This window comes from Cheilinus undulatus, linkage group 2 (assembly GCF_018320785.1).
Source record: "Cheilinus undulatus linkage group 2, ASM1832078v1, whole genome shotgun sequence".
In the NCBI taxonomy this organism is placed as follows: domain Eukaryota; kingdom Metazoa; phylum Chordata; class Actinopteri; order Labriformes; family Labridae; genus Cheilinus; species Cheilinus undulatus.
Window position 1 is genome coordinate 25,043,095 of NC_054866.1, and position 288,358 is coordinate 25,331,452.

At 38.6% G+C, this 288,358-nt stretch overlaps 1 protein-coding gene and 1 long non-coding RNA gene across 3 annotated transcripts; one reads left to right on the top strand and one right to left on the bottom strand.

Annotated features, from left to right (window-relative positions):
- The first annotated feature begins 402 nt into the window (after nt 1-402).
- LOC121515660 lies at nt 403-7,443 on the top strand. The gene is made up of 4 exons (XR_005992385.1): nt 403-510; nt 5,992-6,152; nt 7,108-7,206; nt 7,361-7,443. It is a non-coding gene; the product is annotated as an uncharacterized LOC121515660 (long non-coding RNA).
- An 11,193-nt stretch (nt 7,444-18,636) lies between these two features.
- pdgfd (platelet derived growth factor d) lies at nt 18,637-129,713 on the bottom strand. Of its 2 annotated transcripts, none has more exons than XM_041804730.1 (7): nt 129,102-129,713; nt 71,420-71,609; nt 68,207-68,384; nt 50,946-51,005; nt 41,150-41,363; nt 31,999-32,216; nt 18,637-24,121 (listed from the first exon to the last, which is right to left on the bottom strand). In XM_041804730.1, the coding sequence occupies exons 1-7, from the start codon at nt 129,214-129,216 to the stop codon at nt 23,987-23,989; spliced, it is 1,110 nt and encodes a 369-aa protein (XP_041660664.1). In that variant the 5' UTR covers nt 129,217-129,713; the 3' UTR covers nt 18,637-23,986. The 2 variants fall into 2 exon arrangements, with proteins under 2 accessions (XP_041660664.1, XP_041660656.1); XM_041804722.1 differs by having other exon boundaries at nt 71,420-71,630.
- Between the last annotated feature and the right edge of the window lie 158,645 nt (nt 129,714-288,358).

Genomic DNA, 288,358 nt, shown 5'->3' on the forward strand with positions numbered 1-288,358 from the left:
ACATCTTAAAACTGATTTTGGAAATATTTAAATGCCCTTTAATTCACCGTTTGTTATTTACCCTCTGGCAATTCAAATTCCTGACCGTTTTGAACGCATTCCGTTAAGACACACCCTACCCCGCCTCGTACTTCACATTGTGCAGGTAGGAAATAAACAAACCGTGCTCGCCAGAGCTCAACCTCAAACTACAAGGTACAGGCCAAACTGTTTTGGACCTGTACGATACATGGGCGGCTTTTATCGAAAAGCTGGAAATAGTTTCAAGCAACGTTTAAACTAACACTTCCCACAACTTCAAACGCCTAAAGCAGCTGTCCACACAGTGCAGCATCAGCACCGCTGAAATACGCAACCACATCGGCAGGTTCGAGTCGGAAACAAGATTCCAGGAATTCCCCCGTAGCCGTTTGACAACCGACCACTCAGAAGCATGTGTGCAAGTTAAAGTATGACCCCCAGATATCGGAGCTCAACAAAGGAAAGCAGTGCCAGGGATCGCATTGACTGGTAGGTTTCTGTTGAAATGTGCAGCGTAAAACATTTTGAAAAAGGTGCCTTTCGGGTTAATATTTGCAAATATCAGATGCTAATGTTTTCAAAAAGGTGACAGGATTTCGTTTTCTGCTCACAGATTTGTTTGTTACACTTTATTCACCCCTTTTGACATATGCTGCCATAACAACAAGTTGTAAATGAGGGATGTAAAGCAGTGTGATATCTTACTTGCATAATTTGCAAACTCATGAGGAAAGGGGTAAAGTTTTAAGTCTGTTGCTGTTTAACAGGGTTCAAAATCCAACTCAGATAATAATAAGGCTTGTTGCATTTATGTATGGTGCTGATCTCAATTTCAAATCCCAGTGATTACCAGCAAGGATTATTTATTGCTGGCAAAAAAAAGGTTCATACTCAACTCAGCTAAATAGTTTTCTGAAGAATAAGACAATTATTCTAGTGCTCATATTTCTGTCTGACACTTTATTCACCCTTTGTGATAGTTTGACATGAAGAGTGAATTGTGGATTTTCAAGAAGGGTGTAATGCCGATCAAGTTGTTGATATTGATGTGGATATTTTCCCAAAAAAGACCTGTAGTACTCTGTTTGGAACACTTATGGTTTTAATGCCCTGCTGAGGGAGAAAAAAAAGGTATGCTTAAAACGTGCTGTGCATGTTGCCTCTATACAGTCAATAAATACCAGCCATTGGAGATTTACTGTGGTGTTGTAATTAAACTTGACACTTACTCCCATGTTGATGTGGCACACTGAGCAGGAATTTTTTTTTGGGGGGGGGGCCACTTCATATCAAAAAGGTTGCCGACCCCTGCTCTAGAGGTTCCTCTCATTTAGACAATACTAAATGATTAGAGAGTGCAGCAAACAGGATTTAATGCTGTGACTGATCGCATTGGTGATGTTGCTCCAGTTCAACGATGTTCATTTGGGTAAGCCTTTAGCCCAGTCTGATATAAACAAACAGACATTGGAGGGACTGACAATAAATTTGACGCAGATATTCATGGTGCCCTGTAGGTGAGTACTAATGACTGCTGTGCAAGTCAAGGTTTAACTAAAATATCTCACTCTATTTTTTTTTAAAGAAATGAATGCTCATAACTAGAATTAGCTATAATGAGAGGAACTATTCTGAGCAAAGATTATTTGATGCTTATTCTAATTTTATAGTATGACCCATGTCCCATCTATAAACAGTGAGGAGACAGGTATTCTGATTTAGCAGGTAGTCAGATATTTGGCTTCTTTTTTAGGGAGTGACTGTGTCATCTATCTCTTTATATAATCAACATGTTTGCAGGCTAGCATTAAGCAGATATTAATATTTAACTTGCAGCACTGCTGTGGACTGAAATAGACTCTGGTTTGGTTTTAATTTGTCATCTAGACAGCAGTTTACACAACAACATAATGACTGTCTGACTTCATGAATTCCCTGGAATAACTCCTGAACATCTGACTTTGTTGTCTCAAATATATTTACCATGAATGTCATAAGATATACAATCTGTCAAGTCTTCTCAATCTAAATTAAAAAGATTTTTTTCCCCCCAGATAGATACACTATATCAGGGGTGTCAAACTCAAGGCTCGGGGGCCAGATCCGGCCCGTGGAATGGTTATACCCGGCCAAGATCATATCATATTTCTATTATAACTGGGCCACCAGTATGAAGTCTACAGATTTACTCCAGTATGAAAATGTAAACAACCTGGATTATTTAAAATATCCTTAAGCAATAAAAATCAGAAACAGTAAAGAATAAGAAAAATTAGATAAGTCAGAATTTTGCATCTCAAGATTATGACTCAAACTTATGATTTTTGGTTTTTATTTCGAAGTTTGACCTTTTCAACTTATAATTTAGACTTGATATGTCATATTTTTATCTTTTAGATTCACAATTTTAAATCTTAAGTCATATTTTTCCCCTTTCAACACATTATCTTGGCTTTTTAATCCCGTATTTTGTCCTTTTAAACTCATTATTTCAATTTTTTCTCATATTTTGACATTTTATATCCAGAATTTTGACTTTTCATATCATATATTGTCCTTTAAGATTCATAATTTTAAGTTTAAGTCATATTTTTAACTTTTAAAGTCAATATTTTGAATTTTTGCACTTATTTTGACATTTTCAACCTCTAACTTTGGCTTTTCAGATAATCACATATTTTGACCTATCAGACTCAGACTCACAATTTAAAATTGTAAGTCATATTTGACTTTTAATCTTATGATTTAAAATTTTGTCTCATATTTTGACCTTCCAAACTTATGATTTAAACTACTCATATATTTGATCTTTAAAAGCATTGTTTATCTGTTTTTAATATCGTTTTCAGACCTTTAGAACTAAAACGCTGGACTTTTTATCTCAGATTTTGAGCTTTTAAGCTAATTATTTTTACTTTTTCAATTACTAAATGATTTATCATCTGGTTGTTTTTTTCTATATTTCATGACTGGTGAAAATGAAGTTGACAGTTTATGGTTAGTATTGACCCTAGTAGGCTCACAGGTTAGACCTAAATCGAGAATCTGGCCCCTGCTGTGATTGAGTTTGACACCCCTGCACTATATGGACAAAAGTATTAGTGGGTATTAGTGTCACACCCATTACTTGTTGAATTCAGGTGTTTCAATCAGACCTGTTGCCACAGGTCTATAAAATCAAGCACCTAACCATGCAGTCTCCATCTGCATACATTTGTGATACCAAATGTGTCGTCTGAAGAGCTCACTGACTTCAAGCGTGGTACTGTGATGGATGTCATCTTTCCAATAAGACATTTTGTGAAATATCATCCCTGCTGGATATTCCACTGTCAGCTGTAAGTGATATTATTAGAAAGTGGAAGTGTTTAGGAACAACAGCAATTCCTAGCTAACCTAGTTTACAACAAGTAAAATCACAGGGAAGGGGAAAAGACTGATCAGATGCATGGTGCATCAAAGTGGCCCACCCTCTGCTGATTCCATCCCATTCCATTCCCAGCCTCACATCACTAAGTCCAGTGCCAAGTGTTGAATAGAGTCGTGTAACGCAGTGGTTCTCAACTGGTTGGTCGGGACCCAAAAGTGGTCGTGGAGCAGTTTTCAGTGGGTCACCACTAGGTGTCTGAAAAAAATAAATGTTGGCAAAAGACCTTAAGTCCTTATTGGACATGCATCGAGACCTTTTCTTTTACCCTGTTTTACTGTCAAATTGGGTAAATTTAAATGTTTTGATCAATATTTCAACTGATATATCTCATCTTCTTGAAATATATGGCTACTTTTCCAATGATGATGAAGTTTTTTCACAAGCTCTCTGGAAAATTGGCAAAAAATGGACACATAATGATGAGGAAAGGGGGTAGAAAATTTGTCAGTTTTGTCCCTTTTCTTTTTTATATCAGGTGTTCTGGTCCAATCATGCTCCAAATTGCAACATATTCAATTAACTAAACGTGTTGTTGAAAATTTACTGGAAACTTTGGTCGCGATCTTTTGTAAGACAGACTGGTGGGTCCTGAGGCCGGACCAGCTGAGAACCACTGGTGTAAACCATATTATCAGAGGGCTGGAAACATGTTCTGTTGAGTGACAAATAACGCTTCTCTGACGGATGCCGGGAGAACATTACAACTGTGAAGTCTGATGGAAGAGGGATAATGGTGTGGCTATTTTTCAGGGTTTGAGCTTGGCTCCTTATCTTCAGTGAAGGACAGTCTTAATGCTTCAGCGTAACCAGACATTTAGGACAATGCTATGCTTCCAACTTTGTGGCAACAGTTTGGGGAAGGACCTTTCTAATCCAACATGACTGTGCCTCAGTGCACAGAGCAATGACAATAAAGATATTGATGAGTTTGGTGTGAAAGAACTTGACTGGCCCATACAGAGCGCTGACCCCAACCCCACTGAGCACCTTTGGGATGAACTGAAACTGAGACTGTGGGCCAGGCCTTCTGGTCCAACATCAGTGCCTCACCACCTGAATGCTCTACAGAGTGAATGGGCACAAATTCCCACAGAAACACTCAAAAATCTTTTGGGAAGCCTTCCAAGAAGAGTAGAGACTGTTATATAGCTGTAAAAAAAAAAAAGGGGGGGGGGGGGCAACTCCATATCCAAGTGCATGTATTCTAATACAAGGTGTCCAAATATGTTTGTCCATATTGTGTATTAGTATGGCTGCTTCCAGTATTGGAATTTGTTTATAAATTTGGTTAGCATTTTGTATTTTTAGCTGTTTTATTCTCTGATCTGAGAGGACATAGATTAGCTGCAGTCATGGTTTTTCTCACATAGATTAATGTACCTGTTAAATATTGAATTTGATCCAGGGTCACATTTTTAAAGTGTCTTTTCCAATAATGCACAGAACAACAGCCCCACACCAACAGAAACATCCCTAGTAACCATCTTTTACAATGGCTTTGTGTGTCTGTGCCTGTGCATGTCAGATGCTCTTTGTAGCCTTCACTACCATATGTTTCCTGTTTTTTTGCACCTTTTTAGGTCTAACTAACCCCACATCCCCCAGACAGCTTGCTTTCATATGCACACACAGGATACAAAATAATTTATGATTCACAGACAAACCACAGTCTACACACCTTCCTGCTCTGAGCAGTGACTAGGTTAAATGTGTCACTGTGAAATGCTGTTATTTCCTCCTTTCATGTTGTTGTTTTGATTCACTGAGTTATCTCAAATTTATTTCAAGATATGGAGCGTGTATTTTTGAGGTGACAAATGAGAGGGATTGGGTGTTTTTTTAAAACCCTGGATTGTGGGCTGTTTGTACAGGACAAACCAAAGAAAGAGTTGACACAGGGAGGGGGCTGGCTGTGGGCATGAGGGGTTTTAACATACGAAAAGGTAGGAAGCTGTCTTGGGGCCACATGCTCCATGGGACCTGGAGATACACTTATTCATTATAGATGTGCATCAAATAAGATATGTATATTTATATATTTATATACCTATATTTTCAATGTAAAGAAGGGGTAAAAGTTATTACAGTAACATCTAAAGAGACTTTAATTATCCAGAACCATCCCTGGGGAGGACTCCTGGTGACAACAGCAAGACTCAAGCCCTATAAGCTGAAAAATATTATCATTCAAAGCTAATTATAGTTAGATAATTCCTTATATAAACTCCAAAACAATGAAAAGGTGGATTATTATGTTGTAAAATGGCATTTCAAATAAAAAATATGTGATTTATGGCATAAGAACTGGTTTATTTTATTTATATTTTTAAATTGTGCAAAGGGACACATTCAAACCAAAGTCCCAAGATCAATGTTTACATAATGCTAAAACTGGGCAAGAAAATAATTACTCACCAGCAATTTATAGCAGTATGTCAATACACAAAGACAAAATTAGAGACACTATTTCCAGCCCCTCACTTGTGCAAAGATGCACACTGAGAAGTTTCACCTTTTGATTTTCATGCTTCCTCCTGCAGATTGTCCCGCTGAACAGGCATCCTGTTCAAACTGCAGCTGACTCATGCAGAGACCATGAGATGACTGGCAGCAGTGCCACCTGTGAGTGCTGCCAACTCTCTTTGTTACAAACGCAGAGCCAAACATGCTGCTGCAAGGAACTGAACCAGTATGGAGGCAGGTGATTATACCACCATCATTTCCTCACAGTATGAAGAACTACAGTCCTTTTGTGATCTTTTTACACCTCTCCTAGTTTACATTGCATTGCATCTTTATACACAAGTCTTTTGGGTTGCTTTTTGTATTATCAAACGCTTAGTCGTTAGTCAGTATTGATAAGCCACAATTGTTGCTGGCTTTCACCCATAGACATAACAGTGCAGAAGTGGCATAAAAACCTATTATTTTCAGCTATATAGTAAACATAGGTCACCCAGTCCTCTCGCTAATCAAATGGAGCAATTCTGAAGAAGCTCTTTTGGATTTGTTAACCGCAGTAAGCTACACCCACTAATCAGTCTCAGTCTTTGGGCAACATGAGGGTAAACTAGCTTTTTATCAGTCTAGTAAGTCAACCATAGGTGTTGAAACTTTGGCTTTGATTTCTTCTGTTTGCCACCTCTCCTGTCTCTATGGCACCAGCCTCATCTGCAAATACAGCCAGCTGACAAACTTGCGGAGTCATATATAGCCTACACTTTTAAGCTAAGATATGGTCATGGTAGTTACATTGAATAAATATACAGTACATAAACTAAGGTTTTTGGCCACACCTCTTAATTACTGAATTCAGGTGTTTCGATCAGACCCATGTATAGGTGTATATTGTTTGGGCTGGGCCCCTTATCTCCAGTGAAGGGCAATCATAATGCTCCAGCTTACCAAGACATTTCTGACAATGCTATGCTTCCAGTTGTGGAAGACATGACATGACTATGTCTCATTGCATGAAGCAAGGACTATAAAGACATGGTTTGATGTTTTTTTTGTTGTTGTTTTTTTTTTTTTTGTGGAAATGTTTGAGTGGCCTTAAGATAAACCCCATCAAGCTCCTTTGGGATAAACTGGAATGATAATTGTGAGCCAAGCCTTCTCATCCACCGTCAGTGCCTGACCTCATACATGCTTTACAGAATGAATGGGCACAAACTGCCACAGACACATTCCAAAAGGGTTTCCAAGAAGATTGGAGGCTGTTATGGCTGCAAATGGGGGACCAACTCCACATTAAGGTACACGTATTTGAACACAATGTCATTACAGTCCCTGTTGGTGTAATAGTCAGACGGCTGAAAATTTTTGTCCATATAGTGTATATAAAAACTGATTTCTGTGCAGTATTTATTCTTTTAAAGATCATTTTTGGGGCTATTTTGTCTATTACAGCTTGAGTACGTCTCTCTGAATAGCACCAAGGCTGCTAACTGAACCTGTGCAAGGACTGTATCCTCTGTTCTTGGGACGCCTGCTCCACTGACTGAGCCAATCCAGCCCCCTGTGCGCAGCACATTCAATAAGTTAGAAGTAATGAAATGTTTTGATATATCGATGTAGGAGGATGTGAATATGCCTTGGGGGAAGACAAGTATGGTTAGTGGAGTGAAGAAACTGAATTTCCTGTTGAAATAATTGGAATCAAACCACATGGAAAAAACAGGAATCATGCTTTCTGCCTGCTTATAGTTATGAGTCAATATCCACTAAATTGGCTTCCAATTATATTATGTGTGAAAGTGTGCTTGTTGAAGAAGATCCAGTAGTTTCACAAAGCAAACCCCCAACAGAAGAAGTCACTTGGGTGGTAAAGCTCTTAATCTCATTCAAATGTTGCTCAGATCTGTGTTTTTATGTCTTGTTGTTTGCCAGTTGCTTTTTGCAGGGCTTTGCTGTGTTGTTAGTGTGTAAGTCTATATGGGCCTATGTGACTACTATGTGTTTGTTTATGCTGTTCGCTCTGAGACAGAGAGAGAGAGAAAGTGTGTGTATGTGTGAGTGTGTAGGTAAGCTCTTTAAGCTTGTGCACCAGGTAATTCAGGTAATTGAATAGTCTGTAAGAATAAAGTGCACCATGAGGTTCCTCTGCTGCCAGAACAAACTCTTTTACAGCTAATACCTTCCTACAAACACACACATGCTAGCAGACACTGCAGTGAATCAGCTCCATCAAATTAAAGTGACTCCGGTGCCTCGGGGCTCGTGTTATTTGTTTCTTCCTGCATCGCTCTCTCTTCTTCTCCCTCTCTGATCCCTCTGCAATGCTCTCTTTCTCTCTCTCTTTCTCAATATGATACTCCTGTTTACCAAACCCTAACTTTTCAGGAATGGGAATAAACATTTAAAAGTCACATAAAACAGTAAAGAATCTTATAAGGTGTTTTATGCATCCAAGGTCCTTAAAAAATAAAGGTGCAATAACCATAATAAACTGGAATAAACAGGAGTCATTCACCACAGTACTTCTCAAAGAATTTCCACCTCTGCTTTGCACTTAAAGTTAATCATTTATTGAACGGACTAGTTTGGACGTGGGAATGTCATTTTTATTGGACTGTTTTGAATGTGCAAGTGAAGGCCCCGCAAGTACCACTGTCCCTTTCCTCCTTATGTCTGCAGATTACTTGCATACGGTCTTTTTCCATTATTCAAAAGAAATATCTAATATTCATACCTAAATGAAAGCTGTTCTATAATGTAGTGTGAAAGAGGGAGGAAGATGGGAGCAAGGGACAAGGAGGGAGGAGGGGGCTGAAGGTCGGGAATGACCGTCAAATGATGGTGTGTTTGTGCGAGTTTCAAATACAAGAGAAGGAAAAATACACGCCTCACATCCTTGGAGAAGAGACAAAGTAAGGCATAAGTGAGAAATTGCAAATTCACTATGAAAATGGAAAAGTTTGCTGCAAAAATAATCCATCTTAGTGTGTGTAACACAGAGCAGCACTGTTGCTACATTGTGCCAGATATGGATCATATTCTCACCTCTCTACCTACAACGCCCCAATGACTTCACCAGCTCCCCTCCACCTCCTCATCCTCTGTCCATTTGTCGATTTTCTACTTCCGTCTGTGTTTCTACATCCCTCTTTCTCTCTTAAGACTTTCTCTTCTGTCTCTATGCTCACTTCTCATAAATTCACTCCATTTGTCTCCCCAAACTCCTCCTGTCCAGCACCATCTTTCTCTGTCAAGTTTAACATCCTTCCCAATGTGCCTGTTTGTCTTTTCAGTCTATTCATCAACCCTGTTCATCCCAAACACTGTCCAGGCTCATTATCTGTGATGAGCCTCCACCCTCAGTTAGATCATGCTTTATGCTTTTTCTCTTCCTGTGTTTCACTGCACAAATATTCTTGCTTTTCTTTTTGATGGACAACATGTCTGAGGCTGCCAATGCTCAAACAGGCACTCATTTTGAAAATTATATCATCTTTAAACAGATGAGAAGCTCTGGATGGCCTTATAAAGGGCGCTTTTTTATTTGTTTAATCTGACAGGCAATAAAATATAGCATCTTTCTGTTCAACTTACTGGTTTGTGCTTGTTTCTACTCATCATGATCACTACTTATCTATAAAAAGCATTAGACTTCAATCCCAGCTCCTGCAGTCTACATGATGAATTGTCCTTGGGCAAGACACCAAAGCCCACACAGCCCCCAGAGGCGTAGCCAGCGGCATATGACTGCCTATGGAATCTGACTGTGACCGGGTGAATGTGACACATCTTTCAGTGGTCAGAAGACTAGTTAAGTACTATATAAGTACAGTCCAGTTAAAGTTTGATGGCTATGACTGCAGGTTGTTTAGATTTTCAGTCCTTCAATCATGTAGCCCATGTATTGAGTTTGACTTGTGGCTCCTTGCCCTTCCTTAATCTCTGTACCAGCTTTAAAAATATCTTCAGTCCTCTTAAATAAAGCCACATCACAAGCCAAAAGGAAAAAAAAAGTCTTGCAAAGTTCATGACTAGAGCTGTCTGTCCCTTGTCTGACATTTTAATGCACTTTTGACTTCAGACTTGTCATTGTACACAAAAGCTTGACAGACTGCCAACTTTGCAAATTGAGTCTTAAAGTGGGCGAATCCCACACAAAATTATTGTGATATAAGAATGACAAAGGTTTTAGAATAAGAGAGAGAAGCGGTGGTCCATACTACCTGTTTCTGTTTGCTGCTCTTGTGCTCTCTGCTCTTGTTATGGCTGTTAGTGAAATTGGCCTCATAGCACCACTTCAAGCATTTTAAGCACACATCAAATGTTTTAATCATGGTCATGGCCTGGGACTTCAAAAAGATGCAGTTAAAGTGTTGTATTCTTGAAACAACAGGGTCTAATAAAGATCAGAATCCTTCCTTTATTATACAATATGTCCAAGCTTTTCTGATTTCATCCACCAGCATAAAGACCTTTTTAGTTGCTTTGGACTTGCATTGCCACACGGGGGCAGCTAAAGCAGTGATGGAGACAGACTTCTTTTGACTTGTGTGGCCAAAACGTGGCAGAGATGGTCTGAAAAATGAGAACAGGGATGGATCACATTTATTTAACCTTTCTGATTCCTATCAACATCTAATTATACTGCTACCATTAAAGTGTCCTACAGATGTCTTACTCTTTAAACATTCAAAAGTAACTCAACTGTAAGTGCTCTTATAGCTTCATTTTTAAAAGAGATGCCAGAATTCAAAATTTCATGTACCAAGCGAATGAGCCATGCGAAGAGATGTTTAAAAAGCCTACAACACAGCTCAAAGAACTGATTCAAGTGTAAGTTTTGCCTCTGGCAAAGCACATAACCAATCATCACTTTGAATTTTGGGGATGCTACTGGGGTCTGCAACAACACTTCTGGTGGCTACCAACTGGATACATCCATGAGCTAAGAAGCTGTTAACATAAGCTTTACACATTGACAAAATAGTGTGTGAATGATAGTAGCCTGTTTATAAATGGAGCAGATATGGCACATCAATTTGCATTCACTTGGCATCTTTTTTAAGTAATCAAGTTTGAATTATCGTCACTCTTCTTGAAGCTTTCTTCTCTAATTCCTTACTCCATACACTGCCAACCCTGATAAATGAATAGAGCTCAATCTTTAAGAGGAAGCTCATAACCTAAAATTGTTGAAGTAATACCCACTGAAAAACAGTATTTATTGAGTAGCTGGTACTCGACCATTTTAAGTTTTATCAACTTGGTTTTACTTGTACATTTATGTCAGCTTAATTTAACTTTTTTTAAATATATTTTATTTTGTTTTACAAAACTATAATTCAACCAGACACAGACATGACAACACTCACAAACATCAGATAATACAGTAAGAAGCAAATGGAGATTACAATGGCCTGGCTTCATGCAGAAGCTGCTGAGGACCTGTGGACCACTCTGTCAGGTACCCAGCCCCTCCTCACAAGGACAAGGCAAGGCACCTATTTTCAAATGAAAGATAACAAAAGAGTTAAAGAATAGAAATCTATCTTTATGTATTACACTGGGCTGAAAAATAATATGGAAGAGATCCATGCGAACACATAATAAATTTCATAATTATACCTTATTTACCTCAGTCAGATATCCATATTCTTGCCTTCAAGGCCCTTCTTTTCACAGCTGACTAAATAAGGCTGAGATCAACTCCTTGACCCCTGCCCAAATCTTCAAGAACGGATGTTGCTTACTTCATAGATACCAACTCCAGATAATCTTTGAAACAGTTTGGTTTCTTCCAATTCATAACTATTGTTTGTTTCATAGACAGAAAAGTGTATTCGGTCACGTGTTGCAATTCTTAAGAAGTTACTCCATCAGTCTTCCTTCCCAGTGACCTACTTTTGGACAAAGTGAGAAATGACCTTAAATTTTACACAAACCTTCTTTCAAATTAATTCAAGCTTTAAAAAAAAAAAAAAAAAAAAAAACTAAGCCATGGAAACCATCCCAAACTAAAAGGTTCTGTTTAAATCCATCTTATTCCAACATGCTGTAGCAACTTTGGTGTTTACCCCTATTTCTTCTATATGATTTAACTTTGAACATTCATGCCACTCAGGGTACGCTACAATCAATGACTCAATGGCGAACAGTGAGAGCACTTCCATCATGTTTAGCACACCATTAATGTTACTGATTTGTCCCTCAGGTGACATCTCTCTAACTTAGTGGTGCATAGTGGTCAATCAACTCAGAAAAATAAGCTGATATAAATGTTTTGGATTTAACACAACTCAATTTTTAACAACTTTGACTGTTCAGTCTTACAGCGTAACAGTGTAAATGTGTAGTTGATTTCTTTTTCCATGTATAGACTGAGGTATAATGAATTTCCCTTGGCATTTTGAAAAATAATTGTGAAGAACAGGATGTTTTTGAAGGCATAAAGCATATTTGAAGCCCCCGCTGTCAACATTGCTTTTTGATAGGCACTGTCTAAGACAGGGAGATGTGAGAAATGACAAATGGGACATAAAATATATAAGAAAATAGAAGCAGACAGCAGGGAGATTTGGAGATGGGGGTTTGAATGCAGGTCCTCTGATGTTTCCCTCCATCTTTTATGGTTTCATTTCCTGCTTTCCTGGGTAACAGCAGGGTGGTGATTGGTCCTGATAAAAAGACAAAGAAAGCATCATGGGACAGAGAAGATGAGAGAAAGAAGGAAAAGTCAATGAGAAGAAAACGGACATTGGAAATCCATGTGGACTACTAGTAGAATAGTGGGACTCTGGTAAAATAAAGCTTAATGAGTTTAAAACTGCAGCTGGAAAATCAAAATCAGTACAAGGCTAAAATGATTGCACAGATAAGTGTTGGTGAGTGTTTTTATTTGAATGTATGCACAGGCACACGTGTGTGCGTTTGAAAAGAAAAGATGAGAAGCTGCTGACATACATTAAAACACTATTATAGGACTATGCTTTCAAACTCTCGCTGATCATCTTTGTCTTTGTTTTTCTGACTCATCTGCCTTTCTCTATTATTTTTCTCCCTCTCTGTGTTTGCTTCTAAGTTTCAGATGAATGTGTAAAATTCTCCACTTTTTATTTCAGTCTTGTTCACAATTTGTCATTTAATTTTCACAGCTGACTATAAACTGTGGACTGTTTCTCTTTGCTCTTTCTTTCTCTTTTTTTTGCAACTTAATTCCTGTTCCAATTCATGATCCCAAAAAAGTTCCTTGAATTAAACCCATTTCAGTTTGTAAATGCACAGGCCTCTAAAATTTGTTGCTGGCTTTAAATTTGATTTTCAAAAAGTGCATAAAAATTTCTCAAAAGATTAATCCTATTTGCACAAGCTTTAGTGTTTGCCAAAGTTCCTGCAGCTAACACCTTCATCAGCCTTAGTCTAACCCTAATCCTGTCTGATAAGTAAGGAATAAACTGAGATAAGTGAAATTCGTCTTTATAAAATCCTTAAAGTGTTTCTTTTGTCCACTAGAGACTCGCTGACCTTGTTCCAGGCATTTAAATGACATGGCCTGTCCATTAATGTTGGTGCTGCATTATAGAGGATGTGGAACATGTTGGCTTCCTACAGAATGCTGATGTTGGTGTGGTTGTTCCCCCATCTGACCTGGAGGATCTTTTATGGGCATCTCTAGGGCAATAGTTCTAGGGTTCTCAGATGCTTACAGGCCTATCAAAAGTATATATCCCCTTGGACGTTTTACCCTTTTATTGATTTTTTAAAAATTAATCATGGCCAATATAATTCAGCTTTTTGGCAAAAAACCCTTCTTTAACCTTTAGCACTTAGAGTATTTTTTCACCATCATGTCTCATCTCGACTTTTTGTCTTAAAAAGCTTATAAAACATCAACCCTGTGGTGCACAGTCAAGCTCTAAACATCTTTTTTTCAGGACAACCTGGGCTTTTAGAGTATATCTGCTGCAGTGATGTCACTTTAATTTTTAAAAAGTTATAGGACTCTAAAGCCAAAAAAAAAAAAAAAAAACCTAATTGGAATATGAAATTAAAATATTTTCATTGAGAACACACAGTAACAATAGTGACCAAGCCTTTTCTTTGCACAGACTTGTTCTCCCATCTCTTGGTGATGAAACAGTGAAAAATAAACATTCTGTGACTAACAATTTTCAAAATATCTACAAATAAACAAAAAAGTTGATGCACTGTTTTGCAGTTAGATTCATTTGTGCCATTTTTAAGCAGCAGAGATGCAACAGCTTGCCATTGGTCAACAGCCCCTCCCACAGTGCATTGCGAGTAAACAATATGAATGAAAATTGACTAAAAATGGATTTAAAAAAAAAAACGCTTATAAAGACCTCCAAAAGTCGCCAAGTTCCAGGCCGCGTGTCCTCCTGGGCTACAGAGACATTGAGCATAGCAAACGAACCACAAAAAGGTAAGCTTTCAGAGGAAATAAAGAGTGTCTATGACTTATGGTTCAAAAGTTATTAACGTTTTTACAAACTTCATCACTTCTTCTTGTATACGACAATGCCGTCCTCATAGACCCCAGAAAAGTCCCGGGCTCACTAAAAAATATTCTGTCAGAGTTACAAAGGCATGGAGAACATAACTAGAAAGGCACAACAGAGAGCTTTCATAGAAAAAAACAAGTTAGTGCCTACGACTTATGGTTCAAAAGTTACCAAGCAATTTACAAAAGGGTGTGCCTGTGGCACGGAGCCGTGCCACGTGAGCTCTAAGGGTTAATGTCATAGTGAAACAGACTTCTGTAAACCTGACCTAATTCAACAGAGGCCCAGACAATTGATGCGTGTAGTCTCACAATGTGAGTGAAAGAGCAATGAATGTGTCTCTAGTGATTGTAGTATAAAGATACATGTGTCTAGAAGGTCCAGTAACTGGTGAATCAGTATTCCTGGCTACCATTACACCATTTAAAAAAAGAACATTCCAAGCTGCTAAGAGAAAAGATTACTAAAACAGGAAAGTCAGGAGACGGATGCAAAAACATTTCCAAGGCACTGAACATCCCCTGAGTTCACTTAGATCCATTATCAAGAAACTGATGGCATTTGGCCCATGTGTAAATCTGCCTAGATCAGGTTATCTTCACAAACTGAGTGACGGTGCAAGAGGGAGACTAGTGCGAGAGGCCACCACGACACTTATGACTACTCTGAAGGGGGTTACGAGCTTCGGCAGCTGAGATGGGAGAGACTCTGCATACAACTGTTACCCAGGTTCCTTGCAGTCAAAGCTTTATGGTAGAGTGTTGGTGGACACTAAACCCTGCACATCACCACAAACACACTATCCTCATTAGGAGCATGGTGGTGGGAGCATCATGCTGTGGGACGCTTCCTGGGAACAGGACCTGGAAGGCTTGTAGGTAAAAGGTAAAGGTAAAAGCCCAGACTTCAATGTAATAGAGAGACTGGAATTGAAAAGGGCTTTTCGTGCCTGGTCCCCATGCAGCCTGATACAGAGCTTAAGCATTTTAACAAAGAAGGCTGGAGTAAAATTGAAGAGTCCAGATGTGCAAGCCTGATTGAGACCTATCTACACAGACTCAGTGCTGTGATTGCAGCCAAAGGTTCATTGACTAAATACTGACATTAAGGTGGTTAATATATATGCTGTCACTTATTTTATATTACATATTTGTATCTAATTTACAATACTCTGTAGAAATCTGTTTTTACTTTGACATTAAAAGAAGTTTTTTGTATAAAGCCAAATTATATTAAACACGATTAGTTTATAAAATCATCTAAAGGGTAAATATCCAAGGGGATGAAAACTTTTTATAGGCACTGTAGGTTATCCAAATCTCTGCTCAACACAGAGGGGTGGGGAGGACAATGGGCCTTACACCAAGAGTTTGTTAGGGGTCCTCAGATCTCTGTCCTCAAACACTCTACTTCTATTATATTTTTAAGTTGATGCTGCAACTGATCTTCACAACCCCTGGCACTACAATCACTGAAAATATATATATAAACTGGACAAAAAAATTAAATGGTGTCTGAGAAAAACAAGATGAAGTTGCCCTCTTTAACCTTTCCCCATGGGGTGCTTCCTCACAGGATCACAGCGTTGTCAGGGAGCAGCTGAGAACTATATGGTTAGGAAACAGAAGAAGTGGAAAGCTATAATTTGTAGACATTTGGATGTCACAATAAATAACCTCTCCAGAATTTAGTGCAGAGATAATTGTCCAAAAAGCACAAGTGGGTTTCACAGTGACCTGTGTGCCCAGTGTTGTGTGTTTGAATGTGTCTTACTTCCTCTCTGTGTTTATACTTTAAGACACATCTACTGAAACCAAATCCCCCATTTTACTCTTTAGATCATCAAACAAACAGTAATTCCTCATTTAATCCACAGTGTAAAGTCTAATACATCAGTTTGACTGTCTTAAACTCAACATGGCCATACCTAAAGCACAAAGTGTCCTGTTTTCAAACATATTAAAGCATGCCTCACTCATTCATATTCCTCAAACAAAGAGACAGTTTCCACACCCAGAGTCTCAACCCATCTGGTTTCCTCACCTCATACAAACATCAGCAGATATCAGTCACACCCCTGTTCCCTCACAGGGTAGGTCCCGGGCCAGTTCTTCATCTAGCACCAGTTCTTCATTTTTCATAACCAAAGAATTTGCTCAGGGCCAGAAACACTGGTTTTAGTGTTGCATCAACTCCTTCCTGGTCCAGGGGAAAGAACGTGTATGAGGCAGATACAGTGCTTAACAAATTTATTAGACCACCTGTCATATTTGTCTCAGAGCCCATCCAGCATCATGAAGTGCTTTAATGCAGACTCACTGGGCTTCTCTGAGAAGTCAGAAATTAATCAAACATAACATTCAACCACTAAAACTAAATTTTCTGTTCAGGAATGCAAGTAAATAACTAGAATTTGACATATTAATCAAGAAATATTAATGTGCTTTACTATTTTTTCTGTTTTTTTGTAAATCAGTAAATTTGAAAACTCATGGATAACAATAATAATTATATTTTAGCATTAAAAATATCATTTTGGTTAAAGAGCTTCTACATATTGGTGTATTAACCGTTGCAGAAACATAAAAAATGATTTTGGTAGTTACCAATGCTGTTAATTTAGGGCAGCTGTGGCATAAACCTTACTTTGGGTGGTGGTCTAATAAATTTGTTAAGCACTGTATATCTGGCACAACTTCACAAACATCCAAACTGCATGGAGTATGAAAAAAGTCTTAAAAGTAACATATTTTACCCTTTTAAGACAAGTTTATATTGGTCTCAGACCCTGTACTGGATTTTTGCATATCTTAAAACCCCTCTGTTTCAGCCCTGTTTCTGTGTCTGCTGCTTTAAATGTTAATGAGCTGACTCCACCCCTGACTACATCCTTCTCAGGAAATGGATGAGGGTAAATGGATGTGGCTCTCTTGGTTCTCCTCTCAGGTGCCAACTGAAATTTCAACTCCTGAAATTCCATAAATGATACTTAATGATACCATAAATTCCATTCCAACATAAATTATTACTATCTTGTAAAGCAAAAATGTAATGTCCTCATATGTACATGCAGGGTCTTGGGAGGTTTAAGGTTACTCAGGCGATTGGTTCATCAAAATATCTGGCAATTCATTTTCTATGAGCTGATCAATTATTCCAAGATACCAAAAAAGGCATTGAATGAAAAACTTGGCCTTGCACTGGGCTTTTGGACTAAAGTCAAAGGAAACTGTGTTTGCATGTGTTCTGATGCTGCCCGTTATGTAGTATTCAAGATTCTGTTGCATTATGTTCCTGGTATTAGTGTCGCTTGTGGTTAAAAACTTTTGCAACATGGGTGAAGCTACCCACACAGTTACTGACCATCTGCTTGTGCTGGTGTGTATGGCTTTCCCAAGACATGTCTGCTAAACTAAATTGAGGAGCCCTTCCTAATTCACAGTCCACATGTCCGTTGCTTCCTTACACTGGGCTGCAGTCTTGTCATTATACCTTGTCTGTGCTTCATTTGAGAGGAAAATGTATATAAAAATATTATGTAAAAATGGCATCAGTTGAAACTTCCCCCAGGTTACAATAAAGGGTTAATAATATTTATATTTTTGTATCCATCAAGTTGTAAAATCCTTTAAAATTGATGTAGATATTTATCCTATCCATTTGAGTATACTGTAATTGACACAATCTGAATGCAAATCGTATCAGTTAATCATTGCTAAACCTGTTTTTGTTTATATAGAGCCGATTCATAACCAGAGTTATCGCAAGACGGTTTACACAGAGGGCAAGTCTAGCCTGTAATAATACAACTAATAATACTACCATTAATATTACTTCTAATACAACTACTATTAATAATAATAATGTAATAACAACAACAGTAACAGCAATAATAATAATAATAACAATAATAATTATAATAGTAATAATTATAAAACTAATAATAGTAATACTACTACTACTACTAATAATAATAATAAAAATAAGATTCTATAGGTTGTTGTTTTTCATGGTGTATCTTCATCCCTTGACCCTTACCCTTATCCCTTCATCCCTCAATCCCACAACCCTTGAACTCATCATCTCATCTTCATTCAAACTTCTCTCATTATAAAAAACAAACTATTTTACATCCATTTCTTTATTTGGTTGTCTTTGTTACAAAAAAAAAAAAAAATGGTGAAAAGACACAGGAGACAAAAATGCAAGAAACACTTTATTCATCAGAAACAATGAGGTGATACTTATGATAAAACAACAAGAAAAAAAAACAATAAATTATTTAAGTAAAGCATGGTTTTGAAATGAATATTTATTTTCTGATACAGCAAGCAGGCTTCTGCTAATAACACCAACCATTTTTGTCTGGGTTGAAAGTTCACTCGTTTTTTACCCCCACTGAAACCCTTGGAGGAGAAGCTGACAATCTGGACCAAATTTAACTGAAAGCTTGACATTTTCTCAAAAGATTAGTGTGTGGGTTTGATGTTGATTTAATGTGAATAATTAACAGAGTTTTAAAAATCAAGAGCAGTTTTCAACATGTGACACTGAGGAACATGTGGTTCTACTGGAAAGAACTGGAGGGGAAAACAAACCAGTTATGAGGAAAAAGAGGAATGTCACTTTGGAGCACGCAACAATGGAATGTGCTGATAACACCAACGAAACTGGCAGACACAGGATGCACACAGACACTGTTTACACGTACAACACATGCACCAGCACTATATCTCCTTTTAGCAGCAGCATTCATTAAAGCTCTGACACTGTTGTTGGTTTAGTATATACATGTTCTGTGGTAAAGCATCTTGAAACAATATGCTACCTTACAACCATCTGGCTCATTAGCGACTGAAACTATACTGAAGTAATGTTTCTCTCTCTTTAGTGAATTGTGCATTTCTTTGTGATTCAAATGCAGAACAAGTAATGATAACAAGCTTTAGAAAACAGAAGACAAAAGCTGGACTTCTTCCATCTCTTAACATCAATGTGTTCGTGTTTGAATGAGGCTTAACGGCATTAATGACTTGGAACGTCATTGCTGTACGACCTGACAGACGTTAAAAGTGTTTTATACCTCGCACCTGTCAAATAACAGCCTTGACTATACAGTACACACACATGACAGCGTTGGCAGCTCAAAGCTGATCGGGTTTCACCGTGACGATGAAATCGTCTCAGTGTCCACTCATTCTTTGTTTTGCCTGTCTTTAGAACAAAAGTAGTGTGTAAAATCCCATTTTCTCTGTGTAAATCCACAGCCTGCAAGAGAGAGAGAGAGAGTCTGAGCATGTGACAGAGGGACTCATGGGAGGTGATGATGATGGGGAGATGACAGATGACAGTGTCTTTTATTTCTAGCAGCTGGGTCATGTGTGCGGAGATGATAAGTTTGAAATCTCCCTCTGTTGCTTTGATACTCTAGCTACCCACACACACAAATAAACACACTTTCATGCACAGTCACATGCGTCTATGTGCTGCCAGCTCTAACAGACTGTCGGTAACCCTCCACCCCTTAAACAAAAGACTTCTTCCTGAGCAGCCACACACACAGACACACAAACTGGAGCTGCAAAAACTTTAATCTAAGTTAGTGCACTTGTCCAATTACTAGTTGAAATTTGAAAGAAACAAAAGATAATTGTGCCCTGAAGCTAACCCTAAGCAATCAGTGAAGAGACCCCTACTTTGTAACCATGCCCCTATGTGCTACTGATAACCTACAACATGGCCCTTAGTCGCCACAGTATCACTACCTTTAACAGACCTAAGCTGTGTACATGCACGCTCCAAGCAGTCGCAATGCAGAAGCTACCTACCCTACCACATGGCCCTTATTGGGCTCCCAAGCCTTACCATGTACAAACCCGAATTCCAAAAAGGCGAGGACATTGTGTAAAATGTCTATAAAAGAAGTATACAATGTTTTGCAAACCCCTTTCAACTTACATTAATTGAAATGTATTTTACTGTATGTACCTCTCAGATGTGCAAGTTACTCTAGCCAGAGGCACTAACCCCAAACCATCACGGATGCTGGCTTTTAAACTTTGCATTGATAATAATCTGAATGGTCCTTTTCCTCTTCAGCCCAGAGAATTTGACTTCCATTACTTTCAAAAACACTTTGAAATGTGGATCACAGCACAATTTTCCACTTCCGGTCAGCCCATCTTAAACAAGATTGCCAAGAGAATCAGGTGCACTCTTGAATTTTGTAAATAAATGACTTACGCTTTGAATTTTGACTCTCACTGATGCAGTGATGTGCGTTAACCAGCGATGGTCTTTAAAAGTCATAGAACTATTCTCCAACTCTTTTGACATCATGAGCTGGAGATAGTTAAATCTCTAAATTCCCTTGTATTGTTTTTCACAAAATGTTAAGACTTTTGCCCATGCAGAAGAGAGAAACTAACACCATTGCTGACTGTGAATGGCTGAGACTTTCAGATGTGCTACTTCATACCCAATCATGGTACTATCACCTGTTATTGATTTATCTTTGGAATATTCCAGGTGTTTTTTTAAACACTCACAATCTTTTCCAACTTTTTTGGAAATTTGTTGCAGGTAATAAATTCAGAAAGTGTGTCTATTAAAAGAAAAATCATGTTAATCAGTTAGAACATTAAATAACCTGACTTTGTCCTCTATTAAATATAGGTTGACAACTATTAGCAAGTCACTGTACTGCTTTTCATATACATTTTACACAATGACCCAACTTTTTTAAGAGGTCTGGCTGCAGACCGTAATCTCTGACAGCCACTCTCACAGAACATAATCTGAAATGCTGTATATCTCAGAAAGGAAGTGCTGTAATTTGTTGTTGTTTGCCAATGTTTCTCCAGTTTTTATTTATTTATTTATTTTTGTTTGATTCAACTTTATTTATAAAGTCTGGCAGTTGAATTGATTAATAACCACACAGCAAACATTTAAGACTAAGAAACATTTCATAAATGAAACTGAGAAAAAAGTCAGATATTTATTTTTTGTACAACCATATTGGAAGTAGATACATTAATGGTGGCTATCTTTATCCTCATTAGCTTTAGATAAAGTTTATATGGCAACACTGGCTTTGTATTTAACATTACTACATAAGCCAATGTAGCTAAGTTAGATTTAGCATCATGAGTTTTAGCAAATGTAGCAAAAGCTAACTTAGCTTCATAGACAATGTACCTAGGTAACTTACATAGCTACTTTGTGAGCTTAGGTTTAGCTACATTTGCTATGTAGCTATGCTAGCTACATAACTCTCGTCTTTAACTAAGTTAACTTTAGCAATGTGAGTTTAAGAAAATGTAGCTAAAGCTAACTTAGCTATACAGATGACGTAGATGTGTATCTTACGTAGCTTCTCTGTGAGCTTGGCTTTTTAGCCTCTGTTAGCTACATAACACCATTAGCTACGTAGATATGTAGCTTATGCAGCTAATGAAGCTATTTAATCTATGCTTGCTGCATTGGAATGTTTTCATGGAGAACAAGCTTTTTCCTGTAAGCAGACTGTTTATTTGGCTCTATTAAACGTTTTGTTACTCAGTTTTGCAGGTCAGGTTTTTGACTTTTAACTTTTGGTATCCTAACCCTTACCCTAACCTAAGCAGAAGTTAAATCAAATTTTATTTGGAAAGTTTAAAGCATGTATTTCCTTTCTGAGAGAAACTGATATAAATGGAGAGTGGCCATCAGAAATAAACGGTCTGCAGCCAGACTGTCTTGACTTTTTTGGAATTTGAGTTTGTAGACTGATGAGGATCAAGAGCCAAGACATTACTGGGATTAAGTGGGGACCTCTCTTCTTAAGGGTTTTGTCTGATCCTGTGCCACCTCAGAAGTTAGTTTTGAAATAAGTAACGTACTAACTACATGCCACAACCACTGGAAATGTCCAGAGAGACATTTTATTTGAGGCTAAGGAAAAAATAAGGCCTAAATGGCTTGTAATAAATAAAGAAAATATGTCAATGGGGCAAGCAAAGTTTATGTGTCCTGAGATAATGTACTTCCCTTATTTAGACAGTAAACTACACATTCCATGATGCCTGCCCCATTTGAAGTATTTTTTGTTATTCTTACTTATAATTCATGTCTCATTTTCTGATTTTCATATGGACCTGTCAGATGAACGTGGCGTAAAATTAGTTTTCTCACATTTTTTACGGACATCTAGCAAATAAATGTCCTCTAATTGGAGCTTTTACACTGCAAGTATCAGTTTCTCTTCATCAGAGCAAAAACATCACTCATTCCCCCATCTCACTTTTTGGATGTAGTTCTGCAGCACACTTGCAGAACAGTTGTTCAGATAGCACTACATATAGGCATCTTCATGGGGGAAAAACAGCAGTGTGACTAAAAATCAGGCTTGCTGAATTCATGAACGTGCTGATTGAAAGCACTGAAGTAGCGGCAATCTTTCATGTGCTGGATCATGAGAGTGGCTCCTCTCTTCAGCTCTCATGTAGGAGCGCTAGTAATCTACAAACAGGCGGCTTGATTGTCCCTTTTCTGTCAGCCGCCTGTGCCTCCCTTAAAAACACTCATCCTCCCTCTCCCGCTCTGTGTTCCTGAGTGGCCCTCCTGCTTTCCTCTTATGTATTTAGGGTGTAAGGATCACAGTTTAATCCATGGTCACAGAATCCCGGTTTCGTTGGAATGCCAGGAACGCTAAGAGAACCGGGCAGAACGAGGATTGGCCTGGTCTGAAGGCTTCTTTGATGTGTTTGAGAGCGAGTGATGAAGGGCATGAGAAGAGAGAAAGACATAAGAGTAGGATGTGTATGGATGGAAGAAAGCACAAGGGGAAGTGTGCAGACGGGATGCAAAAATAAGACGGAAAGCTGCAGAGAAAAAGAGCAGAACTGCTTTTATCTTAAGGTGGAAATTGAGGCCTGGAGTGAGTATGTGTGTGTTAGAGTACAATTCAGACCTAGAGGGTTGTGGTTAGCCTAATTTCACATCAAGATAAAGTGTTATTTTGGTTTAGGCTTCCTCTAACCCCCTCTTCCCTCCTTCCTTCTGTCTCACGCTCACTCATCTCAGCATGCTCCTGGCAGGAGACGTGCCTAAACTTTCTAGAAACAGTCTTATCAGAACACGAAGAGACTCAAACACAAACACATGAAACAGGAATAAAAACAATTTAAAGCGTGGTTTGAGTCATTCACTTTCTTTTCCATTAAGTTGGCATACATAAAAATGTTGCATGTTTGGAGAGAAGGAGCACTTTGTGATGCATGAGTGATGTTCAAATGTTCCAGGAAGATTTAGACTCCGAGTTGCATTAAAGATAAATAAAATATGTCTGAGTGGAAACATTTGAACATTTCAGCGCTGGCCTGTATTCATAGGAAGGTAGCTGCTTTACTTTAAAGTGTTATCATGTTGCAGGGTTGTGGTCAGTCAGCTGGATTGTTCTTGAGCTTCTTTGCTGCATGTGTTGCTGCGTTGCTGTTTTAATAAAAAGTCTGTTTGCAAAATAGATAAAGGAATAACTTGTCCAACAGTTCCAGATGCCTGTGTCGGTGTGAGTGTCTCAGCGAGGCGGTTGAGAGGGACACGCACACTCACAGTTTTCATGGTGTGTGAGGAAGATCTCACTGATGACCCAGCGCAGCTGCGGCCTCCGATGGCGCTGATACAGGGTGACCTCTGGGGCGTATTTAAGCACCTAGAGGAGACAGCAAATGAGACAGAAACGATGAAGTGAGTGAATTTACTGTTGCTTTCACTGTTGATATGAGTTAAGAGTGCTTTGTCAGCTGATTGTCATTGATAGCCTTATGAAAAAGGCAGAGATGTGAGATGAAGAGAAATGTAGACAAAAACTTACAAGGAGAGGACAAAAATGCTCTTTAAAAAAAATGGTGGCCTTTTTCGATTAACACTAGTGTCTTTTTCATGTGTTATACAAAACAACACACTTGATGTCAAGTTAACTTTCAAATTACCCAAAATGTAGAAATACAAAGTGTTTTGTATGACAAACATTTAAAGAAAATCTTTAACAACAAATCACTTCAGGAGTCCTCAGACAACTGAATGCAAAGGAAACTTTATACTTGCCAAACAGCAGGTCCTTTAAAGGTACAGTGTGTAAAATTGGGAATATTATCAACATCTAAGAGTCAGAATGTAGACGGCAACACTCACTTACTCTGCCCTCCTGTTGGTAAATCACAGAGGCCTTCGGGGACAAAAGAATACGTCATCTGTGACTAGGGCTGGGTGTCACTGTGATTTTTACGATACTGCTGCTAAATCGTTACTTTTAACACAGTACTGGTGCCTAAACAATACCTGAATCAGTACTTTCAGGAAGAGAACAAAGATCATGGTCGACATAAAAAATACTTTTATAATTGCAAAGGCAACGTTTAACTATAAATTTGGCAATATATTAGATCTTAAAATAAAGAAATGCACTAAACAAATTCAACCAATTTTTTTCTAAACTCTGACAAAGTGTATTTCCTACTAACAACTCTACCCTCTACTCATAATAAATTTTTTAATGACTTTTTTTTTAATCTATAAATGTGTTAGTGTAACAGAGTTTAAAATGCACCCATTACATTAGTCCCATTATAACTTTCATTTAATATGTTTAACTACTAATTCTTTACTACTTTTTTATCTAGTTGTCTATTTTTATGGTAAATTTAAATCATAGAGTAAAATATCATGACAGTACATAATAATCCATTGTCTGTGTGCGCACACATATTTAATTTCCCCCCCAGCACAAGTAAGAGCCTGGGCCCCCCAACCAAAAAGTCTAGTGGGTGTGACTCTGGTACTGGATTTCAGTACTCATCCCTATCCAGAATCAAAATTCATACAAACTTCTCCATAAAATAATACAACAAGCCTCCCTTCTTTTTTTTTTCTTCAATCTGAGTATCTCCAGATAGTGACAACCAGTGAACTAAAGAAAAAAAATATTAACGATTTTTTATCCCATTTATAGAACTGTAGAAACATTGTGGTGCAAGATGGCTGAGTCTGAGGAAGGGGACCCTTCGGCTAAATTGATAAAGGAAAACATTTTTTTGTAATTCAGGTGATTAAACACTAAAATTAACATCCTTATAAATATTATGTTTCATTTTACCAAGTTAATTGTAAATTTGACGTATGCTCTGTAAAACATCTGTGGTATTTAGTAGTGATGTCCCACGCAAATAATTTCACATAGGATTAAACCCAAATTACAATGGCATTTAATCATCACGTCTAAATTCAAGAAAACACCGACAAGCAGCAAAAACTGAGCCCTGTCTACCTGAGATGGGATCCCAGCAGCTGTAGGTAAATGATGTGAAGTTGGTTTGCAGAACACAGCCAATGTTGGCAACGCTAGCACCACCAGCCTTTGATCCTCTCTGCAGGTAAATGTTCACGTACCTGTAATGTCTATCATCTCTCAATGCTTTGGTTATATGTGATTATGAACTGACACAATCTATATGAGAAACTACCCCCTTTTCTCGCTTAAAATAGTGCTAAATTTGACCCTACCTATGAGATGCTATCACTGCTATCAGGTCAGAGTTGTTTACATTTGCTTTAAAGGGTATTATGGAAACATGGCAGTACCCATTAACTGGAGTTACTACGGCTAACAGCCTGCGTTTACAGGGACTTGAGTATTCCGGTTTCTGTTGGGTTTTTTGAGTATCCCGGTTTCTCTTTGTGCATGTATACATCTTCAGAAAACGGGATATTACAGTATCCTGGTTTTGAGAAACCTGGTTTTGCTACCTGGAGAACTCCAAAAGAAAATGGGATACTGTGCCATGTATACGCAGTATCCCGTTTTCTCACAGTTGTAGACTACCTGCGCAGGCGCAACTTTGATTTAACTTAATTTAACTTCAGATAGGATACTGTAAATACTGCGTGGCGGAGGAACAGCTGATCTCTTCCCAGAGAAAGTGACAGCTGAGCGGCTGTCTGCAGCGGATCAGTCTGTGAACTGACGGCAGTTTTGTGTCAAAACGCGCTCATATTTAGATAAAATGTGAACTAAACAGTTTAATATTTCAGCCATGAATGAAACGTGAGCGTAGTTTACTGTGGAGACAAGAGGTTGACCGCAAATGCCATGAGTTAGCAAAAAATTACAGCTCTGTGAGCTGAAGATGGAAAGACGGCACTCTGTAAGAATCCTGCACAGTCTGTCACTCCTCCCAGTCCTAACATTTAGAAACGATGACTCAAAATAAAAACATAACCTTTTCAAGACCCACTTTGAGCTGCCCCCGTTTTAACAGGCTTTTATTTTGAAGTCGTTTCCGGGCCAGTATTTAGTGAAGTTAGTCAAGTGCAAGTTGCTTCGCGCTTTCTTGGCATCTCTGCCAAACTTTCGTAGTGTTTAATAATAATAATTCAAACAGCCTAATAGTGAGAATAATTAGAAATATCAAGTAATATTAAGCTTATTTATTTGAGATTTCTCTTTCACTGCTTGCCATCCTCTCAGTCTCTCTTTATCTGCAGATGCTTTACCTGTAAGGAAGCGTTCTTAAAAAAACAAGATTAGTTTTGTTTACTCCCGTTGTTGAACGAGGTGGATACCATTTCTGCAACGTGATACTTGCATTTAACTGTGTTAAGCCCAAAATAACCAACAGTGATCTAATTTCCTCAAATTACAAACTTACCTCATCTGGTGTTGTAAAATAACATCACAGGCGCCTGCACAGATATGATTCAATGATCAGAAACCGGAATACTAGTTTTTCTCATATATACGGGAATATGAATAACCAGGTTTCTCTGTGCGCATGTAAACACAGTATCCCGAATATGATAAAAACCGGGATATGATTCATAACTGGGATACTCATGTCCATGTAAACGCAGTCATTGGTAGGAGACCACATAACAGTTTTGAAAGAGTGTTTGACCAGGATTATGGGCATTAACAGAAAAAAAGAAACATCAACATTTAGGTTAACCAGTTGCTAAGCCGGCTAATCTCTCTTTAGCCGAACACAATAATAGAGACTGGCAAACACTGCTGTTAAGTTTCAACATTAGAAAATGTTTTGGTGTTTTGTTTCGAAACAAAAAGAAGATTATTATTTTAAAAAAGTTTGTTCAAGAAAGCTTACATGGTCTGTTTACATAAAGTATATAAAATGGCCATGAAATTGACTGAAAAATATTTCACTTTAACTGATATTCTTTTGCAGGTTACCACGCTGTGCACAGGTGACACTTGAAATGTGAAAATGGAGTGGAAGAACAAATTGTTCCAAAACTGATGCAGTGAATTCCTTCACTGAACTCAGTGAAAGCGAGGCTACCCAAGATTTATGTGAGGACTTCCCGGCGCTGAAACAATGCTGTGAGTAATGAAGTGTTTCTTTAGAAGTTAAGTCAGTGAAGGAAGCAGGCACAAGTAAGAATACCTGCAAAGAGAAGAGCAGAGGACGATGGGAGTATTTCACAAACACAAAAGTACCCACACAGTTATGACAACTCACATGCCAGCAGTTCCATGCATCCGCAGCACATCCAGACACTAACGCACCTTCTTCATGCTCTCATAGACACTTACACACACAGAACAATTACATCCTAAATCCCACTTTTGTCTAAATTTCTATTGTCTGATTTTTAAGAGAGAGGAAGTGAGAGAGAGAGAACGCCCTGTGGACTGTTTCAATAATGGAGCTATACAAGAACAAAGACACAAAGAGATGGAGGGAAATGAGAGAGAAAAGAATGAATGACAGGCTTAAGGAACAAGAATGGTGCATTGCGAAGGGATAAATTGAAAATGGGAATTGGGAGGAATGAAAGGATGATAGAAGCCCTCAGAGGAGAGGGGAGAACAAGGGAGATGCAATGCTAACAGTGAACTTAGAGATGAGGAGAGTTTGGAAAGAGAAGACTGGGCTGACATCGAAACTAAAACAGGGAGAGAGTGAGGCTACTGGTGCATTGCTGCTTTATTGTTGATGCAGCGCTTGGCTCTCACTCCCTCATGCACTGCTCACACATCATTCAAATATGCACCAAGCAACGTTACTAAAGTTAACAAAAACTAACTTAATAACTAAAACTACAATTAAAAAAATCATTTTAGTTAACTGAAACTAAATAAAAATTAAGCTTTAACAAAAAAATGAAAACTTACTTAAACTGTACAGTGCACTTACAAAACTAACTAAAATAAAATTAAATGGAGACAATATACTCTTGGTTTTAGTTATTGATACAACCATACTGACTGGCACCTACACACTAGAGGTGTAACGATTCATTGGTGTATATCGATGTATCGATTGGTTGATTGATAATGCAATCAGATCGATCGAAAGTCAAAACACCAATCTAAATCGATGCTTCAAGCTGCATGCCCCTGCATGCCTGTTGACAGTCTAATGGAGCTACATAGCTATGTTTGCTGCATTGAAATGGTTTCATGGAGGACAAGCTTTTTTCTGGTAAGCAGACTGTTTACTCAGCTTTGTAAAACATTTTGTAATCTGGTTTTCTAGGTTACAAACTTTTGGTATCTTAACCCTTACCCCAACCTAAATGAAAGCTTAATCTGATTTTATTTTGAAAGTTTTTGCATGTATTTCCATTGCGACAGATGTGGCATCTGAGAACTACAGCCCTCAGCCAGAACCTTCTCCAAATCAAAATAAATGTAGAAAAAAAACAACAACTTGGCAGTAACAGAAAATGTGCCGCAAAGAGCTCAAAGCAAATCCATTTATAGAGAATGTGGCGGCAGTTCTTACCCTAAAGTAAGTTTTAAAAAAAAACAAAAAAACAACAACAACAAACAAATGCAACAGGAAACCTCCGCCATTAGCCCTATCTCCTAATAGAGAAGAATCCCTTAAAAAATCCCTGGATCCAGATGGTAATCCAGATCACTCCCAAAATCTAATCAGTTCTTCCTTATGCCATTTCTGACATTTCCTGAAAATTTCATCAAAATCCATCCATAACTTTTTGATTTATGATGCTACCAAACAAACTAACAAACCCTGCCGATCACATAACCTCCTTGGCAGAGGTGATAATCCATATTTAGTAGTCGCAGATGATCATCATCTGTTTAACAGCCCATTTTTCCAGACAGTAAGCAGACGGTAATCCGGCTTTCCCTCATCAAACTCATCAAATACACAATCCAACAACTCCAAAACGCTCTCGTGGACAAGTTGTGACCTGTACATTCACCATGCTATGAAATAATCATGCAACATTACGAGATGGAGATGCTTATAAGTTAAATGCAAAGCCGGAACTACACTCCAGGCATGGCTGCTGCACTCTGTCACTCCGCCCAGTGGTTTACTCAAGAAATAGTTCCGAGTATTTGCTTCATGCATCATAATGTTACATAATTGTACCTTATTATTTCTTAGCGTGGTGAATGTGCCAGTCACAACTTGTCCACGGGAGCGTTTGGACTTGTTGCAATGTGTATTTGATGAGTTTGATGAGGGAAAGCCAGAATACCTTCTGCTTACATTGAGCTGGCACAGCAGGTCCAAACTCGGGAGCGGCCGATCTAAAAACAGCTTGCACTGACAACTGAAGGTAACAAACCTATTATTAAGACAATAGGGATTATGGCAATGGACAAATTTGCCAAAATGTTGAAGTATCCCTTTAAATATCTGGGGCTTTGCCCACTCTTAGGGTCGTCCAGGGCAATGCTTCCCCTGAGATTTCTACCCATCATGCAATTAAAGGTAATGTTTTCTAGCAACTTCAATTACAGATTTAGATTTAAAAATGGCAGCAAGTCCATACATATTTTAGGCATACATTTTTCACTTTCAACTAAAAATCCAGTTGTTCTCAAAGTGTTCTCATCCTTCTAAAATCATGATGTTACATGTTGAAGATCAAACATTTCACTTCTGCCTTCTAAAAAAGGACAGAACCTATCTCATGTTTAATTTTTGAAGTAAGATGGCATAGCAGCTATGGTGAATTTAGTGTTTCAGTTTACAATCTGAACTAAGAAGGGTATAAAAATGCAACACGGGGAGTTCCAGATATAGATTTATTTTTGAAGATCCAGGAAATGTCAATACTAAGTACAGTGTTGGAAGTATATTTTTTACTGCAGTGGGTACAAGCTCTGAAATTTTTTTTTAAGATCCAAAAAGTTTATTTTGATGATAAGAATCACATTTTTAGTGTCATGATTAGAAGAGTCCCTTTGTTTATTATCATCTATTTCTTTTTGCCTTTATCTTATATTATGTTCAGCAGCAACCAGGTGTGCAGTGAGAGGTATGCAAGTGTATTATTCAGTTTCCATAGAGTACATCTACTTCTAAATCTTTTCTCTTACACTAGTGCATTACATTGTAATGCATTACCAGAAACACTGCTGCAGAAAAAGGAATAGGTAACATGAAATACATAATCATGCAGTAATCAGTGGTGATTGGACAATCTTCTTTGGCTGTTAGTTTCATCATGCTTACCTCCTGAAGTTAAGTGAAAATGTGCAAATAGTCACAGGCAATCTTCGGTGGACTTGCATGTCTTTGTTTATAACACAGGATGGATTTCTTCTGTGGATGGGTGGCTTTTAAAAAATGTTGCAGATAAACTAAGAGTTTACCTACTTCTAAAGGGGTGCTGCACCACTAGCAGCCAACTTGAAAGATCTGAGGCTTCTGGGAATACATTTGGGACTTAAAGACCCTGTAAGCCACCCATTGTTCTGCCTATTGTTGCCTTGTTTTAATTGTTTTATTGTAACATCATTTAACTCTTTCCTATCTTAGAAATTCAAATTTTATTAGTTCAGTTCAGTTCAGACAACTTTATTAATCCCCGAAGGGCAATTCAGTTTACAGTTTACCCTGCCTTACTGAAACAACCTAAGCAATTAAGGAACAAAAACAAACAAAATTTATGTAAAATATTTAGCACCTGCATCCCTTTTTTGTCACATGTCCAGCGAAGATCATGCCCAAACAGAATGGTATCACATACAAATGGAGGCCATGACACGCAAATTTTCATTAATCTATAAAATGTTCTAGTTAGTTTTTCTTCTTTTTTATACAGTATAAAAGGAATGGGGAAAAGCACTTTAAAGGAATCATTAGGAATCAACCTGTCAGTGGTGTGCAGCAAATGTATTTTTGAAACCCTGTCATTACATCAGACTCTTTTGAAATAGCTGAAAGGAGAGAGCCTTCTTTCATCCTTCAAATTGATGCTTTCCACATTCCTGGTTATTTTCCTTCACCACTCACATGCCAAACACCAAATATCACAAGTTTCATTAGAAAACAATGCAAGCAACAAATAAAAGTAGTCATTATTTCACTGTGTGTTTAGGAATGAGTGGGTTTATTTTCTGCATTTTATACTTTGCCCCACAGATTTTAGGACTGTGACTTTTGCTGACCTAGACTTTATTTTTCTTTTTTGCTTTTTTTCCTTTTCTCCAATTTCTCAATTTTTATTTCTCTTTACCAGAAGTAGAAAAATTGTAAACATATTTCCCCAGGACAGTCATTGTGTCTGCATGTTAAGACATACCTCGTGTAGTTTGAGTGTCGTCTTTGAGGCCTGGCAGGTGCAGCCGTTATTCCAGTTGTTTGTTCCACAGCCACAGTTACCTCCACAGCGTTTGACCAGCAGACATCGAGGGAAGAAAACAGCATTGGTGGCCCTCAGCTCCTCACGCAGGTTAACTGAGTAGTTGCGAGGAGTGCAGCTATAGCGCTTGACATCATCGTACAGACGGTTCAGATCAACTGGACAGTCAGAGAGAGTGATAGGGAAAAATACTTGAGTCATCATTGAAATTTGTAGAAGTGATGTGTCTACCTTACTGCTGCTGCTTTTGACTGTACTCAGCATAGGTTACTAAGCAAACTTGCTTCGTATTTCTCCTACTTGGACATGTTTTTATCCTCAAAATAGCTAAATGACATTTTCTTCCAACATCGCACTCAGGATAAAATTATTGTTGTTCTAAGGTGAACTGTTTCCCATAGCATTAATTAAAAATTCATTTAGCTGACTAGGCTAAAGTCAGGTAAATAAATTTTGTTAAACAACTTCCCACTGCAATGATGCTAATTCATTCACAGATGTGACTAATGTTAGCAGTGCTAACACTGGTTAGCATAAGTGAGAAAGGTGACAAAGAAGCTGTCTGATGTATTGTGAAAGGATGGAAATTAAGCCAAAGCAGCTTTAATATACATTAAAGAGGGCAAAATATTGATTGGGTGAAAAAGCTTGTAAGATGGTGGGACTAACAAATATGACTAAAAGAAGAGGGGATGAGTGAAAGATGAAGAGACACAATGGTGTTGAGACAAAAAACACAGGGAAGAGGAAGCAGTGGCTCATAATTGATTGTAGATTGAATGTATTGACTGCAGTCATCATTTTGGAGAAAATCACCTCGTTCTGCACAGTAGACCTTTGTTCATTGAGGTTGCTCCAATGGTTCAAAACTAATTTCGGGAGAATGAAAAGGACTGTTGGGAGAGCTGATGGGAAATAAGGGATTAAAGCAGTGGTCCATAGTGGAAACCAGTAGAGCTAGAAACAGGCGCGTGATTAAAATCTGTCTCTATGTCTCCTATTTTACTTGTACTGGAATCAGAGTCCACTGACAAATCTCAGCCACAGAGCAACAGTTGCCAGTCAGTACTTATTTGGTCAAAATATTTTTTAATATAGAAATATTGGGCCTTTTAGGTGTCTTAGACAGTATGAACACAAGAAACAAATGAAAGAGTGAGGGTGACCAGGAGGTGTTATTTAGTACATTTTGGCGCACCTCTCATTGCTTATATGCTATAAGATAGCATAGGTGATTTGAGGGATGAAGAAGAAAAGAAAGCCTTCAGAGAAAGAACTGAAAATACATACAGATTGCTTTTTGCACCATGATAATCACCAGCAGGACAATCATCAGCAAACTGAAAATTCCACTATAAAGATGATTGCACTTTGGCCATAAAGCAAGTGACTGGTTTATTTCAATGCAGGAGAGCTTTCACTGTGATGAATGTCAACCACTCGAGTACAGTTGATACTTTACTACCTACAGTAACAACTGCAGGAGAGGGTGACTGAATAACCCAGGATAGCCTTCAGGATGTTTGTCCTGAGGTGCCACTGCTGAGTGTCTCTCCTGCCCTCAGTCAAAGCATCAACTCCTGCGGCCAATGCTCAGTAAATATTATTAAGTAATAACAGTATTAAGTCCCTTTATCATCAGATTGAAAATGTACATATCTGCCTCGTATGTTTTACAGACAGAGAGCAGAGGAGGGGGCAGTGAGGTCTCCTGTCATTTAAAAGTCCCAAGTTTCTGTATTTTTTTCCACCTCACTTTGTATTTTGAAGGTTATCATCATCAAGTGCAACTCTGAGTCCATTTTTTAGTACTTAAAAGGATGAAAATAATTAATAATGCTTCATAAAGCTTGTTATGTTTATTTTAAAGACCATTTAGACTACAAGGAGGGTGCTAGGAGGAACCTGTCAGGGATTAAACTAATTTTGAGGTAAAGCGAAGATTTTTTTTTCTCCTGAATGATCAGTCTATTGGTTGGTGTGTGTGTGTCGGTCAACCAAGCTTTTCTTCGGATGACTACAGACCAATTAATGCAAGGTAATGTTAAATGTGATGTTACCAACAAAAATTGCATTGGGTTATACACTACTTGTAACTTTGCAAACACTGCCTTACCTTAGAACAAATATGGACATCCTAGTTGACCGTATTAATGTTGAGCTTACTGTGTGGTCTTCCACATTGATTTATCCAATGGCACTAGAGGTTTAAAATGATATTTCCATTGCATTTTTCAGCCAATCACAATTGTGGCTGACCAAGCTCAGCATCTGCTTACTACACAGCTAGCGGAAGAGAAAGGACACCTGTTGGTTTTCTCCCATACATCATATCTCAGGGAGGAAACAAAGAAGGAAGGCATCCTTTGCTAATTCAGGCAAAAACTTAATTCTGACAAAGTAACCAAAATCTTAACTGGTCAGAAAGAGGATGCACTGGCTGACAAATCATGTCTTGCAGTAGCAAGTAGCAGTAGGTTTCAAGCAAGGCAAACTACCATGAAATCTCCATTGTTGCATCTCCAAATGGTCTGATGCTTGATTTAAAGGTTTACCAAGAGAAGAATTCATCCAAGGGCTTAAGACTGGTCACTAGAGCAGCAGCAGGCTGATCTATAGTTGATTTTTTGAGCAAAAGTCAAAAATCTTACTAGAAGTATTCATCACAACCACAATCACATGGCTGAATTGTCTGCAAAGGCTCTTCCATCAACTGGAACCATGATAAAACCTGAGTCTCACAGCTGTGTGAGCTGCCAGGAGGCACACATTCACAAAAATCAAGATATCTGCAACAGATGGTCCAACAAAGAAAAGATCCAGGTCTGGGTGAGAGGACGAGCTGCTAAGCTTTTATCTTATGTCAAAAGGACGAGAAATCAACATCATATTTGAGTCAGCTCTTTGATGTTGCCATTACAAGCTCCTAGACCCAATACAAGTCAGACAGCAAAGAGCAGAACCACAAAGCCAAAGAACATCAAACACTATTTGGACTTCCAACCGATACAGGAGATGGATTGGCAAGAATTTGATGAAATCTGTGAAAACAGAGCAAAACAAGTACTCTGAAAGTATGCCAGAGGTGGTGCGTATCAAGAATGCAGAAAAGTGCAGAAAAAAGAGCAACAAAACCAACATGCAGCTCCTAGATTACAATGATTAAAGTGAAACATGCAAAGGAAATAATACTGACCGCTGGGTTAAAAGGAGTGAAATGACTTACAAATGTATCCAGCTTAAGTAAAAATATCTGTTTGACTTTGGATCTACTACTCACTCATCCAATAACAATCTCAGAACAGCAGGATATGAGCTTAATTTTAATAGCAGAAAAACCAACGTCATTTAAACAAACAATGAAAAACCCAATATGTCTAAAAGTCTACCCGTTGATTCACTTTCGGCCTGAATTAGGCCAGAAATCACCCACAAACACAACACAAATAGATTGAAAGAAACTTTCTTCTTATTGCCAAGGTAGTAAAGTGAGTTAATTTGCAGTGAAGATAAATGAAACTTTCTGTGGGTGCCACTACATTCTTCACTTCATTGAAGTACAAAAGGCTTTTACAACCCAATACAAGAATAAAAGACTTGTCAAGATCAATATTCTCTGTGAACTACAACAGAGTAGCTAGGTGGAATTGGCTCCTTTTTGGGCAACAATGCAACAATAAAGACCAGTCATGCAACAGCAACCCCCTAGACAATGCAATGTTACTTTAACAATGACAGATTTGCTTTGCATGCAATAATGTGTTTGAGTAAGAGAAACCACAGGGACAAGCGGGGGGGTCAGACGAAGCCTAATGGCATTGATAATCAATAAGCAATTGTTCAGGAATAGAAATCTATGCTGTGGGGGATATCATTGATGAACCAGAGGGACAAGAGCTCAGTGAACATCAATGACAACAAGACAAGAGACGGAGGAGAGCAGGGGGTACAGTATGATCATGATGTAACAGAAAAGAGAATGTACTGGTCAAATGACAGTAAAATATAATGTGCAAGTGCCCATGTCAGCATGATTATGTTTCCATCTTCCACTAAAACCCTGCATCCTGTATTGCAGACAATTACTATTTGCACATCTGCTACACAGGAGGCTAAATAAAAGCTGGATTATGTCAGCCATGTGTTGGTATTAAGAGGTTAAATGGGGAAACTCATTCAAACAGTCATGTGGTTTGAAATGTCAACAATACAGCAATCGCGACAGGGAATTCTTTTGTCATAATATTACGATCTAGACAGTCAAACTCCCAAAGCAAGAAAGCTGATGGGACATTAAATGAAGTACAAAATATGTAAGGATGTGGGCAGATTTACGTAAAATAGATAAGATAATTTAAGATAGTTAATGTGCAAATGTGCATATGAGGTGAGGCATTTTGCCACAGAACCTTCCTACAGTATTTGAGTTACAGAAGATTTGATGGGTCTCAAATAACCTAAAGTTTGTAACAGCAGCTTTACTCAGGCTTACTTCAGTGGTATTAGTCCAGAAGAGAGCAACATTTGCTGAAATAAAGTCATGATTTTCAGATTTTTAAAAGTAAAAATTCAACTATTTCCAGGTCTTGTTTTCAGTTATATAGTTCTTGATTTAAATAAAGAGCAAAATGGTGTTTTCTTTTTTTTCTTTTTTTTTGCGAGTGCTTTGTCATGGTGGATGACAGAAATGTGATAATGTGAAGAGCCACACAGGTGCCTCTCATATTTGTGATGCTTGTTATGGAAGGAGATTGTAAAAAGGCATACTATGTTACTAAGAGTATTGAGCATCTTCAACTTTATAGGGAGGCAACAAAAGGCATGTGCAAGTATGTGCAGGAGTAGGGTGCATGCTTATGACTAAAGATGGAGGCACAAGCCATGTCGGCTAGTGTGTATTCTGAGAGTGTATGTTGTGCGTGTGCTTGCCAGGACTGAGCTTGTATTTTTTTAATGGGAGTAAGTGTAATCTCAGAAAAGCATTATTTTGGAACCAAGACAAAGAGTGTGGTAGAGAAAAAGACAGACAGAAAGACAAAGATTGGAGAGTTACCAAGTCACTCATAAAGCCACAAGCATGAATGAAAATCAGCTTACATGGGAATATCACATTATTGTACAATATCTACACAAGGGTTCATTTTTGGTGTTTTATGGTTCTGTGTGAGCTAACTAACATTGAAGCCTGCATATGTCTCAGTAACTTTGACTTAAACGTGTCCCAATTAATATGACGATCAGGCTTACTGTCCTTCATGGGAACAAAGGTGGGTGTAAGCTACCCAGTGTGTGTGTCTTAATGAAAACAAAGCTAAGCTGCTGACTATGGCGGATTTCTGCACTGCTGCACAGGTTGAATTTCCAATTAGAGGGAGCTACGCCGGTACAGTATATCAAAGACCTGCAGCAGCACCACCTTTCTATAGTGCTGCAACATGCACGTATACAGAGCCTTTTCATGCCAGCCTAGCACACACATGCACTCATAAATAGAGATGGATTTGCTGTCAAGCTCAAATATTTGGAACAGCAGAAGCCTCAGAGAGAAAGGCAGAGAGAGCAGAGGATTGATAGGTAAGAGAGGCTCAGGTTTGCCGTAAGCTTGAGTGCTCCTATAAACGAGACACACATACATTCCTTGCAGTGTGATATGTGCATTAAGTGTGTACATGCCATAATTTAGTATATGAGTTTAAGAGTAAGGTCTTTTCCTTCAGTGACTGCAGGTCAATGGCACTGAACATCCCTGTAATAAAACATGCTATGAACTTTGGTGACAACTTGAATCTGTCAGTGACTCACATTTGGAGCAAACAGAGCACAAAATCCCCATCTAATAATGCAATGATTAAGTCCAAATATATTTTGCATCATAGGGGTGACATTTTTCATGCTGATCTTTCATTCATCAAGAAAACTAGAAAATGTCAAAGATATGTCCAAGGATTTGAAGTAAATACAAAATATCTGTACCCAATTGACAGGATAAGCTTTCCGTGAAGGAATCTCTAACTCTGTTCAGCCCTTAATTTTGGCCCCCACAAGTCAACCATGCAGACCAGTGGGAAGTGAAAAAGCCAGCATTTTCCCAGGGTTGTCAAGTGAGAACCCCCCTTCACTGGGGATTCCTTCATTTAGTCCCACGACACCCTCAGAGGGCTGAACAGTGATCCCCAACGTCCCAGAGCTGCAACCCTCCATGCTCGCTCAACACCCCCCCCCCCCCTCAACATGCCAACAAGAAAACAGTCTCTAACTACCCTTCCATATGATCATCACAGTCCAAAGAGTATCACAAACCTAAACAGACCCAGGCTCTGTACATGCATGCTCCAGGTAGTGTGTTATAATGGGAAGTTACATTCAGTATATATACAGTGCTACTGGGTGACCCTTTATTGGGTAAGTGACTAACTTCAGTGGACATCCAAAATGGCATCGCTGTGTGGCCCAGTGAGATGAAGGAATCACGTGACTTCTCTCAGTCAGCAGAACTTCAGCTATGTCACGGATAGTGACATGATGCCCTTTGACCAATCAGCAGTGCCCTAGAGCTTCTCTAACTTCCCTCTTTCCCCAGACAGTGTGAAATGGGGTTTTTTCCCCTACCCTCTACTTTGCAGAAAAAGTGCAATAAAATCATAACTAGAGATGGTAAGTTGATGAAACTCACGCATCATGCGTTTGAATAGCTGTGCTAAATGTGTAGATAGGTCTTGTTTGTTTAGTGATATTAGTCCAATTTATAGTGTGAAAAATGATGTGACCATATTTGATCATACACCTGGATCAGGTAGAAGTCGGAAAGTCTATTTTTAGACACACTCCCAATGCAGGTAGTAAGTCAAACTTAGTATTTTTTTAACAAATCATGCGGGATAACGTAGGACAATTGTACAATTGTTGTACAACAATTGTAGTACAACAATTGTAATATATTGGATATTGCCAGAAGTTTGTGTAACATTACACAGTGATGCAGTGAGACATTTATACAGGTATTTCAATGAGTTCCTGATTGAATTTCAATTATGATTACAATTTCAGCCTCCTGTGATCATAAAAAACAATTTAATTGAGAGTAACTGATTACTATGCCACATGCCAGGGTGCGCTTGTTTTGCCATGTGTGGTAAACGGAGCACACACACCCTCCCTTAAAGGCACAGCAAGTGCTCGCAGTGTTGTGCCTGCACCCGCTAAATGTTTATATTTTTGAACAGAAAATAAACATTTTGATTTTGATGATGTATCATGAGCAAAGAACATGAGTGTAGTTTAATCTGAAACTTTATATGTATCTTTATTAGAATTTGAAACATACAGTATTTGCTCCCTAATATATCAGAGTTTATCTTTTTTTTCATGTTCAGTCTTGCTCTGAGTTTCCCTTCCTATGAACTGATCTTAGTCTGGGATTCACAACTGAATTTCATACAATATTGAGGTTTCAACTGCCCTAGCAACAATTCAAGCCAGTGCTATATATGCTCATAAGACAACAAAGGGGCATAATAACATAATTACAGCAGTGATTAATAATTTCCTGCAAATTACTGAGCCACAGACCTTGTCCACCCCCCAGTGCTGCACCACTGTGTTTTCTGAATGGCCTAGTAAGTGAGAATTGCCCCCTGCTGTGTGGGTCTTTGTTGGCTAGCACTTGGCAGCACACTCCCCTCCTCTCCTCTATTATACTAACCATCAATGACTGCACCAGTCTGCAGCAAAAAATACTGTAAACGCAGCACTGTTGATGAGGGTAACCATCTGCAGCAAAATCTACTGAACATGACAGCTCTCATCCTGCTGCACTTAATATGTAACTTCACATATAGCTACTAGTCTTCTGGTGTCCACATCTTCTTGATTTAAACATGATATAAATCTCAAGTTTTAGTCATTCAATTCTAACATCTTCTCTTTATTTGTGCTTTTCCTCTGATAAAGATTAAAAGCTACTTACTACTAGTAATATCTACTTTTTTGTTCAACTAAAAAAATAACATCAATGTACAAATTTGGTGTTATTCACAAATGAGAATATGTTTGGCCCTTATGGTAATTGTACCAACATAACAAATAAATAGATAAATAAAAATATGAGATGGATGCCATTAATAAAGCCGGGTGATTTCACTCCTCTAAATAAACCAGATACTAACTAATACGTCTTTCTATTACATCTTGTTCACCTTCAAATCTTGTATCCTGATTCAGCTTTTCTTAGCTTATTTTCTATTCCATGCAGTGTGCACTATTTCTTTTATGCTTACTGTACACAGAGCACAGCATTTTTTAACACGCAGGAGCCTTTGTTTTCTAAATGTGTACATGCATCTTGTACTAGTTAAACATTAAATGGATGCATCCAAGCCATACATCACCAAGTGCCATGCAAAGCGTTGGATGCAGTGGTGTAAAGCATGCCGCCACTGGACTCTAGAGCAGTGGAGACGCGTTCTCTGGAGTGACAAATCTCACTTCTCCATCTGGAAATCTGATGGAAGAGTCTGGGTTGGCGGTTGCCAGGAGAACGGTATTTGTCTGACTACACTTTGCAATTGTAAAGTTTGGTGGAGGGGGGATTATGGTGTGGGTAGCGGCAGCTGGCCCAACTTTGTGGGAACAGTTTGGGGATAGCCCCTTCCTGTTCCAACATGACTGTGCACCAGTGCACAAAACAAGGTCCATAAAGACATGGATGAGAGAGTTTGGTGTGGATGAACTTGAATGGCCTGCACAGAGTCCTGACCTCAACCCGATAGAACACCTTTGGGATGAATTAGAGTGGAGACTGAGAGCCAGGCCTTCTTGACCAACATCAGTGTATAGTACATATTCACACCCATTCACTCCACTTAACTTGGCATGACTACAGGTGCCCCCCAGATCAAAATAAACCAGACCAAATAAGACTGACTTGTGATACAGTTCCTATTTACAGCACATAACTCAAAGCGAAGTGAAAGGGATTCTATTATAATAAAGGCCTGGCTCTGCAGGGATGAATGTTTCGGTTTTTGTGATCAGCATTACCTTACTTCAATCGGAAAACAGCATTACTACCTTGAAATGATGCTAATCTTACCTTTATTATGTCTGCTTGCCAGATGATAGGCCCTGGATCTATAATGTATGTGTGTTTGAGTGTAGATGCTGTCCAGGTCTTGTCTCCATGTGTCTGGACTCAGGGATCTAAAAAGCTGTTCCACAGTATCAAAGGCAGCTATGGTTCGATCCAGATCATCCAAGGAGAAAGGAACCTCCGTGACAGCTGCCTGCATGTTCCCTCCACTATCATCCTGCAAAGGGCAAAAGGTAAAGACAGACTGTTAAGTTTTCTGTAACAGTAAGCCTTCTTCTTATTTATGTAGTTGTTGCATACTGACATGTCACAATGCCTTGTAGAGTTTCAAGTGGCTGTTGCTTTGTGTTTTCTGGTTTGTTCCTTCATGCTAAGTAAATCTCTACATGCACAGAGACAGGACTACTGGTTTCCTAAACTTTTTGTGGGCTTGCCAGTTTTCTTCAAAAGAACATATTTTGATTATTTACTCTGCAGTCATGACTTCTTTAAGGTTTAGTCAGCCAGCACTTCTTTGAACAAAACTGAAAGGATATTCAAGGACTCGCAGTGAGATATTCAGAGGAATCAACAGATTACCTCCACACTGCTGCAAAGAAGAACAAACAGACAGACCACAGTCACCTCAGGTCATTTTGACTCATCCTCATTACACATCTAGTCATTTAAGAGATTCTCTACTAAACATTTAAGACAGAGCTTTTAGTGAAATGGAAAACTTCTCAAGGAAACATCTTGACCTTATGTCAGTTTGTCATTTTTATCCGCAGTGGAGTTTTAGATTTGGCCATGACTCAAAACACATAATCCATGCAATGCAACTGTTTATTCTTTTTTTTCTTCAGAATACCACTTTGGAGCAGCTTTCACACATTGCATTCGTGACATTTAAGTATAAAGAAGAATGAAGAAATAGCAGATGATACAAAAGAGACTGATGCTATAATGATATAATGATGATGATTTCTTTTTAAATTTAGGGGACTGGCAAAACGGGGGCAGTAGCTCAGTCTGTAAGGGCATGGGGTGCACAGCAAATTTTGCAGTGTTAAATCAACACTTAAAGAGTTAAATTTAACACTGTGTCTGAGTGTATTTGGTGCTTATCAGAATTGATGTTAAATTAACTCTTTGCCCAGTGTTAAAATTTCAGAGTAAAATTAACTCAAAATTGAGTCAAAAAATGAACACTGACTAACACTGTACAGTGTTAATAAAACTTAACACTACAGGTTAATCAACTCTGAGGAGTGTAAAAATTACTCCCAGTTGTGTTGGTTATCTATTCTTCTGTATTAACAAATCAATCTATGTCAGTGTTAATTCAACTCCCATAGTGTTAAATTCAACACCTAAGCTGAGTTTATGTTGTTCTCCAATAGTGATACATCGTAGGGCTTAAGTGTTACTTTTCAACACATGAAGGTGTTTTTAAACACCATATTAAGATCATTCTTTTCAGATTGATGAATAAAATAATCAATCAGTTGCTTAAGTGTAATACTTAAGTAACAACAAAGGCTGTTACATAATTGAGACTTGTGGTAAGTGATAGATACTTAAACTTTGCTCACTCATGCAGTCCTGTTGCTTTGCACACATACTACACTTTGCTGCCAATGGCAGGTAGTTGCTCACTCAGAAAACAATTTCACTCATGGTAGAAAGGTTAAAAACGTAAAAATCTTCAACAATCCACCAGAAACATAAACAAAAGACTCCAAGCAATGATTATTGTACAATAGGCATCATCTAAACACATCCAAACACAATTCAAAACATCTAGAACACATATGAACACTCTGCATGAGGGCATCGTGGGAAAATTATTCAAATTTTAAAATGAAAGTAGGTGGAACTTACATCAATCAACTCTCTGCAGAGTTGATGGGATCAACACTGTCAAACAACTCTAACACTGAAGACCACTTAACTCAGGGTGGAGTTAAAATTACACTTAGGGAGTTAAATCAAGGTAACTCTGAGAAATTAACACTCCAGTTTTTACTGTGTGGGATTCTGAGGGTTGCTGGTTCAAGTCCTGGTCAGACCATATCTGGACTTTGGCCTGGTGGCTGGAGAGGTTCCAGTTCACTTGCTGAATATTGCTCAAGTGCCCTTGAGCAAAGCACTGAGCTCCCAGCAAAAGCAGCAAGGCCATCGCTCTGAAATCTCGCCATTAGTGCATGTCCATAGGGATCCTGGTAGTGCATGTTTGCATGTAACTCAGCCTATGTATGTGTATTAGGTTCAACAGTGGAGTGTAATGAATTATGTGTGAATTTCCCTATAGGGATTGATAAAGTATGTCTTCTTCTTAAAACCTAAACTGATAAAGGGACAGGGAGAAAAATTTGACCATTTGTGTTCACACATTCAGTTCATGCTAAGGTTTTGTGTGAGTCTGAAAACACTATGAGAACCATTTTTAAAAGTACTCCTATAAATAAAACATTTCTTGAGTAAATGTCATTGTGTAGCAGCATAATAAAAAAATCAAATGTGACTAGTCTGTCCATCCATCATTCCATTTCTTCCTCCTGCCAGGGATTGTGTTGCAATGGCAGTAGGCTAAGCAAATTGGGCTCTCCTCAGCAACCATTTCAGCTCTTCCATGCGCACAGACTTATGTATTGTACTTGTGTATTCGCCAATTACTCCTGCCCCGTAGGGGTGGAGACATGATGAGACAAAGCATTGGCTTCGGTACATGTGGACTGTCATGGCGGAAGCATTGCCCATGGTCTCAATGGACGACCAAAGGTCATGGCAGATGGTAAATATTCCTCTATTCCTCCCAGCTTTGTGAGTATTGTGGCTACATTCACTGTCTTTCCCTGTGCTACACTCCAATTTGTCTCCTCGACTAGACGTGTGTCTTACAAAGTCTATACACTCCAAAACTTTGAATAAGTTACTCATGTCTGCCATCTCCTGGGGAAAAGTGGTAACAGCGCAGACCTCGGCCATCAGCCCTATCTCCCAATAGTAAAGAATCCTCTAAAAAATTCCTGGATCCAGATGGTGATCCGGATCACTCCCAAAGTCTAATCATTTCCTTCTTATGCCATTCCTTACATTTCCTGAAAATTTCATCAAAATCCCTCCACAACTTTTTGAGTTATGTTGCTAAAAAACAAACTAACAAACCCTACAGATCACATAACCTCCTTGGCGGAGGTAATTAAGAGATTATTACCTCTGCCAAGGAGGTTATGTGATCGGGTGGGTTTGATAGTTTGTTAGTTGGTTTGTTAGCAAAAAGTCATGGACGGATTTTCATGACATTTTGAGGAAATGTCAGAAATGGCATAAGGAAGAACTGATTAGATTTTGGGAGCGATCTGGATCCCCATCTGGATCCAGGAATTTTTTAAAGGATTCTTTACTATTGGGAGATAGGGCTAATGGCCGAGGTCTGCGCTGTTACCACTTTACACCAGGAGATGGCAGACATGAGTAACTTATTCAAAGATTTGGAGTGTATAGGCTTTGTAAGACACACGTCTAGTCGAGGAGATGAGTCGGAGCGTAACACAGAGAAAGAAAGCGAATTGTAGTGACAATACTCACAAAGCTGGGAGGAATAGAGGAATATTCACCGTCTTCCATGACTTTCGGTCATCCAGTGAGACCATGTGCAATGCTTACGCTATGACAGTCCACACGTAGCGAAGCCAATGCTTTGTCTCATCGTGTCTCCACCCCACCGGGGAGGGAGTAATCGGCGGATAAGATTTTGGGAGTCATCCGGATCACCGTCTGGATCCAGGAATGTTTTGTAGGGATTCTTCACTATTGGGAGATAAGGCTGATGGCAGAGGTCTGCGCTCTCTGAGTGCTTTTCTAGTTTACACTTGTTATGCCTCACATTGGTCAGGATTTTCTGTAAAAGCTTCAATACAGTGACCTTGTGAGTATCAAGTAAAACTATTATGTACAAGCCACTTGTGACTCTGGCACATGATCGAAAATTTGGTATTACAACTTGAACTAATATCCCAAGTCAAATGCTCCAATATTATCAATCTGCAAAATAAACTTAATTTTTCAGTGCATATGAATCTTTCAACAAAGTATGAACATTAACACACTCTTATTGTAAATGAAGAGCTGGCAGCTGAAGGATGATCCTCATTTTTTAAACCACTGTACAACAGCTTGTATTTATTCAGTAGTCTGGAAAGAAAAAGAAAATTGTATCAATGTAATCGATCATAAATCTCCTGGAAAACCAAAGACTAGCGCCATTTGAATACAAGTGGATCCAACAAACCACACATGTACATCCCATCTGCCCTGGCGCTGACACATCCATATACACGCAAAGAACATACACCCCCACACATTTAAGCATTATCAATCCATGCAGAAAAACTGCCACACAACCCAACGCACACTAATTATTATGGTCATACATGTCTGTGAACCAAAGGAACACACACAAATCATACTGATGCACTTATAAAAACATTAGTCAAAGGAAGCATGTCATTTTACATGTCAGGCTTCATGCATAAAAGATCTGTTACATACATGCTTGAATATATTTTGTGTTGGTATGTGATAGTCTATGCAAATGGACCATATGTTATATTCATTAGTGTAGCCGTTGTTCCCAGAGTGCTAATAAAGACAATTACGGTATGTGTGGGATGACAGGATTGGAAGAAAGTAGCTCCTGTGTCTTTAAAAATCACCCACATCTGCCTCAAAATATGCTCCATGTACAGAAAAAAAGTCATGCAGAGTTTTGGACACGTTTTTCAGATCACTGAATATGGAACAATGTTGTAATACTTCAGTGATACTAATTATTTTATTTTACTCACACATTAAGGGGACATATCATGAAAAATCCTTTTTAATATTTTTGCCCATAAATTCTGGCATCAAGGATATCTACTGACCCACAAAATGTGAAATAACCCAACCAGTCTTCTGTTAATGTCCTGTCTTTGTATGAAAACCATTCAGAATTTGCATTTTTTAAAGATTGTTTCGTAGGATTTTTTGCTTCATTTTAGATAGAAAAGCTGAGGAGAGACAGGAACGCGGGCAGAGGATGTGCACCAAACAGCTCAGAGACTGGGAATCTATGCTGTGACCAGAACCTTGAGGACTATAAGCCTCTGTATATGGGTTCCTGCTTTAAACTGGCACCAGTATCAGCACTCTTTTCGATGTCATAATGGTAGTCACTATAGTAATACCTGTTTTCTTGCCTCGCCGTGGGAGCACACGACTGTGTCAACCTCAGGCAGAGAGGGGCAGGGTGAAAAGGTGATCCTTTGCATTTTAAGAGACGCATATGAAATCCAACTACTCTGAGTGCTGGCTCACATTTGGTCAAAAACCTCTGTTATGACCAAAGCACTGCACAGATGTTTCATTTAGACCACTGACTGTGTTAAAAGGTGGAAAGGGCATAGCTTAACAAGGAATACAAAAGCTAAACTAAAAAAGCACTCAGAGAGCACAGACCTCTACCATTAGCCCTATCTCTCAACAGTGTAGAATCCTTTCAAAAATTCCTGGATCCGTCCCCATGTGCCTCCCATCACGGCATTCGCTAATTACTTCCTCCCAGGTGGGGTGGAAACACGGTGAGGCAAAGCACTGGCTTCACTACAGGTGGACTGTCATGGTGGAAGCTTTGCCTGCCTAGCCAAAAGATGCACTAACCATCTCACCCATGGTCTCACTGGACGACTGGAAGTCATGGCAGAGGGTGAATATTCCTCTATTCTTCCCAGCATTGTGAGTATTCTCACTACAATTCACTGTCTTCCTCTCTGTTATGCTTTTCCTCATCTCCTCAACTGGGCGTGCGTATTTCAAACTCCATAAACTCCAAAACTTTGAATGGAGACACAGCCAAAATGCTGCTGGGATTGAAGTTACTTATGTCAGTCATCTCCTGGTATAAAGTGGTAACAGCGCAGAGCTGCCATTAGCCCTATCTCCCAATAGTAAAGAATCCTTTAAAAAATTCCTGGATCCAGACGGGGATCCAGATCGCTCCCAAAATCTAATCAGTTCTTCCTTATGCCATTTTTGACATTTCCTGAAAATTTAATCAAAGTCCATCCATGACTTTTTGAGTTATGTTGCTAGCAAACTAACAAACAAACTAACGAACCCACCCGATCACATAACCTCCTTGGTGGAGGTAATAAACAGCTGTGCTGCTGTGTGGTGCTGATAACTAATTAGAGGAGTGACGAGTTGAAGCCAACAGGGAGCGCAAACGGCCATAAGCAGAGGCTGTATTCCTCAACTCACTTGATGCGGGATTGATTCTTAGTCTTAGCACATGTTTGGTGCATATCTTTCCCTAGTCCCTCTCCCCATATTCCCTATCTTCTTTCAGCTGTCCAGTCAAATAATGGAAAAATGCCCCAAAAAGTTATCTGAAAACAAAACAAAAAAAACAAACAAACAAACAAACAAAAAATACCAAACAAAAAATCAAAAAGAAGAGTGATGAGTATGATCATTCTTGCAAAGATTTTGAAGGTGTCTAAATATTCTAGTTATTTTAAGCCCCCTATGAACAAGTTGGCTTTTGTGTTGTGAAGGGTAAAAGTGTAGAAGTTAATGCTGAAAATGGCTAAATAACCATGGGCTCTGTGGAGCTGTCCATTGTGCTGAGACAGAGCATGATTGGCAGATTGACAGCTGTCACTCAGATAGAGACAGCATGGAGAGAGATGTGCGCTGTCAACAGGTGGTTCAACATGCTTCCATCCAGCTGGTTTTTGATGGTTATTGTGATTAGTCTGTTTGTACACAAGGCACTGTACATTTTTGATGCATTCTGTGATGTTAATGTCTCCCTTGACTGCAAGAATAGCACTCAGTCAGTGTTTGGAGTTGTTCTGACTGAATGTAAGAAAACAATGGAGCAATGGAGGAAAATGTTTGGTATAGTTTAGTGAAATTACAGTAGAATGCAAGTAGACTTCCTGAAAAAGTAGACACAATCCAAAGAAAACATCCTGAAAACTAAAGGTTGTCACAACAGCCTATGGAATGAAATAGAATCTCATTGGAGGTTTGGCCTTCATACAGGATCAAATGGAGTGAACACAATCTACATACTCTGTAAGTATGTAGCACTTGTGTGAGATCAAAATCAGATATTACTCATCTGTCTCTTCAAGTTGCTGTTGTTTTATTCTAAATCATCATTATCACCTAACCTGACACGCCATAAAGTCTGTTTCATATATCCAATGCATGGGATATACTTTATGTATGAGATATATGTATGTTACATCCGTCTGGGAAACTTCCCTTATAAAGTGTTTTGGAGGGGCAGAACTTTAGAGAGGGTGACTGGATGGAAGTTTTGTCTGTCACATTCAGGGCTGACTCTGGCCAAAGTGAGGGCCTTAGCAGACTTGTTACAAATAAGTTATCACAAGGATAACATATGTATCATGTTAAACCACTGCAGATCATAATTAATTTCTAACACTTAATAAGGGTTCTATCTTGTTGTATGAATGAAGGTAATATTCTTTATTTCCATCCATGCCTAGCATATTTAAAAATGTTATCACTGTTCAGTGTGTTATTTATTTTCATCATAACATTAATTTCACATAATTATCTATCTGTTTTGTTGGGGTGTTCCTGTAAATAAGATGAACATAAATCAGCTATGGTAGCTACATAGCTAACAGAGCTACCTAGCTAACATAGCTAAAGCTAAGCTCACAAAGCAGTCACATAAGCTACATATTGACGTTATCTGTGTAGCTAAGTTAGCTTTTGCTACGTTTGCTAAAGCTCATGATGTTCAGGTTAACTTAGCTATAGAAAACTGAGCTACGTAGCCAAAGCTAAGCTCACAAAGCAGCTATGTTGGCTACTTAGATAATACATCTATGTAGCTACATTAGCTTTAGCTACATTCGCTAAAGCCCCCCTTGATAAAGCTAAGTTCATTGGCTTATGCAGCAAAGTTAAAAACACAGTTAGCGAAGATTTATGGATTCAGTTTTGTTAGCTTTAGCTAAAGCTAACAAAAATAGGTTTTTAGTTTGTAATGTTTGCAGTGTGGTTATTTTGTGAATTTAACTGCCAGACTTACTTTATGAATAAAGTTGCATTTAAAAAAATCTAAAACTGGAAATAGGGAAATTAGGATATTTCTTTCCTGAGATATGCAGTGTCTCAGATGAACAGACTGTGAGTGATCGTCAGAAATGAATGGTCTGTAGTTAGACCCCTCTCACTGTTGCTACCAGCTAATGTTACTGAACCATGTCTGTAACTGTTGCAAACTCATGCCAGAGCCGGTTGGAAGAAGAGTGAAAATATTTTTCCTCTAAGAAAAGCTTTACGAGGAGTCCTGTGCTCTTTACATAAATGTGACCCAGTTCTGATAAAACTACCACGTTACTATAGCTACATTCTAACTAACTGCTTCATTAGTAGCAGTCATTGCCACCAGCTTCCATTACAGCTCAATCCCTCCCATAGCTATCGCCTTGTTCTCCTCAAATGATGCTGTTTAGTCAGATTCATCTTTAGACCTGGAACAGTCATTTCAAAATGGAGCTTTGCATGATGGATCTGCCTGATGACAGACATGGAATCTGGCCATGCCATCTGCCATTACTGCCTTCTTGTTATGTGGTACCAGCTTGACATATTTTGACTTTACTGTTTGCATTCCTATTAGAGATTGTACCTGGTACCTCTTGCTTTTTTGTATTACTTAGGATGAGGTTCCAAGCAAGCTGAGCTGATGCTAAAACGTGACGTCAGGCAGCCAAACTATGATGTTCCAACCTATGTTGAGGAGGTACAATCAAAGTGGCTGGTAACAACACAGAGCTGCTTGGTACAAACAGCTCTCAAAAGTGGTTCTAAGATAATCAGTATAAAACTGACCCCATACTTGACACCTTACCATACATAAACATCAACACATAACAACAAATGAACTTTCTCACTGTAGTACCAGGTCACGACACAAACTGAATGAGAATGTTGTGTGAGCATTTCTACTGTACAGATAATTATGTGAAAAGAAAAAGACTTTCCCTTCCTTTAATGCTTTTTGAAATGATTGCTATTGCTGCTCCAGTAGGCAGGAGATTAGTCCACTTGAGCATGAACAGTCAATTCTTTGACTAACAGGAAAAAAAAGCTTAGAAAAACTGAAATATAATGAAAAGTTTAAACCTATTGAGTTCAGTTTCAAAATAGGACTTTAACACGGGTATGAGAGGACATTATAGTTTAAGGCCGCAGATTAAGTTAATGTTGGAATTATTTTGTAAACAAGTGTCTGGAAGAGGAATAAACTTACAAATGGAATTTCAATGTCCTTTCTGTAAGATGAGAGTGGATACTGAACCCTCTGGTCTGTACAGATAGCAACCAAAAAGTGAACTATAACCCCTAGTTACAAATATGTTAACTTCTCATTATAAAAATCCAAGCATCCTCATGTTCAACGTCAAGATTCAACTTCAAAGTCTAATGCCTTCTGTTTGCTATTTCATATTCAATACAAGCTCTAACTGACCAGTCAGCACAGTTGGAGAACACTTCAAAAAGTCAAGCAATTACAACTTTGACAACTCGTCTAAATCAAATGTTATGCTATTCCATGGCATGCTGGCACAGCAGGAAGTACATCAGTCACATATTCTCAATGATGTTAGTACGAGTCTGACATGGAGAGAGTGCTTTGAAGTTGGACTGAAGTGTTATTATAAATGAGCCCATGCTCTTTTAAACTAGATTTTCAACAAGTGTGGATCTGCAGTGCACTTACCATCATGGACATGGTGACGGCCTCCCAATTGGTGTTGGATGCAGGCAGAGGAGAGTCGTACTGCAGGAACAGAGCAAACGATGAACAGAAACCATACTAGAGAGATGCAACCATGACAGTTTTAAGGTAAAAGAAAGACAAGTATTTGAAGCCTGGCAAGGCAGCTTTTAAAGTACAGTCAAGAATCTTTAATCATATACTTGAATAAATTGGTGGCATAGCTGTTACAACTTAAAAGATTGATTCACAGTGCTGCGAAAAGGTGTGATATTAACCCCCTCATATGCCTTCGTCTTCACTATGAATGCTGCAGAGGCATGATGTGGTGATGAAGTGATCCCCCCTCTGTGCTGACTGCAGAGGCAGTAACAGGGTTGCAGTGATGTCTGTGTGTGCATGTTTGAATTTGAGTTTATCAGTGTAGAATAAGTGGGGTTGTTCAGACAACACATTATCAGGGTTTGCGGATCCGTTTTGGGCATTCAGAAGACAAGTGACTGCACTTTAGTTTGTGTGTCCATGTAATGCATAAACAGTAAAACTTCAGCAATGAAATGATGTCTGAATGACAGCCCCACTCATAATTTCTGTGAGTTGGTATCCCTAAACAGCAAAAACTGGAGTGCTGAATTTTGTGTGTTCAACATTTGATTTTAATTCTCAAAGTGTAATTTCAACTCCATTATGAGTCAAATGGCCTTTGGTGTTGGAGTTACTCGAAAATGTCCATCCGTTCAGTGTGATCCAAATCTGTAGAGTCAGTTGGTCTAAGCTCTGCCCACTGTCATTTTAAATCTGGGTATACTTTTCCCATCATGTCCTTGAGCAGTGTTTGGAAGTTTTAGATGTATGTTATATGTTAAGTTGTGTTCAGGAGTGTACTGCATTGATCACTGCTGGGATTCATTACCTCCGCCAAGGAGGTTATGTGATCGGGAGGGTTTGTTTGTTAGTTAGTTTGTTAGCAACATAACTCAAAAAGTTATGGACGGATTTTGATGAAATTTTCAGGAAATGTCAGAAATGGCATAAGGAAGAACTGATTAGATTTTGGGAGTGATCTGGATCCAGGATTTTTTTTAAAGGATTCTTAACTATTGGGAGATAGGGCTAATGGCGGAGGTCTGCACTCTCTGAGTGCTTTTCTAGTTTGCTCATGTTTCTGGTAAATCATTGTTTTTTTTTTTAAATCAAACAATATCCACTAAGTTCGTCAAACCCTGCCTGTGAAAGGGGATGGTCCACAGTAAAGTGGGAAGTGCTCAGCATCCATCTTTGCTTTGCCAGGGTTGTTCAATGCGAGGTGGCAATCTGTTATATAAAAAGTGCTTTTCACTGTGTGAAAAATCAAAGAAATTGATCCCTTAAAGTTCTTTATTGAGAAAAAGTGACCAATTCAACACTATGGGAGTTTAACACTAATGAATTTGTTGTGTACAGTGTTGGAATAACTCAGGTTCAGTGTTAGAAAAAACACAATTTAAAATTGTTTTACACACAAAAGAGTGGACATTTCACACACTTTTCGAGTGTTAGATTCAACACTCTCAGTATTTATTTGACACTGGCAATGTTACTCTTTACATGCTGCGTCTTATTTGATTAAATAGCAGCAATGAGCTAAGAGCCTGTTTGTATCTCTTAAACAGACTTTTTAAAGACATGGTGATGAACAATTTAGCAAATAAATCTTGTGGCTGAATGGAAATCACTCAGTTCAAGGTGAGGAGATACAGGAGAGTCGTGATGTGTTATTCATAAATGAGATGGTTCCACAAGCCTTTTGTAACAGGAGCCAGCTTCTATTTGAAAGAAAGTTTTCCATTTTTTTTTTGTTTTCAAGACAGATTAAAATCCCTAAAAAGGATCTGAATTCCCATCACTCTGAGACTGGACAGTCAAATAAAGCCATGCTTTTTGTTCACAAGCAGAATCCAGTGGCCCTTGATAGATGTTAATTTGTATAGACAGCAAATCCAGTTTAGATGAAGATATCATAGCCTCCATATGCAGTATAAGCTATTGAGTATCAAACCATCTTCAGAGGTTTGTCCACATTGAAGTCATAACCACTTGGTATCTGAATGTCAAAAACATATATTATTCTGTGTTAATGCATTGTGCAATGTTAGGGGAAAGTGTATTACTGCATAATGATAGCAGAGCTTCAGTTGCTGAAATGCACTGTTAAAACGCCTTGTTCAAAGGGCTTGGATGGATTTTGTGTGAAACTGGACTAAAAGTTGAGTGAATCATTTCTGTTTGACTGTTAGATGGCCTAATTTTACATTTTCTCACACTGAACATAATAATTGAGGTTAGAAAGCATGCATAGGTATAAGTCAACAATAATCAACAATAAATATACAGTAGGCAAATGCTTTCACACAACTTATCCATCCAGTGTTGGCTTGTATGACAGCTGAAAACATGAAATTACATTGTTTGATTTTGCTTGTATGCAGTGGATTAACAACACAAAAAGAGTTCTTTTGCTTACCAATTTCAGTTGTTGTTTTCACCATTAAACTAGCACTTATAAATATGAAGGCAGTGATATCTAGGCTTCAATACATCAGAATGGTGTGTTAACAGGCCTGCTTTGCAGAGGCCTCAATCCAGAAGCTAAAATGCACACTGAGGGAGAAAGCATTTCTTTTTTGTTTCACATATTTTATTTTACTATTGCAATGAAACTGAACTTTCGTGATAAGTTTAGTGTGAATTCTGACACTGTCATAATACTGGAACTGTGATTTATTTTGCAGTTCAAGTGTCATTCCCTCACTTTTTAACATTCTTGATATTTTCCTTCATACCTAGTTTGTAAGGAACAGGGTAGGGCTCCATATTTTATCTAAAATTATTCAGGTGTCTGCCTATCTAACTGATGGCCTGTCAGTGAGTCAGGAACATCCTACAAGAATTTCCAATGAGGCTGGTCACAGCTTGCCTTTGTACATGTGTCTGTCTGTGAGTGAGGAAGAAATCAGAGTCTGGTCAAAGCATGTTTAGGGGATAAATACTCACCAGACAGACATTTTTGACTCATATACTTTGTCATTCTCTCTCTTTTCACATGAACACACACTCGCTGTGGCATAACCATTTCACAGCACACACATAAAGTCTCCCTTGCTATTGTATCCCTCTCCTTCAACAGTCTTAAATACCATCTCCGGTCAGTATGGAGCAGTTAATCTGTCACAACTGCACTTCAAAGACACAGTGTGCCCACTCAATCTCAGTGTGTGTGTGTAAATGTGTGTCTGCTCATGTACTAGAGCTGACATCAAAGTCAATGTGCAATGGTTTTTGTTTAACAGATTCCTGCATGTGGCCTTTGAGTAAATGTACTTATACACATTAACACACCCAAACCAGCTGTGAATGAGGTTAGGAGGTTTCCTGTAAGTGTGTGTGTGTGTGGTAAATGCATGTTTACAGAATCCAAGTCTCATATCCTTTTAAGGTGAAATACCTCATGTCATGAGCATCTGGACCACTTAATAGGGTCGGAAAAAAGTTTATGAGCAAGGATCAGATCATGTCGGGAGGAATGAAAGCCTCTGAGCATGAAGAATGGTGTCACTTCTGTCATACTTATTTTACAGTTTTGTGGTATTTCTTCTGCAGCAGATTTCATGTTTTTTGTTGAAAATGTTCAGAAAAACTTAAATCTGCAGAGAGAATTCTCACAAAATGTGGTAACTTTTCCTAGTATGAATTCTTAAGTTTGTGATGTTCGCACTTTTTTTTTTTTTTTTTTTTTTTGCAATGAATTAACATCATTATTCAGATTTTTGTTAATCATGTGACATCTGTGTGGAAAATTGAGTTCAGTGATTAATTTTCTTTGTTGCTTAAAGACATGAACAGGAAGAAACAGACAGAAAGAGTCGTGTGGTGCTGAATTGTGTAATGCTATTGTAGTTTTCATTACTATATCATTCTTTGAAATGTGGACTATTGTTGTAAAATGTTTATGTATATATGCAACTACAGAGGCTACTTTTATGCAGCTCTTGGGTCCAAGGCAAAAGGAGACAACCAAGTACATTTTATGGTATCAAGTTGTATCATATGACATCATATCATATCTCATGTTATCACACTGTGTAGAATGGTATCATTTTGTTTTGTTTCATTCATTTGTACCATTCTACATTGCATTGTATCTTATAAATTAGATGATTCTGTTTCGTATTGTTTGTATTGTATCTAGAAGTATGTAGTTAAATCGATTTGAATCTGTTAACCCAGTGGACATATCGCCTGTTTTTAATTGATCTTGGAAAAAAACGTTTTTGAGTTTTTAAAGAAAAATGATATTTGGATTCCACAATTCATTTGCACTGGATCAAACTGAACTGAACCGAAACTGACTGAATTGGATTGGATCAGATCAGAATCGATCTGTATTTTAATGAATCATAAGTAAATGGCAACTGTTTGAGATCAAAAATGGTTACCACTGAGGTACCTTAAGTAGTGAATAATGAAAGGCTTACCAGTTTAAAACAATGTGTTGTATAATAAGTAAAAATTCTATAATGAATCATTTAAAGAAATTAGCTACAGAATTTAGTGAATCCAGCTGCAACACCAACTCCGGATAAAGTTAAAAAGACATCTCTCAGTCTAACTGCTTAAAGAAGCTAATTCCCATTCAAATGACCTTTTACTATTTTAAAGCAAAAGGTACAGCATACTTAAATGATACTTCAGGCAGGATCTCTTATTTATCTGAATCAGTCTACTGGAAGGGACACCAGGGAGCTGGCCCTTTTGACCTCTATTTTGTACAGTTGGACACAAAAACAGATGAAGAATAAGTGTAGATAGAGAGAAGCCAGAAGAATTCACTGTCCACTTTTTAAGATGCAATTGTGGACTTTTGCCTTTATTGTTGAAAGGACAGTGGATAGAGAAGGAAACAGAGTGGGGTATGACGTGCAGTTAAGTAGCTACAGGTCAGAATAGAGCCTGCTGGGCCTCAATCTTAGATATCTATTACCTCAGTATATGGGGTATGACCTTACTGCTAGGCCTTCTGTCATTGTCTACCTGCCACCGTCACTGTAACAGTGATAAAAACCTAACTTTTAATTACTCTCAAACGCCCTCTGCACTGAAACCTGCACTTACACTGTTTTTCAAGTTATCATGCAAATCGGATTTCAGTGTCATAAACATTCAGTTTTTAGTTTTTCAATGAAACTCATGGATGGTATTGTGTCTCTGGGCTCTTTGGATCACTGAAATCAATCTCAGAAACCTGTTATAATTAGTTTGCCAGGTGAGCCCAAATAAAGTAAAAAAATCCTTAAGAAGGATGTTCCACATTATAAAGCAGGCCATAGCTTTCAAGATATATGGGAAAGAAAAGGATCTCTCTGCTGCTGAAAAGTGGCAAATGTGCAATGTCTTGGACATGGTATGAAAACATTAGATATTTCATGAAAGCTTAAGCTTGGTCATCGTACTGTGAAGAAATTTGTGGCTGATTCAGAGCAGAGACGGGTTCTTGCAGACAAAGGCTTAATGAGGAAGGTTTCTGCCCAACAAATTCATTGGATTTAGAGAGCAGCTGCTAAATTGCCATTGCAAAACAGCAAACAGGTATTTGAAGGTGCTGGTGGCACTGGCAGTGATACATAACCCGCGGCTCTCAAGCCACATGTGGCTCTTTAGTGACCAGTTGCGGCTCTTTTAAGGCTTCCTTTAAAAAAATCCGCCTGAAATCTTTTATAAAGATGAAAACTGTAAGCAGTAAAGACTCATTGCAACATGTCATATCAATAAATCTAATTCCACACAAAGAAGACAGACGTTAACTGCCAAATTCAAATGAAAACATGTATATTATTACCGTCGGATACGTGCTGGACACAGGAACGTGTTTAAAAGCGTGCAGAGGAAGACCGCTGGTGGAGCGTCTCTTCAGTAAGTTCCTTTATTGAGGTGTGCTGTCTTGTGTTCAAATTGAAGCTTCTAATGCCCTAGTTTTAATAAATTTCTTCAGTCACTTCCTGTCGATGCTCTCCCATACTTGCATTTGATTATAACTTTTGCTATGTGCATCATCATCAACGAGCCAAACACACACGTATCACATTTTCAAATAATGTAAAATTGAGTAAAACTTGTCTAAACATGGGTGGTTTATTTGATCTTAAATGCCCTAATAGTAAATACTGTCAAAAGGGCAGAAACAGAAAAATGAAAGCAACAAACTGGCACGGCCGAACGATTTGTGAGGAGGAGCTGCAGGTGTGAGGCAGGGCTGGCTTTAGCCAATTGGAGGCCCAGGGCAAAGACTAATATGGAGACCCTCCCCCTTTAGCTAAAAGCAATAATAATGAAAGGAAAAAAATTGTAAGCATCCCTTTAAGTTAACAGAGTCACAGAACAACAGTGAATTTCCAAAATATGAAATATAAATACCCAAACAGACACCCATGATTCATTGGTTGTTTGAAAAGCTTCTCATAGCTCTAAGGGGGGTCTAAGGGACCCCCTTGAAAATGAGACGCCACATCTTAAGGGGCTATCCTTTAATAAATTCAAATTCAAATTCAAGTTGGCATGTTTTAAATTTTTAAAAAGACTTTAGTCTAGGTGGAACTTGCATAAATAAAAACATATGCTTATCATCAGTAAAATACCCGTTCTTCTGACACTATACTCACATTTTTATGTAGCATATTTCATCCCATTTAAAAATTCAATAATCCGTCCATTCACTTTCATTTCAATTATGGATAGATTGATTATCAAATCCCTGGTTTTGGAATGTGGCTCTTGCAGAAGTATTTTTAAGACAATGTGGCTTTCGGGTAAAATAAGGTACCGCTGTGCTGGTGCCTCTGGAGTCCCACAAACCTCAAGGTGTAGGATCTTCCAGAGGTTTGCAGTCATGATATAAACCTACTATTTATCCACCCCTAACCACTGCTCACAAGCAGAAACAGTTGCTGTGGGCCCAGAAATACATGAAGACTCATTTTCAAACAGTCTTGTTTACAAATGAGTGCCGTGCAACCCTGGATGGTCCAGATGGATGGAGTAGTGAATGGTTGATTGATGATGGCCACCATGTCCGTACAAGGCTGACATTAGCAAAGAGGGGGCGGAGTCCCTGAGGGTGTGAAAATGACCTTGGCAAAGTATGTAGAGGAGGGGTAATCAACTAAAATTCAAAGAGGTCCAGTCAGAGAAAATGTATTCAACCAAAGGTCTGGAACGTCATAATGTCTAACTTAAGTTAGTGTGATATGTGGATCTGGGTGCGATTTCAGGACTTGTTGCGCTGATAAAATATACAAATTTTCTTTGACTACAGCTCACCCATTTCTTCATCTGTGAATCTCTCCTTTAGGGCCCTATGAAATCTGTTTTTTTTTTTTGCCAAATTACATTTTGATTTTTTGGAATTCCGTTTTTAACCTTTCCACTAATTTTACCATGAAAAAGAGTGTCCTGTTTATGTAAATGAATAAAATGTTCACCAATTAAATAGAAATAACCTTAAATTTATTGAAAAAGGGCCACAGTTGGCTCAGGAGCCACAGTTTGGATAACCCTGATATAAAGTAACTATATCCAGTGTAACAGTCAGATAGTTTCAACATTTCAAGACACATCCACATGTATAATCACATCCTAACTGATGTCTATGTAAATGAAGAAATCCTTCTGTTTTCTCAAACACAGTGATAGTGACTTATTAGGAAGGTCACATTAGAGTTAAATGGTTAAAAGTAAACCTGTACATTTTCTTTACTCTCTCAGTCTGTAACAGCCCATGCACTTTGATGCTGCATTGTGTTCTGCTGCTGACTGTAACGGTTCTCTCGTCATCTCCCTCCATCCTCATATCAGAGCGCTACATTAATGCAGACACGTATTGGCTCATTAAGCAGCCAAAGGGAAGTACAGCATCTACGGGAGGAATTATTAAGCTAATTGATACTCGAATGCAACATCATTTAGACTATGGGACTTCGAGTCCGTCCGACTTGAGTTTGACTCAATTATATCAGACAAAAATATCATTTGCATAATAATTTGTAACATAGTGTACTTGGCTAATACAACTCTGAAAATGTATGCCTTTAATGTAAATCAAGCTGCAGCAACAATATTTTGCACTTAAAACTCAAAGAGCAATTTCATAAAATCATATTGATTAAAGAATAACTCAGGATAATATCACCTAACATGAAGTTAAAGGTCTCAGTAAAAACAATACATTTCAAAGTTTGTGTTTGCTGATATTTATTAAATACTGTCAAACATACTGACTTACACATGAATATTGCTTTCATTCCCATCATTTGATGGAAGATCCATGAGAATTTGTGTCTTGGAAGCAAATGTCCAGTGGCTCAGAATGGGAATCTGGGAACTAACCCGGTTCATATTTCCTGATCAATAGTATTTCCCTGCAATACCTAAGTCATCAGCACTTCCTAGGATTACCCCCTCAAAATACAATGCTGCTACTTTGTTTGATCTCAGACATAAAATCAATACTGGAAATGACCAAAATTCAGTGAAGATTTAAAGTCTTGGAAGATAAATGTGCCCCCTCTCTCCTGTTGAGTTTTGCTCTAAAAGACATTTTTTGAGTCTTTATAACCAAACAGCTCTGTAAATGTTAATCTTATGCAATCAAAGCCACTCATTACTTCATGTAAGCCTGCGCTGCAGATGACGAAGCTCACCCGCTGAAAGCAAGATTTAAAAAGGATCAAAGAATAATGATTTTGGAGGAAAACTGTGACATGAATAATGAGTAAGTTCTCTGTTTGACTGGAGTGTTGCTTATAGATGCTGGGATTGTTTCATTGTAGGAAGGAGCAGTTGTACTTTTATATCAGATGTAAAGGTCATTAAAGGTTTCAATCTAAAAACCAAGACATTTTTTCTTAATTTTATTCTTTAACATAGAAGCTAAGTGAAAGTAGACCTTGCCTAGAATGTGACAAATTTCACCACATTTGCACAAATGTTTCATGTGTTTGAAAAATCCAGATTAGTTCATATAGGATTTTCTCACTTAGCTACATTATACTGTGTGCATCATCACAATCTGTCAAAAATCTGATTGTAATCTGTCTAGACAAAAGCTCACTTTGTTCTCCCTCCGTCATAGCAAGTCATCATAGTAGTGAAGCTTCTGTAGCGGTTTGGTAGAATCCCCACAATATTTAGCCATTTCTTCCTGTCTTCACTGCTATTACTGACATTGCTCCTTTATCCATGCTGGTCAATGCTATATGAGACCACAGATCATTTAATGGTTGGACCAGCTTTATATAGATGCAACAACAAACTGTCACAGTTCTTTCTGTTTATTGATAAGTAAGATGGCTTCACCCCAGTGTTCACTGAGACAGAGGGCAAGACGCACACCCACGTGTAACGTGAGATGCCTTGGGAATAGAGCCAAGTAGCTTACCCGTAAACTGTTTACAACCATGGTAACATTTGACAGCTGCAGCTACATCCTTTTAACATCTGGATAGAATGAATCTTAGAGCACCAAACTAAATAGCCTGGATTTCTATAATTTCCAAATAAATGCATTAAGATTAAGTTTTATATAAAAAGGTCACACATATTAAGAAGCCTTATCTGTAGAACAGATCTGAGAGACCACATTTTCTTAACACTGTTGTGAACATAAATGATCAGGGTGAAGGTTCGTCTACACATTTCCACTCAGAATCAAAGAACCTAGACAGATAGAAAAAGAACAGATCCTTATCCAGATATGAAAGGACTAAATGTATCTGGACCTAGCTTGACTCCTGCTGGCTTATATATTAGTTAGTAGGAGCTAAATTATGCTGTAATGAGCTCTTAGCACAGGCAGATATTCAGGATGGTTTGTAGAAAGTGGTGACTGTTTTAATAATGGGCATAGCCACTGTCACAGCTTGGGACTGCTTTCTTTCAAGATCTTTTTTTTTTTTTTACTTTTTGCCTTTATTTTGACAGCCAAAGAGAGGCAGAAAACATATGAAGAGAGTAGACCCATAATACACAGTGCCAGGATAGGGATTTGATCCCACAACCAGTGCGTCAAGTATTGTAGACTCTATATGATGCTCACTCTAACAACTGAGCTAAATCACCACAATGGACTGATCTTCTGATGCCTTGATTTTTATTCTGATCCTTGTTGTCTGGACCCAGATGTTCAAGTTAAAGCAGACTATCAGGAATTTACCAAGTGTAAAGCATTTCAACATTTAACCATCTGAGTGCAAAATGATAGATAGCCAAGTGGCATGATTTGACTTTTCAGGGAGCATAGCTAGAAACCCCCATATGAGCTGAAACATTCATGACAATGCATATTGAATACGATGACATTACTTCAGAAACAATCAATCTGTTGTTGCATGAATCTGAATATGAGGGTGCAATGAGCTTTATGCTATAAAGGAGGAGGCTGGGGTGGAGGAGGTGAAGCTTTGCCGGTGCATCAGAATTAATGCAAGCAAGGATTAGTGAAAAATACATGATATTTAAATGGACTGCTGAGTTGAGAGGCAGAGCTGTGATTGACTGTGGGAGCTGGGAGGCAAAAATTAAGATCAGCTGGCCATCAGCTGATCACAACTGGGCGCATGACTACTGTGTCCTGCATGAACTAATGCTAAGCTTCATTTAGCAATCCATACATTTTATCTATAGACAACATGGATCATACTGTCAGACTGAATTCACCCATCACTTTAAGAGGATGTGTTTTGATGCTAAACCATGGCAGTTGCCGTATTAGAGTTGTGATTGTGCAGGCCTTAAACCTTCTGGCAAAAAGCTACAACATGTCCACCCTCAACTCAGTGGCACCCCCTGATTAGGCAACTTTTACACTAAATTTAATCAAAACATGAGTTATAAATACAAAGTTCAACTCGAAGAAGCAAACCAGGGAAAATGGCTATTCTAACACAACAACTAATGTGGAGTGCCTGGCTTTTGCAGGCAGCCTTAAGTGGATTTGTGAGGGACTGCAATTTTGTTGCCCTTGCTTCATAATTTTAACATCAAAGGTTGCCCCTTGTATTTGATTAAAATGTGCATTATCTCCCAAAGTCCAAAGTTCATAGATACTTTATCTCACTCAAGGTGGCCACTCTCTAATGGTGCATGACTTAATATAGTTAGATTTGGTGTTAATAAACACTACCACTCTTTATTGTTATCATATGTACAAGTTAGTTATTAAAAAAAAAAAAAACAAAGTGGTGCTTTTCACCAGGTGATATGCTGTGTATTTCTAATATGCTGTTTATTCAGGTATTTTCATATTAAACTGATGAGGTTTGACTCTTCTTGAGCCAGCTGCAAGTGGCCACTTGGGGGTACTGCAGTTTTTGCCCTTCTTTATTTCTCATTCATTTACAAAACAGGCAGAAGCCACTGCAAGTGTTTTTGACAATCATATTATTCACTTCCTCCCCTTTATACTTCGATCTGCTTTCACTTTACCTTTTTCTCTCACACTGACACTGTTTTACTTCAACTGTTTTTTTATTCTTAAATGTAGTCAACTGCAGTCCACTTTCACTACCTCCCCCATGCCTCTCGCTCCCTCTGCCTCTCTCCATTCAGGTTGTTTTAGTCATTAGCTGACATGCTGATACCATCTCAGACACCTGTTCTCTCCTTCCAATGCAGCGCTGTCTCCCTCTCTCGCCCTCCCTGCCTCTCTCTCCATTCGTCCCTCTCTGTCTCCTCTCCTCCTCCCTCTTATCTGTTCGACAGGTCTGGAGAGAACAAATTAGACCTGCTAAATTAAGCCGCACACACAGCTGCAGTCTAGCTGACGGGAAGCTGAGAGGGAGCCTGTTTGTGTCTGCATGTGAAGACAAAAACACACTCAGATGCAGGAGTTCTTCAAAAATGGGTAAAATGGAAGATAAGCCCCCTGAGCTAGATTCTGTTTAAAATGTAGAGAGAGGAGTGATTATTTGACCAGAGGAGAAATAACAAAAGAGGCAGAGGAAAAAAAATGAATGAGAGCCTGGAAGAAACAGATAAGAGAGTTATATTTTGAGATATTTTCACTTTGTTGACAACATGTTGGGTTAAATGCGGTGAAGTTGCTCTGTTGCATGTTTGGCTGAGGCTATTGAATGCTATAACATTGCCCTATTTGAACATCCCCAAGTTAGACTGGCTGTTATTATTTCATTTTCTAAATAAGCTTTGTGTTTCACTTGATTTTATCTGCTTGTTGCTGTAGCAACAAATGGATCATTCTTGTTTTATCTGAATTTTAATAAAGCCACCAATCCCTGTGTCTGATAATAAACTTGGAGACTGCTGTTTAAGGGGCCTTACTGTACAATTAGCTTGGCAACTGTGCAGGTGTCTTTCCTATTTCTGCCTGGCACACTTTCTATGCTGTGCACTCACATTATTTAAATTGTCTTACAATGAGGAGTGGTCTGCGCACCTTCCCAGTTCCATATCAGAACATTTTTGATATGGACAAATCAAGTTTTGACTGATGGATGTAAAGCTTTTGTTTCACTTTGTTAACAAGGATCCACATGAGGCAGTAAGTACTATTCCCAAGCATGTTTAAACTCAAATCGTTCAAATCCCCCTTTTTTCCAGTCCTCTCTGGTATTCCTCTCTGGTGTTTACATGATCAATTTACCTCCCCTTGGTCATATCTTCTGTAAATTTAGCATCAACTTGAACAGCTACGCAGATGACACTCATCTCTCCCTATCCACCACCCAAACTCCACCCTCCTTCTTCTCTGAATGCTTACAGGAAGTCAAATCCTGGTTATACAACTTATTAAAAAACAGTTATAAAACTGAGGCTCTTCTTCTTGGAACTTAATTCATCTTCAAAATCAGACAGACTTTTCCTTACAAGTGATCATTCCTCAGTTTCTCCTCTTCTCAGGTTAAGAGTCTGGGTGTTATCCTTGACAGCACACCATCTTTCCAATGTCACATCAATAATGTTACCAGGTCTGCATACACTCTACACAACTTAACTTAACTTAAACTTAATCACTGTAGTCCATCCTTCACACCAAACTCTGTCGCCATTTTAGTTCACACAAAAAATGGCTACTCCAGGTCCCTTCTTTCTGGTTTCCCCTCACAAATCTCATCACTAACCTAAACTGATCCACAATTCTGCTGCCAGTATCATCTCCAGATCCCTCCTCATCTTCACAGCCATCCATGCACATCAGCACCACTGTTCCATCTAAGGGGTTTTACTGCGCAATTGCGCACTGCTCTCCACTTCTCTGCGCAGAAGAAAAAAAAGTTGGGCACTCAAATATCCCTGACGAGTTTTCACTTTTTTTCTAATATGCACTTTGATCAAAGGCGCATTATGCCACAGGTTAGCTGGTACTGTAGTCTGGGTTTCTACCTCCATGGGGATCTCATACATGAGAGATGTAAAGTGTGGCTATCACATAATGCAACAGCCGACACACTGAGGGCAGGGCCAGATATTGACAGCCACTGAATGCAGGTGGATTTCAGCCACGGAGGGTTCCTCAGTGAGGCACTTAGGTGAGTTGAATTTATCAGCATCACAAACTCCACCTTCCTCTAACGGCTCGTAGTGCCAGTGTGTGAATTGGATGCTTGTTTAAATGACTGATTTATACATGAAGTGAGGATTTTTTTCTGAAATAACTGCCAAGTGACCAAGTCTATCGGATGCGTCCATTGTGCATCTTTGCGCAGACACTTTTGGTGTCATGCCGTTCATACAACAACGCAAACTCTAGCGCCACTCATAGACAGACAAACACAAGCTAATGTTTTGCCGGTGTCGACCTGAGGCTTCTTTCTGCAGAAAAGGATTCAACACAGAGCTGAATTTTTCTCCTGCTTTAAAGCTCCTCTCTGACCATGGCGCATACATGCGTCACTGCTGTCTATGAATTCCTCCCTCACTCTCCTCAGCGAGCTGCACACTGTTAAAATATCCTTTTATTAACGTTCCACTTCCACATTTCATCTTCACAATACACCATCATGATTAAACATCAGTATATGAGCTCATTATCAACATTTAATATGTGCAACGTTGCAGAAAATATAGATTTACTGTATATTGATAATTGACTGATCAAAAACATCATAAAATCTCATACATCCTAATAACTGATCAGGAGGACAGTGAGAGAATGAGGCAGATAGGAGCCAGGAATAGAAAACTTCTACAGGAGTTAAAAAGACTTCAGCTGAAGAGTGTAAAGCTGTTAATGTCTCTGTTTTATCATATTTATTACAGTAATGAGAGTTAAATCAGCTGATTACATCTTTCCCATGTGTTAAATTAATGTAACACATTCAAATAATCTATTATTTAAATAAACAATTATTAATAATTTTTAACATTAATGAATCTGGCTAAAATGATCTACAATGAGACCAGGAAAGAGTTGGATTTCCTATAAAGGACCTATGACAAAAGGATTTAAGCCCTGATGTTTATAACAGTGTGATCTCTCTGTAATGTGCTGTTTAATTTGGGCATGAAGAAGTCCTTTAGGAGACCAGACTGTGATTAGGTTGATGAAGCACGAGAACAGAGCATGTGTTTTGTCTCATCCATCATTAAGTTTCCTGCCATTTTATATTAACTGCAAACTTTGTTAATGCCTGTTCTCACCTGTGGACAAATGCTTGTAAGATAGAATCACAGTTTACTTTTACATTTCAAGGATTGTAAATGCTTGAAATGTCAACCTTTATTCTATTAAACAGTACTTCTAGACATGAAAATTTCAGCTAGCTAAAACTGAGTGTGGCTTGTGAATTGAAAGAATAAATGAATGAATGGATGGTGAAATTCAAGACTTGAACAGTGATTATTAATAATCATAGTTCTAGTCACTTGTTATGTTATTTGGGGTTGGAGAGGTGATGCCATGGCGCTGCCATGTGGACGTAGCGTATGCGTCAGATGTCGCCCACAGTTGATGAAGTGGTTGCTCAGAGGAGTCGAATATCTGCTCAGGAGTTTTGAAAATTAGAAGGAACAATGATCAGCACAGCCTCCTGGACTCTCAGGTGCTCTTCCTCCATCTACCTACGATAACCTGCCCACTTGACCCCCATGGGTCTCAAGCCTTTAGCCACTCTGCTCCACACCTCTGGAACTCCCTCCCCCCAGACATTTGTAACACGGATGCTATCTCTCCATTTTCAAACCCAATCTTAAAACCCACCATTGTAAACATTTTTTGTTGTTGTTGTTGTTTGATTGCTCCCTTTTGCTAACCTACACAATGTTTTATTCAGTGTTAATTTAAAGTGCATTCTGACAATATTTAGACCCTTCTTACTTTTTTAAGTTTTGTTATGTTGCAGCCAGAAGCCACATCTCATGGATCTACATCATGGCAAAGTGAACACATGCATTTCTTTTGACATCATGGCTTGGTTTTTGCTCTGATATGCATTGTCAGCTGTGAGGCCTCTATAGGGAGGTATGATGGTCTAGAAACATCTCAGCAAAAATCAGGAGACATAGGATTCAACTGAACTCGATTTCAAGTGTTTTTGCAAAGGGTTAGAATGGTTTGAATACTTACTGCCATATTTCATTTTTATTTTTTCAAAAATAAGCAGACATTCTTAACATTATGTTTTCACTTTGCCATGATGGGGTTCTCAGTGCAGATTAATGAGAAAAAAAAAGTTTTTTTTATTGTAGCATCAGGGTGCAACTTGACAAAGTTGAAAAAAGGGACAGGATCTGAATACTTTCTGGATGCACTGTATATATATGCATGTGTGTTGTTTTAACTTTGCTTTGTAAGGTGACCTTGAGTGCCCCATGCTTGGGCATGGTATACATCCCCAGCCCTGGCATGGATGGAACACATGGGGTTTCACATGGTATGGTAGCTCTTCCATTGAGAACAAGCATGGGTACACAATGTGGAAACGATTTATAACTACCAAAACTTCCTTCTTGAAAGTCATCCAAAAGTGTAACATGTTGACTTGCAGTCATGCTCTCTGTTCTTCACTGTACTGACTCTAAAACCTCACTTCTTGTAAACAAAGCCATGCTTATGTCTTATTTTGATGTGATTAAGTATGAACAAGAGATAATCATGCTCAGGCCTGCATAGGCCTTAGATAATGTGGCCAGGATGCAGGGACAGTAATGCTTTGGCACAGTGTGGGGCAGCTGGGCCCTGTGTGAGTCCACCCTAAATTTACCTTGAGAGAGTTACCTTGTCAAAGAATTTAAATGTATATCGTCCTTTAAAAAGATTCGGATAAGGATCAGCCTTGAAGTTGAAGCCACACTCAGGCTTAGGAAATTTGAAAGTTAAATCCTAATTTTTTGATGAATGTTTAGACTAGGGAACAAAGAATAAGTGCAGTCTTACCCACTCAGGAAATAAAAGTACTTCTTAGGTTATGGTTTCATCAAACGTGGCTCTGCTATTGTTGTGTTAGAGCTTTCAGTACAAATTGTCATGAGAGCCAGGGTAAATGTTTTCGCAGGAGCTGTAATGTCAAAATGACAGTGTAAAAGCAAAGTATTGTCTGCAAATACAGCAGGCCTATTTCTCTGACCCTCTATCCTGCCCTTACCCTCTCTGTGCTCAAACCACTCTTTTCCCTCTTCTTTCTCTCAGATAATAAGTAATGCCAACAGTTCAACTGCACGTCTCTTTCTCCTCTGCAATCATAAAAGATCAAGCAATGGAACATCTTTAAATGCCTCTCTGTCTCTCTGCAGCTCTTTTTTTCCCCCCTCTTATTATAGGGTGGGAGAACATCTTCAAATCAGAGTCCCTCTCTTTCCTCTTCATGACAGAATGACAAAGCTAATCTCCTTATCTGTTCCTCTGACAGCCTTTAAGAGACCCCCTTTCTCATCCACTATCCCTCCCTCATGCCCCTGTAAGTCTATCTCTTCTCTTCTGTCAAAAGGACGTGAGAAAAAGAACAGTTGGCTGATATATTTCAGCATTTTATCCCCGTGTTACACCATCCCACTTTCTTATATCTTCTCCCATCTATTTCTCTCCTGTTATCATCCCATCTCTCACTTTTATGGCTAAGTGGAGGAACAGGAGTAAAGCATTTTGCCTGAACCTGATGTTACAAAAAAAAAAAATAACAAACTGTGGAGCCGTGTCCCAAAAAAAGCAGCTCGAGATTCTTTCTCAGCGGTGTGCGGGTGTGTTTATGAGTGTGTGTTTGTCTGAGAGCGAGTCTCACCAGCAGTGAATAGTAGACTTTGAATCCCGGCTTTGCTACAAAGTAATCATCAGACTTGAAGGTGACTCTAAGCATGTGGGTTTTGGAGTTGAGACTGGGTGGAGCCTTCTGCCCACACCAGCGACCCCAAATTATAGTGCTGGTCTCTGATTGGTCCTCCACCTCCACAAAGTCATACCTGGAGTGAGAAAGGGAGAGAAGGAAAGGGAGAGAAAGATTGAGGAAACAAAGTTTTCCATAGAAAGGCGAGACTTTAAGACATCACTGGATGACAGTATTGTTAGCCTGTTACCACAAATCAAAGACAGAAAAAAATTAATAAAGTGAGGTCTTCTAAATTAAGAAAAACAAAACTCCAAGATTCATTTTTCAAACAATTAAAATGCCTTTATTTTCATGTCATGTTCATGTGGACCTTAAAAACATACTTTGACTTGTTTTCCCATCAAGTTTTCATTCAAATTTGAACTGTTTAAAGGGGGTGCCCTGGAGTTTGTATCTTGTTGATTCACTGATTACATTAATTCCACTTCCCCAAACACTATATGGACAAAAGTACTTGGCCACACCTGTTATATTTGACATTCAGGTGTTTCAATCAGACCCATTGCCACAGGTATATAATCACTCTGAAGAGCTCAGTGACTTCAAGTGTGGTACTGTGATGGATGTCACCTTTGCAATAAGATGGGTCATGAACTCATTCTCTGTTTTATATTCCACACTCAACTATGAGTGATGTTATTAAAAAGTGGAAGCATTTAGGAACAACAGCAACTCACCTATGAGGTGGATGGTGCACAACAGTCACAATACAAAGGCATTTTAGACAATGCTACTTTGTGGCAACAACATATTGGGGATTGCGAGCCAGGCCTTCTCGTGCAACATCAATACCTGACCTCATAGTTCTACAGAATGATTGGATACAAATTCCCACAAAAACACTCCAAAACTTTGTGGAAGGCCTTCCAAGAAGAGTGGAGGCTGTTGTAGCTGCAAAAGGGAGGCCAACTCCATATTAAAGTATATGACTTGAATATAAAGTCTTCACAGTCCTGATAGTGTAATGGTCAGGTGGCCGAATACTTTTGTCCATACAATGTACAGTATACTCTTTTGGGTCAATGAAGCACTTCTTTCAGTTTTCAAAGTTCTTTCTTATTCTTATCTTTTTGGTACCAACAAAACTATGCTCACTGGACATTTTACCTGCAAAAATCTGGGAATTCAGTGGCAGAACTTATTTGAAAAAATGGAACATAAAAAGCAAGATGTCTGTAAAGAAAGACTAAAAGTGTCTGCTAAAAATGTTGATAAGACAAGTTGGCACAACTTCCAAGTGAGTTCTGGGACTCAGAATTCATGTCTGAGTTCCATCATTTTCTGAGTACTGGAGCAGCTATTTGCAATACAAACAGCCTTATGGAATACCCTAGTCTGCTTTGTTGCTTAGTGTTAACAGAGAAAATATTAAAGACCCTGTAAAGTGAAATCCAAAATTTGTGTTTTAACACACTAGGTATGTTGGAAAAAGGTTGCTGTTGCTGAATTTTGGATTTTGACAATAAGAAAGTTTTTCACCTCCTTCCTGGCTGGGTTTAATTTGGGCAAATATGTGGGCTGGTAATGTCACAAGCCCACAGAGGGGAATGACTCCACCCCTCTAACACTACAATATAAAATCACAGAGCAGTTCATCTCAGTACAGTCTGTTGTTAGCTGATGTCTCTGCCTTTATTAAAAGTAAACAGTCAGTTAAATGTTTTTTTTTTTTTTGTTGTTGTTAATTGTGAGGTAAATGTGCCAAATCTATCAGCCACAGTGGTCTATTGATTATTTAAAGCATCATAACAGAGATTTTAGCCAGAAACCAGACTTTGTTTCTGGACTGACACAGAGCTGTGCTCTGATCATAAGGTCAACATAAGGTCAAGGGGCAGGCTAATGGCATAAATGCTTTTCTCCATTCAGATTGTAGCATTCTTTAAAACTGAAAGAGTGAGTGAGTGTGGCTCAAGCTCATTCAACAGACTTGCCCAAACCACTGTAGAGCAGATTTTACTGCCACATTTTTCATGATTTTCAAGCTTAAATTTACAAACCTAGACATGTTTTATAACACAGTGACCTGTCATACAACAGACCTGAACACAGATTTAGGGTCTTTAAAATTGGCTCACATGTTGGCTAGCTTGACTTAGCTTAACATGAAAAAACACAGGATTTGGGATTCATTTTACTCAGATTTGATTGATCCTTGTAGGAGGAATTAAATGCATGAGCTAAAAGAGGCAAACTTCTGTTGGTCACTTGATTTCATTAGAGTATAACTATTGTCAGAAAAGTTTTTAAGAAGTTCAACTTTTCCTATGTAGTTAGGTTATATAATACCATAATATTACTGCTGTAATGCTTGTCGAATGTCTTTTTTATTTGACCTATAGACAGGCTACAGATACTTTTTACTGTATTGTAATAACCATCATAAATATGGTCTGGACCACAAAGACTACAAAGTCACAAAATCATGTCACCAGCCTGCCATCCTGCTTGATATTTATTTTGCAAAAATAAATAAATAAATAAAAGTTTTATAGTATATTTGAGGTTACTTTCAAATAAACAACGCCTCTGTAAAATTTGGAGTCAGTCAAATACAAACATATCGCCTGCAAAGCACACAAAGTCAAAGTAACAAAACAGATCTTACAAGCAGGATGGAGCTACTTTCTCCTTCTACTAAATCTTTTCTCCCTCTTTTTTCCTCCATCTGCTCCCCATTGTTTTTCAGCAAAGCGCTTTCAAAGACATTTGAGCAGCATACGAGGATTAAAAAGTCTGTTATCTGCACTTAAAACTCAAGGACAAACTACTTAAACTTCTTGCCAAAGAAGTAAATTTCAACTATCAAAGTGATTCTGTCCCCCAAATATATATTTAAATAGGTTCGTTCTCCCACATATCTTTGACTCAGCTTATTGTTGGGGTTTTAATACTTCACATACTTTAAGAAATCCTTTTTCCTATTTTAATGTTGCAGCTTTACGTCCTGACAACTTATGACAAAGATGTTTGACTTTCAATCAACTTTCCTGTTAACTGCTTGCAGGTCATCACTGCCAGCTTCAATTCAGTGAATTTGTCATCTTTACTGATTCCCATCATTTGCCTCTACGTCCTTTTTCTGTCTGTATAGATTTCACATCTTACCTGCAGATTCCGTTCTCCGCCTCCTCCAGGCCGAAGTGTCCATCAAATTCCAGGTGGATGCGGCTCTCTGGCGGCGACAGCAGTTTCCATGACAGCAGCAGATTGCGGGGATAAGCGTTGGGATAGCGTGGGCTTTGGATGACTCCACCCAGCGGCGTGACTGTGATGTTTTCCTCTTTGCGGTACAAGTCTGTGGTGAGGCGATTGCTGTCTGTTAGTGGTTATAACTAATCAGTTAGTGAGTCCAGTTTTAAATAAAGACAATCAAAGCAGCTTCTTTTTTATTAGAGATACTCAAACTTCAAACAAATATATTCACAGACATGTTTGATGAGTCTGGCACAGACTTAAAAAGTGATAGAAAGAGGGAAAAAAAACATGCAAAGACGACACAAAATACACATATGATATTTCGGTCTAATGGTGACAGCTACACCAAGTTCTGAATCTGATCAAACTTTTAACAATATTCAAACTAACTTTATTGGAATAGTTTCTGGGTAGATTTTAAATGAAGATAAAAACAAGTAAAAAAAATGAAGCAATAGTTAAAAAGAAGTGAGTAGGAGGGAAATGAGCAGACTGATTTAATCCTGATTATTATGACTATTCACTGCTTTAGGGCTTCTGTTGGAAACTCTTAGGTTGTGTTGAACGGTGTTTTTCTTATATAATGCTCATTCTCTGTGTTTTCTAACAAAAGAAAAATATAAATAATGTCTGAAGTGCATTTCATCATAAATCTTTAACATGAAATATGTTTTTTTAATACAGTTATAGCTTTTAATAAGGCTTTTCATACAGATTCAACTCAACTAACACCCATCCCATGTTAGCAATGCCCAGCAAACTGATTGATTTATAGAAATAACTAAAAATGTTTCTGATGGTCTCATTTACATTTGGAAATCTCAGACATCCTATTAATTTCAGTCTGTTTCAGTACAAGTTATAAACTCCTCACTCAGGAGGGTAGAGCGACTTGCAGGCCTGCAAATCTGTCCCACAACAGTCACTGAGGCTGGGAGCCCAACTACCGTTCTGTAGCTATAGTGGATGTGCAAACGCCACTGAAAACACAGCTGCACAGAAACTACACATTGTAGACTTTGCTGTATAAAACAGACTCACCGGAAGATCTAAACCTTTTTCCCTTTTCCAAAAAAAAAAAAAAAAACAGACTAACCCCTAACCCTAACCCAGACTAGGGGAGAGTGGGGTGAGCTGTGCCAGTTTTTACTCAAAGTGACTTTAAAGTGAGGCCATGACAGTAATGCCTCCAACTCAAGTATGTACATATATTTCAGGATGTGGTGCATCCCTGGGAACAATAATTTTGTATCTGAAATAAACTGTTTAAGAAATATAGCTTTCAGAAAAAAAGTGGTCTTGTGGCACAACTTGCCCCTGGTGCGGGGTAAGTTGTGCCTTTGGGGAGAATACATTGGGGTAAACTGTGCCAGTGATTATTGGTGATTACTGAAGTAGAACAGAACATTTTAATCTCATAAACTGTAATGCTATATAAAAGCAAGAGAAATTCAATACAAAATTACTCATTTAAGGTTTATTTAGATATCGTCACCCTATTAAATTAATGGGATAAGACATATTTTCTAGTTTTTGGGAAAAACACAAAAAACCCTTATACACATTATGTGATATTTGTGAATCATTTCAGGTAACAAGGCTTTGGCAATAGATGCCTGTTGACATACATGTCTGTCAGTTATGTAACATATACGAATAAAGTGAGTTAGGCCAGTTTCTTAACATCTCATTGTGGCTTAGTCCACTTAAAAACTGAATAAAAGTGCTCTTTAATAATATAGTACAAACTCAAAACTAAAATCAGTGTTAGCTAATCAGTATGGTTTTCTATAAACAAGGGGTGGCACTACTTCACTATTGGCACAAATCACTCCACTCTCCCCTACTGTGATTTAGATTCCACTTTTGAGTTGATGAGGTTTTTTTTTGTTTGTTTTTTGAGAAATACTTGATCAGAGTAGTTATTACATGTTATTTCATGCAACTTGGTTGAGGTTTTAGCTGGTTATGAAACAAAATTAAATCAGTGCTGATGTCTCTTCCAGAGCACCAAAATCCAACTGGACTATCAGCAGAAGATTGCTCATTTCTATACAGTCACTTTGTAATATCTCAAATCGCTGTCATGAGGATTGTGCCACGAGAAGTGATTATCATCAGCTGCAGAGAAAGCTTCTTTTTTCCATAACAGAGATTTACATTTACTCATGTGCTTGGCTGTTACAGATGAATTAGAAGAAAAATAAAACTACGTATTGCTGGCATAAGGCTGAAACATCATATTTCTATTTTTACTTATTTTATTTTTCTATTTTATTTAAATTTTTTTCTATTTTATTTATATCTATTATATTTTTATTTTTTTATTTTATTTTAACTTTATAAATTATTTTTCCATTTTATTTTTTAATCTTATTTTCTATTTATTATTATTTCTTAATTTAATTTAATTTTACTCTATTTTATATTTTATTTATTTTTGATAAACCAGTGCTACTTGTCACCCTTTACATCTGTCAGAGGGTTGTTTCAAATTTTAAACCAATAGAAAGTGTCAAAAAAGATGCTTGCAATGATCATTCTGCTTTAAATTATTCCTTTTTATTTTCAATTCCCTGAAAAGTGGTGAATACAGAGATATGAGGTTTTTCGCCCAACAACAACGTTATATATGTACAAGACACAGTCAGCAAAGAGATAAGCCGTACCATGAAAGTTCATGTGCTCATATGAAATTTAAAATGTTTGAAGCTATCTATGAAAAAAAGGTCAGACCACTGAGCCAAAACTGAAAAAATGCCATCACATTGTAAACACACACTATCATAAGAATGCATTCACAAACATCTATCATATAACTTACCGTATACTGGGAGAAACTGAGAAAACTTGGTTAGTAACTTTTGACTGTCAGGGGCTCTGATTATCAGCTCTACTGACTGCTTGAACAAACTCTAATTGTGCTTTCTGAAATCATCTTTGTTGTACAATAATTGCTCATCAGTACTGATAAACATCATAATCACACCCCTCTGAATATCTAATCCTGATTAGCAAATGCAATCACAAATCTGATTTTGATATGGAACAACAAAACTCATTAATCGTCTCTATCATTTAATTGCCAACTCCCTAAAAATTAGAAAACAACAAATCCTTGCACACACTCACATTAAGGTCAGGTTGTGTGCTGAAGTAGGTTGACAAGGCTGTATTTCTGAGGGTGCATGTGTTTTTTTCTTTCTTTTTGCTAGACTGAGAGAGCTGAATGCATAATCAAGGCACCTCAGCGTGCACCCCTGGGAGATGATGATGAAGCTTTGGCCTTCTCCTCCACCTCTTCACTGCAAACTTCCACCTCTTTTCCTCCCCCAGCGTTCCCTCTCCTCCTCTTTTTACCTCGCTCCTCTTTGCTTGTCAGTAATTCTGTCTCATCGGCCCATTCTGCATTCCTCTGTAGTCACAACCTTTGCCAAATCTGGCTCCAGTAATTAACACTGTACCTACAGTAAATGTGTGTTTGCCTTTATTTGTCTGTGTGTGTGTGTGTGTGTGTGTGTGTTCACTCATGAACATGCATGCTTACGTGTGCGTATATGTGCATTTATGAGCATGTGTGGGTGGATGGTTTGTGTGTATTCGTGCATGCATGTTCGTGTTTGTGCAGTTTGTTGGTAGAGAAATTCTTCCACTTTGCTGATCAGAAGCTTCTCTGTGTGGGTCCACTCACTCATAAAAGTGCTTATATGTCAGGAACTTTCACCCACAAAGATCCCCGGGGAACATATCACCGCGTGCGTGTGTGCATGCATGTGAAAATTTGTGCGAATATCAGCATTCACATGTATTCTCAAAGGAATCAATGTTTATATGAGTAACAAAAATCACATCTTGCATACAGAGTGGTTATTCTATAGTGACATCAGAGCTTAACTTTGACAAGTACATCCAAAGTGTGATGACGGGACAATTTTAAAACTAATATTTCCAAGATAGTAGAAATTTCACTTAGTCATTTTTCAAATAAAATTAATCCAGAGGTAGATGTAGTGCCTATAAAAGTGTTCAGCCCCTTGGATGTTTTACCCTTTGATTGGTTTTATAAATCAATCATGGTCAATAAAATGTGGCTTTTTAAAGAAAAATTTTTTTTTAATAAAACTCGAATGTCAATGTGAAAACTGGTCTCTACAATGTAATGTCAATTAAATACAAATATGTAATGTAAAATAAGCGACTGCATAGATATTTACCCCTTTAAAGTGACTGACCTAATTCAACAGAGGTCTGGCCAGTTGGTGCTAGTAGTCTCACAGTTTGTGAAATGGTGATCACCTGAGTGCAGTGAATGTGTCTCAAATTATTGTAGTATAACCTGCCAGACACAGGTGTCTGGCAGGTCCAGTCACTGGCAAATCAGTATTCCTGGCTACAATTACAGACAATAGAACACTCCAAGCAACTCAGAGAAAAGGTTATTGAAAAGCACAAGTTGGGGGATGGATACAAAAATATTTCCAAGGCACCAAATGTCCTTGGAGTTCACCAAATCCATCATCAAGAAATGGAAGGACTATGGCACATGTGGCAGGGGGTAAAATGAATACGGCAAAATGTAGGAAATTCCTGCCGTACAATCTTACTCAGTCTGCAAGAGAACTACGGCTTGGGAAAAGGTTTATTTCCAGCAAAACAATGACCTGAAGCATACAACAGAGAATTTGGGGATGGACTTGAAAATGGCCAAAAATACCGAATTGGAGGGGGGTTTATGCTGTCAATTATTTAACATGATATATTTTTTATGTAACTAAGATTACTTTTTGGAATTTGTTTTCATTTTGACATTAAAAAGGGTATTTTTGTCAAAAAAGCCAAGTTACGTTGACCATAATTGATGTATAAAACCAATAAGAGGGTTAAATATTAGGCACTGTGAATACAAATCCATCTCATCTCATCAAACAGAGGTGCTTTAATTTTAGATAGCTGTCAGATCTTTGAATACTGTGCCACTCCAAACTGACCTCCACCTACATGGACAGTCTTTGACCTGGTGCATGCACTGTGCTTTAACCCCCATTGCGTTCTGAACTGCTCTGAACCCACCTTTGTGCCAGCTCATATGCCTGTTTTCCACTTTGTTTTTTTGCCCACTCACCATCCTCTGAAAAACTGCCTGTAAGCTTTTAACTCAACAGATAACTGCATTGCATTGCCTGCAACAGTCTTTTTCTAAATCCCTTTTCTCCTTCAAGTTGCACCACTTTTACCAGAGCTACAAAACTGACCCTGAGTTTCAATAGCCATGTTGGGCTTAGTGGGTAACTTGTTTTCCTGATTAAATCTACAGTTTCACTGCCATCTAAACCATGAAACGTTTCCTCCAAACATTGTAATTCCCACGTTTGTGGCCTCTCTTAAAAAGTAAGGAGAACATTTCACATTTTCTGCCTGTTGTTCTCAAACAATGCAAAACTCATTGCCGTCTGTCAGACAAGAGTGAAATGAGCGATACATTCGCTATAGTAGGAGATGTGGTTCTATTCAGTCTGCTCAAGGCTAGAACATGGTGAGATGTAGAATTGAACTGTTTGGATTAAACACCCAGGGACAACCAAAGACCAGATAGAATTTCAGTGACCTTGCCTGCCTTTGGATCTGCAGGAGGCATAATGAGGCCCAACAATGGTAGTTGCCATATTGGAAATGCTCTCACCATTTAACTTTCAATTAATTTAAAATGATGTAGGTTTCTGATCAGCTGCCAGGCTGATCACTTTGCCTGCAACTCTTCCCAGATTATCGGCCTTCTGATGACAATGACAAACATTTCAATCAGTTTAAGAATTGATGTTTCGCCAGTCTTTTTCAAGGACAAAGTCCAGTTGCCCCATTTAGATCAAACTTTGGATAATCTGGATAACTAAAAATCTACACAGACATTTGATAAGATTCTAGTTATATATATAACATAGTATTTGTTCCCCAACATAGACAATTCTCCAACGAGACATTAAAATATGCATAATAGAGGTGTAAATCATGAAAAATCTAATTCACATCCATGCATTTTCTTCCATTTATCCAGTGCTGGGCAGAGGTTGCACTGGAATTTTTCATTGTCCATCATTTTGATGGAAAGGGTTGTATAAATGCCGTCAAACCGTTTTACAATCCTCATCATTCCAGTCTGTCAAAATGACAGACAGCCTTCAAAATTCTCCGTCATCCTTCTAAAAAATCTGTCAGTGACAGAGAATTTTTGGTTAACGTAACCTTTGATGCTGGGTCTCGGTATCAGGATGAGCAAACTAATCCAGACATCTCTTTCCCCAGCAACATTTTCCAACTCTTTCTGGGGAATCCTGAAGCATTCCCAGACCAGACAGGATATATAATCCCTGCAGCTCACTCTGGGTCTTCCCCAAGGTCTCCTACCAGCTGGATGTGCCCAGAAGACCTCCCCAGGGAGGTACCAAGGAATCCTGCTCAAACACCTGAACCAACTCAACTGGCTCTGTTCAAAGCTAAGGATCAGTGGCTCTACTTTAAGCTCCCTCTGGTTGCCTGAACTTCTCACCATATCTCAAAGGCTGAGCTCAGCCACCCTGTGGAGAACACTAATTTTAGACACATGCATCCATGAACTCATTCTATCAGTCATTACCTGAAACACCCTGTAAAATGAAAATAGATCTGCATTAAGATTTGTTGTATGATAGGCCAGTGTATTATGAACCCCTGGGTCAAATTTCAGTTAAATAAAACATCTCTAAGTTTATAAAATTAAGCTTCAGAATCATGAAAAAAGGGTCAGTGAAATCTGCTGCAGGATGGTGTGGGTGTGTCTGTTGAATGAGCTGAAGCCACGCTCATTCAAGAGAAATATGATTCTCTCAGATTTAAAAATGCTACAATCTGAATTGAGGAAAGCACTCATGCCATTAGCCTGCCTCTTTACCTTTTGTTGACCTTAGAAGAAGAGACAAAGTCCATTTTCTGGCTTATATCACTATTATGGTACTTTAAATGATCCATAGGCCACTGTGGCTGAGAGATTTGGCAATTTTACCTCACAACAGACAAAAAACAGCATTGACCTGACTGTTAACTTTCAATTAAGGCAGTGACATCAGCGAAGAACAGACTGCACTGAGATGAACTGCTCCGTGAATTTATGTTGTAGTGTGAGAGGGGCGGGGTCATTCCCTACTGTGGGCTTATGAGGTCATGAGTCCACATATTTGCCCCGCCAACATGAAAGCAAGACAGGAAAGAGGTGAAACACTTTTTAACAGTCCAAATACAGAATTCAGTCACATGTAGATCTCAGTGTTTTCACATGTTTACAGCAACCATTTTCCAACATATCTAGCTGGATGCTTTCCACATAGGCTTATGGAAGGGCAGAGAGATCCCAGAACAGCTACACCCCTAAATAAGAGTATAAGTCCTCATAAATTACTGCTAATAAAGAAAAATGTATAATCGCAAATCATTTGTGTTTCCTCTGTTTTGTGTATTTTGTAATTTTATCACCAGAGACTCATTTAATTGTTTGACGAAATTCACAACAGAAAACAAAAACTGTGTGCATTTGATAATCCCAGTGAAGGGATGCCATCCAAAACAGTTTTGGCATGGGCGTCTGACTGGCTTCTAGCATTCATTTTTGTGTATCTGTGAGAACATGTTTGTGCAGTTAGATCTTTAAAACACACTTAGAGTAGTGCATATATTAACGCGTCCATGCTAGTCTGACTGTGCTTGTGTGATCAGGAAAGAGACGGAAAGCTTTTAAAAGAACAAAGACGTCAAACTATGAAAATATGTAAATTTGCGTAAGCAGCACCCAGCTCTTTTAGAAGCAGCTCCTCAGCGGCACCACTGACCTCCCTATAAATCATGCAGTAATGTCAGTGACACCTTTGCAATTTAATGCAAATGATGCAATAATAAGAAAGAGGTTTCTGTTTAATATCCAGTCAAGAGAATAGACAGAACTAGAAATTGGCAGTGACATTTATACAAATGGGTTTAAGAATATGATCTGGATTACAGGGTAAAATGGGTTTTGGCCTTAGCAGAATCAGTCACATCTCTGCTCTATGGTTGCATATTCATACATTTGCATGTGTCCAACTTATTTTGGCACCCTAATATCCAGGGCTTTTTTTGAAAATAAGATGCTACACTTTTTTGATTTCATGTCAAGTCAGCGCATCAACAACTCAGCCGAGTCAGCACTTCATCCTCACAGTCCAATTAGCTTGGGTACAAGGCCAGTGTATGCTTAAAAAAAGAACGTGTCACCGTCCAAACTATATAAACGCAGGATGGGCACAGGATGAGTGAAAAATGTGAAATTAGGAGAGGCTGTTATTACTTGGCTTAACCATGCATGTCAGGACATTTTCTGCCAGTAAATCGCTTCCAAATACGGTGCCAAGGAAAGTTTCAGTTTAATTTGTTTCTCTGTTCACTTTTTCTCCCTCTTCTTCTTCTTCTGTTCATCACTCAATCACACCACCGGGAAGTGTTGTCAGTCACAAGAAAAATATGATCATGTCACATTAAAATGTCAATATTTCTACAAATCTGGTGGGTTAACATTTAATCTTTAATGCCTTCAATTAACCTTCAATGCCTAATATTCTCACATCTTACAATGAGAAATTAATGCATTCTGATGATGATGCAGGTTATTGCTCCTTTTGTTCAGTTTCAGCTATAAAGAAGTTAATAGCAGCTTAATAACGACAAATTGGGTCTCTCATTCAAGTTATACTAATTTTGGCATTTAAATTATACAGTATTTGCATTGAAAAACAGAAAAATTAGGCATATGATCAGAATGTATCAACAGCAGTGTCCTGGATTCTTTTTGTAGTACAAGGAAAATTGCCCTGTGGTATTTTAAAGGGCTTTGGCTGTATGCATGAAAACAGTCTGTGTAGCAAGAGGTGGAATTCAATCCAAGTCTTCAGGTGTGCCATGATGAAAATTGGGCTTTATCATTGTCTTTGGTCAGACATCTGTATTCGAGTGCAGCTTACAGTCCTTTCCTTTAGGCAAGTTTTCCCACACATAACATCTCAGGTGGCAAATCAGACTGAAGATGGCAACAGCTCATGGAAAAGGAGGCTTTCTCAGGTTGTCCTTTAATTTTAACTGCAGGCTTTATGGGAGTCCCAGAAAGTTTGATGATTATTTCTAAAGGCAAATTTCAGGTGATAGCTGATGCATTCTGAGATTGATAACAAATGAAAATATGAGCTGCTTCTACACACAGTATTTAGATTTCTCTGCCAAAAACAGAGACAAATAGAGATGCTGTGCTCAGCTCCACCTGCCTCCATTGCTTAATGTATGTTTTGAAATGAGGACTCTATTCAATTAAACTTTACCCATTAGGCAGGCATTAGGCAAAAATTGGGACACCTCCAGCTCTCAAAGCTCTGATGTCATGAATACTGTATTTTTTGACAAGCATTACAGCAGGTGGATGTCAATTTTAACTGAAATTATGGTATTACGCTAATGTGGCGGCGCTGTATCAGTAACAGTGCACCGGGAGTCACTGCTTAAACTGCCAAAGAAGAAAAGAGCTGCAATTTTTCTGGGGTAAAGGTTAAAATGCGACAGTCAACTGTAAATGATATTTTTAGGGAGTGGAAGCATTAATAACATTAATGACTGCTAAAGCACATGGTGCGTACAAGTCACCTTCCACTGGCATTAATGTAAACACAAAAACTGTGTGGCAGGAGCTTCATGTAATGGGTTGCCATGTCCAAGTGTGTCCAAGCAGTCAGATGGGCGTGTTCAGACATGCCCATCTGACTGCTTGGCCATGGCGGATGCTGGGAAAACATTACCCTCCTGACTGCAATGTGCCAACTGTGAAGTTGCTTTAGGGCTGGTTTTCAGGGTTTGGGCTAGGCCCCTTATCCCCAGTGAAGAACAGTTTAAATGCTTCATCAAACCAAGACATTTTAAACAATGCTATGCTTCCAACTTTGTGGCAACAGTTTGGGGAAGGCCCCTCTCTGGTCCAACATGACTGTGCCCCAGTGCATAAGGCCTTCTGACTGTGCATAAGGACTATAAAGACATGGTCTGATGAGTTCAGTGTGGAAGGACTGAACTGGCCTACACAGAGCCCTCACCTCAACCCCACTGAGCACCTTTAGGATGGACTGGAACAAAACTGTGAGCCAGGCCTTCTTGTCCAACATCAGTGCCTGACCTTATAAATGCTCTAAAGAATGATGGGAACAAATTCCAACAGAAACACTCCAAAATCTTGTGGAAAGCCTTCCAAGAAGAGTGGAGGCTGCAAAAGTTTGGCCAACTCCATAATAATGAAGTTCATGTATAAACACAATGTCATTACAGTCCCTGAAATGGTTAGGGGGGGCGAACACTTTTGTCCATATAGTGAATTAAAGGTTATATGAGTATTCAACTAAAACATAGGAGTAATAATTTTTAATACATATACCTGGTTAGGAGGTGAAAGAATTAACAATCACAAGCTGGTTTCACTAAAGTTAGTATTTGCAACATAATGCATAAAAGGCTGATATTTCTCATCCATGTCACAAGGTGACAAAGTCTCACTGAATCCAGGGTTTTTAAAGGAATTGTGCTCCAAACCAGTCATAAACCCTGCATCTCTTTTTAATGCAACAAAGCGTTCTGCCATCTCAGGAGGTAAGATCGTGTCAAAAGTGTAAAGTGTAGTCTGACTCATCCCCTAGATTCAAACACACACATGCCTACACACCTACATGCTTACACAGAGTGCACACAATGTCTGACACTTGCTTAATTCTCCAGCCTCCTGATCTGACACCTCAATAAGTACAACAGTGATGCTGTGTGATTGTGGGATCTATTGAAGTGTGCTTGCAAAAAGTTCTTGATTTTATGTGTGTTTTTGCATGGATGCACGTCTGCTGGGATGTATGTGGGTAAATTCTCGCTAATTAAACTTGGCTCTCCCACCTCGAGTGCCTGGGTGTGATGTTCTTCATGGCTCTGGGATCTATTTTGGCTCCAAGTGTCGATCACACTCTGATCTGCCAGCAATGATCACACATCAGAGACCAAGAACTAGTGGAAGTAATAAGATCTCAAGAAAACTACTGATAATTTAGATATCTTGATTTTTTTCTCTCAAAGTTGGCTTTGTAGATGTCAAAGGTTAGAAAATATTTTTAAAAAACTTTACTTTTTTTAATCCAGGTGTGTATTCTGTGCAAACCAGAAGCTATTTTTCTTGACTGACAGTGTGCATATGATACTTTCTCACTCAGAGACACACTCCCACAGGACATTACCTATAACAAGGCAACCCCATTTCCTACATCTGCCACCCCGTGTCTAACATATCCTGTCTGACTTTCATCTTCTCAAAATGAATTCTCATAAGCCCTAGCACCAGCTAACAGGACACACACATAATACATTCACTTTCAGCTGTGAAAAACTCCCCAGAGACTGACAATGTTGCTGTTCTCATTTTTGGTGGCATTCCTACTTTCTGTATAAAATAGGTGTTTTTAACATTTACGGGTGGAGGATTAGGGTGCATTTTTGGAGTCAAGAAATTGTTACAAAGAATCTCACAAGTATTATGAAATCAAAACATCATTCCTGTGCATTGCAGATGAAGAAGTTGGCAATACCGCAAATTGCATTTGAGAACAGCTCAATACTCAGGGGCGGTTTTAGTGACTTGGAGGCCCCTGGCAAAGATCAATGTGAGGCCCCCCTAATATCACTCACCTCAACTTCATTGATGACCGCCATATGAATGTGATTTAACAGATCCAGCACAGTGTGCAGTGTGCCACTAATAACCCATTTAACTCAATTCAGTGTAATATCACCTGCATAATAACATCTGTTAGGTTAAGTATTAGTGAATACTTGGTTACATCAAGCTAGACAAACTGCATCCACCTTAGACAGAGAATAAAAAAACAAATGTAAATCTGATGCCTCCTCCAGATATGAGAATAAAGACTCTGTACTTCAATGATTTTTATGCACAAACTGATGGCTTTTCTTCATCATTTTCCAAAGTTTCATGTTTTCAGGTACAGTATCTCAGCAACTGTATCTGGCCAAAGTTCCCATCAAGAACTTCATTCATTTAATTTGTATTTCTGCATCAAATCAGCTGTATTACATGGGTTTTTATAATGTTTTTAAGAGAAAAATACAATAGGCTCTATTTTCAGTTTTTTATTTTCTGAATCATACTGTAGTTTAGCATTGTGACTGGACTGAGTGGTATCTCGCCCAATGATGGCTAGGCTCCAGCCCCCCGCAACCCTGAAAAGGACAAGCGGTATAGAAAATGGATGGATGGATTGTTGATATCAAGTGGCTGCTTGCCATACCAGCAATGGTTGGCACCACTTTTTAACCGCTTTTTTTCCCTTGTTAGTTCATAACCAAGCATTTCAAGAAAACAGGAAGTATAACAATAAATAAACAACCCTTGTGGAGAGCTGCTGTGACTGAAAACACTCCTCAGTTAAAGGAACAACTGACACGTGGTAAGCCAGATAAGAGTAATTCCCCTGGCAACTAGGGATAGGCGTTTGGAAGAAACCTGCCAACTCGAGCATCTATAATGTTAACGACCAATTAATTGATTAATCGTTATGTATGTATAAAAAAACATACATGGACATATGTGTAACAGCGTTTCCGCTAGACTTTTTTGTCTTCAGTCAAAATGACCAGCAGTCCTCAAGAATTCCGGCCATTTAAAACAACTACCGGACATTTGCTTTAACATTATTTTGCTGCATTAACAGCAGAAAAACGCATAAATCTGATATTCTGTGGTACATTGATACATACAAGTCTGCTAAACGGGAAAGAGGACACATTTTTATTTCCAGACCTGACCCAAAACTGAGACGGTAGAAACCAAGCCGACAGTAAACCTGAGTAATTATTACCCTGTTATTTCAAACTGGTAGACACATACACAATTTAAAACCCTAGAAATGACTGCACACAGACTTTTCTTATTATTCTTTGTGTAAGTGGTTTAAAGTATCAAAATGAAAGCTGCGCACTTTTCCTTACACACGCAGTCAGTCACACAATATACACTCATGTTAAACTCATAAACAACAGTTAGCTTCACATTAGCACTGTTCGCCTGTTAGCACATTGGCTGCTACTATAAATTAGCAGCTTACAATAGCCAAATACCATCCTCCACCAACAACAATGAAGCATCCAAACACATAACAAAAGTGCTCTGTTAGCTGGACACTGTGTTAGAACTCTACATTTCAAATGAAAAATGAGTCTTACCGTCAGCTGCTAATATCAGTCCTCATGATGATATAACTGTAACCTCTGCTAAAGATGGAAATCCAACCATCTTGGTTTATTTGGACTAGTCCTGAAAAGACAAAAGCTCCACAGCTGATAGTCCGGTCCAGTTCTCCTCTCATTGATGGCTTATCCAAGACTACTTCTGCTAATTAGCCACGACATCTCAAGTCTTAACAGCCAGCTACATATGAGGAGGAGAGACGGAGCCATTATTATCAGCTCCAAGTGGTCCATGCCGTTCTGCATGATGCAATTCTGTGTTGACTGCAATCCAACTTTATCTCAGGATCGGTCAAAGGTAGTTTATCGAAGTCCACTACAACTCTGCTTGGCGTAGGCCTCTCTCTCTGCCACTGCATTGGGGTTTCAGATGCTCAGCTGTACAATTCCCTTTGTTTCAGTCTCTTCATTACTCGTAGCATGACATACTCAAAATCCCTCCATACCACTGATGATATTAAGCTTTTGGTTAACCAGGAAAACCTCACTTAGATTAAAATTCTGCTTTCTGAGAAAGCTATGGTCAAACTTTCCCTGCATAGTCCCCAGCAGAACTGTGCATGCTCAGAGAGAAGGCTTGGGTTTTACGTCATCTTGCATACATAATTAGCCATGTGCTTGCAGTCTGAGGAGATAAACGACTCCAGCACCACAGAACAGTAGATGTAGTAGGATCAGGCTACTTTTAGTTTATATCAACGCATTCTCGCAACATATCTTCTATTATATATTATATTTTTATCTGCCGGACTTCCACCCTTTTTACCGGCCAATGCTGGCTAACGGAAACTCAGATATATATATATGTATAACAATTCCCTATATAACAAAAACTGTTAACTAATGAGTATGTTTCTCAATGATTCTCTAAACTGAAATAGTCCCACACCACACTTCGCTTTGCTCTCTTCATTTTGTGTTTTGGCAAATTGAGATAATGCATTACGCTGCTCGAGTATTTCTTCTGTTTGCCCTCTCCCTCTCTCCTTAAGTTAAATCGCCCCCTGATGGGTAAGATGTCTCATTGCTTTTGTTAAAACCTACTCACAATGTCATGACAGTAGATATTGTTATGCAGTGCAGAGTAAGATGTGTTTAGTCTCTTTATTAAATGCCAACATAAGATCAACTAAATTCCCTGTGATCGACCAAATTCTTAATGACAAATTAATCGATCATCGATTAATTGTTTCCATCCCTACTGGCAACCCATCCTGACATGCCAGATAAACTTTCAAATGTCCATATCTTGAGTTAATATTTCACATCCATCTGGGCAACAGCACATACATGGTGTTTGGGAAGTGCTTTAACAAAATAAAATGGATTGGACAACCTGTGACATTCATTATGAGCCAACCAGAGCAAAAATACAGAATATAGAATAGACAACATGATGCACCTTGACAGGAAGCCTTTGTAATTGTTAACTAGAAGATCCAGTTAGTATCAAACTCTTAGAAAACCTGGTCAGTAAAAAAGTAAAAACAACTTTTACACCAAGACAAGCTTTCAGTGTGGCTCTTTGCTCTTCTTTCAATATATAAATGTGGTCCAGTTCTTATAAATCCACCACTATAGCCACATTCAGGTTAATCCCTTCATCACCAACCATGTTTAAAGCACAACTTAACTATGCCTGTAGCTATCATCTCATTCTCCTCAAATGACACTGACTGGTCCAGTCATACTCTGTTCCTTCTTCAGGAACAAGAGATAAGATAACACTTTATTGTTTGATTACTGGGAAATTTGTCTTGCATCACCGGCTCTTCTATCATCCCAATAAAATCACATCATCAGCATATCAACAGCCTAACTGGTCTTAAGCATTAAAAGTAGGGGGAACAGTAGAATAGTACACAGACATGGCTGCTATTGCCATAATGCTTTCAGATAACTGATGCACCAGATTACTGACTAAATGGTTAAAGTCAGATCCATCTGTTGCTGGCACCAGGTATTTTTATTTATTTATTTTTTCAGAACTTTAGGCCCACACTCTTGGTCAAATGCTCTGCCTAAATGAGCTTGTAGCAAATGGAATGCATTCAACTCTGGGGTGATGTGATTCCCACCACCAACATCTGACTTTCAAGGTTGATGGATTGCAGCAGAAGTCCCCAAATGATAACTTGTTGCAACATTTTGGGATTTTATCGGAAATCTGTACATATTTATGAATTTCTTTTGGGACCAGTTTTGAACCAGTACACCCAAGAAGTCTTCTGAGAGTTATCAAGGACAGTTGGCGCAACAGTGCGGTGCGCAAATTGACATGGACAGACACGCTGCCAATTATAAGAGTAAGATATGCCAGAAAGCTGTCAGGGACAGCTGATCAGGCGCTGATTGGCCCTGGTGCTCCCAACTACATTGAACTTGAAATGAAGTGCGTCTTAGATAAAAATTTGCCTCAAAATCAGTTGTGATATTCAAAGTCAGATCAGAAATAGTCTGAATTTGCATTCTGTATGCCAAGCCTGTGTCAAGACAAGAAATACACATTTCGCATTTTCACTGATGCTCATATCGTCATACATTATATGATTCACTTATTTTGGTCTGACAAGAACAGAAAAATAACACTTGTTTGCTATGTGCCAGACAATGTATTGGCTTTTTGGAGCTTGGGGTATACAAGCATTGCTTGTCAAAATAAAGAACACAATTGTTTTGTTTTCACATTATTTTTATTTGTTAAGTAACTGAAGAAAAAATTAAACTGTAGGTGCACAAGTCTTTTATATTTCAGTGGCAGGAATAAGGGGCAAAAGCAATCTGTTTGAATTTGGCAGAGAGGTACATAAAAACAACTCACATGTTGCAGATATTAAAAGACAATTTAATAAAGTGGTTTGGCATGCTACATATTTGTATGTATGCTGGCCAACTCTATTCACATTGGGGTTTATTTCTCTTGTAAATACAGTTGAATTTTTTTGGAGGATTTTGAGAGCCAAGTTGATTTTTGCATGAATGAAACCCAGGGAGAAGCTCTGCCAATGTGCTACAAAAATATTTTTACTTATAAACAAAAAAGTGTATTTATTCTTTTATAATTTTTCTGGTATTTCCAGATATCTGCTTCACTGTTTATTCACCTGTGTTTGGAAACAGAGTGTTAAACATGGGCCATTAGCAGCAAAAACTGCTGGTAAATACTGTGTGAGCACATGTGTCCTTCAGTGTGTTTGTGCATTGTGGGTATTTGTGTTTATGTCATCAGTTGTTTATGTGTATTCAGTGGCAATTTATGTGCACATCTGCTCGTCACTATATATGGGTCTGTGTTTGTGTGTTCCAGTGCATTCTGTGTCTATTGGTTGTTTATGCAGAAATTTGTACTTGCACCCTCAGAGTATATCCACCCATGAGAAATAACCAAAGCCTTTTCCATCTGGCTAAATGTTAGCTCAAGGCTTGTGTGAGCATCCCTGTGCTGCTTATCAAAGCCTGTGCTGGCTCCACTGTTTTGCCACTCTCTCATGCCAAATCAGCTTTAAAGACCCTGTAAAGGGAAAATAGGCCTGTATTAAGATTTGATGTATGATAGACCACTGTATTATGAACCCCTGGGTCAAATTTCAGTCAAATAAACATCTTTAGGTTTATAAAATTAAGCTTCAAAATCATGAAAAAGGGTCAGTGAAATCTGCTCCAGGATGGTGTGGGAGTGTCTGTTGAATGAGCTGAAGCCACGCTCACTCAGGAGAAATACAATTCTCTCAGATTTAAAAAATGCTACAATCTGAATTGAGGAAAGCACTAATGCCATTAGCCTGCCTCTTAACCTTTTGTTGACCTTGGAAGAGACAAAATCAGTTTTCTGGCTCATATCACTATTATGATACTTTAAATGATCCATGGACCACTGTGGCTGATAGATTTGGCAATTTTACCTCACAATGGACAAAAAACAGCATTGAACTGACTGTTAACTTTCAATTAAGGCAGTGACATCAGCTAATAACAGACTGCACTGAGATGAACTGCAGTGTGATTTTATATTGTAGTGTTAGTGGGCGGGGTCATTCCCTACTGTGGGCTCATGACTTCATGAGCCCACATATTTGCCCCGCCCACATGAACCCAAGACAGGAAGGAGATGAAACACTTTTTCACAGTCCAAATACAGAATTCAGACACATGCAGATCTCAGTGTTTTCACATGCTTACGGCAACCATATTCCAACATATCTAGTGTGTTAAGACGAAAACTTTGGATTTCACTTTACAGCGTCTTCAAATGTTCTCCTTTGTTTCTCAGTCACGCCCACACAAGCACAGAGGCATGAAAACGGCACAAACGCATACACCCTGGAGGCTAACGCTGCATGCCGAGGGGTGTCAGCTTTGGTCAGTATTGACTTTTGCCCCACATTTCTCCTCCTTTCTCTGTTCCCTACATCCTGCACCACCTCTTTTTCCCTCTCATTTAACCATGACAGAAACATTAAGGCTCTAATTCTCCTTTTTTTGCCAATGGAAGCCTGATTTACAGTCGCAGACTTTAAAGTATTTCACCTTTGTCGTGCCTCGGGGAACAAGAGTAACCCTGGTCCCTGAGGCATGACCAAGGTTTGACTCGGCCCCTGAGGCGTGAAACATTAATAAATTGAAAATGGCTGAAAAATAGTGCACCTCTGCTGTATTCTCATCCTCTTCCTCCGTCTGATTTTTTTTTTAATTCATTAACTGTGTGATGCAGCCACACCTTTGCTGTGAATAACTTCATCACTTCCTTTTATAAATAAAGACTTCATGGTTTTTGAAGTCAGTGAAAGTGCTGGGAAATGGGATGCTGATGTGAAGTGATGCCATGAAGATAACAGCAGAATATAGACGTTAAAAACACAAGAAACCTTTCAGTTTTCCTCATTAAACTATCAAAGTGGTGGCCAAGAAGGGAAGTACATGTTTGAAGAATGTCCAGTGCATTAGGCAGAACACAGAGGCATTCAGCTGAGAGTTGCATACATGCAGAGGAAGCTGGGGTGTGCATATACATGAATTATAGAAGACAGCAGGCCTGTATATAATTATAGAAAAGAGCACATATGCATTATATCCCTTCAGCTGGACACGACATAGCGGATGCATTAGCTCAATGGCTGCTGTGGTCAGAAATGTGTCATAGGATTAAGTTAACATTGGTTTCAGTTTTAATTATATTGGGTCAAACATTTTAAAGGAATACAAGATCTGATGAAATATTCTTTACAATTAAATCATTTCTTGAATCAATGTCTGAAAGTCATCAATGTTGTATTTGAAACAAGAAATTCTCTGCTCCAATGTTTATGTTTGTTCTGACTTTTGTGAGATCTTACTTATGCTGACTAAAAAAAATATCTTTACTGTAAGATGTGTGCCATATCTCTACCCAACATCAGTCTGTCCATCCATGCATACATACATTCATCCATAAATCCATTCATTTTCTTCCACATATCCAGGACAGGATGGATCAACAAACCTCTCTCTCCCCACCAACATTTCCAGCTTCTCCTTAGGGATTCTGAGGCAATCCAAGGCCAGATGGGATATACAGTATAACCCCTCTGGTGAGTTCTGTGTCTGCCCCTTCCAGTTGACATGCCCAGTAGTACTCCGCAGAGAGGTGAAAAGGAGGTATTTAGATCGGATGCCAAAACCAGCTCAGCTGACTCCTTTCGATGCGAAGAAGCAGCAGTTCTACACCACCCTATCACCAAGGCTGAGCCCAGCCTCCTCCAGAGAAAACCTGTTTTGCTTCCACATCATGAGTGTTGGAGTAAAGAGCAACTACTATACTGAATGGCCCCTCTTCACCAGGACAGTCCGGTGCAATGCCTGCAATACTGCTGATGCTGCATCAATCTATACTGTACAAATAATTTAACACTGATGCTGTACCAATCTTTGACTAATTTTATTTTTTAGTTTTTCGATATAACATGTGTATCATAATAGAAATACTGGCAATATACCAGCTGGGGGCTGATGTTGTTAACTGAGTGCACTCTGTGATTTGTATGCAACATCATTTTGTCTGTCTTAAAAAACTATTAATGGCAATAAGATATTTCTTTGTACCTTATTTCAAATGGATAATAAATATATGTTCATAATAAAATGGACAGATAATTTCTGACTTAAACGTTTAAAAACAGAAGCAGATTTCTGTTCTTCACTCTGTGGGGTGGTTGTGGTTGAATGTTTTCAGTGTGAGTGCATCCAAGTGTACGGGAAAGGCTGTGTGTGCTGCGTGGCACATGTTTAAGGGTTTTGTGTGAGTTCATTTTCGTGCATGAGGGGGAGAGAGAGTGTATGCCTTTGAAGCTGACACAAAGGAATGTCCTTTGACACGGACAGAGGAGGTTAGACAAATATCCACAGATGTGACCAAAACAGTTTACTAGGCTCACTCAGTCACTTGCTTCAAAATGAATTCACACAACTCAGCACAGACAAGTGAGAGCAGAAAGACAAACAGACGGAGTCAAAAATACAGAGGAAGACGAAGTGAAGGGGAAGAAAGGTTGAGAATCGAAAATGAGACTGAAAAGAGATGGAGGATGGGGAGATGGATGAGAGAGAAACAAGGGGGACTGTGATTGAGTGAAAAGCAAACAGAGAAAAAGTAAAGACAGAACAGATAAAAAAAGAAGGAGCGAACATTGCTGCCGCTACTGTACTGTGAAAAGGACAAGAAAAGTCCACAAAGCCCCAAGATACCTCAGCACTTCAAACACTGTATAGACTGCAACAAAGAGCATGTGTGAGTCACACTGTGAAAGAGGAACTGATAATAAAAGCTTTGTGTGCATCTGTGAAGTTATGTGCATACTTTTGTGAGTATATCCCTGGCTTTGTTGTGAAGTGCGCCTGATTTCTGCAAATTCATCATTATTTTGCCTTTTTGATCTACTTCAAAGGCCAAAACAGAGAAGAGAGACATCACTGGAATAACTGCGACTCATAATGCATTTAAATTTTTCTTTGGTACTGGAGCTTTTTAGCTGGTCTTACATCTTCACCAGCGAGCCTCGATGGCCCTTTTGGGGCTTTGATTAGCATTAGCATCCACTTAGCTTTTGCGAGTGCCTTTCAGGCATGTATGATTCAACACCTGTTTAGGGGGACAAATTAGACTAATGGGTACAAAGAAGAGGGATGAGCTGCACTTTGCCAACTAGGCTGGAAAATCAGCATTTGAAAAGTTGAAAGTTAATGTTCATTTTTAAGTCATTCAGCTTTTTAGCACAGAAAATTAAGAATATTTAGATGTTACATGTAAATAACTTGGAATGGGTGATATTGCTGTGATTTTATATTTCTCTCCCCTGAGGAAGACTAACAGCTCCAAAATGTTACTTTGTTGAGATCTCAGAGATAATCTCTTCTACAACAACATACAGTATGATTTTTCGAGTTTTAAACTGCAGTTAAAGACAAATTTTCACATGGAAGCCCTGGAACTAAAAAGTATTCATTCACTTGCATGTTTTACCCTTTCTTTGATTTTATAAATGAATTATTGTCAATAAAATTTGGCCCTTCTAAACACAAAGTCCAAAAGACACGGAAACAAAAAAACTCACAGGAGAACTGGTGTGGACAGTAAATGTGGAGGGTAACTGAGGCAGGAAGAATATAAACAAAACGCACAATAGAAATTATATACTGAAACACAAAAAGTAACATACAAAACACTAGAAACATGACACACAGACACACAGGGGACAAAGAAACTCAGAAGACATAGCAAAACTAAATCTCGATCATGACAGTAATGTCAGGCAATCAAATAAAAATATATCATGGAAAATAAGTGACTGCATAAATATTCACCCCCTTTAAAGTGACTGACCTAATCTAACAGAGGTGTGCAGTAAATGTGTCTCAAGTGTTTGTAGAATAAACACACCTGTGTCTTACAGGTCCAGGTTAATAAGTATTCCTGGCTACCATTACACCATGAAGACAAAGAACACCCATGCAAGGCAGAGAAAGGGTTATTGAAAAGTTGAAGTCAGGAGATGGATGCAAAAACATGTCCAAGGCACTGAACATCCCCCAAAGTTCAGTTAAATCCATCATCAAGAAATGAATGGAATATGTTACATGTGTAAATCTGCCTGGATCAGGCCGTCCTCACAAACTGAGTGACAGTGCAAAATGGAGACTAGTGAGAAAGGCCACCAAGACACCTACGACTACACTGAAGGAGTTAAAAGCTGCAGTAGCTGAGATGGGAGAGACTGTTGCATGGGTTCTTCACCAGTCAAAGCATTATAGGAGAGTGGCAACGAGAAAGCCACCACCAAAAAAAACAAAAAAACAAAAAACAAAAAAAACCTCATAATAAATCTTTACTAGAGTGTGCCTCAAGGCATGTAGGAGACTCCATGGTCAAGTGGAAGAAAGTTCTTTGGTCTAACAAAATGGGGCTTTATGGCCAACAGACAAGACACTATGTTTGAAGGACACCAAACACTGCACATCACCTCAAACGCCCCAGAACGCTACTGATATGTATATAAGGTACATCAAAAGATGTTACTACACCGAGAGTTAAGTTATATTAATATTCCTTTTTTACATCTGCATTTGTTTGGTTGGTGAACAAATATTAAAATAAGATGGCTATAATAACGGTCATCAGCAGCCACAAGTAGCTAACTCTTATTACAGTCAACTTAAATTTTTAACTTATCACACATTATCAACTCAATACATGACATAATTATGTTAAAGAGCTGATTGAAGGTTTATCTTAAATAGAAAAATTTACAAAAGGCATAAGGTGCAAGTAGTCACTGCTTTGATATGACTGGTTGAGTAAAAAATATAAGCTATATACCAGACCTGAATGCAGCCAAAATGCTGAAGCCCACAAAACTATTATTTATTGACTGATTTACTTACTACTTAATATTAGTCACAGCTTTGTTGCTTCATCCTGATATCTGGCCAGTCAGGTCCAAGCTCTTTAATTCTAAGTTTCTTCTTTAATGTCCTTCTCTCAAAATGCCTCATTCTTAAACACTCGACTGAGTTTTCTTATTGCATTTTGCTAACTGTCTTCCTAGCATCTATTGATGAGTTAAACAACGAAAGCAGGCACAATTTCTGGCAGGAAGCCACATTGTATCACCACGGTGCATGACTTCCTCTGTGTGTCTCAAATTACGAAGTGTATCTCTCTGCTGCAACCTGTTGGCATCTGGCAAGTGGTTAGTGGTAGTCACTTCAGGGGTGCAGTCATGTTGCGCCCACAGAGCTCCTATCTCTTGTACTAAAGAGGGCAAGTGTGCACGTGCAGCTTATAACAGAGGTCCAGCGCCCCAGGGAGGAAATGAGTGAACAGGAAGTAAAGGCAAATGCTTAAATTGGGAGATAAATATTAAAATGAGTTTTCACTGGTACATGTTTGTCCTACTGTACTTGTAACTTCCTTAGCATTATTAATGCCAATAACAGTACAAACTAAGATTTGGATGGACTGAGCTCTGTGTGTTTGCTACTAGAGGAGAACAAGAGGTTAAGATAATATTGAAAACAGTCAAATTAAAACAGCTTTCTATACATTTTTTCCTTTCATAATTCCTCTTAATGTGAGTACTCAGTCTACGTCGCAAAACGTCATTATTTCTTTTCTCTGTTTATCTGACCGTTCTTGATTGTTTTCATTCTTGAATTAAAACACAGGAGAACAGCTGATCTCCAGCTCAGTGAAGTCCTCTCTGTTTAATATCATATCCGTAGGCTCAGATGTATTGTTTATGTCACCAAATCAATCACTCCCAACAACACGAATGGTTGTAAACCCCGTGAGTAAAGGGGCTGTTTTGATAACTGAGGAGTTCGAGTTTTAACTCAGAAAACTATTTATGTTCGGGTGTGTTTGTGCTGCATTTAGCATTAGCATCTTAGCTAAACTTTAGCTCTGCCGTCTCAACAGGTGAGATTTATGAGCTGCCGTAGTAGTTAATCACTTTTCTCCAAAACGTACAGACGGACAGACATTTCGAAAGTTATCCTTCCTTTATATGAAGTTCACATGATTTTGTCCTGAGATGCAGAACTGTAGCTGAAAGACATTTAAAGTGTAAGTGAACCCCTGGCTCAGAGCTAACTCCGCCAAACTCCGCAATTCAAAAAATGCAAAGAAAGTGGGCAGTTTGGCTCTGAGAGGAGGGAGGGGAAAAGGACGGGGCTTTCCAGATGCGGCGGGAGTGATAGTGATGTCCCCTTGTCAGAGACAGACATAGACAGAGTCCCACAGCACTGCTGCTATAGTGTCGTGGTGGACCGTGGTGGTTATGAGCACTACCTGTTTGGGTCGTTTGCTCCAGCAGCGGCGTTACTATAGCCGGAGGTGTCAGAGGCGAGACAATGCAGGTGCAGGCAGGAGAGGATGGGAGTGGTCTCTGAATGGTAAAGTCAGTTAGAGGCAGTAACGCTGTATCTTTTATATAGAGTAAGCCCCACCTTTTCAGAAAAGATTTTTCAAGGCAGATGTCCATTTGAGCTAATTAAAAGCCGTAAAATCCAGATTTTTTATCAGTTTGGTGCAAATTTCAGCTATAACACCAACATTGATGTGTTTTATCATAGTTCAGTCAGATACCTCAATGTGCAGTTGAAAAAAAATGTTCAAGTGTTCACTACCTCTTTAAGTGACGACTGGTGAAACACATCCAGCTATTTAGTGAGCACCTATGGCGAACGGAACTCTCATTTAAAGGTAAAAGGTCACCGTGGGTCACGTGACATTACCGACGCTGAGCCAAAGCACGGTGGAACAGGCTATGAAAACAAGCAGCAATCAATAGACCAATCTCTAATGTTAAAACCGGTCCAAAGACTGGTTTGTGCCGCATTTTTACCAGTCCAAGGCTCTGCGGACCAACGCACTCGGACCACTGACATCAAGATTGGTTAATCAATCTATATCGGATTATCTGTACACCACTAATAGGAGGTAAAGTCTTATTCAGTATGCAAGAGAACTATGGACTGGTAAAGTATGTATTTTCCATCAAGACCAAAGGCATATTGCAAAGAAGAAAGGAGTAAAACTGCAGTGTACAGATGAACGAGCCTGAATGAGATTTATCCACACAGACTCAGTGCTGTGATTACAGCCAAAGGTGTACTGACTAAACACTGACTTGAAGGGGGTGAGTATTTATGAAATCACTTATTTTAAATTTCATTCTTTTATTTAATTGGCAGTAGTTTATAAAAATCTGTTTTCACTTTGACATTAAAGAGGTTTTTAAAAAACATGTCAAAAAAGCCTAATTATTTTGGCCATGATAGATTTGAAAAATCAATAAAATGTTTAAATATCCAAAGGAGCAAATTACATTTCATAGGCACTGTATATCCATGTGGATTCACTAATATGACACAAGATAAAAAAATTATTTTACTGAATTTTTGTGATTTAGTTATTTAAAAAGGTGAAGGTAATCTCAGTCTCATTAATATTCGGTACAAAAGCTCCGAAAGTGATACTGATTTTATACCATCATAAGCACATCATAAGCACATCATAAGCACCATATTTAAAAGAAATCAATCAAATTCATATTAATGTTTATTCATTGATTTTTTAAACATCTCCATGTATTTTTGCTTCTTTGTGTTTGCTTACATGTAACTGCGGGCTGACACCTACATTGTCTTAAAAATACAACTAATAAATCAAATCCAAGTTAAAATTTTCATGAATGGAAAAGGGGGCATGGGTTTGGTCTTGTTTCTACAAGCTAATCTCTGAATCACACTAAGCTAACATCCCTACACTCTCTGTCTCCACTCTACTTAGCATGCTCCCGCCTTCCGCTGTGATGTGCTCCTGCTTAACACCTTGGCTAAGCTTGCTGAATAATGCAGAGAAGACCAACACCTGCTGAATCAGCAGTGAAGACAGGTCAGTGGAGATGCTATAGCAGAACTGCTTTCACAGCCATAAGTCCTGAATGCAGGGGAGCCACCAACAAACAGATGCATGGGTGACTGAACATCAAAATATGCATAATCACGGATACACATAGAATAACAGAGGGAGAGAGACTGGATCAGGATAGGTAGAAAGAAACCTACCCATGCAAAAAGTAGCCCTGCTGGGAATGAAATACATGACTGATGCAGTATTTCGTCATAGTGGAAGCATTTACCTTTCTAACAGCATGTCATGAATGGACAATGATGGTGAGAGAAAGGTGCGGCAGAATGAAAGCATCTGCTAATGAATTTGTAACATTATAAGAATCTTAAACCTCTCCTGTTCCACTTGTGTGCATAAGATGAGAAGATGTGTAAAAGTCACTGTGTGTAAAGATCTCAGTCTATTGAGGCTTTCAAGTTAATCAGTGTGGATTTAAATGCTGTTTCTCTCCTTCATCCCTGCTTGTACTTTTAGAAATTTGTCCCCCATATCCTGGCAGGTTGTTTTATATAAAAAGCCTATTGACATATTTACAATTTGGGACATTTATCATGAAGAATGTTTCAGAAATAAAATATATTCATCATCATATTAAATGAGTTTTAGTGGAGCTACAGGAAGAAGCACTGTCTGTCTGGTAAGATGGGCAAATTTACTTGACAGTGTACTAAATCACCAGCACTTGACTGGTGGGGGATGGGTACTTTCAAATAGTTTCTGAGATGCACAAATAACAAAAAACCCTAAAGCAAATTTCATTTCCTATTAAGGAAACAGTGGACTTAAAGATCTGCTGAGCTTGAATTAGTGCAAACAGCTCAAATTAGTATTAAAACACTACTGGTAAAATGAAGCACAAAATACTGAAAAATAGAAACAGAACACATCCACTCAGACTCCCTGCAGCCCACTATAGTATGTTCAGCTAAGGCAGAGTCTGAGAACACAAGTCCCTTTAGTGAAGCAATAAAACACAACGTTGAAAAAAGGAGTATTTTTAGCAGTCTCACTGAAAACAGACACTCTTCACTTGGCATGGTTGATGTAAAACGTTTGATATCAACAACTGATTCAACAGCCATTACAAGACAAGGTTCAGTATTTCTGCTAAAAAAGTTAATCTGCAATTTGCATTGAATTTTGAATTATACTAGGATTTTGTGCTATACTAATGCAAATGCCAATCAAAATGTACAGTGTGCTCCAACATGTAGATGGGCACCTCACTACCAGCAGGAAATGCTGAAAGATGCATACTAAGAGGTAATCCAGCCACATCTACTTTGTGCTATGTGTGCCATAAGCTTTAGCTTACTGACAGCTGCTAGGCAGAAATGTTGCCCAACTACAGTGTTGGATAAAAAACATTATATTGTAAGCTTCATCATCATCTTAACATATTTGTCTGCAGAAAAACTTTAAAAATTAGGGATGCACAGTATTATCTGCATGATATCAACTACAGACTTGGACTTGTGCATAGGGTGATGGGTTCACTGAACTCAACAGTGTGATGTTACCGAGGCATGCAGACAAAAGTTAGTCTTTTGGTCCCTGGAGCTTCCAGTCTTACTATACTCTTGTGAGGCCTGGATGTTGACTGATGACCCGAAGTGTCGGCTGGACTCCTGTAGGATGACTTGTCTTTGTCGCATCTTTTGGTATCATTAGCAAGACTGTGTGTCTAATACTAACATGCTGAGGAGAGCAAGGATGGGAAAGGTCAGCTGCGTTTTTATGGGCACCTGTGTGTGCTTTCCCGAGACTGATACAGCTAACCACATACTGGGTGCTCAGGACGCCAGGTGTGACCCCGTGCGCTGTGTTGGTGGCAGCTATGATGATATGATGAATGGAGCATGGGCCTGGTGCAAGCCTGGATGATGGCCATCAAGAGGCCAGAGCAGTACAGGACCAAGGTTGATGCAGCGAGGTGTTGAAACAGCATATGCTAAGCAGATGGATTGGTCAGATCCTATCTCTCTACCATCAGTCTTGCAAAGCTCCAGTCTGAAATGATTGTGCCAGGTCTGAAATTGGACCAGACCAATCAGTGTCATTTGGAGAGCTGGGGTTTAGTTACGCTGTAAGTTGGTATAAACAATGGCTGCTGCTGTTGCTTGGATGTAGCTTTAGTATAGTGGCAGTTTTATCAGGACTGGGCCACATTTCTTTTTCAATACAGAGCAAAGAGCCATATTTAAAAATTATCTTGCCAAAGGAAACGCTTTTATACTTCTCCCAACCAGCCTCACGATTGAGTTTTATCCATCAACAAGCTGCACCATTCATAAACTACAGCAGCACCTGCCTTTCGAGTTCAGGCTTCTACCAGCAGTGCACATGCCTACTTCCTTTGGCAAATAAAGTATTAAAGATAAATGGATAGGGGTTACATGAAGAAAAGAAGAAAGGGAACTACACAGGGAGAAGAAAAACATCCCTAAAATAAGCGAGAGAGAAGGTAGGAGAGAAAAAGAGATGAGTGTAGCCAGCAGGTAGAAAAATAAGTCACTACAGCAAGGAGGAGAGAAGTTAAGGGCGGTACACTAAATCAATTGCATAGCATCAGTTATATGAGTCAAGTGCTGCTGTAGTTGAGACCAACTGATCTCACGCAAGCCCTCATCAGCTGATGGCCTGCCGATTTGCTCTAAGCTCACTATTGGCTGCCTTATTCAAACTGCTCTTGCCTGGCTATGCTCTGTTGCTCTCTCTGCAAGGTGCTCATGCAAACGTCCTCCACCCCAGCTCCTCCTTCATTCTGCTTCTCACTTAATCCGTTTCATTTTGTTGTCACTGATGCCTGCTCTGCTCTGGGGTTTTTACTACTTCTCTCCCTGCCTCAGGCTTTCCTTATCAACATAGGAAGAGCAGGAATGTGTGCTGTTACTGCTTAATGCTTTCCATGTAGGCTCGTGAAAGGGCAGGGGGATCCCAGAACAGCCACGGTCTAAACATAAACAACATCATAAGTGCTTATCAATAACTGCTAATAAAGACATATTTATAGCTGCAAATCATGTGTGTATCTGAACAGCAATGAATATGCCTTTGCAAATGACTACATGTACTGCATACTGTGTCATTCACATTCAAAGCTGCAGTACTGTACAAACGAACGGATGAAAGAGACAAAGCACAGTATCATACAGAAAGCTCCATCTTTGATTATGTTTTTCTTTGCAGAAAAACAAACTCCTGGAGGAAGTGATTGATAAACAGACAGGAGGGTAACTTGAAGAAAAAATGGAGAACAAATAAAGTTGGAGAAGACGACAGGCAGAGATCCATCACTACAACAAACAGGAGTGAAGGTAAGAGGAAAGAAAGCAGGTTGGTGTGTGAAGCCGGCTCAAGTTGTAACGACAGATTGTGAGGGAGGGATGGGATGGAGAGAAGCAGAGGATGAAGAATGAGAGGGGCTTGTCCCTGTGTAACCTCCTATGCTGTGATGGAGTGTATTTACCAACACTTCATCAGCAATATCCTCCCTCTGTGTGCGTGTCTTAACAGTATGTGTGGCCTGATGGAGTGTTGCCTAGCATTTGCATTATCCTACCTTCCTGTGCGATACTGTTTCTCTTCTGTTAAGCATGAATGATTCATCTAGGTATGGATTATGGATATTTCTGTATTGTAAAACTCTGGCTTAATGTTGGACTTAGTCACCTGCCTTTATTATACACGTCACGTACAGAGAAATGCCAGGGGAATCTTCAGATATTTTAACGTCTGTCAATCAAACCGGCAAATGTCAAGAGCTAGAGCTGGGGCACATCACATTGCATGCACTTTATGGATTTCTAGCACTGATGCTGAGGCTATGCGTACATTAAGGGCATCAGTTTCTTGATTTCTGGATAATATGTGCATGTGTGTACTCTTCTTAAAGAGTTTAAGTGGCTGTGTGCTGTTGTAAGGCTTGTTAGGGAAGCAGTTGGCTCCTGCTGACAGCTACTGCAGTCTGAACAGCAGGGCTAAGGAGGACAATCAATTAACCCCCTCACACACACGCACACACACATTGATGTTCACGTTAACACGTGCATGGAATAAAACCCATAGCTAAAGCCATATACAGTAATGATATATAATAAACATTAACTGCCATAAAAGCAGCAGATTGAGCCAACTGCATGAATATATAACTCTATGAGAACGTAACTAGGCTCTGTGACTGTGTGCAGTCAGCTAAGCCCCAGCTGTGGTAGCACAAGTTTATCAAATATCAGCCGCAATCCCTCTAAGGGCTACTTGGACACTGTTTGCTGGATGTATGATTGTGTGTGCGTGTTTGCTCTTAGCGTAGTGTGTGATGCTGAGCAGATGCTGATGTTTTGACAGCCGTCCTGCTCTCAGTCTGCCTGCCTCACATCAGCTGTCTGCGGGTGTGTGTGCCTCCATGTGTGTGTGGAGAGCGCCGGGTTAAGCAGCGGCCTGCCTGTCAGTGTGCTTCTGACCTTCTATCTACCACTGGGATCACTTATCCTGCTGCGGGCTCTACAGAAGCACATAACACCATCCTCCTGCCATTTCTTTCCCCCTCTCCTTTTACATTCCGCCTCTTTTTTCCTGCCTGTTAAGTTTTCTCTTTCACTTTTCCCTCTTTGATATCCCTCTAACAATGCCTTCTCCCTCTCTCTTCTCCGCTCCAGTCCACGTCCCCTATCACCATTTCGCCCTCTATGTATTTGTATTCTCTCCTCTTGACTCCTCTCTCTCTGCTGCTCTTAGACCAAATTCAGAGTGAATGATGAAATGAAAACAGGAGAGGAGAAGCTAATGAAGACAAGAAGAGACAGTGAGAAAGAGAGCAGGAGAGAGGCTGAGATACACAAATGGAGGATCAGAGAAAAGAGAGAGAGAGTGAAAGGGAGAAACGCTGACAGTCGAAGAGGAGAAGATAAAAGTGTTTGACAGAGGAGGAAAAAAAGATTCTTTTTCATTTGTGTCAGAGCACCATTGTCAGAGTAACAAAGACATAGCGCTCACAGAGCACTAGAGGATTTCTCTCTTTCTGTCTCTCCCTGCACGCAAATACACACACACACACACACACATAAAAAACACACAAAACATAAATACACAGAGTGTTTATCTCCTTCCTTCAGCAGGGACAGATCTCCTGGGGTAAGAGCGGCTTCAGCTCTCATCATTCTGCAGTGTCATTTCTGACATTTGTCATGTTCTCACCCTCACTTAGCCCTGCTAGCATAAACCCCCTGGAATCATAGTTTCTCAGAATGTGAAATGTCTCTCCCAAGGAAAAGCTTCAACTCAGATGAGAACAGATGGATTCATGGTTTGAGGTCTGGGCGTATGAAAAGCCATATGAACAACAGCAGGCCAATGTTACAGCTTTAACACAGTTCTGAAAGTAAAACCCATGCTCTGCTGCACAGGGTTGCTATGGCAGGTTCAATTTGTCTGTTGTGAATTCACCAGAGCACTAGCGCTATCTGACCCGGCTACTTCAACAAATCTTCAGAGCCACATGCCTTATTTACCTGCTAACTGTGATGGTTACTGTAAAATTTAGTGTACACCTCACACATTTTAATATACCTAAACTTAGCACAAAAAGTAAGGAAATTTTTGTTCAGCAGATTATTTCTTTTTTTATGAGAATGTCTCAAGGGAATTTGCAGTTTTTTTCATGAGGACAACCTACATCTCTGCTGCTCAGCCCACAAATACATGTTCCTTACAAATGTGGCACCATTTAAATAAACAGGCTTTCCAACCACATAAGATTTTAGCCAAGAAGCATTATTACAACACAGATATAATCTACCAAACACAAATTTCCTTTTTTTTTAAGCTAGGTTTATCTAATATCCATAATACCGGCTGTGTCCTCTACCAGCATGACATGTATTCCAGTATGAAAGACCCAGACCTACACTGCTGTTACAGTTGCAGCCACCACCATTACCGGGGTATTCCTACATACAAAATTACAAGGTGGCTGCCTCCAGCTCTCAATGCACTGACGTCATGAAAACAGTTTTTTTCTGACAAGTATTGCACTACGAATATGTCATTTTTAACTGAAATGCTATCACGCTGATGTGGCGGCGCTGTATCAGCAACAGTCAAATGTGAGTCGCTGCCAAAACTGCCAAAAAGGAATAAAGAAAAGTGAGTTTCCTACATTTCACTAAATTTTCCTCCCTATAGCAGATGCACTGGATGAACACAGCATGGACAAATGCTGGGCTGAGTGTGTGTGAGCTAAAGACACACGCACACAAGAGCAGGGCTTGAGCACACAAACTAGAGGATTTTTATAATTTTCAAGGAAAGGTGGGGCTTTCTCTGCATTTCTGGATATGAAAGCACACTGCCCCAATGCACTTCCACTGTTTTTGTCTGTCACATACACACACATGGACTGGTCTGCATGCTAATTTTATTTAATTAATATTCAGCAATCCTTTTCTTCAATGATGAAACCTCAGCGCGAGCATGTCATTCACAAAGATCGTGCATCAATAAGATGTATCACTTTACAGGAAATAAAGCTGTATATTGACAATCAGCAGATTTAAAACATGATCAAAACTTGTTGCCCCCATAAACCCTGTTTAGTGAGGCAGAGAGAAGGAAATGCAATCAGGAAAAAAAAAGTGAAGCAATAACTGAACTAAACCGTGATTATAGGTATTTGTTAGATATTTCATATTCCTCCAGTCAGAAGCTGCAGTTGCAGTTTGAATCGGTGCATCTGGGGTTTAAATACAACAAGAGCACAAACAGTAGAGAAAACTTTTTTATATGTAGAAAAGTACACATTTTTCTATATAGAATTTACACATTTTTCTTCTAGGGGAGCATGCCCCTGGGCCCCCTAAAAAGTCTGAGCGCACATGGTCACCATGGTATCACCTCTGCCTCAATTTGAGCCAGGCTGATTGCCTACTTTACTAGAAACTGATGCCGTTTAAAATTTGACTCTATCTATTTAGTAGTACAAGTGGCTGCTTCGCAGTGAAAAACTTCCTGAGATAACTACCACATGGATCAGCCTGGCAAGGACACATGTTAACAGCCTTTCCACCCCATTAGGTTATAATTCTGTGGTCACTGACTTTGGGTCCATACTTTACAAATACTAATGTCACCATAGGCTGAGAGTTCATCCACTGTAGGGCAGCTAGTACTTCTAACTCCACAAGCTGAAGCAGTTGGTACAAGAAAGAGCTACACAGCTGCCCCGCTGTGATTGGTGCTGACATGTCACAGTTGTAGCCAGAGTTGTGCGGTGTACTCTGCCATGGTTCTGATGTACACCCCTCAAAGACCAAAACACTTAAGCTTCTATCAGCCAAGAATCTTTTGTGGGTTGAAAGCAAACACTTAATATCATGGCAATCTCAATGACTTTCTTCACACTGGTCCTCTTCTGATTTGCTAATTCAATACACACGGGGCCGCAGGAGCTGCAGTCATCATAAGAGCTGTCAATCATGGTGTCTTTTCCCTTTTCATATTATCCAGTCACTAATTAACACCCTGGACTGGTCACCAATCAATCACAGGACTGACATAAAGAATCATACACAAGGTCACACCTACGGGCAATTTAGAGTCACCAATTAACCTAACCAGCACATTTGTAGACTGTGGGAGAAGCTGGACAACCAGGAGAGAAGCCAGGCATGCATGGGGAGAATTCCCTATCTGGCCAGGATTTCATATAAGAACTTTAATAGGCTAGCTAAACAACGCACCACAATGCAGTGGTATAGAAAATGGATGGACTGATGCATGGATATATGGATGGATAGACCATGTTTTTAGAATCTGACTCATCTGTTAACCCAATCCATTGCCTTACACAGCAGAGGTAAAGCTTATGTTTTACACTGCAGTCTGTCAGCAGGGGAACCTCTAAATGAGCTGTCATGTCTTCCATCTTTTTTAAAGTCTGAGATTGAGTCATGAAGCTGAAGCTGGCAAAACCTCCCATGTTGGGTTACAATTCCTATCAAGTAGCCAGAACAGACAAGCAAGCTGAATTTGTATAAACTGAAAAATTGACACATTACATCTCAGAAAATCTGGATTTTTCATTGCAAAACAGTGAGTGAACACCTTTCCTTTTGATGAATCATGCAGCCAACACCAGCTATTGCAAAAATAGTTTGCAAGAATAGTTTGCATACAGATCAAAAACTTTTCTGTCAGGATCCAACTTAAAGCTCAACGATTCCCAAATAGCTGCAGTAGACATCCTTCTAATTTCCCCCACAATCCCCCGTGAGAGGCAGTTTCTATGCAACACATGCCTGAGGGGAGACCAATGTAATTAACACACCAGCTGCAACTGCAGGGCATTGTTACACAGTGGAGTTACTTATGTAAATATAAAGTGTCAGGTGCTTTAGATCCTGTCACTAAATGGTGGTCCAACACCAAGACAATTATTGTTACCGTTGCCTTGAATGGGTCATCCATATGTATGCTTTTGATTTGACTTGGGAGCCCCCTGACCTGAGTCTATGTGTAAGGTGTTCAATGCACTGTGACACTATTTCACTGTTTCACTGAAACATTCCTTATACAGATCTGTAGTTTTTATGTACTTCTCACACTTAATATTTAAAATAAATTTACTGAAGTTAATTACTTTGTGTGACTGTTTAAACACTGTAAGTGATGTTAGGCAAACACTATTTATCTCAGTATTAACAGAGCTCTGCTGTAGGTATACAACAATGTTAATGCACTCAGCCTCTCAAATACACACAGCCACATCTACATCTTCAATCTACCTTCTGTACGTTTTTTTTCTTACACTTATTATCCTTCATTTTTATTCATCAGTGCTTCTCTTTCATCAGGGGTGCCCCCCTCCTTCCCTCTGTCCAAACTTTTTCTCGTCCATACTCTTCTTATCCCTTAATCTCTTGTTTCTTTTACTTTCATTCACTGCTTATTCAGCACACTCCCTCCCACTCCCCTTTCTCTCTGTTGTGATGCCATGCACTCTCTATCACTCTTTCACACCTCTCCTCTGTCTCTTTTCATATCTGTCACTCTCTCGCTCTCTCTCTCTCTCTCTCTCTCTTTCTCTCTTGTTCAGTTTGCCTCATGTTAATCCTCTCCCTCTCCTTCTCTCACTCGTTCTTTAACCTGCATGTCAGCTCTTTTTGCCAAGCTCACATATTGGCAGACTACCCCATCTCTCTCCACCCCTCCTTCGGTGCACTCCATGCGTTACCCTGTTCAACCCCTCATCTCCCCTTCAATTATAACTTTCCACTTGTTTATTCTCCCACTTCTGTTCATTAATTCACCTTTCTCTGTCTCTTCTTATCTCTCTGCCATCCTCCTTAAAAACTCCTTCTTTATTCCCTTCATGTTCCTCACTTCATCTGCACTTCTCTTTCATCCACTGGTCTAATCACTTTGCCTCTCTTTCCTTTCACCATCCACCTCGTTTTTTTTTTTTTTTTATCCCTGCTCCTCTGTTATCTACATCCACCGTGGCAGTCTTATGGCTCTGCTACAAGACTGACGCCACACTACAAGAACCAAACATCTGTCTCCTTTTCCCTGTCTTTTAGCTCTGCTCTCTAATTCTCCTCTACGGCACACTGTGTCCCCAGCTGGGGATTAGTTTCTTATGAGCATCATTGGCTTGTAAATTGAGTTAGTATTGCTTTAAAAGACATCAGTCGAGATATAAGCCTAAAAAAGTCAAAAGTTATGTTGTACATGAAAGCTATTGCAGTTAAAGCAAGGCTACATAGAAGATAACAAAAAATAAATAAGCAGATAAACTCACTCATCTATATCGCATAGTTGTAACAATATCAGTAAAGCTAAAGCCTAATGAACCAGTTAGCCTAACTTAGCATAAAGACTGACAGCATAAGGAAATATCTAGCATAGTGTGTAAAGATAACCAAGGTAGCCATATAAGGTTGTAGTGTGCAGATGATTACTCATGCTGCTTTGTCGTCTTATTCTGTGTCTTTCTTGAAAAACTTCATGGAGTGAGAAAAACTGACTTTAAACTGACAATGGCTGACTTTAGCTGATGTTTAAAAACAAAATGTTTGATATCGATGCCTTTTTTTACCCATTACTTCTTTTGGAGTAACGCTTCCTCCATACTAACATTTTCTCTCAAGTTTGACCACAAGGGCAGATCAGAGGATGTAGAACAGAGTTTATTTGCTGCCCAAATAGAAATGATACAACATAACAGATTAACATCTGCTTCCACCATTGGTTCATACCAGGATGGGTACTTGGCACCAACCACCAGCTAAATTGAGGTATTTTGAGCAGTGTCAAGCGAATATGTTCAACCAGCCAACCGGGGCAGGTAAATAAAAGTAACAATAAAAAAGTAACTTCGTGTTAGTACACAGGATGATCTCTCCAATCTCAGCTTTCTGACTTTATAAGCAGAGCCAAGCAACTCACTGACCAAAGAGCCCTTCTCAAGGTAAACCCTTGGAACCCCAAGCTAGTTTTGGCCGTTTTGGTCCACCTGCAATGTTTATGTAAAAATGCATGTACAATTTCAACCTTTGAAGCACAATCAGGTTATAGACATCTACTTTTTCCAGGACAACCTGGACTAGCAGAATATGTGTGCTTCAAGGATGTTGAATAAATGTATCATAATTTATATGACCAAAAAGACACAGTTAAAGAACAAAATGTAAATTGAATCTCAAAACTTTATAAAATCACACCCAGATCAACAATGACCAAGCCTTTTCACATCCGCATTTAGTTTCTACAGGCCATGTCTATCAGGAGGAAAAATAAAAACTTGCTAAAGAGAAACTACCATCATCAACTAGCTTTGTAAAATGAATTCATATTCATCACACATATGGTATTGCAGTGCACTGCATGAGATTGTCAGTGATCCAGCAGGGATTGGAGGGTTAACATTACTGCAAGAAAATAATAGTCCGTCTTAATTTTGATGAGCCCTGTCAAGAAAATGGCACATCTATTCTCTCTATGAGCTTGTCCTGCACATGCCTCAGTAGTTCTAAGAACATCCTGCTGTCATTAAACATGGGACATGTGAAAATATCATTATCATATTTGACAACAAAATCACACTTTCCAACATCACTCATCTAACATAACTTTATTTGAATAGCACTTTTAGAAACAAGGCATTACAAAGTGCTTTGATATGTCTAGAAGCAAATAGAAGAACAAAATATAAGCTCATAACAATAAATTGATTTTCTTCCCTCTCAGTTGAGGTTTAGTAGCAGATAGAATTTTACTTAAGGACCTGACTGAAATGGAAACTCTAACCAGCATTGTATATTATGGACATGTGCCTAAGTGCAGTCACTTGGTATCCAGATGCTAGAAATGGATCATTAGTGCAAAATGTAAACAGGGTCTGAGAGTGCTTGCTCATATTATGGTTGAAATGTGAGTCACTTGAAAGCCAAAAGAGTTACACAGTTTCAGCAGGGCACCCTGTGCATTTATACGGTAAAAGCCAGGGGAAAGCATTTCACATCTTGATATATTCTGCCTCAACAGCAACTTCCGACAGCCAAATCCTAAAAGTATGGCAATTTCCACCTCAATGACTTGTGCAAAAATAAGCCCGGTACACTGGAAAACCTACCCCAAAAAATCCCCACTTTGCTTGTCTCTGTAACCACCAAATTAAAACAATGTGTAAGTAAAATAAAAAAATCTGCCATTCTGGCCAAAGCCCCTGTTTAACCTTAAAAGTCACACTGGTTTGGGGTAAGTACTTGAGATTACAACTTAAAATCAACAGGATAAACATATGACAGTTCCTTAAGTTCCCTAAAGTCACAACATCACCAGATTTCTTTTCACTAATCTCCTGTGTATTTCAATAAGCTAGAAAATCCATTGCTCTTTAAAGTTATACTCACATATGAACCACGAGGTAAAGATGCCTAATTATATTTCCATTTCTCTCATTGTGCCTGCCTGCCCCCCTCCTTCCTCACTAAGTCCATGAAGCCATATTTGTATGGTTACATTGACAGAGTCCTGCTTGGGCCTTCCTTTTATGCTTCACCTTTGAACAGACACTCAGATCAGATAATCTGCTGATGGTCGGCACTTTACTCGGCCCTCTTTCCCTCTCCAAAAATTCCTTATCTCACCACCCCCTTCACTCCTTTATCAGTCCCCCCCTTCCCTCCATCTCCTCTTTTTATACTCTTTCCATTTGCTTGCTGTTGGTCGTGCTATCTCCTCCTCCAAGCTGACAGGGCAGAAAAGTGAAGGGACAGGTCTTTTTAACTTAGCATATCTCTCTCAACACACCTTTTCCCTCTCCCTCTCCTTGGTGCCCCCTAACTCCTCTAAGCTCCCTTCTAAACTTTCACTCTTCCTCCTGCTGCCCTCTCCTCCTGCAGTCCCAGCACAGCCACATTTCTCACCCTATCTCCACTCAATTTCTAAGACATAGTCTCATTCCTTGCTTCTCCCTTGTTGCACAATATCCACCTCCTGCCAGACAGTCCAAGTGGTCAACACCCTATTTTTGTTTCTATGGAAGGGAGGAAATGCCTGCCAAATGTTTAGGGGTGGGGTACCTTTGGCATATGAAATTGTTGCACAGAAAGTGTGTGTGTTCGTGATTAATAACAAGTGTCATTTAGGGGATACCCTTGAAAAGGGAGATCCTGTAATTGTGTTTGTGTTTGTGTCAGATGTTTTGGGTGGGTTGGGAGCAGTTTCTTTCTGGGTGTCCTGACTGTGACTCATGAATTCCAGTGACAGCCCTGTCTGCTGCTATAATGCTGTTAAATACTGTGCTGTGACACAGAAAACATTTGGAAAACATTTGCATCCTGTCTTCAATCTGTCATTGCATGAGGGATTGTCCAGGTGGGTGGACTTCTGCTAATGCTAGAGGCAAATGTGTACTTAGGCAGAGAATGAATTCTTGAAGGACAATATTTTCAAGTTCTGACAAAAAAGCTTGGATTCAGATGGGTTAACATTTTACTAGAGGACATGATGGTTAGATTAATTTGAATATTTTATTTAAAGGCAGAGTACAAAATTAAGTCTTAAGATATCAAAATTATCTACAAATAATGTATCACAACTTAGATATAGATCTCATCCAAAAAAACCTTTCCAGTAACAATTTATTTATGTCGGCCCTACTTACTTAGTTATTTCTCAAGAATAAGGTGGTTACTACCTAGTAATAAGTTGGCATTTTACCAAGCAATAAATTCTAAACATGATAAAAATAATGAAGTATTTACAATATTACAATGTTACAATGTTACAATGTGATTTAGCAAATGCTAATTCCAAAGCGGCATACATTTGATTATTACCTATAATAATGTACTGATTCCCTGTTACCTAATATTGTGCCAGTTCTCTGGTGTTTACCCTAACCCTCTAAGCTTAACCCTGAAAGTTACCTGAAAATTATTCAGGAAGGACTCACTTTAATATAGTGAGTCAAAATAAATAAATTACTGCGTAATTAAAAAGTAGGTTTTAGACTGCTGTTTTACTTTTACTAGGTGATTTTTGTTCTCAAGAATTGTCTTAAAGCTCACCTTCTTTTTTCAATCCTTTGATCCTATATGTATAACTTTTGTTTTAATGTCACAAATTTCCCTTTATAATACTAAAAAAAAAATTACTATATATTTTGCAGGAAGACAAACTATCACAGTGCCCATATTTTCCAATATTGCACAAATCATCATGTACAAAACTTGCATTTTAGGCTGTTTTGTTAACTTTTACTTATATTTAAGCACAAATATCAACATGATTTTAAATCATATTAAATTTCTTGTTGTTTCATGGAAAGCATCCCGTGACCCCCCCTTCAAGGTCTCGCTGGGTCCCGACCCCCACTTTGGGAACCACTGATTCTAGTGATAAGTCAAAAAGTCAAAAGACTAATATGGGATGGTTGGCAACCCCAGTGGATTACAAAGAGAACAAAGGCTGATGTGCTAGCCTAGCATTGCTATTAGCCAAACTCACCAAACCACTTCATTAGCTACTCTGGGATCTCTAGTTTAGTCATGTGGGATCACTGTGCTACACTTAGACTTTTCTGTGTTCTTACCTTTAGGTTAAATGGCTAGACTGAATTTGAATTCACATCCTTCAGTCAACAATATACCTAAGGACATTTGTCCCTTTGTTGCATATTTATGATGAGACACTCAAGCTTGTTTGGATGGCTGTGTATCCTTTGTGTGTGTATGTGTTAGTGTGTGTTATCACAGACAAGGCCATGGTGAGTTCTCAGAAACATTCCTGAACAATGACATCACACTGATAACACTGACCCTTTAGTGTATGGGAGCAAACATGTTTAGTCTGCATGTGACATGTGTGCATGACTGTGTGACTTGTCCTTAATTGTCTATTTTAAAGGATTTTTATGAAGTTTTGACAGTCTGTTTCTTCAGGAAGACTTGATACATTTCCCTTCTTCAGGTCCCCTTCTTTTATGCATGTGCTAGCTTGCATGTCTGTGACACTGTTTGCGACATTATATTTGCTCACAGAGCAAACAGGTTGAAGAAGCTTTTGATTAAAAGAAGATGAACAGATGGAGGGAGATAAAGGCAGAAATGAGAAAGGGGGAGATTGAAAGAGGAGGATCTGGGGAGATGGACTGATATGTGGTGAGGCAGAGACTGATAAGATAGCAGTGAGAGAGGGCGACAGATGAGAGGACTGTTGGAATAGAAGAGGAGGAGTCAGAGAGGAGCCTTTATAAAATATTTGTCTGAGTAGAGGTTAAATGTCTTTGTTTAGCATAGAGGCTATTTTTAAATCAAATATAAACACCATTTGCTAAAAGAAACATCTTCATTTTTTCACATATTCATTGGTTTCCTCATGAATGTGTTTGTAAGCAGTATTACATAACTAATCTTAAAGTCAACAGAAGAAAGAAGATAACAGTTAAATTAAATCTCCTGAGAATTTTGTGGACTTTCCAGTAGTCACATGGTGAAAAACTTCCTCTGGACATCAATGTGCACTTGAGCATCTGTTACAGTTTTCTTAGACATTTATCACAGCTCGATGAAAACAAAACTGTAAGTCCAGTAAAGTGGAGTCAAAATACATATTTCAGTTATAGAATTATTTTTCATAACAGAAAATTGTCTTTTGATATTGTCTTGGTAAACTCACTGCATTTTGATACAAATCTGTCATAAGGGCAGCACTTTTTTTTCAGCCTGGATTTTGTTGCTGCTTCTCATCTGGCGTCAGACTTTCCTTGCACAAGTAGGACAGAAACATGTGCTGATCCTGCTTGATGCTTTCCATGAAGGCTCAATGAGGGGCAGGGAGATACTAGAGCAGCCACACCACCAAATATTAATAATGGCGATAAATGCATAATAAAAGCTCCTAATGAAATACAATATCATAACTGCAAACTGTGTATTTTTGACTAAGTGGTCCTGGCTGAACTGAAGATACTGTAACATGTATTAATGAGGTTATTTTGAATGGAAATGAATATGATGTGCCTTGAGATTTTGGCTTGATCTTAGGTATGCCTTGGGCCACACACCTGGTGATGAACTTTCAGACACCAGTGCACTACAGCTTCTATCAGGTAACCTTTTAATCTAGTAATTTCCAGTGAATTTTTTGCCTTTTCTAACTCCATTTTATTCTCTTTAATTGCAGTGTCTCTCTGCCAACCACCAGCCAGGACACTCACCATCATTTGCCCTGTTGCTTTTGTGAAATAAATGCCCTTAACATTATTTCCTTGTTTTACTAAGTCTAATACATTTATATAGGCAAAAAGGTCTTCTTGAGTACAGTGTAACTCTAAACAGGAGCATCAATCTGTCTAGAGCAAGATAAAGGTCTACACGGAATTATTTTTTTCAAAATTTTCTACATTTTCGGTAGATTTGACTGGTAGGACATTATCGTGCATGTCTGTGCAATTTATTCAGATAGAATGAATGATGCTTCAGCACTCATCTGAATTGGATCACATCTTTAAGCATTCATGTAAACTGAGAAATATAAATCTCAGTTTAGAATAAATTTAAATTGATTGTTAAAAAATTGCTCATGTAACCCAGCTAAAACAAGCACTGAAGGGCCACCATCTAAACAGTTATCCTGCTGCAGTATGATGAGGATTTTCCTTCCACATCCTGTGCCAGTAATGTCTCTTCTGCAGCTGTGAAAGCCTGCATACTTGACAGGTGAATTCAATTCTCCAGTAAGTCTTTGAAAACAAATTTACAGGAAGTGAATTCCCCCAGGGACCCGTGACAATGGGAGTTACAGTTTTTCTTCCAGGTACTCCCAAGCAGACAATTACAAGACTAGGTTAAAACCTAGCACTATATGGCTGACTGCAACTATCTGGGATGCCTGTTGAAATGCCTGACTAGCAGAGTGCCTTTGTCATTATTGTTATTTTTCTGTGTCAAATTTATTGTGGCAACTTAAATGTATAGCTACATGCTGTCCTCTCTCTGGCTCTCCTCTTAATTAAGGCTCTTCTCTGTGTACATATGAAACACTACAGAGACATGTGTCACACTTCACTGATAGAGACAGACACTGAGTCACTGGAGATTAACAATAAAACTAACAATAAAATACTAACCGTTAATAAACTGTTTATTCTAAAATAATATATAAAAACTAGAGCAGGTTTCATAAAGATTTCTAATTCTCCTCACAGAGGTGTGTAAGGGTCTTTATATATGTAAAATTAAAGACCCTGTAAAGTGAAAATGAATATGGATTTAGATTTGTTGTATGACAGTGTTATGAACCCCTGGGTCAAATTTCAGTCAAACAAAAGATCTCTACGTTTATAAAATTAAGCTTCAAAATCATTAAAAACGAGGAAGTAAAATCTGCTCTAGGATGGTGTGGGCATGTCTGTTGACTGAACTGAAGCCACGCCCACTCAAGAGAAATACAATCCTCTCAAATTAACAAATATGCTACTTTTTAAATGGAGGACAGCACTCACATTATTATCCTGGCTCTTGATCTTTTGTTGTCCTTAGAAGAAGAGAAAAGGTCTGTTTTCAGGCTCAAATCTCTGTTATGATGCTTTAAATGATCCATAGACCACTGTGGCTGATAGATTTGGCAAATGAACCTCACAATGAACAAAAAACAGCATTTAAATGACTGTTAACTTTCAATAAATAAGTTATATAAATAAAGGCAGTGGCATCAGCTAACAACAGACTGTACTGAGATGATCTGCTGTGATTTTATATTTTAGTGTTAGAGGGGCGGGGTTATTCCCCACTGTGGGCTTGTGACATCATGAGCCCACATATTGGCCCCGCCCAAATTAAACCAAGACAGGAAAGAGGTGAAAAACTTTTAAACAGTCTCAATCCAGAATTCAGTCACACATAAATTTCAGTGTTTTCATATGTTCACAGCAACCATGATCCAAAATATCTAGGGTGTTATGACAAAAACTTTGGATTTCACTTTACAGGGTCTTTAAGCTCCTGGACTCCTAAGTGACTAATGTATCTGTTACAGATTCTTATCCGTCTCTGGTTCTCACTGCCTCAATTAACATTACTTAAAATCTCAGTGTTCCTGTTGTTTTTTTGTTTTTTTTTTATATCCGTTAATGATCAATAAACAGCACATTAATCATATTCCCTGCAAATTAAAAAATACTTAAGTAGCATTCTCTTAACAACGTAAATGCAGAGATTTTAACATTTATTTTTTCCCCATAAACATACTGTATTAAAGGAATATTTATCAAATATTTTTCTAACATAGCACACACCCCTAGCTCATTTAGATGAGCTAGGGGTTTAGATTATTTTGTGTCAGTATAACTTTAAATCTGAGCAGACCAAAACTACATGTGGAGTCCCTCAAGGCTCCATCATCGGGCCTCCTCTGCTTAACAGCTACATGCTTCCACTTGCTCAGATCATAGAAAACAACAAAATACACTACCATAACTATGAAGATGACACACAGCTCTACATTTCAATGTCCCCAGGTGACCATAGCCCCATACAAGCACTGGGTAAATGCATAGAACAAATTACTGAGCGGATGTGCAATAATTTTCTTCAGTTAAACAGAGATAAAGCTGAGGTAGTTGTTTTTGGACCCAAGGAGGAATCTCTAAAAATCAGCATGAAGCTCCAGTCACTTCAGTTAAAACCTCAGATCAGGCCAGAAATCTGGGTGCTGTCATGGACTCAGACCTGAATTTTAAAGACCACATAAAAACAATCACAAAGTCAGCTTATTATCACCTCAAGAATATTTCTAGGATTAAGGGACTAATGTCGCAGCAGGACCTTGAAAAACTTGTCCATGCATTTATCTTTAGTCAAGTTGACTATTGTAACAGTATCTTCTGTGGTCTTCCTAAAAAGTCAACCAGACAGCTGCAGCTGATTCAAAATGCTGCTGCTCGAGTCCTCACGAAGACCAAGAGAGTGGACCACATCAGTCCTGTTCTGAGGTCTCTACACTGGCTCCCTGTCTCTCAGAGAGTAGACTTTAAGATATTCCTGTTAGCTTATAAAGCACAGAATGGTTTAACCCCAAAATACATCAGAGACCTTCTAGTCCAGTACGAACCATCCAGACCACTTAGGTTGTCTAGTGCAGGTCTGCTCTGTGTCCCGAGTCAGAACTAAACATGGAGAATCAGCATTTAGTTTCTATGCTCTATATATCTGGAACAAACTCCCAGAAAACATCAGATCTGCAGAAAGCCTGAGCTCTTTCAACTCAAGGTTGAAGACACAGCTGTTCACTGCTGCCTCTGGTATGTGTAAGTCTGTCACTCTTAAAGTTTCTGTCAGCTACAACTCTGCACTGTAACTTTTACTTTAATATCTTTGTTTTTATCTTTTGTGGCTTTTATTTGCTGTTTTTATCCCTTTTTACATTTTTCTTTTAAAATGTTTTTATTGTGTTTCTTTTTCCATTTGTTGTTGTATTTTAATGTCCTGTGTGAAGCACTTTGAACTGCCTTGTTGCTGAAATGTGGCATACAAATAAAGTTGCCTTGCCTTGCCTAATGGCTAATCCACCAGCAGCCATTGTATTACAAGCACTAACACAAGCAGGTAGCTTTTCCCCCTCAACTATCACATAGTCATGCCAAAGCAGGTTCAGGAGATAAGTGAAAACATCTTTCCCAACATGAAAAGCTTTTAGGGTTGTTTTATTCTTTATTTCATACTAAAACGTGGTGCAGTTCTGGTAAAAACGACAAAATGCTAAAGCTATATCTGAGTATATAAAGCAGTGGAGGCAGCCATTAGAAGGCTTTCAGCCCCACTAAACCCCATCCATAGCGCAACTCTGTATGTATGGCTGTAGTTGACACAATGGAGGCAGTCATTACCGACAGCATTCAGTACAAGCAAACGCAACTCTGTTATGGTAGGGCCTTTGGAAGTAGGGTCACTCAGTTACTCAGTCAGTCAGTCAGTATACAGACAAAGCCATATGTAGAGCTGACCTCAGCGGTCAGCCAAATATAAAGCTGATGCATATCTGTTCACAACAAGCTCATATTCACAAGATAGAATGAAGGATGTGAAAAAAAGACACCAAAACCTATCTGCCATAATTGGACACAACAGATAAACATCTACTACTGCAGTGGTTTTTACTCTGTCTTTGCCCAAGGCACACCAAAGATCAAGCCAAAATTTCAAGGCACACCACAACCATATCTTAACAAAATAGCCTCTTACATGTTACAATCAATTGAGCCTATAGTGTAAGTTCAGGCAGGCCATGAAATCAAGCTCGGCCTTAAATTGAGATAAGCTGATCTAACCAAAGTCCTCATCAGCTGATGGCAAGCTGATGCACTCTAGGCATGCTACTCGCAAATCGCACTCATGCTGCCATACCCCAAGCCTGTCTACGCTTTGCTACTCCCTCTGCAAGGTGCAATTTAAAACCCTCTTCCACCCCAGCTCCTCCTTTATTCTATCTCTCACTTCATCAGTTGTCATCCTGTTGGCATTTATGCCTTTTCTGCTCTGTTTTTTGTTACTGTATAGTTGTAATTATGTAGTTTAATTTCCTATGGCACACCAAGACCAAGAACCACTGCACTACTGACATGTAGGTAAAATAAAAAAGGAAATTGATTTTAAGATAAGTTGTAAATCGTGTCCTGTCTCTGGTATGTGTAAGTCTGTCACTTTGATCCAAGTACTGTAACTTGTGTCGGATTCCAGAATAAAGACTGTATGCTTGTTGCTGTTTCTGTCTGCATACATATGAATATAATTCCCTGTCCATAAGCGCCCTTCATCTGCACTCCCAAATGCACCCACACGCATGCACACACAGTTAGTGAAAATGGCTTTATTCAATCTGGCTCCTCTGGTCTCTTCAGCAGGGATGATAAGTAGTCCAGGGCAAGAGGCCAAACAGTGTTTACTTTATCTGTGTGTTTACATGTGTATTTGTGTGGGTTTTTTTTTCTACAAATACACTCTGTCCCCTTATTGCACCCACCACCCTGACCCTTTAAATGCACCACACAGACGCACGTTATCAGCAGACAAAACGAACAAGAAAGCTGCTGAACAAACATGGGAGAAAGAAAAAAAAAAGCTTGGGGGTAATTCCTAGAAGTGAGCAAAGACATTCTGACATTCTCACTGAGCACTTGCACACATACACAAAGGTACACTCTTTTACAGGTAAATGGGAAATGGATGAATGAAAGTTACAGAGCCGTACATCGGAAGCTCATTATCACTGGTAAATTTAATAACATGCTGTGGATTAAAGAACTGCTAAAAGCCTGTGCAGCATCTAACAAAGTCTCTGTAGCAGCAGCTATCACAGTGACTCCGACTCTCTCAGTGCAAATGAAGATCACCAAGAGATCAAAGGACCCACTTTGATAACAGAGATCTGATTTGATATTAACAGAACCTAAAGACAGCTCGACAGCTCTGTCAGTACGATCTGCAGTGAATGACGGCTCCCCTTCGGTGTGACAGTGTTCAAAAACGAATGTCATCTTCAAAGCTCCGGTGACACAATCATTTAATTGTCTGAAAACTGTGCAACACTATAAAGTCTCAGTCAGCACTCAGACTAAAGCGTGTTAGCCAGCCAAGTTCTGAGGGCATTTTCTCAGATCTAATAATTTCCTGACAACATCACCGGGTGTTCCCGTGTTTTGGATTAATTTGACAGATGGCAAGTGTAGACAACTCGGGGATATGTGGAATATAGAGACTGTTTATTCCTTTGATTCAAATTAAACTAAATCAATCAAGCTCAAGCATGTGTTTATACAAAAAGAATTCACTCAAGCCCTGCTGCAGCTTTGGGGAAAAATACCAAGAAGCTCCAATGCTCTGATACAGAGACGCTAAACAGTATCTTTTTAAAGGAGAGCATGACAATATAATCATCAACTACTTAAATGTAGAAAACCACCAATGACTAATAATGTTCAAATGTAATGTGATATTTATAATCACAGTGTCTAAGCAAAGAAAATCAAAGAGAAAATGATGAGAATGAATTAAAGTCAATGATGATTACGTGCCTCAATAGGAGAACAACACAAGATTATCTGTGTAACAAAGAAAGCAGAGCTGACAGAAACTTCAGAAAACTCCCAAAGAATTAAATCATCTAATTTATCTTCTAAACAGTCCAGCTTGATCCTTCTTTGGATCTTTTTCAACCCACTTAGCGAAAAAAGGCGTTTATCTCAACCTGCATCATCTAGAGTTAGTACAGATGTAGCCTGTGTATAGTCAGGCCTGCCTACAGAATTGACAGGGCACCTGAAAAATCCTAAAATGGGCCCTCACCAGTCGAGTTGTAATGATGATGTCAATCATGGACAAAATTTTGATTTCAGAGGTGGGGGGGGGCACAAATGGTTTTAGTACGGGGGGTATGGTCAGTAGACCTCATATACATAACATTATACCTAGCTATACCAAGCTATAATAAGCTATAATAAGATATAAAAATAAGTATTCATCACCCTAACATTTGTAACAATGCTCAATCTCATGACTAACATATCTTTATTCATTTAACCTCACCTGTGAGCCTCCAGCCTCTCCTCCTCCATCTCCTCCTCTACCTCCTCCATCTCCTCAAGACTCTCTTGCTCTACCTCCTGCTGTATCTTCTTCTGGATTTCTATTATCTGTCACCTGACAAAAATATATTGATGGATGACATATGAACAGTGGGACAATTTGGGATGCAACAATCATTGATTTTGATGGTATAGTCTGAAGAAAAAACTCAGTTTCTCAATTATTATGTCTAATTTATTCACAAACAATATGGATGTATAAAATCACATTTATAATCCAAGGTTTTATTTTATTTTATTTTTCCCACAAACTTTCATTGTTAGTGTTTTTAAACAGTGGCTGCCTTTCAAAACACAAATAATACTTGAAAAAAATCAAAAAGTGTATCTCTTTGGCTTTAAATATACGCTTTTTTTTTAAATCTCTGTGTTGTTGAGGCTCTACAGTAATAATAATAATAATAATATCTTATTTGTCAGCTCTTTCAATAAAACTCAAAGACACTTTACAAGAATAAAACAATTAAATAATATGAACATATAAATTGCAATACGTAAGTTTATCATAAAGTTAAATAATAGAATATTAAAAAAAAATACAAGTAAGACTATTACTACTACTACTACTACTAATAATAATAATAGGAGGGGAGAGAGTCTGAGTTTCTGATGGATGAGGGGAAGGAGTTTGTGGTGTAATGTGTTCCTCTGAGTAACTTACACTTTGACTTCTAAAGAAGTCTCTTATATCTAGTTTTCTTTTTTTCGACATCCTGCCACCTGGCTGCGCCTGATTACCAAGCACACATACACACGCAAGCATGCACACACGCAGACACACATTCAATGTTACTGTAAATGAAACCTCTGATATTAAATTCCGTCTAGCTGACATGACCCAGGCAGAACAAATGCCCAACATGTTAACAACTTACAGTAGCAGATGAACGTGGACTCACGGCCAACTAGCTAAACACCGGTGTGCTCATGTGCTATAGTCCAGGCGCTGTTTACAACCAGATGGAGTGACAGCGGGGACGGCCAATCACACGTTAGCAAGAAACGGCAGAGCCAATCGATGAGCTTGTGGGCCAGTGGGCAGTCTAAAGAGAAACAGGCTTCAGCTTGAGCAGCCGTTTTCCGCTTGGTCCTAGTGCTCAACCTGTCTCCATTTAATATAGCGTAACATTGTTTTTGGATGGTAAAAACTGCAGGGGACCAAAACTGCCTTTTTAAAAAGTGCAGGGAAAATGCCCCCCCCCCCCCCCCCCCCAAATTACATACTAGATGTCAATACATGTGTGTTTTGTAGACCTGGAGAAGACATTCGACCATGTCCGGAATCCTGTAGAGGGTGCTCTGGGAGTATGGGGTACCGGAACCCCTGATAGGGGCTGTTTGGTCCCTGTACAACCGGTGTCAGAGCTTGGTGTGCATCGCTGGAAGTAAGTCAGACTCGTTTCCGGTATGGGTTGGACTCCGCCAGGGCTGCCCTTTATCACCGGTTCTTTTCATAACTTTCATGGACAGAATTTCCAGACGCAGCCAGGGAACTGAGGGGGTCTGGTTCGCAACCGAGTATGAAGCGGCTGGGATGAGAATCAGCACCTCCAAATCTGAGGCCATGGTCCTCAGTCGGAAAAGGGTGGATATCCCTCTCCAGGTTGGGAATGAGATCCTGCCACAAGTGGAGAAGTTCAAGTATCTCGGGGTCTTGTTCACGAGTGAGGGAAGAATGGAACAGGAGATTGACAGGCGGATCAGTGTGGCGTCAGCAGTGATGCGGTCTCTGCATCGGTCTGTCATGGTGAAGAAAGAGCTGAGTCGAAAGGCGAGGCTCTCGATTTACCGGTCGATCTACGTTCCCACCCTCACCTATGGTCATGAACTGTGGGTTGTGACTGAAAGAACGAGATCATGGATGCAGGCAGCTGAAATGAGTTTCCTCCGCAGGGTGGCTGGGTTCTCCCTTAGAGATAGGGTGTGTAGGGTGTATTTGTATAGCACTTTTAAAAACATGGGTTTACAAAGTGCTTCGACATGTGTAGAAGCAAACAGAAGAACAAAGCAATAACCCCCCCCCCCCCCAAAAAAAAGACAAGAAGACAGAACAAATGACACCTGACAACATCAGCAAAATCAAAAATAATTAAAGAATCTCACTAAAAATATGATCGAGATAATAATTTATCAACATCTAAATACAACAAAACCAGATGTCATGTGATGCCATGCAAACTAAGGCATGTCAGACAACAATCAGAGTGCAGACATCATGCAGTACTACACAACATAGACATTGTGGACCTCACTGGGATGCAGGCAGGACACAGACATCAAGTACCATAAAAACAATAGAACCAAGTTAGGACCCTGGCAATGCAGGAACCCAACACAGGCTGAGACCGAGAGAACAAAAATTAAGACATGAGAAGCTAAAAGAGAAACAGAGGAGTAAATCAAAAACAAGAGCTTAACAATAGAAGTCAGTAAAATGTAAATAAAGAGGGCAGAAATAGATAAATAAAGCAGAGTAAAACAAGCTCTAAAACTGTAAAGCAGTAAAATTGACAAATAACAGCAATAGAAGGGAAGTGATAAAGAAATAAAAGCAATAAAAAGAGGAAGAGAGTAGTAGATTAAAAAAACAGCCAAGGGGCAAGGAATTAAAATGAGGGTGACAGGTAGTAAAGGTGAATAAAAGATCAAGAGGAAATGTAAAATGATTGGAAACTAGAATAAGGTAAACAACTTTATGAAAAGATAAAAACAAATGTGAAGAAGAAGAAGATATCACATAAAAGCAAGTCTATAAAAATGAGTCTTAAGAAGTGATTTAAAAGATGGCAGTGATTCTGCAAGCCTTATCTCCTCGCAAGTCATTCCAAAGTCGAGGGGCTCTGATGGAGAAGGCCCTGTCCCCCTTAGATTTGAGTCTTGACTTCAGAATGACCAGGAAGCCCCAACCTGAGGATCTAAGGCTGCGGGTTGGCTCATAGGGGGTTAAAAGTTCTTGTATATAGATTGGAGCCAGGCCTTTCAGCGATTTAAAAGTAATGAGTAAAATCTTAAAATCAGTTCTGAAACTAATGGGAAGCCAATGTAAAGATGCTAAAAGGGGGGTGATGTGATGTCGTTTGTTAAAACCAGTGAGAAGCCGAGCTGCTGCATTTTGTACTAGTTGGAGGCGAGAAAGTGATTTCTGTGAGATACCGGAGAGGAGAGAATTACAATAATCTAATCTGCGCAACACACGGCGCGATGTCCAGGCTACAGCATGGGCGTATATGGATACATGACTGATTTAAGCGAAGCCTCAAGGCAGATAATTAGCCTTGAGGAATTTTTTAAATCGAATTACCTGGATAATTCGAGGAATCGTTTCAGCCCTAATTGGATACCACTTTGGCTTTTAAATTAGACAAATTAAGTATTTTTTTTTACCCATGATTGATATAACTGCATGATTTTTTCCAAAAACTGTTGGACTAAAACCTTTTATTCTCAGACTAGCAATATTTTTTCATAATGCTTGATATAAAACTTTATTTTTTAGAGGGGGCACATTCCAAAAGAAATGCACAAAATCTGCCAAGACAAGCTTTCAGTGTGGCTCTCTGCTCTGGTTTTAATAAAAAAGTGGTCCATTCTGACTAAACTGCAGCAGTCCTACTGCAACATCCGAGTTAACAGCTACGGCAGCAGGCCCTGGATATACCGGACAGGCCCACTGTCATGATCGGAAAGCCATGCCGAAACAACCGGGGAGTAGAGTGAAAACATCTTTTCTGTCACAGAAAACTTTCAGTGTTGCTCCCTTGCTTGAAAATAGACACGTTGTCCACTTTAGACAAAGCCACCTCTGCATTTAAGTCCCACCTAATCACTCCACTAGCAGGGGTTGTTTACAGTCACTCACAACAACTAACCTTTCTCCGTAACTATCACATACTCATGCCGAAGCAGGTTGGCAGAAGAGTGAAAACTCCTTTTCTGTCTCTGAAAACTTTGAGGGTTTCTCTCTGTGCTTGTTTTGACAAAGAAATGTCCACTTCAGATAAAAGTGCTGCTGTGGCTAATTCAGAGCTAATGGCTCCACTAGCGGCTATTGTATACAAGCATTCACACCACAAGTAACCCTTTCCCCCTTAACTATCACATAGTCATGTCAAAGCAGGTCTGCAGAAGAGTGAAAACATCTTTCCCAACATGAAAAGCTAAAGGGTTGTTTTTATCCTGTATTTCATATAGAAACGTTGCCCAGTTCTGCTAAAACAGACTCAATGCTAAAGCTATATATGAGGTATATAGAGCAGGTGAGGCAGCCATTAGAGGGCTTTCAGTACAACTAAACCTAACTCTGTATGGTATGACTCTTAAAGTAGCATCACTCAGTCACTCACTCACTCAGATACAGACAGAGCCATCTGTAGGGCTGACCTCAGCGATCAGTCAAAAATAAAAAATTAATAATGCATTAAAACCAAATACAGTCACAACTTTAATGTGTAACCACATGCCTCAAAAACTAATCATATTCCTGGTTATCCAATCTATATATTTACTTACTTTGGCGATATTTAAACAAGGCTGAAGTAACTCTGTGATGTAAAACTACACATGATCAGGCTTTTTTTTGCAAAGCTACAGTTGTAAGAAATCTTAAAGTCCCAAAACATTAAAATGAAAATCACTGCATTAAAATGTGCCTGATAAACACTTAAAAAGACTTAAAAACACAAGAGAGACAACAGAATTTTGAAGTGTTAAAGAAGTTATTATTTGACAATATCCAATATGCAGATATTTACACATTAATTTAACCAATACTGATATTTAAATGTAGTTCAGACCTAAAACGTCAGTCCTTAAAACATACTTTAAAGTTGGATTAATATACAGTGCTTAACAAATTTATTAGACCACCACCCAAAGTAAGGTTTATGCCACAGCTGCCCTAAATTCACAGCATTGATAATTACCAAAATCATTTTTTATGTTTCTGCAATGGTTAATACACCAATATGTAGAGGCTCTTTAACCCAAATGATATTTTTAATGCTCAAATATAATTATTTTTGTTATCCATGAATTTACTGATTTACAAGAAAAAAAAAAAAAAGTAAAGCACATTATTATTTCTTGATTAATATGTCAAATGATAGTTATTTACTTGCATTCCCGAACAGAAAAATGAGTTTTAGTGGTTGAATGTTATGCTTGATCAATTTCTGACTTCTCAGAGAAGCCCAGTGAGCCGGCTCAAATTTGGGTATAAAAAGGTGAATTCAGTTTGAAATTCCTCATTCCTGTTCAAAATGGTAAAACGTGGAGAGCTCACTGAAAATGAAAGAGTCCGTATAAAAGCACTTCATGATGCTGGATGGTCTCTGAGACAAATAGGGAAAGACATAAAGTGTTCTCACAGTGTGGTCAAGTATGCTTTGGAGTCAACTGCCGAGACTGGTACTTACAAAATGCGCCAAGGAAGAGGAAGGAAACCAAAGTTAGCTGAAGCAGATGTCAGACACCTCAAGATTTTAAGTACAGATGACCACTGCTGATCTTCAGGCAGAGATGAATGCTTCTAGATCAGAGTCTGAGAAAGTCTCCAGAATGACCATAAGCAGACGACTGACGGAACAAGGCTTAAAGGGAAGAATAGCTGCTAAGAAGCCATTATTGAGGCCTGCAAACATCCAGAAACGCCTCAGATTTGCCAGGGAGCTCAAACACTGGACTGTTGATGACTGGAAGAAGGTACTCTGGATGGACAAGTCCAAGTTTGAACTCTTGGGTCAGCATGGTCATGTTTATGTCTGCAGAAAAGCTGGAGGACATGTTGATTCCAGATGTATTGCACCCACAGTGAAACACAGAGGAGATTCCATTATGGTATGGGGTTCCATTTGTGGATACAGCGTGGGCAAATTAGTAAAAACGACAGTATCATGAACAAGAACGTCTACCACAACATCTTAGTGCATCATGGAATCCCTTCTGGACTGAATCTGATTGGTTGTGGGTTCATATACCAACAAGTCAATGACCCCAAGCATACTTCAAAGCTGTGCAGAGACTATTTCAGCAAGAAAAAGGAATCTGGAGTTCTTGAATTTATGGACTGGCCCAATCAAAGTCTGGATTTGAATCCTATTGAACAAATTTGGGATTTAGTATCAAAGATTGATCACACAAAAGTTTCATCTAAAGCAAGTCTGTGGGAACAGCTAGAAACTATTTGGAACTCAATAACAAAAGAGACTGTGGAAAAGCACATAAAAACAATGCCAGCAAGAATGCAAGCTGTTATCAAGGCCAAAGGAGGCCATACAAAATATGAAATTTTTTTGGTTATTATGTGTGAAAAAGGACTATTTAGTTGTTTCAGTTTGTTATTTGCCAAATGAAAAACAATAACATTTTTTAGTTTTAAACAAGTTTTTGAAAGATTTCTAAAATATTTTTGTTTTCTTGTTTTTATGACAGGTGGTCTAATAAATTTGTTAAGCACTGTATTTTCTTCATAGATCTGATCTCTAGACTGCTTCTGCTTAGAGAGTTGCTGTCTGGTTCCATAGCTTTAAATACAATTCCTACTGAGACTGAAAAACAAACAAGAAACAAACATAGAAAAGGCAGGAGGTAATGCCGAAAGGCCCTGCTTGGTCTGCTTCTACGTTTTCCTCTCTGTTGAAACAAGCTCACTAATAGGCCACACAGTGAGCTGCTCTCTCTCATTAAACCAACACTAGATAGCTATTGATGATTTTCTCCCTTCCTTCCTCTACTATAAATATAAACCATTAAAATCCATCCAGACCATAAAAAATAAAGGCATTTCTTAACCCATATTAAATTAATAGTTTTTGCTTTAGAGAAATAACTTTAAAAGAAACAATAGAGTATGGGATGAGAACAGAAAATGGATGGAATTTCTTTATATTAAGGCTTAGCTTAAATTCATATAATGAGGCAAACCTTATAAAAGGAGAGGTGTCAGTGTGTAGGACTGTGTCCACAGTAGGAAGGAACATGAGAGGAAAGTAGAGTAGAGACAGGACGGTTAACTGAATAAAAGATGTGAATGCACTGTTGGAGTAAACATGTCTTGTGCATAAACCACGTAGGCTAAATTCAATACAGTAGGCCTATGTAGTGCATTCATTTGGCGTAGCATAGGATCACACTGGGGAGGCAGGCAGTCACTGTAAATGAAAGGTGGGGTAAATGCTGTACATGTGCAGAGACAAAACACTGTTACTGTGTTCATAAGAAGTGTGTTTTAGTGCGGACACGATCAGCTGACTTTGGGGAGGAACAAACATCTCATGTCACTTAAAACATATTAATGATTCCCTCTCTCCTTCACTTCATTGCCTTGCATGTCTTAATGCAACTCTTCAGGGAGGAGAGGCACCTGGCTGCAGACCACATAAATACATCGCTGGTTCGAGTCCCGGTGGGAGCGGAGCCTGACCTTGGCCTGGTAGCTGGAGAGGTTCCATCACGTCCTGAGGACTGTCGAAATGCCCTTGAGCAAGGCACTGAACGCCCGAACAGCTCATGGTAGCGCTTAGCAATGAGCAGCAAGGCCATCACTGTATATGTGTGTAATATGTAAAAGCAACTAAACAGTGTAAACTATGAATTTCCCTTCAGGGATGAATGAAGTAGGACTTTACTTTACTTTATATATGTAGTTGACTTCTATTGGTGCATGCACCAGCAGACTCTGAGTTTTCTGCCATCTTCTGCTTTCAGACATAGCTTTTGGAAGAATAATGATAGCAAGAGATAAAGAAGATGTTTTAAAAGAGAGAAAAGAGACTGAAGTAAGTTCAGAGTGTGTAAATGTGACAATTATTCATCAATGATAGCGCTAGTTGTTTAATAACTCACACAAAAGCTACAAAAAAAAAAACAAAAAAACAAGTATTTCAATAATTGGCAAATGACCATCAAAAATATCTAGAAATGTTATTTAAAAGATCTGTTAAAAGCACTGTTTCTTAGTTTCAAATATCAAAACTGATCACAAATGTTGCAGACCCTAATATCTAAAAATCTCAGAACCCATAAAACTTTGCAAAGCAGTGCTAGAAAACAGCTGTCACCAGTGAGTCCTCTCCATTTAATGGTCAAAACTGGGGCCTAAATATACGTGCGCTTACAGAAGTGCACATGTGTTCTACTTCTGCAGCCAGGTTCTCTTGCCACGGAGGGTTTTAGAAAGAAAGTGGGATTGACTGGTCGTATTATTCCATACCATACCACATGTTCCACTGAGGTTTCCACAACTGCAGTTATTTTGTGTCATCACTTGTCACTTTTAACTTACCATTTCTTGCACAGGATGTCATAATTAGTCATGATTTACTTTACTCCTCTGTGTACCAGTTGTTTGTTGTATTTTATTTTTCTTATCTTCTCTTTTTTAAGTCATGCTATTATTTTTCTATTATTATTCTTCTGTTTTAAACACACACGCTCTCTAGAGTGAGAGGTGAAACAGGCCTAAAGGGCAGCCGCCCAGGTTAGAACCTAATACAGCGGTATTTCATGTTTCCCAGCCAAAAGCAACCCTGCAGCTGTGTGAATGCCTCCGTGTGTGTGCGTTTGCATGTGTGTGTGTGTCTATAATCAAGGGTACTCCAGCACGGTGACTCTAGCCTCAGGGCCAAATGAAAAGTAAGCATGGCGCACCTGCAGTAAGTGAGACAGGCATGAGGCTTGGGGAATTCGAAGAGTATGAATGTTGGAGACACACAGTTACTATGACAGAACTCACAGTTTGTCTAAGACTTATTCAGTTTTAAAAACCTGCAAAAGTGGAGCAGCTCTGTCATCCCACACATTTTTTTCTTTTTCTAAACAGCTTCTTCCTCTCACTTATCTCCTTTCCTTCTTCCACCTGTCACTATCTGCACTATGCTGCTGCCTTCTTTGTCCCCCTCAACAGGTTTTATATCAGTAGGTCAACAGGTCATCCACAACAACCAGTCATGTCAGCCATTTACTTTCTAGCGGCTAATGTCTTCACCTGTGCAATCTATTGTTATCCAATATAACAGTTTAATTATATATGCTACTTTCACACAGCTTATACTGTTTTAGTTTCTGTTACAATGACCAGTAGGTTGATAATTCTTCTCAGCGTTCATTAATGAAGTCATAGCAGGTGGCGGAGGTGGTGAACATCATTTTAAAAGTGTTCCTAATATTTTGACCTCTTCATTAACTTAGATGATTGGAGGTAGTCAAAATAATAGAAAGCTCTGAAATATAATGTGATAATGAATCTAAAATAAAAACATCACCTTTCTGACCATGTCAACAAAAACTGAAAGTAGAGCTTATAAAAGTAAAACTGGATTGCTTTAGATTGTGCAAGGGGTCAGAATAGTTTTGCTGATTGCTGCCAAAGTATTCAGACTTCATATGATTGCTGCCTGCTGATACTTTAAGTGACAACTATAGACATCAATCACAGGTGGGTTTACCATTAGGCAACAAGGGGCCACAAAATATTAATGTTAAAGGTCTGCATTAAATATGAGTTAGACATTAAATATGTCTAAACTTATTTTAAGTTACCAAGGTGTGTATTTTGAATGTAAGTAAGCTAGATGGGCTCCTATAAACATATTGAGATAATGAATTAATAGCTCACTGTGTAGTAATGGAGCGTAATGAATAACATATATGCATGTTTGTCACGAAAATGAGTAAAAATGCCTTTTTGGCTGACATCTAAAACCACTGAAGTGGCAGTGTGACATCCATCAGGTCACCTGACCATTGCACATCCTTGTGATGAAACTATTGTGCATATCTTAAAAGTATTTTGATCATTTGCTCTGATTGCTAGCAAAATGGGGCCTCATATTGTTCCTTGCCCAGGGCCTCTAAATGACTAAAACCTTCCCTGACATCAGTCATTGTTGGTAAAATTTTAGTGATTTCCTAAAATGAATATTACAGCTAGAAGAGAACATGACAGAGCTAATCCAATGATGCATTTAAGGAGGGGAAAAGGTGATTTCTAATCTGTATAGTTCTAACATCTTAAGTTATGTTACCAAGTCACCACTTTTAATCTTAAATAATCTGAGTTTTGATGAAATACACCTTTCAACAAAGTTTTCCATATACAGTAGAAAACACACAGAGCATGAGCAGGTTTGGCACAGCTACAGAGAAGTTCAGTGATAAATGTCTCTTACCGTCTCTCCTCATGTTGCCCCTCATCACTTTAGCTGTGGAAACCTGAGCACTGACCCCGGTGACAGTCCCCAATAATAAAATTATCCACATCAGGTAAACAACTGGTCCACTCATAGTGATTAAAAACCCCGTTCAAGGTTTAAAAACTTAGTAGATGTTCTTTCCAACTTTCTGCGTAAAATAGTTTGAATCAGAGAACCTACTCGCGACTTAAAGAAAAGTTTAAGTCAGAACCAACTTTCTATTTAGAAACTCTCACTTATGATACTCCTCCGTATCCTCCCTCCTCTGCCTGTAAATGAGAGCTGCTTGTTGCCTCCTTTTGCCTGACGCTGCTTAACGCACACGATGTGCCGTCCTGTATCAAAACGCTCCTAAATATCCACGTCTTCTTCTTAAAGTTACGCACCCGCTGAAAGAGGCGAGCAAAAATCTGAAACGGTGAAGTGCACGTGGAGTGTAATATAGCTCCGTTCACGGTCAGACATTAGTTCACGGGCGCCGAACTTCTTATCGCAAAGCTGCAAATAAATTCTGTTCACTCACTCAGGGATATCCCGCATAGTTTACTGGTTTCTAAATGGCGCGTCTGAGCTATGAGAGGCAGTGCGTAAAAGTTTGCCAACTGAGTGGCGCGCGCCCATGCTGTGCGCGTGTGTGAAGCAAAGTGAGGAGGGTGGTGAGAGACAGAGAGGAGGAGTACACTTTAAAATGCCAAGTTGTAAAATGGCTTGACCAATTGTGCCATGGCTTTTTAATCTATCTATCTATCTATCTATCTATCTATCTATCTATCTATCTATCTTGAGTTTACAGACTTTCACTTTGAAATTGGAAAGAGGGTTATTGTAAGAAACCCTCAGAGGAGAGCACAGGAAGGCTTACAACTTCCAAAGAAAAAGGAAATACAGCATAAGTAAACAGGAGAGAGGGGGAGTCTCTTAACTTCAGGCCTTGAGTGATTGGCTTTACACTAAGGACAGTTAAGGAAACAGCTGAAATGAGTTCACCCGGCTCCACAGGACAAGAGGATGGTCATCACATTCCTTTAACTGCATGTGTTGAATTGTAAGAGGACAAACTGTTTCTTTTGTACTGTCATTGACACTGTCGCCCCTTTCTCTCCTCTTTCTGTGATGTAATCTTCCCTACATCACTCACTGGTTAAAACATGCTGTCCCAGCTCGTCTAACACAACACAGATGGCATGATTGCACTTGTTGAGAAATTCTAATAAGTAAATCCGGGAATCATTCAATAGGCAGCTTTGAGCACGCCAGGCTGCCAGATTATTTCATGCCGGCATTAACTTTGAACTCATCTCTCTGAGCATGTTGAAGAAGACTTTATCACACATGAACTCCTGAAAATTTCCAGAGAAATGTAACACAGGCTGGGTGGGACTGTTCCCATTAGACAGGAGTTGAGGGAGACTCAGGAGGAAGGAAATTACATAGTTAGGATTGTGGGAAATAACTTACAAAGCAACACATAACGGAAGTTTGTGCCTCTATAGATTCTCAGAGTAAATGAATGTATTCACTGTATAAACGAACATAAAACACAACATGAAGCAGTTCTGTAGACAATGAGTCCACCATTGGCTCATGATTGTGTGATGTCAGTATCGTCACCCCATCCAACTCACTCAGTGTGCACCACAGATTTTCCTGAAAATAAACAGGTGCCTTCACATGATTCGCCCAGGATTTACTTTTTATTCAGCTCGCTGGTTCACATATGCACCTAATAGAAGGAGACCTTCACTGTCATATTGGGGGGCTTGCAGGAGGCAAGACATGACACAAAAAGTGATTTGGCTGTTTTTGAGGCCAAATTGCTCATGTCATATTTGAAGGATCTGCATCGATGGATTTTATCTGATTGACTCCTGAACTTTTTTCCTCATTCTAGACAAGTAGGAGATCTTAAATTGTGGTCCACAGGAGTTTTCACCATAGGGCATAAAAATGATCAGGCACCAAAGTTGGGGAATGAATCTTGGCACTGTGCCAAAAGTATAAATCATTATAACTCCGCAGTGCTGTTGTCAATCACCATGAAACTTCACAGACATGATAACACTTCCAACCTGAACACATTCAAATTCTATATGTTTCATTTTGTCACAGCACCCCCTGTTGCCAACAGGAAATTACTTTTTTTTGGATTGTGACTTCTCATTTGCTGCAGGAGTGACAAGAGGACCTGGTAATAAGATAACATTTTGTGCCTTATTTGTACGTTACTTGATGCATTCAGAGTATTTTTAAAAAGTAAGGAAAAAACTAACATACTGAAGTGCTAAAAGGTATAAAGATATATTAGAACCATTCTTTAAAACAATTCAAGATCTGATTTTTTGCAGTTCTTGCAATCTTGAAAAATGTCTTGAAAATTGCAGGCAGGCTGTTAGTGGTGATAAAGAAGGATGAAGGATATGATACAGGATCGCCATCTGAACTGCTGGACCCAGACTGTGAAGCAGGCCTGCCAAAAGATTTGGCTGGGCCCCTGAAAAATCCAGAGACAGGGTCCTCCCCAGCTGTGCTTTATTAACATTTTAATGCATATGTGTTGGATCAGTAGCATTGGTGCTAGCATCCTGGCTAACAGTTATTTCTTTGTGGAGCTGAAAATTGTGCCAAGTTATTATTGGGTCATGGCGTACATTGTCGCACCACACTTTAAGCACTTTCGTTATTTTTCTGCTGATTTTTTCAGGTTTTTCCCCATTTTTTCCACTTTATCCAATTCTAGCATCCTTTTAACCACTTCTCAACATTTCCCCACCCATTATCTGCCTTTTTTGACCAATTTTGCCACTTTTCACAATTTCTTGCCCATTTTTGCCCCCTTTTTGCCTTTCTAGACCAATTTTGCCCCTTTAACCCATGCATTTTTGTCATTTTAAAACCACCTTTTCACCATTTTCCCACCTATTTTGCACCTTTTTACAGTTTGTACCCATTTTTTGCCTATTTTAACTTATTTAGCAAGTTTTTAGCCCCTTTTTTCTGCCCACGTTTTTGCCCTTCTTTGCCTATCTTTACCCATTTTTGTCTGTTTTAACTTATTTTTGCCCCTTTTTACCACTTTTCCACCCATTTCTTGAATTTCTTGTCCAATTTTCCCCTTTCATATAATATTATAATATATTAATTATTTCTCCCTTAAAATTATTTCAGTTCCCTCTACATTATTTTCTGGCAGCCTGACTTTTGTGCCCATCATGGCTTAGCTATAAGGTCTGACATTTTTTCCAAATGTTTTAGTCCATTTGCCCATCCACATCGTTAATATTAACAGAAAAGGTAATTTCAGTGTGAGATATGGGGTTACATTTTGAATTTGGCTATATTGTATTACAGCAAAAATAAAGTTCATTTTTTGTGTTTTTGATAAGAGAGGTTATTATTTGGGTCATACAGCTAGCCCAGCCTCAGTCTACAATGGCTCGTTTCCTGACCCCCCTTATGGGCAGCCTTGCACTGAAGATCTGGACTAATCATCTGGACAGTTGGTAACTAAGTGGAGGAGGGTTTTACAGATCTAAGCTGAAGACCAGCTAGTAGTGGTTCTATCAGGAGAGACTATGTTTTTGGAGATGCAAATGTCTTTAGCAAATAGATTCCATTGTGACAGCAGGATAGGAAACCCTCCTTATGGAGTGCACTGGTAGTGCCAATAGAAGGTAAAATGAGGAGTGGGCTTCTGAGACCCCTGAGAAGCTTGACCCAGACACTGATAAGATGACTTGGAGGTGGCAATGAAGGTATGCAGGAAAGCTTGGAGGAATTGGACTTGGAAACAATGAGATTTCATGGAGGTGGCTGGGGTGGAGGAGGGTTGCAGCAGTCGCACCAAAACAACAGACTGACTGCAGAGGAGAGAACAGATTTTAAAATATGACAGCAGCAGGTTGATTGGATCAAGAGAGGTTGTGGCAGATAGGATTGGCTCAGAATTTAAGTGAGTAGATGCCCATATCAGCTGATTACCAGAGGAGGAAAAACAGAGTAGGGGAAGGGAGACACATGAGTGAGTGATTATTAAAGAGTGAAAGTCTTCCTGCTTGATCTCATGCTAAGCTTCATTATATAGAAGATCAGCAGCATGACTAGTATTTGTTCATTGAGGTTGTCTTAATCTGGTTGGTTGAATCAGATTGCTTGAGTCCGTTGCTTGAACCTGCTTGGCTTCATCACCCCCCCTCCACTTGCTTGCTGTACATTTTTCTGTAGATTTCCTGTTGCATTCATAAATCAGGTAACTCTGACTACATGTTGATAGTTTACTAGGGGTCTAGCAGGAGAAAAATGTGTAAAATTTGGATTAATAGAAAACTTGCTGTTTGTGTTCACACATACAGGTCACCCAGAAACTTAAAGAAGTTTTCCGGGGTTTTGTGCGTGAAAGCACTGTGAGAGTGATTCATCCAGCACTGTAAAATAAAAAGGTGTTACTAATCTTTATCTGTGGCATCAACACTTCAAAATATGTTGGAGATGCGCTCTCCTGCTGGTAAACTTAATGTTTGTTTTAGTCATCGTTTTTCACTTTCAGCTTTAGTCAGACTCATGCATCACATCTTTACTCTTACCATCATCTCGTCACTCTCATTTAAGGTCAGCTATGTCCACGCTAGGCACACCATCACATCCAAAGAGTAATTTAAGGTCTGTGGGATGAACTTGCCAACTCGAGGTTTCTGCTGATTCAGCACAAAGCCTCCCCCCATTTACCCTAGCAATTGGCTAATGAGTAATGCAGCACCTTTTAAAGCTCAGAACCACTTAGAGGATGATATAGGTTATTAATAGAGAGGGGAAATTAATTAAAATTAAAAGCTATTAGACTTCCCTGCTGAGCTTCAAAGGCGTTCAGTGCCCGAGGAATGAATGTGTAAGTGTATTTAAAGATGGCTGGCAGGCACCAATGTATCATGCGTTAGCCATGCATGCTCACTGTGCACACGCATGAAAAATAACACCCCAGGGCTGTTCTTCCATTCATTATGGGAAAGGGAAACAAAGAAATGAGTGGGCATCAACATGGACAGTGATCTCATGTTGAAGAAAATAAATCACAGTAATGTCAGAGAGAAATAACAGAAGGTTGTAAATTATTACGGCCTGATTATACAGTCAGTGGATTACGATGCACAGTCAGTAGCAGAGATTTTCTCACTGTGCCTGTAGTTTCAGCTCCTCTATTTCTCTATGTCCACAGCATGTGTCTGCTTGAATGATCCAGCATTAGTCTTGTCTTCCCTGAAGCGACTTCACGGTGCACAGACATTCTAGAAAGTAGCCTTACTGTCTAATGTGTGTCTGTGTGTGTGGGGGGGCAACAGACTGGCTTGCGGGCAAATACTTGAACCACTAAATTAAAAGGTGCTGGTTTAATCCTCAGCACTAATAGACCTGTCGTAACTACTGAAGTGGCCTTGAGCAATACTCTGCACAGAGCTGTGTCTGATGACGGAACACTTCAGCATCTAAATAAACACCAAGTTTACTCCGCTGACAATGAGCAGGTAATTGTCTTGTCGTCACATGGGTTCTGTTGAGAACACTTTTTTTGTGGTCATGAAGAATGTGGCAGAAGCAGATCATTGCAATCAGTGTTCATTCATATTCTAAACTCTTCCTTGTGTGGGCGGGGGTACTTTCACAGGGGTTTGGCCTGTGAAAACTTGATTTTGACTGATGGTCCTTTTATGCAGCATTTTAAATGGTGTTTTATTTTAGAACAAATTGAGGAAGGCATACAGATGTACTTTTTTCCTGACGGTGTTTTCACCTCACAAAAAATTATGGAACCCAAATGCCTGAGGACAAAAGTCTAATCTGAAAAAGAGATCATCTGTTTAAAAACCTGACAAAGTAAAAACAAAAAGTGTTGGATGGATGGTGTTGAGTTACCCTTACAAAAATATTTCTTCTTTCTTGGAATACATTAAACATAATTCTCTTTCAATTTTCATGATCACTTGTAGAAAATAGTAGTTTACCTGAACCTGTACTATTGTTTGTAATTATTAATATTTAGATACTGCACTTCAGTTTGTATTGATGCGTATATAAACATGAACAATTATACTAGTATACAGTCATGTGCATAAGTTTTAGGCACGTATGGTGCTAAGGATTCCTCACAGCGCTCCATGTGCCACAACCCAGGGCTGGAGAGAGCAGGGTGGCAGCCAGAGTCAGGCTAGACACATCTCCACACATGTGTCACTTGGTAGCCAAGGTCAAGCTCAGAAGCATCTCTTTCATCCAGACCTTTTCAAGAAAGTCTGACTGCAGACCACTCATTTCTAATGTCCACTCTCAAGACTGTTTAAAGTAAAAAAGTACTTTAAAAGTCTCCGCTAAAACCTTTTAAATGAAATCGGATAAAAGTTCAGCTAAGGGAGTTAAAAATGAAAAACCTGGCCTGCAAAACTTGATTACAAAACATTCAGTAAAGCTTAGCAGTCTACTTACAGGAAAAAAAGACTTAACCTACATAAAAATAGTCCAACACAGCCATCATAGCTTAAATAGCTCTGTTAGCTGAGTAAGCTACATGGATAATGGAGCTACATAGCTAACGAAGCTTAAGCTAAGCTCACAAAGCAGTTATGTAAACTACATAAGCCCATTTTCAACGTAGCTACATTAGCTTTAGCTACATTTGCTAAAGCTCATGATGCTTAAGCTAACTCATCTATTTTGGCTTATGTAGACCTTTGGTGGTTTTCAGCCCCTGGGGGCATTCACAGCATGACCAGGGGCTCATGGCAACCAGTGGTGGGTACAGTACACAGTTACAGTACTCAAGTAAAAGTACTGTTACTTAACATTAATAATTACTCAAGTAGAAGTAAAAGTACTCATAAAAATAAGTACTTAAGTAAGCATAAATAAGTACATTGTTAAAAGAATACTCAAGTAGTGAGTAACTTCATTTTGTGCAATTTATTAAAACAATTGCATTACGACATATTATTCAGGGGTAGAAATGTAAACTGCATATTGTCATAAATAAAGTAGCATAACTTGCCAAAAGTAAAAGAAATAAAAAACTTAATACAAAAAGCAGCAGTCAAATTATGTTTGTTAATCATAATTATGGGTCGAAAAATTCAATATAATGAGAAAAAAACAGACTCTTTCTCTCATAGTTATCTTATTTCTACATGATGATTTTAATCTCACATACATGAATATGTACCTTGCAGTTCTTACTTTTAACTCACTTTATATTCATTTTATCATTTATTGAAGATTTTTGCTCATATCTATGAAATTAATCTTAGGAACTGGCCTCAGTACTGACTTTTTGCCCTTTTTAATTTAATTTTTTACTTTTTAGCTCCAATTTATACATTTTTATCCTGATTATCACTCAACAAATTTGGCCCACTAGCCCCATGTTATAACCATGTTAGGTATAATCACTGATATCAGAGATATGCCACACACACATGATAACAGTATCACCTACGACGCAATGTTAGTAATGGCGTGTAAAATCACATCTGTGGCAGAGTTGCATAGGTGATTGGACAAGTGACGTCATTTATCACTGACACAATTGTGTCTGTGCAGTCTGCAGGTAAAAACAGAGATTTGAACTTAAATGTTTAGCTCACCAGCAGTGCAGTTGTTAGCTTGTTAGGCTTACTTACCAAATCGTATTTTCTTAGATTTGACATGCTCCTTTTGAAGCTTGACATTTCCACCATTTTAGGTAGACACAGTAGGCAGCGCATTATGTTGCTGTTGTTCCTCGTCGTTTAAAAGGCAAAGAGTCTTGATGTTGGTCCAGGGATGAACATGCTCCTCTGAAGGAAACGCAGGTATTACATCTTCAGCCATTATCTCCAACTGTTGATAGTTAAGGGGGAGGGGTCACTCCTCCACTTACTCTGTGGTGCTGAGGATTTTACCTCACGCTGCTATGCGAGCTCAGCTGAGTGTAAAAAAATACTTAATGAAAGTAAATTATAGACAAGTAAAAGTAACGACCAGTGCATGCCCAATGTAATGGAGCAGAAGTGTCGTTTTTTAACTGTAAATGTAACGGGGTAGGAGTAGAAAGTACTCTGCTGAAAACTACTCTGAGAAGTAGCATTTAAAAAAAAAAAAAAACCTCAAATATATGTAACGGAGTAAATGTAACACGTTACTACACACCTCTGATGGCAACACCATTATCCACCCAGACGGTACCCTAGGTTATGCTTACTCGCCACATCCAACCCTTTTACACTGCCCTAAAGGTGTGGACTCTGTTTTTTTTTCAACAGATTATTTCTCAATACTGCTGGAAATATACGAGGACTTCCAGAGCATGTCTGGGGTGGTGGCATCTGCCAGCAGCATTTGACACTGATGTTTTTCCTCCATAAGGCTGGCCACACACTACAGGATTTTAAGCCCGATTCATGTGATCTGACAGTCTGGCTGGGTCGTCTAGTGCAGTAGTTCTTAAATGGTGTGCCGTGGCACACTGGTGTGCCTTGAGACAAGTCTGAGTGTGCCTTGAAAATTCGTCTGAGTTTACATAAGTACTACAACTATGCAACAACTAAAGAGACTATAACCAATGTCCTTACTGCATGCAAGCGTTACACGTTGCATTGCATCATATAGCATTGCATGCTCACTGTCCATCTGTTAAATATGCAAATATAAATTTACATGTAAAAATATGAAATCTCATGCTTTTGCTTTTACTTTTACTCTGACAGCTGTGAGCCACATAGTTTTGTCTCCATGTTAGCACAAGTCAGACCATAAAAATTCATAAATGGATACAGAGAATATCCATGCAACACACTCCTCTTTGTAAAACAAGCTAACAAGTTTCGGGAGTGAGAAAAGTGGAAGAAAATTAAGAATATCCACTGGTGGGACACTCCTGGTGTCTTGTCATCCTTTGTGCAACCTCTTCCCTTGTTAATTGTCCATCTTACTAGGAGCGACAGAGAGAAAATAGGAACAGGGTGACTGGGGATAAACCTGGGGAGCTGCAGTGATTGACTTGCAGAAAGTCAGGATGCTACAAAAGGAAACTCTGTAATCAAACTAATGTAGCTGGCACTTGCTCACATTGCATGCAGTTGGGACTGGCACATGTTGCTACTTGCTACACATGCTAAAGAGGCTATTTTGCAAGGACATTAATATGGTGTGCCTTGAGATGTCAGCTTACTTTTTGGTGTGCCTTGGGCAAAAAAAGTTTGAAAACCATTGGTCTAATGTGTGCATTCAGAGGATTAAAGATGAAAAATCTTTTGAAATTGTCCTCATGTCTGTGGTCTCCCACGGTTTTAAAATCATTTCAGATTTAAAAATCGTGTAGTGTGTGGCCGGCCTAACTTGGATTTTGGGATGCACTGCCTTTTTTTGAAACAGTTTATCTGGGGTGTCATAATAACACAAAAAGGTACCGTTTTGGTTTGAATCCCTTAAAAGTCTGTTTTTTTTTTGATTGCATAAAGATACTATTTGTCCTGCATTTTTGATCAACTGTTAAGTCTTTTCAGTACAAAGTCTTGCCAGCTCTCTAGAGAAACAACCTTCAGTGAAACAAGCTTCATTTCAAAGCTATACAGTAGGGGCTTTTCACTTCTCTCTCTCTCTCCTTACACCCAGACCCGCTCTCACACACACTCGCACACATTGTTATAATAGAGTTTCTGGTTTGGGTCCAGTGTGGCTGGTTTCCCAGAACTGGTGTGGTCCTGATAATATATCCTAGAGTGTGTGTATGAGCATGTTGGTGTGCTCTGATAAAAGCCATATTCATAATACGAATAACTGACCCCTTTGGGATGTGTTATTAGAGCCGGTGTCTGATCCATGGTGATATGCAGGCTTTGGCTGAAAGAGGCAGAAAAGACAGAGAAGAGGATAGAAATACAGTTGATGAAAAAAGGGGGAAAGATGATGAATTAGAAAACACATATTCAAATCAAACTGAGGGTAAAATGTTCTTTTTGCAGAGAGTGATGACAGAAAAGAGGAGCAATTGAGAGGAAAGGCTTGTTTAAGAGAGTAAAATGGTGACTGATAAGTCTTAATTTCATGTCATCATTCTTTGCCACATGGGCAGCAAATTCCATCCCTAAAAAATATCTCTGAATTAGATATGTATTAAGGTTGCCTGCGTGCCAACCTTGGTTTAATCAGGTGAGAAATTGACAGATCAAACATGGGTATTAACACATTAAATGTGCCTGAAAACTTGTGATTGAAAATATTTTTAATCTGGCTCTGTCAGAGAAAAAAATGTGCCAATTGAAATTCTTATCTTGCTTTTTAAATTGTACCAATGTCTTAGCTCAAAATGTCAACATCTCCGTGATAAGATGTGCTCTAATGGTGTAGACACCAGAAGTCAAAGGTAATAAGGGCAAAGAGCATTGTTCTCTGCTCCTTTTGTCTGCCTCCTTTTTTCTGTTGTCCTCTTCATCTCATCCCCCTGCTTACCTTTTCATCCTCTCATCCTCTGGCTTAATGTCAGATGAAGGCGGATTAGCTTTGGCAGGGGGAGACGTGACCAGTGTTTTAGTGCGGAGGTGTGTGTGTACATGTTGGTATGCGTGTAGATAAAGTCTTGGAGCTGTGATGTAAAAACTGCAGCAACTGTAACTTCATAGCCTTTACATATGAAATAAATCAGTCAATGTACTTCTTCAGGTATAAATCGAGGACAAATAAATGATGGGGGATCTCATCTTCTGTTTTGCAGCTGTTGGCATTTCTATTATAGTTCAGCTCCTGCAGACAGAAATGGAGCATTAATGTATCTATGAGTCTCTGAAACATACTGAGTTCAAGATCTAAAGAAGAAAGACTCATTTCTATTGCTTTGTGAATACTTAATTCTGTAGTGACTACTTGTTTTTGCAGAACTTTGTCAGAAGCTATTCCCTTTGAAGGGAGAAACTAACAATTAACAGCCACTTTATGCCTGCAGGAGTTTACTCTGTGATACTAAAATTATACTTTATAGGGCAAGCATCACCTCACAATCCCACATTTTCACTCCTATTGCAGACAAAAGTGAAAAATTTTGCAATTTAGAGGGTTTTTCAGTTTCTAAGTACTTATTTTTTTTATGTTTTCTTGCTTTTTCAGTCCTTTCTTCACTAACTCTTCAGTTATTTAATCCAGCATGTCTTTATCCTCAACAGAAAGCCAAACCCTACTGTCTATACCCGTTCAGGTCACAGTGACAGATTCCTTGAGGTTCCCACAGTAGCCTTTCTTGACTACCCTTTGGGAATCTCTTAATGAGCTCCGCATCATTGTGTAAACACAAAATTATCTGTGTGTGTCCGTCACAATTTCAGCAGCACCAGGGCATGCAGGTCTTGAAAACGATGATTTCATTTGTTGTTTTTGCATTGAGGGGAGAGAAGTGAATGCTCATCTTTGGAGGCATTCAGGTCAGAGTATACATGTGTGCACCACTCTCAGTTTACAGTAATTAGAAGTTCTGCAGCCCCAGGCTGAGTTATGGCATCCTGTAGTCAAAAGGAAGTGACCTGTGACCATCCTAGTATTTTCACATTTCAGTCACACAATAGTGACACATTACATTCACAAACAGATCATCCTGCATCAAAGGAAAGAAGGTAAAATAAATCTGATTTTTTTAATAGTCTCTCAACTAATAAAATAGTGTGAAATAATTCACGACCTATGTCAATAATAATTTTTTCTTACCAAATCGTATATTTCCTTTAGCTTGCATTTACTGTATCTTGTCATGATAAAACACAGCCACATACAGAGATGCCAGTTTACATGGACGGATATTGAAGAACCACTGTGTTGTTGAATATTGACAAAAAATTTAATCATATATACCACACCTCATTCAGAAACACTAGTTATCAATGTGAGTATTATAAGGACAAAAGTATATGTCCACACCTGTTGAATTCAGGTGTTTCAACCAGACCTGTCACAGGTGTATGAAATCAAGCATCAAGCCATGCAGTCTCAAAAATGTGCATCAGCAAAAATGTGTGATACAAAATAGGTCGTTATAAAGGGCTCAGTGACTTCAAGCATTTGCAATAAGACGATTTGTGAAATTTCATCCCTGCTGGATATTACACTGTCATGGTTATTGATATTGTTAGAAAGTAGAAGCATTTAGGAACAACAGCAACTCAGCCAAGAAAAAGAAGACCACATAAAATCACAGATACCAAAGCTGAAGAGTTCCAAACATCCACTGTCATTAATGAAACTGCAGCAAGAGCTTCATTGAATGGGTTCCCATGGCAAAGCAGCTGCATGCAAGCCTCACATCACCAAGTCCAATGCCAAGCATTGGATGGAGTGGTGCAAAGCACACTAACACTGGACTGTGGAGTAGGGATAGGAGAAAAAATTGGGGCAAACAACAGTAAGAGGGCAAAAAAGGCTAATGCTTACTCAGCTAAACAGTTGAAAAAATGTTATGGATTGCAATATGTCGCAATGTATCACAATACTAACTGTATTGCAAAATGTTTGAATTTGCCATTATATCGAATCGTGACAGAAGTATGCTGATAATATCGTATGTGGGGCCACTAGTGATTCCTACCCCTACTCTTGAGCTGTGGAAACATATTCTGTGGAGTGACAAATCATGCTTCTCTGCTTGGTAGTCAGATGGTAAGTCTGAGTTTAACGGATGTGAGGGGAACATTACCTGCCTGACAGCAATGTTCCAGCTTTGAAGTTTGGTGGGGGAGGGATAATGGTATGAGGTTGTTTCTCAGGGTTTGGGCAAGGCCCCTTATCTCCAGTGAAGGTCAATCTTAATGCTTCAGCATACCAAGACAATGCTATGCTTCCAACTTTGTGGCAACAGTTTGGGGAAGGCCATTTTCTATTCCATCACAACTGTGCCCCAGTGTACGAAACGAGGACTATGAAGGCATGGTTTCATGATTTTGATGTGGAAGAACTTGACCAACTAGAGCTCTGACCTCAACCCCATCGAGCACCTTTGGGATGAGCTGGAACAGAGATTGCGAGCCAGGACTTTTTGTTCAACATTGGTACTTGACCTGGTAAATGCTCTAGAAATGCTCAAAGAAAAACAAATGAATAGTTCATCCAGACACTCCTGGTTTCTTGTCATCTTCCTTTTTCTTTTTCCTTGTCAACAAAAGTGATGGAGAATAAATATGAACAGGATGATAGGGCATAAATGCTGCTGCTGTTGCTGATGCTTACTCATTTAGGATACACTTTAAATCAGTGATACTCAACCCATGACTTTTGAGTTGTGTGTGACTTTTTAGTGACCAGTTGTGGCTTTTTTAAAGCTTACTTGGGAAAAAATAAACTCCTAAAAATCTTCATGAGGGTAAACACTGTCATCAGTAAAGATTCATTGTAAGTCACATCAATAAAACTGTCACCCAAACAAAGCAGACAAACTTTAACTACCAAAGTTAAATGAAAACTTATTTTTTTAAATCTGTAAATAATTACCAGGTGCCCTCGATGGTAGACTGTAAGACAAGAAGGCAGAGGAAGTCCGCTGGTGTAGCATCTCTTCAGGAAAGTTATTCATTAAGGCATGCTGTCTTGTGTTCAAATTGAAACTTCCTATGCCCTTGTTTTAACTGTTTCCTTCAGTCACTTCCTGCTGATGCTCAGTCACACTCATATTTTATGATGATCATGCCAATATACGTCATCATCAACAAACCCAACACGGATGTTGAGATAATGTAATAGCTAGGGAAACTTGTCCAAATGTGGGTGTTTCATTTGATCCTTAATGTACTACTGATAATAACTACTGTCAAAAGAGCAAAACTATAAAACCAAAGCTACAAAATGAGGCACGGCTGAACAATGTGTCCGGTAGAGCTGCAGGTGTGAGGCAGGGCCGATTTTAGTCATTTGGAGGCCCAGGGAACAGGCCATTATGAGGCCCCTCCCTCTTTGGCTAAAGAATTAATAATGAGTGGAAAACAATTAGAAAGCATCTCTTTTATGTTAATAAAGTCAAAGAACTACAGTAAATGCCCCAAAGTGAGATATAAATTGCCAACCATAATTCATCAGCTCTTTGAAAAGCATCTCATAGCTTTGACTCAGCTCATTCTAATATCTTAAAAAATCTTTAGGCCAGGTGTAACTTTCATAACGCTGGTGTCGGGTCAAAGACTCCTATCTCCAAAATCACTACTTTTCAGGGAATTATAAAAGGCCTCTTTTGACATTTTTTATTGCTTTGAAATTGGTTAAAACCCACTGACAGTTGTAATGGGTGACCAGTAGCACTGATTTATTAAAATAGATTAAAATCATGCTCATTATCATTGACATATTGTTTTTCTGAGACTATAAAGAAATTTTTATGTATCATTTAACATTCCATTTAACCTCACAATTATCCACCAATTCACTGTTTCATTTCATTTAAATTATGATTGACTGATCTATGATCTACCTTACATCCCCGATTTGGATTATAATAACAATAATACATTTTTTTGTAAGTGCCTTTCTCAACACTCAAGGTCACTTTACAGATAAAAACTTTGATTGCGGCTCTCACTAAAGTATTTTTGAGGCAATGTGGCTCCTTGGTAGAATAAGGTTGACTACCACTGCTTTTAATGATAAAGATCATAGGAGATCAATCACAAGACTCCTTACTTCAATGCATGCATGGCCTTAACCCTTTCAAGGCTATTTCATGAAAAAAACTGGCCTTTGCTGTCAGAAAAATGTCACAGAGCACAAACTTCATTTACATTCCAATACACGTCTCTGGTGGGTGTTAACATTTTCTAGTGTATGTGTGTAAAGAACACTTCCGTTAACTCACAGACAAGAACGTAAACTGTATGTTACACAAATTACAAAGAGGTTGTTGTATTGATTTTGGTCTTTTGCTTTGAAAAACAGGAATCTTTTTTTATAACAGCCCTAAACCCAACACAAAAAAAAGGGTTTTAGTGGAAATGCGGCCCGAAATACCATGAAAAATGATTTTTATTCAACTTACTTTTCTTTTCTTCATTACTTCATTTGATTCTTCATCAGCTGATTATTGGAAAAGGGCTTATTTGTATTCTTTTAGAATAGAAGAATTGACTGTAACAATGGTAATGATGTGAATGGTGTTTTCTGTTGGTTTTTGCAACTGCAGCGTGAGTTTATTTTTTGTGTGTGTGTTCTATTGTTAGTGTGTATGCTGTCTGTTGTCTGATGTGTTTGTGGCAGATTATCAGAAAGTAGGTGTATTAAGCTTGATACACACAGGCAGGGGAGGATTATTATGACAGGCTTATCTGTCATATGTTTCACTGTGCTCCACTGGCACAGCTCTCCTTCTTACAACTCCCTTAACACACAACATGCACACTGTGAATAAAGTCAGCTATAGGCATTAATAAACATGCAATGAAAGCATGCAAAAAGATCCTGTCATTGCATACATACCCATGCATGTATTTGTAGTCACAGTAGAATCCTTCATAGACGGCCATAGGCACACAGATGAAACCTACAAGCACTTACCAGTACATGCAGGCAAAAGTACCATCTATAAGCACAACATATGCTGGCCTGCAAATGTGCATCACTACTGTGCATACTTACAGCGGTGTATTTAGACAAAACAGGGTTTAAAAAATCACTTCCATGCAGAAACAGAGGACAGCACATACACAGCGCCCCTCGACTGTGCTGGTCACACTTTATTGCCCTCACTCCTTATTATCAAGCACACAGTAGAGTCATAAAATGTGAACTGAAACCCTTTATGGTCATTACAAGAATCCAAAACAATTTATTTGGTGCCTGAACAGTCAATACCAGAGTAAAACACTCCCACACTGTTTACCCACCAGGATCTGGATACAATTAAAGTTGGATCAAAACATGATACCAGTATTATTTACACTAACTTGAGATATCATGAGTGATGTCTGAGTTTCAGTTGTTTTATACAAGAAGAACTTCAGTTGAAAATGTGTGTAAGGGAGAAAGCGTAGATTCTGAAGACAATTGAGGGACCAGGAATCTTTTCTTGCCTTATTTAAACAAACTGAATATTTTTCTTAGCAGTGTCTTTATCCTTAAAATAACCTCCCTCTTTCACATAGGTATTTTTTCTTTCACTACAAACAGTCAGGCTGAAAGTATTTCACTGTGCTTCCATCAAATACCTCCCAACATGGGATTCAGTCCTCATGTGAATGAGAAAAGCAGGCTCATCCTGCTGTCCTTGAGCACAGTAAAAATACTGAGGAAAAGAAGAAAGCCACAAACCAATACAGATGTGTTTGATCTGTTGTAAGAGCTCTGCAACTACTAAAACTTGATTTGTTCCAAGCTGATTCAGCTGCCAGCTTTTGCTGAATGAAGGCATGGAAGTACAAATTTGATTTGTTGTTTGCTTCAGGCTGCTTTTTGTTATCTAAAGATGCAACTTCTTTCTTGTTTTTATGTAAGTATTCCTGCAAATTCCTTGTGGCTTCACCAGGTTTAAAATCCTAACTAAAGCGAGGCACACACTAAAAGATAATCAGGGCTGGTTGCTGCCTAATTCCTCCTTACAGGCAATGTCAGCAAAGGCCTGATTATCTGGTGTTCATACAGATTATCTTGAACATTTTTCATTTATAAGAGGTGTGGTAAGAGTAGGGGTGGGAAGTAACTAACTACATGTACTCAAATTACTGTAATTGAGTAGTTTTTAGGTACTTTTCTGTATACTTTATTGAGTACATTTTGAAATCAGTAATTCTACTACTACTTATGTGTATTTTAACCCAAGTAACTGTACTTCTACTTGAGTACAATACTTTTTCTACCTTTCCACATACAGACAGAATTATTCCACATCACATCCCAAAATGGCTGATGTACACAGCAAGAACTGGAGGATCTCAGGGTTAAATATTTCAGAGTGGATTTTAACTCCCAAACTGTAATTTTAACTCCATTCTGAGTTAAATGGTCTTCATTGTTTGAGTTTTTTGGCAGTATTGATCCACCAGTGTTAGTTCAACTCTGAAAAGAATCAGTTGATCTGAGCTTCACCCATTGTGATTCCAAATCTCGATGTGTGGGAAGAGTTTCCCATCATGCACTTGGGCAGAGTGTATAGATGTATTATAGATGTTTTTAGGTGTTTAATTGTCGCCTGGTGGACAGTGATCCCACATGTTTTTTTTTTTTTTTTTTTTGGTCATGTTTCTGGTGGATTTTTGTTGTTACGTACAAGGATGCATAGTGCATTATTCTTCATATGTATGCATTGCCTTGCTATGCTGTTGACTGTGTTTTGTGTGTTAAATTTAACTCTATATGAGTTTAGTTTACACTGTCAATTTTGCTGTATATTTAAATTCATTATAGAGGTGTGACTTTACCTGATAACCTGGTTTGAGATCTATTCTCTTCTTCTTCTTTCCAATAAGAAAAAATCATATTTAACTGTACAAATTGTCAGTAACTACTCAGTACATAAAGTTAACTTTAAATGAAATAAATTCTACTTGTGCTTGATTAGATTCATAGACCAGTACTTTTACTTAGGTAAAATTTAACCAGAAAAACTGTACTTTTACTTGAGTACAGTTGTCACGTACTTTTGCCACCTCAGATTAAGAGTGATCTTAGACTACCCAATCTGCCAGGAAGATGATCAGTAGATCAGTAATGAACACGAAGCATAAAGTGAGATGGCCGTAAGGAACACCACAAGTCTTTGTACAACCTGTCCCGTGAAATATACCATATTTAGAATGACAAACTAGCTTGTTCACCATGCAAGATTTCGAGTTTAAGAGTTGTTTTTGAATTTGTCGTGATGTGTTGGACACAGCACACAATAAGATCAAAAGTACTATCATTACATGTTGTCGTGTGTGAGGTCTCTCACATTTTCAACATCAGTTAAAATGTAATAACATCACTGGTATTCAGCCACTACCCCTCGTTGATCCAGTGTATGACTGAGAAAGGACACAGTTTTAACATTCTGTTAAAATACAGTTTTGCATTGATTTTACATCCCCCTAAAAAATTGAATTCAATCGCCTCAGGCTTCCAGACATTCCACTAGTATCAACACTTGCCTTATCACACTTTCTCATTAAACAGTTGCAAATGTATGAGTATGCAGAGATAACATTTTTGGTGTAGGAAGCATTTTTCTTTTCATTGGTAGTTAGGCGTTGGCCTCTGTAAAAATAAAAAAAAAAAGTGTCTGTGGCAAGAATAAGTAGAATGCATTTTGTCTCTCATTAGCAGTCTTCTGAAGATTATTCTGCTTTATTTATGTCTATTAGGAAACAGCTGCAGCTACCAACCCTCTTTTAGACATCCGGCCTCAATTATTATTTTCATCACTTCATCACTTCTTTTTTTCCTTTATTGCTTTTTTTAAGTTCAGTTGTTTGAGGTATTGACAATAGAGAGTTTAACAGCCACAAGAGATTGCGGTAAGACATCAGCTGCAGACAGGGTCTCTTGGACCAATCCCTGCTTCTAAGAAAGTCCAACTGAAATACCAGTGTAGATGATATATTTACAATTTTTTTAGTGTAATACTTTGTTGTCAGAAAGACACTTTGTTTCAGCACTGCCACACGTGTGTTTCTAACTCTGCAGCACACTGATCAACTGGATTTTCCCCAAAACACGTAATAACGATTATACTGGAAATTTATATAGGAAGGCAAAATATTTTATTTTTGCCAATTTCAATATGCCTACATTTAAAAACCTATTTCTGTCAATATTAATAACGATGTGAAGCTAGGGATAAGCATTGTTATACAGTCATTAATTCAGTTATTTTGATAATTTCATTGAACCATTTTCTTTATTTATTAGAATAATATTTTTTCCTAGTTTTCCCTTGTTTTTACTGCCACTTGGTTTTATTTTGGTACTAACACCAGAGCAAGAAGCCATTTGCTGAACGCCATTGAATTTAAAAAAATGAAGAGAGCACACAAAAGCAAAAGGCAATGTTCATTACCTGTTAGCACAATGCTAACAGACCTAGAGGTACTGAACTTTGAAAAACTTTTAGGCATTTTTGGGCCAAAAATTGAGGCTGAAGTAAAGTGTAGATGTGATAAGTAAGCCACCTGAGGGCACCCTCAGGTGGGAAGGAGGATTAACACAACTCCAGTCATGCTCTGGATGTCTTTGCATTTACCAGGGGCATAGGAAAATAATAGATAATAGGTTGAAAAAATAATAAAGTCCCAAACTTTAGGGCACAGTAAAGGGTGGATGTGGGTAGTAGGGTTGCTACAAGCCCTTGGTTGTATTGTGTATGTCCCAAGAGCCTGATAACAACCGTGGCATATTAACAGTGGTGAAGACGACCGAAAATAAGAGATGCTGTCAAGCTTGACCTTGGCTGCTGAGCGACACATGTTGAAAATGACTCCGGCCACCCCTGTGATGACTCCTCAGAGCCCTACATGCCTAAAACGTATGTACACGACTGTATATCCAGATGCATATCATAGAACCTTCAGTGAATTGCAAATAATAGTTTTTCAGATGCACTTTCCATGCTGCAAAAATGTAAAGCCGATGTATCACAGTAAATATAAGAAATCTTCACACTTGATGATGCAGATATTTGACATTTAAAGCTATTATCTATTAGCCAATACCATGTTATGCGGATATCTTGCATTTTTGAATATAAGTGTAATTTTACATCATTTAAGTTAACTGACTGAAATAGTACAATAAAGGTAGAGACAAAAAACACTGAATTTTTATGTAAAGTGAAGCAGCAAAACATGAAAAAGTATACACCAGTTGACAATGCTTTGCGAAAATTCTGGGCAGTAAGTAAGTTAGTGGATAAGCAGGCAACCTTCCTGGTCTCATTTTTTTGGTACGGTCCTTTATGGTAAAATGCATTCAAAGGAAATATGATTACTTCACACCACTGCAATGAAAATGTTTGATCTCTCACAGCAGTGAAGCCTGAAAACACTTAAAAGATGTCTGAATAGCTGTAAAGAGCTAAGTTGATGAAATCAAATTCTGACAAATACTGACAGAATTCAGCTTTTTCTCTCCATACTGAGTTTTATTTCATACTTCCCTGATTATGGGATTATTTGTAGTCATTTACAGTGATTCATGGTGTCTCAGAGGGTGTGCCTCTAAGAATCTTGATTGAGCATGCTCAAATTTTAAAGCCAGAAACTGAGAAAAAAAAGTTTTAATAAGTGGATTCATTCATTCAAGATATACTGTCATCAGAGAAGCATATTCTTTCTTTTAATGAATGCTCCGACGTTCAAAGTGCTGCAACATTATGACGCAGTTTCCCAGGATTTTAGAGGACCTGAAGCTCCATTAGAATTCCAGGCAGAATTACGTTTAAGTAGCTTTTTGAATGTGACCCTGTACGTTTTATTCCATTACAAGTTAAACTTGTAACACATCCACTGTATCACCATGATTTATAAAGTGCACACACTGTACATAATTTATCAGAATAAAAAGAGAGTCTAAGCAATATTGGCATTATAACTAATAGTCTGGTCTACTTCTACAGTACTCTGATAAATGGGAGTGTATATGTGTGTCGAACATAGTATTGAGGTCTGAATAATTAATCCACTTCAAGCCTTTATTTTCTCTTATTTAAACCTGTCCTGTCTCTGTATATGTCTGTTATTGTAATAGGGTGGGTGGGTGGTAAGGGTTTCAGTGTGGTATTTCTCATTCCTGCAGAAGAAACAGGCATCAGAAATGTCAAGTAGCCTCTGATGGCCCGTTAATCCCCGTGCTTCACTGATGGTGGTCCGTGGGGATATTTAGCATGTTACGTGACAGGATAACCTAATTCTCTTTTTAACACACACATAGGCCGACATACACAATCTCTCAGAGGCGGCTCATGCAAGGACATCACTCAGACAAGGACTCATTTGTACTTGTCTCTCTTTTATCTTTACTCTCTTTAAGCTGTGTACAGTTTTGTTCACTGTAAGTGAATCAGGGAAGTCAGGATTATGTGCAAGAGTGCAGGATTCCCTGATGTATACATTTCTGATATCCAGCCAAGCCTGAAGGGCGTCCCTTCTTTTATTGTTAACACGCAGCTTTACAGGGCTGTGCTTCAGTGGCTGTCAAAATGTGTTTTATTTCTTTATTTCATAATCAAGCATTCAGAATATTTTCAAGGAAGTATAAAATTTTGCACTGTCATCATCTGCCTCAGGAAGGATACATAGATTAACAAAAATACATAGAAATGAGTTCCTGACAAACGTATAATAATAATATATCGATAATATGGTTGGTTATGGTTAAAGAGAAAGGTATGTAGTTTTGATTCTGACTTATGAGCTAATCATCATCGTCCTGTGATTCATTAAAAATCTCCTAATCTCTTCTTTGGAAACTCATCATTTTCTGCTGAATGTCCTGAGGCTCAAATTAATAAGAACTGTGCATCAGTGCTACATGTCTAACCAGATAAATCCCTGTCATTTTACTGTTATTGTCAAAGATTCAAGATTCAAACAACTTTATTCATCACAGAAGGGCAGTTCAGTTTGCAACCCAACACTGAAGTGACTAAGAGCATAAAACCACATCAGGTAAAATGATTTCTGTCTTTCACTTCAGAAAAGTTATGGTTATTTTTAAGTATGGATGCTCCAATCACATTTTTTGGCTGCCAGCACAGCTACCAGTTATCCACTATGAGTAAGGGTGCTTTCATTCCTACATCATTTGGACCAAGCTTTCAGTTTGATCCACAACTTGCATAAAAAGCGGTGCTTCCATGAATGAGAAGGACAATTTTTCCCTTTTTGAGGACCTCAACAGGGTTTTGGACACTTGGCCAACCAGCCCCCAGTTAAGGCGGTGAAGTCTGGCAGCTATTTTTAATTTTAGTCTTAGTCTTTAGATAAAATGTCTTTTAGTTTAATTCACATTTTAGTCATTTCTATCCTTTTTAGTTTTAGTCTAGTTTCAGTGGACAAAAATTCAAAAACATTTTAGTCTAGTTTTAGTCCATAAAAACTCCTCACATTTTAGTCTTTACTTTTAGTCCAAGCATTTATTCTCTTGCCTGAATCTGAAACCAAATCATAGTAGTGTGTTCTCTGCACTCTGCCAATCCTGGGGTCCCTGCTTTCTACAGCTGAGAGACAGAAGAGCTACAGATACATTGTATTTTGACAGATTTACCCACAGTGGAGAAATATCATGGATTTTGAATGTCCAACGAAAACTACATTATTTAGTCTTCTTTAAGTTATCTTGATAAAAACTAAACCTTCACTTTTGTCAGTTTTAGTCATCACAGATCTATTTTTGTTAGTCTTTGTCTAGTTTCTGTCATGTAAAAAAAGGCTGTCAAAGAACATTTTTAATCATAGTTTTAGTCGCTGAAATTAACACTGGTCTACACCACCTGCCACCAGTGGTCTATTTAATGACAATATCAAGCAGGTTTGTCATGTAGTTTGCTCGTCTCTTTGCAGTATTCACATTGTGAAAACTAAAACCAACCTAACCAAATGTATATGGTGTAACAAAAATATTAACCTTGGTCCAGACTTTTAGGTGTGAAAACACCTGGAGATCAACCGATACCAATACAGATCACATACTGAGTTTTGATATATCAGATGGTTTAGTAGGAAGTGTACCTAGGGTTTTAGTGTACTGGGACCTCATACAGGTGGCACTGTAAAGGCTCCAGGGGCAGTTTTAGAGTCTGGTGGGGCCACAGGCAAAATTTTCAAAGGGGCCCCACAAACATTAAACACAGTCCTTTCAGTGAAAAAAATAAGTGCCAATATTCCTCCTAATCACCTGTTGTCAGAGTGTCACACAATCACAGAGCTAATTTGACTGATACATATTTGGCTGATATCTCAGTAATTTTGTATCTGAACTGTTCGTTATATATGTTTGGATATTTTTTATCAGCTAGGAAATAACACAGTCACTTCTAAGTAAAATTCACATGGATAATTTGCCACACTGGCCCAGTTGTGGACAGCCAGCTGATCAGTGTCAAGTATGGACATGAAAAATAACATCAAAATTAACTACATGTGTGGAGGAAACATTAAAAAAAATCATTAAATGAAATAAAATAAAAAATACTTCCTCATCAGAATCAACATGTGAAATTGATTATTTAGTGATCAATGAGCATCTCTTTGTAAGTGATTCATACTTATTCCTCACTTTCTGGTCAAGATTTCCTACTCTGTCCTCGTCAAAGTAAGTAGTAAGTAGTGAGTTTAGTTTGCTGTCTTTTCAGCACCATATGCAGAGAGAAAACTCAGCCCCTCCACTCACTGACCCCCTGAGTCTCTGCTGTGTTTGTGAGCCGACTTTGCCACTGTACACCCTGAGTTTATGTCTCTGACACTGAGCCAGTTGTTCTTTGAGCAAAACTACTGCCCTTGATCCTTTGAGCAACAGTCTGACTGTTAATTTAGAATTTTTTTTTGTTATTGAATATTGTTATTGATACCGTCTCGTTCAGCAGCAGTACGAACAGGTGTTAATGGAGCATCAGGCTCCTCAGTAGTGGCGGTACCGCTCGTATGTTGCGTCACTGTCCAGGAGAGGTGAATGTTTTAATCTCCAGTTTTCCTCCAACAGTGACAGGTGAGCTCACTGGGATTTTGTAAACAAAGACAGACATTATGTTACACTGTGTGAGGTGTGCATGTGCTACAAAATGCACCTAACTATATGCTTTCATGAATCTTTCATGAGAACTGTCAGCTATGGAGAGGACAGGAGTGCGTACCGGCAACTGGTAAGAAGTTCTGGTACGCTGGAAGAAGTCCCAGTACGCCAAGGGGTAAAATTTAGAAGTGCTAGTACTGCATACCAGCCCGTTTAAAGCATTGATTTCACGTATTCATGATGGCGAGCTAACAGGCTAATGTCCTATGTTCCATTAACAAGGCTAACTATTAAACAATTTACAACCAGCCATACACCTACCAGTAGCTTAAAGAGGGGTATTATACTTTTCCAATTTTTAAAACATTAATATAAAGTCACAATGTTGGGTGTCCATACTCCACGTATGCAATTTTTCAAACCGCAAGATAAATGTATGCGGCAGTAATCTTGGAATTAGGGTTAGGGTAGACTGTAAACTGATGAAAACGGTTCATTGGGAATCTCTCCAAGATCTTCCCGAGACGAGATTTTGATGGAGCAAACTGATGAGGTCATCGCAATAGGATCTCCTGACTGGTTCGCCCGTGCTGCCAGCAAAGTGGAACAGCCCGCCCCCACAAGGCCTTTTAGCCATTTAGCCATTTAGTAACACAGTAATTAAACACTTACCAGACAGATATGTCCTGCTCTATCCTTCACTGCTGCTGGTTTAATTCCCCCTCTCTCTCCAAACTATCAGTGTAAGAGTCCGGGTCTAACACTTACGGACGTTTTATGATTTTATCAATTAATGATATTTTATGTCATTAATTGTAATTTTTTAAGTACATTCTTTATGAGGAATAAGCACAGCATGACTCTCAACACTTATATTGTGTTCGGGTCAAATTTGACCTGTTTTCAAGTTTAGGTATGTAAAAGTACCATTTGCTTTTTTGTACTGGAACGAGGCTTCATCTTATCCTCAGACACAACTATTTTAACAAAAAAAAAAAAAAAAAAAAAAGACATTTGTGGTGTTACGGGTCAAACATGACCCGTCAGAGAACACTGGCTGTTGCATGCAAGCTGTGGGTTGCTCTGTGGGTCAGATATGGCTCAATTTGCCTCACCACACACACACACACACACACACACACACCCACACACCCACGCACACGCATACAACTGCCCTGACACCATATTGTTGTTTTATGTTCAGTTTAAGGTGTAATTTTCAATTTGCACTTGCTATTCTGAGTAAAATAAAGTTAGTTTTATAAAAAAGAAATGACTTTTTGCCTTTTTCTTAACCATAAATCTATACGGGTCAGTTTTGACCTGCAACACCACAGATGTGACTGTTGTTAATAATGTTAAGTTAAAAAACAAAACACAAGCAATTTTTCTGGTAGGTATGCTCTAATATTAGTCTATTAGACTTGGATAATAGTCTTACCCATTATCTTCACCGTAGGAAATAAAATAAGTGAATTGAAACAGTTTTTTTAATTGAAAACAAGTCATATATTGTAACAGAAAAGGTCTATTTAGCCAAAAAAATAACATTTGAAACAGTTTTTACATGGATATGAAAACATACTAAGTTAGTTATGAGGTGAAAAACAATATTGGATGATTGTTTTTTAAGTATTTTCAAGCTGAGTTAAATCATGGGTCAAATTTGACCTGCTAACACTAAAGATGTGGGCAGCTTTCTAACACATTACAAGGGTTAAAGTATTATAAAAGTTGTCTGACTGAAGTTGGAGCAGAAACTCTGCACCACATCATCCCCTCATGCATCATAATCATTCTAAAATTATATATATTGTTTCTCTTTTGGGCCTCTGTGTTTAGAGGTCAGTGACCTTTTTGCCGTTCTTTAAACTTTTTCTACCCAGAGAGAGTCTTTTCTGACAGTTCTCTACTTCACATTCATAAAGTTACAGTTCTTCACAACAGGGAGCAACTGTTGACCACAGGGCTGCTCTAAAGAAGCAGTCTGGACCCAAGTTTTTGTCTAATTTAATCCAAAGATCCCTCTCTCAGATGCCTCATTTGCTTCAGTTTGGATCGCACATACAAAATTGTTCCCAAGCAGAGCTTATATAAGGGAGAAGGTCCCTCATAATAAACATCAACAACCTTGAACTAAGCAGGCTTGAAAATGCAGGTAAATGCTGATTTCTGAATGAACTTGTCAGCTCAGCACCCCAAGAGACCAGCAGTCAGCTTATTAGGGCCTGCATCTCAGGGTAGCTGACAATGAACTTTCTCTGGAAATCAATACTCAACTTTCTTAGGTTTATCAGCACAAGAAACTGTTTCAGATTCTCATCATAGATTTCTAGTTTCTACAGTGGCTGAGAGGGGCAAACAATTGGCAAAAATATGACACCTATAAGACAAACGCACAGCATATTCAGAGATGCTGTAAAAGTAAAATGCACCTGTAAGTAGTGTGCAGAGAGGGAGATGAAAACTAAACAAACATGTTGATGAGTATTCCTTATCGCAGCAAAGTGTTTCTACATTTAAAAACACAACAGTTCTGATAAATGTTGTCTACAGCTCATGCTGAGTTATCTTTGCAGCTACTGGTACTGTTGCTCAGCGTGGGCCCTGGTAATTCAGATCAATGGGAGATTGCAGTAGTCAGGTCCAGGGCCAAGTGTTCTCTAAAAGGAAAGTTTAATGGAAAAAATAAAATAATAATTGACGGAAATAATGTTAAATCTCAGCCAAGAGATTTAGAGCGAGATTAACCTGAGTCCTGACAGCAGGGATGGCTAAGGCACGGTGGGACAGAGGGATGTGTTACACGAAGCTGATTAGCCTCACAGTCGGCGTTAGCTCCAAGTAACCCTGGGCCTGCTCCAACAGAACACCAGCTCAGCTGCCACATCCAAGGTGTTGAAATACAAACTGGATTCCCAATGCTTTACATCTCCTTGTTGTTTCACATAACTCTCTATTAAACCACACAACTTTCCAAGCTAAATCATAGATCTAAACAAAACATGAACACCTCCCCTCCTTCTTTTCTTCCATTAAAGGGAAACTGTTCCTCCCAGCACCATACAGACCTGGAGGACTTCTGGAATTGAAGCATGTCTGTTATCAGTATCTTATGAGTTTTATGCTTTGTGTTGTTTTTTGCTTGCAGTGCTTTGTTGCATTATTCTCTGAGTTTGCATGCACTTTTTAATTGTCAAAATTTGCTCTGTTTTTGTCCTACTATGGGTTATTTCCCCCCTTTTGGCCTCTGTAAATTTTTCTCACAATAAAAAAAATCAATGTCTGAAAGTTTCTACTAATTCTGTACACGTCCCAGTTCTTAAAGGGGTCATCTCAAGCTTTCAGTCGTTTTTCACATTGTTACTTATCCCTATATTTTTTTTACAATCAAATAAGCCTGTAGATACAGCAAACACAAACAGCTGCAAAATACTGGGCAATAAATGCAGATTGATTTATTTTCCTATGTACTCTAGCACACATGTCCATAAAGAATAGGTATATTTATGGGTGAGTGATGAGTCCATTACAATGACAGCAAAGCACTTGACTCTCTCATACTGTACCTAGGAACACTTTAAGGTCTCATGTATGTCTGGTATGTTATATTTGTCTATTGAATTAGAAGACTGGACAGCTTAACTCCACATATAAAAATTACAGAAATAAAATGTGCTTTTCTGTCTGGTAACTGTGCCAGCTCTTGCGCAGCTGTACCACACACTCAGAGTAAAAATGTCAGTTATACCCTGGCAAAACATGGTCTAACATTTGAACTGAGGATTTCAGATTTTTTTAAATCTCCAGCAAGAGGTGGTTAAAAGCACAGACAAATAGAAAATAAATCATTATTTGTAGAAAAGATAGCTCATTCAAAGATAATGTAGTTTAGAAGAACAGTTTGAACCTTGACCTTAATTTTTTAAGTGTCTCCTCATGCACTGGATGTAACCTTTTAGATGGTCAGTTGTTTGGGAATAAATCTCCTCTTATCAACCAGGAAGTTGATCATATGAGCATGAAGAAGTAAAAGGGAAAAATAAAATGTCAGTTTTAATTCTATGATACAAATGAGGAAAAGAACAGATAAAATAAGTTATTTTCAAAAGTCATCCCAGAGGCTTACAGTCATTGTGGGTAGTCTTAAAGTGTGTCGTAAAAGCTCTGATTTTAGTTTTAACTCATTATGACACAGGCAAATTAATACCAGAACCTCTGTTTGGGCTTAGAAGGCAGACTATCAGGAAGAGTGACTCCTGTGTCCTTGTGATATACCCCTTTTAAGCACTGCTTTAAGGGGGTATATCACAAGGGGGAAACCATTGCATGATTTGCACAACTTGTATATTTTGGTGAATGTTCTATAAATTAACTTACAGTATTTTTATGATTTCTGTGTTTTTTTTGTCAACATTAAAATAAAACAAACTTAAAGCTCCAGTAATGAACGTCAACGTTCATCTGATATCAGTGTCCTCAGTGGACAAATCAATAATCCTATCTAGTTGCCAATTTTGTGCTGCACCTTAACCTGACACACTAGATAGACTAATATATAAACTGCTGGGGATGTATTTCACACCTTCCAAACAAAGTGTTTGGGAAGGGTGGGACTTCAAAAAAAATCTTAGTGGGTAATTGGATGAATGATCTGTCTGTCACATTCATTATGGGCCAATCAGAGTGACAAGTCTAGATGAGGTCTTAGGCATGCACAGCTCTGGTAGTGATGTAAGCTCGCCGTGCAGGAGCTTTTGCAGTTTACAAAGGAGCTGGATCAAACTCAAGGCTGCTCGAGAGAAGTGCAAAAACATATTCCCCACTAAGAAAAGCTTTCATTGTGGCTCTTTGCTCCTGTTTTAATTAAGAAATGTGGTCCAGTTCAAACTGCTGCTATGCTACAGCTATATCTGAGCTAATCGCTACACCAGCAGCAGACGCTGTTTTCAGCTTCCAGTACAGCTAAACCCAGACTGTAGCAGCCGCCTCGTCCTCCTCCTGGATTGATTAGGTCTGTTTTTGTACCTGGCAAAGTCCTTTCAGAAAAAAGCTGCAAGATAGATCTGCCTGATGACAGACGTTGAATCGATCTGCTTTGCAATGTTAGCTTCACCTGGCTGGTTAAAAAGTGATGGTCTCTTTAAATACCATCCTAAGGCTTTCAGTGTCTGATTGTGGAGTAAATGGGTGTTACACAAGCTCTGTTCGTTTACTTCAAGAAGTATGTGTTGAAAGTATATCATTCTACAGTTTTTTTTAACAGTCATTGCATTATTCATTGAGAATATTTGCTGTGGAAACCATTTAAAATGCCTTTTCAACTGCATGTTATTATCACTTCACCTAGTACCTACCCTGCTGAAGTCATTCAAAGAATTGATAAGACCAATACAGTCTTTTTCACTCACAGGAGTGTTAAATTACCTCCACAGCAGCTGAATATTTTCTTCATGATGCCATGATGCAGACAAATATTGCTTGTGTTCAACAAAAGCAAGGAGTGGTTGAATAAACTTTGAGAACAACATTGCAATTTACTCAACATAAGGAGAAATATGTTATATTTTTTTTGGCCCTGAGCCCAAACTCTTTCTGAAAAATAGAGAGAGATTGATAGTGTTTTGTTCTTTCCCACCCCTGAGACAAACAAACTGGGCAACAACTGCAAGAGTTCATATTCCAATTATTTACCAGCTAATTATTCATCCCCTCCGGCTTATGGAGCAGTATGATGGGCAACAAATAAATACATGCTATGAATAAAGATGGTGAAATCCTTCTCACAAGCACTGTCAAGCTGAAAGAGATGGATTGCTTGCATGTCCATATTCTGTTGTTGCGGCTTGGACTGCTTCTTCGTTTGTTACACCTTCAGGCAATCAAAATGACGGAGCCACATACATTCAGTCACACAGCCTCTGTTGTGTTTCCATGGTTTTGTCTTGTGTTTTCAGGCTAGGCCCAGGGTTAGAGAACCTCTCGTGATTTTAGCTGAGGGGAACAAGTTATTATTTCCATTTGGTCCTATTATGTTGAAGGAAAACATGTCAAATTTAGTCATTTAGTTAAATGATAGTGTTGATTCAGCAAATATCCAACACTTTTATCTTTTCTGGTACATAATTTCTCTCTCTTTATCTCTCCTCTTTTTTCCTTCCCACTCTCTTCCTTATCTTGTCTGTTGCTTGTGTAATTGATGCAAAGCTTACTGTACTGTAGCTATGATCACAGCAGCTTTAAGAATTTGATGTGCTGTGGGCCAAAAGTTCTTTGCACTACATATTTTCTGGTCTTTGATCCAATCAGAAAATATGTACTACCATCATTTAATTATCTGTCTCTATGTTACTGTTTTGGATGTATTAAAATGTGAGATAGCAAGCATTTAATTTATCAGCATTTGGCCCTCTTTTGATCTCAAAGTCTTTTCTCCTTATAAAACAAAAATTGATTCCGTTTCTTTACAGTATGTCAGAATTTTCTCCCTGCATGAGTAATGATGTGTTTTTAGGGTGATATCTTCACAAGTGCTGTACAGTATGAATTGAATTTGACTTTGTGATTGGTGAAAAACAATTAACATATTGGAAGGATGAAAAATGACGAGGCTAGTAACAATTGAATATAAAATATTAAGGAGTCAGACTAAAATAGATTGTTATAGAAAAACATATATATTTCAGTGTCTGTAGAGGGGACAGGAGAGGACTGTGATGGAGGAGGTGAAAGTAGATTCAATGACGGCAGTGTAGAAGTACATAATTATCATCTTTGGCAGGTTGAATTTCTTCAGCTGCCACATGAAGTACATCATCAGTTGGGATTTCTTTATGAGGAAGCTGATGTTAAGGTCCTGGGTGATGAGGGTCACCAGGAAGTGGAAAGAGTCCACACTAGAAACTATGGAGTGACAAAGGGTTAATGGGCAGGGGTGTGAGCGGCAGCGTCCTTCCTAGAGTCTACAATCATCTCCACCGTTCAGAGCATTTAGCTCTTGGTTGTTCTGACTACACCAGGTCACCAGATGACCCACTTCCCGCCTGTAGGTGGACTCTCCCACACAAGAGATGAGTCCAATGAGGATCCTGTAATCTCTGAACTTGAGAAGCTTGACGGACTGGTGACTGGAGGAGCAGCTGTTGGTATAAGGAAGAGAGCAGAGGAGAAAGAACGCAACCTTGGGGTGAGCTGGTACTGATGGTTCTGTTGTCAGAGACATGTTTCCCCAGCTTCACCTGCCACCTTCTTGTCAGACAGGAAGTCTATGTGTTTCTGTCGTAGAGTGATTGACACCTTTTGACCAGCCCCCTCGTGACCTGTGAACTCGTACACAGTTGCAGAGACAGTGGTGACGTCAGCATATGATGAGCGGTCATGGTCACGCTTGTAGTAAGGCCTGGCTGTCGGCCATGCCTTGACAAGATTTTTGTTGCATAGTCTGACATGGTGTTGTCGTGAATGACCAAAAACATTGTGTATTGTGGATTTTTTAGTGCATCTTTTCTTGCAGTTGTCCCCTAATGTTTTCTGGTATTCATGTATCTTAGAGTTTATTGTGGCTGACTCCTTATGCCTGTGTTTTCTGTATCTTATGGTTTTATTTTGCTGCAATGTATAAGATTTCCCCTTGGCGATGATAAAGTCAAAATGTAAGTGAAGTGTGTCAACTGAGCCCCTCGCAGAGCTGCATACATGCCCGGTCTATTTTCATTCAGCATCATCTCTTCATTTTTACATTCCATCTTACCTCCTCTGTCTGTCTGTGATACCTCTCACCTCACCTTTTGTCCTGTTATGTCTTCTCCTTTCTCTCACCATCTACCTGCCACCACCACCTCCTCCTTTTTCTCCTCCCTCAGTCATTGATACCCTCCATCCCCTGTGCCTTTCATCCTCCTTTCCCCCGTCTCTCCTTGCTCTACTATTTCCTTTTTTCCTCTGTCCTCTAATCATCTCTCGTTTTTTTGTAATATCCCCGGCAGACAACTCCAGCGCTGGTCCATTTAGTCACAGGCTTTTAATTAGGAGAAAGTAGATTAGGACGGCAACTCTCTACCCTGCTAATGGTGCACCCGCACACACATGTAGACGCACACACTGCCACCTTTACAAACACACACACATTTGGTACCTAAGGCAATGTTATTTAATCAGAAATGCCATTTCATGGTTCCATGTTTTATTCAAATAAAAACATTTACGAACATGTGCTTGTGCATTACAAAAGTAAATCAGTTCATTCCAAATGTGGTAGTATTGTTTTGAAATATTAACACACAGTCAAACACACAGTCAGCATTGTCAAACATTGCCTGAGAGACCATACTGTGTGTCTGTAACATTGCTGGCCAGAGTAATGTCATTTAATTATTAATATTTTATCCCTTACCTCTTTGTTGTTTGTGCTGCTCTGTGTATCAATGCCATGCTCCTCAGCATGTTACAGTGGTGTCAGCACGATTTAAGGGCATAAGCACACATTTTTCTGTATACATTCTGAATCATTCATGCAAATTCAGATATTTCCAACATCATAAACAATGGATTTGGATTTGGATTCAGACTCATTAGAAGTCTCTTGATGCAGCTCTTGAGTCATTCAGGGGCTTTAGATGATTTAGAACAGAGTCTAAATGATCTAGTTTAAGCAGTGCGATTACTTACTGAGCTGCATTATGGTGGATTGACAAGAGGAATAACAACAACAGCTATTCCTATTACAGTAACAGATTCAAGTGGGGGCTTAAAGTAATCCCACTTGATCAGGTAAAAAGACAGAAGTGAAACGAAGGAATTGTGACTCATGTAAAGTGGTCTATTAGAGGCGTGTGGGAGGACATCGCTAATCACAGCTGTTATAAGCGGCACATTTAATGGATGGGATATGTTCACATGGAATGTGAATGCCCTACATTTTTGTAAGGTGTGGTATGATGTATGAGTCAAGGATTCAGGGAGCTGTCACTGTCATTTCAAACTGCATAAAGGTGCTCAGGTCCTGCTCAGGTCTACATGCCTTCTCTGCTGTGCTGCAGAGCCCCAGGGCTGTCAGTAAATCCAAAATTATGTGTATATTGTTCTTTGTATATGAGATAGTACTGGCTGCCAACAGTAGGTAGCAGTATGACAAGGAAAGATGCTTATATGCAGAAAAGACCAGGGCAGGACTGATAACTGTCATGTACAATTTAAAGTAGACAGGACATTTAAAGAGGCGGTATTATACATTTCTGGTTTTTAAAACATTAATATAAAGTCACAATGTTGGGTGTCCATACTCCACGTATGCAAATTTTCAAACCGCAAGATAAACGTATGCGGCAGTAATCTTGGAATTAGCGTGTAAACTGATGAAAACGGTTCATTGAAAATCTCTCTGAGATTCTCCTGAGATAAGACTTTGATGGAGCAAACAGGGAGCAAACTGATGAGGTCATCAAAATAGGATCTCCTGACTGGTTCATGGTTCATCCATGCTGCTGGCAAAGAGGAACAGACCACCCCCACAAGGCCTTTAAGCCATTTAGCCATTGAGTAACACAGTAATTAAACACTTACCAAACAGATACGTCCTGCTCTATCCTTTGCTGTTGCTGGTTTTCTTCCCCCTCTCTCTCCAAACTATCAGGATCAGACTCCAGGTCTAACACATACAGACGTACATCAAAATTCGCCATATTTTACTCAGTCGGACAAGTTCATTCAGAGTTATCAACTACTAGCATGACAACATTAGCCACATTAAAGGAGGCGGCCACAAAACATTGAGTCCTGCCACTGGCCAGCCTCCGGAAAATCAGCCAATTGGAGGAAAGCAGGTCCGTGGAGCTGGGGGAGTTAAAGAGACAGCAACGAAAACGAAGCGTTTCAGACGGAGGTTAAAATAAGGGTTTTTCAGGACACCAGTGTGAGAAACATGAGGAGTTTTTTGAGCTGTAAACCATGTAAAGCTACTACGTGGGTATCAGAAAGATGGTGTAAAGCCTTGAAAGAAGTCATAATACCCCCACTTTAATGTTAAAGGTGTTACTGGCTTCTCCCAGTAGGTGGTGCTACAGCAAAACATGAAATTAAGATTTACATGTGTGGAGGGGCAGACATTCATCATTCATGTGACGTGTGAACCCAACCTGATGTTGTATATTGTTACGACCAGCTCGCTAGGGAAAGGGAAGTAACATAAAAACCAAGTTGTAAAAAGGTTTAAATAAAGTCATTTATTAACAAAAGGAGGGTTGGTTTGACAACTGAACAAAAATTAGGCAACTAAGGACTAAATGAGTGCTGTGCGAAGTGGAAAACTAAAACAAAAAGAGACTCTAACCTAGAGTTATTAAACTAACTTTTAGCAAAATTTTAGCAAACTAAAGAAACAAAAAACCTAACTACCCTAATTAACAAAAGGAAATACAAAACAGCACCCAAACTAACAAATAAAACTAAGTGTGTGTAAGAAGTAACTACTTTGGCTATACAAAAATCACAAATCCAGTTCCTCCACAAGTTTACAGAATTATCAGAAGTTTAACAGCAATGAACAAAGAGGCACGCGAGCATGGCTGGCTACAGCTTTCTGCCGGGTTCTGGTTGGCAGGCTCCTTTTATTCTCTGCACTCCCTTCTGGTTGGTGGATAGGGCTGTAGGACCTCCGGGCCAATCAGACTTCCCTTGTGCAGGTGGATGGGATCACTAAACGAGCTCCCGCAGCAGTGGCAACCTGAGAGCTGCAGTTGGCACTTAAACAAGAACACTCTCACACATGCAAACACACACACACTCAAAGAGAGGAGTAAGACGCCAGACGCCGTAACATATATGAGAGTTTCATGAACTTCCTGTGAAATGGCAAGATATGGAAATGCTCACCATCATCACTGAGGTGTCCTTTAATGTAATATGTCAGTGTTGTGGACACATTTTGAGGCCTTCATTTAAAGTCTTTGGTCAGTTGGTTCAGCACAGTTAGAGAAATAAACAAATGACCCATTTGTGTCACTTCCTGTCACAGGTTGGGGCTGCTTCAGTTAGATGTTTGCATGTGTGTGTGTGTTCAGTGTGGTACTGTTGTCTTGGCCGAAACTGTAGAAGACAGAATAGTATATTTGGAAGTTACAAAAGGTTTAAGTCATTTGGAGCCACAAAAATGACTTATTTTGAAATTGAAATGAGGCTGGTGGGCTTCCTGTTAGGATTTGGGTATGGTTCCAAGAGGCTTGTCTGTAGGACTGTTGATGATGGTCGGATGGTCTGTGGTGGCTGAGTGTTTAAAGTTGTCTTGGAAATGAAAATAAAGATTCAGAAGAGGAAATGTTCAACTTGCAGAAGGGGGTGCTGTGACAGAGTTATGCTATGGATGCATGAATGTATTCAGAATCATTGTATGATCACTGAGTTGTTTGGTGTTGATTTACAAAAGCACTGAAAAGTTATATGAAATTAACAGTGTAGGAACATTTAAAAAAGGGTAGAACAAAATTTGTTCAACTTTGCCCTATGGCAAAAACTCAGAGGGACCACAACTCAATAACTGAAATTTCAAAATGTGACAAAACAGGAGATTTGTGATTAACTACAGACATCCTTAGGTTTATAATGCATAGTCAAAGCTGTGCAAAATCTAAATAGCACAATAAAGAACCGGTAATGGAAACACCTGAACTTCAAAAAACCTCTCAAAACTCACTTAATAGTTTTTTACACTCTCATGAGGAGGTTTTTCAGACGTTTTGATATAGAAATGAATTGCAAAAGTGCAATGGAAACACTTTTTCTGCATTAATAAGTCATAGGACGCAACGTACGGTGTCACGTGACCAGGTCACACCAAGATAACATGGCACTGTATGTGTACGAGGTACAGAAGAGGAGACTGGGATATTTCTTTACACCATACTTATACCCTTATATGTTGCTTTTGCAATACATACGGACTTTGCCTCTGAACTATCATCCGTTGCCTTCGTCTTTTGTTCAAAATGGTCAATGCAACTGCTGTAGATATAATCAGAACTGTTCCAACACGCAACAGGTTTTGAGCGGGCTCAAGCCCAAAACGCCATTGAAAAGAAACACATTCAAAGTACAAATGTCCTTAGTTGAAATTTAAGAAATGTCGCTTTTATTTTGCAAAAATCTGTAATGGAAACACAGCTAATGATACACCTAAAGGTCATTCTGTGAACTAAAAAAACAGACAAAACTCTAAAAGATAATTCAGAAAAATGAAATATGATGACATGAAAAGATATTGCAGAAAATACAACAGACTAAGAATATAAATCAGTCAATTAAACAGACTTTAACAAGTGCTAAATGCTAATTCTCTACTTTTTTTACACTATAATCTGGCATCTTCTGTCAGTTCAGTTCCTGCTCTTGTGTTTCCCACTCCCTGATTACCCACACCTGTCTCTCATTATCGTTTGATTGTCTTTTTTAACCCCACGTGTCTTCACTCATGTTATCAGTTCAGAATGTTTTCCCTGTGTATCTCAAAGCACAACTTTTGACTCTGGCAAATGTTTTTTTTGTTTTTTCCTGCCTTTTGACCAAACATCTGCTTTATCCACTGTTTATAGTCTGCTGAGACAAAGGTTTCCACCCTACCAGAGTCTGCTTGTGTATCCATTTTGTCAGTCTTTGTATCAACACCTGCTGTTTGTGGTAACAACTTCACAGTGGAGATTCCACACACACAAGAAACTAACCTGACCAAATATGACTTCAGCAAAAAACAAATATGGAGGATGAAAGACTTCCTCAGAGCTCTGTCCTGGTAGGTGTTATAGTTGCAGCAAAATGTTTTTATGTTTGCTGTGAAAGTATGTAACATCTAGCTGCTGATGCTACCAGGTCTGCCTATTATCATTAGCAGTAATACCAGCAGTATTAGCATGGCTGGATACACTTCCTGATCTGGGAGGCGCTGACACAGTTGAAAGCAGTAAAATAATCATAATGACATGGTTAAGGAATATGTAAGCAAAAATTTGGTTGCCAAGGCCTAAGATTAATTTACGCTACTATTTTTGTCTGATAGTCATTATTGGATTTGTACACTATCTTGAACACTTTTTCTTTGTTTGATTTGACTGTAAGGACCCTTGTCTTGTGTGTCTCTGCATCTTAAGGTGGCTTTACACCTAACGACTTTTCAAAACATTAAAAATAAAAGAACCACTGACATACTCCAAGCCTAAAATTTAATTATGCCCCCTCCTTGACCATGGGGGGAGGGGCAAATTGCGCCTGAAATTAGGCTTAAAATCTTCCAATGAGTTGCTAGCCTAAAGCACATCTGGGAACCATTCTCCAAAACCAACCAGGTTTAACGACTTTTTTTTTTTTTGTCTAAAATCAATGTGCAGTAATGTTAACAGGGTCTCAGCTCTGTGTTTTCCTCTTTATTCTCTTAGCCTTGTGAGTCATGGTTTTGGCTCTGCATAATTTCATAATTTCACTTAGTCCTTAAGTGTTTGGGACTTCTGCAAGACTGGAGAGATAAAACTTTGTGAGGTGGGTTTAAAAGTTGAAAATAAGAACAATTCAGTCAGAAAAAAACATAGAATTTGTATTTTTACATGAATACATAAAAAAATCTGTACAGCTATTCAAATCACATTCCAGTGCTGCACCAGGCAAAATTCAAAACACATTAAACCCAACTTGTAGCAAAGAAGATTTTCAGACTCGACAAGAAAGTTCACTCTCTATCCAATCTAACTCCACGTCTCTACAGCCGCTCCCGCAGATTAGCGATAAAACCTTATTTAGATTAGATTTGATGCGTGTTGCTTCTTTCCAGCACCTGACAGAATACAAACACGACTCTTCAGGGAGGGAATGAGTGTGTATGTTTGACTGTGTGTGTATGCTTTTAATATCCTCAGCTGGTTATCAAACTCCTGTTATCTTCCACTTTTCCAGCAGAGTGCATGTCTCAGTGTTAGCATGGGCCAAGTTAGCATGCCTTGAGCATACTGAGTGTGTATATTTATTCAGGGCACACATGCACATATTAAACTCACCCACATCTTGCGCGTATGTGTGTGTGTTATTTCTTCTAATGGTGGCGTGAATAAACATGAATTTGTCCTTTTCTGTTTGCAGCCCAGCAGGCAGCGACTGTGGTGCACAACATCAACAGCTGTTCTCTCTGCTGAAGGACAACAAAGCAATACTTGATCTTGACATGAGAGACTGTTTCAGTATGGCTGTGACTTTTGTGTGTGTGAAACAACTGCAAACTTCCATTTGTTGGTAGAAAAAGTTATTCAGGGCTTAGCAGGGCATTGGCCAGTAGAATACATAATTTATCAACTTTTGAACCTCTTCCTTTTAATCCAGAGACCAGTTGTTTTTCACTTGTATCATTTCAATAACTCTGCCATCTGATGATTCTTCCCTCTGCTGACTGAAGACACCCACGCACCCTAAAACACCAAGTCTGTGCTCCTGTTCATCATCACTATAGTCTGTGATTCACACTGAGCCAGTGGCTGGCATTCAAACAACAGAAGTCATGCTGTTTTGCTCATTAAATGATGACCTAGTGACGCCAATAACACATCATGTGTCTCCTCTTTATGCATTAAAGTGTATTTATTTCTTTTATCTCCACTCAGGGAAGACTGCTGATTTACTTTAATGTGATTTTATCTATTAAGTCATTTAAGTTGTAACAAGAGCATGGTTGTTGGTCATTGTTGACTAGATGTAATATCTGTTCTTCTCTGCAGCAGGATTATTAAATTCACATCTCTCCTCTCCCTCTTGTCCTTTCTCACTCTCTGTTCATTTGCAGATGATTAAGTGATGTCTCAGAGTGTTAGTGATGCATTAATTTAAGTAGGAGAGAAAGTCTCTGGCTTAAGCGGTGCACAAACTGAAAGGTAATGGGGTTGATTTTTGGCCTGTTTCCCCCTTAATGCAGGCCTCAATAATGTTGTGATTTTGTGATGATTTTTGAGATATCTTTTCCTTGACTTACTTACCATGTGGGATGTGTTAAAAGACATCCTATTGGTTCAGAAGAGCATCAGTGCCTCACTTAGTAATCATAAGGCATATTTGATACTTAAATTCCTGATGTCTTGTTGTATGGGGGAAGGTCTGAAGACGGCAGAGCTTGCTCTCTGTGTTGAGGCTTGGAACATTAATTGAGCTTGGCAATACATAATTAGGCATTCAGGCCAGATATTACAGCATAGCATTTCTGTGTACATTATTTATATGGAAGAATGAATTTCTTAACCCTTTAAAATCCAGTATGTCACTGGCAACACACATTTTGCATTACCATATCAATGCTTCACAGTCAACATGTGGTTATTAATTCCACCTTTTCTCACTGAAACTCTAACACCAAATTCCCTTCTTTTGCTTTTCTTCATTTGAAACTGTTAAAACACTCTTTTAACATGCAGTAAATTGTAAATAACTGCCAGATATTGAAAGTTGTACCCTGGAAAAATGTGCAAAAGCACTCACACACAGGACAGTTTCTGGGCCTTTCGTGGTTAAAATAAGACAAAGAGTCAAGAGGCTCAGATTAATAAGTTTAATTAAAAAGGTAAAAAATAGACAAATAGAGGGAAAAATGTAAACAGATCATTAATTAATTCAACATAATGTATTTAATATTTCTGGGCACCAGTTTAACTTAGTTGTAGAGCAGGCACCCATATAGAGGCTTTAGTGCGCTATGCACTGGTCGTTGGATTGATTCCCAGTCTCAGTGCTGTTTGGTGCATCATGGTGGTGCACCTTTATGGCGGTACTGAGTCCTGATGCCTGACCTGTTGAGAGCCACTGCCCCAGGTAGTGCTTACTCCCCACTTTCAACCCTTACTCCACTCTAAAGGTGTGAACTTTGTTATTTTTTCAACAGATCCTCTTCCCATGCCCCTGGTAATATGCAAGGACATCCAGACCACAACCTGGGTTGTGTCAGTCTTCCTCTCCACCTGATAGTGTCCTCAGGACTTATTTCAGTTCTTGGCTCAAACAGGCTTAAAGTTCTACGTGGCACTGTGCATGAGGGGTGAATAATGTAGCATTTAGATATGAAATTAAATAAGTGTTATTAAGACAGCAAGTTCTGTTCAATCCAATCTCCTTGAGTTTGACCTATGACCACTAAAATCTAACCATGTCATCCTTCAGTCAGAGTGGACATTTGTGCAAAGTTTGAAGAAAAGTCCTCAAAGGGATCTTATGTTCACAAAATTGACCTGGATGGACATCATTTGTTGTCCTGTGTTCAGTCCATGACATGAGACATGAGGGAAAAATGTTGAGATGGTATGAAAACCTGAGGAATCTGCTGGGGATGTAATGTGAAGCAGGTCAGTGATACAAACAGGTGTCTGATCATGTAGGGCTTTAATAAAAGAATCAAGGATTTTTAAAAATGTGCTCTGCATTTCATTGGAAGCCAGTGAAAACACAGAGGAAGGTGTATTATGCCTGGACTTGTTGGGCCTAGATAGCAATCTTACAGCTGCATATTGAATCAATTGTAAATGGAGGAGAGATGACTTATTGAGGCAGACGGGAATTATAGTAGTTACATCTGGGAGATACAAAAGCATGAGTTAGCATCTACTAACCCAGCTTGAGAGACAACTGGTTTCCATTTGGTGATGTTTCTTCAGGGAAAGGAACATTGACAGATGAGATGGTCGCACTACTGATCAAAAGGCAATGCCTGATATAAAAAAACATTTCTCCAAGATTTTTCAGATTTGATTTTGCAGAAGCTGAAAGAGATCCAGTACACTTTGTGTAAGGACTTCCTTAGAGTGTATAACATGATTTTTTTGTCTCTTTAGGATTTCCAAGGCTTTTCTGGATATTGTTGTAAGCTAAAATGCCTGCTTTTGCTGCAGCAGTTATTATCAAACATGTCGTTTTTGTCACTGGGATGGTATAAAACCAAAGACGAGGGAATGAGAAAAACCTGTCCATTCATGATGCCTTTTTGAAATAAAATAAAACAAATCTCCTGGTTTGTCAAGGATAAAGACACAGCCTGTTTGATTCAGAGACTGAACATTTGATCACGTAGTGGACAATATCAGCTTTCCACACACAGAAACGGTGATGAATCATCTCATATAAACGATTCATCAGTATGGAAAAATGTAAGCTTCTGCACAGTGTATGGGCATTGGTTGAACTGCAATCATTGTTGTTAAAGCATATTTCAACTTACAGAAGGGATTGATTTTTGTCTATATAACTGTGTGATGGGAGACTGTTGTCATTGCGCATATTCTCACTCGAGTGCCTGTCTGCCCCTGAAGCTAATTAAAGAGCAGCAGTGGATTAAACATGTTTTTACTCAAACAAAAGTTCACACAGACCCAGATATTAATTCCAACTGCACTGGTTCTGTTCAAATCAAAGTCAATCTCTCAGGGGCCGTTCTTTCATGCTGATTTTTTTCCTTTTAGCCTTAAAGCCCCGAACAGCATATCATTGAGGGGCAGACGTTTGAGCGTACTTCTGTACTTTGTCACATTCAGGGTCTCTCTGGAAAGCTCTTTTAGTTTCATTACATAACTCTGCAGTCAAAATAAAGGGCAAATCCAACCTTTATCAACAAAATGTCATTGAAATAAGTGTTCCATCAATTTACTCCAATGTACGTTGGTGTGTTATCCAACTTGCAAGAGTTTAAGATGTAAAAGAACACATGGAAACACATAAAATATGGATTCATGTCTCAGAAAACCAGACTGTTGCAAAGAGTTTATTTATAGAGATTAAATTTGTTTCACCAATTTGTGCTACTACTTCAAGACGACAGAGTAGAATCAATTTCATTTCTGATTTTAAATGCGCAGTATGTACATTCTGAGGCCAGGGGCCTCAATCAAATTGGTATCAAAAGATGACGTGTAGAGTTGCGCTGCTCTGAATTACTGCTTGTTTTTAACCGAAGGCTTTATTCACAAAGAAATGCACTCCGTAAAGTGAATTTACTAAACAGTAACCCCATGTTTTGGATGAATTTCACATAATGCGGGAAAAAATCTGTCAAAAGTGGCCTTCCTTGGGGTGTGGTCAAGTTGCGTCCCATGTACTTGGGTGGCCCAGGATCAAGTCTCACATACTCTCTCATCCCTGATTCCAGCTTCATCCACTTTCCTGTCTCTCTAATACAGTGGCAAGACATGTCCCATTAGGACTAAAAAACAAAAAACAAAAAAAAACAAAAAAAAACAAGATTGATTTCTCTTCCTTTAAAAGCTGCTGGGAATATTCAAGGTAATTTAAGTACTCAAATAAATATGTGTAAAAGAGGTGAAGTCATTTTAAATATTTAATATTTCAGAGCAAAAATGTGTAGAATTAAACAAAAAAGCAACATCCAATCATCTTTGAACATCCTAACTTTTTCTTTGAGAGTAGAATAAGTCATGTTTGTGAAATATCAAGGAGTAGCCTTCATTGTTGGAAAAATAAAGCTCAAGTGTCCACTTGAGACTGGTAAAGGAATCCCTATCAGGTCCCATTTGTTCAGCAGATGTAAGTATGGCTACAGGAACAGTTTTGATACCAGATGCATGTGTCTTTTTGGTACACACTGTATTACGAATTATTTTTGTTCTCTACTTATCCTCTGCTTTTATTGAGACCAACAATTATTAATAAATTTGCATAGTTAGGGGTATTGCTGTTGACTCGGGCAAGTGTGTTGTAGCTGTTAGCTGGGAAGCTTACGGCCCACCTTAGCTTTGCATAAGTATCTGTTTCTGGATTGATTCAAAGTAAGCCAGACTCATAATTCCAATATGGTGAGAGTTATTGTTGGCCTTTAGAAACTAATGGGCAATATTACTAAGACTTCAACTATGTTTTATTAAGTCTATTTGAATTATCCAGCCAAATGGGAATGTAGATTTTCTAAATTTGTAGAACTGCCATTTTCATCGATTTTTAAAAACTCATGGAGGGAGACGGTGGACAGTCTAGTCAACAGTGTTAAAATTGCCCTCAGCATACCATACACACTTGTGCAGAACAAACAAACAAACATCCTAGCCTCCAGAGCATCTATTTATGAGGAGCTAAAAGTGTAATTTCCTCTCTCATACATCCCTCACTGGCCAATTTGTTTTGTACAGGTACATCAATAAACTTAAACCGTTGCAAAACCTGTTCTAATGTTTTCCAGATAAAAATGTCAGCAGTTTAGCCAACAATCTCATTAAGCTCCAGCTCATTCCACAGACAAGGCAAACACTAACTCTGTCTTCATCTCTACCCATCTATCAGCTGTGACGCCACCTTTATCAGCCTTTTACCTTCAGCTTCAGTCAGCCAGCCTGTCTCTACAGTACATTCACAACTGGACTGTAACTTTTTTATATTATGATTTCACACTTTGTGAAGTCTTTAACCTTGAATCCAGTCATGCAATTTTAACAAAGATACACACAGGGTTCATAAATATTTAGAGAGATGCCACAAATGATACTTAAAATGCTCAAAGACATGACCACACTTGACACACAGGGCGTGAAATCACTTCTCTTCAAGGGTCTTCTTATGTGCTAGAGAAAGAATGTGATGTTTCTTTAGAGTCATGCTGTCTGTGAATGTTAATCCTTCGGCCTTCAATTCCTCAGGAAGGTCAGTGTTACCTTTGGAGTAAGGAAGCATTGAAGGCTTTTATGATATGAGGCATCATCACACATTTTTTATGGTGTTACAGAACTTTCAGGACTCATAAAGGAAATTCAAGGCTTTTGGTGTAGGCTGTGGACCTACAGTTTCTCCTTGTGTGTGTTTGTCTCTGTGAGGTACAGGGAAAGCTCCTATGCTGTGTATTTGCAGTCTTTGCTGCTACAGGCCTCTGTCTGGAACTCGTGTTCATCCATACTGCATGTATGTGAAAGCTAATCATTGTTACAAGACATCCTCCTGGATCAATACTTCACCTGCTAATCAAACCCACACACACACACACACACACCCACACACAGTGATATATGCAGCTGTAGCTTTGTTCTCTTTCCTCACCACCTGTGTTAAACTGGTACTGTACAAGCTGTATGCTGCTGATGTAACTGATGCTAATTAGCTGCGTCTGATAACTCAGGTCATGCTAATATGACACAATAAGATATGATATGCACAACACTACATGACATAACAAGATAGATTTCAATACTATGCAATACGATACAATGCGATATATGAAACCCTGCGTTATGCATCAGGATCATACAACATGATATGATGCAACACACTGTGATGCAAAATGAGACAATACGAAGCAATACTATGCAGTTACAACAATCTGAAACAACTGGTGGGACTGTGGATTAGTAGGTGTAGTCAGTCATCTCCCATTTGGAAGATTGGGGGTTTGATCCCCAGCAACAACACTACATGACACATCACAAAAAGATACGACACGATACAATATCATATGATACAGCACAATATGGAATCCATCCATCAATCCATTTTCTATACCGCTTATCCTGTTTAGGGTAAGTGGTATAGCACTATCCTGTTTTTTATCCTCATATCACTTCCACTGCTGTTTGAATTTCTATGGACGCATATGCATGAGATAAGTAATACTGATAGTCACTTAAATAGTAACCTTTGCCATCAGGGTGTTAATGTGGATTGAATGGGTGTAAATAGGTGAGTGTGACCTGTTGTGTAAAAAGTTCTTGACTGGTTATAGAAGAAAATCACTATACAAGCTTAAGTCCATTTACTATTTACCATATGAAGCTCTACACTTTGATATGACACAATATAATACAACACAATATAATACAACAGAATATAGTTGAAGATATGAAATAATGCACTACAGTGCAGCACAATACAATTTGCTTTGTTACATATCAATGTAAAAGACAAAAACATACACTGTATTCTACTCTTTTGGCCTGTCACTCATCAGTCAAGTACAGGCCAACATTTAACTGTAGTCTAGATCAGTGGTTCTCAACTGGCCGGGCACGAGGACCCACATCCATCCTTACAAGAAATCAGGACCAAAATTCTTCAGCCGCTTAAATTTGTTAGATTAAATATGTTGTAGTTTGGACTATAAATGGAACATAAAAGATGGAACAAATAAAGAATGATTTTAAAAGCATATTTTATTTTACTCCACTTTCCACTAAGATAGCATGGAAATTTGGCAATTTCTCAATGAATGTCCTGGATATCTTGAGGAAACCAGCTTTGCTATCCAGGAAAAGGAGACTGATTAGTTGAAATCTTGAGAAAAACACTGAAATTTACTAGCCATTTTAAGAAAACCTAAAAAATGTAGCGTTGTTTTGTGTCTTCAAACATCATAAACTTTTAGCCACATATTTTTTTCTAGGCACACATTCCAGTGGAAACAGCTTTGGGACCCTCCTTTGGGTCCCAACCCACCAGTTAGGAACCACTGATCTAGATCACTTATAAAGCTCTAATGTAGGTGTGTTTATTTTCATCATGCAAATGTGTGTTTTTATAATAAAAAATATATCGATGAATATCAAATATTGCATTTGGTTTTGCCTTTCTCTAAGAAAATAATGTTGCTTAATTCAATTTAATTAGATAACCATCTATTTGACTCTTTGCTCTTCATATTTCATTTTGAATATTTCTAGAGATTTTAAGTGCAAAGGTACAGCCCACGCTAAAAAGTATGCACATGCATTATTCAAATATGATATGAAGAATATATCATCTCACTTTGCAGGACTGATGATAAAGCCATGAGACCTTTTTTCCGCAGACTTCCTAATTTCAGCAGAAAAAAATATTTTGTGCAATAAGTTGGTTAACGTTTTTAAAGGAGTACCCTTTGTGTGATCAGTGTATTTTCATGAATGCCTTTGTTTGGCTACATGCTCATTTGGATGAAATCCTCTCCAGAGGAATGTATACAGTAACAGAAAGCAGTTAGGAGAACACTTTCGTCCGTGTGTATCTTTATGTGTGTGCATGCACGTTTTTGTGTGTTAATTAGTGTTTATAGAGTTGCTCCCTAGCCAGTAAAACTAGATCAGCAGTAAAACAACCTAATTGCCCTCACAGCCCCTTGAGATAAAGAGGGACAGGAGGTAAGAGGGGAAAGAGGGAGCAAAAGAGGGTTGGAGGGAAGAGTGGATGAAATTAGGGCAATTAGGTGATAATGTGATGCCTCTTTTGGAGTGAATATGCAGGACTGAAACCATGCTCATTTACAAAGCCTTTTTGAGTCATTTATAACATTTCTGCAACTTTAAAAGGCAAGATAAGGAAACAAAGTCAAACTGATGTCGCTTTTTATTCCCTATACATATTTTGTTCCTTTTTTAAAAAGATAACTATCAGAGGGATATACTTCACTTCAGTTGTTGAGCACACCCTCACAGATGTTTCCACTTACTCAGTCTAATTAGACTGATTAGTTTGAGTTTATGTTTGGAGCATCTTTGCAGGGAACTGATAAGGTCATCAAACTCCTTGATCTAAACAGACTGTAAACAGTGTAATGATATCCGCCCTTAAAGGTTGAATAAGGAACCTGCAGAGGAGGTTTCAGTCACGGTATGTGAACTCACACTCAGTTCTGATTCCAGCTCTTATTAGCTAGTTTAAATAAAAACACCCGTGTGGGTTGGCCATCCTGTACAGCAGCTGAAGTCAAGATTGATATAGCCATTGGAAAAATTTGAATTTGTTAGTGTATGAAAATGTCTGTTTGTTATTAAAAATGTTTGTTATTTAGAAGCCAGTTGGCTTCGACTAAGCCAAGCCAAGTGAAGGAAACAGGCCTTGTAGGGAATTAGGCATTGGCTCTTCAGAAGTCTTATAAGTTATTGGTTATCTTCTTTTAACAGTGTAGCTTCTGGAATTGATGGTAAACATTTCTGGGATTTTCTAGTGAGGAATAAAGAACTCAGTTATTTAATCATGCTTTACCATGAGTGAGAATGGAGTCAGAGTTGAGAGAAGACATCTAGGACCAGAGATAGACTTGCTTGCACAGGATGGCCATGCCACATGCCTGGCATTTGTTTGGGATTTTGGCCGTTGACTTCAATAAATTAATGCTAGTTAGAGGTGGGAGATATATCAAGTATACTCGATGTATCGCGGCTTTTACCACGCATGATGTATAAAATGATTATATGGCGAACATCCGAGTGTAAATTGTGTGGAAGTTTTGAGCTGTCAGTGTGCATTTCTCGCTGGAGTTTTGCTTCTCCCATTGTTCCTGAACGCATCTCTCACAGGAGAGAACTCACCCCCCCGCCCATCCAGAAAACTCTCCTCTGCACATGGGCGATTTTGTATCAGCAGCAGAGGAGAGAGGAGGTAAACACTATGGGTAAACAGAGCAGTGTGGTAAGTTAGCAACCACTTATCTACGTTCAGAGACGGACGAGAAACGGTGCTGGGTCTGTCATCTGCCAGGGGTTCAGCTTTTAAAAGAAAGAGGCCGAACTCACACAGTAATTGTTAAAATAAGCCACAAGATGACTCTGAGATAACGGTGGCAGTGACACAATACGTCGCTAAAGACATGAGCCAAGTGTTGTTGAAAAGCCTGGATTTAAGAATTGCATATCGCCCAGCTCTAACGCTAGGTGGTCACAAGATGCAGGAGTAGTATGGTCATGGAAGGAGAAGAGGGATATGACTGGGTTAACACAGCAAGGAGGATGACAATGAATGATTTCCACTTTGCAGCAATAGGCATGTCTGTCAGCATGGCCTACAATGGATAATTTCCATTTATAAGTTGGTGTGGAAACCTGCGAAACTAAATGGATACATTTTTCTGGACTGTCATGTCAATTCAGGTTTTATGGAAAAACCTGCGATCTAATAATAACCTCCTGGAGTGTTGCCACATGTATTGTTCAAATCTCACACATCAGGTAGTTGCATATAGCCCGAGCTCTCTGGTGTGCCCTGCAGGGTATCCTCCAGAAACTTGGATAGTGTAGAGCCAGCTTTTTGAACAATAACGCCCATTAAGAAGCTAATTTTGTAAAGACTTAAAAAGCAAGCAGGTCTTCGGCCTAAGGGCATACTGTAAGCTGCACTTGCATGCAGATTTAAAGTTAAAAAGATTTCCAGTGATAGCTTATGGGGTTAAAGGTTTATATTACAGCAGATGTTGGTCACCAATTTTGATCACCATGTGGATTGTTATCCTGCATGGGTCATATTCCTGGTGGAAAATTCTACTCAGACTTTGACCACTTCAAAGATCCCAAGACCTGTGCCAACTGGAAACATGTCCTTCATTTATCTGTTGATTTCTGTAATTAGACATTATTTTACTGGCACTGAGAACTTTGATTCAGCATTGAAATAGCTGTGGTTACAGCAGAATTTAAGGATATTTCCCTGGGATTATTCTTATTCCTAATGTCATCTCATTGTTTGGCTGGGGTGTTGCTCAAAATACCAGTACTTTAAACTGATGTATAAGTGAAGCACATATTTATCCTCTTGCCACATGCATTTAAACTGGCTTCATCTATTAGATTAATTATTATTAGATTGAATGAATGAATGCTTTATTTCGGTTTAAAAACAAAAATAAAATCATTTTATACATAATAATTTATCAGACAGCAACTGAAAAAGGAATAGGCTGAAGCCCAATGGCTTATTTTTGCCTATCCTGTACTATCACAGGATTAATCGAGTAAATCAGAATACAACATCAGTACTGGTACATCAGTTCTAAATACATAATAGTTTAAAGTGAAAATCAAATTAAATCAAGTTTCAATTCACATTGTAACCTTTGATCATTTTAGATCTTAAAGTCTTTTTGAATACTAACATAGAATAACACATCTTCAGTTCATCATTTAGTCCATTCCATAACTTCACTCCCAAAACTGACTCACATCTGTACTTGAGATTAGTTCTCACTTTGCAGGTTTCAAACATTAGAAACCCCCTTAAATTATAAATCCCCTTTCTTAGTTTCAAAAGATTTTGAATACAAACAGGAATGCTCTTATTCGCCACACGAAACATAATTTCTAATGTTTTTATACATATAATGTCCAGACATTGTAACGTGGACGATCTTATAAAAAGCTGATTGGTAGTATCACGATATCCAACTTTATTTATTATCCTAATAGCCTTTTTCTGCAGTTTAATTATTGGATCTAAGTTAGTTTAATATGTATTTCCCCAAAATTTCAGCACAGTATATCATATAAGGCATCACAAGTGAAAAGTACAGTAAATGAAGGCAGTTCTTATTCAGTAAATCCTTGTTTTGTAAAGAATAGAAATAGATTTGGATAATTTCAGTTTTACATATTCTATGTGGGGCTTCCGACAAAGTTTATCATCTATTATTACTCCCAGAATCTTAGTTTCATAAACTCTTTCAATTTCAACATTGTTTAAATTCAGTTTTACCTCAGCGTCAGCCCTTTTACCACCAAACAACATAAATTTTGTTTTACTTTCATTTAGTGATAGCTTATTTAAAGCAAACCATCTGTTTAACTTCACCAATTCTATACTGTTTTCAACAATTCCTTTAGGTTCCCTCCTGAACAAAATTAATTGGTGTCATCTGCAAACATGACATATTTTGATGTATCACTTACTGTACAAATATCATTCATATAAAGTATAAATAACTTTGATCCCAACACTGAACCTTGTGGAACTCCACAGGTTACTCTTTTAAGATGAGATTTAATATTATCAGTGCTCACATATTGAAACCTATTATTCAAATAACTTCTCAACCAAAGTTGTGCTACACCTCTGATGCCATACCATTCACATTTCTGTAGAAGTAAAGAGTGATCAATCATACCAAATGTTTTAAGTAAATCAATAAACACACCTACTCCAAACTGCTTATTATCTACAACTGTTGCAATGTTTTCTACAAATTCTATCACTGCTAAACATGTTGAGTGATTGCTCCCAAACCCATATTGATGGTCACTCAATAAATCATACTTCTCAATAAAAACATCCAGTTTGTTTACAAATATTTTTTTAAGAATCTTAGAAAATTGAGGCCGCAAAGAAACCGGTCTGTAATTTGACACAAATTGCCTATCTCCGTTTTTATAGATTTGGATCACTTTGGCTGTTTTCATCTTATCTGGAAAAATGCCAGTTAGAAAAGATTTGTTACAAATATATGTTAATGGCTCAAGGACACAAAAAAATAACTTGTTTTATGAGTGACATATCTTGATCATTGCAATAGGTAGATTTTTTGCTCTTAAATTTTCTAACTGCTTCTAAAATGTCACTCTCACAAACTCCACCAAGAAACATTGAGTTACATTTATTAAAAGTTAAATCAAAAATGTCATCTTTTACACCTGGAAGAGGATATGTTTTGCCAAATTAGGACCTACATTAACAAAATAATCATTGAACTCATTAACCATGTTCTCAATATTCTCAGTCACTGAATTGTCATTTTTAACAATGTGTGTTGGAAAACACCTATTATTACGATTTTTGATTACCCTATTAAGTACACTCCAGGTAGCCTTAATATTCTTTTTATATTTTTGGAGCAACTGTTCATAAAACATCTTCTTTTGGCATCGCATAATAGATGTCAATCCGTTTCTATATTTTTTTATGGTTATCCTCTTTTTCCTTTGTTCTTTGCGTTAAGAATTCCATGTATGTATTCCATGTCTGTTTTTCTTTTTACAAGATTTCTCCAGTCCCTTTGTCAACCAGGGTTTTCTCCTCTTTTTAGGATTTTGTGTAAACTCTTTTAGTGGACAACATCTGTCATAAAGTGTCAAAAATGTATCCAAAAATGCATTGCATGCATCATTGGTATCCTCCGCATAAACTTCCTGCCAGTCATGGTTTGCCAATTTTGTTTTAAAAGCTGCAATTGCTTCTGGTGTTTTCACTCTACCTGAATAAAGAATCTGCATTTTCTCTTGAAAAATGAGCTGATTGTTCACTTCCAGTATTGAAAAAAAACAGGCAAATGATCACTTACATGTGTCAGTAACAGTACACTACTTATCTTCCCATCAGTTATATTTACAAAAATATTATCAATCAAAGTTGCACTGTCCTTAGTGATTTTGCTGGGCTTTAAAATCAGTGGATAGAAACCAAAACTAAACATAGTATTAATAAATTTAGTAGTTTTCTTATGATCATTTGACTTCAGTAGATCAATGTTGAAGTCACCACAAACAAAAGTCATCTTCTCTTTTTGTGTTTCAAGGATTTCAGGAATCTTCATGTTAAATTGAGTGATGCAGAATCCTGGTGTACGATAAATGCAGCTGATCAATATGTTTTGGGCTCTTTCCATTTGAATTTCAGTAGTTAAATATTCCATCAGATTATCAATTACAGCTGTCATATTGTTGATAACTTTACATTTGAGACCCAAAATTACAAATATGGCAACACCCCCTCCCCTTCTTTTCACCCTGTTTTGCCAAAGCATTTCATAACCCCCTAGTCCATCCTGACGCTCTTTATCATTACTCAACCATGTCTCAGAAATTGCTACCACAGTAAACTTTTCTTAGAACTGTTTAAAGTAGTCTTTGATTTTGAAAAAAAAAAAAAAAAAAAAAAAAATATATTTCTCTGCTAATCCATAATTTTCATTTATATCTCTCAAGATCTGTGATATCTCTGACAGCAATTACTTTGGCCTATCTGGTGTACCATTGAGTCCTATGAATAACTTACAGTTCCTTGTCCAGGTGTCTTGAATCTGCATTTCTCTTTGTGAGATGCTCGTTTACATACACTTCTGTTCCCTTCAGTTTCTTTGCAAGCTGAAGCACCTCAGTTGTATGTTTTCTGTTCACAAATCGGATTATGATGGTGGGCCTCTTGTTTTGTTTATGTGGGATAGTGTGACATGCAGCTATATTTTTACTGTCCAAGGGAACATAAAGACATGTCTTTATCATTGAAAAACTTAATGACTTGCTGTTCAAGTAAGAGTTTTTCACCTCTTGGTGCATGTCACCTGCAGTGATCCATGCATAGGTGTAGTGGTTCGTCTCAAGCCCAGATCACCACGTCTTCCATTCTTGTATACTGCTCCAGGTCTTCTACTCTTCTTTCCAGCTCTTCAATCTTCTTGTCTTTTCTTTTATCACAGCCTTGAGTTGTCTGACTTCATCCATTAAATCCAGTCGGCCCACCTGTTGTTTCACCACCTTGCTCAGTACCTCTGACATGAAGTTAAGGGACTTTTTAACTTCTGTCCTATCTTCTGATAACTTCTTAGTTGTCATGCCTCTTGTTCATCAATAGAAGTACTTAGAAAAGTTCAGGAGAAAAAAAAAAATCAGGTTCCAGATAATCCAGTAATGTTGACTGCAGAGCACATGTCATGAAAAGTGCCAAAAACTTCCAAAATAGCAGAAAATAATTCTGCAAACTAAAGCAAAACTTCTTTCTGAAGTTAAGAAACTTAACTTAACTTAACTTAACTTAACTTAACTTAACTCAGATGTCAAGTTCTTTTCATGATATTTGATACATTGTTAGAGCTGACCAGCACAGTGTTTCTAACCAGCAGCCATCTTGGAACCCAAAAACGTCAAAGTGAAAACAGAAAGTAATGTCGATAAAAATATGCATCACAAAATAACTGACTGTATAAATATTTTTCCCCTTCAAAGTGACTGACTAAATTAATACAGGTCCAGCCAAATGGTGCTAGTAGTCTCACAATTATTGAAACTGGATCACCTGAGTGCAGTGAAAGTGTCTTAAGTGATTGTAGTACAAAGACACCTAGGTCCAGTCACTGGTTAATCAGTACTTCTGGCTACCATCACACCATGAAGACAAAAGAACACTCCAAGCAACTCAGAAATTATTGAAAAGTCTAAGTCTGGGTGGAAACAAAAAATGTCTAAGGCACTTAACATCCCCTGGAGTTCACTGTAATCCATTATCAAGAAAGGGAAGGAATATTGCACATATGTAAATCTGCCTAGATCAGGCCATCCTCACAAACCCAGTGACAGTGCAAGAGAGACAAATGAGAGAAGCCACTAAGACACCTATGACTACTCTGATGAGTTACAAGCTTCAGCAGCTGAGATCAGAGAGACTCTGCAACATCTGTTGCCTGAATTCTTCATCAGTCCAAGGCCTTGTCCACACAGAGACCAAAAAGATATATTTCCGTTTTGTTTAGAAAAAAAATTTCCGTTAATTTGGGATTGTTTTAGGAAATGTCCATGCAAGCACGTAACCACTGAAAATGCTGTAGTATATATGCCCAGCCTGCAAGTGGCGCTGTAACACTGCCAAGGAAATGCACCAAAAAATAGAGAAGAAGATTACAAAGCATGCGTATAAAGCACGAACACAACCTTGCAATCCACCATTGTTGTTTTGGCTTGACCCACGCATGTGGCTTAAGTGGACTATGCTATGTATGACCTAATAGTTTCAAGTATGATGTGGTTGGCTGTCCACACGGAGATGAAACAGTAGGTGTTTACAGATTTGTTCACTCTGGGACCCTGTTTCAAAAAGTAGCGTTAACAGCCTCCCAAAACGCCATCTCCGTGTGGGTGAAACACAGATACGTCAGAAAACTATTGTGTATACTCCTGAATTGGTCTCTGTGTGGACGGGGCCAAAGCTTTGAGAGGGGCAGAGAGAAAGCCACTGTCAAAGAAAACTTGACTAGTTCCCCATAATACATGCTGGAGACTCCACAGTCAGGTGTAAGAAATTTATTTTGTCTGATGAGACTAAAATGGTGCTTTTTGGCCATTAGACAAGACACTTTGTTTGGAAGACAACAAATACTGCACATCACCACAAACACACCATCCCCACTCTGAAGCATGGTGTGGCAGCATCATGCTGTGGGGATGCTTCTCAGCAGCCAGCCCTGGAAGGCTTGTGAAGATAGAGGGTAAAATGAATATGACAAAATACAGGAAGATCTTGAAGGACAATCTTATTCAGTCTGCAAGAGAACTCCAGTTTGGGAAATTTTATTTTCCATCAAAACAGTGGCCTGAAGCAAAAGCTACACAGAAATGGTTTAAAGACATGGAGTGGCCCAGTCAAAGCCCAGACCTCAATCCAATAAAGAATGTGTAGCTGGACATGAAAGGCGCTATTCACACCTGATCAATCAGCCTGACAATGTTGGGCAGTTTTGCAATAAGAGAAGTAAAATAAAACACAAAATCCACAAAATGTATTTGATAAAATGTCCTTTGTATGTTCTGAGGGTTTAAAGGCACAATAAAGTAGAGAAGTTAAACTTACTTGCTAGGGTTCTGGCTATCTCAGGTAAAAGAATGAAATCAGGTTAATAACAACAGCCAGCAGATGCACCTGGCTCTTATAGGGAGTGATATAGCTGACTCTCTGATTGATTAAAATCATGCTACACCCAACTTAGCTTTGTGCCCCTATTGTGCCTCATGTAACTTACAATATGGAGACAGGTATAACCCTTTTAAAACACACTTTGAGAGAAACAAATAGGCCCCTCTGTGATAATCTGTGTACGATAAAAGAAAAAGTAAAATGTGTGCAGTTGTAATATATAGCTGAGCCAAAAATGCACAAATGTGTGCCCATGCATGTGCATCAAATGTCATGGTACAATTCATCTCTCATCTTGGAAGTATGTATGTCAGTGTATGCACCCTGGCCTCGGAGGTTCCCCTTGTCATGCATTCTGAAATTTGCCCTGCGGTGGTTTCACTGAACAGCTGCTCTCTCCTCAAAGGCGCTCCCTTTTCTTCTGCTCCCATTCCTCTTAAGACTCCTCTCTCTCTCTCTGTGTGTGTTTCTGTCTCTTCTTCTTTTCTCTCGTCATATCTCTCTGTAATTGGTCGCTTCATGCTCATCCAGCTCCATCTACTCCATTAAGGCATATACATGGACTCGCACCTGGTTACACCTTTCAGACCTCATTATACCACAGTAATGTAACATTCACTCACTCTGTGTTCTCTGAATTTCTCTTTCTTATCCATTCTTAGAGAAGAGTTGGTCTGTATGATTGTAGAAAGCCAGAGAATGAAATGTAGGCATTTTTCTCCTGTTTTCCATTCTCAGTGGAATGTCTAGTCTTTAGAACTTGTGCTTTTGAAAGTCTTATGCCCTGTTTCTTAACCACCAGTGTGTTGTTTTAAGAGAGACAGACACAAATATTATGACTCTGCAAAAAAATGCTCTTGACACAAGTTTATAACTTTGAATAAGTCAGAATTTGACCTTCTGCGGCTACATGTTTGATGTGGACGATATTTTGAAAAGTTGATTACTGAACCTTTTAACTTCCAGTGAGTTTGTTGCAGTAAAGACCATTTTCATTATTTGAATACACTGGCATCATCTATACTGGCCATGGAGGGAAGAGAAAGAGGGTCTGTGAAAGACGCTTAAACTTCTTGTCCCTATTGTGCTCCTGATTTGTGGAGCTGGTGCAATAATGAACATACACTAGGGTAACCCACAGTCTATTTACAGAGAGGACAGTGCAAGATTTCTCCGGCCTGCAACAGAACCCTTCTCCTGGAGAGGGTTCTGATAGGGGAGAAGTAGCATATTACCACTGGGCTATAATGGTATAAGATACACGTCAGGCCTGGGGAGGGGACTGACAGTGGAGCAGGGGCCTGACCAGGGGCGTAGCTAGGGATTTTGGGCCCCAGAAAGATAATTCCACAGAGCCCCCCTTAGCCAGCCAGCCAAGAAAAAAATGTTGTACTGTTTTACAATATCTATGCATTTAAATACATTTTTAACTATAATTTCTGTAACTATTAAATGCACTTGTATCATTAGGCATTTCCATTCCAAATAGCTCTCCTGCTTGCTCCTTGTTTTCATCATGGTCTGGTAGTTTGCTGGACATTTCTTGTTATTTGATTTTTACCACCTTCAATCCATTGTTGCTCTTCAGTGCACTTTTGGATGGCTTTGACACCTCATGAGTTAACAGAAAACATGAGGTGCAGTACAGGGCCTCTACACTCTCGTTATAACCAAGCCTATCTCCTCTTGTTTTCTCTCACGCATTGGCTCTGAATATTGAAGGTTATTTGGAAATGGCTTGCCTTCCTTATCTTTGGGTGCCATTTTTGTCTGCATCCAGGCCAGTCTGTGAACAACTGTCTCTCTCTGTCAGTGAGCTCCTCTAGTCATAATCCTGGGTCGACTGGCTAAAATTCATCTGCATTTCCCTCACTTTGTTTAACTACATCTTCTGTCCTCTCCTTCTCTTCACAACCCTAAGAAAAAAATCATTTTTTTCTGCTTTCCTCTCTTCCAACGTCCTCATTTCTTGCTCTATATCCCTGCTTTCTTCTCCTTCACTGTATTGGCTACAACTTTCAGTCTGTGGACTGATTCATTAAGCCACTTTTGAGTTAATAATTACTAAGAAAAAAGAATAAAAACACCTTTTATTCCAGGCTTCTCAAGACCCCCCAACACACACACTGTGGGCCTGGGTAATAAGTATCTACCCCCACCCCATGCTACGCCCATGGGCCTGGGAGTGGAGATCTGAAGCCAGATCCCTCTAGAGTAGGAGCAAACAGCCTCCTGTACTTTGGAGAGCTTATTGCATTACAAGCAAAAATGCCAATCTCTGCCCTGGGGGCTTTTATTGAGAAATGCTGCTTAACCTACATGAAGTAACATAGATTTGGAGCTCCCCTAGAGTGAAGGGAGTTGGGGTAAGTCAATTAAATATCCATAATTTTTCATATTTTATTCGTGAACATGTCTTCATGGCCTTTTAAAAACTGAGACTGACATTGCACAAAGCTATTGGTTTTGTATTAAAAGTAACAATTAAACGATTAACTGCAATCTAAATGTTTCTATTTGTTAATGGATTAACGACTGAGAAAGTTGAACTTTTAACTGGGCTCGTGTCTGATACTGACACGGCAGTGAATCACAGTGAATGATACATCTGGCTGTTTAGATAAAGTAGGATGAGAACTTATGTCAGAATAAACAAGAGGGTCTGGCTGCTAATCGTAGTTCTCAGATGACCCCTCTTGCCGATGATTAGCCTACTGTTAGACTCCACCTCTGTCAGAATGAAAATACAAACTAAAACTTTCCAAAGAAAAATTGATTAAATACTCAATTTGGGTAAGGGTTAGGATACCAACAGTTAAAACCTGACCTGCAAAACCAATTTACAAAACGTGCTGAGTTGACAGTCTGCCTACAGGAAAAAAAAGCTTGTTCTGCATGAAAGTAATCTGACATAGCTTATGTAAGCTATGTAGACAATGAAGTTATGTAGCTATGTAGCTAAAGCTCACAAATGTCCCAATCATCCATACGAACCAAGCTACAAAGCCTACCTTGCTAATGCTAACTAAGCTACACTGGCTAATGTAGTAATGTTAATTACCTGGTCTACTTTTATTAGTAGGGTTAGACCCCTGACATTTTTCTCTGTTTTATTTATGAAATTTTAATATTTTGTGATGTTTGCAATGTGTTTTTTTCATGAATGTAACTTTCAGGCTTTGATTATTGATAAAGTTGAATAAAAAAAAAAAACTGTAAACACAATGTACTGGCAAATTGTGGCACTTCTGTTCTGACAGTGATGCTGTCTCACAGTTACTATCTGGGAGAGGGGGTATCTGAGATCTACAGTCTACAGCCAAACTGTCTAGAAAAAACAAACAAACAAACAAACAAACAAAAAAAAAAACAGCTCACACACGTTAGGAACAAGATCAGCAAAGATACAGGCTAGCACTTTGTCTGCAAGGGGCACCAAAATTTATCCAAACTGGAAGTTCCTCACGGAGCTTTAAAAGTCTTCAGCTCTTTGTAATGTGACGGCTGTCCTAAAACTTAAGAGGGTGAACCAAAAAGCAAGATTGGAGAATAAACCTGTTTAACAAAGCTGGTTTCCAGAAGAGCAGCTGTGATGTATTGTTTTACACATTATCATCTATGTATTTATTCTCACTTTGTATTACTTTAAATTGATAGATTTGATTAGCTGTTTATGGTTCCTTTTTGAGTAAGAGATGCCTTTAATGTAAAATAAAATACAAATGTGATCTGTTTGCTACTTCATTCCAATTAAGAAAACACTTAAAATTTTACGGTAAAAATATGTGTAATTTCTACTGTGTTGGTAAAAAAATGATAAAATGGCGCATTTGTGAAAATTCAAACTTACAGCTTGAGTAGAATGTTTCTAACCTGGCACGTCAGATGGATTTGTTTCACACATCCATCTGTAAAATCACTCACAGACAGCGTTTGAGAAAGGGCAGAGCCTTTGAAAAAAAACTTGGAGGTTAATTGGATGAACGTTCTGTCTGTCACATCTTTACGGGCCAATCAGAGCAACAAAACACACGACATAGCCACTAACGAGCTGCGCCTGCGCCCCTATACTGAAAGAGTAAACTCCATAAAGAACTACAAAATGCGAATCATGCAACTGTAGACATGTCAGTACATGACTTCTATTGTTTTTGAAAAGAAAACAACTAAATGCTGTTCTTTGTTCTTCTTTTAAAGAAAAAATGTCGTAAAGTTCTGATAAAACCGGCGCTTTAGCAGCATCCACGCCAGAGGTGGGTAGTAAAGCGTTACATTTACTCCATTACATGTACTTGAGTAGTTCTTTGAAAAATCCTGCTTATGAGAGTAGTTAGTGAGCAGAGTACTCCTTACTCCTACTCCGTTACATTTGTGATGAAAAAACAATACTTCTACTCCGTTACATTGGCCATGCACTGGTCACTACTTTTACTTGTCTATAATTTTTTTTTCATTAAGTATTTTTTTACACTCAGCTGAGCTCTCACAGCAGGGTGAGGTAAAACCCTCAGCACCACAGAGTAAGTGGAGGAGTGATCCCTCCCCCAAACTATCAACAGTTGGAGATAATGGCTGAAGATGTAACAGCTGCGTCTCCTTCAGAGGAGCATGTTTATCCCTGGTCCATCATTAAGACTGCCTTTCAAACGACGAGGAACAACAGCCACATAATGCGCAGCCTACTGTGTCTACCTAAAATGGTGGAAATGTCAAGCTACAAAAATAGCACGTCAAATCTAAGAAAGCACGTTATGGTAAGGAAGCAAAACAAGCTAACGACTGCACTGCTAGTTAGCTAAACGTACACAGGTAGACAAAATTGTTGGTACCCCTCTGTTAATGAAAGAAAAACCCACAATGGTCACAGAAATAACTTGAATCTGACAAAAGTGATAATAGATAAAAATTCAGTGAAAATTAACCAATGAAAATCAGACATTACTTTTGAATTGTGGTTCAACAGAATTATTTTAAAAAACAAACTCATGAAACAGGCCTGGACAAAAATGATGGTACCCTTAACTTAATATTTTGTTGCACAACCTTTTGAGGCAATCACTGCAATCAAACGATTTCTGTATCTTTCAGTGAGACTTCTGCACCTCTCAGCAGGTATTTTGGCCCACTCCTCATAAGCTAACTGCTCCACTTGTCTCAGGTTTGAAGGGTGCCTTCTCCAGACGGCATGTTTCAGCTCCTTCCACAGATGTTCAATAGGATTTAGATCAGGGCTCATAGAAGGCCACTTTAGAATAGTCCAATGTTTTGCTCTTAGCCATTCTTGGGTGTTTTTAGCTGTGTGTTTTGGGTCATTATCCTGTTGCAAGACCCATGACCTGCAACTGAGACCAAGCTTTCTGACACTTGGCTGCACATTTCTCTCTAGAATACCTTGATAGTCTTGAGATTTCATTGTACCCTGCACAGATTCAAGACACCCTGTGCCAGATGCAGCAAAGCAGCCCCAGAACACAACAGAGTCTCCTCCATGTTTCACAGTAGGGACAGTGTTCTTTCCTTTGTATGCTTCATTTTTGCATCTGTGAACATAGAGCTGATGTGGCTTGCCAAAAAGTTCCAGTTTTGTCTCGTCTGTCCATAGGACATTCTCCCAGAAGCTTTGTGGCTTGTCAACATGCAGTTTGGCAAATTCCAGTCTTGCTTTTTTATGATTTGTTTTCAACAGTGGTGTCCTCCTTGGTCGTCTCCCATGAAGTCCACTTTGGTTCAAACAACGACAGATGGGGTGATCTGACACTGATGTACCTTGACCTTGGAGTTCACCTTTAATGTCTTTAGATGTTGTTCTGGGCTCTTTTGTTACCATTCGTATTATCCGTCTCTTCAATTTGTCATCAATTTTCCTCCTCTCTCCTTTGCTTCCTCTGGTCCATGTTTAGTGTGGTACACACCATGTCACCAAACCAATAATTAGAGGACACACCTTGGTTGAACATGTCCCTATGGTCACATTATTTTCAATCTTTTCTAGGGGTACCATCATTTTTGTCCAGGCCTGTTTCATGAGTTTGTTTTTTAAAATAATTCTGTTGAACCACAGTTCAAAAGCAATGTCTGATTTTCACTGAAATTTTTATTTATTATCACTTTTGTCAGATTCAAGTTATTTCTGTGACCATTGCGGGTTTTTCTTTCATTAACAGAGGGGTACCAACAATTTTGTCCGTGTTTATAAGTTAAATGTCTGTCTTATCTTGCAGACTGCAAAGACACAGTTGTGTCAGTGATAAATGATGTCATGTGTCCAACCACCTTTGCAACTCTGCCACAAATGTGATTTTTCATGCCATTTAACATTACGTCATAGTGATACTATTATCATGTGAGTGTAGCATATCTCTAATATCAGTGATTATACCAAACATGGTTGTTTGGTAAATTTGTTGAGTGATAATCAGGATAAAAATTCATAAATTGGAGCTAATAAGTAAAAATTTAATGAAAAAGGGCAAAAAGTCAGTACTGAGGCCAGTTCATAAGATTAATTTCATAAATATGAGCCAAAAAATCATTAACACATCATAAAATGAATATAATGTGATTAAAAAGTAAGAACTGCAAGGTATAAATTCATGTATGTGAGATTAAAATCATCATGTAGGAATAAGATAACTATAATGAGAGAAAGAGTCTGTTTTTTTTTTCTCATTATATTACATTTTTCATCCCATAATTGTGATTAAAAAACATAATTGCTGCTTTATGTATTAAGTTTTTTATTTATTTTACTTTTGGTAAGTTATGCTACTTTATTGACAATGTGCAAATGGCATTACTACCCCTGAATAATATGTCATAATGCAATAGGTTTTTATAAATTGCACAAAATGAACTTGTTACTTTTAACAAGGTACTTATTTACTGTTACTCAAGTACTTATTTTTATGAGTACTTTTACTTCTACTTGAGTAATATATTATTAAGTAACAGTACTTTTACTTGAGTACTGTAACTGTGTACTCTACCCACCACTGATCCATGCTAATGTCTTCCACCATTATTGCACCGGCCTCTTGTTGCTGCTTGCTTACATCACAACTCCACCGCTACCGAAAGTACTGCCCCTTGTCGCTGATTAGTCCTGTCACTTTCTAACCGGGCACAGATGGTTCAGATATGAGCCTTGCAAGATGGATCCGCCAGTGAGAAACACAGAAAAAGGTGAATCCATCTGCTTTGCAAGGTTAGAATGTTTCCATTTCAAAGTGTAAAAATCTGAGCTGTAAGCAGACGCTTCCATGCCAGTGATGCTAACTAGCTTACAGCGACAGTCCAAACACTGAGAGCCAAACCAGACCGCAGTCTGCCTGCAAGTATGTGAATGATGGCAGGCAAACATTTGACCTTTAGTGTTTCTGACAAAATGCCACTTTTCTATCCTGCTTTTTGGATCCCTTTCTGTATTTATTATGTAATGTGTCAAAAAACATGGTTAAGATTGAAGTCTGGGTTTCCCACCCTGAAAATCAGCCATCTTCTCATCAAATCCCTCTTTTATTCTTGATCTCCTTTTCTCGTGTCAGCTCTACCCCGCACCCCTCCACTCCTCTTCAATTAAAGTTGTAATGGAAGTGAAACATGACAATGAGTCATTTTTTTCCATTTTTACTGGCCAGAAAGGAGCCAGCGTTTGAATAGTAGATGAGAGCAGAGAATACAGTGGAGAAGGAGGCAAGCTGGTGGCTGCTAGGAGATGGAAGTGACACACTCTTTTCTTTTGTGTGGTAAAATACCACAAAAGAGCCCCTTTTTCATATGCTCTAATGCTTTTATCATTATTTATTTAATAAAACTGAACACTATTCCTGTCTGTAATCATCTCTCCCCTCTCTTAAATCTCCTTACCTGTCCATTTTCCCCTCTAATCTCACCCCGGCTGTGTTCCAGACAAACTCCTTCTCCATCCACAGTCCTGCCCCTCCCCACCAATGGGCTCCTTAGATTTTTAATGAGCCTATATTTAGCTATGCTGGATAGGAGAAATGTTTCTGAAGCATTTTAACCAGAACAGCATTTCTCCTGTCACCTTGGACATCTTTCCCCATCTGCCACATTAAGTTTATGCTCGTGTCTTATTTTTTCTGCTTGTGCCACTCCTTCTGTCTGCAGATCTTTCCCTCCAGCAGATTTATTATGACATATTGGATGCATTAGTAGAGGAGATGGGGACCAAAAATGCTTGTTTTCGAATAATAACCTGTTTTATCCATTAGGAATCTCTTGTGTGTATGTATGTGTGTAACCTGCCTGCAGTGCCATCATTTATATTTTAAATGTCCAGCAGTGATTTCACCGTGCTTTAAAAAGCAGTTTTGAAAGAATCGTATCATCAGAAGCATTCTCAAGAAAGAATATTAACCTGTGACCTGACACTTTACAACATTTTTTATTAAATATATGCAAGGAAATATTCGCAAAACTTTGCAACTTAGGAAAAAGACTTATATTATGACATTCATTTGTTTAATATAAAAACAGTAGGCCAAGAGAAAATGACAGCAGAAGCTTTTCCTTTTCCTTGTGTTTTGTTATTTAAACTTTGCATGGTAAAAACTACTGTACCAAGCACTAGGAGCGCCTTTTTCATGGTTAAGCATGTGCAGCACTGGAGGATATTTACAGGATAATTATCCTCATAACATGCAGAGATGAGCACACAATATGTTTAAAATTCAAGACTCCCTGGGGTTACAACAAAACTTACATCGACACCTTACAAAAAGCCATGACCTCATCATGGAAACTGCACTTAATGTAGTCTTGCTCCTTTCCACACACACTGATTAGTTCACAGGGAAAATGGGAGTCAAACACAATAGCAGGAAACACACACACATGTACAAGTGGATGCATAAATTCACAAGAGAGAGTAAGCATAGACAACACGAACAACAAATATATACACACGCTCACACAAACTCTCACACACAGCGCTTTTCTCAGCTGTTAAAACTGTTATCTAGAGCTGGTGGGGGATCAGCATAGTGCTATTAAAGTTTAAAGAGGCCTCGCTGTCAGGAATCTGTCCTTTTACCACCTTTGGATACTACATGAGCACTTCTTCCTCTACCTCTTCACTCCTCTCAGCTCTTTTTTTCTTCTTTCACCTTATGGTCACCCTTCCCTTCTTCAACTCCTGCAGATTCCTGGTTGTATCTCAAGGGACTGTCTAAAGTTTAGATTTATTATCTGTTATTCCAACATGTTTTCTGATAAGATCCTGCTTGTTGTTTCATGTAAAAACTTTTTTCACAAGCCACCTGAGGCAAGTAAGCAACTGAGGGTTTGACTAATACCTGGAAGAGTCATTTTCATCCCATTAGGTCCTGATGCAATGGAAATGCTCACTACTACAGTGAATATGGTTGGTCTTATAGTAGACATTTCTTGTCTTTGGTCCGTCCATTGTGTGTCTTCTGGCTGAAACCAATAGGCCTCATTTTAAAAGTATGCTAAATCTTGTTGTTACAAATTATTTAATCTCTAAATAACCCTCTGAGACTGGGATTGTAAACAACAAGAACTGACAGTTTATAAAACTAAATAACTTTTGAATTATAAATCGTAGCCACTTACATTTTTTCACTTGGAGGTCTTGGAGACCAAGACAAGACCAAGACTTTTGGGGGTCGAGACCAAGTCGAGACCAAGACAATAAAAACAAGTTTTAAAAAAGTATGACAAGGATGAACAGTTAAAGAGCATTCTCTCTTTAATTTTAGTTTTCCTTTTAATAAATTTGACAAATAAAAAAGGGGACTGCAACTCTTTCAAAGCACAACATGCAAAAATCTCAAATCTTAACAAATTTGTTCATCTAACTTCTTGTAAAAAAATGAATCTTTGTATGTTTAAAAGCCACTGACAAGTCCAGAATTATATCAGATATCTGAAAATGTTATGTTTATCTAGACCTGTCAGGTTAATGAGGCCTATAGTAAGCGTTCAGAGGTATTTCTGACTATATTAAGATGGACTGATGTCCAAGTTTTTGCAGGTGTAGCTATTTGTTGTTTTAGCAAGTGCTTCTGCTTGTTATCACATTAAAGAGGTCGAAGAATAGCAGATCAGTGCTGGTCTCGACCAGTCTTGATGGAAAATCCTGAGTCCGCCTAGTCCGAGACAAGACTGAGCTATAATGCTCTTGAATCCGAGACAAGACCAGGACATCCAAAATGTGGTCTTGAGACCGGTCTCAAGATCAAGACCGTTCTCGAGTACTACAACACTACCCTACAGAAGCTTCTCTAGCAAGCTTGGAACTTTGGTGACTTTCTAGGTATTTAAAGATAAACTCCATACATACAACTCTTAAATTTGATGACTTTTTTATCCATTTTAATTGGTTTTCAATTATTTCTGCCACTAGTGGTTAATACCATTTTGTATCCCACAATGCTTTGTGACAGACTGTGACAACCAATGGAATGCCGGTTCATTGTTCTGTTGCCCTTGTCAAACTGTGCATATCATTACACTCAGATCATGCATGAGTTCACAGGTCATCATGGGGTTAGGTCAGAGACTGTCAGTTACTCTACAACAGAAGCGCTCTATATGACTGTAGCGGCCTTTGGCTCATAAAAGAAAAAAACAAACAGGAAACAACTCTGGATTGGATTAAGGATAACAATTATGGATGTATCCGGAGAAAGAAAAAAAAACTGCCTCTCCTTCAGATAGAATTTAAGGTAAGCATGTAAGGAGGTAAGTTCCCCAGAGGGAGAAAAAGTAGGGATTCTTGTAAATGATGATCCAAGGATAAGGAGCAAATGCTCTCCTGTTGGTAGGCAGCAGGATTCACGTCGCTGATGTCAGGTCAGGGTATCAAACTAGACACAAAGCAAGACAAATCCTGACATACAAGTCTTGTTGAATCGTGGTTGCAGGGCCTCTTGGTTGCGTCATTAATTATGTCACAACAGTGTTTACTGCTTGTGATGGGCAAAATCTGGTCCAAGGTTTGACGATGAGCTGCAATGTAGCAGTGAGGCCAAAATCTGTCTGAATTTGTGTAGTCTGAGCCGGCCTTTACTTAACCCACTTCTTTGTTCTGAGTGATCGCCATCTCCTCCTGACGCGGCAGCTGTGAGTGACTTCTTCTCTCAGTCATGAGCAGTACACTTTACAGGTAAGTTGCTCAGTCTATTGGTGCAAATGTTATAAAATTCAGCAATTTCCAGAGGATGAAGCCCTGAAAGACTGCTTAGTGTCAGATGTAATTAAAATGTTCTGCCTTTTCTCTTTGATTTCTTATGCTTTAGCGGTAACCCAGTCAAGCATTTTATAATAAGACTTATTCCTATAATAATAAGAAATAACATTTTAATTCATCAAAATGTGTTGCCTAGTCTACTGTCTTGTGCACCTCACTCATACTTCCATACAATTTAATAACTTGAAATTGTATTCATTATGATCTAGTCTAACCTACTTTTCTTTCTTTTGACAGTCTACCTCTCTGACATACTTTTCCTCATGTGTCTGTCTTTCCCTCATAGTTTTTTTTTCCAGGAACACACTTGAAACACGGCACCCCCACCCACACACAGACACACCTTTAACATGGAAACGGATGAGTTCCTGTCATAGAAGATCATCATTGTTATGAATGTGGTTCTGTGTGTGCATGTGCTTATTTTCACACTGTGTTGTAGTCATGCGCCCCTGTGCTCGGTACATTAGCATGTGACAGAGGACGTTAACAGGTGATCAGGAAACAGGGAACTCTGGGAAATTTCTCGGGGCTTGGGAGAGAGCAGCTGGAGGAATTTGCAAACACAACAAATACTTTCAAAAGTACACATTCAGGCACAAAGGCACATGGAAAAACAAATCAAGGTACTCAAGCAGACACCCAGATAGCTTCATTGTTGAGCTTGTGTGTACTGCACTGACATTTATTTTCTTGAAATCCTGCACACTATAAAAACACGAAAACCCAGAGAAAAAATATGTTTGACATTTTAAAAATTATTATCCTTTTCTGGAATTTTGTTTTGGCCCTTATTTGCCTCAAAGGCCTTGTCGCAAAAGCACTCAAATGGAAAAAAAACCTGACACCACCTGCATTTTATTTATTTGTACTATCTAGAGAAGAACATCTCTCAAATGAGAGCATTTTTGGAAAATAGGAAATCACAACGCTTGGCTGTTTGTAAAGCATAATGATGAATAGTGTGTATAAATGGGCTGTCACATATTAATCTAACCTATGAAAGGGTTAAGAAATGGCTAGAGCTGGCCCTGTACCAGTATAAATATAACTGGTCACAGTACATTCATGCATATCCAAATGTACTAATGCATGCATACATTTGTGCATCAGTGTACACAACAACAGAAATACAATTAAAAAAAATGTATAAACTATAGACAATATTGATTTTTTCAGACCCAGATGTCAGTGCTCTCTTTCCTCCTGTATGTGTCTGTCTAAATAAATGGTTAGGGATTTTGGAGCTTTGACTACATCTGTGTAACCAACTGCTTCAATTGCAAAAAACACAATGACAAGGTGAGCACATTACTTGAATGTACAGTGGCTTGCAGAAGTATACCCTTGAACTTTTCAGCATTTCTTCACGTACAGCCACAAATGTAGATATATTTTATTGGGATTTCATGTGATAGATCAACAAGTGCTGCATAATTATGAAGTGAAAGGAAAATTATACATGGTTTTCAAAATTTTTTACAAACAAAAATCTGAAAGTGTGATGTGCAAAAGTATTCATCCTCCTTGAGTTATTACTTTAGAGCCACATTTCACTGCAATTACAGCTGCAAGTCTTTTGGGATATGTCTCTACCAACTTAGCACATCTAGACGGAAACCTTTGCCCATTCCTCCTTCCAAAATAGCTCAAGCTTAGTTTGATGTGATGGAGAGCATCTGTGAACAGCAGTTTTCAAGCCTCGCCACAGATTCTCAACAGGATTTAGGTCTGGACTTTGACTGGGCCATTCTAACACATGAATATGGTTCAGTCTAAACCAGGGGTGCCCAAATTCTTTTCAGTGAAGGGCCAAGAATGAATCAAGGTGGAGGGTCGCGGGCCAAAACTAAACATTCACGTTGCAGTGCATAAAATTAAATATGCCTATAACATAATTGTGCAAAATAAAAACTCAAAGTAATTTTGAAAATGAATAACACTATTCTTTATTGTATTTCACAGCATGAAATTACTGAACATCCATATGGCACAAATACTAATTAGGCATACTGGCTTGAAATCAATATTAGTAAAAAAGTACTCATGTTCCCAACTATTTTTAAACTTTCTCTTATCAGTGTGCCACTGCCTCATATGCTCCATCTCTGCCATGACCCCAGCATCTTCTCACTGACTCTCTCTGGTCATGGGCTTCCAGATCTGAGCTGACAGGAGTTCAACAGCGCCACCCTACCCCCAATGTAACACAATGTTAATGTGTGGTCAGGAGAGGAAGTGCAACAGTTAATGAATATTGAAAGAAATATTTGGACTGCTGGCAGTGGGAAAATAATAACAAAAAAAAATAAAAAAATAAAAAATTTGAACATGGGCAGCGGGCCAAATATAATCACTCGTGGGCCAAAGTTGGCCCGCGGGCCCCAAATTGGACAGCCCTGGTCTAAACCATTCCATTGTAGCTCTGGCTGTATGTTTAGGGTCATCCTGCTGGAAGGTGAACCTCTGCCCCAGTTTCAAGTCTTTTGCAGATTTTAACAGGTTCTCCTCCAAGATTCAGATTCAGAAAACTTTATTGTCTGTTGTTTGACAGAAAATTGCCTTAGGCGTGGCTCAACATATAGTTTCAACATACATCCAAAAACACATGAAATATAAAACATGACATTTCCTAAAAACAGATTAAAATGTTGCCACAATGTGGCACATGCAATTAAATTAGACTGGATAAAAAAGATAAACAGATAAACTTAAAGTGCGACCTGATGGTAAAAGCTGCAAAAGCTTCATGTAGAGGGTGTGTTTGGTCTGCTGTAATGTGGTTGGCTTTCCTTCTAACTTGCCCTGCATTTGGCTCCAACCACACTGTAAGAAAAAATTAGTTGAGCTTACTTAAAAAAATTATGGAAAGTCGTTGCCTCAAAAATAACAAGTAAACTACACTTGACTTTTGTGAGTTAAAAAAACTTGTTTGTTAGTAGTGTGCACTACTTGTTCTACTTGAACTATTTAAGTATTCACTACTAGTTTAAAATCAATTATTTTAAGTTTTCACAACTGGGATTCAAATGTTAATTTAAGTTTGCAGGACTTAGCCTAAATCATCTACTTTGAGTGTGTAATACTTAACATTTTTAGTGCATTGTAAACACTGATGAGTTAATAGCACTCAAAATATCTTAGATAACTGATTACCTTAGAACATCAGCTAGTACAAAAGTTTTGTAAGTCATCATTTCACCTAAAGTGGACTATCTTGTACCACCATTTGCAATAATGGCTGTTGGTGACCCACTTCATCAATGACAGTGTGCCATACAACTTTCACTGATACTGATAACAGTATCAGTACCCCCTATGGGCGGGACATCTTTAATTGAGACAGCAACTTCACTCGTGGTGCATTTTATTTATTTATCTTATTTCACCTTTTTACAACCAGGAGAAAACCTCACTGAGATTAAAAATCTCTTTTTCAAAAGTGTCCTGGCAAAGACAGCTGCAGCAAACAGAGTGCATAAAGGTTTAGTGCCCAAAGGCATTCTGGGAAAACTGCAGATTTGCCACAACTCAAATAATATGAGTTTTAACAAAAAATACTTGAGTTGTTTGAGTACTGTTCACTTAAAACTGAAATAAGTTCTATCAGCTCATAAAAATAGAGTTCAAATCGCTGTTGTGGATTTTTAAGTTAACACAACTTAATTATACCCCCTTTTTACTTAATTTCTTTAAACTAAGTAAACTTAAGTAAATCAAGCCCTTTTGCTGTTATGGCCAAGAAGTACAATTAACTTGGTTATAATAAGTTTTTAGAACAGGTTAAGAAGAATTGACTAATTTCAACTCAATGTTTATGAGAAAAATGGATGTTGCTTTTTACAGTGCATCTTGCCATCAGCTTTGACCAGCTTACCTGTCCCGGCAGAAGAGAAGCATCTTCACAGCATAATGCTGCCACCCCCATGTTTCACGGTAGGGATGGTGTTGTCAGGGCGATGTGCAGTGTTAGTTTTCCCCCACAAAAAGCGCCTTCTGTTTTGGCCAAAAAGTTCAATTTTGGTCTCATCTGGCCAAAGCCCCCACCCCCACCCCTGGCTTTTGGCAGGGCACAAGTGAGACTCATTATTTTTTTTTTTTTTTTTTTTTTTTTTAAACAATGGCTTTTGTCTTGCTACTCTTCCACAAAGGCCAAATTTGTGGAGTGTATGACTGTGATTCTGCCCTCACTTGTGAACAAGACCTCAAGATACTTGAACTCCTTCACTTGGGGCAAAGACTTACTCCCCACCTGGAGGGAGCAATCCACCATTTTCCAGCAGAAAACAGCTCCATTTAAATGTGTCAGGCGGAGACGACACAGGCAAGCTAGTGCCAGATGTGCAAGACATAACAAACTGTGCAAACCCCCATTCAAGTTTATGAATCAAATCAGTGAACTGTATAGTGTAATAGCCTATATAATAACATGTACAGATAAGCTCTGTGCAAATAGTAGCAGTCATAAGTGTAAAACATCACCTCTGCAGCAGCTGCAGCCCCTCAACCAGATTGTTACTGACTGAGTGAAGAAGTGCCATCACCACTGACAAGCACAAGTCATGAGAGTGGGCAGGTAGAATTCAGCAATTTTTGATGTTGATAAAGTATAGTATGGTTCAGGAAAGACTTTTAACACTACATAAGAATTGCACAACTTTAAAAACTGTATTTAAAAATAAATAAGTGACATAGTAGGTCATAATATTGAAATTGTGTAATAAAAAGTAGGATTTTTTTCTTCTTTAATAGTGGAAACTGGCTTTCACTTGGTTGAGAAAATAATTCTCACAATTTTTAAACTTGATTTTTTGTGTGTCAGTAACAGTACCAGGCCTCTGTATTGAGCTCAGTGTTAACTGTTGCGAGTGTGTTAAGACACACACTTGTGTTAGACAGTGAGTTGTTAGGCGATGTCACTGCCTTTATTGAAAGTTAATAGCCAGTTAAATGCTGTTTCTTGTTCAGTGTGAGGTACATTTCCCAAATCTATCAGCCGTGGATCATTTAAAGCATCATAACAGACATTTGAGACTGAAAACAGACTTTTTTTTCTGCTCTGGCACAGAGCCAGGTAGCTTTGTTTGAACACAGTTCAACACAAGGTCAGGGGGCAGACGGAGTGCTCGACTTTGTTTTTGTTTGAACCAGATGCTGTAGTAACAAACATCTTACCTGCTGAAGGTGTGTTTTAATCTACATGTCACTTGTCTTTAGTCCTGGATGATTAAAAGAAGCTGTCTCTCTACAAGCAGAACAGTTTAATCCCTCCTGTCTGTTATCACCTCAATGCTGAAGTTTAGTAACGTATCTAATGATAGGAACATTTAATCCTGCCAGATCCATCACAACAAAAGCCTTCAATGCTAATCATCATTGAAAACTTTTATTTCAAAGAGCAACATCAGGAAATGGAGTGTTTTCAGCAGCAACTTAACAAATCTTGCCTGGTGGTTCATGACACATACAAAAAACCTAAATACAGATTTATCATCACTTTACAGGGATTTTGATTGATCTTTATGAAGAGATTTATGAAAGCAGATGCAGCAACAGGTAGGTTCTTACATCATGTCCCAACAGTAAGTGACATGAGTGCCCCACAAATTCAGCTCAGTTCCAGTGTCCCAACAACCTTCGCAGACAGCAGTTCTCTGTGATGCACTGTTTTTACCCAAGTGAAACAATATAACAATTATCACCTCAGTAAAATGGGAGTCTTTGCTGGGTGTCTTACAGCTCCACCACAGGTGTTAGAAGTTGCCCTTTTTGTGATCTCAAAGTTGCTGATTTTCCCCTAGATTTGGCTGCAGGTAGTTAACTTTGGCCTTTGAAGTAGTAACTTTCACATCTCTCTTTTTTTAACGAGTCAAAAATCATTAGCCAGACTTTGTGTTCGAGAGTAAGCCTTGATACATGTTTTTCTATTAAAATATTTTGTTGAAATTAAAGTTTTTCCCTTTTCTGGAAATGTTTTCAGGCAGAGGCCCTGCAGCTTCACAAAAAGCCAATATCACAGACATAAAGGTATCATTCAGAGCAATAATCTGCCATCCAGCACCTTATTTAAATGAAAATACCTTCATGTTCTTTGGTAAAACGCTTTCTGGTAGTTTCTGTGATCTCCTGAAGATCAAACGGCCACGCTGACAGGTGTAACAGGAACCATGCTGCAGTAACTAACAGAAGATAGAATGGTGCATTGGGATGGAGAAGTATGGAGGTGGGTTGGGGGGGTTGCTGAACTTGCCGGCTGTCTGCGGGAGAAGGAGAATACTGATGAGACTGAAACAGACAAATGGTGTGTGAGAAGGAGAGAGCGGAGGGGGGAGACGGGGAGCCAGGGGTAGATGACAGAACGCAGGGAGAGGTAATGGTGGTGGTGAAAGGGAGATAAATGGTATGAGAAAGTTAATAACAAGCATTGTGGTTCCTCTGCTCTGAGGGTAGGGAATAGAAGAAAAGAGGAGGAATGAGGAGAGGAGGAGAGAGAAGAGAAGGGTACGATGGATGAATGTGCATTCCCTCCAAGGTCCTTTGCTTTGATAGAGGAAAAGAAGAATGAGACGGATGGAGAAAGAGAATGAAACAAACTAAGGGACAAGGATGCAAAATAATACATGAAATTTGTAAAAACACCCTTAAAACCCAGGAAACATAAAACAACCACACTTAATTAAGTAACTAGAGAGAAAGAAAATAAATAAAAATCAGTAATGCAGCGAAAAACTGCGTCCATACCTTTTCATATGTCTAATCTGTGCTAATCTCTGCCACTAAGAGATGTCCCATAGATCTATCTCTTACTGATTAAACGCAACATAAGTTCCACATTTCCACAAATATTCTTATACAGTTCGATCAAAAACGTGTTAAGATTAATGCACTGAGATACAATTCAGTACAATTTGTTTTTGCAGAGGAACTGTGAGATCACTATTCTCATATCTAGTGTTTAAAGGCAAATAGTTCCTGATAGACTGTTTTATCTTTTATTTCTTTGTAACATTTTCATTACTCATCAAGAAATAAAACAGCAGACCTAAAAACACTAAACTTAAAAAAAAAAAGTTTTCCTAATGACTTTAAGCTCTAGGCTTTCTGGTACTGCATCATGACGTCTTTCTCTTGTGGACTTGGGAGCCTGTATCCTGACACAGCTGAAAGCCTGTTTCATATTCCATTGCATGGACAGACACTCCCTTCCAAAAGCATTGGAATGATGAGGCCAATTCCTTTATTTTTGCCGGACACTAAAACGCTTGGGTTTGACATCAAAAGATGAATATGAGACAAGAGATCAACATTTCAGCTTACATAAACACAAGTATTTCCATCTGGATGTGATACACAACTTTGAAGATAGCGCTCTTTGTTTGAACTCACCCATTTTTCATGTGAGCAAAAGTATTGGAACATGTGACTGACTGGTGTGTTTTGTTGCCCAGGTGTGTCGTATTACATTGATTATTCAAACAATAAACAGTGCTGAATGTCTACACTCAGTTTTAGATTTTGGTTTTACCTGTGCAGACTTTATTTATAATTAGAGGTGTAACCAATATGAAAACCAGAGAGCTGTCTATGGGTGAAAAACAAGCAACTGTGAAGCTAAGAGAAGATGGGAAATCACTCAGAGCCATAGCAGAAACATTGGCCATAGCCGGTGTAACAATTTTGAACTTTTTAGAACTGAAGAAGAAAGAAACCACTGTTGTGATCAGTAATACTTGTGAATGGGTAGACCAAGGAAAACAGCATCAGTTGATGACAGAAACATTGTGAGAGCTGTAAAGAAAGACCCTAAAACAACTGTTACTGACATCAGCGACAGGACTAAAGGTATCACCATCTACTGTTCACAAGACTTCATGAACAAAAGTACAGAAGAAGATGCAACCCATTCATCATTAAGAAGGATAGGAAGGCCAGGCTGGAATTTGCCAAAAAAGTACACAGACAAGCCTGACAAATTCTGGGAGAACGTTCTATGGCCTAATGAGACAAAGACAAGTGATGGAAAGCTTGTTGAAAGAAAGGATCTGTCCATTATCACAAACATACAAGCTTATCTGTGAAACACAGTGGAGGTAATGTCATGGCAGCAGAAAAATCAACTCAGAATTTATAGAAACATTTTGTCTTTCAGTTTAAAGAAAGATGCAACAAACTGATTGGGAGCAAGTTAATGACCCAAAACACACTGCCAAGACAACAAAGGAGTTTGTCAGGGGCAAGAAGTTAAAGGTTTGAGACTATTTTAAGTCTCTCTGTTCCAGTACTTTTGCTTACCTCAAAATTTGGTGTTCCATTACAAATAAAGCTATCTCCTAAGTTATGTATCAGATCCAGATGTAAAAAACTGGAAATGAAAGCTGAAATGTTGATCTATTGTCTCATATTTATCTTTTTGTGTCAAATAGCCTAGAACAGGTAGACACAAGACTGGATAGTTGGCCTCCTGGGTCCAGATCTGGACCGTGGTCTGCTGATTATGACATCAGCTATAGATTGTTGATTTCTTCTGCTTTTCTGTGTTGTTCCAATGCACATAAAGGAAACACACGTGTATATCAAAAATATTTGTAATAACAACAATTTCTGGGAGAAATGGTGTATTTCTGGAAAAATTCCAGGGGTGCCAATACTTTAGTCCATGACTGTATGTCAATATAATCATGATAAAGTATGCCAACATAAAAATAAGTTTAAAGATTTTGAGATGTCAGGCTGAAAATAAATTACATTTTGTCTGCTACAAAATTTAAGTCTGTCTCCAACATGATGCGCTGGAACATGAGACACAATGGAGCACAAACACTCCTGAGGAGATATTCAGCTAGTCACATGCATTAAGAAAAGCGAGAAGAAGGCATGAGTGACAATGGGATGGAAATAAGTGAAACATGGAGCAAAGAGGGGAAGACGACAGATATTCTCATACCTGCCCAAACTTGAATGACATCTGTGAAGGTTGTGTGAGAAAATAAGCACAAGAAGACAGTTGCTGTTGCACAGAAACACAGGATATGAAGCTTACAACATGTGATGGCACACATATGTTCACTCCCTGACAAGTGAGATGGAGAAGAGAAACGTGGCTTAGTGGAAAGGGAGAGGCTGACGCAGAGGGAGGCAATTAGTGTGTGAGAGAAAAGAAGTGAGATGGAATAAATGATTGAAAGTGACACTCGGGAGGGGGAGACAGAGTGAAACTGTGGGGGAAGACTTTTAAGAAGTAGAAGAAGAAAGTAGGTAGGTCATGGCACAAACAATAACAAGTACGATGTAAAATATTTAAATACAGTGCTTAACAAATTTAATAGACCACCCTAACCCTAACCAAAGTAAGGTTTATGCCACAGCTGCCCTAAATTAACAGCATTGGTAATTACCAAAATCATTTTTTATGTTTCTGCAATGGTTAATACACCAATATGTAGAAGCTCTTTAACCCAAATGATATTTTTAATGCTAAAATATCATTATTATTGTTATTCATGAATTTTCAAATTTATTGATTTACAAAAAAAAAATGAAAAAAAATTAAAGCACATTAATATTTCTTGATTAATATGTCAAATTATAGTTATTTACTTGCATTCCTGAACAGAAAAATGAGTTTTAGTAGTTGAATGATATGCTTGATTCATTTCTGACTTCCCAAAAAAGCCCAGTGAGCCGGCTAAAATTTGGATGAATTCAGTTTGAAATTCCTCATTCCTGTTCAAAATGGTAAAACGTGGAGGGCTCACTGAAAATGAAAGTGTCCGCATTAAAGCACTTCATGATGCTGGATGGTCTCTGAGACAAATATGACAGGTGGTCTAATAAATTTATTAAGCACTGTATATAATTAAAAAAAAAACATATAAAGATTTCTATCATAAAACAAGTACTAATACTATTCAGTGAAGATGTGTACTTTCCTAAGTGCACTCTAGTATTACTTGAGATGCATTTGACCAAGGAGTCTATGAGGATGTACACTATTTCTGGGTTGGGCCGTATATGCACATAAAGGGGGGGGGGGCTTAAGCACCAAAACTTGTTGTTTCCATTATTGTCTTCTTCTGCTGTTTTAACTCATGGGTCACCAGCTAATATTTAAAGTGTAGGAAACATTGGCAAAGGAGTAAAGATGAAAATGAAATGATGACTGTGATTTCTGACAGAGGTTCAAGTAATCCTTCAGTGATGGCCTGTCATCTTGTTGCTGCCTCTTTCAAATATGCCTTTCTCCTCCACCAGTTTATTCATGCCATGTTTACGAGCAACCATCGACCAGTTTAGCCAGCTTTTTCACTCCATGATCCTCATCAGCTTCAGACATCATCTCCAAAACCCTGGTTCTGGTAGTTGATTAGCGTTCATCTAATCAGCCTCAGATGACATCATGAGTCAACACCGCCATCACCAGTGTCTGGACTCCACAGGGGGATAGATCTCACCACTAAAGTTTAAGATAAGATTAGATTTGGACAGGATACCATACAACATTTAAAAAAAATAGAAAAAGATATGTCACACACCATGATAGGGTGCTGCAATGTGAAATAATCCAATAAAAACACAGTATATAACACACCTCACCAAATACAACAGTGTTATGACACCTGATGTGATTTGTGCTAAACACACCCATACAGAGAAACATCCCGGTTTCTGAGTTACTGAAGAACAGAAAACACTCTGTAAAGGTAAAGTGCAGTATTATTGGCCTAACTCACCAACCACTCTCGAGAAATTTGTTCTAAAACCCTCTTAAGCAGTTTAAAGGGAGATTCTGATATTCACCAAAGTTTTCTTACCTGTAATTTGTTCTTAGCTTAGAAAAGAACACATCAGAGCACTCTGATCAACATTTGAGTCCTGATATAAGAGGATAAATGTTTAATTTTCTCATCAGCACTCAAATATGAAAGATTATGAATGATGATAAAATATTTTTAAAATTCTATTTTACTGCATTTTTTTCAGTTTAACACTACTATATAATAAAATGACAAATACAGAAGTATATCCAAGCTTTAATGAAAAGATGCAGCGTAAACTACAAAGTTCTAAACTTTGAATATAAATTTAGCATGTTTAACAGTTTGTTTTTTTTTATAAGACATTTATTTAACCAATAAAAACTCCTTCACAAACGGGCATTTAAAGTGTTAAAATGATTGTTTTTTTTACCAGAGAATAAATTTAAATCAAACCACCTGAACCAGTGATATCAACCAATAAATATGTTTGTAGCATGCGTATTACACCCACTCCTGCTGCTAAAAATATAATTAAATCTTCCTCTTTTGTATTTTAGAGTCGAACTACATCCACTTCAGAACTATCAAAGTATGGCACCTGTTTTCATGATTTCTTTAATTTGGGCGGTACTGAGATTTTCCTTCTTCTCCTCTCACTCATGTGTGCCTTTAGGCTAACCTGACACGCCAGATGGATGTTTCACATCTACATCTGGGAAAGCTTCAATAGGAGACGTTTGAGAAAGGACAGAGGCTTTGAAAAAAACTCAGTGTGATTGGGTGAACGTTCTGTCTGTCACATCTTTACGGCCCAACCAGAGCAACAAAACTCATGATGTAGCAGCTGTCGAGCTGTGCGTGCGCAGCTACTGAGGAATAATGGAAAACATGGCATCTATAGACATGTGAGTACTTGACTTTGGTCATTTTGAAAAGAAAACAACTCACTGCTGTTCTTTGTTCTTCTTTTAACGAAGAAATGTTGTCAAGTTCTGATAAAACTGGTGCTTTAGCAGCATCCATGCTAATCTCTTCCTACATAACTGCAACAGCTCTTGCTGCTGCTTGTTTACGTCACGACTCTGCTGCGCCTGAAAGTACAGCCCCTCGTCGCTGATTGGTCCTGTCACTTTATGACTGGGCCCAAACAGTTCAGATGGGAGCTTTGCAAGATGGATTTACCAGTGAGATACAAGGAAACAGGCGTATCCATCCACTTTGCAAGGTTACCTTTAGGCTACGTTCACACCGCAGGCCTTAATGCTCAATTCTGATCTTTTCTCAGATCTGATTTTTTTGTTTGCCTGTTCACAATGTTGTCAACTTCCAAAAGATGAGATACGTATCTGGTTCAGAACCACATACGAAAGTTGTCTGAATCTGATTCGGAAAGGTCAGATTCAATGTGACTTGCACTGTTCACACTGTCAGAAAAAAATCAGATACCAGTCACGTGGGCAAAAATATCAGATTCAGGTCACTTTGAACTGCAGTGTGAACGTAGCCTTAGTCTTTGCACACTGCCTTTATATGTCCTTATATGGGCATAAAAAATGTGTTTCTCTTATTAGGCACTCACAAGCACCTGGCATTCATGAATTTAAGACTCAGGTGCAAACAGTTAAGCAGTTTACAAATGCGTCATGAATCCCAGTAGGTTTCTGTTTGAAATTTTCTTAAGAAAAATTTATTAAAAGTTTAAGATATTCATGAATGAGGTCCAATGTTATTTATTCACTCCAATTTGTTGCCAATTTAACCTCTTATCCTGCTTGATTTCTTAACTTTTTTTCATATTGTCCAACATTACCCTTCTATCATCTTCTGCATTCATCCTACTGTAAACTTCTTTGGACAATTCATTTTCTTTCATGTTAGCCCAATCTATGATGTTATAAGCATCACTGTAAAGAGTAATGAAACCATGAGCTCAAGCCTATCACTTCTTAATCAAAAGTTGAAGATTTGACTAAACAATTAATGAAGAAACATTTGTAGCTTTAAAGAAGAAAGAGATTAGAGGAACACGTATTAACTCGTGGGAGGTCTGGAGGATGTAAAAGGGAGCTTCAGAAAGAGAAGGATGAATGAATGATGAGCCATGGAGTGTGGGGAGGAGGTTAATAGAGAATGCTGGAGTTCAAGGTAGTTGGAGACTCAAGTAAAAGGTATCCGTCTCAGGGAAAGTGAGAAAAAAAATCAAATTATTTGAAAAGTGAAATCTGTAAAGATAATTCATCGGCAGGTGAAAAAGTACATTGGAAAAACAGAAAAGTGAAGTTAAGGTTAGTTACATAAAGATCGTGGCATGGCGTTCTGTATTGCATTTGTGATGATGACCAGATGTAGCAGATACAGTCACTGCTCAAAATAAGCTCATCAGGAGAAGTTATGGTAAAAAAACAAAAGGCACTTAGACGTAATCTAGATTCTAAAGTTGTAGCACATTAAAATGTCCGGGGTGTTTGTGCCTCGAGGCTGACAGCACATTTGACTGCAGCAGTTGTGGAACAATCTGTAGTGTTGCATAGTAAACTACCTGATTCTCCTCATCACAGACAAGGCAGGCTAAAGCCGCTGGGTACAATAACTGGAAAGATTTTTTTCCCTGACAGACGCCACGGGACTGTGAAAATACAATTTTCATTTTATTTCATACATGAAGTGTGACGGGCATGAAATGACCATTTTGCAAAAGAAATGTCCAAACAATTTTGTAGCTAAAAGACAGTAATGAGGATGTCGGACGTCTTCATGCCTGTCCTCAGGAGTCTTTCCAAACAGCTGCTTTTCTAATGCATTTATTCATTCATTTGTTCTTTTTATTCAGGGAGAGATTGTGCTCAATTGATTTGCCCGATCAGATAAACCAGCACCCTGTCACACTCTAATATCCAAACCAGATTTGTCTAATCGCCCACTTTACATGAACTCACATAAATTGGATTAACATTCATTACACTGCTACACTGTGCCAATTCACATCCTCTGAGAAACTCTGAGGTTAGAATGGAATAAAGTCCAAAAAGTCAGAATAAAGATAAATCATGATCAAAGATTTAATATAACTTCATATTAATTTCAGCTCAAATGACCATTTTACTTCCCTGTTTCAAAAAAAAAAGCTGGGACACTGTGACAAAAAGCAACATTGGACTTGTTGCCAAAATGCTAACATCTACATGCCTATATTAGAGATTTATTATTAGACTTTTTTGCCTTCATTAGAGAGGAGACAGGACAGTGGATAGTCTGAATCTGGGTAGAGAGTATGGGGAATGACACACAGGAAAAAGGTCTCAGGCCAGATTTGAACAAGGCCTGTCCTTTTTGCGGACAACAGCCTCTGTACATCAGGCTGTGGCTGCCAGTGAGTTTGGACCCAGATGCAGAACACAGAGCCAGAGGAGGTGAAATAGTGATGAAGTATGCAAGTAGAAGGGGATGAAGTTGGATGATTTCCAGAGAGTGGCTGAGGGATGGTGAGAGAGTGGCTGACAATGGAGATAAGAGTTTAGTGGGCAGGTAAAGGCAATTGAGGTAAGGATGATCCTTAAGAACAACAATGATAGAATTAGTAATAAAGATTTAAATACAATAGAGTGAAATTAAGTCAATTAAAAAAGAACTTGCATGCTATCCAGCTGAAACAATGTCAGGATAAGTGAATGGAGAAAAGGGCAGCATACAGCTGATGAGTTGGTAGATCAGGTGTGCAGGTCTGAGCAGGTGGAGTGAATCAGCAGCAATCAGGAGGGAGCCAGAGAGTGTCACTGAGGGCACTGAGAGCATGGCCAGAGCCATGACAGGGGCCAGTGACATCACCATTATCACCAAGTTACTTTTGGCAAATATTTAAAATGTAGTCTTAGATTAAGGCCTAGGCCACATGTAGGTGGGTATTTTTGAAAACAGAGCATTTTGGTCTTTTATAAAAACACAAATGACAGTTTTGGACACTGAAATGGTACCTTTTGGGAAACTCCTTCTAGGGTTTACAGCATGTGCAGATGGGAAAAAATCATGGTTTTCTCATTGCAGGATGGACATGGCCAAATTTGTGCTGGTGTTAACTTTGCCAAGCTGTGCTAAACTGTTGTAACAATACTTCTTGGCAATAAATCTTATACCATTAGAAAGCCTGTTCAAGTCTAAAGAAACAAGACATATTGACAATTTAACAGTTAATTCATTTAACAAACAGGAGCCTCAGCAGTGTGTGGAAGAACCATACACAGCCACAACAGCCCGACACCTCCTCCTCATGCTAGTCAACAGCCTGGTCACATACTGCTGTGGGATGACATCCCATTCTTCAAACAGCATCTGTCCCTAGCCAGTGTGGTTGGGTTGAGCACTCTGGTATGAACAGCACACCCAAACTGGTCTCACAAGTGTTCGGTGGGGTAGAGGTCAGGACTGCTAGCAGACCATTCTATCCTCCCCACTCCCAAATTCAGGAGGTAGCTTCTGATAAACCCCGTCTGTGGCGGTGAGTGTTGTCAGCATTGGAGGACAGAGTGTTGTCCCAGTGTAGAGACCAAACTCTATCTGTGTTGCTGACACCAGTGCAAATGACCGCATCCAGTCTGTTCCAAATTATCTGGGCAGAGAACTGTCAGCCATATTGCCCTGCAAACCTTGACTGCAAATCTGTAGAAGATGGCCTTCGTAGGCACTGACATGAGGAGTTAGTCTTATTTGGGTGTTGTCTTGTTGGGATGCCCACTCCACAGCATGTCTTTCACGCCCCCTGTTATATGGGACTTGGCTTTCAGTTTGGAGATGGTAGTAGTGCTCACTTTAAATAATTCTGCGACTTGATTTTGTGAAACACCAGCTTGAAGTTGCCCTTTCACATGAGTCCTATCCAGATCAGTCACAGGTGGCATGCTGATTCTTGGAGCAGACACCTGACCATTGTAGCAGGGTCCATGCTCACAGGTGCTGATGATTGTCAGTGTTACCTATGTCAACAAGGCTGTACTGTACATCATTTTGGATGACTGCTGATTACAATAAAAATTTCTCAGTATTTTGGGAGACAAAGAAAATATCTCTTTTCCGTCCGTGTGTTTGAGAGTGCGGGGCCAGGCTTCTTGGGAAAAATCAGTACTCAGAGCTGTCACTTCTGTGCAGTGAGGAGCTCAGCAAAGCTCAATGACATTTCTGCCATGTTAAGTGCAAAACCACTGAAGACATAAAACAGCATGGCGAGTAGTGTCTCACACCCACAGACGCATACAAGGACACACACACGACTGAAAAAATGTCTGCACATACAGAGCTACATGAAGTCAGACGCACACATTTTCAGGCCTGTCAACACATTTGAAGAGCAAAGAAAGATACTGTTCTCTACCCAGAATGTTTAAACATACCAGTAACACTTTAAAAAATACAACCCCAGAGAAAAAATAGACATTCTGTTGTCCCTTTCCATGCACTGATCTTCTCCAGAATGCCACCATAAATGAAGTCTTCTTCTTTCCAGTGTTTTAGACCTGATTTCCTAACACTGAACAGTTCTTTATTCTGCTTGAAGCCCCGTCTCAAGTCAGATTAACAGATTTCTTCCCTCTAGATCTTGTCTCCATTTCTGGCAGCCATCACTGTGACGAACTGAACTGGGGAGGAACTGCCACTGCACATTTACAAACCGTTTTCAGTAGTATGGGGACAAACACAGGACAACCCTCAAGCAATAAAATCTTAGATGCAGCTGCTTCAAGTTAGCCCATCTCTTTTTTTTTTAAGGCAAGGGATGATTACTTAAATAGAACATTTAATTGCTTAAATGGAAGCTAACCCACCCTAGACTTAGTGACTTTGAGTTTTTTCTAAAATATAATAGTAAAGGCCTGTGTCCGCTTATGCTAAATAAAATCAAATAAATATCCTGGCAACACAAAAATGTCCCCAGCTTTAGCTGTTTGTTGCTGCTGTCCTCAGAGCTCTAAGGCTGTGCTGCCTACTACAGCACATTCTCACACAGTACATACTAAGCACTCGTGTTGGGGCAGTTACTCAAAATAGAATAATGTTAAATCATTTAGTTACTCACAGCTGATGATGCTATCTGTAACTCTTTTCTAGTGAGCCTGGAAATGGGCTGACTTTCTGGGGACTCTGATATTGGACATCTTTTTATCCATTTATAATCCATTTTCGATTGTTCCCGCAGTTAGCCGGTTAGCCATATAGTCTGTTTGTATCCAAGAATGCATTGCAACTGGGCTGTGACAACCAATGGCAGGCTGTTCCGTTGTCAAGTCATGCTTTACTGAACAGTATGTGCACACAGAGAGGCTGTGATTTGTCCCTCAGACTCAGTACACTTTAAATAATGACTCAAATTCCAAAAAGTGCAAAGACTTTCTTTTGTAAAAATGTGAATATTTTTAAGTGTTTTTATCACATAATTATTATTTATTCTTTTTTTTTTTTTGTTCCAAACAGGTAAAAGAACAAACTTCACCATCACATTCTTGTCCTTTTGTGCAACATATTCAAAGTAATTTTCATATCTCTATGAAGTATCAAAGCAAGGGAGGGAGAGGGAGCAAAAAGGAGCATTAGCTGGTTCAATGAACAGTCAATCACCCATTTAAAAGTCATCAAAAAATGTTAAAAATGTGAAGAAAAATAAAAATGTCGCCTATTCCCAAAAAAAAAAAAAAAAAACTGACGTTGAAAGAAAGTTTCAGATTCATTGTACAAAAACACAACATAAGATCATTTGGGTTTTATATGATAGGCCTTTAGTATGTCAATTGCATGATCGTAATGCATAGTTTTTCTGCTGTATTTCCAGTTCAAGTCATGCCAAATAAAGTAGCGCCAAGCTAACTCAATCATCACAACATTTAAAAACCTCAGCATCAGTATACTGTACATATTCTTACAATGTACAAAGCTACATAATCTTTAATATCACTTAACCTTATGGAATTTTTGTTTCTTTCATGTTGGCTGACTTGTGAGCTTGGCCATTGGACAGACTGAAGAGCTGCAGTGCATCAGGCACAGTCAGGTGTGGCAAGTGTGCCCCCATATAATATATATATATATATATATATATTATACAATTATACAATATATATATATATATACCCCATACTTGAAAATTCCGGCCAATCTAGTATACATCCAGGGTTTTCCCACATACACATACTTGCACATTTGTGTACTAGATAACGGCCTGAGTTAAAAATAGTTTAATTTTTGTAACACTGCCACCCTTGCCAATGCCATCTCTTTCACACCAATCAAATTCATGGAGGGGATTTGAGATATATCAACTTTGGCAACAACAGTGGCGGATAACAAACTGATACTGTATGTGTCTTTTTGGTGAAACTTCTGCATTTAAAGCGGTTGCTTGGACACAGTGCCTTTTTGTGCTTTGACATTTTTTTGGTTAAATAATTGAATGAAGGCAAATATTTAGCATACAGAGCAATGTCAAACTAACCTTATGGTCACTACTGAGGGAGCAGAAATGCTATGAGCAAACGCCTGTGGTCTGGCGATTGTAAGCACTGGTGAGAAAGGCTCTGAAACTGAAGTTGTGAATGCAGCAAGATCAAAAACAGTTAGAGGACACAGGCCCTTGGTGTTACAGTTCAGTGTTAAAATTAAAGCAATTTAAGGTTTTACAGAAAACAGAAAAACATCAGAAGATGCTAAAAAAAAATCAACATGTGAGGAGAGCTTTCTATTTTTTATTTTTGAGCTATAATTTTTTTTTTTTTTTTTTTTTTTTTTTTTTTTTACTTTTCTATTTCTTATTCCCTTTCTTGTGGGTGTGCTTAACTCTCTGCCAGACCAGCCTTCCTTTCTTAATTTTCTCTTCTTTTTCCTTTAGCCCTTAACCGCTGCAATTCCTCCTGTGACTCTCAAAGCACTGTCCCCTCTTTCCACTCCTCTTGTTTCCTCTGAAGCTCGTGCGACACTTTCCTTAACCAACTTCTCTTAGTTTCTCTCTCTCTCCCTCCCCTCCCATGCTTGTTCTCCTCTGTCTCTCCCTCTGCGCTGGGAGGTGAAAATTGAATAAGAGTGAATGAGCCCAGTGGAAGTCCCATATGATATTCTGAGGTCTTCACAGTTATTAATTAGCTGAGATATTTTTATCGGCATAAGCTGCTGGGAGGGAAAACATGAGCAATACTGCATGTAGATAGAAATGCACACACAAACACAGGCGCAGAGTGTACACAATAAACACTGCAGGGAAGAGAACTTTAAGACTGGGAGAGGAGTGAATGTAAGCAGTTGGCTAATGTTGGAAAATGGTTCATACATGGTTTTAGTTTTGGACCTTGTCCTTTCAGATGTGACTGAGCACTTTTCATGTAGCTACGTTCTTTTCAAAGTCAAACACTGACCCTGTGGGCTTTTTTTCTCCCTTTGTGATGTGGCTTTGAAAAATTTGTTACTTGCTTTTTTCTGTCCCAGGCATCAAGTGGTCATCATTGGGTCCAAAATCACGAGATTGGTAATCCATTTGTGGGATGTGTGCATGTGTTAGCTTTCGCAAGAGATGTTTCTCTTTGCTCAAATAGTAACAATTAATGTATATGAAAAAAAAAAGAACTAAAGAACTCACAACAAATTGGGAACCAAGTTTTAACTTCATCTCAAAAGTCAAGCTAGAGATGGGCGATACCAATATTTTTTAATTCAATATGATACTGATACTTTTTGATGTAATTTTATCGATACTGATACTGATACTATTGAAGAAAGAATAAAATATTGGACTCGCAAACTTTCAAAGTTACACAGTTAAAAAGGCATATGCAGGTCATTCAGAAATTCATTAACAGAGAAACTTCAATTAAATTAAAATGTCAAAGCAGGTAAAAAATAAAATAAATATAATCATAGGACAAACTTGCATATAGAATTAAATTATCCACAACATAACCATTTTATTTTCTTTTTTAAGCATTCAGATAGAAGGGCTGATTGGCCACCTATACCCACTAATTTGACACAAAAATGTAAGAAATACAAGTCATCAAAGATTTTCATAAAAATATATATCTTGTTATGTTTCTACACCTTGGTCTTCATATATTTGGTGGTATTGGCATGTGGTCTCAGTATTTCTTTGTTTTCTTACAATTTGGAAATTTACTTAGGGACCACATTGAGTGAGAAAGATACATCACAGTCTGTAAAATGAGTTTATATGCGAGCAAGTGGAGTTGCTGAAATCTGTTACTCATAAATAATTGGTCCTCAAAGTCACATGATGCAGCAGGCTCGACATGTCCGATTGGTCCTTAAAGTTACGTGACACGGACGAGCAGTAAAGCCAAAGCAGTCTGGAAGAGAGAGAGGCAGGGAGGGACTCGGCGGAGAAGCGGTGGTGAGATGTGTTTTATAGTACTCATTTGGTATCGATACTTTGCTAGAGGGATTGATACCAAAAGAATACTTGGTAAATAGGCTGCCATGGAGTCAGGGAGAATTACAACTCATCTAGGGTAATGAACAGGTTGACATCCTGGCTGCACAAGCACAGAGGATAAAGGAAATCAATCTCCAACTGCTATAGGCTGAAGCCAAAACTTGCATTACAACATATGTGCAGTCAGTATGGGACAATAATGAGATCAGAGGACATCCGTGTGATGTAACACGTAGCTGTAGAAAGATAGTGGGAGACAAATATAGGGAAGAGAAATGTCATTACTTGGATGAGAATAGATCATACAGGCAGATCTGCCCAAAAAGTTTGCTGGGCTCTTGAAAACCCTCTCCAGTTGAGATTTATTGATGTCAAAGGATGTGTGTTGGATCAGTAGCATTGATGCTAGCGTCCTAGCTGACGGTTTCTTTCTTTCGGAACTGAAAAGTATGTGAAACTATTATTGGGTTCTGATTTTGAAATTCTTTAACCTTGAAAAGCAGATGGATACGCCCGTTTCCTTGTTTTTCACTGGCAAATCCATCTTGCAAAGCTCCCATCTGAACTGTTTGGACCCAGTTAGAAAGTGACAGGACCAATCAGTGACGTAAACAAGCAGCAGCAAGAGCTGTTGCAGTTATAGAGGAAGAGCTTAGCATGGATGCTGCTAAAGCACCAGTTTTATCAGAGCTTGACGACATTTCTTTGTTAAAAGAAGAACAAAGAACAGCAGTGAGTTGTCCTTTTAAAAAACGACAAAAGTTGAGTACTTTCATGTCTATAGTTGCCATGTTTCACGTTATTCCCCAGTAGCTGCGCACGAGCAGCTTGCTAGCGGCCACGTCACATGCTTTGTTGCTCTGATTGGCCTGTAGAGATGTGACAGACAGAACATTCACCCAATCATACTCCATGTTTTTTTGAAAGCCTTGGCCTTTTCTCAAACGTTTCCTATCGAAGCTTTCCCAGATGGATGTGTGAAACACATCCATCTGGCGTGTCAGGTTAGAAATCCTTTATTCTTTATTTGTGCAACTTTTTAACCCAATTTTAGCCACTTCTTTTTGCCGCTGTGGTAGGCTGCACTGAAGAGACCGGCTGTTGCTGCTGAATGCAGCTCTCACTCAGCCCCCTCCCCCCTGCATTCAATCAGCTCACCTTATAAAAGACGCCTGAAGCTGAGGCTAGGCCTCTTGCTGCTGCTTGACATGCTGCTGTTGGTGTTTATGCTTTGTTTCTGTTGCTGTTTCCCTTAAAGGTGAGAAAAGAGTCCCTTTATTTAATTTTTGAATTGGTCATATTGCCTGAAGCTGTAGTGTTTCATAACCCATAGTTGGTGAGTAGGGTGGCTTAATGAGTTGATTTAAAAAGATTTCCCTATTCTTTTATTTGTGTCATTTATTTTCAGAATGTCTGCTGCTGTTTTTGCCGTCTTTTAGTGGCTTTAGTTTGCTCCTTTCGTGGTTGTTTTTGTCCTCCTTTAGTTTCCTGTTTGCGTTCCTTTGATTCGTTAGCATTAGCCTTTTGTTACTTTGGGGGATTTGGTTCTCTTTTGCCTTTAGTTAGCTTTAGCTATAAGTTTGGTTATACTTCATTATTTGAGTAATATTATTCCTGTGTTTATTTAGTCAATTGAATTATTATTGCCTTTAACCAACTAGGTTTAATTTGTTTAAGGTTATTAATTCTCCTTTTTCTTTGTTTCCAGAGTTGGTGTCATTTAGTTGGGAGGCTAGGCACCCAGGGTGAGGGCCCTCCACCTACTGCATGCGAGTGTAGAGCACTGGGTCACAAGTAGGTTACACCTTGGTTAATTTGAGGATTGTTGTGTCGTTTGCATTTTTTCCCCCATTAAAGTTTTAAAAGTTATCAAAAACTGTAACATATATATATATATAGTGTGTGATTCTTCAATTAAGGGAGTTTTTCTGTCCCCAGGGTAGATTTTCAAGAACAAAATGTTTTAAAAAAAAAAACAATTGTGACCAAAGCTGGTAAAAACTCCTGCAAGTCGTCCAAGGTCATTTTTGAGTTTTTTACACATTGTGAAAGCGTAGATTCCAAGCTTTCAAATGGTGCATCATACACCTTAATCTGAGTATATTTTACAAAGATATGCTCATTTGAATGTTAACTTCTAGTTCCTGCTTCTTCTGAGAAAACCAGGCTTAAAGTTTCAGGACTTCTCCTACCTTCAGGCAGGCCGGGTGATGGGTGTGAACAACAGGGCCACATTTACATAAAGTCCACCCAAACCAAGCTTCTGAATGGGACTGGTGATGCTCATCAAAATATTCCGATAGGAAATCCGCCTTCATCAAACTTTGACTGTCGAGTGATCTTGAAGTTGTCTGAAGTCTGTTGATAATTCTTGCTGCTTCCTCATCATCTCTTCTACTTTTTCTTCGCTGCAGGGTTAATCTTGAGGCTTGTTGTTAAAGGTGATAACTAGAAACAGCTGTATACGTGCCGATGGGGGTGGCGTTTGAGCCATGTGGTGTTTGTTATTGTCCATCTCAATGGGCGAAACTGGGAATAATGGCAGACTGAGTGGCCAATTATCACCCCGCAGTTTCACTTTCCCCTCCCCTCAATATCCTTGCAGCAACTGCGAGAATAGGGCATTTTTAAACACAAAATTAGCCCTTTTAAATATCACATTTGTGTTACTTTTATCATCGAATGAGTAGTTTAAATGTCGAACTTGCATAAAATGAGAAAACGAAAAATGATCATTTTGAAGAAAACGACTTTGTATCCATTTTTCTCAACCACAGGAATGCCAACTTGCAGGAACTTTATCTAGCTTCGGTCACAATTATTGTATTTGTTAAGGTTAGGTTGTAGTAGCTATGAAAAAAATCAGTGTGTCTCAATGATGACATTTTAATACTTTTTTAGTGTATTGAAAATTCAAATCTGCAAGAATTTCACTGTTTTGGACTTGTCCCCAACCAGACTTCTTTTTTCTTCTAATGTGGCTGCTAGAAATATCTTTTTATATTTCTAGCAGCCACTTTAGAAGAAAACATATGTTTAAGCCAAATCACTGACTCTGCTGCCATGTGTGCCTCTCATCTCACAATCAGACAGAAATAAATTACTTTGTTTAGGGAAAAAACAAAACCTCTAAACGGAAAATGAAGTGAAGTGTTTGAGGAGCAGTGGTGAGTTTGAAATGACATTTACTTTAAAGTACGAGATCAAACGTCGGCATGGTGTGCATTAATATCAAACACTTTTAAATAAATCAGCTCATAGCACAAGCTAACAGACACACTGTACTTGGAGGAAGTCTATCTGTATATGTGTTATCATTAGTTATCTGTTACCACACCTGTTTGACTGTGAATTGTTTATCATTGGTACAATGAAAAGACTCCACCACAGCGTGCGGGCTGCATGTCCGGGACTGAGACTTCTTGATTTCTGGCACAAAATTAGTCCAAGATATTGAATCCTGCTGACAGACAGAATAGGATCATCACAGACTGGTGTTTCTCCAGTAATTTCATTGTTTCCTTGGATTATTCTTTGAAAGTGAGAGGACGAGCGCATATGGATGATGGAGGCATTGCTATTGCGCACGGGAACATTTGGTGAAAATAAACACATCAGTCCGAAAATAATTTGTTTAACCTGTTAAAGAGTTTAAAGATTATTATAGTCTCTAATAAAATAATAATAAAAGACTGGTGCAGTCTTATATAAACAGCTGTGATGTGCGAAATTGACCGTAATATCCATGTGTCATCGTCCTCCATCTCATCTCCATCAAATAAATGTAAAATGTTTTGTGCTTGTATATAATCAGGGCTAATTCTTTAGTGAATTGGTTATAAAAAAGCGGGTAATTTGTGGGCGCAATACTCGTGCTAAAGTCTGCGCAAATAATCTTAGTGGATCTACCCCATAATACTGACATGTATGCCAATCTGACACTAGATGGTGAAATGAATTAGTGGACGAAAAGCCGACATTAGACTGGCCAGAGAGACTGTTCAGTCTGATCAGTGATGTTAAAGAGAATAGAATAGGAGGTCTAACTGACTGATGACACTAAAAGTTACTGTCTCATGGTGTATTTAATGCGGTTTTATACAATTATTGATCTCATCGTGAGAGGAAAATATCCTAAACATCCTGCTGACTTTCAATAATCAATCACATTGATCCTCTGAATCAACTGTTATTAAAAGCAGGATACCAGCAGTTTTAATGTTTTAAAAGTAGTCAATTTAAAAAACCTTGTTTTTTTTCACCATCAATTAAAACATTTGTAAGCTTTCTAAAATGTAGATCTCACATGACACATGTCACAGTGACAAAGCCAAGATAAAAGCTGGACATTATTGGTGAATATGTTAAAAAATTCTAAAAACCCTTATGGATAAGTTTATGACTCTTAGTAAGAAACTTAATTTAAATGATGTGGTGGAGGAGTTTTCAAGAAAAGAGGCATAGAAGACCATCGCATAATCACACTGGTAGAGGACCCCAATTTCTAACAGTGATAATCTAAATCATACAAATGTATCAGTTGAGGTGATGACATGTGCTTATACTTTTAGTGTTACAGGGCCAGTGGTTCCCACAGTTTATCTGTCTAAAAATTTTAGATATTTTTTGCCCCCTTTCCCCTTAACAGATTTTTTTTTTAATGGACGCATATACATTTAGAAATAAATTGTCAGTGTTTAAGACCAAACTAAAGAAGCAGCATCCCACATTTAAACTTGAAGAGGAAGCATTTAAAAGTGACACAACATGCAAGTTCGAAATCTTTAGCATGTAAAAGCATCAGAGCTTTAAATAAACTCAGTGAGTGGACAAACTCCTCAGCATTTAATAATGTCATAAAAATGTTCCCTAGAAGGTTTATTCTTTTAGTCTGGCTCATTTCATTATTTGTATGGGCTTAGTTTGTGTGAAAGATCCTCTTAAATTCAGGTTGCAACTTTTAAAGAGCCACTCTTAGTTCAGAGCTTTGATCTATTTTGTCTTGACTGATGAACCTGCAGAAAAAAAATCTACCAAACACAGGTAGGATGTGGCAGAAAAGGGAGTGTAGCCAGGGCTAACCTTTTAAGAAGTGGGTACTTCTTTTCCACTACATTCCTACTAGCTGTGTGTGCATTATTTACTACTGATGTTACTGCTAGCCAAGGAAGGTATCACTGCAAACATGAGTAAATCCTGTACAACAGATCAGGTACAGGTATTGTCTTGAGGTTGTGATCAACAGCTACAGTCTCTGATCACAACCTGAACATTTGTGTGTAAATCCTGTATAAACTACAGGTATTTCCACAGGCTGCAATTCATACAGTAATCTGTAACAGTACGACATGTGTGGTGGAGGGGACGGGTGGTGTGTGATGGGTCCTTGTGGGGCCTCCGAGGCTTATGGCCCAGGGGCCTCATGCATTCTAGATCCGGGCCTGCTCTCAGCCTCATGATTTTAATTATAGTATCCCACAAGGAAGCATTCTTGGACCCATTTTATTCCAACTTTACATGCTACCACTCGGAAATATCATCACACAACATTATATCAACTGTCATTTATATGCCGATGACACCCAGCTATATCTCTGTTTCCCCTGAAGACTCCTCTTCTTTGCACTCTCTCACTGCCTGTATCTCTAGCATTAATATATGGATGAGAAAGAGCTTTATAAACTAAATGACAACAAAACTGAAATTCTTTTAATTGGACCCAAAGAAAAACGAGAGCATCTACAGACACAACTCAGAGGTTTTAACAGTTACATTCAAACAAGCGTCACAAACTTGGGAGTGGTTTTAGATTCAGATTTAAATTTTAACCCACATTTTCATAAGGTCATAAGTGCATCTTTCTTCCATCTAAGAAACATCGCCAAAGTGAGACCTTTTTTAACACAAAGACGCTGAAATTTTAATTCATGCTTTATTAGCAGCTGTTTAGATTATTGTAACTCTTTTTACTGGACTACCCCAAAAGTCAGTAAAAAACTATAGCTTATTCAGAATTCTGCTGCATGAATTTTAACCAGAAAGAAAAACTCTGCATTGGCTTCCCATTTCTTTTAGAATTGATTTTAAAGTTCTTTTAATTGGTTTTTTTAGCTGTACATGGCCTTGCTCCATACATCACAGACCTTTCTTTTTATGTCCCTAATAGATCCCTTAGGTCCTCGACTGCTTCACTTTTAAATGTCCCACATGTGACCCACACAAGCACCAGGGAGAGAGCGTCCTGATCTTATGCCCCAAAACCTGAATTAAATCCTTCCTTCCTTTCTTTAAAAGAAAACTGAAGATACATCTTTTTATCTTTTGGCTTTTAACATGCAATAATTTTTATTTTTTAATGTTCTTTTATATTTTTACCTTAGTATTATAATTTTTTAATCTATGGTTTTGTATTTTATTGACTTTTTATTTATTTTTGTCTCTCCACTGTATTGATTTTACTTCCTTATTGTCTTATTCTATTCCATACTATATTTTGTTCTTTGTCTTTTATTGATCTTTGCTGTCTGTCTGTTCCTTGTAAAGCACTTTGGGCTACATGTCTTATGTATGAAAGGTGCTGTACAAATAAAGTTGGGTTGAGCTAGGGGCGTCAGCTCCTTTTTTGATTGATTTATTTTCAGTTCGGGCAGCAGCTGCAGTTTTAACTCCTTTTAATGATTTTTACCAGGCCTTTTAAATTGTTAAAATAAAGAACAATTTTAATTCACTTCACTAGTTGTGTTTTGCTTGTTTAACCATTTTTTTCTTTTGCAGCTGCAGTCCTTTATTGCCTTTTCTTCATTTGATTAATTAAAATAAAATTTTATTATATTTTGTTGAACCATGTCTCTTGCCTCCTCAGTCCTTACCTGTGTTGCCTTTGATTCAAGGTTTGATGCTGATTATTTCCTGGGGTACAAGTCCCCAGGTGGCGTTGTTGGCATTTCTGTATTTAGTCTTGCATTAAAACACTGCTTTGCCACACCACTGTTGACCAATTGTTGCTGCTTTTTGCTGTTATTTGCCACTTTTAACCAATGTTACTGCTTTTGCACTTTGCGAAATTTTGCCAGTTTTAACCCATTTTTGTCACCTTTATTGCCACTTCAAACAAATCTGTGCTGCCTTCACCATTTTTGCTACCTTTTCCAATATTTTTACTCATTTTTGTCACCTTTAGGCATTTTTAACCATTTTCTGCTGCCTTTTGCCCTTATAAAAAGGTAATTCTATTTTAAATGAAAGACGTTTACAATTGGGAAAAGTCTACATTGTTCAACAGCATAAATGAATTAAATGAACTTTTACTTTTTTGTTGCTTTGGTACGTGTTGGTATTATTCAGGTTAAAAATGAAGTATGGTTACCACAGAAACTTTACAATGGAGCATGATTTTCCTGACCTCCATGGGCCACAGAAAGCTGTCCCCTTTCAACCCCCATATGGGCGGCCCTGCCAACTGACTGACCTTAGAATATGGAAGCAGCCAAGAAGGAAATGTTAATACCGTGAAAACAACTCTACTGTTGTGAGTTTAATATAAGAGATCATCTTTTTCAGGGATCAAAGAAGGCAAGGCACAACAGAACTGGAGGAAACACAAAGCAAAATGAGATTAAGTTTGCAAAGATACTGTTTTTGTAGGAAGAAACTGGAACGCCTCTTTTTTAAAAACTGTCTAATCTCCTGTTCCACACTCCTGGTCAGTAGATGTCAGTAATGCATTTTTAAGCTGTTTACCAACCGCCATTAAACACCGGAAAAAGAGTCCGGAAGTGTCATTAAGGCCTACAACTAAAGCCATATTTATTTGTTGTCAGTATCCCAAAATTACAAATAAGCTCATACTGATATTCACCCTAATATGTTCAAAAATGGAACTATATAACTTTAATACCAAGGAAAACCTAAAATATGAGGATTCTCATGCTGGTTTTGGAGTAACGGAGTGTCTTTTTTCCATGATTTAAATTGAATTCATCAAAGATCTTTCCAAACGGACATCATACAGAGAGAGAGCCTCCAAACAAGTAAGTCCCAATGAATTTGGAGAAATCTGTTTTATGCCTGCTCTGATATAATACTGTCAATCAGTACTGCAAAACTACAACAACCAAGTTTCTTATTTGCAGAACACTAGCACACATGTGTCTTTTACCTGTGTATCTTTGCTTCACATCTTCCTGGAAGGTCCTTCATATTATCATGGTTTCAGCTTCTCTCAAACCCTCCATGTTCCTTTTACTCTTGGACACATAATTCCAAAGAGAACATTAGAGATGAAAAGAGTGCAGGGAGGAATGCAGGGATTATATTAAAAAATCGTGTAGTTTGTGGATTTGTTTTATTGCTTGGTGAGAATTAACCCCTTTGTGGTTTCATGGTTTTGTCCACTTTGTTACTCTTAAATTTGATTTTTTTCTGCCATCTGTTGCTCACTTGTCTCCAGAAAGATTGCAGTAACCTCTCCATCACCTGTAAAATATACACCGATATTTGATTTTTTTTTTTTCACTCTGTCTCTGGTTTTATTCTTCTTGCTGTCACATTCACTCATATCTGCACTTATCACCTCTCAGCAAATACAAATTTAAACATCCGCTCCAACATTTGTAAAGTGTGACCTCCCATCTCCCCCCAAATGCACATCTACACACATCTTTTTCATTTTTCTTCATTTGCTTTCAGCTCCCTGCTGCAGACTATTCAAAGCAATCTTCTCAGTTTGCATTAATATTTGTTAAATGCATCCCCTGTTTTGATTACTACAGCTCAATTATTATCACAGGATGCTCAATTTGGATCAGGAAGTCAGTTTATTGTTAACACTGAGACAGGGTGAGTAGTAGATTGTCAGGTATAACACACAGGGTACATGTGTTTCATGAGATTGTTTCATCACATTTTTCTTTGGTCATTAGCGATCACACTTGTTGGACAATCAAGCATACTAGGGTGAAAAAAAAAAATCCATGTGAAAGGCAGAAATCAAAATGCGCACAGCCTACTAATCCACCATTTCTAAAAGTATACAATGTAAGGTGTTGGATATGTAGTGACATGCTTTAACAGTCTGCTACACCCCTGCACATACGCCAACATGCTTGGTCGATTTGCTTAAAAGATGGATAGTCATTGGCCTGAGGATCCCCATCGACTGGCGGAACAACCTTTATTGATAAGGCCATAAAAGACGAAGCATTTTAGTATTAATAAGTCACCACAAAGCTCTGCTCCGTATATAACACAGATATCATTAACTGTGGCACTGCTGTCACACTGGTAATGGCTATAATCAAGCTTCCTGCAGCAGTAAGACGCTGTGTGTGTGTTTGGGGTGTGTGTATACACAGAGCGAGTATGCAGCAGCCCCTTTAAGCCTTGTTTTGACAGAGAATGGATAAAGCAGGGCTGTATGCATGAAAGGAAAGGCTAATTTTGTCTGATATGGCAGCGGCTGACTTCAGTATAATTCTACTTTACAGCTTGTAAAGTCTCATTACATTGCTCTTAACTACAGGAACAAATGGACGGATTATTTGTTGCTATCTGTATAGTTAAGGTGCTGTTAACAGTTTTTATTAACCCATTTTGGGCTTTCAGGTACCAAGTGACTGAACTTCAGTACATACTGCATGTCCATTGAAAGGTTTCAGGTACCAAAAGACTCTGACACAGTCACGGTTCAAAAGTTCTCTTGAGCTTTACTGTCCAAATGGGTCGTTCACACTGGTCCACACTAACAGTCCAAATCAATAACCAGGCAAAGGTTGAACTGAGAAAATCCCAAAACTAGAATAAGGCATGAAAACAATGTACATACTAAGGCCGGCTAACCTTGCAAAGCAGACGGATACGCCCGTTTCCCTGTTTCTCACTGGCAAATCCACATCCCAAAGCTCCCGTCTGAACCATGGGAGACCATAGACATAAGGACAATTTCAAACGATTTTAGTCTTTAATCCTCTCAATGCACACACTAGACAAGTCAGCCAGACTGTCAGATCAGTATAGACCACACACCTGCCAACCTGCCAGCGACCTTGCGTGATCATGTAACTTCAGAAAAACAAACACAGATGTCTGTCACTACTCTCTTGCTATCCCTCCACAACAGGCTTTCCTGGCATGCATTACAGGTGCAGCAAAAATCATAAAATAAGGGAAAGACTCGGGATAAAATTCTGGCTGGAATTAAGCTACAGCTGTGCTTATGATGGTGAAAGTATGTATGATCCAGCAGGTGACGCTGCCTCGTCTGCTTGATGTCACTGGTTGTTGTTTGGTACTCCGTCAGAGAGCACTACGACCTAGAATTGTAAATATCAAACGTGTTGGTAAAAGGCTGAGCCTTTGAAAAAGCTTGAAGGGTGATTGGATGAATGTTCTGTCATACTTTTATGGGCCAATCAGAGCAAGAAAACGTGATGTAGCCGCTACCAAGCTGCGCCCCTACTGAAGAAGTAAACTTCAGGAAGTTGCATAACACGAACCATGGCAACTATAGACATGTCAGTACAGGACTTTTGTTGTTTTTGAAAAGAAAATAACTCAAAGCTGTTCTTTGTTCTTCTTTTAATAAAGAAATGTCAAGTTCTGATAAAACTGGCACCTTAGCAGCATCCACGCTAATCTCTTCCGCCATAATTACACCAGCCTATTGTTGGGTCAGGGGACTAAAGTATAATCAATTTTTCTGTCAAAACCAATGAACGAAAAAAGGAACAATGGCGGCCTTTTTCCTTTTCAACCAAAAACAACAATGACAAAAAGGTATTTTTCTGTGTCAACAAAAAACGAAAAACCAAAAAACCAAAATCAAATAACGGCCGATATTGGTTTTTGGATTTTACCTTTTTCGTTTTGCTGTCTTAGGTCCGGAAATGAAGAAACGGAAGCACGTTATTTGATTTTGTTTTTTTTGGTTTTTCGTTTTTTTTTTGTTCAGGAAGAAAAAAAATGTTTTCTTCATTTTTGGTTAAAAAGGAAAAAGGACGCCATTGTTCCTTTTTTTTGTTTATTGGTTTTGACAGAAAAACGGATCATACTTTAGTCCCTTGACCTTGTTGCCGCTTGTTTACGTCATGACTCTGCTGCACCTTAAAGTACTGCCCCTTAACGCTGATTGGTCCTGTCACTTTCTAACCGGGTCCAACCTGTTTAGATGAGAGCTTTGCTACGTGGATTTTCCAGTGAGAAATACAGAAACAGGGGTATCCATCTACTTTGTAAGGTTAGACGGAAGTAATAATAGATGAAGAAAAGTACAGTTAGCTAATGAAAATCAGACATTTCTTTTTAATTGTAGTACAACAGAATCATTTTAAAAACAAACTAATGAAACTAACCTAGACCAAAAAGATGGTACCCTTAACTTAATGGTTTTTCTGCACAAACTTTTGAGGTCAGGATGAAGACATCGCAGACCACCTCAGAAAACAGTCGAAGCTATTAAAACTCAAACTGTCTTCAGTATGGTTGAGTTCATCCACACCTGTGCTCAATCCCAAATCACCCCTTGCCCCTGCCCCTATGTTTTTCATGTTCATGTTCATGTGGGTCAGGGTGAAATAATGGAGGTACATGATCCTTCAAATAGAGAGTTTTTGGAGGCACACTATGGACCAACAATATATTATTAAATTAAATGTTATTTCACTGCATTATGGTCCTTTTAATTTTGAACAAACAGTAAAAAAAAATCCCTTATAGTTGAAATATCAGGTATTTTCTTCCCAAAATGCCTATGTAAATGCTATTGATGAGTATTGATGATGTATCAGGAGCTTCAGGTTTCATCCCATTTCATAAGAGATTTCTCCACCACCCCTTGTATCTGTTTTAAGGGGAATTAATAGTCAAGATTTTCATGACAATTATTCTGAATATACTTAAATACTTTTTTTGTGTCTCGTTTAATGATATTCCAACTAAAGATGAATATGTGAATATAAGGCCTCGTCAACATTATCAGTGGTCACTCATGGCTGAGTACGACTGTCTTTCTTCATCCTTGTAGGTCTTTCAGGCTGAGCAATCGTGGTTTTTGGATTACTTTTAAAATGGCATTTTCTCAGTCAGTACTGATCTTTAACAGTGCAGTGAAGGCCACTGTGATATGATACAGTACCTTTACACACAAGTTATCTCCAAGTGTTCAGGTAGTTTGATTTTCAGTGCAATGGCAATTGGAAATTCGGGGCGGATGTGAGAGTCAGGCATGTGGTTAACATGTAAGCTGATGTTGGCCAACAGTGGCAGTGATAGAGGAGCTCATAGACTGTTTCAAAGAATGGACACTGGGAGCTCTGGTTGTGGGCCAAAACATAAAATGCATGTTTTTCAAGGGTGGTTTTTGTCATTCAAGTTACTCTGCTTAATGCTGAAGAGCTCTATTACATAAACCGTTTAGTTTTATTTTGTTATTCGATACCATAGGAGAAGATAACTCCATATTAGATAGTTTTGTTGACAAGTGTGGCTCCTGAGGGCTGTGTTCACAAGATTAGCAGAATAGAGGAGTATGGAAAGAGGAACTTGTATGTGTGCTATTGTTATCAGACAGGTACAGTCCTTACTCTGTTTAAGGAGGTGTAGACACCTCACCCATCTTCATATACGGATGATGGTGGGGATGTTGGCTTCAACCAGGATGATAGCAATGGTGTGTATGCCAGCTGATCTTGGTGATATCTCTGAGGCAGTTCAGGTAATGGGCCACAGGTGCTATTTGGTGTTTAGTGTCCATGGTCCAGGTGTCAGTTGGTTGGACATAACCATTGTGAAAAAAGAAATGTCTGAAGGCCCTTCACACAAAGGGCATGTAGAACATCAATGCAAGCTTTTACACCAGCAGCACAAATTCGCTGAGCAAAATTGCAATGGATAATTTTTCGAATTATGTTGGATTTTTTCAAAGTTTGCTCTAATGAGCACATTTGACCAATCAAAACACTCATTGTTGCTGATGGTAGAAGTTTTGAGGCAGACAGAGAAAATTGTCTCCTCTTTTCTCTTTTCATGTGAAATTTTGTTTCCTGCCAGAAATGATTTTAGTCTTTAATGTGATGTCGCCTGGTAAAAGAGGGAGACAGACAGCAGACAGCCCAGCACTATCCATGTGAAGTGAAATGCGCTGTGCACACAGCTGGATCTGTTTACAACCAAACAGGACTTTAGTCCAGTGATACATTTAGCACAAAGTGTCCTCTGACCTAAAACATTGCAGCTAATCACTGCTCTAAATCAATCAGTTCCCAGTCCCAATTAAATCTCTGACCAGTCTGTAACACAATCAGGTGAGGCCCCCTCGCAGTGAACCTTGAGTCCACCCTAATATTACTGCTCCTTCTGATAAGAGGGAGCAGGGCAGTGAATTAAACAGTGAAATAAAACACTATGACCTGCTACCTGGGCGCAAAGGTACTGCTACGCATTGACCTGAGGAGATACAGGCAGAAACCTCATTAATCTTCTGCTCTAATGTATCTCAGTTTACCAGAGGATAGTGTAAAACACAGTGCAGACTTTCCCTTTTTAGAATCTGCTTAATTTACTCGCAATTTCACATCACTCCAGGTGTGAATAAAACACAAAATTTACCTCTGAATTTTTCTGAATTTTGTGGTGTTTATTTGCATTTATTACCTCCGCCAAGGAGGTTATGTGAACGGATGGGTTCGTTCCTTTGTTAGTTTGTTTGTTAGCAACATAATTCAAAAAGTTGCAGACGGATTTTGATGAAATTTCCAGGAAATGTCAGAAATGGCATAAGGAAGAACTGATTAGATTTTGGGATTGATCCGGATCACCGTCTGGATCCAGGAATTTTTTTAAGGATTCTGTGCTATTCCAAGATAGGGCTAAAGGTGGAGGTCTGCGCTCACTGAGTGCTTTTCTAGTTAGTCTTGTCAAGGGATACTTGGGATGATTCTTTACATAATTCAGTTCTGGTTGGTATGTTAATGTTATATTGCTTTAAGCTATGTGTGACACAGGTTTGAAATCCTTTTAAAAACTCTGTACTCTTTCCTATGAACCCTATGTTGAAGAAATAAGTCATCTGTGATGAGTTAAATAAAATGGATTTACAATGAATTTAAAATTCAGTTCCCTTACAACTTAATGTTAACCTTGTCAGATTGTGTGGAAATGGTGGGAAACCTTCAGCTGTTATTTTCCAGATGCATATTGCTGTGTATATATGAGAATATTTTGAAACATATAGAAATGCATACTTAATGAAGAGTCAAAGAAATTGTGTTGGATGATCACTCTATTCTTTCGTCAGATCAGTGTGAGTTTTTTTATAGCTATGTGACACAAGCTCATACTGTACATCACTTAGTCTTTAACACACACACACATTTTATTCTTTGACATACAGTTGCACCCAGGAGTTTTCCTGACATTGGATTTTCAGTGAAAAGGCTTTTATCTGAGTGTTTCTTTAGGATTAAATATGCAGGTATTACCTCCAAATACAGAGAACATGGTTATTGCATTAGCAGGAGCACTTGTGGAGCATATGACAATCTCAATGTTAAACACTACAGGATAGGTTTATATTTTCACAGGGGCTCTCACGACAGACTTGCTATGTTTCTGACTAAACACAGAGAAAAATAGACTCTTTAAGTGCTTTTATAAGGAATGCATCCCAATTTGTCATTGCACCCCTCTGCTATTTAAAAGCTATGAATCTAGTTTTATAATTTTCTGTTAATCATGCAAACCACTCTAAAACAGGTAAAGGGAAAATTAACAGACAAATGAGACGTACATAAAAGGGTCCTAGGATATAATAGGTAAGGGATTTGAATCGTTTTCCCCTGTGATTTACTCCAGACAGTTAAATTTCCATATTTTCTAGATTCACCTCAGACAAAGTGACAAGACTTTTTTGTTTAAGTCTTGTTGATTATGGCGATCAGCTCACAAGAATCTAAAATCCTCAAGCCTTCATTGTCTCACTATAATTCGGTACACACAACCACAATCATGGGGAAGGCTGCTGACTTGACAAATGCTCAGAAGACTATTATTGTCACCCTCCACAAGGACAGGAAGCCACAGAAGGTCACAGTTGAAAGTGCAGGCTGTTCTCAGAGGCTGTATCGAAGCATATTCATGGAAAATTGACTGGAAGAGAAAGTAAAGGTGCACAAGGAACAAGGATGAGCTCAGCCTTCAGAGGATTGTCAACAAAGCAGATTTAAGATCTGAGGGAACTTTTACTTATTTATATAAATATAAATGTAAAACTATTTTAAGTCAAAGTAAATTGTTTAAAGAAATACAAAAGTAGTAAGAGAGTCATCCTTTCAGACATGCTGTCATCTAAATGCTTTTTTAATTGTTCTGAAACAAAAACATCCACAAACAACCCCATATTTTCATAAGTAATTATGAGTGTTTCCCTACCATCAGCTGTTCTTCAAAAGCTATCTGTCATTCTTGGCCTTTGTGTGAGTGTATTTCCATGTTAGCTGATATGTTTAAGGTCAGTAACATGCATATGTGTTTGTTTTTTATAACTCCCCATGGGGGAAAATTGAGATGCAAGTAGAGGACAAAGAACAACAAAGAAACACATCAACACATGACTACACATGAGATATGCAGATTCATGTAAATCTGCCTCAATACAACACAATGAATACATATTGTCAGCATTTTAAACATAATGGATTTGATAGAATCATGCAAATAACCCACAACCAGCCTGCCTCAAAATGACATAACTACCACAATAATATACAGCAGGAATTGTAGCCTGAAACATCCATCCATCCATCCATCGCTCCATAGCTCCAAGTCAATATGCAGGGCTTTGGAATCAATAAACTCAGACAGTTTGACAATACTGTAGGTTTTTCAAATGTAGAAAAAATGACTGCCCTTTTTAAAACTTTAAATCACTGTTAACTTTTTACAGCATTATTTAACCCCTAAAAACTGCATCATCCCCACCTCATCATTCATTGTTTAGTCAAACATTAGAAATCGAGCTGATTAATAATATGAAATTGAAGAGGAAAAAACTGTAATTTTGACATTCAGGCTGATAAACTATTTGAATGAGTTGAACTGAATTGAATGATTTGCCTGTATTTAAAAGAATGAGTTGCACAGTCTGTGAGGACTTGGGTTAGGAACCAGAGGATCAATGGTTCAAGTTCAAGCTGGTCCAAAATGAAATAAGTCTGGTAGCTGCAGAGGTTCTGGTTCACTTTCTTAGCACCATCCCCGACCCGCTCAGGCGGTGCTCCTTGGTGGGCAACAGCCCCCTCTCTGGCATCTCTCCATTAGTCCTTGTCCACGAATTCCTATTTGTGCATGTGTGTGTATTTCAGACTATGTCTGCAGCATTTTCAGCGACATGGTGTAAAAATATATAAATTACCTTTCAGGAGTTGATCAAGTATACCTGCTGTTCTTCATTTATGAAAGCTGAGGGCTGTGGCAGTTCACAGAGGTCATGGTTCATTTCATATGTCAGTTTTGGGGTCATGGTTCAGTATGGGATGGATTCAACAAGGAAAAAGCAACAATAAGTCCCAGAGGCAAATCTCTAGCTTTCTCTTATTTATTATCTTGATATGGTCATTTTGACAATTACAGTTTGCTCCAGCTTGTGTTGTTTAAAACTGTCTGTGATAGTTGGCCCGTACTAGTGATTTTTACATTAAAAAGTGAAAAACAAAATTCTGCTAAATAAAAAGCAACACAGAAACGAAAACATCTCCTGATCAGAAAAAAATAAATAAATACAAATGGAAAAAGCCAAGAAAAATACATTTTCTCCTGCAGCAATATATCATAATTATGATGAGTAAAGTGTGCTGTCACATAGTTGTAAAAAAAAAAAAAAAAAAAAAAAAAAAAAACAGTATAGGAATTATCCATGCTAAATCTCTACTTATGAGAGCTGTAATGGACCTGAGGGAGGTTATGGCAAAAATCAAAATCAGGATTAATCTAACTTTTTATCTAGATTAAGATTAATGAAACTTAATCCAAAACCCCATCTCCAACTCGGTCTGTGCAGTAAATGTTTGTATAATTTTAGAAAAAATAACAAAAATTTTCTGTATCTGAAAGTTTAAATCATCAATCTTGTCTATGCAGAATAAGACTAATTTGACGTTTAATTTTATGTCCATAATAAAACACTATCAACTTTTACGTTTAAAAAATCCTCCAAAGTGCACCCGTTCACATGACCATCTCACATTTTAACTCAGCAGCATATTTTAACTAATATTTTTTACTGGAAATTCAGGTTTAACCTGAGGGCCTGAGAGCGTCAACATTTAAACTGTCAACCTTATTTTCAATAGTAATAAATTATGGGGGAAAAACAGCCCTGGTGATAAATGATGTTGAGATTTTAAAAAGTCAAACTGATAAGTTTAAAGGCTCAAAATCTGAGATAAAAAGTCAATCTTATTAGGTAAAAAAAAAAAAAAGTCATGTTTTAAAGGTCAAAACATGAGTTAAACATTTAAATTGTAAGTCTAAAAGGTCAAAATACACGACTGGAAGTCAAAATAAGGAGTTGAAAAGGTCAGTGTGACATAAAATTTGAAATAATGATTGAAAAAGGTCAAAATATAACTTAAAATTTAAAACTGTCAACCAAAAAGGCCAAAATGAAATAAAAACATCAAAATTATACATTGAAAGGGCAAAAATTTAAGATAATAAATCAAAATCAAAAGTTTAAGTCATAATTGTGAGATGAAAAATTATATATAAATTTATTTTCCACATCCTGACTTTGTAATTGGTATTTAATAATAATAATAATAATAATAATAATAATAATAATAAACTACCCTAGGGACACAGGAGGGTTAAATAAAAATTAAGCTCTATTCACACAAACAGGCATTTGTGTGGTTACAATTCTGAATGAATGAATTCAGAATGTATATTCTCTATGGTGAGAACTGAAGTAAAAAAAAATTGAATGATACATTCAAGCACAATATTTCTTAGCAGTCTTTATTGGGGGGTATTTTTACCCATAAGGCCACCAATGTTACACTTAGAAGGGTTAATAGGGGTTTGCAAACAGTTATGACCATTACTGCCACCTGGATTGGGGTTTGGATACCATAAGGAGGCTGTGTATGTTTATATTTTGCCTTCATTTAGACCATAGACAGTAGAAAATATTCAGACATTTACCTTGCGTGACTGTGATATCCAAACTGTGTCCTGGACAAATGCAAATTCCCTTACCCCCCGCATCCTGATTAAAGAGGGAGAACTGTCTCAAATAAATTATACCACAGCATATTATTTTACTTTTTTCCTCCATTTGTTGTTAGGTCCAGTTTCTCCTTTTTTTCTTATAACGAACACTAAAGTGTGGAGAGCAATGGAAAAACAAATGTGAACCTTTTTATTGTTCAGTTGTCCCTCCTCTTTGACATATCCAACAGCTAAAGGGAAGAAAAGGCTTTACTGTGTTGAAAAACAAAGCATTTTAGTTAAAAAGAGGTGAGCAATGGTTTGATTACTAAAAGGATTATCACACCCTTATCATGTGTGATATGGTGAAGAGACTTAGTGACTCCTGTTTTACCCTAGACCTTTCAAAGCCAATACATAAGGACTGAAGTTGTCTGGTACACATTATATTGTTAGCACAGAGAGTGACATTGTTTGTAACTGTAAAATGTCTCTAAGGGTGCATGTAAAGTGTTGATTTTATTGAAACAGCATAGGAACACGGTAACAGCATTACAAAAGCTGCTAAATAGAAGTCTCTGTTGAGCGATGTCTCCTGGGTGTTGATTGATCCTGACTAACAGCTGACACTGCTGTGGATGTATTGATGGGAGCTAGTGTATGTGTATGTGTGATTATGAAATGACAATTCGGATATAAATAGAGTGGAAGTCACGCAGGTTAAGGGGGAAGTAAACCTGCCTTCATTTATTATGAATGACATGACCGGACCACCCACGGTGAGGGGAACCAGCTCTACCTAAGAGGCAGGAAAAAACAGCACAGGCAGCAAGATAGACTTTGAATCGGGAACACATTTAAGAGAGATGTCCAAGGGATGATTTATCTGGAAAATACTGTGTTAAAGTCCACTGACTGTGCAAAAGCAGGGTTTGGCTTAGTAAAAAATTACAGCAACACATTTGTTCCACGGAAACGACAGAAGGTCTGTTTTTCCTCATGAGAGGATGTCAGGACACATTGTTATGTAATTTCTTCATTGTCTGAACCAAATTAATGAATTTTTCATCTGAGAGGGGCTTTCAGTGGAATTTTTGACAGCCAACACTTACTGGCATACACGAGCTGTGGTTTGTTTTGAATGTCTGGGGCCTTCAGACACTCACTGCTAACTGCGTGTTTCAGCTACTGTGAATGTTCCACCCCGCTGAATACAAAACAAAAACAGAGCTCAAGCAACTCTTTCAGACAAGAGGGAAACAGTGCGGCAATTAGACAGAGACTTTAGACTGACGGAGACGGTGACTGTAACTGTGCTGTAACCGTGGAAACAAACAGTTGATTCATCATGAAACCAATGCTGTGACAAAAGTTGAGACAAAATCTAAACGAAAGCAGTAGCCTCAATTTGATGAGAGATTATGTGCAGTGAGCTTGTTACAGCAGAATCGGGGTCTTTCATCACCCTGTTGGCATTCAGTAAGCAATGACAAACTGGTGCATTATCTCATTTATTGAATGCCTTCTTTTATGAACATTAGCATTCCTTCTGGGGATAGAGAGAGAAGGGAATGACAGGTGGGAAAGGAACCGCAGGCTGTCCATATTTTTAAATTATGTTCCGTTGCCTTTAAATTGTCTTTGCCTTTCATTGTGTCTTTTTTTGTCACTGTACAGCACTTTGTTCAACCTGTTGTATTAAAGTGTGCCATATAAATACATTTAATTATACTAGATCATATTTGAACTCAGGCTGCCCACTTTAAGCACAACAGCCTAAATACATGGGGCGAGGACATAACTGCTATGTTACTGATACTCCTATTTTACTGATTACAAACACATTTTACTTGTTCAACTGTAAAATTGTACCTTGTACTCTGGAGTTCAGACACCATGGTAAGTAAGTAAGTAGGTAAGTCCACTTAAGGCCAGCTCAGTCTACACAAATTCAGCCAGACTTTGACCTGACTGCAAAGTCGTTATTCGTCATCAAAGGCTGAGCCCAATTATCTGTGTGGGAGAGACAAATGGTCTTGTAGTGTGACATAACTAACGACGCATCAAAGATGCCCCACAACCAATTCAACAAGACTAGGATGTCAGAATTTTTCTTGCGTAGTTGTCTTGTTTGACACCCCTGACCCACCATCAACCAAGTGAATCCTGACGCCTACCAATAGGAGAGCATTTTCTCTGTATCACCATAGCCTATCCTTTTTTAGGGGGATACTAAAGAAGTTCACACTTTTTCTCCCTCTGGGGATTTATGTGACTTTCTTGACACTTTGTGCTCCTCTTGAGACATCGGGAAGAGTCCATAGTAGTGTCTTGTTTTATGTTTTTCGTCTTAGAGCAAAAGATCGCTTGGTTCACATCAGGCACTTCTGTTGTAGCTATGATTCACTCTCTTTGACCCGCCCCCCGTTGACCCATGAACCTGCACACAGTAGCGGAGACAGTGGTGACATCAGCATACAATGAGCTGTCGGATCACTCTCGTAGTGTAGCCAGGCAGTGGACCAAGATGGGTCAAGATTTTAGTTGCATAGTCTGACATGGTGGTGTTATGAACAATGAAATGCCGTGCAGTCTGAGTGGGCCTTTAGATACACCATTTCTTAGTTAGAGCAACCTGCTACTTGATGATGAGGTGGATGTCATAAGTTACCATTGCCCTTGGTTAAGTGATTTGCCATCACCCTTTTGGCATTTTCTTTTTCATTAACAAGGCTATAATTTCTCTTATCATTAGACTATATAGAATATGGATGTATTCACAGTAAAGTCACCCATGGGTGAGTTTTGAATTTTGAATTCCAGTAATGATAGCCAGTAGTATAGTAGTCATAGTAATAGTAGTCATATTGAAAATGCAGCCTCAAACTAGACTTCTTCAGCAGAGCAACAAGCAAATAGGTGGAGCTGAGGGGGCCTTTTGCCTCCTATAACAGATCTTATGGGGTCTCCCTGTCAACCAGATCAGCCACACTCCTAATTTCAGACTGGGTGCGTGACTGCTGTGTGATGGCCGCAGATTGTGCCCACTCCAGCTTGTGCTGTCATGGCTTTTACCAGGTTTATGTGTGCTGCATGTCAGCTGCATCTCCCTGCTGTCTTTCTTCAGAAGTCACAACTCCCTAAAAGTACACTGATTCATTGTATAGCCTAACTGAGCTGGGAAAAAATTAGATTAATGGAATTTTAGACAAGAGGCAAGTTCCTCCACTGAAATGCTAAACTGGGCTTCAGCTATGAAATGTACAATCAAGTGTGACTGTGCTGAACATCTTCATCAGACTGAAACCTTTTGGCTTGTTGCATTCCTCTAGGCCATCTGTAAACACACTGCAAACATATTCTACCAATATGGCCGTACAGGCGCATTTAAAAAAAAGAATATCGAGTAAAAGTTCAAGTTTTTTTAAAATCCTGATGATACAGCTTACAGCTCATAAGAATCAAAATAGAATAGTGTGGAAAAGTCCAATTTATAAAAGTTTCCTGAGCCTTCATTCTCTCAGCCTGGTTCAGTACACACAACCACAATCATGGGGAAGACTGCTGACTTGACAAATGTCCAGAAGACAATCAATGACATCCTCCATAAGGAGGATTATCTACAGAACGTTACTGCTGAAATGGCAGGCTGTTCTCAGAGTGCTGTATCAAAACATATTCATGAAAAGTTGACTGGAAGAGAAAAATGTGGAAAGAAAAGGTGCAAAAGCAACAGGGATGTGCTCGGCCTTCAGAGGATTGTCAAAAATGCATATTCAAGAACACAGGGGAGCTTTACAAAGAGTGGACTGAGGCTGGAATATGCAGAATATATGGTAGTTTCACTTCTAGAATTAAATCACATGAAAAAATGAACTTTTTTAACAATGTTCTAGTTTCTTGAGATGCACCTGTACATATCAGAAAAAATGGGGTAAATGTGGTATTTAACATTTTCTAGCACAGTTTGGTCAAGAGATGCATGTGTGGCTCATTGTGAAAATACACAAGCCCTCTATTCTCTGTGTGTGAGATGTGCATATCAGGTGTGTGAGAACCAATGTTCATGCAGGCAGTCTGAAAGCGCTGGCTTGCCAACATGCATGTTGAAATGAAAATCAAGTCCTGCTGGAGGTCATAAAATTCCGTACATTTCTAAAAGTGATACAATCGTATTCCTTACATTAAGGGTTTGGGGAAGTTTCCGACAATCGTAACAACCTTTATGTTGTTTTGAGGAGGTTACTATATGTCGGCAAAGTAATTGAAGGCCCATGTCAGAAGGTGATATGTATCAACCACAAGTATGTGTGTGGGAGCATTTTCGCATCATTTAGTTTGTTCGCACTCCATAACATGACAACCTGTAATTGGATATTTGAAAAAACAAGCTGACGCTGATAATAGGTGTTTGTTTCTGCAGCTACGTTAAGCTTTCTGACTCGGGCAATTATCTACCCACACTCCGTCACACTGTTATATTAAGGTTACACACCAATAATGTGCAATATAACTGCAAGGTTTCACTGTGATCTGGGAAAACCGATCATGTGTGCAACCAGAATAAGAACGTACACCATGTGCAGCCGAGAGGGTGTGTCTGGATTGCAGATAACACTGGCATCTGCTGTGTGTAATATTTCTGAGGTCACGGTAACTGGAACATACAGGGTGCAAACATACTCACAAAAGGTGTTTTTTCTTTTTTCTATCTGCAGCCTCTATCTGTGGTGTTCAGTGGACAAAAGTGGTCCCATCTTCTAAGGGAAGATTTTTATTTATTGAGAAAAAATAGAGACAGGGATAGACTGTGCAGGGGAATAACAATAGTTAGATGAAAAAATGACAACAGCGTACAATTTGCATAACACCCTCAGTATTTCTAGCACTGATTTAACAAAAGAGGCTTTTCAAAGCTATCCTGCTGCTATTTACCTGGAAAACAGTGCAGGTCATACATTTCTTCTTATTCTTATTCAGTTGTATTAGACAAAATTACCCATGCAGTGTCAACAATTGATTATTTGCTATCCCTTCATTTTATGCAAATATGCAATTTTTAAATTGAATAGGGAATTTACTCAAATCAATAAAATGGAGCGTGTGTTACTTATGGAAAATAGTTAATTGACAGGAATTTATTGATATTTTGAGTATAATGCATACTATTAATTCAACCATGAGGTCAACAAAAAAAAGTAATACATTTATAGCAAATGAGTTGGCTGAATGTCATTACATTTAAATATGACATGATGAAATAATACATGATCTGCCTGAAAATTTATTCTCATATTTTGTCTGCCTGTTACAAAGCAGAGAGCCCTCTTACATATTGTGAGGGAGCCTCTGGGAGAACTTTGTGTGCCATTGTGTTTTTGCTCCTGAGCTCTCCTGAGCCCTGCAATAGTCTTTACTTTGAAAATCAAATCCCTTCCACACGGTGTGATTAAAAACAACAACAACAACAACAACAAAACCTTGCAATTATTTCAGCAAAGTCACCAAGAAAATCAACATATTCAGATACTTTGATTAAATAACTGACACTGCCAGATTAATCTCAAAATATCATAAGAATGAAAAAACATATGATAGACTAGTATGAATAAAGTATTGATGACTCTCTGCCTTTATGCATAGTATTGTTGTGTTACACAACAAAGAAAGCGCACTTCCAGCTTTGCTCTGAATATTGTTGGAAATATGTAAATTACTTACTGTGCATGCTTTAAATTTAAACATACAATGAACATTATACAATCAACTGTCCCCTGAAAACCCAGAGAATGGATTAGTAGCATTGGTGCTAGCGTCCTGGCAAATGATTTCTTCATTTTGGAGCTGAAAAGTGTGTCAAGCTATTATTGAGTACTTAAATTTAATTTTTTTATTCCACTTAAAGACATTTTCATCACTGGATGCCACATTTTTTTTTTGCCACTTTTAACCGATTTTTGCTCCCTTATAACCCCTTTTCATTATTTCAGATACCCATTTTTGCCACTTATTTGCCCTATAGCTAAATCAATCTTTGCCACTTTTCACCCGTTTATGCCATTTTTTAGAACTTTTTGATGCTCATTTACCTTTTTGTCTACAAATTTCTGCCCCTTTTGCCTTTCTTAGCCCATTTTTCCACCGTCATCCCATTTCTGCCACTCTGCAACATCTTTTCACTATTTCAGACACCAATCATTACAACTTTTCAACACCTTTAATTTTGGTTTCGTACCCCAATTTAGCTGCTGTTGTCTAAATTTGTCAATCTGTAACACATTTTCCCACTTTTTCCCACCAATTTTGCCACTTTTAACCTATTTTTGCTACTTTTGTACCCATGTTCTCTATTTCAGATGCCCATTTTTTTCCATTTTGTTAAAAGGAACCTGACATTATCAGACAAATTAAACTAAATGGTAGATATTTGTATCTCTCATATGTATTTTGAAAAAACTCAAGCTATCTTCATCCTGAGTAAATTTGAGGTTATAAACTCACCAGGAGACCACCATGTTTTGGTCCGCACTGGTGGTGTGATGTCACTTGGCACTTGGTACACACTGGAACAGCTTGATTCAGGTCATACTTGAACATTCCAGGAGCTTTTCAAAGTAAAAGCACTGTGTACCAGCAAAGGAAGTTTCTCCAGATGAATGCTAAAGTAGGCTTTTACCGTGAAAATCACAAACTGGAAGTGTTTTTTTACTGTGTTTATCTTTACATGCAACATTTTGTATGGTGTGAAAACAGAAATCTTCATAAATAGTAGAAGTTTGGAGAACCACTTTATTAAACAGGCGCATTTTAGCTTGTGGCCTTAATGTGAGCCTAAAAGATCATGCTTTCCACAAGAAGTGATTGCAATGCAAAATGTGGCTTTGTTTTCATGCTGTCTTGTGACAAAAGTAGCGCATGATGAAATCACGCTGGCGTGATCGTGGACCCCTAAGAGCCAGGGTAAAGTAACGGTAAGGAGCGCTCTGGCCATGTGACATCACACTATCAATGCAAACCAAAACATGGCGGCCTCCTGTTGAGTTTATAAGCTCAAATTTACTCAAAATGCAGATTTTTTTTAGTTCATTATGAGAGAAACAAATATCCATTCAATAAGATGAATATGTCTGATCATGCAGGGTTCCTTTTAATACTTTTAATAAATTTTTGCCACTTTTTGCACATTTTTCTCAAAGATTTATTTTTGGGTTTTTTTTCATGCCTTTATTAGAGAGAGGACAGTGGATAGAGTCGGAAACAGGGGGGACAGCGCCATGGGCTGGATTCGAACTGTGAGCACCTTAACCACTCGACTACCGGCATGCCCCCAACTTTTTGCACATTTTTGCAGCTGTACCCCATTATTGCAACTTTTTGCCTCCTTTTGCCTCTTTTGCCTTTACCTACTTTTTCTACCTTTATACCTACCCAGTGTTGGCCCTTTTTTTTCCATTCTGTTGCCCCTTTCACCTCTTTTTTCCACCAATTTTCCCACTTTCAACCAATTTTTACTCATTTTCAGCTTTTTTTCTTTTGTCTCTTTTCACAATTATTGAATATTTCTTCTATTGAAAATTTCCCTGTAGAGTTATTTATTGTTTCTGTTCTTATTCTGTGGTAGCCTGATGTTAGTTTGGCATCAACAGTAACAATAAAAATGTTATTCTGGCAAAGGGGTTTACATGTTGAAAAAGGCTATACTGTACCACAGTATAACTAAATACATAAAAATCTTTTTTGTTGTTGTTGTTGCTTTAATACAAGTGATTATTATTCCAGTTAAATATGAAATATGGCTATCACAGATTAATTTGACCATGGATCATGATTTTCCCCATGGGCCCCCAGTTTGGCTGGGCCCCAGAAAGCTCTCCCTTTATTCCCCTCTTATGGGAAGCATTGATAAATTGATCAGTAGGTCATTACTTACTACCTACAATGTGACTGTTTTTAGGAATGTTACTCACAAAGACTGGTCAAGTGCAGCAGTGTTGAACTTTTCTCTCAGAATGAACATGAAATTATAGGAACAAGATGCTGAAAATAATATCTTATTTTGATCTTATCATCATGAATCAGGACCTCCAAAAATGTTTCAAATCAAAGGCAGCAAATTCAAGCCAACAAAAATCCAGCTGTAAAATAATATGTGATAAAGATTCTGTTTAGCTTTGATACTGTTTAAAGGGACTGTAAAATCGGAGTCAAGAATTGATAGATAGTTTTTAGGGGCAACACGATATTCCCATCAAACTCAGTACGTTTCAAGTTTTAAATTTACTGCTATCTATGCCAGAAAAAAATCAAAATGATACCTTTCTTTGATAGTAATGCTGCCTGTTCAGGAGCTCACTGGCAGTGATCGAGGTTATTGCCTGAGAGGAACAGAGTGCTTTAGTCAAAATGAAAACCTCTCAGTTTTCTTTGATGGATTAAGACTTCAAATGGAGAAGGTATTTCGTCAATACTGTTAAATATTTGGCGGTGTTGCCTCTTTAACGTGTCCCTGAAGCAACCTGTTAAGAAGCTGCAACATGCATATCACAAGACACATTGAGTTTTCCTTCCTGTTAGTGATCATTCAGATGGATAAGAGTTCAGATTCAGATGATTGTGGTCATGGCTCTTTTTTCCTACAACTAAAACCTCCTTAACACTTTGGCTTAGAACTCTGCCTCGTCTTTATTAATGCACTAAAAACCATTTTGTTATAAAGTGATTCACATTACCCTTTAAGGAACAATACAATTCTGCCTTAACCTGGCCGTGGACTTATGGAGTTTCACTGGACCACAGGGTCTGTATCTGGAAGTGGTGTCTGAATAATTGTTGGAATCCAGATCATTAGGACCAAAGATCCAAATCAGTCCAAACTCCAAAGAGTAGAACTCTTCTCCTCCTTTCGGTGGACTTTGTCAGGCTTCCAAATGCTCCGAACTCATGGAAGATAGCAGATGCATTCAGCCTTGCAAAACTGTAAGTTTTGTGAGTTTCATGGATGAACTTTTCAGATTGTCCCAACAGCACCCCTCTAATGGTCATAGTAGAAATTTGACTCATACTGTACGACTTAATTGCTTACAACACACGATTATCATGCATGATTTCTGTGCTCACACTACATGGTCCGATGGTTGTACAAAATATGAGCCCTCACAATGAACCAGTAAAGCTGGCACAAATCTGTGGAAAAGTCTGACATAGTGAGGCTGAAGTCAGATTTAGTCATATCTTCTATCTCTCTCACGGTATCGCTCCCTCTACCATACACATAAACAGCATAGCCATCTGTGTCAACTGGAGGTCCATGGGAAGGCATTTTACCTGCTTGTTTATATCATTTACTATAGGGTGGCATAAGGAAGTTATTCCTGATGTTTTCATGATGCTCCAAATGCCCCAAAGTTGAAGATTCTGCTCAAGACTCTGCTCTCATTGTGCAAATGGCTGCAGTCATACGACCAAAATATTAAATGTGTCAAAAATCCACCCTGGCAGTCGGGGGAGCAGGTCGGGACGTGGTTGGGTCATGGTCAGCTGTTGTGTTTAACTGTATACTGCATAAGAACAATGCACAATGATCTTTTAATGGCAGCTGACAGTGGTATGTGCTCAGTCTTGGTACCCCTCGATCTCAGTGCTACATTTGACACAATCGATAATCAAATTCTTTTAGCTAGATTGAGGCTTGATTTCAGGTACAGTTTGGAGTGTTTTTTATCTTACCTCACAAACAGAAGGTTTTGTGTTGCAGCTGACAACCCTATGTCTTCATTTTTACCTGTTAGGTACAGTGCTCCAGGGGTCAGTTTTGGGACCCATTTTATATTTTCTATACATGCTTTCCCTGGGGCACATAATACACACAATACAGAGACACAGTGTTTCATTTTATTTTTATGCTGACAACACTCAGCTGTACCTGCCTATCAAAGCCACTGACCCTGGAAAGTTGAGTGCTTTAAATGACTGTATTGCTGATCTTAAAAAAGTGGATGTCAGAAAATTTCCTGCTTCTGAAAGCCTCAAAAACTTAGGTCCCAGTAATCAGGTCCCAGTAGATGGCAAAACAAATTCTGCCATCTGCTGGGCCATTAGTGGACTACATTATGTCAACTGCAAGTTGACAACAATTTGAATTTTGAGCAGCAAACCACAACTTGTACAGTCATGCTTTTATCAATATTTCAAAGATTATATTTTTTTATTTTTTATTTTTTACTTTTAAAAACACTGAGACAATTTTACATGCTTTTATTTCATCTCGTCTAGATTATTGCAACAGCCTTTTTACTGTTCTTAAAACAATCCCTAAACAGGCTACAGATGGTGCAGAACTCTGCTGCCAGGATTTTAATCTTAACTAAGAAGCATGAGCACATTATGCCTGTTTAAGCATCTTTACATTGGCTGCCAGCACATTTTAGGATCGATTTTAAGATTTTCTTGATCACTTTTAAAGCACTCAATGGTCTCTGTCCCAGTTACACCACTAATCTTTTAACTCCCTATTCCCCTGCGTGCACATTGCGATCCTTGGGCAAAGGTCTTTTATTTGTGCCAGGAGCTCGGCTAAAAAACTAAGGGGGGCAAAGCATTTTCAATCCGGGCACCAGAGCTCTGGAACATCCTACCTGAGGAAATCAGGTCGGCTGACTGTTTGCTTTCCTTTAAGTCAAGTTTTGAAACATATTTTTATTGGAGGGCTTTTCCTGACTTTATGTAGGGGTTCTTAAAGTATCAGCTTTTCTTACACTTTGCATCTAATTCGGTTTATGCACCTGGCTGGTGCATAAACAAAACTGTTTCTATGGAATTTGCTGATTTTAATTCGATCTGTTGTGCATGTCTTATGTTCTGTAAAGCATTTTGTAACGTCTGTTTTTAAAAGTGCTTTATAAATAAAAGTTTATTTTTATTATTATTATTATTATTATTAACCTGTCAGAAAGTAGGTGAGATTTCCGAGTCATGCAATTAAAAGTTTGTGTCTGAGCTCAGGAAATTTGTAAAGTGTACATCTTACTTAACACTTTTCAAGGATAGGGACCCCTCATTTAACTTTGTCCTTGGACTATAACATTTTCAGGAGTTGATAAGCTTGACAAGGTCTTCAAAAAAGCCCCCTGGACACATATCCTTACTCCAACAGAAAATCTGCCATTTAAAAAAAATAAAATAAAAAATAGGCAAAATGTGAGAAGTCGGTTGGGCTAAAGCCACACCCACTCAGGAGTATACAATCCTTTAGTATGAAATAAAAATGCCTCTTACCTCAGGATAAACAAAAACAACATGTAGCTAGCTGTTAACTTTCAGTGAAGGCGGTGACATCAGCTAACGTCAGACTGCAGTGAGATGAGCCGCTTGGTGATTTTTTTGCTGATAGCTGAGGTCAGCCCTACAGATGGCTCTGTCTGTATACTGACTGACTGACTGACTGAGTAAGTAACTGACTGAGTGATGCTTCTTTGAGTGCCCTACCATACAGAGTTGCATTTGCTTGGACTGAATGCTGGCGGTAATGGCTGCCTCCACTGTGTTAACTAGAGCCATACATACAGACTTGCACTATGGGCGGGATTTACTTGTGCTGAAAGCCCTCTAATGGCCGCCTCCATTGCTGTAAATAGTCATAAATAGCCTAAGCATGGCCTCTGCTGAACCAGAACAAGGCCACATTTCTGTATGACAATGAATAAAAACAACCCTATAAGCTTTTCATGTTGGGAAAGATGTTTTACTCCTCTGCTGAGCTGCTTTGGCATGACTATGTGATAGTTGAGGGGGAAAAGGTAACTTCTTGTGTGAATGCTTATGTACGCTGGCTGTATGTGTACTCTGTAGCTCTGAATTGGTCACAGCAGCACCGTAAAGAAAACTGGACATTTCTTGATTAAAACAAGTCGCAGTAGGGCTGCTGCAGTTTACTCCAAACTAGACTGCCGTTCTTGTTAAAACCAGGGCAGAGAGCCACACCGACAGCTTGTCTCATGCAGAATAGAGGCTTTTGCCCTTTTCTCGTTGTCTTCCCTTCGCACATTTGTTGCAAAGAATACAGAGAGCGTCTTTTACCCTCCATTCACTAACTGCAGCTGAGTCGATGTGTGTGTCTGCCAGTGTTTAACCAATCAGATGCGGTAGAAAAAAAACCGGAGGGGAGGGGGGATGACGCTGCTCAGGGCTTTATAACACACAGAAGGAGACAGAGAGAGAGAGGACAACATGTAGCTTTTTACATTTCAGTAACCATTTGCTATACCTTTGGCTAACAATAAGAAACTACTAACAATCATGATAAAATCACTCTGCCAGAACACACATTTCAGGCATTTCAACAGGCAGACAGTTGCTGCCAGCCATATACTAGGTTTTGACCTAGTCTTGTTTATCATGGTAGAGTTAGGAGTAATTTCCCATCAGACTGGTGATGTCATAGGCTCAGATATTTGCCCTGTCCAAATCAAACCAAGCTAGGAAAGAGGTGAAAAACTTTCTAATGGTCTAAATCCAAAATTAAGTCACTTATAGATCTCAGTGTTTTCACATGTTTACAGCAACCTTATTCCAACATATTGAGTGTGTAAAGACACAAAGTTTGGATGTCACTCTACAGGGACTTTTACTTATCCTCGGGGTTCATCCATGTCTGCTCAGGTTTGATTTCCAGCCAATTCTTTTGGCCCATATGCAAAACTAAAGGTGTGGCCATGGCAAGCCTTCAAATTAGCATATTTTTAGATAGAAGATAGAAGATTTTCAGTACTCAGCTGATAATGGTCCAGTCTAAGTATGGAGGAAGCTCAGCACATGTCTGTATGAATGTGTCATCGATGAGTGAGTGTGTTTCTAGGTAGAGGCACACACCATGGGAGATGGATCAATGGAGGATAGTGTCTCATTAATTGATCCCAGATGTTGTTGATCATTTAAAGAGTGGGTGGACATTAAAAACTCAAAGAACATAAAAAACGATGTTTTTATCAAGCTGTAAGCAGCTAAAAACAGATGTATGATCAGTGAAATGTGATGTCAGTCCATGAAAAATCTGCATTATTTTTTTTTAGTTTTTGATTTTTTTCCCTGTTACTAATTAAAATCCACATTATTTTGAAAGCCCTAACTATTATCAGTGTGAACATGTTTCATCAGTAACCTTCCAGAGCTACAGCATGGCTATGCTCAGCTCCTTATTTAAAAAAAAAAACATAATTTTTTCAGGGCAATAACCTGAACCATCTGCTCAGGATTAAATTATTTTGTTTACATTTTTGCTTTTGACTTAATAAGTGAGTCTGCAGTTGGAATTGGGTAGATTAATATTCTTGGAGAATTTCATCTTTGAACCATTTAATGCATATACACATACCCACGCTCACACTCAGTAAAGCCAAGAAACAACTATCTGGTTCTTAATTGAAAGATTTAATCTTGCAAATGGAGGGTGTGAAACATTCAGGCAGAGTGTTTGGGAGCACATAACACACATTTGTGTGTGCATTTACTGTATGTGTGAAATCCTCAAGAGACCTCCTTGGAAACACTTGTGTGTGAACAAAAACACTAGTGACCCTCTCTTATCTCCATTTAACTCTTCTCCTTTTCTTTTTTCTCACGCTGATCTCGTCTTTCTGTTCCTTTATTTCTCCGTCACCAGTTCACTTTCCCTCCCTCCATCCATCCCTCCTTATCACTTCCCAAACCTGGACCCAGTCCCCATTATGCTGTCACTCCTCGCCACCCTTTGTCATTGTGTTCTGTCTCTCCTCCTCCTGCAGGCTCTCTTATTTCATCTCTTCTAATATCTCCTTTCTCCTCTGTCCCCATCTCTCACTTCCATTGCACCCCCTGTCATCTCACACACTTGTCCACTCAATCACTGTAATTTCTGCTCCTCCCATTCATACATGCTCCTAATAGGGACCTTGTCTCAAAGCCCCTGCTCATGTTTTTATATTCTTTTTTATATATTTTTTATGTCCATGTCCCTCTCCCCCTGTAACATCTGTCACTCTAAACTGTGCATTGCAGGCTGTAATTACTTATTGTTGCTGGAAGTCTACATGCTATAAAGATGTAGTGGTTAGCAAACACCTTATGCAACATCCATTGGTCAAAAAGGTTTTCTTTGTTTGTATGTTTGTTCCAATAGTTTCAATAGAAATAACAATCATGCACTTATTGGTGATGATTTTAAATCCTGTAAATGGTGGATGTATTGGTAGACAGCTGCATGTGGTTTATGCATTTTGGAAAAAAGGATACCTGTACAGGTACATTTAGAGGTAGACAGATTCTTAGAGTGAAACAGTCTATCTAAACATAAGTATTTGATGTTGAGCCAAGAGTCCAATTAAAACAGACTCTTTTGTTTTAAAGAGCACTAAACATAAGGAGACACTGAGACGAAAGAATCAAAGCCCCTCAGAGTCTGTATCATGAGTACAGATGAATACCTGTCAAAACAATCAATATTAAGAACATGGAGATATTATCACAGCAGAACTGAAAATTTGCACATAGATCCACGAATGTATGCTAATGAGTGAAAGGATTTGCATATCACAAACTGATAGGTTCATGATCATGGAAACAGTTCTCACAAAAACAATCAGAAACTGAGTGTACTGAATTTTATGCCAAAGATTTATTGTCATTGTTCTCTACATTGTCCTGCCTAACCACATAACACATAACCACACAACTCTGAAACAGGATTCATGTACCTGACGCTGTATCAAAATTCATCCAGTACAATCCACAGATTACAGGAACCTGCGGAGCAAAATGTAACAAAAGTTGTCTGTGAATAAACACCCAATCAGGAGGCCCACAGAAGTTGTTACTGATGATTTTTGTGCGGCTGAATCGCAATTGTGCCTAAACCATTTTGCTTTTGACTAATATCAGAAATGATTGCAAATGGAGACTGCATGGTGAGGTGAAACGCCTGAATTCAATTACTAACTGGTGTGACCAAATACTTTTGTACATAAAGTGCATCACCTGTGGTGACAATGATTTATTGAACTTTTTTGTGGCATTGAGCAAGAATGTGGGTATATCTTTCCTTATGTACCGATGTGTTTTTTTTATTTTTCACATTTTTAACCAAAGACAGTTGATGAGGAATTTGATGCACCAACAGAAGAGGGAAAAGTCTTTGTTGTTCAGCAACAGACTTTAAATTGTGCAGATAAATATTGTATTAAGTTAGGCAGGTTTTAATGACTTTAAATAAACATAACAACCCCAGAACACAAACTGAAGTGACAGGTCACAATGATCCTGACACTATTTTTAGGTGAAGTTAACTCTATTCCCACATGTTTGGATCTATTATCTGACTTGGCAGGAGATTTTGTAACTTTTCAATGCAAGTGGATTTTCCAAATTCCAAGACACAATGTTTGTACAGTCACCTTTTGAGTTGTTTTTGAAAGCAACCTCCTCCCTTTAAAGGATCCTCTGTTGCACTTTCCTCCTTTACTCATCATTTAACTTTGAATGGAGACAATAAATTCTTGTTTTGGTACCTGCAGATTGGCCACTTTTCCGTTAAAACCACAATAAGTAAAGGTTGATGTCCTGCCAAGTTTGGCTGCTGATGCTTACTTCAGCACCAAAGCTAATCACTGAGACTCACCTTTAGAGGACAACCCATGAGTGTCCCTTGCCGTCTGTTCCACATCATGCAACACAAAGGACAACTCAAATGAGCTCTGACATAGTCCTGAACTAAACTAATGGAAAGTAATAAAGAATCAATCAGTCTTAGAACTGGCGAAACACTACCGGCAGCTGGAAAGGGTGCAGTCATCAGGGGTATGGAACACAAAGTAATTCCCACACTGTTGATACACTTGTGTCCAACATCGCTTAAATTGAATGAAATGTTGGAACATACTAGTACACTACTGTGGCCAAATACCCTGAAAATGATAGAAAAGTACAGTACCTTCATCATTAAGGAGCAGCTTTCTACAGACTTGTGCTGTCTTCTTGTTTGTTAAGGCATCCAAAGAGCAGTTTTAAGATTTAGGAAGGACAGTCAAAAGTGGAGACCTTACCACCAACAAGCCGAGCCATCCCAGAGGGGCCTGCTGATTTTCGGGTGACTTGTGGATAAAGACCTAGGAAAAGAGTAAGTTTTACCATTTACTGTTGGCTGTTTGCAAGCTTACTGATTCAACAGTCCAAAAAAATAGCTGAATTTACTGATCACATGAAAAAAATTTCAAAGAATCTTATGAGATGTGTAGAGACAAGGCCATTGATAGTTACAATACAATACAGTAGTACAAGAACTTTATTTATCCCCGAAGGGAAATTCAATTCAAGTTAGGGTGTGGGGGAGAAGATGAATGATTGTGGATTATAAAGGGCAGATTATGATATGTTAAGTGGACTTAATTTGATTGTAATTACTTAATGAGCCTCTGGTTTTAGAACACTAAGCTTTTATATTAAAGAGCAGGGCCATGACAGGGACCAAGAGTCTTTGCTTTTAAACCTTATAGTGTGTGGAAGCAAGGAAACAGAGGTTCCTGCATTTACTTTTGAATCTGCTACAAATGTCAGCAATGTTACAAGTATGTGGGAAGGTGGGAGGGCTCTTTATGACCTCCGAGGCCCTGTTTGTGCAGAATTCAGAAAATTACATGGCTCTCGGGGAGTGAGAACGCAGTGATTACTCTGCTAATGTAAGTATCCACCAGGGATTTGCGGACTGTGTTGTTGGTGTTGTTCCTATACAAGAGTGTGATGGAGCTGGCCTGGGTGGTCTCAGTGGTACTGTCAAGGAATAAGGTCAGGATGTTCTGAGGGAGGTTGTATCTCTTTAGAAAGCAGGGGCTGTGACAAGTCTGTGCTGTTGGGTAACCATGAGAGGTAATGAGCATTGTGAACTCAAAACACTTAATGCTTCTCACTTGTCTTTGATTGACTGATGAGGAAGGTTGTGAGTATTATGATCCCCCCCTGAAATCAATGTTGTGTTGTCTAATCTTGATAATAAGATTGAAGTCCTTTTTAATGGACCAGTTTCATGTCATTAATGCGCATAGAAGTAGACTTCACATCCAGAAAAGTCCTTTTCTGAATTTGGTGACTGTGTAGTTCATCTCCATAATGCAAGATACGTGTATGAATGAGTTGTTTAGAGCTCAAACCAGCTCAGGGTTTATTGTGTTTGAAACTATATAGCATCACTTTTGACATGCTTTGCATTAGCACGTTTTGATATGCAAACATGAAAGGTCATGTCATTTATTTAACAGCATCTGATACAAACATGAATTCGTCTTTCTCCTTTATAAACTTTGTGAGGACTGTAATGGGTTGAAGTCTGGATTGAATGGGTCTTTAGACCCTTAGATGAATGTGGGTTGGCTTTGGTTCAAAGCAGCTATCATCTGGCTAAGGAAGATATCAGTAAACACATCAGTCAGCTTGTCTTCATATCTTCATATGCTTTGTTGGCAGGTCTAGCAACCTTACAGAGCTACAGTGCCTGACACTGGCTGTGGATGGACAGAGTACTAACTAGTCCTGAGGGATGAAGTCTTTCTAGTGGATTTGTCCTTTATCATGAAGAAATGTGCCTGCAGTTCAGAGGGGAGGCTCCACTGTAACTCGTACCTCATCAGACATCATTTGCACTTGTGATATTTCCAGCCTAAACCAAATGCAAAGCATTGTAATAGTTTCAGCAATACAGAGATGGTGACTCTTTGGCTATGTTCACACTGTACACCTTAATGCTCAATTCTGATCTTTTCTCAGATCTGATTTTTTCTGTTTGGCTGTTTGCATTCAAATCAAATTCCATTAATCAGATATGTATCTGAATTAGTACCACATATGAAATGGCCTGGATCTGAATTGAAAAGATCAGATTCAATGTGTTCTCTGGTGGGGAAGGAGCCGGAGCTGGTGCAGTATGGAGTGTTTCCAGCTACTCATAAGCCCCTGGCTGGCAGCTTCTGTGTTAGAGTTTTCCTTAGTGGATGAGAGGGTTGCCTCCCTGCAGTTCCAGATTGTTGGGAGGAAAGCTCTGACTGTTGTGGGTGCATATGCACATAATAGCTGTTCAGAGTACCTGGCCTTTTTGGAGTCTTTGGCTGGTGTACTGGAAAGGGTGCCTCCTGGGGACTCCATTGTAATACTGGGAGACTTTAATGTCCATTTGGGCAATGACAGAGACACTTGGAGGGGAATGATTGGGAGGAATGTCTTGCCTAATCTGAACCTGAGTGGTGCTTTGTTATTGGACTTCTGTGCTAGTCATGGACTGTCCACAGCAAACACCATGTTTGAACACAGGGATGCTTATAAGTGTACTTGGGACCAGAGCACCTGAGGCCAAAGATCAATGATCAACTTTGTTGTTGTTTTGTCAGATCTGTGGCCATGTGTTTTGGACACTCAGATGAAGAGAGGAGCAGAGCTGTCAACTGATCACCACCTGGTGAGCTGGATCAGATGGTGGGGGAGGCTGCCGGACAGACCTGGTAAACTGGTAACGTCTAGTGGAAGCCCCTGTCTGTGAGGTCCTCTATTCCCACCTCCTGAAGAACTTCTTTCACAAGGAGCTAGAAGTTGTGGCCAGAAGGCCATTAGTGCCCATCATGGCGGCAACCCTAGAACCCGCTGGTGGACACCAGTGGTGAAGGAAGCCTTCAGCCTGAAGAGAGAGGCCTTTCGGGCTTGGTTAGCCCAGGGGTCTCAAGAATAAGCTGACAGGTACTGGATGGCTCGGAAGGTGGCAGCTGTGGGTGTGGGAAGAATTTGGGGAGGCTATGGAGAGGGACTTTTGGTTAGCTCCAAAGATGTTCTGGAAAACTGTTCGACGACTCAGGAAGGGAAAGTAGGGCTTGGCTCAGGCTGTTACCAGCAGGAGTGGAGAACTGCTGACCAAGACTGGGGAGTGGTGGAACTATTTGAGGAACTCCTGAACCCATCTAACATGTTCTTCAAGGAGGAGACAGAGTCTGGGGATCTGGGGGAAGGCTCAGCTATATACTTGGCGAAGGTCACTGAGGTGGTCAAAAAGCTCCCCAGTGGCAAGGCACCAATAGATGCGATTCGACCTGAGATGCTCAGGAGGAACAATGCGGGTTCCACCTGGTTGTGGGACAGTGGACTGGCTCTTTACTCTCGCAGGGCTCCTTGAGGGAGCATGGGAGTTTGCTCATCCAGTTTACATGTGTTTTGTGGACTTGGAGAAGGCTTACGACTGTGTTTCTTGGGGGTCATGTGGGAGGTACTGAGGGAATAAGAGGCACCAGGGCTGCTGCAGCGAACCATCAGGTCCCTGTATAACCAAAGTGAGAGTTGTGTCCGTATCCTTAACACAAAGGCGGACACGTTCCTGGTGCGTGTTGGACTCCGCCAGGACTTCCCCTTGTCTCTGATGCTGTTTGTGATTTTCATGGATTGGATCTTAAGGCACAGTCAGAGGGAGGAAGGGTTTTCAGTTTGGGGAACTCAGAGTTTCATGACTGCTGTTTTCCTGATGACGTGGTTCTGCTGGTTTCCTAGGCTGAGGACCTCCAGCAGGCTCTGGAGCAGTTTGTGGTGGAGTCTGAAGCAGCTGGTATGAGAATAAGCACCTCCAAGTCTGAGGCCATGGTCGTCTAGTGGAAAATGGTGGGTTGCCCCCTCCGGTTGGGGAGGGAGTTTTTGCCCCAGCTGAAGGAGTTCAAGTATCTCGGGGTCTTGTTCATGAGTGATGGTAGAATGGACTGTGAGATTGACAGACCGATTGGTACAGAATCAGCAGTTTTGCAGGCGCTATACCGTGCCTTTGTGATGAAGAGGGAGCTGAGCCCATCTATGATCTATGTCTGAACCCTCACCTATGGTCAGAACTGTTGGTAATGACCGAAAGAATGTGATCGCAGATATAGGCAGTTGAAATGAGATTCCTTGGGGGAGGCTGGGCTCAGCCTTAGAGATATTGTTTGGAGCTTGGACATCCAGAAGGATCTTGAAGTAGAACCGCTGCTCCTTCATATTGAAAGGAGCCAGTTGAGGTGGTTCAGGCATCTGATCAGGATGCCTCCTGGGCACCTTCCTGTGGTGGTCTTCCGCGCACCTCTTACTGGGAGGAGACCCCGAGGCAGACCTATAACTTGCTGGAGGGATTATATATCCCATCTGGCCTGGGAGCTCCTTGGAATCCCTCAGGAGGACGTCTGGGTTGACTTTAGGGCTGAAACGATTCCTTGAATTATTTGGGTGATTTGATTCAAAAAATTCCTTGAGGCAAGTTATCTGCCTCAAGGCTTCGCTTAAATCAGTCCTGCTTCCATATACACCCATGGGCTGTGTGTTGCATGGTGTGCTGTGCTTTGCATGGATGGCTATTTGTGTGTCCCAATGCACTTGTTTTTGCTGTTACTTTAACGTAACATGCATGATTTGAGGCAGGAAAATTACAAGAGAAGAGAATTTGATGCAATGATGTTTACAGGCATGCGTCCTGCATTTCTACACAGTCAGTGCCTGTGGCTTCATGGCAGATATGTCACTATGCCTGCACCGGTGAACCTATGCAGATATCCGAGTTTATGCACTGTCTGCATGACTTGCTGGCGTGAGACAGCGCTCAGATTGCATCTGCGGACCTTAGGGAATTTCATAAACTTCTCTGATTGAACCAACGGTTTTACAGAACACGGTCAGGCGTCATGATTCAAGTCCTGTTTTGGTGCTTTCCCTCTGTCTCTCTCTCTCTCGCTCTCTCTCTCTCTCTCTTTCTTTCTCTCTCTCTGTCATCCATGTGCACACGCTATACATTTAATTATGAATTACTTAAAATCCAGCACACTGGCGTCTTGATTACAGCATATTTTTCAAAGTTTTTCAGCATCCCGAATAATTTGATAAGACTTATATTGATAATGAGTTGACACAAATAAAATAGAAACACGCTTTTGCAACAGACAGTGACTAAGAGAGACTAAACAGGTTAAAGTTCAGCATCGTACAGTCAGGATTCATCAGGTCACAGAGGCAGCTTTGTCCCTTAAAATGTGTTCTCCATGTAAGTGGATAGTCTTAAAATGTCATATTTTTATGGTGGATGAACTCACAAACAAAAATGTGCAAAATTAATAGTGAACACCCTTTGAAAAATAGACCATATTCCTGTAATCTAAAGGTTCACCTTTCAGCCATCATCAGACCGCTGTGTGAATAATGGAGTTTTTTTCTTGCTAGAATGTCAAATATTACATTTATGCATAAAGTAGAGCATGTTAAAATGATTAAGTGTCCCTTTAATGGCAAATTGGAGAATAAAAACAATAGAAGAAATAAAGTGTTGGCACCAAAAATTTCCTGGGAGAGGATCCCTAAAATCCCAAATATGGCATAATCTAATGTCATTATTGAACTTCCTGTCCTTGTAACTTTAAGAAATGTAAATTGCCATCAGAACTTTATTGTAAAATATATTTTTTTTACAGAATCTGTTAATACCAATTTTTAATTTAGGCCTAGAAGTTCATTTAAGGGGCCAAGCTTCTTTTCTTATTTGTCTAGTACTACTTCTCTTCAAAAAAGCAAAAGTGATTGGTAAAAAAATACATTTCTTATTAGAGTACTCGATAAACCGTCAGAAGAATAGATAGAGTACTCGATTACAAAATGAATCAATTACTGCAGCCCTAGTTGACTTGCTTCACCTGCTGCCACAGTGACCCTTCCACATAAGCGGAAGAAGATGGATGGATGGATGGATGGCTGGATGAAAGATTCAATATGACTAGTGCTGTTTACGCTGTCAGAAAAAAATGGACATGAGTCACATGTGAGCAACAGAAAACAGTTTTGGCCACTTTTAGCTTTATTATGAAGCCATTGTCCCTTGTCCTGGAAAGGACACTGATATGATACTACTGATAAGGGGTGTAAATGGCCAGTTTCACCACAAAAGGATACATACAATACCATAGGATATGATACCATAGGATATGATACAGATTGTTTGGAAAAGAATACAATATCTTTTTCATATCACAAGTTTTGCCATAATATGATTTTGATTCAATTCAACAGCCTGTGGCTGATATCAGGTTGTATTCTGTACCATTTTACCAAAGTTAAAGAAAGCAACTGTTTTGACAGTTTCATTGCTGATGGTCTGTGTTTTAATTAAACAACCTTGGATAGCTAAGGGGTTTACATTGCTGTCTTTGTTAGAGCAGACTGGGGGTTGATATCCCAGTCAAGGCACAATGAGTATCCAGTGAGGGCCACTGGGCAAGGCCCTTAATGCCATGAATACCTGTCCCAGTTGTATGTCATTCGACAAAAGTGTCTGCTAAATGGCATTGTAATATTCTAATAAAAAGAACAAAAAACTGTTTTTCACTGTACAGTGCCATTAATTTATTTCTGCAAATGCGGTGATTTGTTACTTAAAATCAAGAGGCCCTGATTTTCTTTGTATTAGAGGGATAACTACTGACAGTTGCGTTTAAACATGTTGACTTTAACCTACCCTTTTTGGAAATCACAAGGATACTTTAAGGTACCTAAACTTCTAGACTGCCTTAATTTTAAAAGCATTATCATGTGGAGTTAAACAAAATCATATGTGTTTTGCTATCAGGCCCCTGTCAAGGAGCTGGAACATAAAAATAATCTTGTAACTCTCTCCTGTAGTGAAAGAATTGCTCCAATCTTCTTCTTTTTTTTTAGTTAGGATGTCTTTGGCAAGTTTTGCCATTGTGACCATGTATCTTGTTTTGAGTGGGTTTAGGCTGACAGTTAAATAGGATGCAGATTTAGGGATGGGGTAAGAAGATAAACAGATTGAAGGTTAGAGAAGCAGCTTAAATGTAGCTTGGGTAGCATTATCATACATTGACAGTATGCAAAAAAGCAACATGGAAGCTTTGCAGCTTTCTTTTGTGAAGCAAGCAAAGGAAATAAGTTTCAGAGTAGGCACAGAGAGAAGATTTAATATTCAAATGGAAGCAGCACATCAAAATGAGCAGAAAAAGAGCAATTTAGCAATGGCCAAATAGTGAGGGAGGATGTGTTCACTAACAGGAAAATTGGCTAGAAGTTGCGTGGATGGTCAAGTTAAAAGGAGGGAAAAATGAGAGGGAAGTGTGATCCAAAAAAACTCATGAGGATAGGGCGGGGGTGCGCCAGGCGGAGACAAGCTCAGAGAGGGGGCTCATCTTCCGCTCAGCTGTGTATCTTGGCTGACTGTGAAAAGCAACTCTCTTCCTGTCAGCGCAGGAAGCTCACAGGGCGCCATTGTACCGGACTGTGGGTGAGAGGCAGGGACAGAGAGAGCGACGGACAGAGGTTTGAATAATTTCTTGGAGATATTGGTGATCTCCAGTGTTGGAAGATTTTTTTTCTTAACTAAAATCCAAGTTGGGTTGTTTATCTCACAGTTTATACTATTTCCTCATCATTCTGCTGCCTCTCCAACAGCCTCAAAGTCTCATCCAAACCTCTGTAAGACTGATCAGTATTCTTGGCCTGATTTACTATCCAAATCAGAATGATTGCTGTCAGTTGCTTTCAGTCATCAAGGCGTTAATCCCACAGCTCCCACTCCTTCTCCTGTGCCTGTGTTTACCAATGAAAATAATGAGGATGAAATTGTCTTTCACAAACAGTCTATTGTGCTCTTTTTGGTCACACTTGGCTCTAATGGTAGTCATTGATTAGTTGCCAGGAGTCTGCAGTGGTGATCTCCCCCAGGGACATGGCTCTTTCAAGCTCTTTCAGTGAGATGAGTAAATCTTTCATTTCTTTCTGCTTGTTTTTGTCAGTAATTTGAGCAAGTCCAAGACTCAGAGGAACTGGCTGATACAGGGATACACAGCTGTGTGCACACTGGGACACAAATGGGAGTCATTTCTCCGACTCATTAAACATTTGCATGAAATGGTCCAGAAATGCACATTGCAAAATTGAAGTACATGTAGGACATTCTTCTGTCTGAAAATTTTTCATTTTAAACTTTTTTGTCCTGAGTGTTTCTGTGTGTTCTATGTTTTTATTGTGATTCTAGCTGTGGTGTAGGGACCAGGTTTCCATGTTTTTCAGTGTCTTTGCATACACCAACTTCTAACCCCCCTCAGATGGGCAACATTCAGTAGTATGCTGTAGTTTTTTTCCTAGTGTGGCAAAGCATGACCCACCCAGTCTGTTTCTAATTGTCTAAGTATTCAGTTTTGCCTTTTTTGATTGGTTAGTTGAGATTATCAGGGTGAGCCAATCAGAGGCACGGTAAGACAGATCATAGTTTGGCAATGTCGACCAATGGAAAAATTGTTCATGAAAACATGTGCAGTCAACCACAACTTTAGAGAAAACAAGCTTGCTTTGGCTAGCTGTATGCTACCTGGTATATATCCACTGTGGTAGCAAATTCGGTTAACTCCTTGTCTTGCTGACTGTAATGTGTTATGTGTTACAGGAGGTATAAACCAGTGGTTCCCAATCTTTTGTCCTTAGGGTCGCCCCTACCGAAGAAAAGCTAACCCCCTCTGGAGCCACACAGAAAAATTAAACATCAATATTAATTGTTTAAATTTATAAAATCCCAACAAAAATGGCTTATACAAATGTGTTATTACCAAAAGATCTATGCAGGAACTATCTATAATGTGTCCTTTCATGATTAAAAACAAATATTTGCTAATCTAATTTTTAACAATGGAGAGAGGGCTGCAAACAGAGAAGGAAGTTGAGACCCAAATAATAATAAATGTTTGTGCCCTTGTTTTGTGAGTGAAAACTGTATTATATATTCACTGTAACTGGCTCTTGCAGCCCTATAAGCAGCCCAACCCACTGGGAATTCTCCGGATTCTCCAGATTAGCCACTCCGGGCCTGTTCCAGGGTATCTCAAGATTAAATCCACACCAGTAAATCTGATATTTAATATCTTTTAATCCATTTTTTAAAATCAATTTTTGATTGTTTCTGCCTATAACATTGAATGCTAACTGCCATTTTGTATCCCAGAATGCTTTTTGGCTGGCTGACAACCAATGGCAGGCTGTTCCATCATCATGTCATGCTTTGTTAAATTGTGCAGCTATAATCCTGCAGATCCTAGTGGGGATGGCCTTAATAGCTCATAATGGAGAAAGAGAGCCTGTGATGTGTCTCTCTGTGTCACTGCAGACAGGAGCTGCTTTGAATAATGGCACAAATAGAGCTAATACAAAGTGCAAGGAACTTTTTGTAACTCTGTCAATATTTTAATTTTTTTTGTTTACAGAGTGATTATTTCTTCTCATTCTGGTCCCCAAGAGACAAGAGACCAATTTTGTGCAAAAAATGAGTCAAAGTCTTTATTTTTTATTGTGTGTCACACATATACATTTTTGAGTAGTCATTTTTGTTTATTTTTTCTTTTGTCTATATTGTCCCATAACTTCTTTTAAAATTCAAGTGACATTACTGCAGCAAGCATATTCATATAGCCCAGATTGGGTTTAGTGCTTGACTGTGCCCCACAGGGTTGATGTTTTACAAGATTTTGAAGACAATAAGTCCAGACAAGACACAATGGTTAAAAAAATAGCCTATAGCTTGAAGGGTTCATTTGTCCAATTTCATATTGTAGAAGCCCCAGTTTTCTTCTTAACAGATTGGGTTAGGGTAAAAACCCTTTAATGCACAGATTGTGGTTTATCAACAGTTTAAAGCAGTCTCTTTATGAAAGAAGTCTGTCTGAAGTCTTCTTTACAGTGTTTTCTCGATAAAAGCACAACACTTATGTGACCCATTCAACAAACTGTCACTGTTTACCACAGTGTCGTCTTATCAGAGATGCAGTTATTTTGTTTGTCTTTGAGTGAATATGAGACAAAGGCAGACAAAAGCACAGATTTAGACTTGTGACCCCACAAAAAGCAGCTTTGCATCTGTTTATTTGTTGATGTGTTTAAGCATGTTTATGCCTTCATGTTTAGATGACTGCACTCAAAATCCTATATCTGCAGTGCAATAGCACATCCACCCTGCTCCATTTACTCAGTGTACGTCTTGTCTTCCATACAAGGGCCAGTTTGATATATGCCACAGTGTTGACATGGCTCCAGATATTAAAGTAATTGGTGGTATGCGGGTTTAGGGGGGAAGCAGAAGGAGCAACAAGGGTGATGGATGGGGGCAAAAAAGAGACTAAGGAAGAATAAAAGAGATAGAAGAAGCAAATTCTGCAAATAAAAGTGGAGCCTGACCTATCAAGCAACTCTGAGAAGAAAGGAGATGATGCAAGAAGAGGTTGAAAGGACAGGAGAGGCAAAGTAAAACAGCGGATGAATAAAATATGTCTCTGCAAAGAACACTCATCAAACAGAGACAGACATCCAGGGATATCCCTCTGTCTTTTTAAGCCTTTCCTTTGCTCCGTCACTTTGTCCTATTTAATTTATTTCCCCGTGTCACTGCGTCTATTCCTCTGTCAGTCAGTCAAAATGTAACAAAAACACTGCCTTCACTGTGAAAACCAAAGTCACTCAACACAGTTTAAGAGTTTTGCAGAAACATCCAAAATTATGTCTTTGCTCATATTTCTGGATTATTCTGATGTATTCCACTTTTTCATCTTTCATCTTTTCCTCTTTCATTCCTCTTGACTGTGGCTTTCTCCTCTTTAACTCCCTGGTCTACTTTCCTCTCCATTATCCTCGGTCCCTCTTCTGCCACGTTTTGTTCTCTGTGTTCTTTTCTGTTCCTTCCTTTTGTCTTCCATTCTCTTGCTTCCCCTTTTAAGACATCCCTTTCCCTTCATCTTATCTTGTCATATTCCCATTCTCCCATCTCATACTTTATTTTCTCTTACCCATACCAATTTCTTCTCCTGCTTTCCCCATTTATTCGCCCATGTATCCTCAGTTTCTTCCTTTCCGTTCATATTCCTGGCTTCTTCTTCTGTTGTCTTGTCACCACCACTCTGCTATCATGAACCCCCACTACCACCACTCCTCCCCCAACAAATGTCAACATAGATCAGATGTATGGTTGCCATACTCTGCCTGTTCAGCCCAGTGCATTTATATTGCATTAATGCCTAGCCATAGTAAACATACCAAAGTCTGTTTTACACACGGATGCTAATGTCAGAATAAACACCCCAGGCAGACTAATACACTAATTCTAACTCGCTGCTTGCCACTCAGGACACAAACCCTGCTGTGTATTAATATGTGGCACCATAAGAAAGTCACAGAAGTCCTTCCTTTGCTTGTTTTTCTTTCACTTGATCAAATAGCTCCCACTGAAGCTAAATTCAGAGGCAAATACAATAAAAATGTGGCAACTGCATTGTCAACCTACACAAAGATAGACATTTGCAGACCTTGAATAAGATTTGTCTGTGTTGGAGTGACTGGATCAACATATTGTTTTGAAATCATAGAGGGGAATCACTGTTTTAAAAGCTTAGTACTTTTTATACGATCTTGTGAAATTTTTGGCAGCCAGTGCTTTGGTTCAGTCCCATTTCGAACTTTCACCCCTGCCCCTCATTTTGGCCCTCAAATTAAAGTGGTAGAGGTGAAATCTTCTCCCTTCAAGTTCCTGATATGCTACATGTGGACAAAAAAACCTTGTATTCAAAATCATGCAGTTACATCTGCCCCCCTTTTACAACTATAAAGGGGGATTTGTGCCCATTCATTCTGTTGAGCATTTATGAGGTCAGGCACTGATGTTAGACACAAAGGCCTGGCTTACAACCACCATTCCATTTCATCCCAAAGGTGCTCGATGGGGTTGAGGTCAGGGCTCTGTGTGGGCCAGTAAAGTTCTTCCACAGCAGACTCATCAAACCATGTCTTTATAGTCCTTGCCTTGTGCACTGGGGTACAGTCAAGGGCAAAGGTTTGATTGTGACATTGGTGGGGACACAAAATTGATTCACTAGATGCCCTCCTCTTTTTAACTTTTTGTTTACATTATAAAATAAGTTAACTAATTAATCGCACAATAAAGTTTCTTGCTCCTTACATGACTCTGTTTTATTGATCTGTGGCACTGACTCTCCTGTTGATTCGCCACCCAATTCTCGTTTTAACATTTGCTTATCCTCTGAGCAGACAGTAGAGTCCATCCTGCAGGCTACTGCAGATGTATTTATAATTTTTTAAAAAAAGAGCTACCCTCTTCCTACTTCCATGTCTGATATGTAGCTCAGAGGACGAAATGGATCCATGCTGTGAGGACATGAGGTTTTTAACGAGAAAGTAAATGTTCATGTTTTCAAAGCTGTAGTTGCTGATGAATACTCTGTACTCAGATAAAGTGTTGTTCACATCTACCAGTAGAGGTCGGATTTGGACATGGTTCACAAGTGCAGTAGACTTGAGTTTACACTGATCAAATGAACCAACCTTTTGGGACAGGTGTAGACAGATCTGAGCTCAGGTCCCTAATGTGAAATGAGGAGGAGGCGTAGATTACCTGGGCCCACAGTGGGAGGGGCCCATATTTTTCTTTTCTTTGTTATTAGTGTCATTAATGAGAAAGCAAGAGGTGATAAATACAGCCGAACAGTTGGCAACTTGTTCAAGCATAAAAGTGGCTAAAATGATATATATCGTCTCATACTTTGGGAATAGGCTAAAAAACACGTTAAATAATGTGAAGGAAATAACAAAGTAAATTTAATTTGACAGCAGTAAAAATATTGCTCATTAATATAGGGAAGTTATTGTTCAAAATTACATTAAAATTTAAAGATATTTGTAAAATGACACAACATATTTGCATGGCTGGCTGACTTAGGGGGACCCATCGTAACTTTCTTTCTGGGGGCCCAGAATCCCTAGCTACACTGCTCCAACAGCAGTCTAGAGCTGATGACACCTACAGTCACCTGTGTGGGCCAGAAGCACTGTTACACTCTATTACAATTAAAGGAGACACAGAGACAATACAAATCAAGCTTTTATTTTTTCTATGAGGCTGCTTCAGGATGCATCAAGCTGAACAGAGCAGACTACCTCAGACAGGAAGTCAGACACAGAAGCACACAGAATATTCAGACAATTTCAAAATAAAACACCACTTACAGAGTATAGATTGTATATACCATCGCTACATTGACATTAAACCAACACAGGCACATTGTGAGAAGATAATCAACCTTGGAAAGGCAAGGTTACAGGTTGTCTTTATTTCATTGTGAGTTTTGAACTCATAAAAGCTGCTTTATTGTGCTTCAGAAACAGATTCACTGGGTTATGGGGTGGAGCAAATAGATGATGGATGGAACAAGGGTAGGCAAAACTATGGCATATATAACCTTGCAAAGCAGATGGATACACCCGTTTCCGTGTTTCTCCCATCTTGCAAAGTTCCTGTCTGAACTGCTTAGGCCTGGTTAGAAAGTGACAGGACCAATCAGCAACGAGGGGTAGTACTGTCTTGCATGGCAGCAGCAGGCAGCAACAAGAGGCCAGTGCAGATATGGCGGAAGAGCTCAGCGTGGATGCTGCTAAAGTTTCAGTTTTATCAGAACTTGACGACATTTCTTCATTAAAAGAAGAACAAAGAAAAGCATTGAGTTGTTTTCTTTTAAAAACAGCAAAAGTCATGCACTGACACGCCTACATTTGACATGGTTCGCGTTATTTGGTTCTCTATGGATTTACTCCTTTGTAGCGGCGGCTATGTCACGTTTTTTTGTTGCTCTGATTGGCCCGGAAAGATGTGACAGACAGAACGTTCATCCAATCACCTTCTGAGTTTTTTTGAAGCCTCTGCCCTTTCCTAAATGCTGTGCATGAGAGGTTTTCCAGATGGATGTGTGAAACAAATCCAACTGGCGTGTCAGGTTATGGCATATACTGATTACGATGTGCTCTGATTATGTGCATTTTAGAGGTAAGAGCCGCTTTGTGATTGTTGTAAATGAAGTGAAAATGGTAACTTTGAAAAACTTAAGCAGAAATAAAAGGGTCGGGTGTGTAACATGGTATTGCTAAAATAAAGTGGCTTGCAGATTGCTAATGTATTACTCAATATGACATACATTTTCATCATAATTGGTGATTAGGTCAGTTTTTCTTCAAATAATGTGGTAAAATTATTATCTGCAGCAGCGTATTGCTTTTCTTCAGTGCCAGCTCTGTGACAGGTTTGTCAGTAGAAGAGCCATACTCACCAGCCTCATTTATGACTAATAAATACACTTAATATTGACAAGTACCCCATCTAACCACACTTCAGAAAATCTGAATCTCTTTTTAATGTAACAGAGAATGTTTTGTTAAATGTGAAGTTAAACACTCTGGGAAGGTGAACCTCCACTGAACTTAAAACAAAAAGCCTTGGGGAACCCAAACAGCACGTGGTCTTATAATAGAATAGATTTTCTCTGTGCAATGGAAAAAATATTAAAACTCACTTTCACTAAAGCCAATTCAAGTGTTAAGTGCTGAACACAGCAGCCCACAGAAATACTTTGCTTTATTTTTCTTTTGCAGAATGCTAAAAGATGACAAAATACTGCTCTGGTAGAATCAGCAGCCTGGCACCAAGCAGTGCCAAAAAAATAAATGTTGTTGACTCCATAAAGCATTAGCTTTGCTTTTTTTTTAAAGTTCATGTTTTGCTCCTCTGTGTTAGCACAACTAATTTAGTGTGCCACATGTACTGTAGATTCTAAATTCTGTATGTGTTAGAGAGGTGTTGACATTCACACACGCTTATACATCCATGTACACCCACATATGAAGCCTGCACATCCACACACCACCCCCTGTCACCCCCTATTATCATCATGATCATTTATTAAACGTGGCTTCCGCCAGAGCGACTGAGACTAAGAGTGAGGGAGCTCAGGGGAAGGAGGGATTGCTTTCTTAATTAAACGAGAGGAAAAAAGAGAAGGAGCACGGCGCCACAGGCTTGGCTCCTTTGAATAAAAAACATTTATCTCCTTCACTGCATTCCCCTGTTCCTCGTTTCTCCCTCTCTGAGTTGGCTTAGTTACTCTGAGGCAGAGAACAACCCAGACACACACTCACTACACACACTGCAGTGTGCTGCAACTCATTTTCTTCATAGAGGTGTAACACAAGTATTGTTTCTTTCCAGGTCAGAAGAAACCATGCTAAATTATATAACATTAGACATTCTTGTGCACCTGCCAGTTTGGCTACATGCACTGTTACTCTCTCACTCTGTCTCCTTATTTAACACTCACATACACACCAACACAAACTGAAGTGATTAAGCCTTGGAGGGCCAGCACTGGAAAATCAGGCCCTCCTGTTGTTTTGTCAACTGTATGTTCATGTCATACAGCAGTTGTTTTCTGAATACTTGTGTGTATGGATTTGAAATAAACCTTGAGACAGAAACATGAATGCTGCCATGTTTCATTTTAACCCACCTCACCTGATCACTCTCAGTAATCTCTTCTTAAACATGCAGTTAAAACACCATTAACTGTTCCACAGATTTACAGAATACTGTGTATTCAGTTTCAGTGTGTTATCCACGACATCAAATTCTTTATCAAACATGATTCTTAACAAGGACATATCAACAGTTTCTTTTAAATGTGTAGGCATGCTGCATGCTTTAGAAACTTTCATATTCCCCTTTTCATAAGTACATACTTTACATACATTGAACAACCTGTCATATTAATTATTCAGTGTTTATTTCCTCATTCCAGCACTAATAATTATTATAATTATTATTTAATTTAATTATTTAATTATAATTATTATTTCTTGATTAATATGTCAAATTCTAGTTATTTACTTGCATTCCTGAATGGAAATATGAGTTTTAGTGGTTGAATATTATGCTTGATTCATTTCTGACTTCTCAGAGAAGCCCAGTGAGCAGCCTCAAATTTGGGTATAAAAAGGTGAATTCAGTTTGAAATTCCTCATTCTGGTTTAAAATGGTAAAACGTGGAGCGCTCACTGAAAATGAAAGAGTCCGCCTTAAAGCACTTCATGATGCTGGATGGTCTCTGAGAAATATATGACAGGTGGTCTAATAAATTTGTTAAGCACTGTATATCAACTCATTAATACTTATCAAAGTAAGTCAGAGAATAGCTCCACTTTTAATCAGCCTCATTTGCTCATTTGCAACACAAGTAATAAACCACATAATTAAACTAAATTATTGAACTACTTAAACTTATTATGTCCTCCAGCAATTGTTTTTGTTATTATAAATGGTTTGGTGTATTTTTTTTTATCCAAAATATCACTGTGTTTTTAATTCTGCTTTGTACTGATAAGCTTTATTTCAAAATGTCCTTTGATTTGTAGTGTCAAGATATTTGCAAAACTAAAGGCATTCACTGCTTATAAAATTAATTTCCCTTTTGGATGTTTGACCCTTTTATTGATTTTATAAATCAAACATGGCCTATATAATTTCTCTTTTTTGATGGAAAAAGAATTAGCAATACTTTTATTGTCTAAGTGAAAATAGATTTCTACAGAGTGATGTCAGTTAAAAAAAAATGCCAGGTTAAAATAAGTGATTTCATACATATTCAACCCCTTCAACTCAGTGTTTAGTAGAAGCAACTTTGGCTGCAATCACAGCACTGAGTCTGTGTGGACTGGTCTTAATCAGGCTTGCACATCTGGACACTTCAATTTTTCTCCATTCTACAAGACTGCTCAAATGCTGTCAGGTTGCTCGGGGATTACACTTGAACAGCCATTTTCAAGTCCAGCCATACATTTTCTATTGAATTGAGGTCTTAGCTTTGACTTGGCCACTCCAAAACATTCACCTTGTTATCTTTAAACCATTTCTGTGTAGCTTTCACTCTATTCTTCAGGTGTATGTCTTTCTGGAAAATAAATCTTCTCCCAAGCCTTAGATCTCTTGCAGGCTAAATAAGTCCTGTCCTTGAAGATTTTCCAATATTTTGCATTAATTTTACACTACCATTATGAGCCTTCCAGGGCTGGCTGCCAAGAAGCACTCCCATAGCATGATGCTGTAAGAGTGGGGGTGGTGTGTTTTGAGTGATGTGAGGTGTTTCATGTCCACTAAACAAAGTGCCTTGTCTTAAGGCTAAAAAGCACTATTTTGGTCTAATCAGACCAAAGAACTTTCATCCACTTTACCATGGGGTCTCCCTCATGCCTTTTGGTGAACTCTAATCAAGATTTAATGTGTTTTCTTCAACAGTGGCTTTGTCTTTGCCACTCTCCCATAAAGCTTTGACTGGTGAAGAACCTGAGCAACAGTTGCCTGGAAATCTTTTTGTATCCATCCCCTGACTTAAACTTTTCACTAATCTTTTTCTCTGAGCTGCTTGGAGTGTTCTTTTGTCTTCATGGTGTAATAGTAGCCAGGAATGTTGATTAATGCAGGTGTCTTTATTCTACAATCACTTGAGACATTCACTGCACTCCTAGGTAATCAGAATTTCACTAATTGTGAGACTACTAGCACCAATTGGCTGGAACACTGTGGAATTAGGTCAGTCACTTTAAAGGGATACTTCAACATTTTGGCAAATTCGCCCATTGCAATAATTCCTATAGTCTTAGCAATTGGTTTGTTCCCTTAGTTGTCGATGCAAGCTGTTTCTAGATCTTGGGGGATCGATATACCAGCTGCACAGCTAACGCTATGTAAGCAGATGGAATTTTTTTGCTTTCCCTCATCAAACCCATCAAATACACAATCCAACAACTCCAAAACGCTCTTGTGGACCAGTTGTGACCTGCACATTCACCACGCTATGAAATAATAACGTAGAATTATGTAACATTACGACACTTGAAGCAAATACTCTGAACTATTCCTTGAGTAAACCACTGGCAATGGGCGAATTTGCCAAAATGTTGAAGTATCCCTTTAAGGGGGCTGAATATTTATGCATTCACATTTATTACCTTATATATTTTCTTTAATTATTCTCTTATATACTTGTTCTTCTCTTATACTAGAATCGAAATATTAATCAAGAAATATAATAATAATGTAATAATAATAATGTGCTTTGCTATTTTTTCAGTTTTTTGTAAATCAGTAAATTTGAAAATTCATGGATAACAATAATAATTATATTTTAGCTTTAAAAATATCATTTGGGTTAAAGAGCTTCTACATATTGGTGTATTAACCATTGCAGAAACATAAAAAATGAATTTGGTAATTACCAATGCTGATAATTTAGGGCAGCTGTGGCATAAACCTTACTTTGGGTGGTGGTCTAAGAAATTTGTTAAGCACTGTGTATGTATGTATATATATATATATATATATATATATATATATATATTTATATATATATATATATATATAATATGTGGGTGTGGGTGTGTGGGTGTGTAGGGGTGGGTGTGTGTGTGTGTGTGTGTATTGACCATGATTAAGTTATACAATCTTTAAAAAGGTAATACATCCTAGGGGCTCAATACATTTTATATACCCTGTATGTAACCCTGTATGTAAAGGTTTATTTATCGGTGGTAATATGCTCCTTTTGTGATCAGGTCTGCTATGACAGGTATTGCTGACGTAATAAAGATATTGGTAGGTTATTTCATCTTGGTTAAAGTCATGTTATAATGACATTTACTTCTCAAAAAATGTCAACTTTGCATTAAAGGTGAAATAATTGATTGAAAGACACTGAATGACAACATTTAGAAACATTCATAAAATGCTCTTCATGTGATTGGCAGGTGTTATGTCATGATTAGGCATACCCCTTCAAATAGGGGTATGCCTCGACAAAAGTCCAAGTAAACGCCTGAATGACCTGTATTCATAGCTTGACATAACCTTGCATATAAAACTTTTACACAGTAAATACAGATTGTACATAAGCCCAAAAAGTGTAACTTTCCCTGGTATTTATTGCCACTTGGTACAAAAACGGATATATCAGGTGTTTAGTTGTGCAAGGCTTGCAAAGGGCAGCATGCTGTGCTGGGCCAGGTGACAAAATCTGCCAAACAAACCAGCTCGCCTCCTAAAATTGACAAGAAGCATGGTCAGACTAATGGCTGATTAATATGATAACTACTTATCCAGAGCTGAATGAATCCAATAGGATAGATGTTTCGACAGAGAGATCCTTAAAAAGAATCTACTCAATTTTCTCACAGAGGACTCCAGAGAGGCTAAGCTCCACTGGAAGCCCCCACTGTGGGGATTTAAACACAACCATGTGTCCTCTGCCTCGCTCCCTGCAGGAAGCACATTAAGATACAGTGACTGAGCACAGCCCTCATGCCAAACACAGAATGACAAGATAAAATAAGTGACACATACACCTGATCGTTGAATGAGACAAGTCTCTGTCAGAGAGGGTTTGGAGAAAAACAACATGGAACTACTTGAACAGCCAGCAGGGAAATCCTCTTTATGCTATGAAACATTAAAAAGCCTTTCCCCACTGGGATTCTTAGGCAGAAATGGTATAAAGAGTGAGAGTATTTTAGAAACCAGAACAACCCTAGAGCCACCAGACTGATTCACCCAGTGCCCAAACCATAAGTAGCCACCTCCCGCTGTCACCCAACCTATTGCTCCTTTCATCAGAGAAAATGCCCCCTAGAATTATATTAAGCGCCAGGGTGGTAGCATCATTAGTTGAGTTATTCATGTCATGCGTTTATGGGTGTTCTCATCACTGACTGCTCCTGCTTCGTCCTCAACAACAGGGGGGATATCGAATGTGGCAGGGGTAACGCATCCGACAGCTTTCAGCAAACGCAGCCCGCCCCAAGAATGGATTGCCATGTTGGTTCAATGAAAACCACAGGAGACAGTGGGTCTTCTGCCATGAAGCAGGGCTACCTCTATCCACATGAGTCAGACCTTATGATTCCAGGGGTGTGACAGCCCAGCATTTGTCTTGTGATGATGGATGACGTCAGCACTGAGGATGGAAACACCCATGAGATGGAGGGCTGTCAAGGAGCAAACGTTCTCTATGGCCCATTTCCCTTAACACCACACCCATGCAGCAGAGGAATGGTGAGAAAATGGAGAGGACTCAGAGAATCCCATCAATCATATCCATGTGTTGTAGGTAGATGAGGCAAGTCCTATCAGCATGGCATACCACAAAGTGATTATACCACAGTGGCCCCCTTTCCATCACCTTTCTGATGTGTCTTCAAACACTGACACAGAGATCAAGCTAAGGTCATCTCTGACTGAAATGAAACTGTTGCTCCTTTATGCAACACATATACAGAGCATAGATACTGGATTAATACAGATTAAGAGAAATAAGGTAAACAAGAGAAAACATATGCATAAAATTACTTTAAAAATCATTCTTTCATGAACAATTAAACTTGCATTTTGTCAGTTGTACAAGGGCGTAGTAATTTGTTGTAGAGTGTGACTGACTAAGTCTTAGTAGAGGAAAGTATTGTTCAGGTCTAAAACAATTATATCCCTGTCAAAAGAAATTTACTACAACCTTCTTTTGGCTAATATTCATATGATCAATGCGGATGATGTCAAACAAAGCCTGCATCTGGGGAAGTTTAGAGCCTCTGAAAACTATGCAGGGAAATCAGGGGTATGAAAGGATTACTCATGACTGAGGTTATAAAGAAGCTGAAATAAGGGAACTGCAGATAGCTGAGTGGCTTAAACACTGATTCAGCAGCTGGGACAAGGACAGGCCTGGACTGACCAAATAGTTGTTGTGGACTTCAATGAGTGGGTATAACTACCTTTGACAAATTCTCTGAAGAAGTTGAGCTGTATTCGGCACAGAATCATGCCATGTGGAAAGGACTGTTACCTCCAATTCCCGCATACATTGGCCGCGCCATGATCTGCTGGCGAATCGTACTGCAGAGCAAATCGCTCCCTCTCTAGTCTCTAGGCAGTGGCGCGTGCAGCATGGAGCGCCACTCCTATCTGCTTCGTTCAAGATATGCTGCAGGTCTATTTTCAGCGCTGGCCGCTGCCAAACCGCATCAATAGCCATCAATCAGAAAGCTCCAAAAAGGAAGTCACAAGTGTAGAATATCCAGTTCTTTCAAAATACAACACAATGCATGGACTCGACTGTAAATCATGACTATATCAACATTACATCTCATCCTGCAGCTAGTGCAAAGGGTCACCGAGAGGTCAGTAGGTCACAGAACTACAACGGCACCATTGATGAGGAAAAGTTAACTTTTGAGGACATTTAGCCCCAAGAATTATATATAAAACCACAGATCCTTTAAAGGGATACTTAAACATTTTGGCAAATTCGCCCATTGCCATAATTCCTGTAGTCTTAGTAATAGGTTCGTTACCTTCAGTTGTTGGTTCAAGCAATGTTTAGATTGGCACTGCTGAGTTCAGACCTGCTGTGCCAACTCAATGTAAGCAGACGGTATTCCGGCTTTCCCTCATCAAACTCATGAAATACACAATCCAACAACTCCAAAACGCTCTCGTGAACAAGTTGTGACCTGCACATTCACCACGCTATGAAATAATTATGGAACATTATGAGACGAACATGTTTTAAAGTTAAATGCAAAGCCAGAACTATACTCCAGACATGGCTGCTGCACTGTGTCACTCCGCCCAATGGTTTAAGTAAGCAAACATTAACCTTTTAACTTCCTAATGTACTCAACCAATGGCGGAAGCAATAATACTATGGACTTATATGGGAAAGGATGATAAATTAACCCCAAAAGGTAAAATTATCCCCTATTGACATACTATTCCTGCATGACCTCTGCCTGCTGGTCAGGGCTATGTGCCACAGTACAGTGCTCTAGACACACTTCCAGTGGTAAGGTCACTTGCCTTCGGTCGGAGCAAACCTGCAGCACTTTGGTGCGTGCCGCAGTTGTCCTATGTGGAAATTGGGGGTGTGAGAGAGCTCCATCTTACTTTTCTATAGCTGGGAGTATATGCTAGGGACTTTCTGAATAATCAGCAACAGTGTTGGAAGAGTCATAGATGAGAGGAGGACTGAACTGTCCACAGTGGACACTTCTGTCCCTCTCTGGGACTACTCCAAAGAAACCACTACGGCTGAATTTTACTGTTTCTGCCGAGTTATGGTAGCAGCAAATGTGCTAACGCACCAACATAGAGCTAATGTAGGCACACCTTGTGGCATATAATGTCCAAAATTCAGGAGAACTTTTGGCCATTTTGGCTGGAGACAAAAAAGTCAAGCAGAAACTCTGTCTCAAACAGGATCAGGATCCCATAATTCATATTAAAGATCTGTCTCTTTGAACTGGCTCATTCATGAATGAGACATCACCAGCCTAAGCATGTTTCTGATTATCTCAATACTCACCTTTGTAATCACTTGACAACAACATTTCTGTAATTGATTTGTGTTTGCCAGTCAGTGAAGACTTGTAAATAAAATATAAGGTGGGTTGGCTGGACAGTACCATGGTTTTTAATTCTATGTTTTAGTTTCTCTCTTGACTGTTGGAATTTAAGTTTTTTTTAATCTAGCATTCAAGTTCTGTACATTTTGTACTACAAATGACTTGGATTTCATACACTCTGGCCTGTTGGTTGGAACCATAATTGCTTTATATTATTTATCAGGATAAATACCAACACAGAGAGGGAGAGAAAAAGCTTGGTGCAGATAAAGGTCATGAAAGGTTAGTAACTCCTCCCACAGCTCACAGCCAGAGCTCAACGAGACAGAGCGAAGGAGGAGAGAACTGTCAAGCGTGGTCGAAGGAGTGAAAGGGAAAGATGGAGAGAGGGATGGAGGTGGAGTTACTGTAAGATAAAATATCTGGGGCTGGTGAGGGTGTGAGACAGAAGTTAAATAGATGAGACAGGAGGATAAATTGTATAAAGGGACAAAGGGGGAGGGGGCAAGGAAAATAAATGAAGAGAATGAGTGAGGGACCTGAGACGGGAAGTGAGGGATGCAAAGCAAAAGAGAATAAAAATGAGAAGAGAGTAGAGATCAGATGAGGTTAAGAGAGAGAGAGGGTTCCAAACAGTAGACCACTGACGGATGGATGGCATTTAGCTCTCCACTACCTCAGGAAATAACTAATTAAGCATGGTCTGGTGTGTGTCTTTGTGTGTTCAGTAGATGTGTTTGTGCATGAAGACGGAGCAGGGAACCGTGATGGGAGAATAAGGGATTTTATTTGAACCATGAATCAACATGAGATGTGTCATGTTTGCAATTCTATTAAAACCCAGTTTAATTATTTTGTACAAGCGCCATTTTACTCTGTGCCCTGAGTCTGGTCTGACAGGAGCCAACACCAATTCAAACAGAGCCTTATGCCACTTCTTTCTGTGAATAATGCCCTCAGTTTAAGACTAAATCACACAAGATCACTGATTGATATTACTGGAAAGCAAAAAAGATTTGAAAACAACACAAATAACAGCCGGCAGTTTAAAAGACCACATGTCCACTAGTTTTTATCCCAAGCCTTGGATGACTTTAAAACATCCAAATACAGTCAAGGATTTGCCAAACAATACTCTTCCCAACACCAAAGCTTCTGTTTTGATTACCCTCGTTGTCCTGTCTACCTACAGTATACCCTCCATGAATCTATTTCCAAGATTTTTGCTCTTTTCATGCACCCCACATACCTTCTCTAATGCCACTAATTCTGAGAGCTGCAGGAATCCTTTTGTGGAAATACTCCAACACAGTTATGGTGAGCCAAGGGTGTATGACCTCCTGGCAAGCCTCAGGATGATTTTGGAAGGGTATTTTCACATTTTCAACTCCTTTTCCCTCTAAATGCAGACCACTTTTCGGTTTATTATTAGCTAGAGGGCTTGGGGTTCAATCAAGACTGTTAGTGTAAATGTATCACATGAACAAATAAGTAAGTAAATAAAAGTGTACTTATATTTTAAATGTACATTTAAATTGATATACTCAACCAGAATGCCTTGGACTGCTCAGTTTTTAAATATGTGTACTTATGTAAGCTTAAGCATTAAAGACTACATTCAGAAAAGATGAAACACCACAGAGTAAGCTGTTGTAATTATCCTTTCTTGGCTTGTCCTTTAAGGCAGAGTCTCACCCACCAACCAAAAAGGAGTAATTTTGTTCAAGCAGAAAACCGTGGCTTTGGACTAGGAGGTACAGAATCTCTTTTCTCACATAATACATATGGCGGCAAATGGCCCCAGTGCCTGCTGGGATGCAGTGGTGGGTAGAGTACATAGTTACAGTACTCAAGTAAAAGTACTGTTAATAATAATTAAAGTAAAAGTAAAAGTACTCATAACAATAAGTACTTGAGTAGGACTAAATAAGTATCTTATTAAAAGACTACTCAAGCAGTAACTTCATAAGTAACTTCATTTTGTGCAGTTTATTAAAATGTATTGCATTATGAAATATTATTCAAGAGTAGTAATGTAATTTGAACATTGTCATAAATAAAATAGCATAACTTGCCAAAAGTAAAAGAAAAACTTAATTTAATACATAAAGCAGCAGTCAGATTATGTTTGTTAATCATAATTATGAAATGAAAAATTTAATATATTGAGAAAAACACAGACTCTCATTATATTTGTCTTATTTCTACATGATGATTTTAATCTCACATACATGAATTTATATCTTGCAGTTCTTACTTTTTAATCACATTATATTTATTTTATCAGGTGTTAATGATTTTTGGCTCATATTTATGAAATTAATCTTATGAACTGGCCTCATTTCTGGCTTTTTTCCCTTTTTTATTTAATTTTTACTTTTTATCTCCAATTTATGAATTTTTATCCTGATCATCACTCAACAAATTTGGCCCACCAGCCCCCAGTTATAACCATGTTAGGTATAATTACTGATATTAGAGATATGCCATACACATAATAGTTTCACCTACAACGTAATGTTAAATGGCGTGTTAAATCAGATTTATGGCTGAGATAGGTGGTTGGACACATGACGTCATTAATCACTGACACAACTGTGTCTTTGCAGTCGGCAAGTAAAAAAAACAGAGATTTTAACTTATTTGTTTAGCTAACTTGGTCTGTGGGAAGGAGGTCTGTGGAAATAGCCCAAGCTTGCACAGAGAGACAATGTCAACTCTACCCTGAAAGGACCTGTCCAATAAGAATTCCTTCTTGTTCTGAAGTGACCCTTTCAAAGACCTCTTAAGCATTTAGTTTGCTTTAACATTTTACAAAACTGTTCGTAAGCTTTTAAACCAAGCAGTACTTTGAAATGAAGGATTGAATTCAACCCACACCACAGGGATAAATTGTGCATCCATCCTTTCTTTTTCAATCTATTATTTTTTGTCTCGTATTTACGAGACTACTATACATGTAAATGCAAGACAAATAAAAACACATTCCAGCTCAGTTTACTCACTAAATAAAGCATATTGAAAGAAAAAAGGTACTCTTGCTTACAAAACAGACCGCTGACTAGATAATGCATAATACAACAGCTTATTGTTGCCGATGTTTATGTGTAATATCATGTTTGTCAGGAATGTAGAATTTAATCACAGGCTTACTCTAAGATACTTTTTCCTGTCATCCATCTGCTAGTTTTCCCTAATGTTTGTTCCTCCTGTTTATTTTATGGAAGAACGCCAAACAACAAAGCTGTCCTTAAACAGATTTAACATTTAATAAATTAAGGGGAATCTGTAGCTAAGTTTTGATTCATTGAAATATAAATCTTGCACAGTATAACACTGGTTGTTGGTTTAGTTTTAACAGTGGTACTCTGGTGTTGAATAACTTAATCAAGTTTAAGAACAGTACTTTTCTTTGCTTATCCTGTCTTGTGCATTTGTAAGCTGTATTTGTCTTTTTTTTTTTTTAACAAAAAATTACCTCCTTCTTTCCTTCTTTTACTGTCAAATAAACTGCTAGTTGAGAATTTTTGAATTGGAAAGCATAAACAACAAAAAAGGTTGTTTATGCAGGAAGCATCACCAGTCATGACACCTTCCACACAGCAGCAGTTTCTATGTCGAATATGTCAGTAAGAAAAAAAAAAATCACTGATGGTCTTATTTAGTCTTCAATGTCCTCAAGATGCATCGATATTAATTTCCATGTGTTGCATTGCCAAAGAAAACCCTCTTACAGGAGCAATAATATAAGCAGGATAATTCCTCCAAAATAAAAGCTACAATACTCATACATTTCTATTTTTATTTTTTTATTTATTTTTTGTTAACTTGCCTCTAACACACTGAGCATATGTATATGAATCTGAGCCAAAGTCAAATAACCTTAACGAATGAGACCAAAGGAAACACCCTTAGAAGTGGCACAAGCTAGTCCTGAATGTATTAATATACCTGCATATCTAAAGAGATGGAGCACAGTGGTCAAGAGTTTAGCTCTCAGAAGAGAGAGAGAATGAAATGAATGAGTCCAGAAAATGAAGTATAGAAGGAGGAAAAATCACAAAAAGACAACAGACAGAAATTATAAAGTAAATTTAAAAAGATGACACAAAGGCAGGACTGCAGCTTTGAAAGTTAATGGTAAAGTGACCAAGTGGCCCCGTGAGGAGAAAAAGGGGAGAAAAATGCCAAGAATAGGAAAGTGAGAAGAAAAGACACAGCTTCTCTTAATCCCATCCAAGGAGTCGGATAGCTCCTCAAGTATCTCAGTCTGCTGGCAGACTTCTCATGCTCATTCACACAATGGTGTGTTAAGAACACCATCACATACCTGGGTAGCATTCACACATCCTAGACCTCAGCTTCCTTGGAATACACATTATGATCTCCCTTTAACTATGTCTAGATGCATGAAACCTGAATGAAACCGAAACTGAATGACATGAAACCATGCCCACACAATCTTCAAATGTTCGCAGCAAGGGCTGTCCAACAATAACAATTTTGAACGTGATTCATCTTGACATTTCTGTTGTTATCGGACATCAATCCTCCAATTTTGTCACTATTTTACATTTAAAACTGTTTTGTTTCATTATGGATTTTTATGCTGTCTTGAACTAAGAGTAACTGATTTTATTTTATTTATTTATTTTTTTTTTTGATACAGAGCTGCTTTTATTTTCAAAGAAAACAAGGAATTTCATGTAGACAGAAGATTATGGCATTAACCCCCTGAGCCCTCAGCTATTTTTTAACTATCTTATCTTGCCTGGACTTATTGTCTTAAAAAGCTTGTAAAACATCAACCCTGTGGTGCACGGTCAAGCTCTAAACATCCTTTTTTTTTTCAGGACCACGTAGGCTTTAAAGACCCTATAAAGTGAAATCCATAATTTTGTCTTAACACTCTTTATATGTTGGAATATGTTTGCTGTAAACATGTGAAAACACTGAGATCTACATTTGACTTAATTCTGGATTTACACTGTTAGAAAGTTTTTCACCTCTTTCTTTGGTTTCATGTGGGCGGGGCCAATATGTGGGCTTGTGATGTCAAGAGCCCACAGTGGGAGTGACCCCGGCCCTCTGACACTACAATATAAAGTCACAGAGAAGTTCATCTCAGTACAGTCTGTTGTTAGCTGATGTCACTGCCTTTAATGAAAGTTAACAATCAGTTGAATGCTGTTTTTGTTCATTGTGAGGTAAATACGCCAAATCGTTCAGCCACAGTGGTCTATGGAACATTTAAAATATCATAACAAAGATTTGAGCCAGAAAACGAACTTTGTCTCTTCTCTGGCACAGAGCCAGGCAGCTGAACTCTGATCATAAGCTCAACAGTCAGAATGTGACATTTCTTAGATCTGAGAGGATCGTATTTCTCCTGAGTGGGTGTGGCTTTAGCTCATTCAACAAACACACCCACACCATCCTGGAGCAGATTTTACTGCCTGAAGCATAATTTCATAAACTTAGGGATGTTTTATCTTTAGGGGTTCGTAACACAGTGACCTGTCATACAACAAACCTAAATACGGACTAATTTTCGCTTTACAGGGTCTTTAGAATTTGTGTGCTGTAGAAATGTCACTTGATGTCTTTAAGATGTTTTGGAGCGATAAAGACAAAAGAAAAAAAATAAGAAAAACATTAAAAGTCAAGAATTTTCAGGGGGACACACAATAAACAATAATGACTAAGACATTTTGAACAAACTTGTTCTTCCTTTCTTCGGGGGACCAAAAAATAAAAATAATAAAAAAAGAAATCATTCTTTGACAAAAAGTCTTTAAAACATTCACATATTAAAAGAAAATTTGTGCATTTTTTATATTGGCTGACTTTGAGCTATTATTCAAACCATTTCCTGTCTGCAGTGACACAGACGGCCACATCACAGACTCTCTGTCTCCCTTTCTCTCCATAATGAGCCGATCAGGCCCTCTCCTTGATTTCTGATTTGTCCACAGAACTGTCTGGGAGATTTTCAAAACAAAATGAGACATTAAGGAGCAGTGGTGGACTGTACACTGTAGCTGCATGGGAATGCTACAGTAGCTCAACCAAAGTGTGCTGAGAGGAACAATAAAGCATGCAATTGACTGCTATATTAAAACATAGATAAGAAGACACTGGCCTAGTAAACATTGCAGAGGCCTGTTTTTGTAGTTTTGGAAGGAATTATTAAGACAAAGAGTCATAAAACTGAGAGATTCCTCATCCCAAATCACAAATTCCATTTATCTGTATAACTCTGAGACTGATTTTTACTCCATTTTGGTTGTTGTTCCCTGTTTTGAGGGTGGCATCGTGTTGATTATTAGTCTTGATCAATGATCTAATCTATTCATATTAATAATTTTAGTAATTATTATTTACATGTTCATGATTAGTTAAATCTAGCATTAAAACAATTCTGACAGCCTTATTCTCAACACTGCTCAGCAACATAACTCACGTATACGTTTTGAATAAAATAATTATAACTCTATTTGTATGGTTTCTCTCATGCATAAAGTATTCTCATTCAAGTCTTGGCACATACATGTTTTCTGTGTCTTGTGTATACAGTACACAGTGTAGCACAGACATGATTTTCTGCAGTTCAACAAGGAAAACAAACAAGCTCTCCATTATTCATGACAATTAAGGAAACAGCTCTGTTTCTGTGTCCCACTAACAAGCCAAACCAGAGGGCCGGAAAAGAGGGAAACCAGTGCTTGTCTTCATTCCCATCAGCACATTTATAAATACAAACACAAACATGCCACCAAATAATAGACACACACACATTTCTGCAAACTACCTACTATCCATAAATGACAGATAGCTCCATTTGGAGTAGATGGGCCTTCTGCAAACATAGATATTAATACTCATGTAAAATTGAGGTGATTTCTATTTCATTCTGTTATTTTTCAAACCCACTGGGGTTTATTGTTTAGAGTGTTAATTGATTCAGACTACTTTTTGGCTGCTTGCTTTCTCAACAACTCCCTGTAATGTTTACCAATGTAAAAAAAAGGCATCATTAAATACACCTTGATGTGACATTATATGATATGAAGACCTAAGGCCTTTGCACACTGAGTCTGTTTTTTCACATGTTAAAAAATAAAATCAAGCTCATGTTGGTCTGATCATGTTTGCACAATGACACCAAAATTTTTGTCTGCCATATTTTTTTTCAGAACAAGTTCGATTTTGTGAAATTTCGCATCAGTCCGAGTCGTTTAAATGGGTGATTGATGATTCAAAACTGCCCACTGCTACCTCTTCAGGTGCTCACCACTGCCCAACCCCTCCTCTCTCCCTTGCACCGAAACCTCACTTTAAACACCAAAGTTTGCTCATTTATCATATGGATATCAGCCATCGAATTATAACAGACGGGTGATTGATGACTCAGCTCAGCGCCTGTTGCTTTATTTTGATATCTTAGTTTGTCTTAGTTCTGGCGATGTCATGGCATATCTAAGCGCTTATGATGTTTAATGATGTTTTAGTTCTAATTATTACCTCCGCCAAGGAGGTTATGTGATCGGGTGGGTTTGTTCATATGTTTGTTTGTTAGTTTGTTAGCAACATAACTCAGAAAGTCACAGACGGATTCTCATGAAATTTTCAGGAAATGTCAGAAATGGCATAAGGAAGAACTGATTAGATTTTGGGAGTGATCTGGATCCAGGAATTTTTTAAAGGATTCTTTACTATTAGGAGTTAGGGCTAATGGCAGAGGTCTGTGCTGTTACCACTTTACACCAGGAGATGGCGGACATGAGTAACTTCAACCCCAGCAGCTTGTTTTAGGTGTGTTTCTATTCAAAGTTTTGGAGTTTATAGACTTTGAAAGACCCATGCCTGGTCAAGGAGACAAGTCGGAGCATAACAGAGAGAAAGACAGGGAATTGTAGCAAGAATACTCACAATGCTGGGAGGAATAGAGGAATATTCACCCTCTGCCATGACTTTCAGTTGTCCGGTGAGACCATGGGTGCTTCCGCCATGACAGTCCACACGTAGCAAAGCCAATACTTTGCCTCACTGTGTCTACACCCCACCAGGGAGTGAGTAATCGGTGAATTAGATTTTGGGAGTGATCTGGATCACCGTCTGGATCCAGGAATATTTTTAAAGGATTCTTCACTATTGGGAGATAGGGCTAATGGCAGAGGTCTGCGCTCCCTGAGTACTTTTCTAGTTTCTCATGTTTTCTGGGTAACAATGTTTGGGTTTAATATGTAGATTGGGTTTTGGTCTTGTTTAGGTCCTTATGGCTTGAGTGTTCTCTTGATTTTGTTTTGCTGTCTTTCTCTCTTGTTTGGGTTCTGCTGCTTTTTTTCCCGCATGTCCACATCACTTGTGGACTTACACACTTCACCCCAGATGTCATGAAGATCCATAAGTGTTCGGTTCTAGGATGCAGATTGAGTTCAGGCCTAAATGTCTTAGCTCCACTTCCGTGAGCAGTTATATTATCATCTTTTTATACAGTCACTGGTAAGGGCACTTTCAGTATTAAAGTAAACAACTGAAGAGTTCATTTGCTAAAACAGATAACTCTGTTTTATTTTCAAGTGGCTTTTTCCGTGTGACACGTGGCTTCTGCCACAAAACATGAACTTTGACCCAGTTTCCCACAGGCTTTATCAGATTTTGCACCAAAACAGATTTTAGATCAGAAGACAGCTCAGTTGAAAGTGTTAATTTTAACTCTCAGCTCATTATTTACCAGAATAGAGTTTAACTGTTTTTGCAAATGAACTCTTCAATTGTAGATGCACATCAATCTTTCAAATGCTGGTATAAACAGTTCTCAAATTGTTGCTATGCATAGCAGAGCAACTGGAAACCATGGAAGCAATTCTTTTGGCTGTAGCTGGTTGTACGTGGCTGTTTTGAAACATTTTATACTGTTTCCTTGAAGCAAAGGAAAATAACCTTCACATGTTTTCCGTTCAAGTACAATAAATATGCATAGATTTCTACTAAATTAAGTACAAGCCACAGAATAATGTTTTAACATGTGACTGCTGGGCTGGAGAATTTATGCAAGAAAACACATGGACTCATCACAGCATAGACAGATGTATGTTGTTTTTTAACAACCATAAATAACTTATACACTTCACACACCCACACATCCATACAAATCCACTCTGCTAATGCTTATTAGCTTAAAAACAGACATTTGGACCACTTCCTCCTTTTGAATATTCATGAGCACCTGCTTTCTACCAAAACTCGTGAGATCACCAACACAACCTTGCCACTGGCATGTCTACGCACCGATGTTAAGCTCTGAATGTGTCTCTGTGTATTTGTGTGCATCTGACTGTTGAAGTGAAGTGTTTCTGAAGTAAAGAGGAACACTGTGTGAAAAGACAGAACACCTGCCAAGATAAGTTGTTGTATGACTAATGCACTGGGAGTTTTTAATTATATGCGTGTTCAGTCATTTGCCAGATGTGAAGTTTTATAGATTTCCAACAAAAGTTTGACTTGGACTCAGGCAGAAGTATTGTTGAGGCTGATGGAATTAGAGAAGGCAAAACTTCTTTACACACATTTATATGCAAGTTTAATTAAAGTGACAATATAAGCTGGAGAAAATCTGCATAATTATGCACCTTTATTTAAATGTCTTTCTCTTGTTTTAGTCACTGCTTTTTTCTGCCATTTGTGCTAAATTAAAGCTGTATGTGAACAACAGTATTGTCCTTTTGCAACACTCTGAATGTGTCTTTGTTGTAGAATGAAAAAGCTTGTCTGTCTGAGAAGGAGATCCTGTAAATTGCAAATAATATACCAAAAGAAACATGATATGAATTTATTTGCCACTTTAATGAAGTGAAGAAGGAGGCCCTTTTAAGAGATTTGCTTAAGTTATTTAATGCATGGTGCAAGAACTTTTTATATTTAATGGAAACACCTTTACTCATTTCTTTATTCCTCCTGCATTTTCCTGCATTTTTATTTGACTTTTATATTATATTATCCTGGCAATAATAGGTCTTCTTTTGAGGTTGTACATAAATGAAGAAGCATTTTTTTGCATAGGGCAGGGGTGTCCAAACTAAGACCTTGGGGCCAAATGCGGCCCTTGGCCCATCTTTTATCGGCGTGCAGTAAATTCTAAAACATAAATAATGTATGGCTCACGGAGGAACATGAAGCTTGTGCTTGACTGTACGTTTTTTTCTGTGTTTTCTTAGTGACAGATGAGTTTAGATTTGTGTGACCTTGGGGGCTCATCTGGGAAGGTTACATAACACTATACTCATCTGTCAATAAGGAAACAAAAGAACAAAAGAAAAAAATAGCTTGTGAAGATGGTATGATTTCATTTGCATGTGTTTGTTTTAGTTTCAGCACTAGGAGATGCTCCTGTGCTAATTCTGTAAACAAACATTTTGACAGGACAATTTATATATTGTGCCTTTTTCATGACTTGAACAGAGACTGTAAATTCTCTGGTACATGGGGCATCATTCTAATTCTGACCAGGGTGGTGCCAGTGGTAGCCTGGGCTAACCAGGGCTACCATGAAATCTGATTGGCCTCCTTAAATGACTGGCGATATGCCTTGTCAGCTATATATATACATACATATATATATATATATATATATATATATATATATATATATATATATATGTACATATATATATATATGTATGTATATATATATATATACAGTGGTTATCAAATTTATTAGACCACCCTAACCCCAACCAAAGTAACGTTTATGCCTCAGCTGCCCTAAATTAACAGCACTGGTAATTACCAAAATCATTTTTTTATGTTTCTGCAATTGTTAATACACCAATATGTAGAAGTTTGGACACCCCTGGCATAGGGAGTAGAAAATGTTAAATATCCAAATTTATCCATCATCTAAATGCAAAACACCATTAAAAAGAGGCCCTCCTAAAAATATTAATGTGTCATGTAATTCAAATCATATACTGTAATTCATTATATCATTATAAGAGTAAAACAATTTAAATGTGTTAAAAATACTTTTATATTTGAGCAAACACCTCAACCTCCCACCCTCTTTTTTAGTTATCACTACATTTGCTCACACGAGGGGAAGCTAAGGGATGCCTTGAGCACTGAGCCCACACTGTGAGCGCTTTCTTGTGCTTACTAGAGGGTAAGAAGGTGAAACACATACAGGACTGAGCTGTGGCAGAGTTGCCACAATGAGGACAGCTCATGGGATCCCTCTGTTGCCAAGTTGAAGGCCTTTATTTACTATTAACTAAACCATGTCTCCTCCAAGGGAAGCCACCAACCTGTGTGTGGGAAGTGCACGGTGAGGGTTGAAAGTTTCTGCCCTAGGTTTGTGCCCACAGTTCCACTGTGCTCTCCTAATTGCTACCAGAGCCTTCTTCTATCTGTTAGATTGTTCACTTCCATGTGTTATTTTCATATAATTGCAGTCATTTTGCCCTAGTTCTGTGCATTCTTTCACTTATGTGTGTGCATAGATGTGTGCAATAAAAAAAACATGACAAACATTGTAAAGTGAGAGACTACAAGACAATTATATTCTCAAATTCTGCTGTTTCCTCTGATAGTTTATTATTATAATTTCATGTGACTGCATACTAAAATGTTTCATCAGTGTGCTTCTGATTACAAATAATGACAATACATGTCAGTCTGAAAGGCTGCTGGCACCACTTTGAGGGGATGCTAGAATCCTGGGGGTCCTAGTGTCATGTTGTTCTTTGTATCAGATTAGATTCAAAAGGTGAACTCAAGTAAAGCTTAATATCTTTGTTTAAGGGGGGCGGGGTCATCTTGCAATCAGTAGGTCCTGGGTTTGATTCCCAGCTTCTTCAGTCACGTGTTGAAATGTCCTTGGGCAAAATACTTAACCCAAATTTGCATCCACTACTGCATTAGTGGTGTGTAAATGTGTATAGATACAAACGAATGGGATTAGCCACTACCGATTCTTCAGTATGTATGAATTGACTGTGTGTATGTGACATGTTAACCTGCTCAGGGGTGTCACACTCAATCACAGCAGGGGCCAGATTCTGAATTTAGGTCTGACCTGAAAGCAATAAACAATAAACTGTCATTTTCACCAGTAAAAAAATGGGGAAACTAAACTGGGCACTGATGATAAATAGTTTTCAGATTTACAAATGTCAAAATAAAAGTTTAACCGCTCAAAATCTGAGATGCAAGTCAAACTCATTAGTTCAAAAGGTCAAAACACAGAATTCAAAGTCAAAATAATGATTTTAAAGGGCAAATATTACATGAAATTCAAAACATGCGTTTATAAGGTAAAAACATCAGTTAAAATTTGAATTGTGAGTCTAAAAGGCCAAAATATGGGATTAAAAGTCAAAGTTAGGAGTTGAATAAAATGAAATGAAAAGTCAAACGATAAATTTGATTGTGAGATGCAAAATTGAAAATATGAAATGGAGACAAATTGATTTATTTTCCACATTCCTGACTTTTTATCTAAATATTTTTACTCTTTACTTTTTCACCTTTCAAGGTTGGGGGTTATTCTTTGGGGTTTGAAAAGTGTATTTTGCACAATATTTGACCTTCCAGCACATATATGCGCACCAAAGCAAAACCAGGAATACAGCAAACATTCGTGGTGCTCAGTTGTTTATGGGGGGAAAAAGCCAGCAGAAGGAGTCTGGTTTCTCTTCTGGCCAACAGATGAGCCATTTTCATCTTCCTCTACATCCTCTTTTCTTCTTTGTTGCTGTTTATTTTGGGATGGTAGTGTCACAAGCAAGTTTAAATTATGATCTCTTTATGTTGATGGTTTGGTGCATTTGACAAAGTGCAATGTGAAAGCAAACCAAGCCACATGGAAGTGCAACTGTGTCGAACCAAGTCCCCCAGACTATCGGGTGTGGAAACAACTTTTTATTGTCTAAAACTGGACTAAAACTTTCTCTGTGGAATTTTGCAAGTGTTTTGTAAAAGAAAAAAGGCCTCAAAACAATGTTGGCTTAAACATACTGTCAGAAACTTCTGAAGCCTTCTTTTTTTTTTTTTAACGCAGAAAGCCTCTGTGTTTTATAACTATTTTGCAATGTGGGCTTTAGCTACAGGTATGTGCTCTTGCAAAATATTGACAAAAACACAGAGGCTTTTGTGGTAGAAAAAAAATCTTCAAAAATGTTTGATCGTGCATATTTATGAGGCCAAAAATTATTTTGTGGCTCATTTTACCAAAACCTCACTAAATTCAGCGGAGAATCTGTACCCACCTATTATACTGTATAGCCTAGCTTCCTGGACGGTTCAACCAGCCACTCCTTCTTAAAGGAGCAATGTTCATGAAGATCATTGTAGGCTAATGCCACTTCAGCTGCTAGGTACCTCACATGGCCCAGTTACAAAAGTACTGAAATAACCCTTTTAGTAGTGGTCTAGAAATAGTTTCTAATCATGTTGTGAGGTCGGTTTGTTGACTTTTGAGAACAATAAAGATTTCATCATGCTCGAGTGAATCATGTCCATTGTGTTTTAATAAAAGTGTGTTGTATCTTTTTAAACTCTTACAACATGAAAAATTCATGCCTTTTTTATGTAAGTCATGATAGTCTATAATCCACCGTTCTTTTTTTTATAGACCTCAGTACAAATACTGTACGTCTCTTGAGTTACAGCTTTAATTAAACCAAGGTGATCAACATGTGAAAGCACAGCAAACAACCATGTGGTGGTGACAGGTCATGTGATGAGCACACACAGACACAGATCATACAACATATTCAGCTGACATAAAAGCCTTCATGTAGACCCCCACCTTCCTTTTCCAATCCAATAATTTCTCTGGAGCCACTTCTCTGCAGGCATGCTCACATCACACACAAAGCCCCTCACTCCTCTTACACACACACAGCTGTTAGCCATGATTGGGGTTAAGCCTCAGGTTATTGTGGAGGAGAGACGGGGGATTGGATGGAACATGGAGATGGTCACATATCTTGTTTGTGTATGTGTACAGAAGAGAGAGAGGTTGCATGTATTCTACATTAACATCTTTGAGATAAAACTCGAAGCAGATCAGTTTAGATTGCTGCTGAAAGGTCAGAGCCAGAATTTCAGACGACAAGAGAAGAATCACAGAATCAGACAATTACTGGGCAGAGAGTGCAACCAATTTCATTATTACTAATGAATTAGAATAGATACAACAGCTTGCTATGCTGAATGCTTTCCTAGCAACAGACACATTCCACTATGAGGTTATAATTTAACTGGTACATGATAAGAAAAGGCAAGTTGAAGAATTTCCTGAAAATATAAAGGGATAGGCTCTGCTGCAAATAAACACAGACCCTGAAATTCAGTCTATAATTCCAATTCATGCATACAAATACATTTGCATAATGGAAAGTGTATGATATGCACTTTTAAGGTCTTCTTTCCTCCAAAAAGTGGGTGTTGCTCCCTAAACTTGCCAAACCAATATGCCATTGTAAAAGGCTGAGAAATAAATGATCATTACTGCACTTACAGCTGCCATCATCACACATTACAGGTGACCTGACTTTTTCAAATTTACCCCAATTCAGTGAGCTTTGCAAGTGCTGGGATACAAAGCGACTCTGACCAGGCTGACACTTTTAAAATTCTTCCCCTTCATTAGGTTGTAATCCTTCATTTTAAGAAAACCTTAGGATAATTCTGTGTGAAAAAAAATGTGGAGCACTTGTTGGATTGGAAAGACATCTCAGTGAAAGCTGACCAGTTAACAGCAGAGGTGAGCAGTGAGACTTGTTCACTTGAGATGGTGATGAAGTGAAGCCTGCAGTAGTGGATTTGCCCTTAATTTATTCCCCACATTTTCAGGTGGCCTATCCATCAAAGGATGAGGTGCTGTGTTAAAAAGAAAGACATGTAAGACTAACTTGCATGTTAAGTTAACTTAGAAATGGGCCTTTAGTATTTGCACATTGTCACTTGAGTTCTGTTGCATCATAAAAGCCAAAGAACAGCTGATTTTACCATCACCTCAGGCTGAGCGAATTTGAAATTCTTCAGCAGTGTTGTGGATAATGAATCACTAGGTATGCACCAGTGTACTCTGGGGTGTACTCTATGAGGGTTCAAAATAAGTGGGTATACTCCATATACCTGCATATATGCCCTGAACTACACCACTGACTGTAGGTCCATTCTTCACAACGATCAATTTAAGCTGAGAGTTCAGTTAACATAATGGCAGGATTGTAAACTCAACATGGTAAAAACAGACAGTACTAAAAGAGCTACAAAGCAGAGATTGTTGAATGCAATGGGAATCATACAGAGGAATCACCTGACATGACCGATAGACTGTCTCATATATCCTCTGCATGTGATATACAGTGCTTTCAGAAAGTATTCAGACCCCCTTTACTTTTTTCAGTATTATATGTTGCAGCCTGATGCTACTGTCTAAAAAATGCATTTTTATTCTCATTAATCTACACTCAGTATCCATAATGATGATGTGAAAACAGAATTCTAGATCTCATTGCAAATTCATTAAAAACAACAAATATTGGATTTATTACATTGACATAAGTATTCAGACCCTTTGCAAAAACACTTGAAATTTAGCTCAGGGTCCTCACATTTTTCCAGATCTTTGCTGAGATGTTTCTACACCACGATTAGAGTTCACCTATGTATATAGTATATAGTATATAGTAGTGTTCACCTATGGTAAATCAGTAAACAGTGAGACAACGTTGTGACAACAGCAGGAATGACTTTCTGATGTACCCTGCTATAATAAAAGAAATGAAGGAGCAGGAAATATTCCTATCCAGGGACCTGCAGCTGACACAGAGGTGATGCTGTTTGTGTGTTTGGGATGGAGAGAGGGAGTGAGAGTGCAAGAGAGCGGGAGAGATAGAGGTGGGAGAGGGAGAATTTGACTGGAGACACTCCACCCTGAGTGTGTGAGACTTTTTAAAAAGGAAACTTCGCTGGTTTCTGTCACAGTCCGTCCCGACTTCAGTGGCACTCAGGTTGTGCATGACCATCGTACAGTGTGAGCGCACAACTCGTGCACGATGGCCGTGCGTTGTAAGCGATTCAGTCTTACAGTATGAGATGACATTCTGCCATGATTGTCATATGGTTGGCTTGAAATCTCCCAGTGTTTACCCGGGTTTAAATAAAAAGAGTTGTCCAGTTCTGATAAAACTGACACTATAGCTACATCTGAGATAACTGACTCATTGGCATCCATTGTTTTACTGGCTTGCAGTACAGCTAAACCACACCCAAAGCTACAGCCTCATTCTCCTCAAATTATTTGTCTGTTGGTTCTCAGAGTGGGCACAGTTGCTCAGGCTAAAACTTGCAGACGGATCTTCCTGTTGACAGACAATCTGGCATATCCATCTACTCTGTAAGGTTACCAGAGAAACAGTTGAAACTTTTCCCTTCTAAAACCTCCATGGTGTTGTTTCAGTACAGCTACAGTATGTTAGAAATATTTTTCTAACAGTTATCTTTACTTTCATTTTTTTAAATTAACAAGGATGGCCTGCATGAATATTGCTCACTTCATATATTTGTGTCAGGTAAATAGAGTTTTGCTATCCAATAAGTGGCAAATGGCCACAATTCCATAAAAGTAAACTCCATCCAAAGCTAAAAGTGGCTATATTGCACATGTTGTCAATGCAGAGAGGTTATTAAGGACTGCAGCAATGATGAAGAGTTTCTACAGTGTCTCCCTGTATTTTTGGGTGTACGTAGCTTTTTTGCTTAATGCAAATGTCATTTAGTGTTACTTTTAAAAATATGTTCTCTAAAACTGATAAAGTGAATATTACACAATAAATGGTGGATTTAATTACATCTATTCCAATAGTTCACAATAATATGCTTTTATATGTGATGATTCATATATCAAGCGCATACATAAGCATTATAAGTAGAAAAAGTAGCCCTTGACACCAGAGCAAGGCTGAAAGTAGTGCATAACTAAAGTTTTGCTGTATATGTGACCTTCACAAACACTGAATCATGCATGATTATGATAATTAACTTGAAAGACAAAAATAAGTGTGTTTGAATGTTTAAGTGGTTCAGATTTTTAAAATGGGACAACATAAAGGCAGAAAGATGGGGATTTCATCATGAAAATACAGTGGCAGAGTGATAGCGGGATGGAGGCAGAGGTTTGTGACCGCTACATTAGCCTCTGTGCTTGTCTCCCTCCAGCACCATTAGCATATCATTAGAAAACATCTGAACTCACAGATGTTGGACT

What these genes read in the sequence shown, in the direction of transcription:
- pdgfd (XM_041804722.1), bottom strand. Translation starts at nt 129,216, where the DNA reads ATGAGTGGACCAGTTGTTTACCTGATGTGGATAATTTTATTATTGGGG. An exon ending in AAGTCTACTATTCACTGCTG is followed by an intron (nt 51,006 to 68,206) that starts GTGAGACTCGCT and finishes CTGTTCCTGCAG; the next exon opens with TACGACTCTCCTCTGCCTGC. An exon ending in CGACACTCAAACTACACGAG is followed by an intron (nt 24,122 to 31,998) that starts GTATGTCTTAAC and finishes TGTCTCCTCTAG; the next exon opens with GTGCTTAAATACGCCCCAGA.